At 42.7% G+C, this 288,358-nt stretch overlaps 1 protein-coding gene across 1 annotated transcript; it reads right to left on the bottom strand.

Moving 5' to 3' along the window:
- Positions 1-80,913: 80,913 nt before the first annotated feature.
- Positions 80,914-221,272, bottom strand: fut8b (fucosyltransferase 8b (alpha (1,6) fucosyltransferase)). The gene is made up of 9 exons (XM_079572740.1): positions 221,032-221,272; positions 190,873-190,991; positions 174,760-174,922; positions 157,479-157,593; positions 138,998-139,235; positions 113,253-113,499; positions 90,250-90,426; positions 88,622-88,772; positions 80,914-82,419 (listed from the first exon to the last, which is right to left on the bottom strand). The coding sequence occupies exons 1-9, from the start codon at positions 221,232-221,234 to the stop codon at positions 82,081-82,083; spliced, it is 1,752 nt and encodes a 583-aa protein (XP_079428866.1). The 5' UTR covers positions 221,235-221,272; the 3' UTR covers positions 80,914-82,080.
- Between the last annotated feature and the right edge of the window lie 67,086 nt (positions 221,273-288,358).

Raw genomic sequence — 288,358 nt, 5'->3', positions numbered from 1 at the left:
CTTTTCAAAAAACGTCCTTTTCTACGAGGAACGCTTAAACGCTGCTTCTAGCTCTGGTTTTAGGGATTTTGTATTTTCCAAATGATTTCAAAAACGAGACGAAAGAGCAGAAGAAAGCAGTGTATCGGTCGCCATCTTTAATGTTTTAGAGTGCGTGGTGGTGACAGGTGACGGCTTCTGTCTCGTGTTGCGTGATTGGACCGATGTGGGTCAAATGATTGGCTGTGAGCAGTATGTGAAAGGCCAGGCAACCCCTGATCGCTGACCGTGTTCTTCTTTTGCTCCTCTTCCTCACTGTTAGAGGATCACTTTAAATCTCTATTTATCATACTGGGTCAGGCTGTACAGTCGTACTATCTCTGTCATAGCCTTGACTGTGGTGCTCAGACTCTTGTGTATCAGTCTGACGCTCTGAGAGAGTATTTATCCCTTTTCTGTGGAAGCATAGACAGACTTGAATGGTAGAACTAGTGCAATGTCTCGAGTTCATGTCTCCGGGTCCCGTATCTGTACATAATAAACTTTTCCTGTATAAGACATCCAGACTGCTGCCTATTCTTTCATCTATCCTCTCGAACACCATTGTTAATTCTCTAACACTCACCGTTCTCATTAAATACGGGCAGTTTTTTGTTTTTTTTCGTCAAATGCATTAATAAAACAGTGGTGAAAATACTGTTTAATGCCACTCAGTCACAGTGGCCTCAGTGCGGTGCCTCGGTCGGAGCATTGATGGAAGCACAGTGTGTAATGAGCGTAAAGCAGACGGCGGCACCGGGAGAGGAGTGAGGACGCAGTGCCCTAACCCTAACCCAAAGTTTTTACCAGCCCACCCGGCTCTAGCTAAACTAATACTTCATAGGTTCGTCCAAATTCAGCTGCAGTTTTGGCAAAACATTTACTACTCTTTTTTTTATCTTTGCTCAAAGTTGCACATAGGATGCAGTTGGCTTTTGAACACAAACATGTCTCCTCCTTCCTCTGATAGAACGGTTGCAAGTCTGGAGCAATGAAATATGCACTGGGAACCTGGGAGTAAACAAAAAAAAATGAAAAAGACTCTATATCCCACTTTGGTATTGACTGACGTTCTATTTTAGTTTCTTCTTTAGACTTCGCATTTATCATTTTCAATGTACGGCCCAATATTCCCAAATAAATAACGTGACCCGTTCATTTCCCAAACCCTTTTACGGCTAAAATGATGCAGGTTTTTTTTTTCTCTCCCCTCTCTTTTTTTCCCCAACCGACTTTGATTTCCTCCACAAACGTTATTGAAGCGGCAGATTTAGTGCGGTCTTTATAACCGTGGGTCCCCAGGCTCCCCGCGCTGCTCGGCTGTATTCGGGATGAGACCGAATACAGCCCCCCACTCTCCGACATAAATCATTATTTTGCCCCTCGCCGAAGGGACCACGGAAAACCAATATTAAAAAGTGCAAATTTAAATGACTCCGTCGGCCCTCGAGGCTATAAAGGCTAAGTGTGTAATCTAATATGTTATAGATACGTCCCGGGAAAACTCACATTAACATAGAGATCGTTACTGACGTGGCGGCAGCGGAGGAGGTAATAGCCGGGGTTTTTGTTCAGTTTGATCTCCAATTACCTGGACATGATGTGGCCTCCGGGGGAACAGGAGGAATTATTACCAATTTATTCTGACAACACAAGCTTTATGAAAAAAAACAAAAAAAACAGGGCAGGTTCCAGTTTTACAGGGGTCAAGGGCAAGGTACGATTTAGGGCCCCCCCTAGGGCTGCACTCATTTGGAATCTTAACCAATTAGAGGGTTTAAAATCTATATTTTCCAAATGGTGAAAAGTGGCACAGGCCCAACAGATTTTTAGTTTTCTTAAGGCGAGACACGGCAGGAGAAAGTATTGATTTTTCACGCAGTGGTCGAAGTGGAGATTTGTATCTATTTTCCTCCCTTTACAGAATAAAAATGACAAAACTCACCCCACGTTAAGGTTATTTTATGATGTTTTGTCGCCTGCGAGGCGGAGGAAACCCGGAGGTAGCTGCGGCAGCGCGTCGGAGAGCCTTCTTTCCCGCAGGTATTCATTCACAAAGATTGACAGATTTTACATTCACGTGTGCTGCCAAGGGTCCCCGTGATGACGCTTTCACCCAAATATGGTATTTTTCCTCTTACGAGACGACTGGTGCGGAAGACTCGAAGAACGGGCCGCGCATGCGCACTCGGGACAAAACTTCAGGGCTGGTTTTCTCTGAATGAGAGAAGGTCTTGGACATAGCAATATTTTGAAGGTTTTCTTTTGAGGGATTTTTTTAATATCTAATTCTAAGCCTGATTTATACAGCTTTGAACCCAAAAAGTTTTTACAGATTTTTTCACTTATGATCAGTTGAAAAAACTAAACAGTATATCCAAAATCCCCTCTGTAAAAAAATGTGTTACTAATACGTCAATAAAATATTTAATCTGGCTCAATCCATTATTTAGATTTCATTGCCCAAAATATAGTCAATATTGGCCATTTTCATGTACAAAATGCCTGATTTTTATATGAAAACATAAAATGACAGGGGAAAAAATGCAATAAATGTTTTCCTCATGTTTATATCAGTCATGTTCAGCAAAAGTTTCAAATTGATATCTCTACATTTATTTTTTTCCCCTATTCACCTGCAGTGTCTTGCCTTAAAGGGCTAGATGCAAGTTGGCCATTTTATACTCACTACCGCCACCTCAGGTCATACGTGTAACTGCACTTTCTATATTAACAGTGACAGTGACACTGACAGTGCAGGATTTTAGAGGCAGTTATGGTGAACAGGTCTGGGCTCATTCTACACATTAGGACATTACCAGAACATGTAGGGGGAGGAAAATACATAAATGTAACATTTTTAAACTCCGTATAGTCCCTTTAAAGGCCCTATGCTTGATAGAAATGCATTGTAAATATATGGACAGTGTTTTTTTCCCATAAATATCTAAGTTTACAATATACTAAAGGAGGACAAAACAAAATCAGGTATAGACCCTTTAAAATATACTTTCCCTGTACCATTTGTTCATTGGTTATTTGCTTTCTGGTCCAATAAAAAAAAGAGATTGGACTTTTTAATTATTTACATGGTGCTTCCTACTTGACACGACTCACCCAAAGTGCTTCACACAAGGGATGGGGATTTCCATGCCGGTGTATGTAGCACACAGGCCCGTCCCGTGTCCTTTATATGCTGTTGGGGTAATCTCTCTCATCTATTTTACGCACCACCAGTCGGGCTATATTACTAAATCGACTTCTCGTTCAATAAATGACTGATAAACAATACCTTTTTGTGCATTTTGTGTCGCATTTTTCTAATGTAATTTATTGTGGGATGAGCTTTAGAGTTCATTTTTGTGGGGTAAAAGGTCTTCAGTAGAATCGTTCATCTCAATATTTTCATATGTTCAGTACACATTTATTATAAACAAATGAAAAGCTTGCCGCCTCAGTTATACACATTATTGATCCATGTCTCCACAGCCTTTATTTACATCCCAAAGACGCTCTGTTTCATCCTTCCAGCTCATTCCCAATAATCCCTCTCATATAACATGCACTTTGTTCAAATATGCATGACTAGGTCGGCTGCGAAACCCAGTAATAAAAGATCCTCTCCCTGGATGTATACATGATATTTCCGGGCAAGCTCTGGCGGATTTGCGGATAAATATTGCACATGAAGGACGGGCCGGTGGTTCATGGGCAGCGAGGCGCCGCGAGGAAGGGGAGCAGGGACGGAAAGTGCAGACACGTGACACGGGCCTGAATGGCAAACAAACTGTCTCTTCATCAGATCTGAGCATAAATATTTGAGAAGCAGGAATCCGCCCCAGCAGGTTCAGATGTTGAGGATTTATCGCTCGGGATGTGCTTCTTCAGCTTACGAGCGCACGGTGTTGAAGAAGAAACTTTGATCTCTCGCAAATTCAGAGGAAGGAGGGGAAAGAAGGTTAGCTATGACGGTATTTCAACCTGGATAGACTCAAACAGACAAAAGCAGCGATTAGGAAGATTTATTGACATGTGTATTAGTTTTGGCGATCAGACCCCGGCAGGAGACATCGATGTATGAAAGCCTGGACACTGGTGGTGGTATGGAAGACCCCAGGAAGATGCAGCAGGGAGAAGCCGTGGACGGAAGAGGCGGATTTCAAAGTTCTTGTAAAGGTTTTTAAATGTCTTAATGGTGTGGGTCCTTCGCTCCTCCGGCAGGGGTCTCCTAGTTATTCCTAAAGTCAACAAAAAGACTCACGGCGAGGCGCCTTTCCACTATTACAGCCCTCGTCCCATTTATTTATTTATCTGTTTATTCATCTTGATAACTGATATTTATTGATATTTTGATAATTTATTTCAAATTCACTGTTTCCTCTGAAGGAGCCCTCTGCCCCGGGAGCGGTGACTGGCTGTGGCTGTGTGGGTGCTGTCCTGTGGGTGCCCAGGTGGGGGTGTGGTGTCTCTGCCGTGCCTCCTATGGGGGCCCTTGTGTCGGTGGCCGGGGCTGGTCTGGCTCCTCTGATGGTGTTTCCTCACCTTGGTCATCTGTACCCAGCCTTATGTACTTGATTTTGATTGAGTGTGTGAATGTAGAGTAAAAGGTAGGGGTTTAGGTGTGTGTATTTGTATTGTGATAACTGCATATATTGGGATGGTTTGCAATTATGTTTTTAATGTCTTTTAAATGTCAAGCACTTTGCGATGCATGCTTGTATGAAAAGCGCTCTAAAAATAAAGATTGATTGATCGATTGATTGAGATGGGGTGGAGGCGGGTCGCAGCACAGCTGGGAAGCGAACGAACCATGATTCCTGGGGAGATGATTGGCTGCTACGGAGGTGCGGCTCTTCCGTTGATGGGCTGAGGTGGAGGTGCGGAAGCGGTCATTGGCTGGAGGTCGGTGATGCTGAAATATGTCTACCAGGCTGAATTAACGCCTAGGCTTCATATCGAGCAAGGGTTCGAATGACTTGACTTCAGAATGTTAACTTTCGGATGGCAAACCCTATAAAGAGAAAAAAAGGCAGGGCTCCTTTCATCAAAATGAATGAATTAAAAAATTACGACACATTTTGCAACTTTTGGGAAATGACAAAGTTGCTCCAATGAACGCAGCTGCGAACGTCTCCACAGGTGCTGCTCCGTCTCATTAGTAATCAGTAATCAGACCAGGATTAGCGGAGATTCACTGATGACAAGATCAGTCATCACGCCGCGCTCCACAAATCCATTCAAAAAGGGCCTATATTACACTTTCCTCGCGCGACTCTGTCTACCTTAGCCGTCTCGTAGCATAAATGAGGAACGAAGCATGTGCACTGCCTCTCGGACTTCCTTGTTTGGAGTGTAGTCAAACAGAACACCAGCAGGGGGCGCTAAGTCTGTGTGTGGAATCGTGTCGTCCACAGAGACCTGGAAACAAACTCAAAACGATGACAGCACTGACACGATGAGAGCAAAGAGAAGCTTCATTGATGGCCGTTTGGACAAAAAGTTAAATCGTTTTTCACATATCGTCAGCCTTCATGCATAATAAGTCAAATCAGCATTGTCAGTGCACATGCGTGGTAATATTCTGGTCAAAGTTCACAACAACAAAGCCCATTAAACCTGTCATAGTAGAACAACCGGCTATTTAGTGACTATTACGTCCCTTAAAGTGGTTTTATGGCAATATGCCAGGTTCGCATTCATCCTGCATTGCAGTGCGACTGTCCATGTGGGCTGAATCAGTCAATGGAAGAGTTTTGCTCTATTCACGAGTGCAATAAAGGAACCTCACAGCGTTGTATATGCAAGCCACCATACGTACTCATCACATTTCCTACTGAAAGAAAAGATCCAGAACATCGTGACGAAAGGATAAAATTAGTAAGTTTGACATATAGCTAACTAGTAATGCTATTTGTAACCAATATGTCTATTTACTTAATACAACTACCCCTCCTGGAACCGCCACCTTAACGTGGTGGAGGGGTTTGAGCGCCTGAATGATCCTAGGAGCTCTGTTGTTGGGGGCTTCGTGCCCCTGATAGGGTCTCCCATGGCAAACAGGTCCTAAGTGATGGGTCAAACAAAGAGCGGTTCAGAAGCCCCTTATGAGAGACCAACAGACCTGTTTAATCGTGAGGCCATCCTCCTGTGGACCCAACACCTGCAGGAGGAGCCATACGGGGCTGGTGCAATGTGATTTGGACAGCTCCATGACCCGGCAATGGACAAGAAAATGGATGGATGGATGGATGGATGGATGGATGGATGGATGGATGGACTTCATACAACAACTGTTTTTTTTATTTATTCATTGGTTTAACAAGGGCCATGAGTTCTTTTTCTCTTCCCTGTAACACTGTGTCTCCGTTTGTTACAGAATTCTTTTAAAACATCGATTTTCAACACTCAAAATATTCAATATCTGTGTCACACTTGGCAATGTTAACAGTTTGGGATACGATTTGGGCAGTCCTGACCTTTAACCTGGACCAGCATGCTCTGCGCTCAGTGAAATGCCGAATTCGCTTATTGCCCAAGTCACTTTCTGTTCCATTCTTCTCTCCAAACACTGTTGTATCTTTTGGTATCACTGGGAATGTCCGGGCGTGGGCATGCAACTTAGAAGGCTTGTTACAATCCTAGAAACACAGGGCAACTAGAATTGGTCTTACTGATCACATCACGACATATCAGGCTGATTGGGTGGCGAGAGGAAATTGCAACAATAGGTCAAAGGTGTTCATTGTTTATTTGAGATCATTATAACAGCCCTTTATTCAGAGTCTCTCACTATGACGTAGTTTACTTTGACTTTCCATGCTGCCAGAATTCGAATTTTGCAGTTTAAGTGTCTGGCAAACGCATGACAATAATAAACTCAGCTATGGACAGGTGTGACATAAAAGGGCGCGAGCAAGTGGCCTGAGAAAGTCGGCTATTCCGAGAGACCTTTCAGAGTCCATTAGCCTGCAATTTTTCCTGTAGCCGTTAGCATTATCCACCAAACATTGCAAATTATGAACTATCCAGATGTTTTCAGCTGTTGTCAACCCCTACGAGCGATCGCCGTCAGTGTTTACTTCAGCAATTTCCGCCGGATGTTTTGGTGAATGGCAGGCAACAGCTGATGCATCCAGGCCTCTAACACGGTTTTATAAAATGATCGATCTGTTACGGCGCAAGAGAAACAGTGCCCTGTTTATGAACATTGTTTTTAGCCGATCATAGGATTCTTATCATCTGTTTAAAATGTAAAATGCCTACCACGGCCTCCGGATGTGACGACATCGCGACTGCTCGTATAGACCACATTTAGGTGAGGTCAAAGTACAATCAGTCAAGTTTCTGCTTTATGTGGGGTCGGATACACATCCAATGGCCACTAAAACATCATCTTATAATCAAGGTCAATGATAAAGAAACCAAAGAAATGATAAAAATGCCAGAAAAGGACAAAAAAAAAGCAAACCTCCCAATTTGTTGCTATAGGCGCTGGGCTTCCCTATTCACTTCCATATGGGGACGGAACATTCAATTTAAAGCTGGTCCTGGAGCTGTTAATAAATGTGCGCATTTGTAGAAACAGGCTCAGATGGCTACAGACTTTTCTGCGATTTCTATGGCCGATAAGGCAACCTCTAGCAGCAAAAAGAAAGTATGTTTGTATTTGGTTGTTATTTTGGTTCTTGAGGTGAGCAGAGATGTCAACACTTTCTGGGCCGGATCTTATGGTTCAAAGCACAAGCTGTTGAGCAGGCGATAGCGCAGACGGATGGCGCTCCTTGCAATCTTAAGTGCTATACCTGGCGCAGAAAGCGGGCAGGACAGGGGGTGGAGATGTTGTTGCGCCTCCTCCCCGTGCTTTCCCCAGACCGTGACTGCGGAAAGCAGTGGGTTGGTGTGAGGGGGAATGCCCTCCATGCGTTAAACATGAAGGGCGCGATGTTTAATAAAGCTGAAAGAAATAAAGCTGCTCCTTCACTCAGCAGCGTTGGACACCGCTCGCATACGCAGATTTACCAAATGAGAAGGATTTAATTGAGTGGTTGAAAGGCAAGTTGTTTGAACAGTTTAGCTACAGCTACAGGATTCTTCCTTCTGTTTTGGACTGAGCTGTTCACAGGAAACATGAGGAAACATTACCGGCACAAAGCATGCATGACTAAGACCATCTTTGCGTCAGGCACAATCTGGCCCTCTACGTCTAAAAAGAGTTCAATGAGATGTGGCTTGTTCACATATGTAACATCATGGATGTATTATCTGACTGTTGAATGTTAGGTTCTAAAAGTTCCAAGTCAAGTACACCGAATTATATTTTACTGCAGCACTAGTTGCTTGGAAACTATGGTCAGTGCATCACTGCAAACAGCAGTGCTCTGCTGTTTGTTGTCAGTTTGAGTCTGTGTCATTGTCTTTGGTCACAGGGATAGTTAACAAACTAAAGCTCTCCACCTGCCCCGCAGACACAGTCCCTCCTTCCTTTTCTGAATGGGCTTGAGACACTATCGGCTCTTTTGTTGGGGAGATACTCAACAGCAGCTTGACTTCTGGCATAATGCCCTCTTTTGTAAAAAAAAAAAAAGAAGAAGCTGTTGTTGAGCTTTTGATTTAAAAACCTGGTCCCTGGAATTTTATCAAATTATCGCCCAGAGCCGGTGCTGGCCCTTCTGGGGCCCTGAGCAAAAATCCACACGGGGGCCCTACAGTACCATCCCATGGTTATTCGACAAAGAGCGAACCCATTTACGGTCAAAAACAGTTCCACTGTGCAGTAGTACAGGGCAGAAGGGGAACATAATGAACTCAATTCAGGCCCTGACCCTCTGTGTGAGAACCACTAACCACTAAGCCACTGTGAGACTGGGATTTAGGACGACTATTCTATTTCCCAACTTTTTAAGATGGGAAATGGTCACATTCTCTCACCTCTGGTCCCTGACCCACAGTTTGGGAACCGCTGATATAAAACTATCTGACACCTGCACCTGACTGTTATTTCTGTCTGACCACTGAGTATTAGCCTGTGAGTCGCCCAACTCGTTTTAGACTGTGCGCATTCAGAGAACCAGAGTTACTGTAAGTAACTGTGTGCATGAGAACTGTGTGGATTCAACTAATCTTTGAGACAAATAGGCCCGTAACAACACGCTGATTAATCAGGGAAACCAATTAAGCCAAAAACAAGTGTGTTTTTGTGATTTTCCTCCATTCTGGTGCATTTTAGATCATAAATATAACTTTTAGCTGGTCTATTTACTGCTGTTAAAGAATACATTTTCTGGGGCCCCCTTCACATTGGGGCCTCTCAGAAAATGACCTGTTAGCCCCCTTCATCATTACAGGCCCTGCCAAAAGGTACAATGACACAAGGTATTATGCATATTTGAGGACAGTCACATGCAGGTCAGAAACACGTTTAAAACACCTCTGCACTGAAGTCATGTTCAACCCATCATAATGTATACATTTTATATTAGTCTATAAAAATGTCATACCCTGGAATCACTTTTAAAAACACAAAAAAAATCATAATTTTGCACAATATTAAATCAGTAGCTTTTTATGTTGTTCTATGTCTGCTTTGTACAATTAACATTGGTTATAAATATAAAATGTACTGTAACAGGACCCGCTTAAAAAGAGATGGTTCAGCTCAACGGGGCCATCCTTGAAATAAATTCAACATTCAATTAAATTCAACATACTTTTTTACTTCTTATTGAGCAAAATCATTTTAAAATTACTTGCAAAATTGTTCTCAATTAGTGTTGAGTACATGGCTACTCGATCCACCAACTGTTTAATCGTATTTTAAAGGTCCTATATCATGCAAAATCGACTTTTTGGAGCTTTTAGCCATGTTGTTATGCTATTTCCTTATCAAAAACACCCCCAGAGTGGTTTGTGGCTTCATTCACGCAGCTCTCCGTAATCCTCCTGAATCCTGCTCTCTGAGCAGCTGCTCCGCCCTCTCCTCGTGAACGACTGAGTGTTCAGTTGTGTCGTAACAGCGGAACGGAAGTGCTCGACGTCTGTAACGTAATGTCTTAATTCTATGCTTACAGCCTGATTTTAATTTGTAAAACAGCGTTTTCATTATTTCTGTCGTAAGAGAGAAACAAAGAGAAAAAAAAATAATTAAAAAATAAAATTTAAAAAATAAAAAAGGAAGTGCCCGAGGTGCTTCCAGGTCAGCTGTGGCCAAAACAAACACATCGCGTCTGAACAGATCAGTCATGTTTGCGCTGCAGCTGTGAAGATGGAGCTCGTTACCTACTCTAGACACACCTGTTCTTATTCTTACCTAACGATAATGTCACGGAGAAAAAGAAGCGCGTTTGGCTACGAGGACGAGGAGTTTATTCAACCTTTTTTCAGGAAGAGGCCACTCAGCTTTTTTCTCTCTCCGGGATTCAGCGACTATCAGCCAAAATATTGTTTTTCTGTGACTGTCACTGATGGATGTTTGGTGAACCTTCGCCAGAACCAAAGTGGATTAACTTTTATAACCAACGCGAGTCCCACAATGTAAACATCGATGGACCAGAGCGGTGAGTCAATCCAAACGCGGGTTAGCTTGTGTGTTAGCATATTAGCATGTGTGTGTTAGCCATTTATGAAGCTGTATTGCTGATGTCAACTCCGTATAACTGCATCGTGAAGTGACTTCACTTATTGCTGTTTATTTATATTACGGTAAAGTATGTGCGGAGAGAAGGGGCGGAGTTAACTGAATCGAAGCGTTGTGTCTTCCGGGTTCGAAAAATACCTCCAGAAAACACTTATATTTATCACAAAAATGAGTGCTCCATAGTGGTAGAGGTACAATATATCATATAAATGCCTATACTTAACTTTGGAATGGCTAAAATAGCATGATATAGCTCCTTTAAATAAAATAATATAATTGATCCTGAAGCATAATATGAGCTACCATGATGGAAAGCAAAGGTGCCAGGGTAACCATAGGTAACTGAACATAAATTAATTTACATAAAAAGCTGCATAATGCACCTTTAATGACCGATTCTGGTAGCTCTGAAATTGTAGTTCTTAAAACCTGCCATCTGTTTTTGACAGTCGACCAAATAGTTATTTTCAACCGCCTGAGAGTCTGTGCTGGTGTCAGGGGGGTCGCCTTGGAGTGGTTCAGGTCCTACCTGTCAGAGAGCTCCTTCTCTGTCATTCCACTTTTCTTCTGCCCTGCTTCACGGTGGAGTCCCCCAGGGATCTCTCCTGGGACCCATCCTTTTTGCTTTGTACCTCCTTCCACTTGGGGATGTTTTTATGAAGCATGGCAACATTATAAAGAAACTTATATTATTAATGTTAGAGAATTTCATTCTCTTTTCAGTTTAGTATATAAAATTCTCCACGATTTGGCCCCACAGCCCCTGAGAATGTTTGTGAAATCCTGTGAAGAGGCAGGACTCTCCTCCAGAGTTGACTGCTACGTGAACTTTAGGTCCTCGACATTTGGACTGAATTGCTTCTCTGTCAAAGCTGCAGAGATGTGGAACTCTTTGCAGATGATTATTAAATTAACCAAGAATGACCACTGCCCCGATACGCAACACGGGCAGTTAATTACCCTTTTCCTCTGAAGTTTGAGGTAGTGGTAGCTTTTATTTTTATGGAAGACTATGCTTATTTTTGTGAATTTCTTCTCACTGACTTTATCATAAAGACAGATTAACTTTAAAAATATCAGCCGCTGTTTTTACATTACTTTCAATTAGCATTTGTCTAAAAAGATAATTCCAATATGGCCACCGCCTCATTTACCACAGCACTGGCTGGAATGTCCTACCTAGACTTTTTCATCAACCTGTGTCCCTTGGTACTGTTGTTTTTACTTTTTATATCTCAAATATATGACACAGAAATCCCTGACGATAAAGCAAAGAAATGAAGAAGAAAGCGCATTAGTATAAAATGCAATATAAATGTATATTTGTAAGTCTTGGCGGTGTATTAGTTGATGTTTTGGCAGGGGTCGTAGCAGCTGCGATGGATGTTTGGGGATAATCGCTCCCATCTGATCAGCTGCTTGCGAGGATGCTCCGAAGGTCGCGACCTGCCATTGTAATTCATGAATCCATCAAGGCTGTTGGTCCAAACCAGGCGTCTATCGGCGCCTCAAGGGCATTTCTGACCTCATGATGCAGAGGCAGATGGGATGAAGAGAGAGGCAGTTTACTGTGAAGATTTACGGCATTTCCTCTTGTCTGAAATCTCATTGAACAAGAGTAGCTATAAGTTGAAATTGCTTGACTTAAAGTGGACCATGCAGGCAAAATCCTGGCTTGTGGCTCATAACCTCCTCTCTGGGACCACAACAGCATTGATTTCTTTTATTTACATTTTCTAACTCAAAATAACAGACATAAATCCTCACGTACGTTGAAGTTACAAGCTAATGGCAATGCTAACAAATAGTGATGTGACGTTCATGACCAACCGGCTCTATTGAACGGCTCTTTGAAGGCTATATTAACTAAAATGATTTGTCAGATGGTTGTAGCCTCTTTTTATTATTTGTGGCACAAGATTTTACTCACAAACACCTTTTTCAAAGTGTAAATATCAGTCCCATTGTAATTTTAGATGATTTTAAAAAATGTATGTGTATTTTTTTAATCGATTGTGCCTTAAATATTGTGAGTTATCTGGCTGTTGTTATGTTATATTAAAAAGAGCCAGTCTTTTGAACGGCTCTTTGAAATGAACGGATCCCAAAGACTCTGCTCCCAGGAAAGAGCGGTAAACTACTAACAAATCAATGGCACCCTGCTGAACGCAGAACCAGAGTTTATCGCATGGGCGGAGGTTTGTATGGAGGCCGTGCCCCCACCAATATTTTTGGAAGGACCAAAATGTCCCCAGCAATAAATCCACCATCTACAGTTTTTTCATCCGCCGCGCCCCCTCCTCAGAGCAGTCGCAGCACGTGACCCTCTTCTGCCACATGTCCATGATCGCTCGTTTTGATTGCTGCAATGATTTTTTTCTATTGTGCACAGCTTAGATATTCACATTTTCGGGTTGTAATATTGACGCTCTTGGTTTATCGTATTAACCACGAACTAAAGTGATTGTATTGTGTTTGAGCTAAAAGGATCGTACAATGAAAAACAAAATGGACACATTTTAACAAACAAGCGTGTAGCAGCAGGAGACTTCAATACTGATCCAGGGTCAGTTTGTCCGTGGATACAGAGGCTTAGTCGCCGCAAAGGGATTAACACATTAACCCGACTTTGTTTGCCGCTCTGAAAGTATTGATCGCATATCATACAGGGGTCAAAATCACCACACAAAAACAATATTTAACATGTTTTGGGCAACACAATGAGTCTGCTGAGGTTTTATGCATTGTGTATGATGTATTATTCAAAGCAAATCGATTTTTGGCTTCCAAAAAAGTACTTTTTTTACCCAATTCATGTTTAACCACTAAAGGGAGAACATGACAAATTTGTTCAAGAAATCACCAACCTTAAGCTCCAGACATTGGTGGAGGAGATGAAGAAAGGTTGAAGAGGTCGATTGTTCTGCTGCTGCGGAGGAAACTACAGAAAAGTGTTTGGGTTAATGCCATCTTTATCGTATGCCATGCCTTTCCTATAAGCCCTTCCTGCAAATTAACATACCAAAAGGAATGTGTAATGAGACGTCAATGGGATTCAAATAAAGGCCATTGTGCATTAATATATTCATACGGTCTGTCACAGAGTGTGGCAGGTAGAGAGCCAGTGCCGCCATCTTATTAGTGCATATGGATTACACTGCAGTGGTTTACGGGGACCGAAATTTGCGGCTCATTTCTCTCAAAGACTTCTCTACAAACTCTTGAGGAGTTTAAAGGCATGACGTACAAAGAAAATGGTGCGGGAGACGACAAAATACACCCATTTGAACGATAACCGGACTGGAAATGAGTTACATGTGCGAACTTTGCCACAACAAAGTCCTCAACAAAGTGTCCACTTGGGTTTGACGAACGGTTCTGATCTGGAGTTAGCGGCGGTTGGTCCGGTCTAGGTTCAGCAACTCTATGTGCCCAAAAAAAGGATCAGATCTGAACATCATGAATGACCAGGTTATTCCATCAACTGATTTCTTCTTCCCTGACAACAAGTTTTTTTTATTCCAGGAGATCAGATCTTAAACCCATCAAGAGTCTTTGGGATGGGCTGGAGATGGCTTTGCGCAGTTTTCACACACTCCCATCATCAGTACGAGATCTTGGTGAGAAATGTAAGCTCTTTTGACACCGCAGGAGCTTATTGAAACAATGCCACAGTGAATGGCAAAATGTTAGTGTGTGATGTCGCAGGTTAAAATGCAGTGGGAGGTAAAACTTATGGTGCAACGGACAATAAAAAGGAATTAAATAACACTTGATTTAATGCCAGGTAAAGGTCAAGTTAAAAGGATAAAGAAGGTTAAAAAAAACAACAAAAGGGGTTAACTGGAGGGACGTGCATTGAGGTGCTGTCAGTCATGGTCCTCAGGACGGGGATCCGGCTGGCTCCGGGAGGTTAACGGAGGTTCAGGGGTCCACCTCAGGGAGCGTATGCCTGGAGAGCCTGCCACCGCCGCTCGATCCTGCAGCTCCTGTCCGGGGGACATCCTTGTCTCGACACCGCTCCCTGGCTGCCATCTCGCAGCCCAATCTGGTGCCTCGCGTCGTATCCCGTCCATCCAGCGTCCTCCTCCATGTGCGTGCGGGTCTGCATCTTTTGTCGTCACAGCAGCCACGGCGTGCTGTCTCCCTCTGTCTCTCTTGTATGCCCGCTCTCCCGCTTTTAAATTCCCTGCACAATCAAAGTACAGGTGCATGCAGTCAACCACTGGGCGGGACAGCAGGGCAAAGAGCTTCAGCAATGAACAGCATAAAATCAACCTTAAAGAGGGGGTATTATGCTTTTTTCAGCCACATAGCACCAGTCTATAGCACACTACAATGATGACGAAACCTTCTGTTGGTCTGTAAATGCAGTAAATTAGAATAACTGCCTTGTATAAAATTGCTCTTTCAAAATGGCGGTAGCGAAAGACTTGAAATAGGCCCCTGTCTCTTTAAGAACCTCTGACCCTTTCCGACACGCCCCCTCCACACGCTGTCTGTGGCATCACAACAACACTGCGCTCGTTGTCTCAACTGTATTGAAACTACGATCGGTGCATTTTAATTTTTATTGTTGGAAAGGAGCTACTGTTTATCACTTTGTGAACAATGGCCACACAGGATATTATTTGGAGACAAACCTTCCACACCGGACGCTTGGAAGGGGCTCTTGCCTGAAAAATAACTGCTGTTTGGAGGCTATCTCTTTGCATCTGCCATGCCCTATGGATTGTGGAAATTGGTCCTCGTTCAAGTATCTGCTCCAGTCCGAGACTTTAAAATGACTTCTCAGGAGAATCACTTCTTTCGAAGAGGTCTTTATTCAATCATAGCACAGGATACAAGTTAAAGCAACATGCACTTCAACAGATATCATCACTCGCGAGTCTGAGCATCGCCCCCAAACATTCTACTTTATACCCCAGGTACCTTACCCCCTAAACCAAACAGATCTGACTTTTCACCCAGACAGTACGTGCGGTTCCGAACCAAAACAAGTTTGTTCAGTCATTACTCATTAACCTTCAAGTCTGATGAACCTGGTGCTAGCAAAGTCAACCCCGTTCATCAGACTTTTGAACAGCCATCTGAGTCCAGTCTACAAAAACAGCTTATACAACCATTACAGAGCACTTAACTGACCTCTATGAAGGTTCATACTTTCATACATAATTAATTTCTTTTACAATCCCCTCTCTTGATTACCTGATTACAGGTAATCAAAACAAAACATTCATAATATCTTTATGCACTTGACATTGAGAGATGCAAGTCGCTATCTCTTTTTATAAACTCACACAATTATACACCCATCCTTGTTCTATGTTAGTGTATTGATTTAACTATAAATGTTTATGTTTGTTTTGTTCTTTTTTACTTTTTTTGTTACAATGTTCATGTACGTAAATCAGTAGTGATGCTCAAATAATTGGGTTAGAACCAAAGCACTTTATCAATTGTGAATTTCGGCTCGAGTTAATAATCATTTTCGTGGTCTGATTGGAATTCGGCATTTAGGAGTATGTATTGTGATTTTGGGCCATGCCGCTCAAATAGAGTTTTAACTAGATTTGTCACCAAGGCTCGCAGACAAGGAATAATGCAGCAAAAAACTACAAAAATTATCATCAAAACTACAAGGATAGGTATTAACAATTTTAGCAGTAACTGCCACCATGATCCATTGGTCAGCCAAGTCCACAAGTCCCAACTGCTGGATGACATGTGAGCTTGTAGGTCATCTCTAGCTACCACCATGTCTTTTAGTGCTTGTGTGATTAGGCCTCCATCTCCACTGTTATCAGGAATGAATGTACAACATCCGGTTCCAATTTGGGCACATACACCCCCTGAGGATGCAGTTAATAAATCAAGCACTACGCGATTTTGCAACACCATGGTACGTATAGCTCTTAATTCTTCATTAGTTGCATTAATGGCCACTATAGTTGTATTCATAAATCCCAATAATCTCCACCGATTATACTCTACTTCTGCACGGACTGAGGAGATGCCAAAATTGGGAAACAATGCTATAGCAATTCTTTCCCCTGTACTAAAGATACGTTGATCATATGGAACTCCACGATCGGCTAATGTGTCTCTCTTACCACGCCTACCAATGGAACTTTTTACAGTGTTGTGCACAGTGTGTAATTTGTCTTTTGGGATGTACATAATGGGTTGATGTAGTTCTACAAGTGCACATGTACCTCCCCAGTGCTGTGGTAGGTTGGCGTAAAGTGCATGTCCGCATAGCCACAACCAATCATTCAGTACTCTAGTACCTGTGTGAACGACAGGGGCTACACGAGAACATCTGCAGCCAAGACTTTTAGCACACCATAGTGCAAAATCTTTGTTCATCTCCTGGACAGTCGCTCTCAGCTGCGTATTCTGCCAACAAGAGTCGTCATTCAAACATGCATAATATGCTTTTTCATTTTTAGGTGGGCAAAAAGTAATTACATTTTGGCAATGTGTTTTATCAATGTGTCCTACTTGTGTTTTGCCATTTCCTACATAACAAGCAGTATAGTTATGAGGTTCTATAATGTCATCCATGACAAAAGGTTCCTTTAGCTGTGGCCACGTTAGTAGATCTAATTGGGCATCGCATGGTGAGTTTTTTAGGAGGGCTTCTGGTTTCTCAAATGGAATTGACATGTCGCCTCCGGTTATCGTTTTGTCAGTGCCAGGATGGATGGATAAGGCTACAAGACAAACAACTTGAGTTTCGTTTGGTGAGGTTGCATAGATGCCAGTATGACTGACAGATATGGGAAGATGGGTGCACACATAGCAGTCAGTGTTATTTGTGAGATGAGCTGTGTAGTTCACATATCTCCACCAGACGTTAGCTTGATAGTGGTGGTGTTTTTCCCCCCTGTCTATGTACCTTTTGGTGAAATTTTCAGGACTCATTTCCGACCGTTCTCTAAACAGCACCAGGGTAAACACCAACATCATTGATATCACTATGACAGAACATATCACCGTAAATGAAGAACGACTCATCTTTTGTAGATTCACTTTTGAAATGTTCATAATGGAAACAGCTTCTTCTGGTCACGTGTGGGGTGTAAGATGTGACCGCGATCGTCTGTGTGACGGGAGCAGAGGTTACTAGCACATGCTCCTTAATCTGGCGTGGCCTCGGTCTTCTATGTTCCTGGAGCAGAGGTTACTAGCACATGCTCCTTTCTCTTGGGTTCTAAAAGTGTCTTTTCCTGTACTTGGGTGGTGTTTTTGTGAATTACAGTACCTTTATCCGCTGGTGGGAGATACAGTCATGGATCTTCCCACTTTGGGTACTGATCAGTCTCTTTTCAACAGTCCTTACAGAGTTCCAGCCTCTCCGATTACAGGTGCGTCCTTGTCCTGTAATGGAAGAGATTCATCCGGCAGATCATCTGGTATTTGATTATTTTGCAACAATGTCTTTTAAACTTGTCCTTATGCATGTAAGGTCTTCTTCTGCACCCCATTTTATTTTTTAAGAATATTATTGAAATATGCTTGGTTCTATACCCAAAACTATTGATTTAACGTACTACAAAAATATAATGGATACTATGATGATTCAATCTCTGTATATATGATTTTGAATTTTAACCTTAATGAACGTATTCAAAAAGTGTTAGAGGTATAAGAATAGATAAGTCAAAAAATTAAAAATCAAAAACAATTTTTTCTTAAAGACAAAAAGGTCTTATTTAAGAATTTAGAAACAAAAATTTCAAAGTTAAACATAAAAAGTTAAAGTTAAAAGTCTTTAGTAGATGTTAAATGTTTTTAGTACATGAATATAGTCAAACTTTATAAAATTAACTAATTTTTAAATTTCTTTTCTTGTTTCTATTTCCCTATTAATTTTTATATCTTTTTCTTGTTTTTATTTCCCCTCTCTTCTCCCCTCTTCTTCCCCTGGAGCCCCAGGGGTAGAACTTCTTGAATGGTGATTCTCATCTTCATTGTCAAGCGTTGCACAGCCAACCTCTCTGTTTTCTGCATTATCAGAGGAAACATTTGTAGTAATGTCTTTTCGGATTTGACCTAGACTTCGTTGTGTCGGGTCCACTGGTGACTTGAAACAGTGAGACAAATGGTACCACAGTTTAGAAGTTCCTTTTTGAACTTGTACCGATCTTCCCGTTGATTGGAGGACTAGATATGGTCCAGTTTGGTAAGGCTGAGTCCAGTTGTTTCTTTTATGCACTTTAACATATACCCAAGATCCTGGGACAACATCAATTTCTGGATCAGGAGTATGTTTTAGATCATGTGTCCTTTTCCTGCACCGATATAGTTGCATCACTATTTCTTGAAGCATTTTGACGTATGAGTGATGTTGTTTATCCCAATCAACAAACGGCGCATCTTCATTAAAAGGACCAGATGGTTTGTGCATTTCTCTGCCAGTTAACAGTAGATGGGGTGAATATGAAGTACTTCCATTGACGCTGTTCCTGATATCCATCAGAACAAACGGCAAGGCCGTCACCCAGTCGAGTTTTGAGGTTTGCCACACTTTAGCCAGTTTTCTTTTTATGGTGGCATTCATTCTTTCCACAGCTCCTTGACTAGATGCATGATAGAGATTTCCCAGTCGCTGTGAAATGTTGAGGGCCTTTAACACGTCACGTACCATCTTGGCTGTGAAGTGTGTACCATTGTCAGATCTTATGGTATGTGGGACACCAAATCTTGGGAATACCTCGGTGGTAAGATGTTTGACCACTTCCTTAGCAGATTCCGTTTTGCATGGGAAAGCTTCCACCCACTTTGTGTATTCACAGACAATCACCAGCAAATATCTGTATCCACGTACTCGCATTTCTGGTCCCATATCTGTGAAGTCCATCACAATCTTTTCGAAAGGTTTGTTTGGAAGGGTGAACGTGCCTGGAGGTGGCTTGCAAGCCTTCTTGGGTGTTAACGTTTGACAAGCATGACAGTCGTCAATCCAGTATTGCACAATAGATTGCATGTGTGGGTGCCACCACAGATCGATGTGCTTCAAAATAGCCTTGTAGCTACGATGGGTTGAATTGTGATATTCATCAAACAGCATTTGGAGTAGGGGAACAGGAGCGACAATTTTTCCTTCATGATTTCTCCAGATTCCTTCATCGTCCTTTATTGCTCCCCGTTGTTTCCATGCATTTTGTTCATATGCTCCAGCTGCTTCTTGAATTTCTTTGACATATTTGGTGTCAATGATGCAGGAGTCAGCTGCATCGTCAGATTGTTCAGCATCTCGGACAAGCATGTGTCTGTTGTTGTAGTTTGCTGCATCTTTTGAGGCCTGATCGGCCGCGTGATTCCCTATGGACACAGGGTCTTGTCCTTTGGTATGGGCTTTGCATTTCATGATGGCTAGTTTCTCTGGTAGTTGAACCGCGTCGATGAGTTGTCTGACCAGTGTCTCATGTTTGATGGGAAGCCCCGTCGTCAGCTTAAAGCCATTCCGTATCCAACCAGCAATGGATATTGTGACTGTCTTGAAGGCGTAAACCGAGTCAGTATATATGTTGACTTTTTGACCCTCCGAAAGTTGTAGAGCACGTAGTACAGCCATTAATTCTGCAGTTTGTGCTGATCCTCCATCCAGTTGTTTTGCCTCCAGGACTTGATGTTGGTCAATCGAAAGCTGTCTGACTACAGCATATGAGGAGATGACGTGTCCCTCTCTTGCTCTGTACGAGCAACCATCGCAATACAAGTTCATATCAGGGCTGGTCAGTGGAGTGGTCTGTAGATCCGCTCTGACGTATAGTTCAGTTTTGACTCTCTCTTCACATGTGTGTGGAATTCCTTCGGTCTCCATGTTGGTGGCCATGTTGATAGTACCACTTTCAAACGTGATGTGAGACTGTCTCAAGGTTCCTGAGATGTTGTTCGATCTCTGGGCTGTGGTGATAAAGAGCTGAGAGTTTAGATATGCAAGTATGCCATGATTGGTGTGCACCTTCAGCTGGTGATTTTGTACAATATGTGACGTTTTTTCAATAGTCTTGGTCAGGGCTGCAAGATATCGTGCACATCCAGGCTGTGACTGTTCGTGGGGGTCAAGCTTGCAGGAGTAGTGTTTCAGCACTTTCCGTGTCCCATGTTGCTTTTGATAGAGTATGGCTTGCACAAATGACCCTTTTTCCATCACATCCAGGTGAAATGGGCTGTTATAGTCCGGGGCACACAATGCACATGCAGAGCATATCGCTTGTTTAGTTCTTATGAATGCTTCTTCAGCCTCTTGATCCCAAGATAGCGTCGCTGTGGGATTGTGCATTCCATGTGGCTTGATGAGTTCCCTGAGTGGTGCCGTGAGTTCTGTGTATCCTGGGACATACTCTCTGGAATAGTTGCAGAGACCCAGAAAACTGAGCATTTGACGTACTGTTGTTGGTTTTGGTGCTTGCAGAATAGCGTCCTTGTTGCTATCTGTCACCCCTTGTGCTCCATTCGATATCTCTCGTCCGAGAAAGTGTACAGATCTTCTTGCCACTTGCATCTTTTGTCTTTTCACTTTGTAGCCTTTTTCAGACAGTCTTGTGAGCAGAGCAACCGTGGCTTCAAGAACATCTTCTGGTGACGAGCTCCCCAGGATAATGTCGTCGACGTACTGGATGGTTTTAACTGTGTTAGGAAGTTGCAAATCAGCCAAATCTTGCCTCAGGAAGTGGTTGAAAAATCCGGCTGATAATTTGTGACCTTGACACAAACGGCTGTAGGTCAGCTGTCGTCCTCCAAGGGTGAAGGCAAAGTATTTTTGACAACTTGGATCCAGGTTTATAGTGAAGTAGGCATTCGCCAAATCTATCACCGTGAAGAACTTGCACTCTGGAGTTAGGTTGTTCAGGGCAATATATGGATCTGGAACGGGATATGATTCTCCAGCTGTCACTTCATTGATTGGTCGTAGATCTTGAATCATTCTCCAGTTCTGCAAGTCAGATTTCTTTACAGGAAATAGTGGAGTGTTGTATTCAGACTTTGTTTCATATATCACTCCTGATTCCAACAGTCCGTTTATTGTTTCCTGAATACCCTGTATTTGATCTTCTTTTAGTGGGTATTGTGGACGGTATATGGGTTTTGTCGTTGTAAGTTCCACTTTGACAACATGTTTTGTTTGTCCCACATCGTTAGGATGTTTCATCCATACACTGTCTGGTACTTGTGCGAGGTATTTCTCTGTGTCTGGATGGTCTTCGAAGGTACGATGTCTTGTTTGTTTAGAAGCTCTTGTGACGTCTCCAGATCCTTGGGATACGATTACTTTGAACATTTGATGCTGTGGGTTATAAAAAACTCCATCTGTTTCAGTGGCTTCGTATTGCAGCGTAGAGGCAAACTTAACCATTGGGCCGAGTTGTTTCTGTGTGTGATGCTTAGATATTGCAAGTGACACATGTGGAGCACTTTCGTCATTTCCCATGTAGTATGGTCTCAGTTCTTCTGGCAAAGCGACTGCAAGTGCCATTCCTTGGGGGCCCAAATACAAATTGGTGTATGTCACTTGGAATGTTTGGCCTTCTACATTTTGCCACAACTCGTCATATGTGTCATCTTCAAGCGTGATATAGTTCAGGGTCACATGTAATGGGTCGAAAGGTTCTCTGAGCGGATATAATGACTTTGCCCATTTTTTGTATGTTTGCCATATTCTTGATGCATCATTCCCTTTCTCTGGATCAGTGAGAACTTCAGTCCAATATATTGTCGTCTGGGCTTTGAGATCTTGCACGACGTCTGGGGAGAGATACAACATCTTCATCATGCTTTTCTCTTGCATGCTTCGCATCATCATGATTGTCTCTTGTTTGTTGAGTATCTTGTGACCTTCTGGGCAAAATATCAGAGACAAGGATAGTTTACACATCAGATCTCTTCCACAAATGGACACGTCACATTCAGGTAAGTACAAGAATTCATGTTCTATGGTTTGGTTCTTCAATGTTACTGCCAATGGTTCAGTAAAGGTTTTAGCTTCTGGTCTTCCCACACAGCCTGTTATGGACATTGTTTTTGTTGTTAGTGGAAAGCGTTGTCGAATGCAAGATACTGTTGCTCCTGAATCCACTAAGAACTTGAGCTTCTGTCCATTTATTTTTAAGACCACCATTGGTTCGCTTTTCCATGGCTTAAGCGATTGGTCTGGCTGCGGGCCCCTCTAGTAGCAGTCTCCATATTGATTGAAGCATCCGTAAGTATCTTTCCCATCTCGATAGTTGTTTCCAAGATTCATCACTCTCGGGTTGGGCATAGTTTGCTGTTGGCCCCTGGGTTGTGTATACATTTGTTGTTGATTGTCTTGTCGATTATACTCTTGTGCTTGTCCTTGGGGCACCGAAGGACATTCCAAACTCCAATGTCCTGGTTTTCCACATGCATAGCACAGACCAGGCCGTGAATTGTTAAATCTCCCCCTTCCAAAGCTGCCTCGCCCTCTTCCTCTTCTTCCTCTTCCCCGAGGGTTAACAAATGGGGCGGTGTTATAGATTACCACTGGTGCAGCTGGGGTTAGCTTAGGCTGATTTTGCTGTAAGCGATTGGTCTGTGTATCAGGTGCCCCCTGTGCTTGTTGTGGTTGCATCACCATCTTGATGGCAGTCGTCAATTGCTCGGTCGTTATTGGCACATTTTCTTCAGTGGGATCTTGTTTGACTGTCATAACATTAGACGTCTTTTCTTTCTTCTTGTCTTTGGACTGTGTTTGCAATTTCTGCAATTGTAGCTTTATTGTCGCTAACTCAAGTTCTTTCTTCTTAGAGTCAGTTTCTTTGTTGTTGTTCAACCACTTAGTGACGTTGTGGTTGCAGTGAGCATCAAATTCATCTTCAGTCTTGGTATATAAGCCCATTACATCACTTAGGGCGTCTTGTACCGTTTTCGGCATCCCCTTGACCAAGGTAGAGTAGAACATGACTGTTGTGCCAGTGCCTGGTTGGATTGGCTCTCCTGTTGCATCATGATACAGAGCTTTAGCACGTTGTTTATAGCTGTAGTAGTCTTCATCATCCTTCATCCGCAGTGACATAAGTTCATCAGTCATGATGCACGGAAATCTTGTTCTCAATTCTTCTTCGAGTGCATTTCGAAACATGTGCATGGAAACAGTTTTTTGCAAGTGTATGCGTACTTTGATTTCCACTGCTCGTTTGATGTTTTCTGCGACTGTTTCATCTGCAGCTTTCGTCAAGGCCGCGTGCACGTCTCCCCAACATAACCTGTCCCCTGCTGTATGTTTAAGAAGTGCTCTCATCCATGGGACTCCGCCCTTTGTTAGTTTTGGCAACACCAGCATCAAGGCGCTCCAATCTCTGAGCGTAAATGGTTGGTACAGCACTTGTCGATTGTCTGTTGTTCTTAATGGATAGACTGCAGCAGAGCCTGTTGGTTGTGGTTCTGCGTTTGCATCTGGCAGGGGATCAACAATGCCATTAATAAACACTTCATTGTATTCTTCCGTATCCACGATACCAGAGAAGTTTCCGGTGACAGCAAAGGGTTCTTCATGCCGTAGATTTTTGATGTATGAATTTTCTCTTATTTGGTCAACGCTCTTGCTTCTGGGTCGTCTTTCGCCGACGATTGTGTCCAGTTCTTTCAGTTGTCTATCAGTGTCCAATATGCTGGTTAATGCTGACACTTGATTTTGTACTGAATTCACTTGTTTTTCAAGCTGGACCAGGTCGGGAGCATATTGTATTGGTGCCAATGACAGAGCTCCTGCTGTTACGTTGTGTGTCATCAAAGGGGCCGGGGGCGTCATGCAGTGCATTGGTCCACTATCAATGGCTGCTTCCTTTCCATAGAGGGACGGGTACAGACGTGGCATAGGCGCTGAGTGGGGAGCACGATAAGGAGGCGGTTTGGTCATGAGTGGTGTCTTCATGAGTAGTTTGCCATCATGTGCGGCTAAACTTTGAGTGGATGATGGACAATACAAGGTATTGTATGTCAGAGGTATGTCTTGTTGGCTTCGTGTTCTTCTTATAGTCTCTTTTAGGCTTTTTCGCAGCTCATCTTCTTGTCGTGGGGTCAATCCATGTCGCTTTCTTTCAGTTTCCACTTCACCTTTCTCATCTTCCTCTGATGCATCATCATCATATTCATATCTCGTTGGAGAGGTTGGCCGTGTTGAAGGCTGTTGTGAGCGTGTGTTGTATCCGTGTCTTTTGTCTCCTTCCACTGTGTAAACAGTTGTTGAATCAATCTTCTTTGGGAAGGGCTTTGTTTTAAATGTGACTTTCTTATCTTCATCCGTTGGTTTCATTACGAGGATTGATGACAGTTCTCTTAGTTCTTGACTTTCCAGCATTTCCTTCGCCCATTTCCTTATCCTCTGAGCTTGGGCTTGTTTCTTCTCATGGTCTTTGATTTTTTGTTCATTCAGTTTTCTTCCTCGGAGGGTGCGGGTGGGGTGCGTCTTGTAATGCAAAACTTTTCCTTCGTGGTATTGCATGATGCTTCTCCATTGGTCTTCTGTTGGTGCAATCGCATTCTTTCCCCCGTGGATCAGGCCTTTTTTGGCATATTTTTTCAGTAAATCTTGTATAATAGAGCGATTGAATTTGGCCTTTTTGGGATCGGATTCATTTTGCAGAATTTTACTGTTCCAAAATTCAGTTATCTGGCTCAAAGTAAGGACTCGAGACATTTTATTTTATATTTATTTTTGTTACATACGCAAGTCTTAATTGCATTAGGTTTTATTTTTATTTCAATTTATTTATCCGTATTTTTATGTGTTTTGTTTTTATTTATTTATTTGATCTATTTATATGTTTATTTATTTATTTTTTCATTAACTATTTAGTTACTTGATCAATCACTCAGCTCACTCAATCAATCAGTTAATCAATCAACCAATCAATCACTTAACCAATCAATCGATCAATTAATCAATTAACCAACCTTAATTGATCAATCAATCAATCAACCAACCAATCAACCAATCACTTAGCCAATCAACCGATCAATTAATCAATCAATCAACCTTAATTGACCAATCAACCAATCAACCGATCAATCAAACAATCAAACAATCAGTCACTCAACTTTAATTGTTAACTCTATTTATAGAAAATGAATTGATAATTATTTTAGATCTTTTGTTGCGTTTGTTATTGCTAATTTTTTACCTTAAGAATGTTTGAATAATCGTGGATTGGCTGCCCGATGCCTTTGTCTCGCCCTATCTTGTCCTCCGTTTTATCTAAAAAGAAACAGAAAATCGCACTGATCAGTTTCATTTAACGTTACTATGGGACATTTATAATTATGAAATTTAAAAATGTTTTTCATTATGTTATTGTTTACTATTAATGTAATTTTATTGTTTCTATTTTTATCATTATCGTTACTTGTGAACAAAATAATATATTTTTGTTTATGTTATCATAATTTACTTCATGTTATTCATAATATAAGTACAACAGTAATGTTTTGATTACTCTAATACCCAAGCATATACTTATTATTGATATTACATATGGAAATGCATTAGTTATCACACTGCAAGTACCAGCCACAAAAGCATCCTTATATAAATTGAGACATGAAAAAAATCATCAAGCTATCTTCAAATTACATGCTAAATCAAACACACACTAGAGCGATGGCCACTAAATCCTCTATGTTTTTGGCCACAACACTAGAGGTCGCCATCGCTGTGTCAACCAGTCTCAATTATTTACTAAACGTCGGAACGTCATCAGTGGGGCGGCGCTAGGTACTCGTCACCACTGTCAATGCACGTCCCACAAGGGCCGAGTCTATACATTGCAGATCCCGCCCACATGACCTTTTTAAGAACACGCTTCATCAGAGCTGGGGAGGAGCCATGACTTTCCCCACAAGCCCAGTCCACTATGGGAGGCGGGGGAGAGGAAACTGTCTAATATAATCAATAAAGGATTTTCTTATCTTATAGGTTACAGTCTATGCACTGCACACCGGTGCTTTAATTATGCTTTTTACAAAATACAAGAGAATGGGAGAGTCTACATTTTAATTTATTTTCTATTTTAATATTCTTAATTTGCGCAATTATGTAGGTCAAAACAGCACCAGGCAAGCCACCCAAAAGCACTGCAACACACACACCACCAACGGTCACAGCTCCAACATGCAACAGGCACGCACACCACTGCTCCAAAAAACACACAGCCGTCACACCGCACGCGCAGTCACAGTCCAAACTCCGCGAAAAGTAAACATTCAGATGTTCTCACTCCTCGCCAAACGTAGCCTGAGGGCAACTCAAACAGCGCAACTAGCCACATCTTCGAAGCAACAGCATGCGACACAAACCTATCGCAAATTTAGAACTACAACCGCCAATGCAAAGTGCCTCCACAAGACCTCAGGCAACTCACTCAACACTGCTTTCCTCTACACAACCGCGTTTCTATACATTTTTTTTATTATCCACGCCATGTATCTCCAGATTGGATATACAGATCAAATCCGTCGTCTAGGTTTTTTTCTAGACTATCAACTTCTTCATCTTTATCAGGCAAAAGTTCAAAAGTCGGGACATTCAACAACATGGCTTTTGTCACAGCCCTTTGAACATATCTTATGAAAATCGGTGTGCAAATACACAATACCGCAGTCAAAATCATTATACTCCCAAGTGTCACAATAACAGCAATTAAAACAGCATGTATTTTAACCTTGAGTCCCCGCAACAGTTCTATTTCACTATACTGCTCTGAATAATCTATTTGCTCTAAGATGTGTGAAACATTAATTGCTTTGGATGACAGAAGTGCGTCAATACAACCTTGAACAATTTGGGTTACAGTTTGATTTTGCTCATTTTTTACTGTTGTGTTGGTAATTGACTCAGGCTCCATCATGACAGATACAGCCATACTTGTGTCCACTGGTTGTGTTACACTCGGGTTTATGTCGTGGGGTGTTGATTCTATCATTTGGGTGGTGGCCTGGGTAACGGTCACGTCTTGCGTAACGTATATTATTTTGGGCAGAAATAGATCGTCATCGATACATTCATCGTTAGGTTCTGATATTACATTGCCATAAGGATGAGTCCCACACATACAGTAAATTTTGGCCCGTAGGGGGCGTCGCGGCCACGTACAAACCACTACAACCTCTACGCCTTTCGTGGTTGCGGTGATCAGGGGGTGAGTGTCGGCTTTTGCCTCCGTACAAACTTCAGATGTTATACCATAATCACGAGCATATGTGGCAATTTCTTGCCGTGTTCCTTCTTTTTTGTCTATAGTTGGAAGATTTGCTAGGACTTCATTTGGATAACAGGGTTCATACTGAACACCAATTGCTGTCACTGTTCCATTAATTACACTACACCGGCAGATTATGTCTTCTCCTTTTTCAGTGTATATGTTAAGAACATCTCCAGTGTTCTGTGAGTTCACTGAGTTCACAACCACCAGCATGCAACAAATAATTATATTTAAAAACATTGTTAACCTTATTTGGATTTACAAGATTTTAATTAAATTTATTGCTATTTCTAGACTAATTGTTGGTCGTTTTAATTGGGTTTTTATACTATTTTTACGTTTATATTATTATTAGTAATCTATTTTTAAACGTTTTATTATCTATTTATTTACACTTTTTTTACAGAACATATGATACTTATTTTTCAACAAACGCCTTTCTCTTTTCTGTCCCTAATTTTCCCTACTCTTTACTTACTGTATACTCTTTAACATTGTTCGAACGTTCAGTTACCTTTATCGTGCCTCACAAAATGCATTTAAAAAACAGCACGGTATTTTGCTTTCTCTTCCAGCTTATTTTAAGTGCCCGGACAAAAGCTTCTATTCTCACACTTCTTGTAGCTACTATGTTTAAAAAATCAGCACTTTATTCAAGTGTTTTCTTATTTTTCTTAAAAAAAAGGTACAACTAGTTTATTCTATTAATTAATGACGAAAATGTATACGTAAAGTTCCTCTGTCATCCACCACACATTTTGTATTTTGAGCCAATATAACAGAATTTGTTACAACAGGTTTCTGTTTCTAACCTTCTCTTTGTTGTCGACCGTCGTGAATGGGTTGCGAAACTTTATCGGAGACTGGCGATGACCTTCTCTCTGAGAGCCGGGGGAAGGGGTGGGGCTGCGTCTGGACCGTCTTGTTGGGAGCCGGGGGACTGGGATGTGGCTGCGCCTGGACCGTTTTGTTGAGAGCCGGGGGATGGGATGGGGCTTCGGTTGGACCTTTGAGCCCTGTTTTCCTCCCGTGTGAGCGGAGGGAAGATGAGAGTTTTCTGTCCGCGTGTCGGACTGTTTGTAAAAAGTCCTCGGACAATTGTTGTATAAATATCACGTCGTAAAAGGTCACCAGAATTGTGGAAATTGGTCCTCGTTCAAGTATCTGCTCCAGTCCGAGACTTTAAAATGACTTCTCAGGAGAATCACTTCTTTCGAAGAGGTCTTTATTCAATCATAGCACAGGATACAAGTTAAAGCAACATGCACTTCAACAGATATCATCACTCGCGAGTCTGAGCATCGCCCCCAAACATTCTACTTTATACCCCAGGTACCTTACCCCCTAAACCAAACAGATCTGACTTTTCACCCAGACAGTACGTGCGGTTCCGAACCAAAACAAGTTTGTTCAGTCATTACTCATTAACCTTCAAGTCTGATGAACCTGGTGCTAGCAAAGTCAACCCCGTTCATCAGACTTTTGAACAGCCATCTGAGTCCAGTCTACAAAAACAGCTTATACAACCATTACAGAGCACTTAACTGACCTCTATGAAGGTTCATACTTTCATACATAATTAATTTCTTTTACAGGATCTCTAACTATACCCCCATGGACGACACCAGGATCTGCAGAAGCCCATACGATTCAAAGACGGACATTATCTGTGCAGGTGGACAGTGGTTTTTCGAGGTTACCCGTTAGCTTGTTATAATCGACTACAGCTCATTGTTGATGAAAAGTCTGCAATAAACCACAAATGTGTAAAGCCAGGCTCATTGTGTGATCATCGTAAAGGCTGCTTCGAGTAGTTGCTGCTTTATTGACGTTATTTGTGCATAATATGCTGCCTGTTTTCAATGAATGTTGTGAAGGTGAAGGTTGTTAGCTTGTCGTGGCTAATAGTGCCTTAGCTCCGGGAGAAAACCACTCGGCTACGACTCACTGTAGATGAAATGTGAGCAATAAACTACAAAATCAACAAGCCCGGCTCAGTGTGTGATCATCATAAAGGCTGCTTCAAGCAGTTGCCTGTTTTAGTGACGTTTTCAATGCATAATATGCTGCTTGTATTCAGTGAATTTTCCCGTTAGCTTGACGTGGCTAGCTTGTTAGCTCCGGGAGAAAGCCACTCGGCTATGACCCATTGTAGATGAAATGTGAGCAATAAACTTCCAAATCAACAAGCCAGGCTCCGTGTGTGATCATTGTCAAACGGTTCTTTATGTGTGTGGTGGTTTTATTGACTTTATTTGTGCATATTTCTCGTTTTCACGTGATGACTCGAGGTTTAGCTTAGCATTAGCTTTCTCCGGAGGCTCTGGGCATCATCACGGCCCAGCGCAGAACCAGACACTGAAATAAGCGTTCTTGTCACCGGTTTTAATCCTGGGTGTTTCGGTAACAGAAACACTGATGTGTGTCTTTGTAAAAGTCTGCTGTGGCTCCGGTTCGCAACACATGAAGCTAATCCTCCATGATGACTCTGTTTACGTCTCAGGGCTAGACACTGCGGGGAGGGGGTTCTGCTGAGGGGCAGTGGTTGGTTACTCGGCTGGTGACGAAAGGTTGGAGGCGTATCCTGGAGGTCGGAGGCGTTTCCTGAAGGAATCAGGCGTTTTATCCCTAAAATGGCTGCCATCGGAGTTTTTACAGATTACTCGAAAATACGTGAATGTGCTAAGGCAACACTTCAGGCATGTTTTTAATGAGGGAATGACTTAATAACATGATGTAAAGCTTGAAAAAGTCGATTTTGCATAATACCCCCCCTTTAAAGAAACAGGCCACCATTTTTCCATACTGAGATATGTTCTTGCCTGAGCTTAGACGAGTTGATGCGTACCTGTCTGGTCTTTGTGTGTGCTCTAAGTCACACAAAACAACCAAAGATGTGGTTAGCATTAGGCCTCTCCCAGCATATTCCTATAGCTCCAAACGGGGTGAAGTTAGAAGCGACCAAGCTCTTCCACGGGCACCCACAAAGACCGGACAGGTACGTATCAACTCGTCTAAGCTCAGGTAAGAACATATCTCAGTGTGTAAAAACTGTGAACTATTCCTTTAACATCGATTTACTGCTCTGTACGGATATACTGCTCCCTGCTGGCAAAGGCTGTTACTGCACCCACACTTGGTGTGACGGTAGAGCGACCTTTCTACAGTGAGCCGTCTCGTAATTGAGAGGTCTGCGGTTCAGATCTTGTCAGACTGAATGCAATATGAGGTGTTTTCTTGCTGCAGGAAGTACAGAAGTTTTTGAAGGGACTTTTTGCAGCTCCTTAACCAGGAACTTTTTAGTGACGTGGTAACGCAGCAAGATACATGCGTAAGGCAAGTACATGTGAATGCATTTGTCAGTTATCTTTAAATATTTATTAAAAACGCACACTCCAGCTGCTAATTTCAAGCCAGTTTTTCCGTAAACTCCCAAAGCCCGCTAATGGCATGGCACGATGCTCCTCACGCTACAATATCAGCCGCAACTGCTTCGAGTTCAGCAGGCTACCACGCGGAGTCTTAATCAAGCTACAGTTTCCCCTCTCCAAATCCGTCGCAATTAGGCCGATCGCACCAAATGAAGGCTGCGATGAAATATAAATGTTAATTAAGCACTTATGAATCATGTAGCTCTAATAGGAGGCGAGATGAAAGCCCGGGACCTGCGCTCTGCCGTGTTCGAGCTCGGTTCCCCGCCCCGTGCTACTTTGTCTCCGGTCCGCCGGGAACGCGCTCAGCCCATCTCCGCAATCTCCACAAACGTGCTTTTTGATTTTTATTTTGGTCTAGGTTTAAATTATTTAGTGCGCACCCCCCACCCCCCTCTGCATTTATTTATCCGCCATGGAGGCCAGGGTGGATGTTTTTTTGATCCAGCTTTCTAGCCGTCAGTCGCGGACGTACATCACGGGTTAAATATGCAGGGGATCATTGGGATATTGGGCATGACAGCGTTTATGTGGTGGGGTTTGCACTGCAGCTGTAACGGGGATGAAGCTATGGTTGGATGTCAGGGATATCAGAGACTACGGATGTCACGAGTCTAAATCTTTGAGTCTGAGATTATTGTGGAAAATTATTTAAGATTATGTACATTTACTGAAAGTAAGGGAGAAAGTGAGAATTGTCAAAGGATCTGCGAGTAAAGGCCTTTCCATTTTATACAGTTCAATTAAACTGTATAACATGGAGAGGTTATAAAAAAGATATTCAAGGTTCTGAGCGTATCAATCAGCAGTGTTGAAACGTGTCAGAAAATTAGGGTTAACACCTTGGTTTTCCAATTCTGGAGAACGCTTACTTGAAAGAAACGACACAGAGATCAGTACTTTGGTTGGCTTGCAAGGGAGAATTGCAGTTCACCACAGCTACGCAGCGTGGTTCTCCTGCACCCATTCTCCACGAGTTATTTTCTGCACAGCCTTTTATTTAGTTTGTCCATAGCATATAACATATACAGAGGTGGAGTTACATTTTACATCCTCCAATACATCTCAGACACATGAATCACACTATTTTATCTAAGTGGGGAGGCCTAGTGCGCGCAAGGCCACCTGCTCTTAGTGACACACAGTTAGCCTGCACGCGCCAGGGCCCCCCTCCCTCTCGGCGCCTTACTGTCTCCTTATTTCTGATAAAACAGTCTCTTACAGATATTAAGGGAACAATGTGACACTTATGCTAACCTTGCAGATAATTTCAAACACTTGATTATTGCATCATTAATTTCATTGCAGTTATTACCATAATTCTATTACATTTCCCTCCTGTTTATCAAAATGTTAGCATATTTTCTCACATCCAGATACACCATTCCTTCCAGATTTCAGTATACCCTTCATATTTTTTAACTAATGCTTTTTACACCCAGAGAGGTACCTAAGCAGTGTAATAATTGTCAGTTTCGGCTGTGCTATCTTCTGCTGGTACCAAAGCGTATGTGTGTGTGGTAAACTCACTCGATACTGCCTTCTCAATCGTACGTAAAATGACAGTTCTACACAAAGGTATACAACAACATCCGCAGAATACAAAAAAGGCTGTGATTGCTAACACAGTGGTCAGAAGAGGTCCTGCCACACTGCTCCACCTCCCAAAAAGCTTGTCAAACCACTCCTGTATTACGTTGCTTACCCCTGTATGTACTTTCAGAGTATTTGCCATGATTTTTAATTGTGTCAATGTATGTGTTAGGGACCCATCTGCTGCTGTATTGTTGGGAATGAATGTGCAACACTGGTCTCCAAATATGGAGCAGACCCCTCCTTTCTCTGCCAACAACATGTCCACTGCCATTCTATTCTGCCACGTCATTAAGGACGTGTGATGTAATTGACTCCCCAAACTTTGTCCTAAGTTATGGGTGAGATTTGTCAAACGTTGCATCTGGAAGTGCAGATAATTTATTCTGTCAACATTTTTGTTTGGAGTTACAGGGAATACTGCTGATATCAGTGGGAGGTTTTCAAACCCGGTGGCAATTTGATCCACCAATTTATACTCATTAGGGACCCCCCTTGGGACGCCAATTGCATCCATGTATGTGGTGTCGGGCGCCACAGGTAACAGGACCACAGGTGAAGACGCTGTGTCACGCCTCCCCCTGGTCCCCCGTACCTGTGGGGCTGTGATAACCGTGGCAGGCCATATTAGGGACACATAGGCACAGCTCCCCGTACCGCTGGCTTCCATGTGACCTCGTAACATGTTGCCTCCACACCACCACCATACATCTTGTCGTTGTATAGTCAGCATGCCATTCCCTTTTAACTCCAAAGTCTTATTACACAGGTGCTTAGGCACCCTTCCAACGTCTATGCATGCAACATTAGATTGGCACGTGGTGATGTCGTAGCAGGTAAAGGTGGTGTCTGTGGGTAATGCAAAAATAGGTGGTTGTGTATTGCTGGTTACTTTTGGAAATGCTGTTTGGTAGGTAGTGCACATGTTCCTATCACCTGTTCTGCTCGCTAGAGTGTGTGCACAAGATTCATTTACAGGTAATGCATTTACCAATAATAATTTGGGCATTGCTGTCATACATACCACGCAATCCTGTCTCACCGCTGTGCCCACCCCCAATGCCTGTCGCACCCATTCATTGTCAGTCGAATTTAGCCCTGTTGCTGCATACATATAGTCAGATGAATCCATTGTGTCCGTGTCTATTGCAGTGATACCTGTAGTTAATCTTCCCACTGTGTGAACAACCGTTTCTTTGCTTGGGACTGCCACAGCGCAGATGCTTATGTAACAAAACGGGTCTCTGCCGGTAGTGTACCAATAGAGTTTAAATAAAGGACACTGTGTACTGTTTTCCATGTGTTTCATGTTTACTGTCACTGATAAGTGTTTTGGTGTCTGTATGAGGACTATCCTGCCCGCCCACACTTTGGCCTGTGTTGATGCTGCCTTGGGTACCCACTGATCCCCTGAATTAGCCACCTCATTGTCCCATGAGTTCCCCCCTGGCAACACCACAGCATACACTATGTCATTTCTAATGTCTGCTTGATCTGACAACTTGATTCTTCTATGCACAAACTTATCATATGGCACTTGAAAGGTATAAGCTTTATTCACTGGTACACAAAATTTGAGCAGTGTTGACTCTGAGCTTTGAAAAGAACATGGATCAGATGACCATACGACCTGTTCCTTGTCGTCAGTGCCGTCCGCACCATGTGTCCACGCCAGGATGGTCACCAGGCCCCAATGGATGGCAAACGTGCTGAAGATGACCAGGGGTTTTTTCCCTGAATTGGAAATGCCACTCATCGTCGCAGAGTAGTGATACTTTGCGCACCGTAGTACTCTGTTGTTGTCTCAGCTTACAAGAGAAGTCCTGCGTCTCTCCGGTTTTACTCACTCGACGTGGTGGGTCCAGAGATGTTCAGGTCTGGCAATTCCCGCAGCTTGCAGTGAGACAGGTGCACCCACGTGGTTCGTGCCTCCACCTTTACAGCTGTTGGTGTGGCCAGCAGTACTCGATATGGCCCCTCCCACCTTGGACTGTTCCACTTTGGCCTTTTCACAGCCTTGATGAACACCAGGTCCCCGATATTCACCAGCTGTGAGGATACAGTAGAATCGTTCGGAAGTTCGTGCATTTTATACAGTTCTCTTGTTAACATTGTCTGTTTCATATGCCATGATAAGTCCTTTGGTATATTGTCCTCTTTCTCTCGTATGTCAGCTAGTCCAGGAAGTCGCATTGGTCTGCCATGTATGATCTCAAATGGTGAGAGTGTCTGTCCTTCTGCAGGCATCATGTGCATATTCAATTTCACCAAGTCTATGCACTGTGGCCATGGTCTTCCCGTTTCTTTTACAGCTTTTGCTAGTTTGTTCTTTATAGTCCCGTTGCTTCTTTCCACTAATCCAGCCGAAGATGGATGGTACGAGGAGAAATTTTTTAGGGTGATATCGAGGTTTGTGGCCATCGTTGAGATTACCTCATTCACAAAATGGCTGCCGTTGTCTGACCGTATTATTTCTGGGATGCCAAAAGTTGGTACTATATGTTTACATATTGCTTTGGCTACTGTCATGGCATCTGGTGTTGCTGTTGGGAATATTTCTATCCATTTTGAAAATGCATCTATTATTACCAAACAGTACTGTACTCCTTGTACTTTGTCTAATTGTATGTAGTCCATATGTATTACTTGAAAGGGGTATTTTGGCTCTGGGAATCTACCCCTCTTTGGCCTCATGTTTCCTTGAGTATTGTTCATTGTGCAGATTAAACACAGCTTGCAAAATTTCTTTGTATACGTATTGAAACCATAGGTGTGGTAATATTGTTCAACTAGTGCCACCATCCCTCCTGTTGAGACATGGCATGCCCCATGGCTCAATTCAGCAGCCCATATGAAAAGTGATTTAGGTAACCAGGGTTTACCATCGGGCCCTCTGTACACTTTGTCTTTTAAAAGTGCACCTTTTGCGATCCATACTGTTTTTTCTGATTGTGGTGCGTCATTTTGGTGTTGCTTCAAAATGTCTAAAGGGTCAGTGTCTTCCTGTTGTTCTGTGTACATGACAATTATCCCCGATGCTGCTTTTTTAGCGGTGTCGTCGGCCAGATTGTTTCCGAGTGTTATGGGATCTGTCCCCTTTTTGTGAGCTTCACATTTACAAATGGCCAATTTTGATGGCAGATGTATGTTCTCTAATAATTTCTTAAGTAATCCCCTATGGGTTACCGGTTTCCCTGTAGTAGTTTTGAAACCTCTTAAGCTCCATTGCTTGCAAAATGTATGTGCAGAGCCGTATGCATATTGACTGTCAGTCCAAATTGTTACAGCTTTGTTTGCATATTTAAAAACATTTCTGTCTCTGTGTTGTCTTCCCCTTCTGCCCCTGTGATAACACCTGCTGCTGCAGCACACTCTCCCTTTTTGTCTTTGCAGTTCTTACAACAATTTCCTTGACAATTTTCTTCTAGTCATGCCTGTCCCTCACTGTCTTCTTCATCTTCACTGTCACCTTTGGCCTTGCGCTTATAACAGTTCCTGGCTAAATGTCCCTTTTAGTGGCAAACAAAACATCTTCCCTCTCTCCAGTCCTGAGACTTCTGTGGATCATCCTCGTCATTTTCTTTCTTTCCTCCGTTTCTTTTCTCATTACTTCTTCTCCCTGATTTCCCTTTTTTGCCTGAACTTTTCTGTGACAGGGCCTCTGATGAAACTATGACATATGTTTCTGTGGCTGCTCTGTTCTTCTCTTTTTCTTTTTCCACTTTTTCTGCATGTATGGCTTGCTCCATAAACTGATCTAGGCTCCCTGTAGTCATATGCACATAGTTCTTGCTAATCCAGTGTTTGATGGCTGGTCTAAACCCGTCACATATGGCCTTCTTTAATTGCTGTTGATATGCACTCTGTACATCTGCACTCTCGGGGATACCACTGTGATCTTTGAAAATCCCTGTCATTTTGCACCTGAACTCCTGTACTGTGTCTGTGTCTTTTTGTTTAGTGTTGTGTATGGCGGCATAGTCAGTTTTTCGTTTATACACTACTTTTGCCCTTCCCCACAACCCTCCATCAGCTCCCAGTGACAATTTTGCTATGGTGTCGGCTGTAAATGGTGTTGGTGTCGCCCCTGTTAGCGGGGTCCAATCTCCCTGTATATGAATATACTGTAACCCAAACACGCGCCTGAAACACTGCTCCATTTCTACACCATTCAATCTGTGATTTGTGATAATCAGCTCCAGTACTTTCAAGGTTTTGTCAATGTTTACTTTTGGGTCAGGGACTTCCTCCAAGACTTCTCTTACGTCTTTCATTGTCCATGTGCGATACACTTGTTGTGTCCCTCCTCGTCCATCTGGGACCTCAATCATGGGACAAAATTGCCCTTCTTCCACATTGGTCCCGTATCTTTCAGGTTTTTTTAGTTCATCACGTTTTCTTAAATTTGCTCGATCGTAGTGGGGCTGATTAGCACTATTGGGCTGTATAGGCATGGAGCCAGTGTCACAGTCGGCCAGACTTGGGTACAGTACACTGCTTGTTCCCTGATTGTATGGTGGGGGTCTACCTGCCTGCTCATTTGTGTTACCTGTGTATGAGTCAAAACTACGAGTGTCGTGGTCTTGTATTTCGTCTGCAGAATGTGCCTCCTCTATCTCTGATTGTTCTTTATCTTTGGTCTGTCTCTGTGCGGCCTCCCTCCTCCGCCTTTCTTCCTCCTGCCTCTGTTTTTGTGCCTCTCTTTTTTTCTCTCTCTCTCTCTCTCTATGCTCCCTTTCTTTTTGTTCCCTGTTTTCCCTTTCTCGGCGCTCCTCTTCTGCTTTTTTCCTGTCTTCCCTGGCTTGCCTGTCCTGGCGCTGTCTCTCCTCTTCTGCTAGCCTGTCTGGCCCCTCTTCTCCCCCTGCTGCTCCTTCATTAAGTCGCCAGTCAGCTGTCCAATTCTCTCCACTGTTATCACCTGGTTTTACTATTACAAATACTCCAGAATCTGTTTCTCCCTTTGTATCCTGTGCTGTCATCTTTTGAACTCTTGTTTTTGCTTCTTTTAGCCAACTTAGTGCTGCTACCACCTGTTTTCCGGGCCGTTCTCTAGGCCGTCCCTTCATCTGGTCGCGTGCTCTCAATGCTTCCACTAACCGATTTACATTATCCACATGTAGAGTCCCTGAAAATCCATATTTCTTTGTCCATTTTGATAGGTACTTAACGCTATGAGGGAAATATTTTTTCATCCATTTCACATCTGTTAAGTCTTTATCACTTGATTTTACTGAATGAGGTGTAACCTCATGGTCAGCCATTATGTGGTCTGGTCGTCTGGGGAAAATGCTACGTGCTCTGCCAACGGACCCAATGTCAAGCTTCTAGTGGCTCCCCTGTTGGTTACCACCGGACATTAGCTAGGTGTTCAAGATTCACACCCGTTGACAAATTTTAGATTCCTCAGATTAACGCCTTTTGACCCTAATAGAATTAACAATGCTCACACAGATTCACAGGGAAAAAAAATTACAATATAGCACGTTGTTAATTCTCATTCATTCAATCATACTTTTCATTCATGTTGTCTGTCTTGACCGCTCTGTCTTGAGCTTGGTTGTACGTTTCGTTCAGTTCGTCTGTCTTGACCGCTCTGTCTTGAGCTTGGTTGTACGTTTCGTTCAGTTCGTCTGTCTTGACTACTCTGTCTTGAGCCTGATCGCTCGTACTTTAACCAGTATGCATATAGCGCTTATATGTCTCACTCTGTCACACAAAGTTATCTGACCTCTGTCCTTGTCGCTCGTTCTCCTCTGGCTCGGATGACGAACCGTCTCCGTGGAGAATGAGGTGAGATGGACGGCCACTGGAAGGTGGACTTCTCTCGTTGCTGTACAGACTTCGCCAATCGCCGTTCACCCTCCACGAAGATCAGCTGTCATCCGGCTCGAAGGACCATCTGTATGTCAGAAAATTAGGGTTAACACCTTGGTTTTCCAATTCTGGAGAACGCTTACTTGAAAGAAACGACACAGAGATCAGTACTTTGGTTGGCTTGCAAGGGAGAATTGCAGTTCACCACAGCTACGCAGCGTGGTTCTCCTGCACCCATTCTCCACGAGTTATTTTCTGCACAGCCTTTTATTTAGTTTGTCCATAGCATATAACATATACAGAGGTGGAGTTACATTTTACATCCTCCAATACATCTCAGACACATGAATCACACTATTTTATCTAAGTGGGGAGGCCTAGTGCGCGCAAGGCCACCTGCTCTTAGTGACACACAGTTAGCCTGCACGCGCCAGGGCCCCCCTCCCTCTCGGCGCCTTACTGTCTCCTTATTTCTGATAAAACAGTCTCTTACAGATATTAAGGGAACAATGTGACACTTATGCTAACCTTGCAGATAATTTCAAACACTTGATTATTGCATCATTAATTTCATTGCAGTTATTACCATAATTCTATTACTAAGCGGAAAATGAAGGATTCTGTTGAAACCAAACCAACAAAATTTTCAGCAACAACTGGCTGGGAAATTGTGGATGAAAAGAAAACACGAGATAACTTTATCTGAAATACAGGACTCGGGAAAAGTGTAGCTGTTTCAAGATGCGCAATAAGGAGGTACTTGATGAAACACGGGCTGCATGGCCAAGTTGCCAGAAGAAAGCCATTACTTCACAAATGCCACAAAGTATCAGTTTAGAATATGCCAAACAGCACAGAGACAAGACTCAGCATTTCTGAAACCATGTCATTTGAAATGATGATGGCCATAACCATAAATGTTAGTCAACAAGGCCCGTGATGAACGGTGCACCATTCCTACAGTGAAACACGAGGTGGATCACTGATGTCTTGTGGATGTGTGAGCTCCAGGGAACTTGGTTGAATTCGATTTCAGGATGAATGCAGCATTTTATTAAAGAATACTGGAGGGAAAGTGTCACTCATCAGTCTGGAAGCTGCGCACAGGACGCACTTGGACGTTCCAACATGACAACGATCCAAAGCACAAGGCCATGTCGACCTCTCACTGGCTGCAGCAGAATGAAGCAGAATGAGATGGACACTCTCAGTCTCCTGACCTCAACATCATTGAGCCACTCTGGGGAGATCTCGAATGCGCTGTCTGTGGAGGCTTTTTGCCAAACAGAATGGGCCGCTTTACCATTAGATTATATACAGAACCTTCACCACAACTGCCACAAAAGACTCAAAGCTCATTTATTCTAAAGGGGGCAAGACACGGTATTAGGAACTGGGGCGTGTCAACTTTTCAACAGGGTCATTTTGGTATTTATTTTGTTGTTATTTTGTTGAAATGAATTCACACATTTTTTTTCCACAATAAATGGCTTCACAACATCACTGACCATGAGTAAAAAAAAAAGTTTTTGTGTTTTCATTAAAGATAAAAAATCCAGCAGGGCATGTTGGCACAACTGTACATGGATGTCTAAAACAAATATGTTTATGTAGAATTGTTGTACTGTACATTTAAACAAAGTAAGCAACAAACATTTGTAACAGTATATATATAAATTAACTTTTTTTGTTTAATTTTTGATGGGTAGATGTCATTCTGTAACTAGGGTAGGCATAATAAGCCACGGCTTGAGCCTACGCCTTTTCGATTACCCTTCTTGTTTGCAATGAATTTGCTGTACACACTTTAGTTCTACGTTTTGTAACCAAATAAACCTTCATTCATTCACTCCTTAATAAGAACCGATGCCAAAGTTTCGGCTCCCGTTAAAGAGCCATAAATACCGGCAGAGCCTGGGAGCCACAGGTCGAGCGGTCCCCAGGAGAAGTGGATGTACGAGGAGGACTGTGGAGCGGGGCTATAAAAAGACTGCATATGCAAAAGAGCTGCCAGCTCAGCGAAACGCGCTCCCCAATGAATAAGAAACCAAGGTCCTCCTACACACTTACACATATAGGCCCGAGTCATTATACAGCCTCCACTGCCTTGTGGACATCCTGCAGCCATCAAACCGCTCCCATAAAATGGGCTTTACTCCAATATATTGCACCTAATTGGGCTTTTTGACACCCTTTATGACGGCGGCTCTCAACTGGCGAAGCGTCAGGATTCACCTTCAAAGTATCACAACGAAAATGCGAATAATAAAAGGCCATCGAAACAAGGGATTCGCAATCATTTTGTAGCAAAAGCCCTCGACCATGACCCACCAATGAATGTTAAAGGGGGGGTATTATGCAAAATCGACTTTTTCAAGCTTTACATCATGTTATTATGTCATTCCCTCATTAAAAACATGCCTGAAGTGTTGCCTTGGCGTATTTTTGAGTAATCTGTACAAACTCTGATGGCAGCCATTTTAGGGATGGGTTTGCCTGAGTCCTCCTAGGAACGCCCCCACCTCCTGGAGACGCCTCCGAGCTTTTGTCACCAGCCGAGTAACCAACCTCTGCTCCTCAGCAGAACCCCCTCCCCACTGATGCCACAGACAGTGTGTGGAGGGGGCGGAGACAGGGGCCTATTTCAAGACATTCGCTACAGCCATTTTGAGAGAGCAATTTTATACAAGGCAGTTATTCTAATTAACTGCATTTACAGACCAACAGAAGGTTTTGTCATCATTGTAGTGTGCTATAGACTGGTGCTATGTGATTGAAAAAGCATAATACCCCCTCTTTAACAAGCAAACGAGCCCAATACAAAAGGCCTTTCACAAACTATATCAAATAATATACTTAAAGGGAATTTTACCCACCACAAGACAAATGTTAGGCAAAGCGTGATGAGCATTTATGAGTGAAAATGCAGTGCATTTGAAGTATGGGGAGCTACGACTGACATCAGGCTGTGTCTGACATTTTTGAAATCCCGTCAACACCGTATCAATGCCAGAGTCATAATAACAGAGGCCAGGCGTGAGCAGGCCTGACTCTGCATTTTACAGGACTTTCCCTGCACTTTTCCACAGAAATAAACCCTGCTAGCAGTACTTGTCTCAACTTAATGCCTGATATTCACTGGTCGATAAACTTTGGACATAGCTACAATTCTCTTTGAACTGGCCCAAATGCAAAATAAAGAGAGCAAAATCGCAGGCTACTAGCTAAGTTGCTATACGCAAACACATGGCGAAGTCCACACATGGAGTTGTAGAAAGGCAGTTGCATGAGTAGTAGTAAGTAACCACCTCAATACTATTATTAAGAAAAGAATACATTTATACACACCGCATAACATTTCAGCCAATACATAGAATGAAATACAAAACATTTATTTTATTATTTTTTCAATGGCTTAAATATTCCCTCACCTCCCCAAAGACCTGACGGTAACTCAACAGGGAGTAGGATGTCTCCAACTCGTCTTGACTAGAGGCAGCTGAATATGAGATTTAAAAAGGTTAGGATTCTCTAACCTAACTGATTATTTTATAAGCCGCAGCAAACATAGACTTTTCCGTTTCTAGCTGGTCATTTGGAGCATGTCTTGCATTATTTGAAACGGTATGACCCAAAATGTGACACAGTGTGCCTTTAAATTGAATGAAAACAACTTTGAGCCCGCGAGTGTGTGCCCTTTATGATCTCCTAGACTTGGCACATTTAAGTGGGAAGTACGTGGGGTGGAGAAACTCTTCTTTCTCCAACCAGACTCCGTGCCAGGAAGCGGAGGGAGAGGGGTTTTGGCGGAGTGGGGGGTGAACATGTGCATTTGTTTTGTTTCACGTTTACGGCCAAGCGAGGGCTGATCCGCGCCACAGCGGGCACAAGATCTGGTCATTTGTCTGATATGTACTGCTATGTGGCGCTATGTTGTCAATGTCAACGTCCAACACAATAAAGAAGAGCAGTAAAAGACACTTCGTAAGAAAGGCAAAACCATGAAATGATTGGTTTGATGAAGTGGCTGATAAAGTGTGACTGTAAAGAATCAGGAGGGCTTAGGACCCCACTGTGGAGAACATGGGAAATAAACTGTTCCAGCTGGGTGTTCACCTCAACAATAAACTGGACTGGTCCCACAACATCAACACCCTGTACAAGAAGGGCCAAAGTCGCCTCCACCTTCTGAGGAGAGTGAGGTCCTTCAGAGTGAGCAGGCCTCTGCTCAGGGCTTTTTATGACTCTGTGGTCGCCTCTGCTCCACTACGCTGCCGTGTGCTGGGCCCCGGGCAGCACAGAGCAGGACGAGACCAGACTGAACAAGCTGGTCAGGAGGGCCAGCTCTGGACTCTGTGGAGGAGGTGAGGAACAGAAGGGTATTAGCCAAGCTCACCTCTATCATGGACAACACCTCCCACCCACTGCATGGGACTGTAAAGGAGCTGAGCAGCTCTTTCAGTGGAAGACTGAGACACCCTCAGTGCAAGAAGGAGCAGGTCCTTCATCCCACTGCTGTTTGCTTACTCTTTTCTTTACTGTATATACTTTTGTCCCCACAAAGTCCTTGGTAGTCATTGTACATAAGATACCACTATTTTGCTATTTAATTGTTTTTTTGTTTATTTTTCTCCCATTTTCTGCCTATTTGCACACCCTGAGTGTTTATAAGAGCTCAATGTAACAAGTAAATTTCTCCTTTGTGAGATCAATAAAGGCTTATCTTATGTTATCTTATCTTAGCTCTCGGGAGTATAGGAGGGTGACAATACATACATTTAAATGTATAGATATTTTGCGGCACAATACGAGATTAATACTTTTTATTCTGATATTGATACTTTGAGGATGTCATGCATATTAAAGGTCGTCATGCATATTAATGAGACTGCAGTGTTCACAGTCAATACACGCCAATCATGGTCAAGATTTCAGCCAGAACAGTAGAGGGCAGCACTACAGTTTGAAGTCCAAACGCAGTCACACAAATATACTTTCAATGATAGCATTGATAATTATAAATAAGATTCACTGGTTAATGTATTCTTTTTGGAAACAGGACAGTGGTCTCTTGTGTATTTGAATTTAAATTAAGTGGTACTACTAACAGCAGACAATCAAAGGTCCAGTCTCAGTTAGATAGGTATGATTTAGTCACTCATGTATTTAAGAAAAAAGGAAACAATGCCTGTGGAAACAAATGCAAATCATGCAAACTATGGAGGATATAGCTGTTTATTAAGTAACATGTTTAAAAAGGTTTAAAATTGTATGTTTCTTTAAGTACCATATGGTAGGTTATTGTCATATTACGAGGTAGTTGTTGTCGTGAGCCATGTATCGTGTAGGGAATGAAATCGTGAGCTACCCAGAGATTCCCACCCCTGCTCAGGATGCAGGGTAAGGTAAAGAAACATTATAGCATAGTTACGAGCGACATTTGTGATTTCATCTGCCCGTTATCCTCACGACGGCACTAGGCCTTTTTAAACCTGCTCAGATCTCCTTCATCATTTCAGCTATTCCACAGAAAGACGAATGGACTGTTTTGATCACAGTGGGTGGAGACCGTAGCTGCTTCCCATTATTAACATTTTCTGTGTGTGTTTTTGTGTCGGCGAGTATGGCTCTGAATGAAAGGGATATGTGGGAGGGTGCGTGGCGGGAGGTGAGCGCACACGACAGGCCGACTCCCTTTGTGAACATATAGAACTCGTGTCCACATTTTGGTTACAGTATATACAATCAAATACACCAGCCGCCCCTAAAAAGCGTTCCCCGCGGTGTAGTTTCGATAAACGTCTGCAGCATCACTCACGAGGATATGTTCCCAACACGTATAGAACGTTAATGACGGGAAGCAGCTATGGTCTCCACCCACTGTGATCAAAACGCCGGGTCGAGCCAAGAGTCCCTGCACCTTTTACGTCAAACACTGAGATAATGAAGGAGATCTGAGCAGACTTACGAAGAAGGCGGAGCGGATGGAGGATAACAGGCAAACAAAGGCATTTCAGACGGATGCAAAATGGCCGAGATTTGAATGTTTGTCATCATGTGACAGCTATCAGTCGTAAAGAAAGTAAAGGTGTGTGAGCAGGCTATTGCAACACTTCATCTGAATATCAAACATGTTAAAGTCCCAGCCCTGGTTTTCACTTAAAAGTAAGGCACTGGGCATAGGCGACTTAGGTAGCCATCATCTGCTGGAGGGGGCACCAAATTGCGATTTCAGATTTTAAACAGTCAACACCCCCCAAGCTATACCATTGTTGACTTTCGGACGTAACTTTGGAACGGAAAGTTATAAAGACTTGTGGAAAACCATTTTGTTTTTTACCTTTTTGACACTGAAATACAATTTGCCGAATCATTTGGAACGCGGTGTACATTTAAATGTATAGATATTTTGCGGCACGATACAAAACCAATACTTTTTGTTCCGATATTGATCCTTTTGATGACGTCATGCATATTAAAGGTCGTCATGCATATTAATGAGACTGCAGTGTTCACAGTCAATAGAGGCCAATCATTGTCAAGATTTCAGTCAGAACTGTAGAGGGCAGCACTACAAGTTGAAGTCCATGGTGGCCAAGACTTGTGGTGGTGGTGATAAAGACTTGTGGTCTTTTTTCACTAGAAATGAAAGATTTCAAGTTTTAAACAAGCGCTCCCCGGTCCTCCTACACCTCCAGGGCACGGTGAAAATGTGCACATTTACATCAGAATTGGAGGCTCACCACTCCAATAAAACTGCTGTCCACACGTCCAGAGGTGGGCAGTGCTAAGTGTACTGCTGGATACATTGTGTTTGTTAACACTGATCAACAGCAAGCCAAACTTGTTGTTCATGAACCAGGAAACCGAGCATCTTGCTCCTTTATCACAATCATCTTGACAGCTTACAAATATCTTGATTGTAGTTGAAGAGCTCGATGAAAACTCAAGTGAAACTGAAATAAACAAATAATATATGCATTAACTCCAATGCAATGCCATGAAAAATAAATGCACCACAAAATGGCTAGTGCCAGAAACTAGTGATGTTCGTGATCTCTACATAATGCTAATTAGATTGTTAGCTGCATTGCTCTGCTAATACACGGGGCTCTAGGCTAACAACATATGTACAAAAACAATCTCTTAAAGTTAAAGTGCATTTCTTCTCGCTTCACGTATCAGCCTCACAAGCGGAAGTGTGCATGTACAGGCGTTCGTGTCGGTGCATTGTCTGGTCGATGCCCGTTGTCATGGGAATAAGTTCGTTGAACAGCTGATCCTAGTTACAAGGCTGATGGTGCGATGTTTGGTGCGGCCGCTGGCTGACCTACAAGGTGCTCCAACATGTGTGAAAGCTTTAAGGTTATTCTTACTTAGATACATGTTCTTAATCTTCTTATTATTATTTCTCGTACGAATCTAGAGAGAGCAAATTTACCCCAAAACTCCACACCATCAGAATCCACATCCTGGTGAAAACTCTTCCACAACTTGCAAAGTTTTTCCATCTCTCTAAACCTCTTCACAGCTCTGCACGTTGGCAACATGTGTTCCCCCCAACCAGGAGAACACCTGTGTGCTTTCTCTTCTCCTTCGTGTGGTTTAATGGTGGGTCAGCATCCAGAAATGTTGCATTACCGCCACCTCCTGGGCTTTGTGTCCTTCCAAGTTCATTGTTCTCCATAAGAGTGTGTGCTCTTCAATCCCATTGCAAAGAATCCATCCCCTCCCACAATTCCACTTCATTCCCAGTGACTTTTTCCATACCCACGAGTAGTACAAGAGTGGATCTTTTGTTGTGTGTAGGTGCTATCTGAAGTGCAGATGTCATCGCCACAATGTGAGAACAAATCATTTTGAGAAAAAGGGCTTAGAAGTTACAATTTCTCGTACAAATCTAGAGAGAGCAAATTTACCCCAAAACTGAAAATTCAAAATATTTAATTACAAACATCTGCTGCTTATTATACATAAATACTTAGGCTTCGTTTTAAAAGCTTGACTGCATAAAACCTTTAGGCTTTAGCAATGTATTTTGTAAGCTGATGCGGGTCCTAATTCAAACCAGGGGGTTTTGGCACGAACTGGAAATATGCAACAGCCTTGTCTGAAAAAAAAAAAAAGGCTAGCACCGTAATCTGCAAAATAGGTACACGTGCTGTCAAAGAGCAAAACGGCGTCATTGTCCCTCACAACAATATGAAACAGTGTAGTGGAATTGGCAAACGCATTCATTGTTATTTGCGCGATAGAAAGTCACAAGAGTCCATTTAACTACCCAGCAGTAAGGCGCTAAAACAAGTCGTCTTTGTAATCAATTAATCAATCAATAAGATAACCACTGAAAACCAAGTCACAGCAAGCTGAATCAAACAACCTCAACATTGTTCAAGCCCGACAACTTTCCAAACCTGCAAACAGCAACACAGCAGCCACAAAACAAAGCCACAAAGTTGGAAAATGGGCTTTAGTTTCCTCAGCTTATCCAGGTACAAACTCCAGAATCCAGCTGTTTGAAGTGCCATGTCCAATTGGTGTCCACCTCTTCTTTGGTTCTTCTTCAACGGTGGCTTGGCTTCTGGTTGGTGAATTTCGTGCCATAGTTATTTACAACATCAATCAAAGGGCTGTATGTCCTGTTGAGTAGGGAGTTTTTCACTCCTTCTCCTGTGTTGTCCACTTCCTAATTAATTACCCAAACGTCGGACAACACCAAGCGTGTTCAACACTGGAAGAAGAGTTATTGACAAACAACGCTACACTACCAGCTAATAACACATACCAGCACAGATGACCCAGGATTCAGAAGATTAAATCACAAAGGTTTATTTCCCTAACAGGTCATCTAATACAGAGCTCTGCTTCCCTAGTTCCCTAACATCGAGTCTACCAGCTGTCCATTGCCATAGGAGACTGGATTTTTACTAAGGAAGCAGTGTATTTGTATCACATTAAACATTGGAATATTCATGAACCTAAAACTAAATCTCATTGGTTCCTTTGGCTCCAGTGCTTCTGCTGCATCACATAGTTCCGCCCTGCGACCCCCAATTTTATGTCTTCAATGGAATGTGGCAACTGATAGGATCCTTCTGGAGGAAGGCAGTTGTTTATCTTACTTTTGGGGCACGGGGTTTTGTGCTCACACACTTTGGTGTTCTGGTACTTTTCCGCTGTAACAGAGAACTGAGAATACTTCGCATACATTTTGTTAAGTCAAGCTAAACAGTAATAAAAATAAAAAAACAGTATAAAACCGTGTATATATTTTATAATTCTTCAGTCCCATGTAACTTCTGACTGGACGACATGGCCTTCCTCTCATGTGAGGGATTTATTATTATTTATATTGCTATCCATAACTTGCTGTTCACCGTGGTATCTTTGAATATTTATGTGTGAGACCCCTCATTGGAAAGGACACCCCTGTCTGACTGTCCAGCAAGAAGTCAAGTGTCGTGTCTGTGCATGTAGAGAATGAATGTTCCCTTCCATTTTCACAGTCTGTTGTTTTTACTCAGCATGTGGCCTTCCCTGATTTGCCCAAGAGCCTCTCCAATTACACAGTCCTCATTTAAAACACTAATGCAGCACACAAAATCAATCAATCAACTCTCAACCATTGCGATAAAGACACCAGGAACTATTTGTGTTCACTGATACGTCATCCTGCTGGGTCATTTTTAGTTGAGTCCCGTGTATGGACTTCCTAAACGCGTAGGTTTGCAAAAGATGTAGATGTAAGGGAATGAGGGAAAAGAGAAAAATTCAGATTTGGTCGGTTGGAAGGGTTCTTAATCCAACCACATGATGTTCGAACAGACGCTGAGAGAAGAAGACTGCTTATCGGTCGGTAAACGCTCCCAATCTGGAATGGCTTTGAATCTCCGCGGGCTCCGGGACAACCAAATCTGTCAGGACGGATTTCCTTCAGCTAAAATAAATGAAAGTAGGTGTAGGCAAACAAAACGGGATGCAAAGATAGCGCGTTGAGCCTTGTTGGGAAGCGAGCGAGGTGATATGAACCACATAACATGTGCGTAATTCCAAAGCGGTCCCATTTCAATCAGTACATCGCGATCTGAAGCAATGGTATTCCAACTTTTGACGCCATTCTCACATTATAGCAAGAAAGACACTACTTAAAGGGAAGAACAATGTCAGGCAAGAAGCGAAAACAGTACTCAAGCAAAGAACTGAGTTTTGTGCTAAGTCAAAAAAGGCAATTTCTCTTTTTCATTGTTGTTTTTGTTAGCTACTCTTACGTCTTTCTTGTGAACACTTTTGGACCTACTCTTATTGATGACCTTCTTCTAGAGACCTCCAGGGACAATATCACAGTGGCTCAACACCATCAGAATCCACATCCTGGTGAAAACTCTTCCACAACTTGCAAAGTTTGTCCAACACCATCTCTCTAAACCTCTTCACAGCTCTGCACGTTGGCAACATGTGTTCCCCCCAACCAGGAGAACACCTGTGTGCTTTCTCTTCTCCTTTGTGTGGTTTAATGGTGGGTCAGCATCCAGAAATGTTGCATTACCGCCACCTCCTGGGCTTTGTGTCCCTCCAAGTTCATTGTTCTCCATAAGAGTGTGTGCTCTTCAATCCCATTGCAAAGAATCCATCCCCTCCCACAATTCCACTTCATTCCCAGTGACTTTTTCCATACCCAGGAGTAGTTTTGCCACATCCGGAACAACTGCAATATGATCAGATTTCCAATAAAGGTCAAAAGAACAGGTGAAGGCAAAGGATGCAAATGCTAATCCACTAAACTTTTGCAGCAGAACCACTTTCATCACAGCTTTGACATATGAAAGCTTGGATTCCATTCTCAAGCGTTTCACCTTTCACTCCAATGTCACCACTAAGAAAACCCCCAACCAGTGTTTTATCCACCATAATGGACACATTTTGGTTCAGTGTCATTCTCTTCACATTTTCCATCGCATTCATTCATGTCTTCACACCCTTGCAGAAACTTGAACACCGTGAGCAACATCATCCAAGATAACTTTCTCAAGTACTGTCAGTAAATCTCAAAACATACGATCCGAACCTTAACCAGGAAGCAGATTGGTGGATCATGTTTCTGAGCGCTTGTGTTGTTCCCGAAGAGTGACGTTACCGAAGGTTCCTGAAACAGGGACGGCCTGGGAACTGTTCAAGGCAGTTCAACTTGAAGCCAAAGGGATCGCGTCATGATCCGGGATAAATCGTGGATTTGGAGCGTTCGTATTGAGTCTTGCATCAGCGCTAGTAGTAGGGGTGGGCCGAGATACAAATCCCTCGAGATGAGACACGAGATTGAGTCCACGATGATATGATAAATAATACAAAGCTTGGCTCTTTTGACAGAAGGTATATTCTTATTAAATGTCTTATTGTGCTAAGCTAACGAAAACGACTTACTTTGATTCACTCACTTGATTCTATGTTCATTGTCTACATCATTGGCAGAGTAGCAACCTGCGTAGCTCGTTCATTGTGTGTGGGTCTGGTAAACACAGGAGACCTGGGGTTCCAGTCTGCCATAAGTAGTTAATTGAAGACTAGTTTTAAAATGTTAAGGTTTGAAGAACACAATAAAACATGTATTATTTTTATTTTCCGTACTACATATTTCCGTTGACGTTTTAGATTCATACAAAACGAAAAAACGTTCTTTGGTTTGTGACACATATCCAATTAGCATGTATTACATTTTCTGTCTACTTGACGGGGCAGTGGAGCACAAATGAACCATAACTTCCCGTAACTTCCAATCGAGTGCCATAAAATGAGGGGAATCAATATTTTAATGATTATATAGGAAAATGTCATCGCATCATCGCCACCTGCTGTTTTGATTGTGTGCTGAGAATCATCAGATACGAGGGATGTACCTGTAGATCACCGGGATATCACTTTTTTCTTCAAATTCAAGGCACATCTTCACAGCACTATATTTACTACCGCCGAGCTCTCTTCCCCCCCGACTGGAACGACATGAGTTTTCTGGCAGCCGGTGCTTTCCCCGCCTCTCCGTGAGTAACCGGTGATTAGCCAGGCGGCGCGTGTTTTGCTGCGGGAGTGCATTACGGATATTTTACAGATGTTAAGTCAATTGGCAACAACACACCGGCTGATATGAATAACCTGAATGCTCTGCTGCGCCGCACCACCGACGGATAACGTGCCCTGGCTTCACTCAAGGGGAGTGACAAACCACGAGCGCTAAAAATGGGAGTCACGTAAACTGTGATCTAATATTATGAACACAATATAGACAAAATAAAGAGAGGCTGTGGAAGTTTAGGCCCGAATATTCATATTAAAACATGCTTTAGAGTAACACACCCCAAACCCAAGTGTGAGGCCCGTAATCATCATGGTAAAACACAACTTTCCGAAACCTACAACACTCGTGGTGGGCAAAGCTTTGTATCATTATTTAGTGTCATCACAATGTGATTCGTTAAATTCACCTTTCTCTCATTCAGATCATAACAAACGCTGACCAATGCTGGACAGGAGTGGATGGAAACGGATGCCTGTGTCTTAGAATTTAACAGAACAGACCTAAATTATAGGCAATTAAAGCAATATAATATTGTGATACAGCACACACTGGTGAATGTGTATTCCCATTCATTCCAATATATTCCTGTTAATTCCTATTCTGGGAATATTCATGCTGCAGTGTGTGCTCGAATCATTTCGAACTTCACAGCAAGACGACTATTCGATATACGAAAGCTTGTAGTTTGTCATGCGGTGCGGCCCTCCTGCTAACGTCATATGACCTATTCAACCGACTCTCTTCACAAAGCATGACACGAGCGCCCTTTTACTCAAATTTGAGAAATGACCACTTGTTGTCCCATTGTTTTTCGATTGAGGTGATCACAAATAAATCAACATTTAAAAAGGTGCTGAATGGATAATCACTGACAAACTTTGCTTGGGGTGTTAATAACTCACTGGAGGGGACAGGTGTGTTCTTTATGATTTGAGAACACTTGCACGAGAAAACTTTTCTATGCCCCGATGAACGGAGCGCTAAATCAAATTTTGTTATCATCCAGACAATGACAAACTACTGAATCTGAAGTGAATAACGTAATGATGCGTCTTGAGAACATAAATAACACACTTCATAATACAGGAGCTGCACTGAAGCCGGGTGTCCACGATCTGTGTCAGTGGCTCGCTGTCAGCTACAGCAGCGGAGGTCACAGGACACTGAAGTGGGGGTCGCAAGATTTTTTTACATTTCTGACGTTCATTTTGATGTATTTTTGATTGAAAACAGTATATTTTTCTTTGTGGAATTGAGCCAAATATCCAATGAATATAGTATTCAAACTAACATCATTGAACATAAAAATGCTCATGACATTTTCAGAGTTGTTGGTTGAGTGATTTGGGGGGCACTGTAGCTCAGCGGTTCCCAAGCCTGAAAATATTGGGAACCCCTGAGCTACAGTGCTTGAACACATTTTACTTTCACTGCACTTTGTCGCAGAACTAACCAAGCAAGTGCTAAAGCCTGAATCTTCTCCAAGTCTGACAGACTCCTGGTCATACCTACAATTCAATCTTTGAACCATCGGACACTTTCCCCACACCTTTAACTGACATCTAAAAAAGACAGATTGTCTAAATACAGTCTTGATTGACAGTCCAGTTAAAAAATTGTATAAATAAATAAAACTAAATTTTTGCATGGCTGGATCTTATCTTAAGACGAACGAACACGAACAAAAACATGGAGTTAACAGCCATTAAACTTAAATAATCTGTTTTGCAGCTTAAGCACATACACAAAGGCCAAATCTGTGCAAAAATGTGGATTCAGTGTAATTTTCTGTCAGGTATTCACACTGTCATGACGTCTTGATGGCAAAGACAAAAACCATCTCATCTGCACAGAGCCGGCTGCTGTTTGCCGCCCCTGCACCACCTGAAGCTCCATTGTTCCAGTGAAGGAAAGGGCACCCCAGATGATTATGGTGCCCCCTCCACTGTGGCGCATAGAAATCATCTCAGGCAGATCTGCTTGTCATGCCAGTACCGTTGGAAACCATCAGGACCATCAAAGTTTCGTCCACCTTTCAATGTCCCATGTTTTGGTCTCCAAAGTCCAAATGGACAGTTCTGTGGCATTCAAGAAGACGAGGTCTTTTGGTCGGCTACAGTAATAGCCTTCACTTGGGTCAAGGGTTGTCCAGAGTCTTGACGGAAGCCAATCGGATCCTCTGGCTCAGTGCGGGTGGCATTGTTATGGTTCTTGACTTTTGTGTTCCATAACCCTCGGGATTTTTAAGACAGTCAAAATGACTGTTTTACTACGTCACACCTCAGCAGCGATGGTGCTCTGAGAGAGGCCCCAACCACGTTCAAAACAAGAACATTTTATTCCCTTTGCCATCAGGACATCATGACAGATATACATTTGTGATATACAAAACCATTGATTCATTGATTGATTGAATGCCTGACAGAAAAGGACACTGAATCTACATTTTAAAGGCATGTTGTCCTAGATCTTTGATCAGCTGTTTGTTGTTGTATATTGCATATGCATACTCAGAATTTTTCAATTTTTCCACTGGTCTTAAACTTTTGCTTAGTTTTTGCTAGTACGTAAATTGGCCAAAATACAGAAGGCTTTCCCTAAGAAGACCCCGTTGAGCACTAGCATTTAATCACTTCACACTGTCACGATTAAAATTGTAGCTGTGCTGTCGGAATTTATTAGAGCCAAAATAAAAGCCAAGTTATAAACTGCATGTCCCTGTAATGGCCCTCCAAATGGAAGCAAAAGAGCCCATCGATCACCGTGGAGGCTGTCACCAAGGCCATAGCGGAGCAGCAGCCCGTCCCGCACAGTGCAGCTAACAATAGGCAGTGGAAGTCTGGAGGGAGCGGGCAATCTCCAGGTGAAATGACAAGTTCTGCGTGTCGTCGGCAAAGTCATGAATTATGGGAATGTGCTGTAGATGGTGCATGGTGGATGGATTGTTGTAGTATATTCATGAGTTTCTGCTAAGGAGACATGCAAAATGTGTGCAGGGAGGTGATGCTGTATGAAACTGGATTACAGTCTATATCCTGACCTTTTCTCTTGCAACTGTGTTGTAATGTTGTCTCCTGATTTAAAAACAAACAAATAACAACTGTATTTTGTTTCATTTGTGTGTGAACTTTGAGTAATCCAACATATTCAGACATCCAAGAGCTCAATATGCACTGTTCCTGTTGAAGTGCAGCTTTTCAGTGCTCATATTGCCTTCACTACATATTGCCTTTGTCCCCAGGGAGAGCAGAAGTGTGCCGGGGCCTCCAGGTTTTACACATGGATTGCTAAAAGCATTCTTCTTAAAGGCCTATACCTGATTTTTTTGTTATTATTGCAAACAATGAAAGAGGAAGACACCAAATTAAAATGTTAGTTGTGGTCCAAACTTTCAAAATTTGTAGCATCCCAATTAGGGTGGTAGGGGATCGCCCCTCCTGTTAATCTATCCAATTTGTGTGGAAAAAGGAGAGGATATTGATGAGCTAATTCAGTTACATAAATGTGCATAAATGTTTAACTAAACAATAAACTGACTTCAGGCGCCCGGGGGTTTACTATGTGCCGATTACACTGGACTCTCCTGTAAACAATTTGTGAGCAGCTTGTTTGTTGCAGCGCAGAGCTCACGGACGATCCAACAACTCCTTTGAGAAACGGGAGAAGCTTCTTGTTGTTGCCTGAGTGGAGGTGAAAGGATTTTGTCAAACTAATGGACTTTTGACAACTTTCTTCAGTCAGAAGTCATGTCTAAACAGACTTTGCTGGAAGTAGCATTATGATGCTAACTAACTCGTCTGCTTTAGCTACTGCTTGTTTATTTTAAACTTTGGGACAACCTTCGCTGACTTGGACAGACAGTTATGTCCCAGGACATGGACATTTGATGGAGAGAAGATTGAGGATTGTGAGGACCGTACCACAGAAGATGCAGGAGAACGTCATTCATTCATTGAGGAGGAGCAGCAGGTGCTATGGGGAGGACTCATCAAAACTATATATACTGTACATAGCCCTCCCTGGGTCTCACTTTCCTACTGATCGAGAAAAAGTGAGTCTGGGAAAAAACGTCAGTCACCGAAGTGACGTCTCTTTAAAAAGTCAACCTGGCTAGCTCATGTTCAGACAAACTAAAGCCACTTGTGTAGTGTTTGATTCTGCAGCTCTGCCTTCGTCCCCTTGAAGCTCCTTCACAGCGTTGTGTCCAAACTACTCTCCCATTTAGAATAAATAAGAGAGAGTAGACTGGTTGACCAAGCTAGTTCATCAAATGGTATCTTCCTGTAGCAGACGATGAAAGAGAAGCGAAACGTGTAAGCAGTGTTTTTTTTTTTCCCAAAGAGCTCAAGAGCTCAGAAAATGAAGCACTTTGAAGCTCAATAAAGCGAAGGCACGAGACTAGTCATCTTAAAAACACATTAAATAAAATGTGTGAAAATAAAAAGTGTCTAATCATACAAAGTGAAAAAATAGAATGAACAGCCCAGTTTACCAAAGCAAACTTCAAACACGTAGCACCACGCGGTCTGTTGGGCCTCTGTTTCTGTGCTTTAAAAGACAAAGAAAACACACTTTGAGCAAATCTGTCGGAATCAAAGGCCTACATGGCGTACACGCTCTTCCATTAAACCACTCCAGAAAACAGAGACCAAACAAGCCTCCCTAGTGAAACAGGCAAACGATAGCAGCGTGTTCAAAAAGAGGCTTCCTGCCATTGATTTAAATGCACATGTGGTAGTAGGGCTATCGCAGTATTTCTTTTGTAAGAGGTATTGTAGGAGTGGCAGTAGTAGTTGGAGTTCGTGGTCAGTGTTGGGTAGTGTTACTTTTAACAGTCAGTTGCCTCACTAAAATCTAACTACGGCACTACTTTATAACGAAGTAATGTGTTAAAGCTGCATACACATCGAACACGGATCCAGCGGCGAGTACGGGCGATTACTATGTATTGTCAATGTGAAAGGCGCGCCAACGTGGCGGCAGATGTGGAAGGGTTGTTGCTAGATTGTTAGGATTAGGGCTTTTTGTATTTTTAGACAAACCAACTCATAGATCTATACAAATTCACAGCAGACCGTCCCTCCCGAGCCGACGATCTAGCAACGACCAAGCTGAAGGGCGTGTGGATAACGCGTGAGGAGGCAGTGAAAGGACAGATCTGAATTTGGAGCAACATAACCACCTTTACTACATCATAAAGACACAAGTGAAACTGAAACCCCGTCTGAAAAGAGGAGGAAAAGCTTCATGAGAACGGCTCAGGGGAATTATATGCTTCTGTAACGCCCTTCCACCGCAGGTACCGAGAGATCACCAGGACCATGAATGAGACCATGAGAGTTGCAAAGTTTTTAAGTGTTTTATTACAAAATGAAGGCAGGCTCGTAGATGGGAGCGTGTGAAGCGTCCACTGTACGCCAGTTATTGTGTGTTCTTGCCAGGGGTCCAGGCTGCATCGGCTCGCTCTGCTTCTGGCCTCCGGGTCCTAGCCTCCGGTCAGGTACTGCGACCCCAGTGTTGCCCACGCCCACTCTGCAGAGCAGCCGACAGGTCTTCTGGCCCCTGCTGGACAGAGGACAAACAAAAGTGAATCAGAGCATTAGGAAGACACAAGCCTTTATAAAACCAGCATTTCAAACTTCACATGTTAAAGTAACGCATTTACTTAAGGTACTGGTAAACTACATTTTACTTTAGCATGCTACAAGCACAAGATACGAGGGAGGAATCGCACAGCAGCAGTGACTCCTGAAGTGAACACATGCGAGCGTCAGTTTGCAAACAGAAGTGGTAGCGTGATTCGTCCGGTTAGGTGTGTACATGCCTCAAGCGTGTTCCTGTGTTACCAATGGGGAACATTTATACACAGCCTTTATTTGCCCATATGTTTTCCAGCGCTGAACACTCCACATCACAAACTGCAAAAGCTGTACTAGCTAAACCGCACAAACAACAGCTTGATATCAGGAAATGAATGAATAACAGCGTGATAAATCGGCTCCTTTGAGCTTTATTTAGGCATTTTACACTGACAAACTACAGTGACGGTCCACAACGAGAGGCATCAACATGTAGCATACGAAAAAAACAGTGAAACAGGGTAATTGGTCTTGGCTGAGAATTTGTCAAACGTGCTGCTGCTTTAAAGACAAAACATTATCTTTCAAAGCGCACAGGGACAAGCAAAATACGCCGATGATGATAATGATGTTGAAATCAGACGGAACTTTAGCGTTGCGCTTTTGATTCAGTGTGCTGAAGCAGGTCCTCATTTAGTATCTTTAAGTATTGGCTAAACACAATTTTACATATTAAAAAAGCATTTTTTTTTTCTGTACAAACTGTGAAATGTTTCGTTTTGGCCCAAACCTGACCTCTATTGTCCAAACTGTTTTTTTTTTCACCATTGTTGGCCCTCCATTGATCTTGAATGCAATGGAACCTCGATAAAAGCAGAACGACATCTGAAGTATCAATATCGGTGTGAAAAGCATCGTATCGCGCCCTGAAATATCACGTTATATCACAGAATCGATATAATGTCACACCCCTAGGTCAGTCCAGGGGTGCAGTGGGGAATATTTACATATAATCCAGATAGGGATATCTAAAACCATTCAATTTAATTGCTGACATTCATCTGTAACCCAGTGAGATACTCGTTTAAGTTGGTTTCACAATAAAAGAAGTAAGGCAAGGCAAGGCAACTTTATTTATACCGCGCATTTCGTACACAAGGCAACTCAATGCGCCTTAAAATTAAAAGATTTAGTCTACTTTACTACAATAATGTATTTAGTCTGAGGGGGTGTGGCGTTGGGCAGCGATCAGCTGTGGAGCCGATACTTCTCTCTCGCTCAGGAGCGTTTGACAAAGCAGAGCGAGTTCCCATGAAAAGATCAGGGGCCTCATTTATCAAACTGTGCGTGAGACTCTGACTTTGAAAGTGCGTAGGAAAGTAACAAAAAAATTCATACGCAAAGTTTATTTCCGATCTATAAAACCCTGCGTCTGCGCCAGTACGCACACCTGACCGCAATCTTTCCTTCGCTGATTCCACCTGGAGCAGAAAGCTGCGGACCTCACGCCACGCCCTCTGCCCGCCTCCATTTGACCATAAAAGGCAATGCAAAGTGACTTATGAATGAGATTTCCCTAAACATGAGGCGATAATGAGTGGGTTTTACCGAAGGCGAGGTGCAGAGAGGGAGGGGCTGATGCTGCCGCAGCTCGAGCGGAGACGACACGGGCTCGAGGAGATTTACTGAAGAGTGAACTCTGCTTCTCTGATCACACGTATTGGCATCTTTCTACATATAAATATCAATAAAACTTTTCAAAACACATGTTTACAACGTAAAGAAGAGCCTTAAATGTCGGCTAGATTTGCCAATCGCAAGATTTGGATATGCCAATAAAACACGATGAACTGTGGAGCATTTCAGTCAAACTCCAAGCAGCACACGCTGTACATTAGGTCCTGTTGTTCTGTTTAGGATGAAGCAGCGGTTCGGTCCGGGTGGTGTGAGTGAGGAGAGGTCAGTGTCCGGGTGGAGTGAGTGAGGAGAGGTCAGTGTCCGTGTCCGGTGGTGTCTCAGGACGGCGCGCGCAGTGGAGCCGCGGTGCCGGTGCGCACTGCGTAAAGACGGCCTCGTCTGAAGGTCATGTGACCCGAGCTTTGGACATAAACCCTGTTGGTCAGACTTATGTCCTGAGATGACTCAAAGCACAGGACAGCGGGGTCATTCCTGCTTCCCGTTTAAAAGGCTTTAGCGCCAGTGCGCATACGTGCACGGGTACGAGCGTGCACGTATGTGCGCACCAATATTCACAAACATCGTGATAAGTTGCTTATTTCATTCTAATCTTTGTAATTGCTGAAGAAAGTAAATTCAAACCATTTCAAACCAAACCAAACCAAACCAAACCAAACCTGACTTCCTCAAACCAGTGATGTCGCTGCTCTCCCGTCTCTCAGCAGTGTTTCTGAAAAGTGCGTACCTCGTACGGGAGCTCTTTAGTTTGCGTGGAGCAGCGCAATGTTTCACGTTCAGTTTGTTTTCTATAAATACCAACTTTGGCGCAGAGGAGCGGCTACGCAAAGTTTTGGCCTCATTTTGTGCGCAGCAAGCTTGATAAATGAGGCCCCAGAACAGTTGAGATTTTAACATTTCTCTGAGTTTTTATTTGGCTAAAACAGGCCCATGGACGACTGAGAAACATCCTGTTAAGAGCTGCACAGACACTTGACTATTTTAAATGGACACACAAAATCAGAGCTGTCAGTGCTTTGTGCGATAATTAGCGATAGCAATAGATCTGGGCTAAAATAAGGAGTTAAAAAGAACAGAATCTGGCCTTTGACAAGAATTAAGCCTTACACGGTTAACTAAATAAGAAGCTTTAAAAAAAAAAAAGATACTTGTGTCCAACATAACTTGTATCATTCTATCAATGTCCCTGAATGAAAACAGCTGTGAGACACACTACGGTTATAGTGCAGATATAACACAATATGTAGGGTCGCCGCAGACTGTGGAGGTGCCCCAGAGCTGAAAAGGTTGAGAACCTTCGGTCGTGGTTGTCATTTGTAGCTCTGGAGGTGGTGCCAAATGAAATGGCCGTACCTCGCAGACGTCGCACAAGTCCTTCAAAGTAGCGACTAAAAAGCGAGACTAAAACCTGCGAGTGAATAAAACGTTCCCAGTGGAATTACCCAAAGATAGCGGCTTATCCATAATGAGGCTTACTGCTAATACCACTCATCCCCGGATTCTTTAACACCTGCTCAGCCCAATATTAACTGGATAATTGTAGGAGCACATTAACATAACATTAAAGTGTGCATAATCAGACTGACATGGAAACTTTTCATAGAGCAAAAGCCAAATTTACCTTTTCCAACGGGGATCTTTTTTGGTGTGTTTTTTTGTTAAAGAGAACATTTGGCGGTAAAGTTATCGTAGCTGTTAAAGTGTGGGCTGTGAATTAGATCTCAGGTTTGGGCAAGCGCCAGCTGGCAAGAGCGGAAACGTTTATGATTTAGTAGAATTGTGAGGAGTCTTCTTTAAAGAGCTTCAAATTTCTGTTCGTCGTCATTAAAAACTGGAATGGTACAAGACAAATGCCAACCCCGTTGTTCTGTAACCGACGCCCTCGGGCTAACGGCAACAGCACTGGTCAAGATTCTAACGTCGTATTGAGCAGCATTGTTGGTGCACCAGGCCGTGCTGGTCTAAAGCAGGGGTGTGGAACTCTTTCGGAGCGGGGGCCAAAAATGTAAACATTGTGGTGGTCGGGGACAGACAGACAAAACCTCTTTTGATAGACTAAAGGTTGATTTGACAATTCTTTATTATTTGATATACCTTTAGTATGCCTTTAAATCAGAGGTATCTAACTCATTTTGGGTCGCGGGCCAAAATTCAGCTCCCATGGCGGGTCGCAGGTCGCATATAATACATACATACATTTTTCAAATAAATGAATAATAATGAGCTGTGATTTGGTCAAAGCCCAAACTTGACTGTGGCTTCATTAATACTCGGTAGTGGTAAGCTAGTGATGCCACAGCCGCCCTGGGGCAGACTGTTCATTTACCACGTGGCTATATAATGCGTTGTTCATATCATGAGCTCTTATTATGTCAGTGGCCTCCGCTGGACACGTGTGGAACTCTTACTTTTTTTTTTATTTAATGCCCCTAGTGGCTAGAATGAGCAATATGGTTATTCTTTAAAAAATCATAAATCCGCACAGGAATGGGCTAGAGACTCAAATCCGGCCCACGGACCTTAAGTTTGACACCCCTGCTTTAAATGTATTATATATATATATAGTAAATATACTGCACATTACCCAGTCACATTTTTAAGCTTCCAGGGGTTTTTATAATTCTTCAGGGGCCGCAGTGGCACAGTTGGTCGTCTCATGATCGGAAGGTTGTGGGTTGGAATCCCAGCTCCCACAAACGCACACTGTCGTTGTGTCCTTGGGCAAGACACTTCACCCTACTTTTCCTCCGGTGTCTGCGTATGAACTCATCAGTGCAGAAACATACTGAACAATGTCCCATCTGTTCTTAACTTAACATTGTGCTCGATGGTGTGAGCTTTTACGCACGGATTTTGATATTCTTTTAAGAGAAGGTGTTTGAACTTGCAAGTCACGATGTTCGCTTTGCAGACGGTTAGCCTGGTGACGGCAGGATCAGTTCCATTTCTCACAACCGTACATACGCAAGCAAACAGGAAGCGGAGTAAATCAGCGATCAGCGACGGGGAGGCGTCTGCCGTTGATGCGGTGTTATTAGCGGTTCTGCGCTAATATTCATGGAGGATGGTGAATCTAGAAACTCACCAACCGTTGATGTGTTTTTGGTCATTTACCACCGACTGGAGACACGCCCTTTTTCTCTCTCCTGTGCCGTTTGTAGATTGGCATTGAGGGAACTTAACATGCGGCCGCAAATAAACAAACCTGATTGCATGAGCTTGTTGGAGTTTTTTCATTCTGGTCTCACTAGGCTAATGTCATGCGGTTGTAAACTTAACCGGTGCATGAGTAGCTGAACAAAGAAAGTTCCACTCCTCGTCTTCAGTCAGGGTCTCCCACCGGTGTCAGAAGCGTCTGTGCTCTCCGTCCTCTTTCCCTCTGTCCATTTCTTTGTTGAAAAATAGTTTAAAAGGCGAGAAACCCCTGTAAAAAGCTGTTCTTCTCCTCCCTGCCAGCATTAACATCGCTACAGCGATGGGGCCGCGTCATCTGCCCCGGGACTTATGGGAAATGTAGTTCTAATGTCTTTAATACAATTTATCCGCAGGCCGGTTGTAATATACAGTAGAAATCATGTCGGGGGCCAACAAAAGTTATCGGGTCTTGAGTCTGACTAAAGAATGAGATCAGCTGACTACCTCTACATCCTGATCCCAATTTGTTCCATCAATGGATTTCTTCTTCTCTGATGGCGCCGGTGTACTCCAAGATGACAATGCCAGGATTCATCAGGTTCACATTGTGAAAGAGTAGGAGCATGAGACACCATTTCCACACATGGATTGGCCATCTCCGAGTCCAGATCTGAACCCCATCGAGAGTCTTTGGGATGTGCCAGAGAAGCCTTTGTGCGCTTTGGTCACACTCTCCCATCATTGACACTGCAGAAGCTTACTGAAATAACGCCACAGCGAATATGCTGTCATCAGAGCTCCAACCAAACAGCACGCCCTCTATAGGATTCGATCGATCAACCTCAACGATCTGCTTTACCAGCCGATGTGCATTACCAGAAGGATGATGGTTCAAATTGTGCCACTCCCTCACCTTTCAACGATTCCTTCCTAAGCACATCTACTCCCATCCCGTCCACTCTTGTGTCCACTTTGCTTCCGTCCACACAGCGCCTAAAAGCTGGCTCCCGCACACGCCGTACATTTAGGCCACGGGTCATAAGACACTTTGAGGAGGGTGATGATTTACTTTTAGAAGATACAACCTCGTATTAATGTTCCAGCACTTAAGTCTACACCTCGCTAACACGGCCAGGAACCTTATTAACCTTTGGAATACAGTTAATTGAGGAAGGAGCTCTTCATTTGAGCTTGGTCATCAGCTTTTAATGGGACAAAGGCCTCGGAGCTAGAGGCACGAGCGGGAGGGGGGGGAGATGGATGGCTTAAGAGTGCAGATTTAGACTGAGTACAGGAGTGGTCGTGACAAGCAAGGGGCAGGGTAGGAACTAAATAGGTTTACTCAGGCAAAATCTAAAATGGGGGGTATTATGTAAATCGACTTTTGGACCTTTCGATCATGTTGTTCCTTTAGTTTTATATTGAGGTAATGTTTGATGCTGCGTTGTCACTTTTGTGTTGGATTTTTGACACCTTTTTCATTGCTTTTTATGCCAGTTTTTTGTTGCTCTTTGGTGCTTTTTTGACCCATTTTTCAAGAAGCTTTTAGATTTGGGTGAGGTAATATGAAAATGTGCTCGGTTCATGTGGGGTTCAAGAGGTTAAGATCTGGACTCAGTGGCGGCCAATCCATCTCATGCTCCCTGATCCACTCTTTCACAATGTGACCCCGATGAATCCTGGCATCGTCCTCTTGGAATCTGCCCATGCCATCAGGGAAGAAGAAATGCATTCATGGAATAACTTGGTCATTCAGGATGTTCAGGTCGTCAGCTGATTTAGTGTGACCAACTGCAGCACCAGCTCATAGCTGTTAGTTACATCCTGGTGGATACTTCTGCTTGGTCAAAAAAAAAAAAAAACTCTTACTGCTTGATTCGTTTCCTGATTCATCCTGTGCTTTTGGTGACAGTGGAATAGTTTTGCTACCTTCCTACTTTATCCAAACCTCACCTCCTGCTGCTCCTGGACACTTGGAGTTGCCCTCCGGTCTTCTCCAAGCCATAACTCTAGAACCCCCCTGCGCCTGAGCTCCAAGCAAATACACTGCCCTTTGCCAACACAGGATCGTAGCCTCCCGCCCCTGACTGTGGGGACGTGTCCCCAGTTTACACAAGCAGCCCACTAACTTCCAGATCCTTCCAGCCTACAGATCATTTCATTTGCTTTGGCCAAGAATACAAGTGTGGTTTGGAGTGTGCACTGTCTCATGTCATGATAAACAGGTTTCAAACCTGTAAAGCCAGTGCGTTCTTTTTTATTGTGTCTGTTTATTGAAGTGTATAATTCATCTGCCTGGGATCTGCAAGGCATTTCATACAACAACTGCAGGCTGTCATAAAGCTTTTCAGTCAGTGTTCCTGTTTCACTTCTGTCTTCGTTATTACGACCTGACCGCTGGAAAGACCGGTACAGCACACTCCAAACCCCACATGTATAATTGAAATAATATGAAAAAGGCCTAAAGAGTATGAAGTTATGTTTATAGGCTGTAGTTGGGTCTGTGGGCGAGCAAGCCAAGAAGATTTCCCCACAGCCGGGGGCAGGAGGTCATGAGGCCGGGCGAGGTTTGTGTCAAAGGAACAGACCACCGTTCTTCCATACTGAGATATGTTCTTACCTGATCTTAGACGAGTTGATACGTACCTGTCTGGTCTTTGTGTGTGTCCGTGGGAGAGCGTGGTAGCTTCCAACTTCACCCCGGTTTGGAGCTATAGGAATATTCTGTGAGAGGCCAGGAACATTTTCACACAAGAGCAGAAGCAGCAGTAGCAGTAACTGTCGTAGTAGTAGATGCAGTGGCAGCAGCAGCAGCAGCAGTAGTCGCAGTAATAGTAGTAGTACCAGCAGTTGTAATTTGATTATTTCTTCCACCTCTCCTAAGCAAACTGACAGGCCCTTTTCCTCCCTCTTGTACGCGGGGGGAACTTTGTGTCCTTTCACTCTCCGGGCCGGGTGGCTGTTCAGCCGTCACACAATGACACCATAATTACTGCGCAAAAGAAAAAGACAACCACTCGCCGCTTAGCTTCTCCGGCAACCAATCAGCAATTACACAAGTCTGGATCCTCTGCCTGTTATTTTTTTATTTTTTTCCTTCCAAAAGATAATGGAAGCCCCCCCCCCCCCCCCCCCCCTCTCCCCCCACACTTCCCCTCCCCTAAAGAAAGACGATTTCATCACATATGGAAGAGAAAAGAAGATGGAGTAATCCCATTTCGGGCTGGAGGCTGGCCAATATGTTCTGGCATTAAGATTTAATCACCGGTCTATAGACAGGCCAAAGCCATCGCAGCAATAAGTGGGAATGATATTTCTGTCAAAGCCCCTCTCGCAAGAAAGCCCTTAAATGGGGGACAGCGCACTTGTCTTTACGGGGAGGGGGGGGGGCCCGCCGTGATTAGGGATTGGCAGTGAATGGTTGATGTGCTGAGGCCCTCCTCCCCCCCCCCCCCCCCCCCCCCCCTGTGGTTGTTCTTACTCCGGACACATCAATCCAAGACATGGCTATTGATTTGCAATTAGTCCAGGGGGTGAGGTTTGCAGGTTCCTGGAGGTGTGGGGGGGGGGGGAGTAAATTGAAAACTGTTTGAGCTTTAGACTGTTTCATAATGTCTCCATGTTCACAGATTTTGCGATTTTGAACGAGTTATTCATATGCTTATATCGTCGCGTCTCGACTATTGTAACTCGCTCTATTGTGGGCCGGACAAATCCTCACTCAACCGCCTGCAACAAGTCCAGAACGCTGCTGCACGCTTGCTGACAGGGACGAGGCGGCGGGAACATATCACTCCTGTGCTGGCCTCCCTCCATTGGCTGCCCGTCAGCTATAGAATTGACTTTAAGATCTTGATGCTTGTGTTTAAATGTCTTCATGGATCTGCTCCTGAGTATCTCTCTGAGCTTTTGTCCGTTTATGCCCCAGTCAGACCAGTAAGGTCTGTGAACCAGCTGTCTTTGAACGTGCCCAGATCCCGTTCAAAGACGCGAGGAGATCGAGCGTTTAGTGTGGCTGCTCCCAAACTCTGGAACAGTCTCCCCCTAAACGTCAGAGCTGCTCCAACCATAGAAACCTTTAGGACTGCCCTTAAAACACATCTGTTTGCGTTGGCGTTCAATTCAAGTTGAGCTGTATTATACCTCTATTGTGTGTGCTTCTCTTGTTGTTTTGTACTGTCATTTTATATTGTGTACCTGTATGTGAAGCACTTTGGGCACCTAGTGTTGTTGTAAACGTGCTATACAAATAAAGTTGACATTGACATTGACATTGACAGATTATGGCAATTCCTCACTTCCGAAAAACAAATATGTGTCGGGTCAATGTCGAGGCGAGCGGCATATGCACAAGCACGGGCGAGTGACCAGAGTTTGGGACATACTGTAAATATCAGTGCAATTTATGTGCAAGAACAGTAAAATTAGTTGCGGCACAGAGGAATCCGAGCCTCAGGAACACTCCTACAAAGCAGAGAAGACAAAGTTAAGGTTAGGTGAGGTTAGTTGGTTAACATAAGTCACTGTGACTGTCATTCGGTCACTCATTCAAAGCAGAACTAAGTAACTCATGCCCCTAGAGGCCATAAGTGCTACAGCAGGTATCTAGCATGTTGAATTTTTTTACTTATTAATTGTCCGTGAGAGTAAATACTACACTGACAGAAAAAACAAAGGGAGAGAGGGATATTGTACATTGTGCCACAACTCAATGACACAATGGAGATCATTTTTTTCATTCAAACTTGGCTGTAAATACTGTTTAAAGTGGTGCTAGCGCACAGTTAGCTTTGCCAATTAGCTTGTTAGATTCTTCCTCATGATTCCATTAGTGTGTATTGGGACCCCAGCTCGGAGGAGGGAACGTTGCAAGGGTGGTTTTCTGGCCAGAGACACCAGGGGGAGATGAAAGACCCCCCCGATGTCGATTTTCTAAGCGGATAAAAAGGGGACTATATTGCAAGGCGTAGTAACACCTTAGGAGCACTTCAACGTCTGCGCAGTAATATCTTCCCTTTACTGTAATCCTGCTTTAACTGGGCTGCAGCAGGAGCCTGGGGCTGCTGTTTCGGACACATAAGTTACCCAAATGTTTTTTCTTTTGTCAGGTAAATCTATCAAATAATGACTGAGGGATTGGAATCATGGAAAGAACTTTGGCATCACTTTGTTCATTAATGATAATAATAATACATCAGACTTGTATAGCGCTTTTTTGGACACTCAAAGACGCTTTACATGGGGGATAAAACAAAACAAAAAGGGGGGTTTAGGAAAAAGCTAGTTTGAACAGGTGGGTTTTGAGTACTGATTTGAAGGTTGGTAGCGAGTCAGAGTTTCTAATGGGCTGTGGGAGTGAGTTCCAGAGAGTGGGGGCGGCACTATTGACAAAAATCTCTAGGCGATGATCAGAGGACAAGGAAAACGGCCGCTTTTGGGAAAAGTAAGGACACTTCTGCCTTTTGTGATGTAATCTGACGGCCAAAAGCTTAGCACAGCCTGTCCACCTTCATCCACATTTCCAATGCTTACTTTCAATACTTATCGACTTCAATGAATTGTTGAAATAGGCTACTAGCACTGAAATTACTTGTTTGTTTTACACACATGTTTCACATTTAAAACTAAAAGCATTTTTGACCAAAAGACTAAGACTAAGAGTTCTGCCAAAAACAACACTGGTGACATCGGTCTCTCTGATCCTAATGTCTCTGTACATCGTCCCTTAAATAAATCGCCAGTGTTAACATCTAAAGAACTTGGTAAACGTTCCTGTCTGCACCATCACAGTATTGATATCGTAGCAACAGTTGTAGTTGCAGCAGCGGTCGGCCAACAATAGCCTTAAACCACCCGCCAACATGTTTACCCTCCCCATTCTACCGCCATTCCCGCCGCTCGCGGATGAAGAATTCACCCTCTGCCTCTCGCTGTTGTCGGCTTCTGCTGTGAGAGTGTGTACATATAAGTATTCAGGTGTTGCCCCCCCCCCCCCTCCCCCTAACCCCCTACGCGAGGCGCTCGGTGCGGTTTTTATCAAGCCGCTGACTGGGAAGACAGATGGCCGTGAATAGGGTAGCCTAATGTAAAAGTCTGTGGAGTCGGGCAGGGGGAGAGATAAGGCGCAGCAGCACCATCACTCTCGGGCCGGGCTGGGGTACAGGCTCCTAAATCACCTGTTATCAGCAAAAGGCAACCAGGCAAGCGCTAATGGTCATCACACGGCAGCGCAGGCCCACGGGCAGCAGCGGCAGGACGGTGGGGAGGAACAGGGGGTTTGGGACTAACGAATGCTTCACCTTCGACACAAAGGTGGCACTCGGAACATTAGGAGGAGTGACATAATCATGGAGGGAGAAGAGGAGCCGGGCGATACTGCGCAAACATTATATGACGATGAAAAAGAGAAATGCAGTGGTGTGAAAACAATATACAATGCACAACCACAACAACAAAAATCACACACTTAGTTGTAGTGCATTTAGTGTTGATTACAGCACCATCGCTGTGGCTTTGTTTTAATAAGCTTCTGTCAAAAGGTCCGGTGTTATATTCATTTCTCAGCAAGCTCTTGTATAGATGATGGGAGAGTGTGGCCACTGCACAAAGCCTCCTCCAGCACATCCATCTCATGCTCCCTGAATGTATGGATGGAATAACCTGGTCATTCTGGATGTTTAGGTGGTCAGCTGATCTCGTAAATCGTTTTTTGACAGTAGCGGACCGGGACGGGACGGAGCGTTTTGCAAGTGAACCGCTCTGCATCCAAAGTGAAGTCCAAAGTGCTCCACCCTCAGACCACTTCAGCCCTGGGGTCTGGAGCGGTTCGCCTGATGGACCGGTTTAAGGGGGGTGGGGGGAAGGGAACATAACACAGCTGCAGCTAAGTTATGTTTTAGACGAGGGAGGATGCACTTAAGAAAATACCACAAGCTCTCACCGTTTCTCCTCACCATCTACACACACTACACCATAGGTGTCAAACTCTGGCCCGCGAGGCTATACCAAATGACTACTCGAGCTGGCCCACCGGTATCATACTTTTTTTTTTCCCGATTTTGCATATCTGGACTATTAAGTTATATATTGTATAGTAATAAGTGTTGCTTGTTCCATATTCAATGTTAAAGCAAATCTTGTTTGGGTCCATATTAAAAGGTTCATTTGTTCAATGGTGGCCCGCGACTTTGTTCAAGTTTTACATTTTGGCCCACTGTGTATTTGAGTTTGACACCCCTGCACTACACGGACAGCTGTTATCTGCAGAAGTTCTCTGACGACTCCGCCATCGTGGGCTGTGTGTGTGAGGGGAACAACCTGGAGTACCGGTCGGTTATCATGGACTTTGTGGACTGGTATGAGTGCAACCACCTGTGCTTGAACACCAGAAAGACGAAGGAGATGGTGATCGACTTCAGGAGGAAGACACTACTGCACACACTGCTGAACATCCAGGGGGAGGATATTGAGGAGGTGGACAGTTTCAAGTACCTGGGTGTTCACCTCAACAATAAACTGGACTGGTCCCAACACTAACAAGAAGGGCCAAAGTCGCCTCCACCTTCTGAGGAGAGTGCGGTGCTTCAGAGTGAGCAGGCATTTGCGTTCAGGACTTTTTAGGACTCTGTGGTCGCCTCTGCTCCACTACGCTGCTGTGTGCTGGGCCCCCGGGCAGCACAGAGCGGGACGAGACCAGACTGAACAAGCTGGCCAGCTCTGGACTCTGTGGAGGAGGTGAGGAACAGGAGGGTATTAGCCAAGCTCACCTCCATCATGGGCAACACCTCCCACCCACTGCACGGGACTGTAGAGGAGCTGAGCAGCTCTTTCAGTGGGAGACTGAGGCACCCTCAGTGCAAGGAGCAGGTGCTTCATCCCACTGCTGTTAGACTGTACAAGAGGACTGTGAAGTAACATGTGCAATAATCCCTTTGCAGAATACACACAATTATCCCTGTATTTACATCACTCATCTGCGTCACTTTACCAACCACTTGCACTATTAATGTAAACCTGCACTGCTAACACGGACTATAACTTTTTTGTTATAGTCTGTTAACTTATTATTTACTGATTAAACTTTTTGTCCAGACAAAGTCCTTGGTCATTGTATATAAAATACCACTATTTCCTATTATTAGTTTTTTGTTTGTTTGTTTTTTCACATTTCTAAGAGCTTTGTTTCTAAGAGCTAGTAAATTTCTCCATTGTGAGATCAATAAAGGCTTATCTCATCTCATCTCATCTCATCTCATCTCATCTCATCTCATCTCATCTCATCTCATCTCATCTTATCTTAAAAGCACACATACAGTTGCCATATTTAACCAAGTGTTTTGGTGATCAGTATGGTAGTCTGAGTGTAGCAACACATTTAGCTCTGTTCTGGGAGTCCTGATGCATCTCTCAAAAAAACTTGGCAAAAAACAATGAGCAGTTCTTCTCGCTCTGCATTAACTGGCATGACTGTATCCCCACAGAGCCTGCTGTTGGCCAATTCTATACCCCTCAATCCCATAGCATGAGGAAATCCCATTGGAGAGTAGACAATAATGTTGGGTATTTACAATAAAGGATTTTGGAAGCTGCCTCTAAACCAATATGGGACACAATTGCAAGGACACACGCATAAGGATCGCCATGACAAATAATCAATAGCAAGAAGCACTACTCCTACTACGCCTTCCCAAACTCAGCAAGAGGCAATTCAGCCCCAAAATGGAAACAAAAGTCTTTTACTGTGGCCCCAGTTTTAAAGCGCACTGCATCGGGTTCTTGAAAAGGCTTTCACAAGAGCAGAGGAGTGCTTTAAACAAGTGTTTCATCCTCAATTCGCCAACTAAACTGTAGCGCGGGGACGTTCGAGCAAAGAGAGAGGGCGGCTGTTTTAGCAGGTTATTAGTGAGAGAAAGACAGACGATTCAGTTCTGAGCGCATTTGGAGTTTCTCTGCCTCTGCACAGCTCTCGTCCTCAGTCCTCAAAGTTTACCGCGGTGCTTGTGTGCCCATCACAGCCCTGGAAGCACGGGAAATGCTCTGTCCAAAAAGACCTGTTTGAAGATTCTCCACAAGACAATAAATAACTGCTTTTCCTATTGACCTTAAAAGAAAGACAAATCGGACCTGCATGAAAGTGGGACAAGTAAATGGTATCAGAAAAAAGCTGCCAGGATATGGCCTCAAACTGGAACAATCCCATCAGGACGTCTGGTCGCCCTGTTTCAGACGTCTGCAGCACCAGAGATCCAGGTCGTAAGCTGACATGTTGGTCAGGAGTTGGATGCCTCACTGGAACATTCCTTCCCAGCAAAATCGACGGCCACTCTCCGTCGGGCTGCAGGTCCCCAGGAGGTTGAAGAGAGAATGGCAACAAGTTTATGAAATACAACTCCTGTCATAGCTTCGAAGTAGGGTTCTTTCCCCTTCAGTTTTTTTTACTCCTGTGCGTGATGAACAGAAGGGCAGCAAAAAGTCAACTTTTTTACACTGGCTTTTGCAACTGACTGCAGAATTTACAGCTGCAAATGCTGAAACTGTTTCGATCGTTGAAAAATTGTTGAATTTCAGCCAGTTGCTGAAAGTCCATAAACCTCAGACTGCATTTAAGATTCCACAACATCTCCCAACTGGGATTTGAACTCAGAAGCTCATGCACCAGAGCCCACAGTCTATCTCACTGCACTACTCGGAGACTCCTGAAAACCAAGCAACACAAGCTAGATAAGAACTGAGAAATCAGTAAATTGCTGAAATTGCCTAGAACTGTTGAAATGTAATTGTTGAGAAAAATGATCAGAATTCTCTAAAGTAAGAGCACAATTCTCCTAAACATGCTGAACGTTTTGAGGTATAACTTGTGTAAATCGCTGAAACAATGAAGGCTCCACCAAACACCAAAACCAAGTATTGTCTGCGGATGGGGTGTTGTCGGCCTTTTCTTTCCTGAGGTTTGATCTGGCCTAATAAGATAATAATAAGAGCTGTGATGGGCCGGAGTGGAGAGAGAGAACATGGAACATTTCTCAATCATTACAACAACATATTTTGCTGCAGAGTGCTGGGCGGACGCAGTGTGAACACGGAGAGTTTAGCTGAAGTTTGTATGGGAAAGCACTTCAAAAGTGCTTTTCCCCTCTAGACACAGGAGGAGCACGCAAACTACTATCACTGTATTATTTCAACTGACAATACCAAATGATCCGCTTGGTCACCTCACTGGAGAGAATAATCAATGTATGCGTTTTGGTTCTCAGTAGCAAATAAATAGATCTCTGTAAAATCCCCTCTCATTCTCTGATCCTTTGCATCCTTGTTTGCCGTCTTGAATATCGCCTTTGCAAACAGAACAACCGAGACTACAAGACAAACGGAACTCGTCTCCCGCTGCTCCAAAGAGGCGCATGTGCACACAATAACCACCACTGTTACCCACGGCAACAAAACACAAACACGCAGCCAGACACTCGTGTTTTTGAGGCCTTTTATTCTTCGCTGTCACAATAGAGCATTCGTGAAATCTGACAGCTGCAGTGTTTTGTCAGAGGGTGGCACGACGGTTAGGGCATATGTCCCAAAGCAAAATCTTTACAACTTCAATGCTCAGTCTTTTTGACAAGTGAAGCTCCGATTTCGCCTGCAAGTACGTAATACTGTACTACGGGCTACAACAAGCTCTCAGCCAAAGGGAATGATACCCATGTGGATTTCAATCTTGATTTAGGAGTGAGGGTCCCATAGCCAGATCGTGAGCTTGGGTCATGGTCAGGAGGATCAAGCTTGGACTTGGGTCGATGGGGGGGTAACCATAGCAACCCAGGAACTTGCAAACTCCACGACAAGAAAGGTTTACACGGTTCAGGAATCAAGCCCCAGGACATTAAACAAGCGGCGACCTCTGTGTTTGTAGTTTCTGTGTTCCACATTGTCTTACTGAATAGTCTTGTACATCTTTGCTGTGTTTTTGTGAGGTTTTGTGAGGTTCAGTGGATTTTTTACTGCAGAGAGTCAGTACGAGCCATGAAGGACCCCATTTTTGTTTTGTTTTCAAGTAAACAAACAGCACAACAAGAAGACATTTGAGACCTACAAATTTCTTCTTCTGAAACAACGAAGAGGCACCAAGAACCCCCCACAGCTGCAGCAGAGTGGAGGCTTCACAAGAGAGAAGATGGTGAAAGACTGTTGTGGAGCGGAGGGAGCTGCGCAGGAGGAAGAGGAAGGTGACCAGTGCAGGACACCATGCTCCGAAACAGGGACAAACCCAGGAGGCGGTGCACCGTTACAGATCCAATCGTTTCAAAAGAGGACACAATACAGTTTCAGGACAAAAGGCTCGCCAATGCCTGTACCATCTCCGACGACTGAGAGACTTTAGACTCTCATCCCAGGTGCTAAAAAACCTTTACAGCTGCACCACTGACCGGCAGCATCACAGTGTGGATGGGGGGGGCGCACTGAGCAGGATTGCCTGGTTCTCAAGAAAGTGGTCCGCTCGGCAGAGAGGATCCTGAAGATCAGTCTTCCTAAACTGGACGACATTTACACTCAGAGATGCCGAAGCATGGCTGAGAAGATTGTGGGGGACACCAGCCACCCTGATAATAAACAGTTTCAAAAGGTCATTCTCCAAAATAAATCAAACCGGTATTGTCTTTGAGGTGAAATGAACACACAGGCCTCACATCTCCACTTCGAATCAGTTCAAATGTAGGGAAATACAAAGAAGCATATAGAATCTGCCTCTAAAAATAAATGATGCTCAGAAGTGATTAGTATATTACAAAGTCCATAATTCACCCCTAATATTATCATCATCTATTTGAGTGTAGAGTAGAAAAGACCCAAACAAGAACAGGACAGGTTTTAGTACTGCCACCGAAGACAAAAGTCAAATACGAGAGTCAACACATTGTACAGGTCTTGGCTTAAATTGAGCCACTAACCTCTGGGTTTATCCCTAAATAAGCTCATTTATCTGAAACTGGACTGAATTTGATCAGATGGAGGTGAATTTAATGATCCAGGGTGGCTGAAAGGTATTACGAAGTTATTTTGTTGCCGACAAATGCCGCCATCATGTATTTGTCTATTCCATTATTTGCAAATCCAATGCAATTATGTTATCACATACCGATCCGTGTATTACATTACAGCCTGCCCTCACCCCCCCAGGAAACCCGCACAGTGGAGTGATGGTGTCTGTGCGACATCATTGTTTCAGAGGCAGGCACAATTACATGGGCTGTACACACATGGTCAATGGTGATGTCATGTAGAACAAACCTTTTCCTCCAACCAGACTTTTTGTTGCCGGAAAGGGGTGAGGGTGTGTGAGGGGGTGTGTGAGAGTGCGGGTGAACATGTGCTTTTGTTTGGGTTGCGTTTTGGCTGCAGACCATAATAATTAGACCACCGCCACAGCGGGACTGCGGAATTTTCTCTTTCTCTCGGGACACATGTTGTGTCAAAATTGTTTTATAACATTTTTTCCACATTCCAGGTAACACACACATGTTTAACTAACTATACATGTCGGCCTTAAGACGCTGTTGTCTTAAAGTGCAGACGTAACATAGCTCTTCTTTAGTTCTCCCCTCTTCTCTAGTTGTAAACTCGTCGTCAACTGAGATGGCTCTCATGTCTTTAGAGAGGTATGTCACAGTGGGATAAATAAGGTTTTTAGTTTGACCTGATTGAGCTAATAAAATCCTATAATGCTAAAGGAAGAACAAAATGTCAATGTCAATTTTATTCATAAATCACATTTAAAAACAACTTTAGTCGACCAAAGTGCTGTACAAGTACAGTAACAATATGTACAATATACACAATAAAACTTAAACACAGGTAATATATAAATGGCACAAACTGTGTCTGGTCCACATAGAACCGAAGGCCAAAGCAAAAAGCTGAGCTTTAATTTGGTTTTGGAATTTTTTAATTGGTTCGAAAGGGAACTGGTAGCCAATGTAAAGAGGACAGAATGGGAGTAATGTGCTCCCATTTTCCAGTCAGCAAGTGGGCTGCGGCATTTTGGACTCCCTGCAGGCGCTGGAGGGATTTCAGGCCCGGCCCCGTGTAAAGGGAGTTACAATAATCCAACCTTGAAGTGATGAAGGCGTGGATCGCTTTCTCTAAATCTTAGAGAGCATAAGGCAGCGCGATGTAAACAAGGAGAAGATGTAGTCGGCAAAAAGGAGCGCAGCCCTCTGTGCTGCTTGCAATAAACCATCTCCTCTTTTTTTTTATAAGTCCTCTCACCAGTGGTTCAGGCACACAGCTGCGCACATGAAGATGACCATCTCATTTGGAGCAGTGCAGTCCTTACGCCAGGCGGCCACAGTCTTCTTCCCATTTCCCCATAGGCCTGTGTAGGGGTGAAGGGCTATTAAAATCGCCTGTCTTAAAACTTTATCTTCCAAACAAAAATATTATTGTACCATTTGTTAAATGAAATCAATAACTCATTTGGTGGTATTTCAGTGATCACAGCAGCTCAAAGCTGCGCAGTGTTGGTGTAAAGAGAGTTTACATCCATTGTGTATTCCACATTACTTGTCCAGATATGTCGGTGACGGAGGAGCCACATTATAACATGGTTAAAAGCTCAAATAAGTCACATTTGAAACAAACGCAGTGCAGCGAGTCTCCTTCGCTCCAGTGTGCTTTCAATTCCTTTCCCGCTCACTGCACCAAATGAACACACCACTTCCACTACAATCATGGTCACTTCCTCTGCCTTTATTCACAAGTCCATCAGAATTAATTCAGCTGGCCTTTACAAGATTAGACATCCACCAGACGACTGCAGACCCACTTATCTCTGTATAATGTGAGAGCTACACGGCCGCACTGAAATCTGTGGAGCGTGGGCATGTGCTAAATGTACTTTTTGGAGCCACTAATCAAAGTGCCGACTTCTGTGCGCCTCAAGAACATGTCTAGAAATGTGTTTCTCTTTCCATTTCATACCTCTATTCTTCTAAACAAAAGTAAATGCTCAGTTTCAACTCTGTAAGTTGGATTTTAAAATATCAGTATTCAAGTGACCTGGGGTTCTAATTCAATCATCAGTGATTAGAGCATGTATTTACAGATCCATTGCGGGGAAAACAAACGCACCCCTGAGCGTCTGAACAGATGCCATGTTTGCGCTGAAAGCTGTGAAGAAGGAGCTCTTTCTAACCTACTCTGGATATGCCTGTTCTTTTTTCTTACCCAACGGTAATGTGGCAAAAATGCGCGTTTGCAGAGGACAGGACTTTATTCAACCTTCCTTAAGAAGAGTCCACTCGCCAGAAGTTGGAATTCATTTCCAGGATTCAGCGACTATCAGCCAAAAAAGTGAATCTTGGTCACTCTTTTAACCAGCGACGATAAAGAGGCCAGAGCGGTGGTGAGTCAATCAAAACGTGTGTTAGCGTGTGTGTTAGCGTGTGTGTTAGCTTGTGTGTTAGCGTGTGTGTTAGCTTGTGTGTTAGCATGTGTGTTATCCATTTATGAAGCTGTGTTGCAGATGTCAACTCCTTATAACTGCATTGTGAAGTAATTTCACTTTTTGCAGTGATTTTATATTTCTACTACTGCAAAATTTCGGCTGCATCAACTTGGGGAGAGGGGGCGGAGTTAACAGAATCCAAGCGTCATGTCTTACGGGTTTGAAAAATACCTCCAGAAAATACTTATATTTCTCACAAAAATGAGTACTCCATAGTTGTAGAGGTACAATACATCATATGCATGCCTATAGCTTACTTTGGAGTGGCTAAAATAGCATGATACAGATCCTTTTTGCAAATCCACGCTCCCTCTTTCATAGCACCCTGATAGCCGGCCCATGTTTACTTGTTGAGGCGGAGGCACAGTGGAGCACTCCGTCAGGGTCCGTATATCCCGCCCCAGCTGAGCCAAGCAAAAGCTGGAGCGCGCCCCTTGTAAAAAGTAAAAAAAATAAAATAAAATGAATGCGTTATTGCCAGCCAATTAGTGGAAGAATTAACTCCACTAACATCTATCCGGAATGACTTTTACAGGCCAGTTTGACAGCAACAAGTGCTTTTTAATTACCTCCCGACGCATTGTGTGAGCTCGTCTTTAAGGCCCATGAGGGACTACTTCCTGGAGTATAAAGATGTGTAATGAGCTGCCTCGACAATGGCTGAGTGTGCCGTGGCTAAATTGGTTGTTGTCGACGAAGGGGAAAAAGCAATAAAAACTATTCCCCATCCCTCTCTCTCTCTCCCTCCCTCTCTCTCTCTCCCTCCCTCTCTCTCTCTCCCTCTCTCTCTCTCTCTCTCTCTCTCCCTCTCTCTCTCCCTTTCTCCCCTTCTCGAACACCAAAACGCTCATAGCCAGCTTGAGCCAGTTTCCTCGCGGGCATCCGTTGAAGCGTGGTGAAATTAAAGAGGGATCTGTGATGAAGCTACCGGTGGGTCCCCCCTGCCCCCCCTTGAGAAACGAACCGTAAATTAAGAGGCGAGCAACAAGGCCGGGGAAGCAGGAAGTGGACAGATACAAGCAGGAAGTGGTTGATAACTGGCAGAAAACTGGAGAAAAAGGCACGTTGATTTAAAACTTGATTAAAAACAATCAATGGGTGGTGACTTTGTGCAGTCAGTGCTGTCACGATAATAACTATATCGACTTATCGTTCAGTAAATGACAGATAAACAAAAAAATGTTTGGTCTCAATATTTATTGTCAGTACATTTATTTGCATTTATTCCCCCATTTTTCTCTGTATTTTTGACCCACAGTAAGTTGTGACTCATTGGATTTCATGTTCATTGTGCGATTTTTTAAGATGAAGTACTTCCCAAACAGACCTTAACTGTAATTTTTATGTGGCAGAGTTTGTTTCTCTATAACGGGGTCCTCAAACTACGGCCCGCAGGCCAAATCCGGCCTGTGAGATGATTTAACCTGGGCCCTGACTTGTAGAGCACAAATCCCCGAGTATGTAATGATAATTTTAAAAAAGTAAGTCTCTAAGCCCATTCCTGCGCGGAGTTAAGATTTTTTTTTAACTAAATAACCAGTTTACTCATACCATCCACTAGGGAGCTTAACTTAACTTAACTTAAATACTTACAAAAGAATTCCACACGTGTCCAGCAGGGCCACTGACAGAGATCAGGATACAAACAACACATTACAGCCACGTGGTAAATAAAGCACCACAGAGTATGGAGTAAATGAATAAGGACTACAGTACTTTGAGAAACTTGTGACACAGGCTTGTAAAGCGCAATACAAGTGTAAGCAGTTATTACTTTAGTCACATTACGCAATGATGTTTTATTTGAAAATAAAAATAAATGGAATACCTGTGGTATTTGAAATTAAAACAAAGTGTGAAAACTATTTTTGGAAACCACTACAGCGAAACAAATCTGTGCCTGAATCAAGTTGATCTTGTGGATATAGTCGTGGTGATGACTGTGCCAGGCTGGTAATCTCTACTTCACAATGAGGCCTTTTGGTCTGGGTCATACAATTCTATGTTATAGCCAGTGTTTGGGGGTACTAGTAAACATTTCCATTGACTAACATGAGCTAAAAAAAGTTTAACAAGTGGGAAAAAAATGCTGTGGAACCACAACATTAGTTGCTGAGTCACTGGTGGTAAATCCATCCAACACATTGTAGTGTCCAAATGTTTATTTGTGAACAAAACTCCAGTATTTTACCTTTTAAAATGACCATTAGTTTCGTATAGCTGCAAACCTCAACTTTATAGGCTGTTATAATGTTGTGATGTCATGTGAATGAAACTTATGGCCTTGCTCCCCTTCAGAATAAACCTTTGTAACATATCGCTGGGTCCAGACTAGTCTATAGTACCGGGCTGGTGTGGTTTGCTTTGGAGTAGTGAAGCTTCGGTGGATGTTTTTGCCTGTCGGTGCTCTGCGAAAGAGAATGCTTCCACTTTAATGGAAAGGCAGGTAGAGTGCGCTTTTACTGGTTAAAAAACTGTGTAAAAGTGTAACCAACCCTAACCCTTTTCACCAGTTTAGTATTTTGACGGCTGACCTACTCTCATAGGAGAGTGTTGCAAAAACAGTTCCGTTTCCAGGTCCAATGCAAATTTTCAAGCTTTTAAAAACATAACATTAAAATTCATTTCCGAGTCTGTTCTTCGCCAGCGGGAGCCTTGTAATTGTATAAAAGGCTACTGCTGTCAAAATACATATTCAGATGGGGCTGAGTAATGTCTCTGTCAGATGCACTGCGCTGGTTTGAATTGTAAATGAAACCGAAATGAGTCAAAACGGGATTTGCTCTTCCTGAATCATTTATAAAACAAACTTTGAAGCAGAAGGAGCAGTCAAATTATACACATTTGGATACAAGGTCCTTCACTTTTTTGGCATCAAGATATAAGAAAGAGGCACTTCTGCTGATGATGTTCCCTCATCAGGAAATCGACTCTTCACATTAAAAAACGTCCCCATTCTTGAAGTGCTGCGAGGGTGAGAGTAAGTGTGCAGGTGGTACAAGACATGACGGCGATACCAAAATAGATTCCTAGTAACTACATCGACAAGAACCAGTCGCCCAATGATGATTGAGAGGGGCGACCGTTTAAGCTTCAACATGACATTCCTCTTGCTGAACCTCATATTGGTCCTGATGAGCAGAAACTGAAATGGACGCTGGATTATTTTGCCTTTCAAGAGCCTGCATTAACTAAGGGCATTTTCACACCTTGAAGTCTTTACCCCCCCCTCCTGGAACCGCCGCCTTAACGTGGTGCAGGGATTTGAGCACCTGAATGATCCTGGAGCTCTGTCGTCGTGGGCTTCATGCTCCTGGTAGGGTCTCCCATGGCAAACAGTTCCAAGGTGACGGGTCAGACAAAGAGCTGTTCAGAAGCCCTTATGAGAGACCAACAGGCCGAGTAGGGGAAAGCTGCAGACCCGGAGCCGAGACAGATCTACGGTGAAGCGAATCCACCGTGATAGTGCGCCCTCTGCTGGATAAGGCGGATCTAGACTAATCAGCTTTAAGAAGTTTGATGTTTATTGATGTTGATCGACTTCACGCACGTGAGGAGTTAGTTGGCTAGTTATTTAAATTTTTTTCAGGAATCGATCCTAATCTTAACCTAACCCTAATCTTACCCTAACCCTAACCCCAACAACCCTAACCTAGCCCTAGTCTTAACCTAACCCTAACAACCCTAACCTAACCCTAATCCTAACCTACCCCTAATCCTAACGATTTTAAACTAAACCTAACAATAATTGTAAAACATAAATTATGAACAAATAATTCCGTCGTGGATCTGCTCCTACCAGCAGAGGGTGCACTATCACGGCGGATCCGCCTCACCGTCGTGGATCTGTCTCGGCTCTGGGTCTGCAGCGAACTATTATTGAACAGACCTGGTCAGAACTATGAGGTCATCCTTCTGTGGACCCACCACCTGCAGGAGGAGCCATCCGGCTGCTGCAATGTGATCACGACCCAGCAACAGAAAAGTGGAAGAAATGGATGGATGTATGGATGGATGGAAGTCTTTACCAAGGTCCGGACTTGAAACATGCATATCTTGTTTTGTTTTTCACTTTTTGCGCTCCGCCCCTTAAGTCTGGACTGTCAGATATTCCCTGGCACTGCCTTAATAGTGATCTTAACAATGAACGCACGTCTTGTGAACAAGAAGAAACTTTACCGATCTTTTTTAACAAATTGGATACATTACAGTAAACCATACGTTTGGGTTAGTTTTGAATTGCTAATGACACATAATGAAACATTCCTCCATTACATTTTCTCGTCTGACAGACGGACGTATGACCACGTGGAGGAGGAGAAGCACAACTCCTGATTGTCGGTATTTTACTTAGTACAAAAGTCCAACAGTAGAACAAGAGCTTGGTCAGGACCGAGACCACCTCTTCTTCCCAGAGCAAAGACTGCTCTGTTTGGTCCGAACTATGGTCCAAGCAAGTGTTCACATCTTGGAATTCAGATAAAAACATACAGAAAAGGCACACTGGAAAAAAATACCATCTTATCCTGAAATAAAATTGACAATGGAACAAGCATTAATTTACTTAACAAAAGAGAAATTTACGCGCATGCTTAAAATAAGACAAAAAAAGTCAAAGGCAGGTTCATCATACTTCCGTTGGCAATAGTAAAGTCCAAACCTTCTCAAAATCAGCACACATTCCGATAATTCAAGCGCTTTATAGTCATTTTTGCCAAAGATTTTTCCCAGTGCAATATAGGAAAGGTCTGTTGGATTGGACTATCCCAGTAAAGCCCTTATACCCACTCAACTTGCTCACATCCATGTAAGGTTTTACATGCAAGGAAAGACTGACCACAAAAGGGAAATAGGTCTATTTCAGTTTAAGATACCTTCAGTTCAGCAGGGACATCTCGTCAGAACCAATGGGTGCAGCGCTCTGGGACTCTTCAGATCTTGAGCCAGAGGTTGTACCAACTTGAAGGAAAGTCGCACTAGCCTGGGGAAAGCAACAACACAGCGACAACACGCAAACTCTATACAGAAAGGCCTCACGAGGTAGAAACGACGGAAACCTCTTTGCTATCAAACAAGACAATCTTTTCACAAATAGATTTGATACTCATCATTCATCTTACGCATTGACTTCAACATTATAACAAAGAGAAGTAACATAAAAGGCAAGTTTATATGAATAAACCACAATAATGCTCAAAAAGTGCTGTGTTGGTTTCTCAAGTTTATTTCGGTCGGTGATTATCAAAGACAATGCCCGTGAACATAAAAAAAAAAAAAGCCTTTATGATTTTTTGGATCGATTTGAAATGGCATTGGGACATTATTTTTTCCTCATAAATTTAAAACAGCAAAAGTAAAAACATAAGGGTAAAAGACAAACAATTTGAAGAAGACAGTGGAAATGTTTTTGGGACTTTTTTCTTATCAGCGGAGTGCTTTGAATTAGTGAGCCACGTGCATTTGGAGTTAGCCATAGTCACGTCAGTGTTCTTTACCGTTGGAGTGACCGACATTTCAATTCAGTGCCACTTAAACAATATTTAGTCTGGTGAGAAGTTTGGAATGGGAGCAAACATAAAGTAAAAACACGCACTTTTTTCCTCAACAACAGGCACCATTGTGACATGGCCCCGTTAACTTTTTAAAAGCTTTGTTCATCCACGCTTCGGAAGTCTCTCAAGCATTCCAATGTACAGTACACAAAGCACAAGCCACATTCAAACTAAAACAAATGAATTAAGACCGTTTAAAAACACTTAAAAAGCACAATATGGTATCTTTGAAATTAATTGCACATGTAGAGACGAGGAGGAGGGAGAAAGGAGTAGTGTACAGTGAATGGGAAAGGGGGTTCAAAAAAGGGCCTTGGTGAGCATGGCAATAGAGAAGTACAGTACATTCAGTCAAATAAGAAACAAAACAAAACAAAAAACAGCAGGAACGGAGCAAAAGGCAAGGTTAAAATCACTTGAAAAGAATTTAAATAAAAATCGCAACACTTTTTCCCCCCAGTTTCTTGATCAGTCACCGCTCACTTTGCCGGGGCACCGGACAGGGATGCCCTATCTCCCCACAACTTTTTGTGAGCTAGGTCAGTCAAAGTCTGTATTTAAAAATGTCTCTACGTCTCTACTTTTTGGAGGCCATTTGTAGGTGAGGGGAAGGTTGTTGCTGTTGTTGTTGTTGTAGTATAGATGCAAGTCTTCCACGACCTGACGTAGGCATTTCAACACAAGTGCACATAAAAACACAATGCATTTTCTGTCATCATTCAACCCTGGATTTTTCAGCTTTGATGAAGTCTGTACAAAAAAAAGCTTCTTCAGTTTAAATTATTATTCCTTCATTCACTTCATTGAACTATTTTTTCTTTTTTTTTTTTAAATCTTGTTACTTATTTTGGGAGGTGAGAAGTTTGTCTGCCTCAGGATAAGTGGGATATTTCACTGTCTCGATCTTCTCCTTGACTTTATAGGAAGGGTACAGGCCAGTACGTCCCAGCTTGCGATTGATACCTTTCGAATAACCATCCCAGTGGTTGCCGGCCACACCGATGACATCGCCAGGCTCCAGGGGGATGTCCTCATTGTTCCGAGCCTGGTGCGGGTACACAGCGATCTGATTATGTGCGTTCTGGCCTCCAAAGTAGTAGATGTCATCGAGGGAATAGAAGAAAGAAGACGCGTCCGGGTGGAGGGTCTGCATGATTTCGTAGGCCACTCGACAAACCTAGAAAAGACAAAAAATAATAATAAAGGGATTGAAATGCAATGACATGGTAAGGGGCCCTTAGTTTGTAAAAGGTTGTCAAGTTCAGTTACACAAATAGAACAAATTGTTAGTCTTGTAACTCGGTATATCTAAACCAGGGTTATAGAGACCTCTGGAGGTACATGAGGACTATTTTAGATTGCAAAGAAAAGGTGAAACTTGGAATTATTGAGACATTACTTCATTACATTAATTATGGCCTTTGTAATTAATTAATCGCATCATTTATTTAGGGGCTGCATTTATTTTTTTAGAGGTATAGTTTATATGATACATTAAGAGAAATACAGACATAAATACAGAAATAAATACAGAAATAAATACAGAAATAAAAACAGAAATAAACACATAAAAAAAAAAAAAATACAGAAATAGAGAAATAAATAGATAAATAAATACATAAATAAATAAATAAATAAATAGAGAAATAAATAAATACAAAAATAAATACAGAAATAGAGAAATAAAAAATAAATAAATAAATAAATATATATAAAAAAATAAATACAGAAATAAATACAGAAATAAATATATAAATAAATAAATACAGAAATAAATGCACTTATTCTCATAATTGCATGCATTTCTTTGCAAATGTTATCTTTTTTAAATGTATTTATTTATGTCTGTATATATTTATTGTTTTGGCAGCCACGGTCCTCATACTAAGCAACGCCTTGCAGGAAAAAGGAAACTGAAAAGGTGTCTGTGATGCTAATGTAAAGTGTGATTAATTTCGATTAATATTTTTGAACATTAAAAAACCCAAGTTTGCTCAAATGAGTTTGTTTGGGGATATTCAGTAAAATACAAAACTTTTTAATGATATTATGTGGGGCTGATAATGATGGCGTCTGCTCAGTGGGCGATGACTGACAAGTGATGGACAGCTCACTAATCCACTCCTGATTTTATAGTCAGGCTTTCACGACAGCGGCACATACTTTATCAAAATTGAGTTCATAGTCCAACTCGGAACACTTTCCTTTTGCCAGTTGTCTTATCTGTGCAAATGATAAAGCATCTCTAGACAAAGTTAGCAATTACTGACGGGATTTACCATCCAAGATGACCTTAAAATGAACATAATACACTCCATAACTTTAAAACACTTTTGCAACCCGCTTTTTGATTTTCTCTTTTTTTTTCAACTCTCGCTTTTATGGCTCTTTGTTGTGAGAAGAAAGAATGAATACACGCTGCATTCATTTGGATTACTGCTCTGACGAGGTAAAATGGATCAACTTTATATCATCCAGGTATATCTCTCTTCTGCCTCTCGTTCCCTTCATGCTCCAGTAAAGCTTCCCTCTCCATGAGCTGATCGAGGTCATTTCTCCTCACCTCGTGTATCAGCCTCATTGAATTTAACCAAGTGAGGAAAAAGTTCAGCTTATCGTTATTACGTGGCTGATGGTGCGACGTTTGGTGCGAGTGTGAGTGAACACGGACTGACCCAACTTTGAAGTAAAACTAAAAAATGAGGGCAGTCTCGAGTCGACCCGCATGGTGCTCAAACGTGTGAAAAATAGGGAGAAAATAAGGTTTTTGCAGTTTTTCAAATGTTTTATAGGATGCATAGACTTTAGCTACATCTGTTCATGGACCACTAGATGACCAATATATATTTACTTCTTACCCCCAGTACAGGCCAATGTAACACCTTATTTGAAAGCTAAGACCTACGAAACTGGTCTAAACCTTTTCCTTGCGTTGTTGCTGTGTTGACGCAACCTTTTTTTGACATTTCTTTTCATTCTTTTTGGTATCACTTTATTTTACTGTACCTTCATACATTGCACCTAACTAAAATTAGTACAATGCAATGTGCTCTGTAACAATCTGTAATAACTTGTGCCTATGGGTTACATACACAATGGAATAACTTGTATTAGTACTTTGTTCTAAGTACCTACGGTAATAGGACAGGAGACCCTTAGGGTTAGGGCTTAAGGTTAGGGTTAAAGTTATGTCTTATTACATTATGTACATGCAAACTGCTAATACATATTAATCCACTGTGTCTAACCCATGGGTATAAGTTATATTGTTACAGAGCACATTACATTGTACTAAAATTAGTTTGGTACAATGTATCAGGTAGTGTAAAATAAAGTGTTGCCTTGCTTTGTTGTTGCTTTTTTGTTGCTCTTTTGTTGCGTTTTTATCACTTTGTCATCACGTTTTTGTCGCTCTTTTGTTGCGTTTTCATCCTCGACACTTTTTTGAAGAAGCTTTTAGATTTGGGTAAAGCCGAACTGGAGAAACACGCTCAGTTGAGGTGGGGGTTAAGAGATTAACATGGAACAGGGATACAATGAATGCTAACCACTGAACCCTGGGAATGAATGGAGAAACCTATGCTAATACAGCTTAACAACACGACTAAAATCAATGACAATGTTGCTCCTGGTTTTACATTGGTTGCTATTGGGGTGAGCCTCGCTGTCCAGTCACAAAATGGCCGCTTTATATGTATGCTTGAGTTGGTAGTCTTAGAAATATATCGTCATGGCCTTATCACTAATTAGCCAAGCATAAACATGATTTCTATGAAAATCAATCGGGCATATGTGAAAAATAGCTAGCAAACGCCATTCATCACAATATTCATAGTTAGTGTGACAGCTTACCGCCAATTAAAGTACCATGCATTTGTTCAAAAATTGCTTCCAATATATTGTTATTTGTTTCTTAAATACATTCTACGGTTAATTGAAGCGTGAATACTAGCAAATTGCTTGAATGCAATTACATTCTAGCAACGTACTTTCTGTTCTGGTAAAAGCCTGGGCAATTTATTCTGCTTGGCCATAGAAAAAGAGAGAATTATGAGACTTGCCGATATGTTTTTTCGCGGCTGGCGTGAAGCCCATCCGCTCTTTTGTTGTAACCGTCTTTAAAGCAGCACTTTGAGAGGCGACGCGCTCAGAATAATACATGACAAATGGCGTGCTAATGTCAGCGGCATAAAAGATTGGGTAACTTCCCTGAAACGCGCGTAAGAGCTAAACAATGGAGCCGCACGCCATCACATGAAAGATGTTATAAACTTGTCGCGGTTCTCGCCTCGTGACTGTCACCTGAGTTTGATAAGAAAAACAGCCTGACTGCACGTCGCCGGAGCAGACTGTCACATGCAGCTGTATGCGGGAATAAACAGCGGTTTGTTTGGACAGAGCTGCTGAGGCAGAAGAAAGAGAGAGACAATTAAATATTGCCAACCAGCATTGACTTATTGCTTCCAACTGAGCTTTTGTTTTGATTACCTTGAACGATCTGTCATTCTTCGGTAGGAAACAAATATAAAGAAACAATGGATGCATTTGTGTTTTCTTCAAATCTTACTGAAAGCTTGCTTGATTATAAAATTATGTTTTTGTTTGCAGCGGTTGTCCAACTTTTCACACCATAAACCAGAGCTCTCAGAGTACGGTCAGTGGTCTGGTCAATAATAGGTCTACGCAATAAGAGGTCTCCGAGGGCCAAACATGGCGATGTCAAGCGTGAAACACATATGATTTCAAATAATAATAGTTACTTGATTAAAATTTTCTGTATACACTTGATTTGATTCTATGTATGCAAATAACATGCTACATTAAAATAAAGGTTAACTATGGCAAAAGCCTAGTTTTTGAAGAAGATCAACTGTTGTAGCAATATAGTGCCAAATGTAAACAACACCACCACCTGTATCTGCAGTACCTACAGTGACTTTACCGCATTCATTTGTTAACTCAAAGAAAATGCCACATTAAATAATTTTGAAAGTGTCAGTTCAGCATACATTCTTTTATAAGTAATTTTTTAACATGAACCTTTGTTGATCTCAACAACCTTTGCAACAAAAGTTGGAAACAACGCTACAACGCTCTGTGATTGATAAACACCTTTGCTGCGTCCGAAACAAGCAGATTGGTAAGAGGTCTTACTCCAAACCGGATGTGCATCAGCGTCCGCCATGACAAGACGCTTCCGAATTGGGCTGTCAGTTAGGAAGGAGTTTGGAAAAGGAGCCTCAATGCTAACTATCATAGCCACTTTAGCATAGGGACCTCTGGCGCTAACTAACCGGTGATTAAGAGCTATGTGCCATCCCATAAGCCACTGCGCCAAACCCCCCCACCCCCCTCGCCCCCACCCTCGAGTGATTCATGCGCAACTACTGTTGATTGAAAGGCGCACATTTAATACTAATAAAAAATTGAAATACAAAAAAAAGGATTCTGCACAAGCCAAACTTAATTAAAGTGACAAAATACATATTGTTGTCACCACAGCTCAGTCACATGTCAGTGTGTTAAAGAGCCGCCTCAGTAAACGGATTAAATGAAGACAGTTTGTGCTTTTGTTTTCATTTAGTAGAAACTTAAGCCACATGGATCATTTGCATAATGTAGCTTTATGAAACAGCTGTTGAGATAAAATAACACTAAAGGGAAATGTGATGGCTCATTTGGATTATATTTCTCCTTAAATGTCTTTGTTTTGACACTATGTTGTTGTTGTTGTTGGACACTATACAGTAGGTGGCAGCATGTGCTTTTGTTTGGTCCGCACTCCACCAATAACTTTAAAGAAGAAGAAAAACAGCTGTTGGTGGTGATGTCACTTCCCCTTCCCCTGGGTAAGGACAGTCGGATTGTACAAAATAGATCTGAAGCTCTAGTTCACTAACTGCATAGAGATCTAACAGTTGACCCCATGAAAGGCTAAGGATTAGTTGCTAGTGTTTAGTACTTTAGTACGCAGCCCAAGACACCACAACAGTGTTTCCTTAACTTTGTGAAAGGAGTGAAACAGCGCCCCCAATTTGACGCTGGTGGCCCAAAAGTGTACTGCATCCTTATTTACCATTGAGAATGAATGGGAGAGAGTTAGTATTAACCTAGCCTGGCCTTAGCCATCCGTAAACTCCGGTCAATTATCATTTCCCTACATGTATGTCTGGGTCTGATCTCAGTGACCGCGTTACATCGGTCGAATTTCAACCTGCCATTCAGCAAGCAGGGGAGGCGGGGGTTGTAGGTGACGTCAAGCATTTGCTGGTTGTAGTTTGGTAATGGCGGCGGATACGAAAGTAAAGGAAGCTCTTCAATCCGTTCCGGCTCGGCCCCCAAATATCCAGAAATTAAAATTGAAGCCTTGGAATGTGCCAGGAATGCCCCCAAGAGTTATGATAGTGTTATGATAGAGTTATGATAGAGTTATGATTGAGTTATGATAGAGTTATGATAGAGTTATGATAGAGTTATGATAGAGTTATTATAGAGTTATGATAGAGTTATGATAGAGTTATGATAGAGTTATGATAGAGTTATTATAGAGTTATGATAGAGTTATGATTGAGTTATGATAGAGTTATGATACGAGTTATGATAGAGTTATGATTGCTGCTTCACTCACTCGGGCACATTACATACGTCACGACCAAACGCTAGCGAAAATCAGATCCAATGGTTTCAAAGGAGTTCACCCCTGCCACCTGATAACGGAGCTCAATTGTGAAGGTCCAGACACTTGTACAAAGCACAATGAGTACGAGGGTCTGGTAAAGCCAGGCTAGTATATACCGTACGTAACGCAAAAGTAGGTTACTCTCTGGCGGGCCAACTTAATTGTCCCGGCGGGCCAAATTTGGCTCGCGGGCCCCACTTTGGGGGCACCCCGGGACTAAACAATGACTTGAGCACTGCAAAAACAAAAGTGTCAAGAAATTGAGACTACATCCACTTGTTAGCGTGAATACCACCACAATTTGAGAAAGAAAAAAAAACCTCATTAATCGTTTAGATATAGGCTGCAAACGAAATATTCCTTTTCAGTTTTAGTCTGCAAATAATTTGATATTTGATATTTTCAGTCACTAAAAACACTACTTTGAAAAAAATATTATAGTCAACAAAATGAACAGTATTTTTGCACTGCTTTGATAATGACGCAAAAACAGTGAAGACACAAAATGTCACCACTGTCGGTGTTAATACTGATAATTAAAATGGCCTTGCAGTGCCAACCACATTCATAAACAAGACCAAAAAAAGTCTCCAAAATTCAACCAGAAGCGCATAAATGTCTATTCGAAAAGTTTGATAAATACTGGCCTGTTTCAAGGATTTAGCAAACCTAGACGCGACATGAACGAGAGCCGCCCGACCTGTGAGGAGAAGGTGCAGACCAGGAAGTCGGTCTGGGACAGGAAGTGGATGTCCAGGATGACTCCTCGGAGGGAGTTCTCGGTGTAGCGGTTGTGCAGTCCAGCTGACCACGAGATGGAGTTATCGCTGATGAACTCGTAGTCTGGATACCTGTCAAGAAGAAGAAGAAAAAGATTTAAGAGAGGTTTAATATGAAGAGCAAGCAAGGCTACCGCGGGACATGAAAGATTGTTTGGTGGCACGATGTCAGTTCCTTTGAAGTGCATATGACAGGCTTTAATGCTTTTGAAAATATGACTTATTTAGAAGGATAATATCAGTTACATAATTATCATTTTATTTCAGTGAAGCAGCAATTTTGATGAAGAAATGTTGGGCAGAAAACATATTTGAATGTTTAAGCTGCTGACAGGAAGTAACATAGATAGAGGTAAAGTTCCATAGCACTTATTTGACATTGACATAACATGGTTGGCACGGCAACAGTTTAATATTGTCGTCCTTCTTCCATGTCACTTCCTGTCGGCGTCTCATAAGGAAGTGAAACTATAAATGGCCGACCTAAAGAAAGCGGGTTACAATCTTCAGCAAAATCTTAAATATAATTGCGTCTCTTGTGTCATATCCACTTTAAAGTGACAGTCTGTGAGATTGCAAAGTGAGGAGAGAGTGAGAGAAAGTTGAAAATAAGCGATCAAGTTCCTGCCCTCCTGATTGGACCTGACAGGCCTGTTCACAGGAAAGCTCATCTATATTATTATTATTCAATATTACGTGACGGCAAATTGCAGACCCAGGCGGTAAATTATACTGCTGGGACTGGGTTAAAAATGTTAAAGCCACACCATAGAATTTTACCCAATAAACATAAGCACTTATTTTATGACAGATATTTTCATCATTGAAATAAACCTCATAAATATACAAACATGCGCTTTAGCTGTGAGCGGCTCACGTCTCCTAAGACATGACAGTAACTTTCATGGGAGTGGGTACGTCTCCAGCTCGTCTCCATGGTGATGTGACTCAAGTCAGCAGAATTTAAGATTTAAACAGGTTTGGTCCTCATCCAAACCCATTCTTTGATTGCCCAATGCAGCATAGGCATTTTCTGTGCCGAGCTGGTCATTAGGAGCATGTTTTGTGTTGATGGCAACAGTAGAGTCCAAAATGTTACACAGTGTGCCTTTAATCGAGTTAATCGCTAAAGCATAATTTATTTAGGGGTTGTATTTCTTTTTTAGAGGTTTATTTTAGATGCGTCTTTGTATTTTCCTACAGTACATTTGAACTGATTGTACCTGAAGATGTGAGGCCTGTGTGAACACTCCAAAGACAATAGCGGTTTCATTTATTTTGGAGAATGATCTTTTCAAATAAGTGAATGTAGGATTAACTGTGTGAATAAACAAGCTAACATCGGAATTAATTGGAAAAAAGTCCAGGCCTTAAATTATACACAATCTTCAAAATGTGTGATTCATTTAAACTTACAGACTATCACTTTTAAATGAATTAGAAAGTTTGTGTGCGACAGCGGGACAACTGACGCAATAACAATCCAATGGCCGAACAGATAAATCCTTTTTGACTGAGATTCCGGGTCCAGGAGAGAGGAGGTACTGACTTGGTCTTGGCCTCCTGCAGCAGCGACGGGTCGTCTGTTGCCAGGTAAACCCTCTTCTTGTCCACGTGAACGCGCCGCGCCAAGTTCTGGAACTGCTCCTCCACGTGCACCATGTACTCCTCGATGGGGTGGAAGGCCGCCTCGGTGCCCACCTTATCCGTCCTCCGCACGTGCACCCTGGAAGCAGACGGGGGAGAGGACAGTTAGGCAAAAGTCAATCAATTGGAAAAGCCAGTGATCTGTGCGTTGTGGTATTAACCTTTGTTTTAATGCGTTTGACACTTTCATGCCCTTGCAAGCAACCATGTAATCATATCAACTGATTACGACCACACAGGGTCTGGTTTTAATGGAGAAATGCAGCAGGTTTTTGATAACTCAGTGTTTTAGTAACCATCCACCGATTTTCTTGCAGATTTTCTCACTTCCCAGACACAAAAAAAAGGTGGAAAGATACTTTGGCATCCACAGCTGCCTTGGACAGACTGGCAGAGGCCCCTTCACAGCCCCTCTGACCACCACTAATCACTGTCTGCAGCACATCAATATAAATAGGAAAAGCGGATGGATTGGCTTTCCAAAGGACACGGCCGTGTGCAGACTTTCATTGTTTCATGCACAGCACATGAAGCACAAGGTTCAAACACACAGACTGTTTGCCGTGCGCTGCAGCGTCTCATATCCGCTCAGCGCATGCAGCTTTGGATAACAAAGTTCACTCTCCCCCACCCCCCCATCTTTTCATCATCATGCAAGATGAAGCTTAAAGTTAACTGAATATCACAATGTATCCCCCTGATGTTTGGAAAGTAACTGTATTCAAAAAACTAATTAATATGTACCTGAATACAGTAACTCACATTGAGTATCTTGTTACTCATCAATAGGCATGATATTGATATTTTGGACAAAATAATTGCTATTAACAATACCATCAAGATAATTATAAATTTCTTACGGTGAAATTAGTTTTTGTCACTTAGATAGATATATTATAGATATATTTGATCTGAAAATTAGAGTTCAATGTGTTTATAATTGAATAATTTGGTACAAAATGAGGAAATATCTGGAAGATTTTTTTGTGTCATCAGAATGTGAATTTTAAATGTCTGTGAATTTTCTGCTTTGATTTTTTTTTTTAAATGTCAAATTAAAAATTAAAAAAAATCACACTGAAAATATAATAATAATATAAATTCAAACTGAAACATTTGCTGTAGAAATTTTTTTTATAAATAAATAAAATATTAAATGTTTAAAAAGTCAAGAACTTAAATTCAACAGTAGAAATTCAGAGAGTGAAATTCGCAGCGAAACATTCACACAGAACATCCTGGACCCCAAGACCTGAGCCAAGCCAAATTCTGGTTCATCGGCAAATGGTGCAAGGGATCAATCAAAAATCTAACATTTGACTCGTCAACGTCTGTTTCCTCATCTGTAAGTCCCGCCCACTAAAGACACAAACCAATAGGAAACATCCTGTGTCTCAGCTCTCGGTCATCCTGAATCGATTGCTCACACCTTCAAGTCCAGGATGTGAATTTTTTCACTGCAAATTTGACACTCTGAATTTCTACTGTCGAATTTAAGGGCTTGATTCTTTAAATATTTAACATTTTAAGGGTGAACTGATTTAATTTTTGGCAAATTTTACTCTCAGAATTTAGACTGTTGAATTGGATGTGTTGAAAAATAATACAGAGAATATTTAGAAGGTGAATTTTTCATTTTCAAGTCAAAAATGAAAAATGAGCCGTGAATATTCAGTGACTGAAAAAAAATCCAATATGCTATTTCAATGTTAAAAAGATTCAAAGCATAAATTTAAAATTCACATTTTGATGACACAAAAAATCTTCCATATAAATACATCTAATTTCAATTTTATGTATTATTATTTATTAATATGTGTTTGTTTTTTCATCAAGATCAAGCTTATATAGATGCAGCACTGTGGAGCTACTGGGGAAGGTGTGAGGAGGGAGTCCAGCTCCAAAGCTACAGGTGGGAGACTCTCTGAACGGCTAGTCCTGGACAAAATGCTGACCAAGTCACTGTTTTTTCCCCAAAATAGATTTGAGCTCCAGACAATAAAAACTCTGATAATCACATAGTATTTCATGCTGAATCATACTGCCGTAGTTGGACTGACAGTGCGGCGATGTTTGCCCGACTATGGAAATATGCAACAGTCAAATAATCGACATTATTGTTAACTTGACTGTTGTAGTTGTTTTATCTTAATTTAAGTGTAAATATCTTGTCACTCCTGGGTCAAATAACTTTCTAGCTTGAGGGAAAACTGCAAAAGGCACTCTTTCCGTTTTGCTTTGTACGTCTTCCAATAGCGATAGGCACTGACATCTTCTATCGACAACACCCCAAACATTTACCGCTCACCACGCACCATTTGTACAACGATTTTTCTTCTTCTTTTTTTTTAGTCTTCCGCTTTTCCCCTTCATGACACAGCTTCCTTTCGCTTCAATGCGGCTTTGCCGGCTTAAGCCGACGTGACGCCGAGCGGCACGGAAAAAATGTATAGACGTGGAAAGCCCATTCTTGAGCGTGCGCATGAGAATAGCGCGCATATTTGTGCAGCTAGACGGATTAGCCCAGACGTTCACCACTGGGCCAAATCCAGAGAGAAACAGAAATCAATGCATGCTGGAAAAAAAAAAGAGTGAAAAAGTACGGACGTGCGGGTAAAGCAAAACGTTTATCGATGATATTGAGTAGGCCTTTGTGGAATTTCTATTTAAATTCATTAAAGGATACATACACAAAGGCAGAGCGCCAGACAGAGAGACATCTTTTAATCTCTCGCCAAAAGAAGCAAAACACAGATACATCTACGGCTCAGAGGTTTTACGCATTTAGAGCTTAGACAAACAACAAAATAAAGATTATGCAAAAATAGGTGATTCCGACACAAAAAGCTGTGTATTTGGCAGCAGGTCCCAGTATACCTAAGCCAAGTATAGTCACAACACCTGGCTGGCAGAGATGTAAACAAACAAAGACAAATGTGTATCTATAGTCCTGGAGCCACACTTTGCTCCCTGATAGTAGACGTGGAAAGTGCTTTCGAACTCCGCCCCCGGTTAGCAATGTGTTCGGAAAGTCAGGAACGAGTTTTGGAGTAACTGCTTCACAGGTCTTTAAAGGCAATGGTAGGTTTGACGCGGCGCCGAAGCGAGCGAGACGGGCTGTTATCGTTACTTAAGCGGACATTTCAATCGATGATCATTGGCGTCCAAGTTGCGCCTTTTAGTCATTGTTGTAGCAAACTTAAAACGCTGATTTGAGAGAGTTCTCCAGAAGACGGGCACGTTTATAAAATAGATCTTAGAAATTGTCCATCTGTCCTTCTTTTGGTTGCACTGCACAGCCATTTAAACCTTTGTCCCCCGGCCCACCTATTGAGATGTTGTCCCACTTCATCAACAGTCAGATTATCCGCCAGTGTTTCCCAGTTTTCAGAGTCACTGAGAAAGCATCACAGTTGTTTCAAGTCAGCATTAAATGTACATTTGTTGAACTTCCATGCCGTAAATCAAAGCACATTCAGCTGCATGTTTTTTGCCCAATTTGTCAAATATCCAAATTCACCCCCCTTCCTCTGCTTAAGGGGAGACACTACAGGCAAAACTAAATGTTTGCAGTTTTCAGGTTTTGGGCCAAATTGGTCTCTGAACATACAAGCTTTCACCCGGAAACAGAAAATATACCTAATCTTCACAATAACATGTTTAAATATTGCGCTGATTCAATGTTTGCCCATAGACTTATATGGGACAATGCAATTTCAAGGGCCTTTTTCTCAAAACACATTTTTTCTGTCATTGTGGCGACACTATGTCCACGTCAGTAGGACCTAAAGACTTCACATTTTCCAGCCTTGGACTGAACAATATTTGGAAGATTTTTTCAGAGGGATTTTTTTTATTATTTATTGAGTTTACCATTTATTGAGTTTTGAATGTCAAAAAATAAGGCGAAAATGTAATTTTTACAAAATTTTCCACTAAAAAACTGCTTATTTTAAAACTAAACAAGAAATCCAAAATCCCCTCTGAAAACGTCTTGGTAACTCATTTATCAATAAAATGAAACCATAAATTTGAATGTAGCTCTATCCATTTTTCAGATTTCGTCGCCGCAAAGATGGGAAATTTGGGGCATTTTTAGGCATAAAACACCTTGTTCTTATATGAAAAGATAAAATGACAGAAAACTTGCAATGTATTTTTTCCTCACATTTATGCCAGTGATATACAGCAAAAGTTTCAAATTGATATCTGTAAATATACATTTTTTCCCTATTCACCTGTCTCACTTTAATATATTGTTTCCACATTTTTAGAAAGGATAAATGCTTTTTTTTTTTGCTGCATTTAGGTAAAAAAAAATCAACCCTGAACAGTCATTGATCCTGAAGTTCTTTTCCCAAATCCAAAGAGATTTACTTTCATTTAACATGGCTTGGATTATAGCCTTTTTACTTGAGAGGGCGCGCTATCGATCATGTGACAGCTCAAGCTAAAGGTCAGCAGCTAACGTTAGCAACTTTTTGCTGTAACGGGTTGTAGTAATAAAAAACGTGTCATTCATTTTGACCCGTTTAGTGACCTTCACCACTTACTGCTTTTCAGTGCATCGCGGCAAATTTTGAGTTCACTACTTCTTTTTCGCTCTGGACATTTAGACGGACACCGCTATGAAACGCCGTGAGCACTACACAGGGCACCACTGGCGAGTTTCCACTGGCAGGCCTTACCCAGCCCAGCGCCTGGTTTACCCAGTTAGGCGAGCGTCCCCACTGACCAGGCCAGGACCAATGCAGGCTGACCAGGGACAAGTTTTGGGACCGACCTCTGGCTGTAGCCAAAGTGCGCTGAACTGACACTAACGTGACTTTAACAGACTCCTGGCCTCTGATTGGTCAGAGGAGAGAGGACTGCCCTCTAAAACAGGCAGATCATATGAGATTTTATTATCACATCATACTGTTGTTGAAAAAGGTGATTTTGCCGACGACAGCTTTTAGCCGCTGTTAGCACAAGCTGGTGTTAGCCAAGGCCGTGGGAACCCAGGGTGCTGAGGGCGCAGCAGCACCCCCTGGTGGATGGTTTGTGAACTGCAGGCAATATTAACCCCTTAACTCCCACCTGAACCGAGCACATTTTCTCCAGCTTTACCCCCAGTCCAAAAGCTTCTGGAAAAAAGGTGTGAAAATAGCAACACAACTGAGACGAAAAAAAGGATGAAAATGTGATAAAAGTGAGAAAACATTGACGAAAAAGTGATAAAAAATGTACAAAAAATGACAAAAATGGACAAAAATTTGACAAAAAAGTGAGAAAATTTGACGAAAAATTGAGGAAAAAATGGACGAAAAAGTGATAAAAATTTGACAAAAAAAATGTTACAAATTTGTCAAAAAAGTGACAAAAAAGTCACGAAAATTTGACAAAAATGAGATGACTGCCCAACAAAAAAGTGATGAAAAAAGATCTGATGTGAGGAAAAAGATCAATTTAGTTTTGTAGGTCTTTCAAATGAGGTGTTACACTGGCCTACTGGATTTGGGTAAAGCTGAACTGGAGAAAATGCTCTCGGTTCAGGCGGGAGTTCAGAGGTTAATAAATAGGATTTATGCACAGAAAAAGTATTTTGGGGGTAAATTTTGTCCCTCAGCACCCCCTAACTAAAATATCTTCCCACGGCTCTGGTGTTAGCATATAATTGACACGTAGCTTAGCTTCATAGTTTGTCTTTTAGCTGCTTCTTTCTTCTTTTCTTTTCTGTGCATCCGCGAGTACAGCAGATAGTACATGAAAAGCCGAGTACTGTAACCGAGCCGTACTGAATACTGTAGAGGCGTGCTACGTGGAACCCTGGCATATATGAATAGTGTGGACATTCAGTGAAATGCTCTTCCCAACTTTTCCTCAGTAAATTGCTGCTTTACTGAATTAAAACTATGCCGAATACTGCAGAGTTTATCTAATTACAAAAGGATTAAAACCTGTCAAATGCACTTTAAATCTAGTCAAAAGAAAAGAAAAATGGACAATGCCAAGTGGAAATGTCTATATCAGTGTTCATGTAGGAACAGCATGGGCATGGTTAGGGGGCGGAGCTTGACAACACTTCCCATTTGTACGAGACAGTGGCCTCTGGGACCAAATCTCGCCATCCACACTCCGGGAAGAGCGCTCGGCCTTGGCTCTCTGAATGGCTCTGTACCTGTGTGTATGTTGCTGCTTTGTATTCCCCCCGCACAGCTCTTTCACGGCAAATCTAGTGCGAAATCTCAGGTCAGGAGCGCTTTTGTGGAGGCTGCCTTTAGAATCCCTCCCTATCGCTGCAGGGCCGGACAAATCGTGAGGCTATTTCTTTCTTTTCTTTATATATATAGACAGATGTGGGAAGGAAGACAAACCGGGCTGGCCATATAGGTCAATCGTTGACCGCAGTGGAAGCCGGAGCTATTGTTTCGACATAAGGCTGAAGAAAGGGCTGGGTAGGGGTCAGGATAAAAGACGGGGGGTGTTAGTATAGTGCTGAGGCTGTGCTCGACTTTCGAGGCTTTCAGGCATTTCCAAAGGGTCTGTTTTCACGCTGACCACTTTTAGTTCCTGTGTATACCTTTTTTCTATGTAGTGGAGCAGATTAGGCCAAAAAATGTCCACTTTGTGACACGAGCACCTGGGTTAGCTGGCTCCTGGCTAGGGTTGTCAAAAAAAAATCCTCGATACTAAACTGACACTAAAAGTAATATTGAGGCTAAATATTCATTTGAGCAGGTATTGATACTTTCTGTCATTTCTGTCTGCACAGAGCATCCCCTGCACCTCCTTCTTCAGGCTCACCACGCTCCCTTCGCAAAGTTATTGCCATGTATCACAGAACTTTTACTCAAAAATTGGGGTTAAATGTCTAAAACTAAATGCATCCGTTATCGAAATGTAGGGTATGACTACTGCTGCCAGGGCATGATGAAAGGAGCAGGTGTTTTGAGAAAAACTGTAGAATTTGCTAATGTGGCTAGCGTTAGCTTAACGACCCATTAATTCCTTTAGCTTAGCGTACAGACTTCAATTCTGTTCATGTTCAACTGTTCATGAAGCAGAAACAGACAGTGTTTATAAATGATGGTCATTGGTCATGGGCCAAATCCTGTCGGTAAATAGTTTAAATTGTAGATTACATAGCCTAATACAGAAAAGTGTACATGCTTTATATACAGTACATAAATGTATACAGTAAAAAAGGCAAAAAACACAGCTGTACCGAGAGAGAAGGAGGTTGCTGCTTGTTTACACGTCGCCATGACATATAAGCATTTGACTATGAATATTGCTGCTAAAAATGCAAAACATTTATTAGAAAGAACAAAAAAAACATTTTATTACAGTGATTTGTAAAACCAAGTCAACAGAGTGTTGAGTGTTTTGGAATGTAGACAATACAGGGCAGATGGAAAAAGAGATAAGCAAATAGGAAAAAAAATTGTCGTAGAATTGAGTCTTGTTTTTTATTTTTTTCAGTAATGAAATAAAGTTTACAATTTTAGTATTGAGACAACACTACCCCTGGCACCTAGTGTGTGTGTGTGCCTATTTTCTTGCCACAGGAACATTCTGCAGTTCTTGGTTCTTTTTAAGTACCAGCCCCCTTTGGATCGCTTTCCGACAGGGGGAACTGAGGTGCTGGGACACATTTGGAGGAACTTTGTTCAGCTCCTGCTCTGGGGGCAGTACTTTCTAGTCAGATCAGGAACTCTTTGGTCATGTGGTTTATGGAAGATACGCGTGTTAGGCATTTACATGCGAATTGCTGCATTTGCCAGTTATCTTTAAATATGTATTAAAAACACCCAATGCGGCTGCTAACTTAAAGCCAGTTAGAAGCATCTTAGATGTGTGGAGCTCCTCTTTGTTTGCAACTTGAAAATAAAGCGATATAACACTGAATCCTTGTTCCGGAGCTTTGGGCACATGCTATAGAGTTTGTTTTGTGAACAGTAGTGGCGGGTTAGTGCGCACAGAGGCTAATGTCAGTGAGCACCTGTCCTGTTGGTGCGCAGGCCAGCTCGGAGACATAGTCCCACCAGCGTGTCCTGGGTCTTCCACGGGGCCTTGTCCCACAACAGCGGATTGCCAACCAAAAGTCACATGACTGAGAATGGTCTATAAGGTTTTCATGAACAGTACACTTTTAACCATGATAATGCAGATGTTTTCACCTAGTTTATCCATATGTTCCCCAAAACATACCTGGAGTAGGAAATTAGGTTTTATTCCCGCAGTTTGGAGTAAACAGTTCACTTTGGTCATTTCTTTTCTGTCAGTAAAAAGTAGAGGCTCGCGCACTGTTTCTTGCATTTTTAATTCCCCCAGCAGAGCCAACGCAGGGCGCTCCAACCAAACTGAGACGCAAACCTATAAAGCCCTGTGTGACACTTTCCATACATAAAACATCAATGGTGAGGCGCTCAAAAGACAATTTATGTATGTTAGAACCACTTTAAGGCCACTAGATTAAGGCCAGAGGCTGCAGGAAAAACATTGATTTTTCACAAAGTGGACAATGTTGACATTTTTAGCAGCTTTTCTCCCTTAGCATCTTAGTTTTAATGTCAGAGTAAAAGGAGAAAGACAAACCTCACCCATTGTGACGCTTTATTATGGCGTTTTGAACACTAACGAACCGGAGAATCCCAGGAAACCACTACAAGATCACAGCGCCCCCTCGTTTTTGCAACGCTTATTCATTCACAAATAATGACATGTTTAGTATCCAAATGTAGAGCAAAAGGTGACTGAGATTAGCCATAATCCATATAAGGTCATTTCCTTTCTAGGAGACCACAGCAGCTAAAGCCTAAACTAAAGACGGGAAAAATATACAGGCGCATGCGCAGATGTTACAAAACTTTTGAATATCAGACTGATTTATGGACCTTTGAAACTTAATAATACTAATAATAATAATAATGCATCGGTTTTATATAGCGCCTTTCTGAACAATCAAAGACGCTTTACATTGCATTATTCATTCATTCCATACTTGGTGGTGGTAAGCTACTATTGTAGCCACAGCTGCCCTGGGGTAGACTGACGGAAGCGAGGCAACCAGTCTGCGCCATCGGCCCCTCCTACCACCACCAACCACTCACTCACTCACTACATTCGCCAGGCTCCCTGGTGTTACCAGACGGTCTCCCATCCAAGTACTGACCAGGCCCTTCCCTGCTTAGCTTCCAAGGTGGAAGGGCCACAATTTACATTTTCTGGCTTATTCAAAAACAAACAACATATCCAAAATGAAAAATTCTTTGTATCCAATATATCAACAACATACAACTATACATTTACACCTGGCTCTATCAATTTTTAATGCAATTTCTATATGAAAACACGAAAAGACAGAAAACGTGAAAGACATTTATTTCAAATATTCTGTCAGAAATCACCAGCACAAGTTTCAAATTGATTCCTCTAAATTGAAATGTTTTCCATATCCACCTGCAGCATCTCGTCTCAATAACAACACCCCCTGGAGAAAAGCGTACTAGTTATATAAATACACAACACCAGAGGCCCTTCCTCTCAAACATCAGTCTACCGCTGAGCCGTGGCATGCCTTTCCCTGCCTCTCGTAGCCTGCAGCCCCAGCCTCGCCCACACTCGCAGTGCCGCGATTCCATTCATCCGTCCGTGTCAGTGCCGGCGCGGCGCAGGGACATGCACCGGCGGTGGGCGTAAAGAAAGCATGCATTACCCACGTCGAACTGCCCACACCGCTGCCACACGCGCACTGCAAGTCAATGATTCATCTGACCAGAGCTCCTCTCGCTGCCAATCATCCCTGCACTAAAGCGATGGGGCTTATGGAGGGCGCGCGTCCCCCCCCAGGCTGCACACTCCACGCTGAAGTGGAGGAGGTATTTGCATTACAGACTGCAGGAAGAGCCTGGCACTACGGCGAGACACTGCAGGTGAACAGGGAAAACCAAATACATTTAGAGATATCAATATGAAACTTCATCATTTTATGTTGTCATATAAAAAATAAGGCATATTGCGGATAAAAACTGCCAATGTTTTCAACGTCGAGGCAGATTTTTAAAGGACGTGCATGAAGGCACACCCGAAATAACACCTTTTTGAGTAATTTTAGAGGCAGTTGTGGTGAACAGGTCTGGGCTCTTTCTACACATTAGGACTTTTAGCTAAATTCAAATGGAAGGTTATCTGAAAACAGGGGCAGAAATAAGCATGAACATTAGCCACAAAAACACTGCTCTGGGCTCGGTTTTGACCCTGCAATTGCTGACTTGAATGACTCAATATGGATACTAGATCGAAAACATATGTATATACACAAATCTAGTCAATGAGAAGAAAAAATACAAAATCACAAAAATAAAAGGAGTGCTATTTGTTTGCATAGTTTCCAATAACTTTCTTGTATATATAATATTAATGCAGCAGTAACTATTCTAAATCTTCTACTGAGACTGAAAACTGAGGCAACTTCCCATCTTTTGATCTGAAAGTACAAATGTCATGGCATTAGCATTACTCCAACATTATTACTCCCTGACGCTGAAGAGATCTGCCTTTTCGTCCGTGATTACATGCACCTGGGTCTGCGTCCTTCTGACGACGGCAATCGGGCCCTTACTCAGTAATTACAAGTGATATTTCTGCTTTTAAAATGTTAGCTCAAAACCTGTTGGTATTTCAGAGTGTGGGTGGCGGTTCGAGCAGAGATGCCCAGGCTTCCCTATGCACGACCAACGGTTTATTTTTAAACCTCAATATCTATAATGACATTCCACGACCTCATTTCAGCCCGGGAGTTTTCGGTTTTGCACGGGCTCACATTCAGTTATAGTCAGCACAACAGAATGATAGAAAATCACACGCTAACCACTGGAAAATTGCCGAACTACGGAATGAAGAAAGCGAGTTTGCAACAACATGTGGGCCGGCCCACTAATCACCCATCAGTCATGTAATACAAATATCTTATTTGTCCAGTTTGTACACATGGGGCGTAGAGCAGGAGCTTTTTCTATCCATGTTTTTACTCACTCGCTCGTGTTTGGAGAACAGTCGATGATTCTCAGATCAATCAGCCTTTCTCGGCGTCTTCCATTCTGATGGATTTTGCCTTTTTCTGCAAACTGCATTTGTGGTTCCTGTGCTCCACACTGTTAGCCTGGCTAACAGCAGACTGCTGTGTGCGCTCGAATCATTTCGAACTGTACAGAAGCCTGGGGACCATGGCCGAAATTTTTGCATGGATTTGGGGACCAATCACAGAGCGAAGAGGGACGGCAAGACGATGACGTGCTATTCGACATACGGAAGCTTGTAGTTTGCTTAGGGATGAAAAAATATATATATATATTTACGGATCCAACATGATGCATCTTTCGATCAAGCTTTATACCGTGTTCTAATAGTTTAGCTTGAAAGTTTAGGTACTTCATACGTATACAATTGGCTGTGGCTACGTGCAGACGTGTATTATGACTCTGCATGTGTCTATTATATCATGATAGACATTTGTTGCGCCCAATAAACTAGCACTACACTGCGTTCCAAATGATTATGTAAATTACATTTTTCAAAGATTTTCTAAAATGTCAACTCAAATAACAGTCAGCATAATTTTCAAGTCTTTAACTGCTAGAAAATCGTTTGAATGTGGTTGAAAAAACCTCCCAGTGATTAAAAAAAAAAAAAAAAAAAAAGTTAAAAAATCTACTGTTCCAAACTATTATGCAACTCAGGGTTTCAAGAGGTCATTTCACACCTTCAGCTCTCTCCATGATTCTGGCGTGACTTGTTGGGACATAGTGGCCATTCACCAACCATCCACTACTCCATCCATGTGACCATCCAGGGTTACACGGTCTCATCAGTGAACAAGACTGTTTGAAAATGAGTCTCCATGTATTTTTGAGTCACTGCAGCCGTTTCTGCTCGTGAAGATTCAATTAACAGTTTAGGGGAGGCCGGATAGAAAGTTCATTAACAACTGCAAGCCTCTGGAGGGTATCAGCAGCTTCAAATACCTGTTTACGGCTTTGTAGCAGCTGTTCTCTTAATCTGATGTATTTGTCTGGCAGAAACCGTCCTTATTGTGCACAAACCCGTGTGTGCTCTGAATCAGCCACAAATCTCTTTACAGTACGATGATTATGCTTAATCGTTCATGAAATTTCAAAGGTTTTCATACCTACACCAAGGCATTCAACTATTTCACGCTTTTCATCAGAAGAGAGATCCTTTTTCTTTCCCTTAACTGGGCTTAACTGACAACTATCATCACAGGCGTCTGAGATTGATGTCAGTGAAAGAGCCCTGAGACACAATACCATCCAAAAGATTGTATTTTTACCTTTATGGCACTGAAACACAATTTGCATAATAATTTGAAACCCACTGTAGTTTGCTGGACTAGCTGACTAGCTGTTCGGATGGAACGCCGCTTCTCCTTTGTATGTGTATGCAGACGCGCATCAGAGGTGTCTGAATCAAAAATGCACAGGCGTTCAACTGAAGATATACCATGAGAATTTACAAGACAAAAACACATCATATATCAGTCGTCAGTTCATATTACATTCTTCGTTGGTGGCTAAATTCCCATAAGATAAAGAAAAGAATTCCATAATTATATGCAAGTCAAGTCAGGCCAGCCTTTTGCAAAGCTTTACGCCATCAAAATCAAAGGCTTTCATTTCATCCTGGCCACATCTAGCCCCTGTGCCCTCTCCATCATCCTCTCTCTAGTCTCCCCTCGCTTTTTTATTCCACATATCTGCCCTCTCTCCACTGCGCTGATACGAGCACGCCGGCACTTTGTTGCAACATCAGCGCGCCGCGGACTGGATCTATCGAGAGCCTAGCAGGGCAAGAGCAGGGAGAGGAAAAAAAAAAAAGAAAAATCTTTGTTCCACCCAGCGATTCATTTCAATAAGCTGCTCCCCAGCGGAGGAGAGAGGAGGAGAGACGGTAATGCGCGTGAGGGAAGCTTTAGAAGGGCTGGGATTGAGATGTGAGGCTGGGAATGCTGTGGCGAGAGTGGAGAGGCAAGAAGAAGCGGGGGGGGGGGGAAAAGGTTGGGGAATCCTTTGGGAACAGGGGGTTCTGGAGGTAGTGCTGTAGTCAGAGATGTAGTCGAGTCAAGCAAGTAAAGTTTAATGCCTTTGAATGCTATTCTAAAGCCCAAATCCTATATATTCGAAGCCGCAAACACAAAAAAAGATTTGCAAACGTTTCAATCAGACAGAGGCGTGCGGTGAAATTTCGATATATGGGACGCCACATGTGGATATGTTTTAAACCATCACTTTTGTATTTTCCCACAAACTTGTGAAGTAAAATTAGTTTAGCAATGTCATTAGTTTCCGAGAAATTTAAATTTAATGCTTTGAATCCAATTTGATGCTTTTCAATGAGATTTAAAGTCTTAATTTTGGCATGGTTAATGAAGTGACTTAAAAATGAGTGACTTTATGTTATGGAAATGATGGATCACCGAGTAGAAAGCAATTACATACGCATTTCTGACCTGTCACGGTCCCGCTGTGCAACTCTCGCAATGGACTGGGATCTATCACTGTAACTTTGTGTAGCTGTAAAGCACTTTAAATTGCCTTGTGTGTGAATCGTGCTCTACGACAGTGACTACGTTTTCATGGCCAGAAAAATTAGATAACTGGAGTAATCAGATCTGGAGCGTTTATATTCACTTTAGAAATCTGACTAACCAAAACTCCGGGTTCTACATGAGCCGGAGCAGTTTGGGATTTTTAGAGCAACTGAATGTTCTCTCACTCCGTCCTTCAAGCCTCGTTCCACCACCGACTATGGAATGAACCAATAATGATGACAGTGCAGCGGTTTGATAAACCTCTACAGCTAGTGAAAACCATTATTATGAACTGACCTTCAAACTTGGCTTTAAACGTATGTTCTAAACCAGGGGTGTCAAACATACGATGATTTAATCCGGCCCCTGCCCTGTAGAGCATAAATTACAGCGTGTGTAGAAAAAAAAGTAAGTCTCTAGCCCATTCCTGTGCGGAGTTATTTATTTTTAAAGAATAACCAGAATGCTCATTCTAGCCACTCGGGGGCATTACATTTAAAAAAAAGAAAGAGTTCCACACGTGTCCAGAAGAGGGAACTGACATAATAAGAGCTCAGGATAATGAACACATTATAGCCACGTGGTAAATGGACAGTCTGCCCCAGGGCGGCTGTATCTTCAACAACAGCTTACCATCACCGAGTGTGGAGTAAATGAATAATGACTACTATGTAGTACTTTGAGGAACTTGTGATACAGGCTTGTAAATTACAATACAAGTGTAAGCCATTGTTATTAATGAAGCTACATTCAAGTTGGGGCTTTGACCAAATCACAATTTATTATTATTCATTTATTGGAAACATTTTCTGGGTTCCGTGGGAGTTGAATTTCGGCCTGTGACCCAAAACGAGTTTGACACCCCTGGTCTAAACAAACATCCAACACAACTTGTTTCTTCATCAAGTCGAATCATGAACAAGACGAGACTAAAATTGACCTACATTAGGAATATCACAACAAGAACTAAACCTTTGCACATTTTAAAGTTCCCACGCTGTTTTTCCTTCATTATTAGAGAGCAAAACCCATAACAGCGAAGAACCAACCGTCAAGAACTAAACTTGTGGAAAAAGTCAAAGACAATCGTAATACACAGAGAGGCATGAGCATACAATACTCTCTATATGCCATGACAGAAATAAACCAGGCTGATGACAACTTTATGAAATGGAGTCAAAAAAAAAAAAAAAGATGTTGTGGTTCAAAGTACACCCCGTCCCGATCGGGTATAGGCTTCCCCATGGGACGAGGAGTGGAATGATTCACAGTCTCTGCTGCAAGGGGGAAAAAGTCATTGTGGATTCTATACTGTGTGAACCAAGCCGGGAGAAAGTTGCAGTTGTTTTCGACTGAAGATTTTCCATAGTTTTCAGTGACAAAATACTTGTAAAGTGCCTTCTTATTTCGATTAAGGATGTAGGTCACTTTGCTGGGTTGCAGTTGAGAGGACTTTCGATCCAAAGGGCAACTAAACGCAGTTCTCCAGCAGTGATTTCTTTAGCTTTGTTTACAGCTTCGCCGTTGTTTCAATAAGCTTCTGTAACGTCAAAAAATCCAGTGCTGCATTCACTCTTCACCAAGATCTTGTCCTGAACATGGGAGAGTGTGACCACTGCGCAAAGCCTCCTCCAGCACAACCCAAAGACTCTCAATGAGGTTAAGATCTGGACTCTGTGGTGGCCAATCCATTTCATGCTCCTTGAACCACTCTTTCAAAACGTGAGCCTGATGAATCCTGGCATCGGCAACACGGAACATGGGAAGAAGAAGAAATCCGTTGATGGAATAACCAGGTCATTCAGCATCTTGGGTCACATAGTGTTGCTGAACCTAGACCGGACCAACTGCAGCAACCCCAGATCAGAGCAGTAAGCTACATCCTGGAGGCTACTTTTTTTGGTCCGTCATGTATTTTGTGTCATGCAGTATTGAGTAATCCATGAGTAATCATTCTGGTCATTTCTTCGCCTTCTGTTGAAGTGACCCGTTTTGGATTTCCTGGATTCTGTTGCGCAATTTAAATGTTCAACTAAAAATATCTATGCCATAGTGTCAGAAAAAAAGCTTTGCGCGCCGAATGATGACACACTTGACTTCCCAACTTTGAAATAATATAACAATTTGATCTACTTGCATATTTGTCAAGCCGATATTAACGGAACTTTATATAATGCAACGTGTACATCAGACAGACAATACGGTCAGGTATACCAGGTGACATAAGTGTACAAAGATGATAACATGATTTCGGTATAGACAAAGAAATAGACAGGGACAATGCAAACTGGGAAGAGCTAATGTCTGCAGGTGCACATACCAGAACCTTTGTACGAGTAATTCATTGATAGGTACAGTGAAACACGCAGGTGGATCACTGATGTTTTGGGGATGTGTGAGCTTCAGGGAACTTGGTCACAACAGATTTCAGGATGACAGCAGCATGTTATTAAAGAATACTGGAGGAAAAGTCTCACTCATCAGCCTGGAAGCTGCGCATCGGAAGCACTTGGACGTTCCAACATGACAGCGACCCAAAGCACAAGGCCATGTTGACCTCTCACTGGCCACAGCAGAATGAAGGTTCTAGAGTGTCCATCTCAGTCTCCTGACCTCAATAACATTGAACCTCTCTGGGGAGATCTCAAACGTGCAGTTCATGCAAGACAGCCCAGGAACTTACAGGACCTGGAGGCTTTTTGCCAAAAACAATGGCCAGTTTTACCATCCAAGGAAATAAAGAGGCCACAAAAGACCCCAAGGTGTCATTGATGTTAAGGGGGGCAATAATTCATTATGTAGTAGTAGTAGTAGTTTGACCACTAACTATAAGTGAAAAAAAAACGTTGTGTGTTATTATTCACATCCTCTGAAACATGGCCAAAAAATAAAAAAAATCTGCAAGGGTTTGTAAACTTTTGAGCACTGTATATCTTTTCCAGACTGGTACCTATGTCAGAGCAAACTATTTCCAGACATAGACAGTTTTTGGTAACTTGTATACCGTGATGACGTCCGTCTGCAAAGTATTGTAGATAATTTTGGAGAATGTGCACAGCCGGAAGGTAATTTCAGATTAAGGACATCCATAATGAGCTGTGGAATTCAGGCTATTGTTTGGTGTCTGCAACACGTAATACAATTCTGTAAAAATACGTGTTATTTATAGGGTCGGTACATGAAACAGATGCCAAGATGAAACAAATAAAAGCTGTCAGGAGCTATTTCTTTGATTCCAGTGCACATTCAGAAGGCTCATATATTCCCCAATGAGCTGGTCCAGTGAGAGCTAAGTGCAGTAATGAGCACTGTTCAATTACTGTACGTTCCACTTCGACTATAGCGGGTCCCGAGATGCTTTCACTCCCAGTGGACAACGCAAGGAATCAGACGTGAAAGTAAACTCTTTAAGACGAGCCAGATTTGCAGGGGTAGTGTTGTATCCATGGGAGGCAAATGTGATAAGTGAATTTCCAAGTATTCAAGTATCAACAGCAGCAGATGAAGGGAGTCTGGAGTTCAGAAATATACTGAGGTTTCGAAAGGACACCCCTGACTGGTCCCACTCTCGACTCTCTGTTCGTTTGCTTAGCTCAACAGTCAACATGCAGACCCATTGCGAGTGGGTCTGGGTCATCACCGAGAGAGGCTGGACACTGAGGCCATGTCTAGTTGAACTACCACTTCCTCCCTCTTGCCTTGAGCGTTTAAAAATAACTGGAAGTGCAAGGATATTAGCCCAGCGAGAGGGGCTTTGTATTTCGCTCTATTATCTTCCCAGTCTGTGTTGATTGCCGCAAAAAAAATGGCAACTATTTAAAAAGTAATTCCAAGTTTCGTATCTCCGAAGAGCGTGTAATTTTCTCAAACACTGGGCACAAAAGCTTATCCCGAACACGTTCACATAGACGTGCAAATGCGATTAAGTCGTGTCTGAAATGATTAAAAATGACACTTGTTCTGTGTGACTCATGATTTATGAAAACAAACCGGCGAGGCTGATTCATTGCTTTGTTGGGGAGAAAATAAAATGTTAGCTAATCCTTCCATTTGTAAATACAGACAGCTCTTTATGTATTTACTTACTTCGGCGATGGGATTCTAATGGGGCTACATCGCCGTTTTCCATATATTTAATAGCCCTCCGAGTTAAAAAGAGCTTCAGTGGGTACATCAATGGGACGCTAATGGCAGTATGCATCAAAGAGGAAGAAGATTGTGGACCATTACTTAGCCACTCTTTGTAAAAGTGGCGTCAGAAATGAGCATTTGCATCACAATGAGATGGAGAAATAATCTAACCATCAGCTTATATATAGTTATTTAATGCCGTGGATGCAAACTGACTCCGGACAGTTTCTTATATTACGCAAAATTTACTGTTTAGGGCTTTTGACCATATGTTATATCTTGACCAAAAACCACATACCTGGATTTGTGTTTTCTTCCATTTGCACATAGGTTTAGGTTCATTAAATTTGACATTGCAGGAAAGAACAAAATGTTTAACCTGAATTGTGTCAATTACAATAGAATAAAAACAGCAATATACAAAAAAATGAATAAAAACATCTATAAAACAGATTCGTAAAACAATGTTAATGCTCGAGGAATAAAAGACATTTCATGTTTTTTTGTGTTGCTCATATGGTCTTCGGTGCCTGAGCTGGTATGTACTGTATTTTTGAGTAATCTTGGATATCTAGTCTGACACTCAAAACTGCATCCCACAAGTCCGTGAAGCTCCTCTCAAACCATCTTCATCAAATTTGTGACAATAGCAGGTTTACCAGTTGCTATCATAGATATTACTTTTGATTTGAACCGCTATCTCTTTTCACTGTAGGAGTAGGAGTGGAAAGTGCACCATCTGCTGGCATTCTGTATAACTACATCTGATCGCATTGCACTATTTGGTGTTTTATGACAACAATATCAAGGTTAAGGTGTCCAAAAGAAGTTTACGAAGGCTGAACAGAGCATAATATCGGACCTTTAAGAATGCTTTTGGGCATAGCGTTCAAACTCGATGGTTTCTAACTTTTCTAACTAAAAGAAAAGAAAAAACAGGGAAATCAAATTCAACTCTAATTCCTATGCACTCGAAACACCACTGCTACCAGCAAAGGAGGTATGGACCGGGGTGAAGCTGTTAAAATATGATTGTACCGAGAGGGGGGGATATCAAAGCTTGATTTGGATTTTTACGTTCATAATCACTGATACAAACCTTTTTGAAATTGGAGCAAGAGTTAAACACACATAAGCCAGCTTTGTGTTGTGACAGCAAATTCCAGAGATTTCTCCAGAAGAAATCTCCAGTGTTTGGTCAAAGGCCATTTTTGGTTTTCTCTGAGTGACAGATGTGGCTGCCGTTGTAAGGTCATATTGACCTCTAATAAAAGAAATCACAATTACAGTTCAAAAACACGTTGTACTAAGAGGGCAATGCATCACTCTAACTAGTATACTGCAAATAAAGGATTTTCATGTTTTTAGAATTAATACATAGCTTGATGCAATATTGCCTGTTTAGGATTAATCATAGTTTTACATCAGTGAAGAGAGAATTTATGAAGTTGGGGGAAATAATGGGTTCCCAAACTTTTGAAAATATTGATGCAAGCAACCGTGGACACTAGAGCTGCAACTAACGATTATTTTGGTAATCGATTAATCTACCGATCATTTTTACGATTAATCAATTAATCGCTTGGCTGTGAATGGTGAATGAAAATGTTATTTTTTCCATTTTTTTCCACATAAAGCTTAAGTGGCACCGCTTGAGGACATGTTGATGGAGAAAACTTCAAGTAAATGTTTGTAGGAGGCTCTTTGTGCCAATTCTGCTTTCTGATTGGATGAGACACAGTCAGATATTTATGAAATGTTCAATGTACAAAACACTACAGACCCTAACTTTAAGAAGGCTTCCATCAAAACATTTTGACATTTTCATGTCATTTTTGCTTTATTTAAGCCTGCGTGTACTAGAAAACGATTACTAATATAGTTGTTAACTATTTCAATAATCGATAAGTTGTTTCAGCCCTAGTGGACACCCACAGTAAAATTTAATTAGTGTGTGGACTAATTTCAACGGTCAAACCATTTCAAATAAGGTTTATTAATAATATATACTTCAGTTGTTTTTATTGTGATTTGATTTAATATTTTATGTCAATATACAAACAAAAACTCTGATCTGCACACTTGCACAGCAAGAATTATGGAGATTCTACCATTTTATATGACACCCCCTGTTCCCAAGGATCAATATTAAAGGGGGGGTGTTATGCAAAATGCCTGAAGTGTTGCCTTGGCACATTCACGTATTTTCGAGTAATCTGTAGAAACTCTGATGGCATTTTAGGGATAAAACGCCTGATTCCTTCAGGAAACGCCCTCGACCTCCAGGATACGCCTCCGACCTTTCGTCACCAGCCGAGTAACCAACCACTGCCCCTCAGCAGAACCCCCTCCCCGCAGTGTCTAGCCCTAAGATGTAAACAGAGTCATCATGGAGGATTAGCTTCATGTGTTGTGAACCGGAGTTACAGCAGACTTTTACAAAGACACACATCAGTGTTTCTGTTACCGAAACACCCAGGATTCAAACCGGTGACAAGAACACTTATTTCAGTGTCTGGTTCTGCGCTGGGCCTTGATGATGCACAGAGCCTCCGGAGAAAGCTAATGCTAAGCTAAACCTCGAGTCATCACGTGAAAACGAGAAATATGCACACATAAAGTCAATAAAACCACCACACACATAAAGAACCGTTTAACAATGATCACACACGGAGCCTGGCTTGTTGATTTGGAAGTTTATTGCTCACATTTCACCTACAATGGGTCATAGACGAGTGGTTTTCTCCCGGAGCTAACAAGCTAGCCGCGACAAGCTAACGGGAAAATTCACTGAATACAAGCATATTATGCATTGAAAACGTCACTAAAACAGGCAACTGCTTGAAGCAGCCTTTATGATGATCACACACGGAGCCGGGCTTGTTGATTTCGTAGTTTATTGCTCACATTTCATCTACAGTGAGTCGTAGCCGAGTGGTTTTCTCCCGGAGCTAACAAGCTAGCCGCGATAAGCTAACGGGAAAATTCACTGAATACAAGCAGCATATTATGCATTGAAACGTCACTAAAACAGGCAACTGCTTGAAGCAGCCTTTATGATGATCACACACGGAGCCTGGCTTGTTGATTGTGTAGTTTATTGCTCACATTTCATCTACAGTGAGTCGTAGCCGAGTGGTTTCTCCCGGAGCTAAGGCACTATTAGCCGCGACAAGCTAACAACCTTCACCTTCACAACATTCATTGAAAACAGGCAGCATATTATGCACAAATAACGTCAATAAAGCAGCAACTACTCGAAGCAGCCTTTACGATGATCACACAATGAGCCTGGCTTTACACATTTGTGGTTTATTGCAGACTTTTCATCAACAATGAGCTGTAGTCGATTATAACAAGCTAACGGGGTAACCTCGAAAAACCATTGTCCACCTGCACAGATAATGTCCGCCTTTGAATCGTATGGGCTCCTGCAGATCCTGGTGTCGTCCATGGGGGTATAGTTAGAGATCCATAGGGCATGGCAGTTGCAAAGAGATAGCCTCCAAACAGCAGTTATTTTTCAGGCAAGAGCCCCTTCCAAGCGTCCGGTGTGGAAGGTTCGTTTCCAAATAATATCCTGTGTGGCCATTGTTCACAAAGTGATAAACAGTAGGTCCTTTCCAACAATAAAAATTAAAATGCACCGATCGTAGTTTCAATACTGTTGAGATAACGAGCGCAGTGTTGTTGTGATGCCACAGACAGCGTGTGGAGGGGGCGTGTCGGAAAGGGTCAGAGGTTTTTAAAGAGACAGGGGTCTATTTCAAGTCATTTGCTACCACCATTTTGAAAGAGCAATTTTATACAAGGCAGTTATTCTAATTTACTGCATTGACAGACCAACAGAAGGTTTCGTCATCATTGTAGTGTGCTATAGACTGGTGCTATGTGGCTGAAAAAAGCATAATACCCCCTCTTTAAACAACTATCGCCGCATATAAATAAATGTATCTCAACCCTCTGTGGACCTGGGATAAAATGTCATGGTATTCAATAAGACAAACCGCCTCTCCAGGAATGATCATTGTAAACTGGAGATTTTGCCTATTGTGCATGTTTTAAATTGATGGGGTTAACTCGACCAAACTGAGAAATAGAAACAGTCTCCGTCTCAGGCCGCCTTGCTTTGAATATAAAGTTTAAACCACTTTGTCTTTGCACTTCAGATTCTGTTAAAAATGCCTAACCTACTTGAGTTGACTGCAAATATATTAAGCTGATATCGTCCGCTAGAGCCGTGTTTGTTTTACACCAACATTCAGCGCTATGTTCATTCCTTTTCCCTTGAATGGCATGCACTTCATAGCGAGAGGCGCTATAGAAAATGTAGAAAACAAGGTCATTATCGCTCGAGTGCCTGTTTTCAACGCACTCGCGATATGAAGTAGACCATACTCCCAAGGTCAGGCAGGATCTCAGGGCATTTTTGTAAGCACAAACCCGGTACTAAGCTAAAGAAAATATGGGCTAAAGAAGAACGAAAGTCAGGAAATATGGTGACCTAATCTCTAATCATAGATCATCTAAACATGGACCAAAACCGGACAAAAACACTGAAGAAGCACCAAGAGCCCCCCACTCCTGCAGCACAGTGGAGGCATCACAAGAGGAGCTACAGGAAACAAGGAAGGGACAAAGGAGGAGGTATCCGGGCAAGACTCAAAGCTTAGCCACACATGCCTTCTATCCCTATTGTGCTGGCTAATGGACGTTCACTGGAGAATAAAACAGATTGCTCTTCCTAGAAGATGGTGAAAGACTGTTATGAAGCGGAGGGAGCTGCACAGTAGAAAGAGGAAAGCGCTGACCAGTGCTGGACACCACGCTCTGAAACAGGGACAAACCCAGGAGGCGGCGCAATTTTGTTGTACAGTTGTCCAATGACAAATAAAGCACTTACTTACTAACTTCTTCGACTAAATCAAGAGTGAACTCGGCTACATCTAAACCAGAACCCATCAGAAACGAAAAGATTGTACAAAGGTGAAACCAATGCTTTAGCCCAGACTTCAATCTAGTCTGCCTTATATGAATTCAAAAATGGATGCAAAGAAGTCCAATCTACAGATGCAGAAATCCAGCCTTTTCAGTTATGAAATAATACCTAGGCGGAAAACAGCATGTGGTTGTAGGTGTGTTGGTGTAAACAATGGCCTTTTCACATGAGCCAGGTCCCTTACCCGATGATGGGGTGCTTGAAGCCCAGCTTAGCGGTGGTCTGTTGGATCTCCTTCTCCAGCCAGGCCTGCGGACGAACCAGGTACTTGACAAACTGCGAGACCCACCAGACGGACGGGTCGCCGTGGAGCCTGTGCAGCCGCGGGGCCAGGTCCTCGGGGATGGCTAGGGGAAGGTAGGGCGGCCGCGGGTGCAGGCTGTCCACGATGGGCAACTCCACAACCTGCACGTCCTTGTCATGGGCTTCTCCTGGAGAGCGGGAAAGAAAGGAGAAATGAGGTGGGAATTTAAACCAACCTTTAAACTAAACAGGAAGTGCACAAGCGGATGTACCATCACCGCTGGGAAAAAACATAGCTCCCCACAGTCAGCAGTACATACTCGCTTGATCATAGTGAGGTCAGAATTTCATGCTTTGAGAGAGGTGACAGATTGTATTTTTGCGAAGAAAGAAACGCTTCATTAAATCTTTGTGGGGGCCTTAGATTCAACTAGTCAGAGACACCGCCCAGGGGCCTCATTTATCACATTGTGCGTGAAACTCTGACTTTGAAAAGTGCGTAGGAAAGTAACGCAAAATTCTGTACGCTGATTGACAAAATCCGGCATATGCGAAGAGTGACCTCTGTTTCTCTGATCAGACGTAGTGGCATCTTTCTGTTTATTCCATCAATAACACCTTTCAAAACATATGTTTAGAACATAAAGAAGAGCCTTAGGTGTTGGCTGTATTTGCCAATAGCGAGGTTTGGGTTGGCCTATAACCACACGATAAACTGTGGGGCATTTCATTCATAAACCATTGCGCCTGTTGTTCGTGAGCTCAGGTTCTTTATGGATAAAGCATGGGTTCTGTCCGGTTGGTGTGAATGAGGAGAGGTCAGTGTCTGAGTGAGGAGAGGTCAGTGTCAGAGGTCAGAGGAGGGAGCAGGCAGTGGAGCCGTGGTGCCGGTGCGTAAAGACCGCCTTGTGTCTGAAGGGCGTGTGACCCAAGCTTTGGATCTAAACCTCGTTGGTCAGACTTATGTCCAGAGATGAGTCAACTAAAGCACAGAGGTGGTACAGCGGCATCATCCTGCTTCCTGTTTTTACGTGCACGGGTACGAGTGTTCACGAGCGTGCACAAGTCGCTTCTTTTCCCACAAATATCGTGATAAGTCATTCTAATCTGGCTAACAGTCAAATACTGGGTGAATGTGAACACAGCTGGGACGATTCCTCACAAGTAAAAGTTTATGGGTGATGCCAACATCACCCATAAACTATCTAAAACTATCTAAAGCTACTGCTCTTCAAAGGCCCAAAAATAATGCAGGGTTGGCACTTCCAAACTTTATTTATTATTATTGGGCTTGCAATATACAAAAAGTTCTTCACTGGGTTAATTTTGACAAAGATCAATGCGAATCATGGGTGACCATAGAATACACAACCAGCCACCTGCACCTAGGATCAATGGTGTGTGCTGCATTGGCCTCTCCAGCCAAACAGCCAAACCTAATTGTCAATCAAACTATCAAGATATGGACTCAGTTTAGGAGGCATTTTGGCCTGGAAAATACTTCAATACATGCTCCAATCTGTGGAAACCATAATTTCCCACCTGCCTCCTTGGATTCGTCTTTCCAATTGTGGCGTACAAAAGGCATTAAATCTGTATTCTATCTGTTCTCAGAGGGAAAATGTTCCTCATTCTCTGAACTAAGTGAGACATTTGATCTTTCCAAATCTAATTTCTTCAGATATCTGCAAATTAAGAACTTTGTCCAAAAAAAATTCCCATCCTTCCCAAATTTACCAGATAATAATACTCTGGACGATATCCTCTCACTTTCACCTGCAAAGAAGAAATTAATTTCCTCTCTGTACAGATTAATAAATGGCATCTGCCCCACCTCCCTTGAAGAAGTCAAAAAACGTTGGGAAACCGACCTGGGCTTGACAATTGATGATGCAACTTGGGACGCCATTCTTAGACGTATATATAAATCCTCAATTTGTGCACGCCATGGTCTGATACAGTTGAAAGTCGTCTTAAGAGCTCACCTCACCAATCCCAAGCTGGCAGACATATATCCTGATGCAGACCCCTTCTGTACTCGCTGTAAAGGTCAACCAGCAGATCACATACACATGTTTTGGTCATGCCCTGCACTTTCCATTTTTTGGTCTAACATTTTTGATGCATACACTAAAATCTTTGAGCATTACTCCATCTTCTTGCCCCCTAACAAGTAGTGCACGCGATGCTATTGCTTTTACCACTCTCATTGCAAGGCAAAGCATCCTGCTTTCTTATTAGATGGGTTAGAGAGACAATGTATTTTTTGAAACTTGAAAAAATAAGATTTACCTTAAAAAGGAACCATCCAGCAATTTTTTGAGGCCTGGACCCCTATTTTGAACTACTTTAATGGACTCCAAATTTCTCTAGATGAGAGGACTGCTCACACTTAGAAAAAAATGTGTCTTTGTGTGTGTTTTTATTTCATTTTAATTTGTTATTTTATTGTTTTCTTTGTTCTTGTTTCTATTACTATTAACTGTTGATTCCCAGAAATTTAGTTTTTCTCCTTTTTAAATTTTCTTTATACATTTGTATGTATAGCCTACATATTTGTGAAATAAAATTCATAAAATTCCCACCCCAAAAATAAAAAAAATATATCTAAAGCTAAGCTAAAAGCTAATCTAAAGCTAAGCTAAAAGTTCAATATTGCAGACAAAGCTGTTAGGCGAAATGTTCGAAACACTAAAACAAACCAGTATAAATGTAATAGGCCAGACTTGTACTTGTAAAATATAATTCAAAATATTGTCTCTTCCTTCAAAATGATTGTTGAATACATTAAATAAGCCAAAAAAAACTGTCATTTTAACAGACTCCAGTCGTGATTCTATACTTTTTCTGTACATAAATATCAAAATAAAAGTTTTATGGGAAACGCTCGCAACCCTGAAAACAGTTGTGCAACCCACCAGTTGAGAACCACTGCACTAGACTATGCATTTGATGCACTATGCAGTGGTTTCCAAACTTTTCAGGTCGTGGCCCCTGCATTCGATTACATTAGTTTAGGTTTCTTGCTTTATGTGCTTATGTCTCATGCAGTCTATCAATATTTCATTTTCTTTTGGTATCGCTCTCTCTGTCTATATATCTTTTCGCATCTTTTTCTTTTCATATCTTCCTCCTTTATATTTAGCAAGCCATAGCTCATAGGGACATCGCAAGAACATCTACCTCTTGCCAACTGTCTAACCAAAAACACTCCCCCCCTTGAAATATTTGCAGTGGTTGCGTGCACATTATGCTGCCGAATCTTCCACAGCACAATACTGGCAACGACTTAAAGCACATTGTCGGTGCCCCATATACAACTAGGTTATGCCAAACCCTCTTAGGGCCAATATTGTATTCCATAATTCATAATTCACTTCTCCTGGTCTCCATTGTGGTCTCCCCGCGTGACTGACAGCTCCGTGCCCGTCCTTGCTCGGAGGCCACGTTGTAAGCCTCTTAATCTGAAGGCTGTGCCGAGCCAAAGAGGAGGGGGGGCGAAGCGAGCGGGACACTGGCTACGGGGGTCACCGAGCTCGATCGTTCGGGCTGCACCCCTTGTAGCCACACGCTGTCAGGCTAAAGCGCGGGGGCAACGGGTCGAACGGCCGCCCATTTCCAAGGTCACGCCCGCTCCGACAAGGGCTAAAGAGTTGGGACACGGGCTAAACAACGGAAGACTGGAGGGTGCTTTCTTTTTGTTGGTGAAAGGATCCAAGGAAAACAATAAAAAACGTGAATGATGAGAGCCTTAGCTAATCTCCTCCCACCAGAAGTGGAGAGGGCTGGCAAAGCAGAGATCAGCGTGTTAAAATCCAAGTGTTTTGTTGCTCGTAAATGCTTGCATGTGTAAACCTAGATGTAAACCGTGTCACACTGTAATGAGATTTTCCATAGGCTGTGGGTACAATACAGTGATGCAAAACAAAATATAACGTGAATCGACGGTAAACAGACTCTAGCTCCGTAGCCAGAAGGTCCCAAGTTCGATTCCCATGTTGTGTGGGTCTTTCTGGGCAGAGTTTGCACATTCTCTGTCTATGTCTGTGCACACCATGACAGTCCAGTATGGCACTGCAGATCCCAATCAAGGTCCAGAATCGGAAGATGGCTCGTCACGGATTCTAACCAACGAGTCAAATGCAGAAAAAGAAAAAAAAGGTATCCTTTACCTTACCTGGATGCGCCTAACTGTTCTGGGGCCTCATTTATCAAACTGTGCGTGAGACTCTGACTTTGAAAGTGCGTAGGAAAGTAACAAAAAAAATCATACGCAAAGTTTGTTTCCGATCGATAAAACCCTGCGTATGCGCCGGTACGCACACCTGACCGCAATCTTTCCTTCGCTGATTCCACCTGGAGCAGAAAGCTGCGGACCTCACGCCACGCCCTCTGCCCGCCTCCATTTGACCATAAAAGGCAATGCAAAGTGACTTATGAATGAGATTTCCCTAAACATGAGGCGATAATGAGTGGGTTTTACCGAAGGCGAGGTGCAGAGAGGGAGGGGCTAATGCTGCCGCAGCTCGAGCGGAGACGACACGGGCTCGAGGAGATTTACTGAAGAGTGAACTCTGCTTCTCTGATCACACGTATTGGCATCTTTCTACATATAAATATCAATAAAACTTTTCTAAACAAATGTTTACAACGTAGAGAAGAGCCTTAAGTGTCGGCTAGACTTGCCAATAGCAAGATTTGGATTTGCCAATAAAACACGATAAACTGTGGAGCATTTCAGTCGAACTCCAACTCCAAGCGGCACACGCTGTACATTAGGTCATGTTCTGTGTAGGATGAAGCAGCGGTTCGGTCCGGGTGGAGTGAGTGAGGAGAGGTCAGAGTCCGGGTGGAGTGAGTGAGGAGCGGTCAGTGTCCGGGTGGAGTGAGTGAGGAGCGGTCAGTGTCCGGGTGGAGTGAGTGAGGAGAGGTCAGTGGTGGTGTCTCAGGAGGGTGCGCAGTGGAGCCGCGGTGCCGGTGCGCACTGCGTAAAGACGCCTCGTCTGAAGGGCATGTGACCCGAGCTTTGGACCTAAACCCAGTTGGTCAGACTTATGTCCAGAGATGACTCAAAGCACAGGACAACGGGGTCATTCCTGCTTCCCGTTTAAAAGGCTTTAGCGCCAGTGCGCATACGTGCATGGGTACGAGCGTGCACGGGTACGAGCGTGCATGTATGTGCGCACCAATATTCACAAACATCGTGATAAGTTGCTTATTTCATTCTAATCTTTGTAATTGCTGAAGAAAGTAAATTCAAACCATTTCAAACCAAACCAAACCTGACTTCCTCAAACCAGTCATGTCTTTGCTCTCCCGTCTCTCAGCAGTGTTTCTGAAAAGTGCGTACCTAGTACGGGAGCTATTTAATTTGCGTGGAGCAGCGCAATGTTTCACGTTCAGTTTGTTTTCTATAAATACCAACTTTGGCGCAGAGGAGCGGCTACGCAAAGTTTTGGCCTCATTTTGTGCGCAGCAAGCTTGATAAATGAGGCCCCAGATCTGGGGTTGATGTGCAGGTTCAGCAACACTATGAGCCCAAAGAATGAGATCAGCTGAACATCCTGAATGACCAGGTTATTCTATCAATGGAGATCTCCTTTTCTGATGGCATGGGCAGATTCCAAGAAGACAATGTCAGGATTCATTGGGCTCACATTGTGAAAGGGTGAGATGGATCGGCCGCCACAGAGTCCAGATCTTAACCTCACTGGGAATCTTTAGGATGTACTGGGAAAGTGTCTGCGCAGTGGTCACACTCTCCGATCATCAATACAACACTGGATCTTTTTGAAATTGCAGAAGCTTATTGAAACAGCGCCACAGCCAACAATGCTGTGATTCAAGCTAAATGGTGGCCAAGAAAATATGTGCCCAGTCAATGGAACCAGGGACACAAGTCGGCAGCCCAAGCTTCGAGAAAAACGCAAAAGAAGATTTTTGCTTTTTTGCAGAATCGTTCAGTTGAAGTCACGTAGAAGCCTCTCCATGTTTAAAGGGAATATACGGAGTTTAAAAATGTTAAAACTAAGTATTTTTTCTCCCCCTACATGTTCCAGCCATGTCCTAATGTGTAGAATGAGCTCAGACCTGTTCACCACAACTGCCTCTAAAATCCTGCACTGTCACTCAAAAAGGTTTTAATTCGGGTCCGAAGTGCCGTCATGCACGAGCTTAATATAGAAGCTGCAGGTACACGTATGACCTGAGGTGGCAGTAGTGAGTATAAAAGGGCTAACTTTCATCTAGCCCCTTAAAGCTAGCAGTAAAAAAAGCTTGCAGTTTAAAAGCGCAAACTTTTAGGTTCAAACCAGCTTGTTTAGGGAGATTTCAGAGCGTGCAGTCGAGGCGTGACTTTATCTGTGTGCATTTACATACTGGGTAAACACCGGCTTGTGTTGGATGGATTGGATCACAGAGATTGTATCAGACGAGCTGAACCGTGGACGTTACAACGAACATGTTTGGAAGTGGATTTATTAATCACGGATTATGTGGCGCCGCTTCCTCATGAAGAGCCTTAATAGCAAAGCATCGACAGCGGGACAGAGACAGGACGACACTTTGGCCACGGCAGCTTCAGCGTTAAAAAAAGCTTCAGCAAAAGCACCACCATCTTTGATGTCTCGCCGTGTCAACAAAACATCCGCCTGTTTCCACGTTAGAAAACGCTCGTCCTGTTTCCTTTTGTTGTTTGGGGAGGAGGTACCGCTGCATTGTTGACACATCCTTTAGTGAACAAATGCCACAAAAGTCAGTTTTATACAAACGCCTATTGTGAATCAATACAATCAGTATGTGCGTTTGAGTGAATGAACTCTGAAACCCCACACACACGACACCACAGGGGGAGCTTAAAGCGGGATGGCTTTTCTAAATGAGCCTATTTGTCACTCCAAGATAGGTGAGAACAGCCCAAAGGTTTAGAGGCCGATTTTTGCCACATCTCCAAATATTATCACATTTCCATGTGTTACACATTGTTGGAAACTTTGGAGACGACACTTTCACAAGCTATGTCCCACTCAAAATGCCCCAAAACAGAGTTTTCTATTCACCTGCAGTGTCGCATTAAGGTTACCTTTTGTCTTTGGGCACCACCTGATCATAGCATGAACATGTTTGACGCACACATCGGCTACTAATGATCCAAGGAGAAGTCAAAGTAGTAGCTCTCCAATGTATTCATTTAGTAAACGTGTCTCACCAACGCAGAAAGAACCTCCAAACCCTGCACAGGAAATCTCCCACACTCTTTGCGAATCAACCCTCCAAACTTTACCACCACGCAGCCTGTCGCAACCTCAAAAAACGAGATCACGTCCGCTAAAACATCCCATCTTTGATACTATCTAGGACACTTTTCCTTTTTTTTCTCCACTTTTGGGTTCAGCTTATAAGGATTACAGACAGGTCTTGATATTCCTCACACGCCTCCGCTTCATGCATCATAATAAACGCTATAATGAGTCAGTTAGAGTGGCCTTTTTAGACGAGCTTCATAAAAACGGCCCTCCCCCCCCCCAACAAAAAAAAAAAAGTGCGAGAGAGAGAGACACACAGTAGCTAGTGTGTACCCGCGCATGGCTTGAATATAAATCGCTAAAAGCATTAAAAATTGAACTGAAAAAAATATTCCCAGGCCTGCCTTATATAACGGCGATGGCTATGATTCACATTAGAAGAAATGGGGCCCGCGATTCCTTGGATCAAAATTATGGATAGGCCGTACGTCTTCCTCCCACTAATTAGATCACAACGCTTGTCGAAAATTTCATTCAACTACAAAGCCGCGGGGCATCGGCGCATTTATTTTCCCCCGCTTGTGTCACCGGCGCCCGACGCAAATATGTCAAGTGGAATTTCAAATAACGCGCGATGTATAGTGAACCCAATGAATAATGGATGAGAGCGGAGCGTGGAAGTGCAACAGGAGAAGCCGGAGAGACGAGGAACTGAGTGGAGAGCAAAGTGCGTTCATGAGCAGTGAGGTTATGAAGTTGGGGAAGACTGCTTAGCTGTAATTACTTCCTGTACGGCACTGGCGCTGTAGCCACAACATCCAATCAGTGTGCAATGCAAGCTTTTGATTCCACGTCTGGTTTCGACAGTTCCAATTTAGATACCAAAGCCAGGACCAAGAAAACAAATTCACCACAAAAAATGTCACACGCTCATATATTTCGTTGTTTAATAAGCTTTTGTCAAAAGATCTTCATTTTTCACCAAGATTTTGTATTTTTGATGAGAGAGTGACCACTGTGCAAAGTCTTCTCCAGCAAAGATTCTGAATTGGGTTCTGGACTGTGAGTCGACCAATCCATGTGTGAAAATGACGTCTCGCGCTCCCAGGCATCGTCATCTTGGAACAAGCCTGTGCTATTAGGGAAGAAGAAATCCATAGGCACGGCAAGGCAAGTTTATTTAATACACTGCGTTCCAAATTATTATGCAAATGACATTTTTCTAAGATTTTCTAAATTGTCAACTCAAATGAGAGTCAGCATAATTTTGAAGTCTTTAACTGGTAGAGGATCATTTAAATGTGGTTGAAAAAATCTCCCAGTGATAATCGTATTTTTTTTAAAAATAAATATAGTAAAAACCTCAAAATCTACTGTTCCAAATTATTATGCAACTCATCGTTTCAATACATTTTAAAGCTTGTAATTAACTGAAAATGGTCGCCAAATACCTGTCTGCTGCTTTGTAGCATCTGTTCTCTTAATCTGATGTGTTTGTCTGGCAGAAACCGTCCATATTGTGCCTTTATCTGCACAAACCCGAGTGTGGTCTGAATCATCCACAGATCTCTTAACAGTAAGATGATCTTAATCTTTCATGAAATATAAAAAGTAAAAATTAAAATATAATAAAGGTTTTCATACCTAGACCAAGGCATTCAATTATATCACGATTTTCATCAGCAGAGAGATCCTTTTTCTTTCCCATATTGCCTGAAAATGATGATCTGCTCAATAAAGTGGAACATCCTTTTTCAGTAGTTTTTCCTTAAATGGGTCTCTGAGATTAGTGTCAGTGATTCAAAGAGCCCCGAGACACAATACCATTTTTTTTTTTACCATAATTTTTTTTAAACCTTTTTGACACAAAAAGACAATAATAATTTGGAACGCATTGTATGCACAGGAATTCTTTCGTTCAATTTGCCATCAAGGAGCTGAATAAGTTGTCGTTCAGTCAGCCTGTTCCTTTTCCTTTTCTTTCAATGAAGTGAATCTGCTGCGTCTGCAATAAACTGATTTGAATGATTTGAATGTATTATGTACTTTGTTATTACATTGCTGGGCAAATGTATCGAATGTGTGAGCTAGCCAAATGCAAATTTCTGCCATCATTGTGCATGGTAGACAATAAGTTTTTCTATTCTATTCTATTTATACCGCGCATTTCGTACACAAGGCAACTCAATGCGCCTTACAAAATAAACTTTTGATGGAATAAAGTAGCCTAGCCAGTCTACCCCATCGGAAACTGTGGCTAAAAATGTAGCTTAGCATGGAGTGAATGAACCCCCCTCCCTTTCATGTGTGAAGCGCTTTGGATGTGACTTGTGTCATATGCTCATCCCATCTACTGTACTACTACTACTCCTACTATTGTGACTTCTGACTATTTTTCTATTGCTGATGACCACTATAGCTCTAGCACTGCTCCGAGCATTCACTTTTTTGCAGAATCGTTCAGATGAGATCACGTAGAAGCCTCACCATGTTTTAGATACAGTATTGGTATATTGAAAAGCAAAAAATTCTCAGGCTGAAAAAGTCTTGTTTTGTAGCAGAAAGAGCGTGTCATTGTGTGTGGCTTCATTATTATGCAATAATGTGTGTCAGACGGAGGTCCTGCGCTGCTGCCAACGCTGGAATACTACTATAGAAGTTAGTTTTTCTGCGTGAAACCAGTGAACTTTTCCAGGCTAACTGTTCCAGTGCGACTGATGATGCCCTGGCTGCTGACCATTATGTTTCCCGAGCCAACTCCTTGCCATCACAGCGTGTTTTAAGACAGCTCTGAAGACGGGTGAGTGCAAGTTTGCTTTTTTTCGCTTGTGGCCGCTGCGTCATCGTGTCTGTTTCCTTTTTGATGAGGCCATTGTTGTGAAGTAAGCTAACGTGGTGTAACATGGTTGATTGGATTTGTTGGATTTGTGTAGTTGTTTGTTTTTGGTCGTTATCCGTGTGTGCAGGTTACGGATAATATAACGTAGTCATTGTCCATGGCACTAATGACCGTGTGTGTGTTCTTCTTTCCCTCTGGTCAAATGTGTGTGTGTTGGGATAATGTTGCTAGTTGTCTTTGTGTTGCTAGTTGCTGTAGAGGTAAGCTCTATGAGAAGTGAAATTATGCAAGAGATATTTATTTATATATTACCTGTTTGCAAACCTTCTTTTTTTTTCTTTGATGGCACATTTTTCTTTCTTTTTGCCTTTTCTCCCCCCTGTGCTTTACAGACATGTAAATGAGCCCTGTTGTCAGCAGAGGTGTGAGAACAGCCCAAAAGGTTAGAGGCCGTTATCCTGAGAGATTAGCTTCACATCTTCTCCAAATATGATCAGATTTCCATGTGTTACACATCGTAATCTATGTCCAGTTCAAAATGCCCCAAACCCAAGCTGTGCTTTCAAATATTGTTTTTCTATTTTAGCATCAGATTGAAAACTCTAAATTTAAACCATTTAGAGTGATTTGGTTTCATTACATGAAACAAAAAATGCCCATAGCAGTCATTTACAAGTAATTTCGTTTTTGTTTTGACATGTTCCAAAAATTGCTGGCATTTGAATCAGAACAATATTACATCCACACATTTAGATATACATTTGAAACCATGATTCAAAATGGCGAAAACTGCAGACATTTGAGGGGATCAAATTTTGAAAGCCAGGACACTATATGTATTCAGAAAAATGTACCCGTCAGATAATTCTCTGTCAGATGGAAGACTTCAGTGATTGTGCGATATATGTTGTTTCTTCTTGCGATATGGACATTAGACGATACACAGCGCTGCCCTTTTTAATCCCACACTCCAATTATACGTCCAACTTCAGGAAGTCGGAAAAGTCTTTTTTTGTCGTGTTTAAAATGGCACAGGCCCGTTTTAGATTCTCTCATAAGGCCGTTTTATCTGAGCAACCTCAAAGGAACGCAAGCTTCCGTGCAAATGAGCTCTTTGATCAGGCGGACCATTGTTCCACATGAAGACTGGATTTTCCCCTTTTGTATCTGCGAGCTGCCGCAGCTGCTGCCGCGGCGCTGCGCCGGCTCCAGCCTTGCCCAAACGAACGCGGAGTCAGCGGTGGCGGCAAATTGTCAGAAAACAACAGGCAGAAGGGCGGCGGTGACTGTGTTCGGATCAAAGTAAGTAATGGGGGATCTCGGGTTGCTGGAGCTAGAATTACGGTAGGGTCTGACTGATCAGAACATTAGCTTCCTCGACTTTATGCAGTTACGATACGACCAATTAGGCGAGGAACGTTTGCACGAGCGGATTAAGCAGTAAAGAGTCTTCATGGGACATTCTTGGAGAACATAAACTTGCACGCGCCAACGGTCCAGCACAGTCTTAAAGGTGGATTTGCACCAACCAAACGCACTCTCGCAGTTTGGGGGGACAACTATTAGTCTGCTCAGGTTTCCTCTATCTACCCCCACCAACCTGTTAAGAACAACATCGACCCTGAAGTACACAGTGAAGAAGTAAAAGATTGAATGAATATACTAATTTATGCAACTTTGTGATAATGAACACAGCAATACTTAGACCTACAGCAATCTCACTCTATACATTAAAAACGCAATAGAAGTACGTAAAAGAGTAAAACTAGGTTTGGTAAATGCTTGATAGTGTCTGTAATGTGATGCTCTGTCACTGTCCGAGCCTTTCACAACAAGAGTCTTGCTAAAGTGATAACATGCCGAGACTATTACTGAAGCAATGAGGAACTGAGATTCACTGGTGTTTTGGACAAGTCTTTTATTTTCAAAGACACATTCGTGAACACGGCCCCATGATTTAAATTTAGACAAATGAGAAGGAAGCGGCGTCTGACAGAACAGTAAGGATGAAGGACACACTTGCTTCTTCGCACACGGTCCAGGTGAGTAAACACACGGTGGGATCCACGCACAGAGCAGAAAGACACCGATATGAGTACTGTTGAATTAGACACAGAATGCTGGGTTTAAAAGTTCCGGATTGAGGAGCCTGGTGACTGGTCGTATATGTGCACTGTAGAGTAGCAGCCAAATGAGTACACTGACAGTAGAAGGAAAAGAGTCGACTGTGCAGAGGTGCTTTGGGTCATGATAAAACGATCCCACAAAAATGACAGATGGTCAACTCTGGAGATCGTAAGGCGGTCTAATATCGCGCTACATTGAAGCCACCCAAACCCGAGAACAAGCCTGACAGCCACACAGTGCGTGCACATATGCCATGGCTGTCCCTTAGAGCGTGTAAAATCTGTTCTCAGAGTACCATCGTCTTTGTATTTCTTTTCCTGGCACACAGAAGTTCGCACTTTTATCAGGCTAGTTGATGAAACAGTGCACATCAAGCATGACACTTGTGACAAAATGTGCGAGAGGGATAAAGCCCAATTTAGTGAGTCCAACAACTCAAAAACACAGAAGAGCTCTCCTCTCACAATCCAGCTGATTCTCTTCGTTAAACAAAACACCGCAGTGCGCTGATGTGTTGATTTATCTAAACCTCCCTTGCCATATATGCATCATGCCCCTCACAAAATCTGTAGTCTAAAAACGGATAGTATCTGCTGACAGTCGGTTACAGACCATCACGGGACAGCCTCATTTCTTCTTCCAACACGCCCCCGCAAATTCTCGATGGACGAAATGCCTAATGGGGCTTTTTCTGTTGGCTGTATTGAGCTGAGATTTTAGTTTTTAAATGGTTAGGGTGTGGGGTTAAAGGGATATGGTTGGTGTATGGACAATGTAAGGGGTGGGGGATCATGGCACAACTGTGTCGGAAGAAAATAAGACGCCAAGGGACATCGGTGAAAACTAATCTTCAGTTGCATTCACATGGCATCCCTAACAGAGCCCAGAATACTATGCCAGAATTTGTCTAACAGATTAGTTTATGTAGGCTCATGTCTCCAATCATAATACAGATGATTGTACAGATCTTTCGACCTGGTTTATGGTTAGAGTCTCTACCTTAATAGAAAACACCTGGATGAGCGAGAGCCTACACAAATACCTTATTGGTTGTTAGAAAATATGTTATTCCAAACTATAGTGGGGGATATTGTGACGTGAATCCTGGCAATGTCATCTTGGAATACACCTGTGCCGTCAGGGAAGAAGAAATCTATTGATGGAATAACCTGGTTATTTAAGATGTTAAGGTCGTCAGCTGATCTCATTCATTTGGCACATAGTGTTGCGTAATAGATCGCAAATCCAAAAGTGTACTTTGTATTTAAACCACCACCAGAGCCGTTCTGCGCACAAACTTACATTTACCAATGCGCTGTGGATTTGTCAGCATGTGCCTGGGTCAAAATGGAGGCTCATATATTGTTTTTAGCATGCTTGATTCCCCTTGCTGCCAGCGGATGGCGTTAAATTCTGTAAACACATCCTGGTTCAGCTGATCAAAACATGAAGTTATTCTTTCTCAACTTTTAGTAATGGTACCACCAAATACGTGCAGAACACTTGCTAACAGCTGACTAAGCAATAACCAATAACCCTTGTATCTGTATGATTGCAAGATATCTTTTTTTTTGGGTGCGTGATTTGCATTTTTATTATTTTTGCCTTTTTTGCTGGAGTGCCCAAATTTGCATATTCATTATATTAAGTTTAAACATGCCTTGCAGGTTTATTTTTTATTCATGCAACTTTTCTTTGCGTCTCAGGATAACCCCAATTTTCATATAATTGAACCATTAAAACACACGCACGACAACACAAGCTACAAACGATGCTACAATTTCAAATAACTTAATAACTAAACCTTTAAAGCCATACCACATAAATACATTGAGCCGTCTTCCAAATGACACTTTAGCTAGCTGGGCATTAGCGTTGAACTAGCTTAATTGCATTAGCTTCAGATGAAGGCCCTCATCAAAAACTTACATGGAAAATTGAAACAGGGAATGAGAAGGCGGGGGACAGAATCCGAGGCGGAGTATAAAGAGCTTTTTACTTTTTTTTTTTTCCAGAGAAACTGGATTATTTCACAGAATCTCAGCTGGTTCAAGGTTGAAGATAGAAGCGGGAGCAGCATCCGGGACCTTTTGCCGAGTCCCTGCTCACTTTGAGGGAAATGAACTTATTTGGCCCCACATACAAAATCGCAGATCGGTAAATGTTCACACTTATGCTCAATTTACAGTGCGCAGACTCTTAAAATTCACATTAATGTTAGCAATAGCAGCTAGTAGATTAGCTTGTGTTGAATGAACCACGGAAGTTACGCATACTTACAGTTGTGTCAATAAGTTATGTGTGTTTGCACTTTTCAAATCACCAGAACAAAATAAAATACCAAAATGACCCTGTTGAACAGTTAACACACCCCAGTTCCTAATACTGTGTATTTCCCCTTTAGCATCAATGACAGCTTTTCTCTTGTGGTCGTTGTGGAGAAGCTTCTGTATAAACTAATGGTAAAGTGGACCATTCTTCTTGGCAAAGAAGAATGGTCTCCAGTTCCTGTAAATTCTGGTAAAAAAATGTTTTTATGGTGATTTGAAAATCACAATAAATGGTTTCCCAACATCACTGACCATGAGTGAAAAAAAAAAGTTTTTTGTGTTTTTATACATATTTTTTGAGAAATGGTTAAAAAAAAAAACTTATTGGCACAACTGTATATTTTGCTCTCAGAATCTAGAAAACTACAACGTGGCCTGCATAAATCTTACATACATAAAAGGGACAGAATGAAAGCTGTAGCTATAATTGCATTAGAAATAAAAAAAAAAGCTACACATGCAAATATGATTGACACATAATGATCACAGTGGGTTCAGCTGCCAGGTTAAAAGCGTTAATGTCCTCTCTGTGAATAATCTGAAGCAACAAACCACTTCTCTCTGCCCATTCAATTCAATTGGTGATCTGTTTCACCCAAAGAGGGCGCTAACCTTCTATTATTAACTATTCTAAACTCACAGCGGCAACTTATGCGACTTTAGAATTGTGTCCAGGAAGTGCTTTTCTAAGCTTACGACCTCTGACAAAGCTTATCACTCCATCGCGGCGCACAAACAATGTCTAACCAACGACGTGTAAGTCAAGATGTGCTTGAAATTAGTACAAAATAACTTCACCCTACAGGCACTTTTCTATTTGCTTCAACCATTAAGCAAATCCAAGTTAGATTCCCGCGCAGTTCCAACATGGCTTCATTTGGGCCTTTGATTTTCTCCCCCAGAGCTATACGTTTCATTGGATGACATTGTGTGTGCCGAATGTACAGCACCCTCTCCTCTCGGCTGCCTGCCCGCACAACCCGCCCGCCGCCTCGCCTCCAGGGGGACACTCTTAAGAGAAAGTGGGCCAACCAGACAGAGATACGCAGTGAAGTGGGACCAGGATTTTCTGCTATAAAAATAACAATGCAGGAATTAGTCAATATAAGGCTTGTTGCTGGAGGAATGTAGTATACAGCAAACTAAAGGCCCTATTTCAGATGTGTGCGCTGAGGCTCCTTGTCCAGAAGGTTTTCAGAAGGCCCTGGACGAGAGGCAACGGCCAACACTTGTACTATGGAGATGCCTGCTTGAGAAGCTTTGTCGAAATAAAAGTGTCCTGGAACTTGTAGCGTGGAACTTGGCTGCACGGTGGCTGAATGGTTAGAATTCTTGGCTCACAGCAAGAAGCTCCAAGGTCAAAGGTCATACCGCCTTTGCTCAGATCTCGAAGCTAAGCAGGAAAGGGCCGGGCTGGTACTTGGGTGAAGTTAGTGAGTGAATGGGTGGTTGGCGGTGGTCGGAGGGGCAGACTGGTTGCCTCGCTTACGTCAGTCTACCCCAGGGCAGCTGTAAGGAGCGTCTGGAAAAGTGCTATATAAGATTAACGCATTATTTTTCTTATTAGGTTAGATGCCCAGTGTTACGGCCCCAGGCCTCCTGGTTCCCTCCTTGTTGTATGTTTTTGTCAGTGTGGCCTAAACCTGTTGTCTCCATGTACATATTGCTGCTGTGGTCCTGAACTGCGATTGGTGGAGCGCATTGGGGCCCTGGCCGCCTGATTGGGGGAGCAGCTCAACACCTGGAGAGCTCGTTGAAGCCACCTGTGCCAGCCACTATAAAAGGACTCCACCATGGCTCATTCGGGGCTGCTGGTCTCTGTGTGACCAGTATGCCAATTGTACTCTTGTTTAGGTAGGCTGCTGGTCCTTGTGACCAGTACGCCATTTGCATTTGCTTTTGTGTCTGTGTTCCTTCGTGTCTGTCATGACTTTGTTTTCCAGGAACACTCGTTTTAGTTTGTGTCTCATTTTGTTTGTCACTCGTTTTGTTATTTAGGCCTTTTGTGACACGTTGTGGAGACACTCGTAAGTTTTGTCTAGTTGGTTTTGTACACTTGTTTTAGTAACCTTGATTTGGTTAACCTTTTGTAAATAGCCTTTGTTTGTTATTTATGTCACTCCGTGGTTAATTTTACCTTTTACACTCCTTTTATTAAATTACAACTTTATTTTACCATTTTACATCTTGGTTTTTGTTACGTCCTTAACTAGCAGAGCCGGGTCGTAACACCAGCCATACCAGGCCTTTCTGTGTGGAGTTTGCATGTCGTTCCTATGTCTGCGTAGGTTTCCTCCAGGCACTTCCATTTCCCCTCCCTCCAAAACCATACTGGTCACGATGGCCCACAATGGCAGCACACAGAGTCGCAGCGGCTCAGGCAAACCCAACATCTGATCTACGTTATTTTGTTGTACAATTGTATAATGACACATTTTCTTTCTTCCTCTCTTCTTCATCCTCCAGCAGAATGAAACCCAATCAAATCGAAATAGTCATTTGAATGGTCACAATTGGAAAATCATTTCGTATTTAACAACCCGGGACCTGGCCTGGCAAGCCAGCCTGACTTGCTCCATGTATGAGGTGCATGGGATGACAGCCTAGGATTGAGCTGTTTTGCTTTGGAAATCACAGCACTGGAGATGGGAGTTTGTGACGCGTCACTTCCAGCTTCAGTCTCTATGTGGGCCGCTTGTCCTGGCGTTTATCGGTCAGCTGCGACGAGCGCATCCAGAGCGATTAACTTTGTGCAGTGAGAGGTTTTGCAGCTCGTTTATACTTCTCTAAACGGATACTAAAGTTGGACCCGAGTTTTTGGGATTATATTTTCAGAAACAGAGTTAGACGTTAATGGAGCAGCTTTAGAACTTTGCCTCGGCAAGAGTGCTGACTAGAATTGAGAATTGTGTCGTACAGTTGTGCTGGGGCTGATGTTTCGCCGGCTGCGCCTCAAATCTTCCATTCTTTAGAGACTCAATGGTTTAGTGTTGATCTTCCCAGACTGTCTTCCCATGTATGTCACACATGAGGCAGGTCAGGCTGGCTTTCCAGGCTATTCGGGCCAAAATCTGGTTTAATAATATGCATTTAGATAATTTACTCTGACCTAATTCCACAAATATCAGCTGTTTTTAAGTAAGAATTATGTTATGTACCCTGTCATCATTTGCACTTTTTTATTAAATATTGAAATCATCTGACTAACTGACTAATTCGATTTATTTAGTCAGGAAGTCCCACTGAGATCTCAAAATCTCCTTTTTAAGCAAATCCCAGCACCAATGGGGACCCTAATGTACATGTTTTTGTAGTGGAGGGATACCAGAGCAACCCGGATGAAGCCCACACACTAGGAGAACATGCAAACCCTGCACAGAACACGCCGCGCAGTCCTTGCTGCGTGGCGAGAGCGCGTTTAATGATGCAGCCAGTCTCCATGGGAACGCCCACTAAACAGTGTCATATTTGTATCCTCCATCGGAGAGAAAACAATGAAGAGCTGCACCGTCGCTCGCCGCTTAACAACTGCATTAGCCACATGTTGTGTGTTTTACCGAGGAAAGAGACCAAACCTTGAGCTCACAGTGCACGTTTTTGGGCCGACGGAGGAAAACGGCGTTCAGGCATTTTAGAATACACAATCATAGGAGCTGCATACAGATTCCATTGCTTGAAGGTATGTTAGCATTCAGCACGCTCCATGGCAAGAATGTTCATGAAAGGGCAACTTCCTGGCTAATAAAAGTGGGCTTACTAATCCAGCACTGCTCTGTTGTGTTGGTGTCCACATTGTTAACAAGACGAGCAGGACGGATTGAGGCTTTCCACTGTGTAAATGATCAGTCTGTGGAAGGACATGAAGGCCAGTAGGTGCAACGGAGAGTGTGTTCGAGAGGTGAACGGAGCAGCACGGGACAAACAGGTGAACCTACAGCTCTAGGAGATACTTTAGATACGATTTTCCAACAATTACTCGGCCATAAATGAAGGAAAGAATATTCATTCAAATTAAAGTTAAAACATCAGATCCAGTGGTAATTCTGGAGTCCTAACGCAGGGAAGTCCATCCGTCTTTGTCAGGACATCATTTCACTGAAAGATTAACTCCATCTACACTGGACCGGACTTAATTTATCCACATTTACATAAAATTATCTTTGCGCGTCCACATGCTACATGAACTCATCCATCATTAAAAGCTCTGTATCTGATTTTATATATTTTTTTACTCTAATAGTGAAACGAAATTTGTTTTGTCCACTTTCAGTATATTGCATATGCAGCGTTTTGTGAAGAAGAAAAAAATGAGTGTCTAGTAAGATGTTTTTGCTGATTGTGAGCTTGTTAAGTCTTTGTAAGCATCATTCATCATGGTTACATGAACGAGGGGAAACTGGATCTCCCAGCTAGAACAGGGTAACCAAACCTGGGAGGTGCAGATGGGTTGGGGGGGGGTGGGGTGATCTGACTCCGTCCATCAAGACCACAGTACTAGTCCAATGAGGACGATAGGAGAACTAACTAGAGGCTGGATCAGTGCAGAGGATGCTCTATGAGACAGAGCTCTAAATACAAGGTCCACCTGTCAAATAATCTTTCAACCCAAGTCTTTTTTTTTATTCAGCCTACCCTGCAATCTCATTAATATGCATGAAAGCATGCATATTAATGAGTCGGGTCATTCACCTGTCATTCACTTGCCCAGTTGTTGTGAGAAAGTTGGTTTCGCTCATTTCAATTTAAGGACAAGTCGTCACGTAAGTTAGGACTGATAATTTAAGCCTATCCTCTGATATGTCCATGTTCCGAGTCTTCTCTCACAGCAGCATGATTCCCAAAGAAATAAGCTTCCTCTTGTTGTTCTTGCTGTGCTTTAGTGCTGTTTTCAGAACTGTGCGGTTAGAGGTGCTTGCCCCACATTAGTGAGAAGGGCCCTTTGTGCTGAGGTAAACACAAGGCCGTGACACACGACTTCGGGGCCTGAAGCAGCTGCTTGGTCTGCTTATACGCTGGACCCGCCCTGTCGGTTCCATCCGATACAAACTTTGGCTGTTACTATGTTGTAGTTTAAAAACATCTAATTTGGGCTGGGTACCCTTAAACAATACCAGTCTGGTATCGGAAAAAAAGTTTAGGTTCTACTGGTACGGAAAAATTTCCCAATTTTTTTTTGCCCAATTTCTTCCCCATTTCTTCCCTAGTTTTCCCCACTTTTTCTAAAATGATTATTATTATTTTTTTTTCAATTATTATTATTGGTTTATTTGGTTGGGACAAGCCACACTGTAGCCCTAATTTCCATCTGTCGTCCCCATGCGCACTCTCAAACACACTCTCCTTCATCCTTTCCTAAGGATGAAGTAATGTTTTTTACCCATTTCTTGAGATTGGAGATGAACCTGATATTGTAAATTTGCAGACCTTTCACACATTATTGTTCTGTTTTCTGGTACTTGATGACATATATTTGAGTACAGGTATTGATCGCTTCGGTATGATAAAACAATTCTTGAGTAGAATGGATAACATGGCTTCCAGAGTAGAGGTTTGCGGGTGAAGCCGGTTGAGAAGGAGGAAACGCGGGTTGCCTTGGTTGTTGCGTGTGCTCGGTTGTTGCGTGTGCTCGGTAAGCATGCGATCATCAAAGCCCGATCATCAAAGTGTACAGTACATCCTTTTTTCTCAAGACGAGACCGCACTGGAATGCCAAAAAGGCGGGAGCTATTTTCAGGGCAACGGTGCCACAATATGGATCCATAGGGGCCCCCGGCTGGTGAGACACCGAGCGGAGTAAAGACGTTAGATAGCAAGGGAGGGGGGTGGGGTGAGGGGGGGGGAAGGACACTTGAAAGGCGGCAAAATGAGACCGGGCTGAATGCGCCGGAGATAAGACGCACGAGGGGAACCCAGGAGAGCAGCAGTCAAAACCACAACCGATACGGGATAAAAATGAAGAGCGGCGTGGAAAAAAAGCTACGGTGGAGAAGGCGGAGAGGTGAGGGAGGGAGAGAGGGAGGGGGGAAATTGGATGTTGAAGCTACAGTGGTCAGATAGCGCAGCTGGCTATTTAGCAGCACTTTGGCGTCACACTGCTCGGAAATGCATTTACTGTGAAGGGGGGGTGGGGGGGGGGAATGGGGCCCGAGAAGATTATAGGGATTTCTAGAGTCCACATCCGCTCCCAAAGGTCCCCTATAGTGACTTCACAGTGGCAGTGATAATTGCTGGAGTGGTCGAGCTATACGGCGCATTAGCGAGATGGGGAGCACCGATGTGTACGGTCCATGCGAAGTACGAAGCCACAGGAGCTCACGGGTCTCCGATTTAGAGGTTTCACCATTTATAAATGCGGTCTGAGTCAGGTTTTTATCTCCCACTGAGATGTTCTCCTGCGTGTTTGTGAAGTACGAACAGCTACATTAAGACGAGACCTCCCGTCAAATTAGAAGGAGAGCGTTTGTCAACAGCAGTTTTCAGGTCTTTCCACAGATTTTCAATAGGATTTAGGTCAGGACTTTAAACGATTCCACTGTAGATTTGTCTTTGTGTTTAGGGTCATTGTCCTGCTGGAAGGTGAATCTTCGCCCCAGCCTCAGTTCTCTTGCTGACTCCAGCAGGTTTTCCTCAAAGATGTCCCTGTATTTGGCTCCAGCCATCTTCACAACTATTCTTACAATCTCCCGCTGAGGAAAAGCAGCCCCACAGCATGATGCTCATGGTGCACTCATGTATGGAGCAAACCTAACACTGCTCATCGTCCTAACGTTTTGCATTTCTAAAGCTTCTTCCACATGGAGCTGTGTCCTCCATATGACTTCTGGCAAACTTCAAACTGGATTTCTTATGGCCTCCTTCCAATAATGACTTTCTTCTTGCCACTCGACCATGAAGGCCAGATTTGTGTAGATACGACTTACCAGTGCTCTCCTTGTTCGGTCTGTTATTTTAGGTGGACGGCCGTGTCTTGGTAAGTTCACACAGTGGTGCTATACTCTTTCCATTTCTGAATGATGGATTGAACAGTGCTCCGTGAGATGTTCAAATCTTGGGAAATCTTTGTATAACTGAACGTTGCTTTAAACTTCTCCACAGCTTTATCCCTGACCTCACTGGTGCTCCTTGGCCTTCATGATGTTGTTTAGTGACCATAGCTCTGAGGCCCTCACAGAACAGCCGTAATTATACAAGTAGTAATTATACTAGAGTAGATTACACACAGGTGGCCTCTATTTAACCGGCAAGGTGTGAACATTCTGCAGTCATTAGGAATGTTATAAAGGTAATTTAATCCACTCAAAAAAATGCTGTATGAATACTGATGCACGCCCCACTTTTCACCTTTCTATTTTTTGAAAAATAACAGAATCATGTATCATTTTGCTTTCACTTCATAGTTGTACTTCTGTGTGAACTTTCAGTAAAAATTGAAAATAAAATCTTTATGTTTATGGTTCTAAACATGACAAAATGTGCAAAAGTTCAAGGTGTATTAGTACTTTCGAGAGGCACTGTATATATGAGTAAAACATGTATTGCAAGTTTTCTGTGATTTTATGTTTTTCCATATCAAAATATGACATTCCTAAAAATGTCAAAATTGCCTATATTTTCAGCATCAAAAATCTGTATAATGGATAGATCGAGGTTTTAATGTATTGTATTATTTTGTTTGCACATTAGTGAAAAAATGTGCAAGTGAATAGTGAAGAAAAATCAAATTTCGCCTTGTTCTTTTGGGTTTAAAGCTCAGTAAATCAGGCAAGGAATTTGATGTGATATAATTAGAATTAATAGATAGTTAGATTACAAGGTTGTGATCACAAAAAAAATCAAGTAAACTCTGCAAATTCACATAGTTTTGCTTTTTTGATAATAATTATTGAAACACTTATTTTAAGTCTATTCTTGAAAATGCAAAGAAAAAAAAGTTTGATATTGATGCAAAAATATATTGTTTTACGCAGGAAAAAATCACAACTTTTCCTCGCCCACGAAATCAGGCATTTTAGCCCCGCAATAAATACAAAAACTGCCTGCGAAATCCTGGAGGAACTGATTAAAAAATCCGTCCAAAAAATCCTTCAAAATATTGTTGAGTCCAAGACTGGAAAGTTTGGAGTCCGTAGGAGCTACTAAAGCGGTGAGGCCCTGAAGTTTTGTAACGAATGCGCGAGAACATTTCTCCGGTCGTTCGTAAGGGTGGCCCCCAGAAAGGAAATTTGGATTATAGCGAATGTGCAAGGATAAGACGGTTTTGTGAAGCGATGTTGTAGCAACTTCTGGGATATTTTTGCCTCGCTGGCAACAAAACGTCACAAAATGATCATTGTATGGGGTAAGTTTTGTCATTTTTATACTCTTACATGAAAGCTAAGATGTTAAGGGAGGAAATTACTGTAAATCTATATTTACCCCTGCCGTGTCTCGCCTTAAACTCATATAATTTCAGCTGTGGATGGATTTGTTATTGTCACTGCACTGATAGCACAAGGGGCATCGCGGCTTAATATATTATGTCTATACATGCGTTTCCAATGACATCACACATAGTTCCCCCGGCCATTTTGAATACCTAAGAAGAATAATGCAGTACTACAACATGTAACAATATCTCTATTCAGGATATAAAAGAAAGACAACTGATTGACATAGATTGACAGGAAACAGAAAACCTTTCTCTGTGATTTTTACAGTTTGTCATGTCAACAGAGTCTCAGTCAGTGTTTAAGCTGCTCAAGACGTTAGCATGCTACCGGTTACCAACTGTCAACACAATAAACACATGTGTGGCTCACATCTATGAACACTGAGGAAATACCACAGTACCAGCTCAGCTCTGACTGACTAGCTGTTTGTGGTCCAGGGCTTTCTCTTGGAGAGGTCAGAGCTGAGCTGGTGAAGCTAAATGCTAACCGGTAGCATGCTGACTCACTGGTTTCTTCACATACTGTAAACGTGCGTCTCTTGGGCCGTGTTTTTTCTGTTATCTTCTTGAGCAATGATTACGAGTACATTGAAATGCCACTGTCAATCAGTTGTCTTTCTTTTATATCCTGAGTAGAGATATTGTTACATGTTGTAGTACTGCACAATTCTACTTCGGCATTCAAAATGGCCACCATAACAACAAAAGTCACATGACTAAAAGGCATGTCTAAGCGATGTGACATCTCATGGCTCTTTTGAATGGCTCTCGAGGGTTCGAACCAGATCTCAATTGTGAAAAGAGCCGGATCTTTTTATTTCAGTCATTTTTACCCAGAATTCTCCTGAACAAACACAAGAATCAGCCAAACAATGGAGCAGGTGACACAAGTGAAAGCTTTTTGCATTGAAGTCAAAGCTAAATGCACTAAAAATGATTTGGCAGACGGTTGCAGCCTCCTCATACTCATTTTTCAAAGCATAAATATCAGTCCCATTATAATTTTAGAGTTCTTGAATTAAAAAAAAAGTGTCCCTTTTATCGATCGCGTCTTAGATATTGTGAGTTATCTGGCTGGGGTTATTAAAAAGAGCCAGTCTTTTGAACTGCCATAGAACATTCTGATGTCACATGGATAAAAACTGTTGGGGTATGTACTGTATATATGTTGACTACATCTTCACTGTATCAAATGAGAAGTCCCAGCACAAAGTTGACTAAAGTACATTAAAAAAGCCACATTAGTACCCTCGACAAGGGGGGGGATGCATGAGTTGACTGTCCTTTCCAATCGCATCACGGCGTTTGTTGGCGCTGTAAAGAGAAACCTGCTGCTAATGCTAACGGCGCCTGCCAAAAAGCTTTAACTGAAATTGCATTGTCCGAATCACAGCCAACGCAGTCGCACTTTGTTTTCTGCTGCGGAAGCACAAAACGCAGCGAGTCTGGCACTGCGTTTTATAGCGTGGGCAGTCCCCCGAGTTGATTTGATTACAGAGCCACTAATGACTGCGAGTTGAGGAGCTGACTGGCCGCTGTTCAGGCTTGCGTCCCGCCTCAGGCCCGAAGTGGGAAAGGCTCCAGTCAGCCCCTCAATGTCCTCTGGGATCAGAATGTTCAGATAGAGAGACTTCACTGTGATATCGCAACGGTTGTCAAAATACTGTCGGTGACAACGCTCTTGGAAAGTCGTTTTTGAATCAGTCCAAACACACAGCTCCCCCAAGTGCGTCAACATAAAAATAAACAGACATTGGGTGTGTTTTCCGCACATGTAAGGCCTTTTTCTCGGACAGATGTGATGCTTTGTATCATCTAATTTGACTAACTTGACTCTGACTAGACAAAGCTCCCGGTGAGTGAGTGATTGGTGGTAGTCGGAGGGGTGGATGATGCATATTTAGAAATGACCAACTCTAACCACAAACCCAAGGCCGGTCGCAGATCAAAATGTGGTCTTGCGTAGTTTTGCCTTCGACACGTCACCCCTCTAAAGGGCTTGTTCCAGCAGGCTTTAAAAAGGTGTCAGAATGTCAACTAACCCAACTTTTTGAAGGCAATTTTAATGCCCAAAGTTTGATTAGATCATATAAAGCAGAGGAATGAAGTAAAGTGTTGATATTCTGAAGTATTCTACAAATTGGGCAGCGATTGAGCAAACTAATTGTGTAAAATGGACAAAAACAGATTCTCAATTCACAGAAAACGTCGGCAAAACATGCAGTTGAAGGTGTTTTGGACGTGCCTGGCCAGCCATCAACTTCAAAAACAGTCTAGAACTTTGCGAACAGCCAATAAACGTTCAAAATTTCTTACATCGATCCAAACACAGTCCATGTTGTCATGACGTGAAAATCAAATGAACCACAAGTAAAATATTTTCTTCAATGTTTTACAAGAATGTCTCTGCATAGATAGTCTCTGGTTAGGTCGACCTAAAGGGGCTCTCGACCCCAGAGAGGCACTTTAGGGTCAATCCAACCACAGCACATTGATTGAAAAAGCCGTTGCGTTGATTCCTCCTAAAATCAGTCAAATCTGAACGAGTTGCTAATGACTCTTTGAATCCTAACATTTTTGTCTCCGCTCTACCGGCCAATGCATCGCAAAACCAGTTTGTATTTCTGATGGATTCATGACTTAAAAACAAAAGTCAAGCAATGCCGTTACTTGCGAAAACAAGGTCTGGCGTGGCTGAATGGAGGCGGTGGCCCTTACCTGACCAGTGTCCCGTGGACGCCCCGGAGCGGTCCATGCAGGAGTTGCTGACGGGCAGGAAGACGGTCTCCCAGCCTCCCGGGGCGTACCTCCAGTTGTGCGACTCCAGGATGAGGGTGCGCTGGGTCCCGTAGGCGATCATGAAGCAGTAGACCACGTGGTGCAGCTGGCAGCCGTACCCGCAGCCCTTGTTGATGTTGCACACCAGTTTTCGCGCCTTGCTGCAGTCCGGAGGGTTCTGTGATCGGGGGACAGGCAGAGAAAGGGTCAGTTCCTTTACTACCAAATAATAGGTTTGAATTCATTGAGAAGTCTTTCAAATGAGCATGAGGGGCACTTTTGGTTTGCGATGACATACGATACAGTGACCTGGAATGTTCCGCTGTGTGACTGTGTGAGCTTCTCAAAGGGGCCCCTGACATCAACTGACAACCAGCTAGCACCAATGTTGAAATCACAGCTAACACTTCCACCCCTTTTCATGTAGCAAAAAGTAACATAATATTTGGCATTTCAAGTATCACCAACACTGCAAAGTGCCCTTGATTCGGGTGCACTTTTTCAGGTGGTCTCGGTCCGCTTCCAAACGGACTCTGGTGCGGTTCACTTCAGGTGTGAATATAAACCACGGCTGATCCGAAACAACTCCAGGATACATGCTACTACGATGGATGCTACAAACAATGAGCCGTGGACAGACCTGGAGCAACGAGGAGGCCTCCTGGAGATTTGGGCAGATGCACTAACACAACTGCTAGAAAAGACACAACAATGTGTTTGTGTTTAGCGAGAAAATGAAGGAGAGGGGCTTCGAGCGTCTTCTAAACAGCCGCGGCGTCAAAGTGGGAAAAACTTCGTCAAACTTAAATGAAAGTACGAGACGCATTAAAGAAGAGGAGGGACAAGACCAACAGTTTGTCCCATGGACATAATAGAAACGACCCTTCATCCACACAAAACACTCTTCCTCCAGCTGCTCCGGTGAAGCTGAGGTTAATGGTCAGTGGTTTATTCTCTCACATTTCTTTTATTATCATAATACAATATAATAATATCAAATATTCATTTATATTTCATTTGCTGTGGTCAGTGCTGTCCAATGGGAGCATCGATCGTCACACACATGTTTACAAAATTTCATCCGCATTTGATCCGGAACAAATCTGGGGACCAAAGGCATGTTCTGGTCTGAATACACCCTTATTGAATTAGTCAATTCGCCTTAACAAGACATATCCAGGACTAACCGTAGACTAAACCGAAGCCTTTGTAACCAACCAAGGAAATGCCCGCCTTAACCAAGGGCTTCCAGTTTAGCTCTACCCAAATCTAAAAGCTTTTTTGTCACTTTGTTGCCACTTTTCCATCACACTCTCGTAACATTTTGTTTTTTGTCACTTATGTCGTGTGTTTGTCATTTTTTTGTTGCATTTTCATCCTCGTTTTCGTCGCTAATTTATTCAAGAGGCTTCTAGATTAAGCCAAACTGGAGAAAAAGTGCTCTGTTCAGGTGGGGGTTAAGAGGTTAAGAACCTCGTCGTTGACAGGAACAATTCTAAAAGAACAGTTTGCCCTCACTCCAGGTCGGTTTGACATAAGGTTTTGAACACTTCCTCCTTTGTCTCCGCCACGAGGGCTCCATTCATTACTCACCAACACACTTCAGACACATAAGCCTCGAAGTTCAGTTTCTGCTGTAAATATTTACTGTTACGCAGCTGGCACAAAAATACACTATAATCCTATTTCCTTAATGTTTCCTAAGACCTATATCTCCTTTTCAAGAAAACTTTTATTGGTGACCTGCTTTCACGTAAGACGCTTAGGCCTAAAGCATTGTTAGCGCTGGTCTTTTCACAGCGCACTTTGGCTCTGACTGAAATAGCGAAGGCGCACATGGAAATCCTTCTATCTCTTCTTCTCCTCTCCTTCTTTTTTGGCTCGCTTCCCTTGCCTTCTCTTTTTTTTTTTTTTTATCCTCAAGCGCTCATTATTTTTCACTCAAACCACCATCGCTGCGATTGTTTCTCCAAGCACTGGTGCCACCTTGTCTCGTAAATTAGCTTCAATGCCACGACCGTGGTGACGGAGAGAATACCAAACACGGAGCAGTTAGCGACAGTTACGCTTGCTCTCCATCTTGCATAACTGTTGATTAAACTGTAAAAAAAAAAAATGTTTATGTGTCATGTCTATGTAGGGCTGAAAAAAACATTTTGGGGACTTAGGACTGTTTTGGTGAAGATGTTTTAATTTGCCTGGAGCTCCCTCTGCAGGTGGAAGTGGGATTTACAACAAAAATGAATGGTTCCAAAAGCCAGTGCAGATCTTTATGGGAGTGACCAACAGGTGGCGCTGTGAGGTAAAGTTCAAGCTGATTGGGAAACTACTTCCTGTTTGTCGCCAACTTTTTACACTAACTTCCTCGCTTGGAAAGGCTTTATTTTACACTACCTTCAATACATTGTACCTACCAAGTTAAGTACAATACAACATGCTAAACTTGTATTTAACTTGACAAGATGGAATAACATTTATTAGAGGTACTTTAGCCCCTTATACTCGGGGTCTGCAACCTTCAATATCAAATGAGCCACTTTGGTCAGTCTTAAAGCAGAACTAAGTAACTCATGCCCCTAGACGCCATAAGCGCCACTGCAGGTGTCGTAGCATGTTGCGGTTTTTTACTCATTATTTGTCCGTGAGAGTAAATACTACGCTGACAGAAAAGACAAAGTGAGAGAGGGATATTGTACATCCAAGTACACAATGGAGATCATTTTTTTCACTCAAACTTGGCTGTAAATACTCTTTAAATGGTGCTAGCCCGCAGTTAGCTTGGCCTGTTAGCCTGCTAGCTTCTTCTTCGTGATTCTATTAGTGTGTATTGATGGGTCCGAGCCAGAGTTGTAGGTGTGGTTTTCTGGCCGGAGATGAAAGACCCCCCAAACATCCCATTAACACTTGTATTAGCCCCAGAGGGACTACGAAAAGGATTTATTAGGTAAACAAGTTACTTATACTGCTTTAAACCAAAAGGAATATCTCAAAGTACTTTTATCCGCACACAACAAAGCAAACACATTTTTGTAGTCGATTGTATGATATTGAAGAAAATATGTAAAAGTTAATAAATCATGTTAAATCTTTGAAACTGCACTGATTGTTGGACATCAGCGGATCTGGATTCACACTCTCGCAGACTGTTACACATATTGATACACATGATGAGTTTTCTTTTTCATCAACTACAGAGTTTTTCATCACAGTTCAAAAGAGCCGCACCACAGGCTTTAAAGAGCCTCTCTTGAGATAATGGTGTCCTTCCCCTGAATACGTTATGTACCTCCAAACTACTAATACACATTCTCCCATTGTGTATGTACTACATGAAGATTGTTACAAAGCACATTGCAATGTCGTCAATTTTGATGGTACAATGTATCAAGGGTAGAATAAAGTGTTTCCAAATAACCACCCATCGTTCGTGTTCTCGAAGTGCGTCCCATCTGCAAACAGCTGCTCTGTTTAATTGTTTAGCTGATCATTAAATGGTAAACGGTCTCTATTTATAAAGCACTTTTCCATCTATATTAACCACTCACAGTGCTCTACATCAGGCAGGGAGGGTGAATGGTCTTGCCCAAGGACTTAACCACAACATGTACCTGTGGAAGCCGGGATTCGAATCGCCAACCTCTCAGTTACACACCGACCATTAACCTACTGTTCAAACAGAATACAGAAATACGTAAAAGGTTTGGTATGCGTTTCTTCTGAAGCAATTTCACACAAAGAACACAAGGAACAGACACTTCACCCACGATGCCCATGTATGCATCTGATTGGCTGATGTGAAGGACTTTTTAAGCCGTGAGTATGGGGTGATAGAGGCACTTTGTTCAAGAGGAGGGAGCAGTTTTGGAGGGCATGAGGTAATCAGGACACAAGGCTCCCACTGGCTATCAGATCAGCAGGAGACCAGGAGGACATGTACAGACCGACATGCTTTATGACCATGTCTGTGAAAGGTGCCATATATAAATAAATAAAGATCTTCTTCTTCCTCTACTACAGAGATAAGTGAGCTAAAGTCCTTTTAGTCAGAAAAAGTAACAATCCAAACAGCTTGTGCTGGGCAAGACTCTCTGCTCAGCAGCACATGCCTTCTGTCCCTACTATTGTTCTGGCTAATGGACGTTCACTGGAGAATCAAACAGATTAACTGCTAAGCTCTTCCCAGAAGATGGAGGAAGGAAAGATTGTGGAGGGAGCTGCAGGAGGAAGCGGGAGGAGGAGGAGCTGACCAGTGCAGGAAACCACGCTCTGAAACAGGGACAAACCAAGGAGATGCTGCACCGTTTCAGAGGGGACTAAAAGCCAGGTTTACTGGCTGGCTGGTGCTATGGTTTCCCCGACCTCCAAAAACATGCTGCTCAGGTTGACCCACAGAGCCGGCGCGGCTCAGTTGCAGTGGCTCAGAACTAACACCTGAACGCTATTCCGTTGTACGGTTGTACAATGACAAATAAAGCACTTAAGATGAAATATTTTTCATTTACATAGATGCAGCATGACATCACTTTGTCGAACCATGACGGTATGCTGTGAATCTGTGCCACCAGCCCGTCAGAAAAAACATTTATTTCTGCTTTTCCACCACGAGCAACAAGGGAGTACAGAGGTTAGTGCTCGTGCTTCACAGCTAGAAGGTCACGGGTTCGATTCCGACCAGGACGAGGCTTTTCTGTGTGGAGTTTGCATGTTCTTCCTGTGTGTGCGTAGGCTTCCTCCAGTTATCCGGGTTGTAAAGTCAATTTCATTAGACACAAAATGAGAAACAAATTTGTATTTACACTGTTGGCCTGAAGGTGCTTAACTTGCACTTAAAGGAAAAGGGAAGTAGAAAATACCAACACACACACACACACACACACACACACAAAAAGTGGGCGAATTGTCTTGCCCGTGAACAAAAGAACAGTCTTCTTCCCATCCGGGTATAAGACGATGTTATCTGAGTAAACAAATGTGTCTTTCTGTTATAACCGCTGCTAATGATGAAAATCCTGCTGAGATGGCCAAACCGCCGCGTGGACAGCCGTGCACTCTGAGCAGATTGGAACAGCAGTGGCCGAGGGCTCGATCGCGGAGGCGAGAGGAGCGCCCATCTCTCCCGCTTTTTTTTTTTTTCCCCATAACTGCGGTGATCTTGAAAAGCTAAATCTGTGAGAATTCGCCATCGCGCACTTTCCAGCTATACGAGCTCCGCCTGTAATGATCGACTCCTCTTCTACGTTAGCATGCATTTGTCAACCGCACTTTAAAGTCTAGCCCGAGTTTGCATTCCAAAACTCCTGACGACGCTCTAGGAACCACAGATCCCTCCACAATAGACAAGTGTAGGTTATGGCGACGCACAAAAACAACAACATCCAAGCTTGGTTGAGACCCAAAGAGCCTGTTCTTCGGATATACCGAACAGCAAGTGGATGCGATGGAAGTGTTGAAGCGCAGGTAATTACCCGCTAAAATGCCAAGGCCGAGATGAGGGAAAAAGAAAGAGGGAATAAAAAAAACAGGCTTAAACGTCTCTTTCGCTGCCGGTCTTGTCTTCATAATTAGCTTGAGCGCAGGTACGTTTCAACCGCATATAGCGCTCATTATGGTTTGTGACTGTGGCTTGAGGGAGGGCTTTGAAGTGGAATGGCTGCGCCTGGAGGGGAAAAAAAAACAAAAAACGACGCTTATAAAATAGGTATCGGAAAAGACACTTCTGATATCGTTGGGGAGGCGGTGATGCGAAGGTAGGGTTTCATGGTAACTAGGGCTGGGTGCTGTAAACCTCTTAACAAATGCATCAAATTAGCGACAAAACAAGGAGGAAACAAGAATGACGATGCAACAAAAAAGTGTCAAAAGGTGAGCAAGAAAGCCACAAAAGCGCAATGAAAAAAAGAATAAGAAAGCGATCAAAACTCAATAAAATGGCGGTAAAAATGAGATGAAAAAGGAAGTGAAAAAAGAGACGGCAACAACGCAAGGAAAAAGATCAGTGTGGATGAGTTTTGTAGGCCTTAGCTTTCAAATAAGGCGTTACCCTGGGAGGTAAGCGTTTAGAAGAAAAGTTGAGGTACTACAGTTATAGAAAAAATGAAAGCACTGAAAAAAAAAAATATCGTGTACCTTGCCCATTTTTTCCCCTATTTTTTTTGTTTTTTTGCCCAATGTTTGCTCAATTTTTCCACATTTTTAACAAATGTTTTTCTTATTTTTGCTCAATTTTGTTCTTGTTTTCTTTTTTTTTCTCCATCCATCCATCCATTTTCTTCCGCTTTATCCGGGGCCCGGGTCGCGGAGGCAGCAGTCTCAGCAGAGATGCCCAAACTTCCCAATCCACACATACCTCCTCCAGCTGTTCTGGGGGGACCCTTTGTCCGGTGGAGAACCATAGCCTCGGATTTGGAGGTGCTGATCCTCATCCCGGCCGCTTCACACTCGGCTGCAAACCGCCCCAGAGCAGCTGAAGGTCCTGATTTGATGAAGCCAACAGAACATAATCGTCTGCAAACAGCAGAGATGAGATCCCGATGTTCCCAAACAGGACGCCGTCTGTCCATAAAGGTAATGAAAAGAACCGGTGACAATGGGCAGCCCTGGCGGAGACCAACACAAACTGGGGTGCTCGAGGGTTTGTGGGAGTTCACTCAACCAGTCCACAAGTGTTTTGTGGATCTGGAAAAAGCGTTCGACCATGTCCTTCATGGTGTCCTGTGGGGGGTGCTCCGGGAGTATGGGGTCCGGGGCCCTCTGCTAAGGCCTGTCCGCTCCCTGTATGACCGCAGCAGGAGCTTGGTTCGCATTGTCGGCAGTAAGTCAGACCTGTTCCCAATTTTTTCCTTGAACTATTTTCCGCAGCCCGGTGGGTGGTGGAGGCAAACGTGCTGGTGTTTAGATCCTGTCGCATGGAGATGGCCCCACGCCAGAGGACGACCATGGGTATAATGCTCCTTCTCTCGGGTCACAGCCAGTGTTTAACTCATCGTTTGTAGTTTGTCCTGCGAGAGCTTGAAAAAAGAGTAAGCCGCCTAAATGCTGAACGAAGTGCACGAGGCCATGAGCGATGTTAATGTAAAGGTTAAGGGAGAACCGAAACTTTAGCGCTCCTGTCCTCCCGGGCCACGCAAGCACTGTCGCACAATTGTTCATACACAACATGCACAAAAGCAAAATCGGGCCAAATGAACATAATAAAAAGAAAGTAGGACTAAACCGAGCCTGCGTATCCAGGACTATAGGTCTAAAGCAAACCAAATCAGGACTTGCATTCTTCACATTTCTCGGTGTATACACAACGTCCCTATATAGTTAAGCATTGCATTCATTTACATTCCGTAATTGCCTCTTATAATAACTTTAGGTCCTAGCAGAGTTATCCCCAAGCCATTTCAAGCGCATTGGGGGGTGAAAAAAAATGCATTTACAATTACAGTTACATGCACAAGTGTTCTAGTATATCTCACGAGGAAATACATAGAATAATTACCGCTCGAAAAACACATTAAAAATCAATATTGGAGCTGGAGCCCGTGCAGAAGCAGCATGTTCGAAACATTCATCTTTCATATTTCCAAATGAAAGCAAAGTTTAATCAATTTCATTTAGTTGTGCGACGGAGTAATTTTCTAGTCATTGACCTGTTTTTCATGATAACGCTAAATCTTCGTGGCCCGGTTTTGATGGGGCGGCGTAAGAAGGGGAAGAAGAAAAAAATGTTACATAAACTGGTGATGTCAAAACCCATGGAAATTGCAAAGCTATTTTTAGGCGGTTTTCTATTATTTGGGTGCATCCTGAGAACTTTCAGTTTCACCTCAAAAGTCCAGACTTTCGGAGGCTCTCTGGAAACGTCTCCACTGTTGGCATGACGACCTCATGAGCGGAGGAAACATGTGGAGAGTGTACTGATTTTCAAAACAAATATTGATTTATATCAAAACAAACGTCTGCACAGGCTTCTTGTCCTCGTGTTCCACATCTGTTGTATTGCTCATCTGTACTTGTTGAAACTAAAATACAAATATGATCATTTTATCGTGGGAGACAGCAGCGGGAGAATTGTACACGCTAAAGTGCAGACGTTACAAAACTTAAAGCAGTATTAAGTAACTTGTTTACCTTAATAAATACTTTCCGTAGTCCCTCTGGGGGTAATACAAGTGTTAATGGGATGATTGGGGGGACTTTCATCTCCCCCTGGTGTCTCTGGCCAGAAAACCACAATTGCAACTTTCCCTGCACCGGGTCGGACTCACCAATACACACTAATGGAATCACGAAGAAGAAGCTAACAGGCTAACGGCAAAGCTAACTGCGGGCTAGCACCACTTAAACAGTATAAACAGCCAAGTTTGAGTGAAAAAAATGATCTCCATTGTGTAACTGGATGTACAATATCCCTCTGTCCTTTGATCTTTTCTGTCGGCGTAGTGTTTACTCTCACGGACAATAAATGAGTAAAGAACCGTAACGTACATGACGACACCTGCAGTTGCGCTTATGGCCTCTAGGGGCATGAGTTACTTAGTACTGCTTTAAGGGTTGTTCCCCAAATGAGGTTTACTTTGCACTCTTGCAACAACATCTCCACTTTAGTAGCTCCTACACACTCCAAACTCTCCAATATTTTGTGAAGGTTTTTGCAGAGGGATCTTTTTATACTGATTCCTGGCCTGATTTATTGATTTATTGAACCAATAAATCAAATCAATCAATCAATCAAGCCATTCCCAATGTTCAGGACGTCGTGGCCCCGTAAATCTCTCAGGGCCCCCCAATAATTATACATTTACTCTATTCTGAGGGAGTTGTTATTATGCTACAGCTAATAATACATAAAAAGTGACATTTAGCCACGACTGTAGGCTAAAAACAGTCATGGAAATGTACATTTTCTTTGAAGTCTTACAAAAGTCGTACAAAACAAAAACTATACAAAACCTCACAGCTGTGCCAAACATTAACACAATGAAACAAAACAAACACTGCAATGTAGTGTCCAGGCGAATATAATGTCCAGACAGATGTAATGTCAGCGTCAGCAGCAGATGGTAACAAGCCTCGGGGCGTCCCCTGTCCTCAGACCCTCCTACACGACCAGGAAAACTCAAAAACCCACAAACCTCAGGGAGAACAACATCAAAATGCCTTATATTTACTTGAAAACATATAAGTACATTTCTTTCTCATATTTCTATCAGTAATCCACAAAAGTTGGTATCACTACATTGATTTTTTTCCCCCCTATTCACCTGCAGCACTTCGCCTTAACTCACTACTGTGTACATTACGTATAACCTTTATTTGTTCAACATTTACGCTGAGTAATCGACGCCGTTATGACAACACAACCCCGATCTCTCGTACCGCCGATAGCGTTTAGCCATTGTTCTTAATTCCCACTCATTAAAACCAATTTTGGACACCCACACTGACAATTAGTGCTACAACTGACAAGCGCATTTGTTACTTTGCTGCGAAATCTGCCTCTTTTTTTTTTTAAATGGCGTGTCAATCAACTTGCGCGGCTGTAATTTTATCTTTTGAAGCTTAATTTACGAGCAGGGGGTGGTGGGGGGGGCTGGGGGGATGGGTGATGGATGCCCCCTATCATTAACAGTGGAGTAATATTTGCAACATTGCTCATCTAATGTCGTGCGCGAAGGCTCATGATTCAAAGTGTGCAGGAGGACGGCGGGCCGACTGTTCCTCGCCGTGTGGTGGGAGACAGATGGGCCAGATTCAAATGAGGGAGCGGCGGCGGGACGCGGACTGGGTGTTCCATTGTGTTTGCACAGTCTGTAAGACGCTTAGAACATTTAGTATCGAGTTTTACGTACGGGAGAAAATGACAGATACGTTCACGATCAGTTTACCACTGTACTGAGGATTACTGTCATGTTTTAGAATAAAATAAGGCATGTCATGTATGAAAATGGCCTAAATTGCCTTTATTTTCAGTGAGGAAATCTAAATAATGGATAGCCAGGCTAACGCCAGACTGCTGTGGGCGCTCGAATCATTTGGAACTTCACAGCAGTCTGGGGATCATGACTGAAATGTTCGCATGGATTTGGGACCAATCACAGAACGAGGAGGGACGGCAAGACGATGACGCGCTATTCAACATACGCAAGCCTGTAGTTTATTTAGGGATTAAAAAAACCAAACTTTTATTTACAGATCCAACATGACAGCAGCAGACGCGACGCCATCTTTCGATCAAGCTTTAGACCTTGTTCTAAAAAGTTGAGCTCGAAAGTTTACAGCGGGTACGTCATACGTCATCGGATACGATGATACGATTGGCTATGGCTACTGCAGACGCATATGAGAGACATTCAGCCCAATAAACGACTATGGGCGATCGTAAACCACACCTCTCCTACGAGAAAATGAATTGGTGGTCCCCAGACTAAATATAACTTGTTATTTTAGCCTGGCGTTAGCAAGGTTAAAATGTAGGGTTTTGTCGAAATGTAACCTACAAAGTTTTCTTTTCCAGATGGTTTTTGGATCGTGTTTAGTTTTTGAATGAGCTGTGAAAAAGTGAAAAGATAAACATTCAAATGTCGCCTTGTCCTTCGTGGTTCAAAGATCAATTAATCAGACAAGGAATTTGATATTAGAAAGTCCCTCTGAACCAAAAAGCCAGCGGAAAATATTGCCAAGTCCAAGACTGGGAAATTTGAAGTCTGTAGGAGCTACTAAAGTGAAGGTACTAAAGTGAAGGTATAGTGTAAAGAAAACCTCATTTTCAGAAAACGGGCCTAAAGTTTAACATCTACGCTTGTGCCTGTTTTATTTCTTCCGTCTTTGACTGCTGCTCTGTAGAAACTTGCAAACCTCGTCAATAGACTGGGATTTGGACTGGTCAGACCAGATGAGTGAACAGGCCCATATAGCACCACACCGGCCCACAATGGAAACTGAAATATCTATTACTGCTGAGACCATTATTTGGATACAATTGCTCAGTTTCTCACCAGGCCTATCAGACGCCTTTTACACTACTCCACTGGCATGCTGTCGAGTTATGGTTCCTAGTTAATCTCTCATAAAATGATCAATGGGCCTTTCGGTTATAACATCACTCATGCTCTTCACATCATATTTGCTAATATAAGTGAAAAGAGTTTATTGTAACACCATCCAGGATCCAGAGAACCTCAGACCCAGGTGACTCGCCCTCCTGCCCTTCGTCGTCAGCGCGCACAGTTTAGAAAAGCTTATGGTTTCCATTGAAAGAATTTACAATGTTTTTGCTTTTTGGGGACTTTTGGGGACTATTCTCACTCTACATCTCCCTAACTTTTTATGAAGTTTATTTGTGTCGCAGTTGCGGGAGGAACTATTGTCCTCTGTTTTGTAGCTTATACTGTTTTTGTTGCAATGAAAATGACTGATTTCTGATTTCTTAGAGGGCCGGTCTTAACCCACAACTCCCAGGCTTATTCTGCCAGTCCAGCCCTGCATTGAGACAAGTTAGTGCGAGTTTGTAGCTGATGTTTTCACGAAATTTCACCAGATTCTCTTTCCGGGCTGGTTCCTCTCTTTCCGTCCCAGGAATCCCAGAAACCTTGCCCATTTTGACCACACAATCCCGAGCTCTATGGACACTGCTACAAGCCTGGCCTGAGAGGGTGGAACTCAAAATGAGAGACGAGATGCTTTTGATGTAAAAGGTCAGCCTGAACGCAAGAAACCGCATCAGCGCAAAACTACGAGAGCAACTCCCAGAAGTCGAAGGGTATTCGTCCTAAAAATCATGCTAAACTGACAGAATACTCCATGGACACTAACTAACATGGCTAATACTGGACTTTCACCATCTTCGCAGAGGTCAGTACGGGCCAGAGCTGCCTCTCAGCGGACCCTACTTCAAACATCTCTCCCCCGTTCGATAGAATCTTTTACTTCCTTTCTGCATAGTCCCCAACGTGCCCTAGCTTTTAACGGTTATTTCATCCATATTGGAAACACGCTAACCCAGTTCTTATTGCATCCATTATTCTCTTTCATCTGCCCATGTCGATTGGATATTTCAGAAACTTGGGAAATCCCTTCAGTGAAATGATAAATAGAGCACATTTTCTTTTTTATTTATGCCGAGAAAAATCAGCGAAAGCCGCAGCATTTTGTTGGGCTCAGCTGAACGAGCGAACGGCGTGTTGGCTTGATGAATTAGAGCCGGCAGCTGGCGCAGCGCGGTGCCCCCAGAGCGGCGGTGACAGCAGCTGTTAGTGGCACCGCTGTCTCCACCCGTCCAGGCCGGCTGGTGCTCTTTATCAAGCGCGCCCATTAACGCTGCCACTGTTCAGCGTCAACAGTTACAGTACGAGGGTGGTGCGAGATTGTTTCGGGCGCCTGTGTGGGTTTTTTCCCGTCATGATCTATGCAAGCAGGTTCGAATTTCGATTTTCTCCGGAACTCAACCATCCAAGGAGCAAAAGCACAACTGACAAACTCCATTCTTTATTCCATTGGAGAAGGTGTCTGGGCTTAAAAACTCAAGGAAAGCTTTCTGGAGGGAGATGACCTGAACATCCAGGATCAGGGGTTTGGCCGCAGATGCATTCAAATGTGGCCTGTCAGATGTTTTCTTGATAGTAGACGTTCCTCTGTTCTACAATACAACAACTCCCTGTAGTTTCAAGTCTCTGCCTGAATGTTGTCCGGTGGATTGATTCTTTCCATTTAAACAGTTCAGAGGTATTTGGTTGAATTTAGGTACATTAAATGAGATACGTCAAAAGGAGCCAGCTGAGGTGGCTTGGGCATCTGTTCCGGATGCCTCCTGGCCGCCTCCCTTGGGAGGTGTTCCGGGCATGTCCTATTGGGAGGAGGCCTCGTGGAAGACCCAGGACACGCTGGTGGGACTATGTCTCCGAGCTGGCCTGGTGTCGCCTCGGGGACCCCCCAGAACAGCTTGAGGAGGTGTGCGTGGATCGGGAAGTCCAGGCATCTCGGCTGAGACTGCTGCCTCCGCGACCCGGCCCCGGATAAAGCGGAAGCAAATGGAAATGAGACACTTGGGAGCCACCAAGATAATGAGCCACAAACCAAATAAAAGTTTAAAGAAACAGGCCACCGTTTTCCCATACTGAGATATGTTCTTACCTGAGCTTAGACGAGTCTTTGTGCGTGGCCGTGGAAGAGCTTGGTCGCTTCTAACTTCACCCCTGTTTGGAGCTATAGGAACTGGGAGAGGCCAAATGCTAACAACATCTTTGGTCTTTGCGCGTGACTGAGCGCACACACAAAGACCAGACAGGTACAAATCAACTCGTCTGAGCTCAGGTAAGAACATAACTCAGTATGAAAAAACGGTGGCCTGTTCCTTTAAATTGTGATGCTCAATGTAAAATACTGTACCATCCCCCAAAACTAGTAATCATAACTATAAGATAAGCCTTTAAAGACTATGTTTCTCCAAGGTTTTCAGCACCTACTTTAAAAAAATTGTTTACAGGGGACAGGCTCACGGCCACAGAAAATGGTGCGGCGAAAACCACGGCTCTACCCACACTCCAGTATAGTGAGTGGTGGTAATGCGCCCGAACGTTGACTGCCATCCACCATTAAGCAACAAGAAGAACCTGCACTCTCTCTCCTGGGACTTTCTCTTTTCTCACAACAATGTATTTCATTCCCAACAAAACAAAGTGTGTAGTTTGATATGAGCACAGTGAGAATGAGTAGTTTGCTGTTGATAAACGACCATATGTAGCAAAGAGAAAAAGAGAGATTCCGCTCTTTAGGGGAAAAGCACACGGGAGGCTTTGGGCCACAGTGAAACTGGCTTACCCCCCAACACTTTGGTTCCCGTCTGGAGAAAGCAGCATCTTGGGACAAGCATGTTGCACAAAGCCGAAAGCATTAGTTCCTAACCTGAATTCAGCCCCTCAGGTCAAAGGTTACGTCCTAGGAGACATTATTTGAACAAATAAAAATGGTACATCAAATATGACTGAGAAAGTACAGGTGTACAGGTGCATAAAACAGGACTATTGGATTTTGGCCAATACTTTTTTGCCCCACTGTAAATGCTTGCAGTGGTACAGGCTTTAAAGAAGAGAAAAAGAAAAGCATCAACATAGCGACAAAAACGAAATGTAAATGAGCAAGAAAATGCACCCACAAAAAAGCATTAAAAGAGCGATGATGAAAAAGCAACAACAACGCAAGGAAATCTTAGATCCGTTTAGTGGGTCTTAGCTTTCAAATGCATTATGCTATAGGCTGCAAGCTCCAGTCGAGACACTTTTAGATTTGGGTGGAACTGAGCTGGAGAAAATTTGCTTGGTAAAGGTCGGGGCTAAGAGTCAAAGAGAAAATCAGCACAGATTCCAAAACAAAAAAGAGTAAGAAGTGGAGAAACACTTTTTCCTCCGACCAGACTCCGCGGGAGAGAGAGCGGGGTTGTGGGGGAGTGAGGGGTGAACATGTGCATTTGCTTTGTGTTTACGGAAAGACCGATCCGCGCCACAGCGGGACGGGCATAGGCATCTTTCTTACATCTTTCTCTTTCTCTCTTTCTCTTTTTCTCCATGTCTCTTTTTCTTTCTCTCTTTCTCTCTCAACATGAACATTGTTGAGCTCACGATGGGGTTGATAAAAGTGCTCCCATCAGAGCAGTAACCTCCTCAGTAACCACCTCTCGCAAGTGGCGAAGGCGAAGCGGCAATAGATCCGGCATTTGGAAAATCTCAATTCGCTAGAGGCACAAGATCTGCCCCTATATCTCTCACGGTTCTGAAATCATAAGCAAAAGTCCAAAACATAAAATCTATAAAATAGGATCCGAGGTGTACAAACTTGTGACTGATTTTCCCTGTGATGCTTCTCAGCGCCCTTGATGCCTCGGAGGTTGTGGAACTCATTTTAAGGCTGTGACTGAGATCTTTCCAACCCCCCAAAAAACAGCATGATATCAACCGATAGTCCATCCATCCATCCATCCATCCATCCATCCATCCATCCATCCATCCATCCATCCATCCATCCATCAATTTTCTTCCGCTTTATCCAGGCCCGGGTCGCGGAGGCAGCAGTCTCAGCAGAGATGCCCAGACATCCCGATCCATGCACACCTCCTCCAGCTGTTCTGGGGGGACCCTGAGCCGACACCAGGCCAGCTCGGAGACATATTCCCACCTCAGCTGGCTCCATTCGACGTGAAGGAGCAGCGACTCTGCTCCGAGCTCCTCCCGGCTAACTGAACTCCTCATCCGATCTCAAGAGGGTGCGCCCAGCCACCCTGCGAAGGAAGCTCATTTCGGCCGTTTGTTTCCACGAACTTGTCCTTTCAGTCATTACCCAAATCTCATGACCATAGATGAGGGTGGGAACGTAAATCGATCGGTAAATCGAGAGCTTTGCCCCCCGATAGTCGATATTGTAATATACCCGTAGGTCGACATCTACTATCCATGAAGTACTTATAGCCCTTAGTACATCTCAACAATACATTCGCCAGAATTGTTTCTACGGTCGGTTTGATTGCTATTGGGCTTTCTGTTTTCATTCATCACGTTATCACCACATAGATTGAAGTCTGTAACCATGTTGTGTCGAGCCCTGCGCAGGATTACTGAAACATGGGCGAATCAAAGAAAATGCCAGACCAGGCATGTTTATGATGATGATCTAAGAATATACTTTGCATGGAATAGGCCCTTTCAAGATAATCTGAAAAGTACCAAGGCAAATGTCTCCAACAGCATTATAAAACCCCCTGAATAATACATTACAGGACCTTTCCAACAGACCCGCCCCCCCCATCACGCTCCAAACACATTATGTCCACACGTACGCAAAGCTAACGACGTCCATTTCTGCCACTGTGAAGGCCAAGAGAATACAAACATATTTTTTTTTAACAGCTTGCTTAATTTGAAATATTAGCATACCCCACGGGAGCGCTATGTAAATTCAACAGTTAGGGAGGAAACGCATCAATCCACCGCGCCGCGTACACGCACCCGGATGCACGTGTGCGCCAAGCAAAGCGCTGACAGCTTGCGAAGAGCGCTGGCTCGTCAGATCCCAGGCAAGTGCCCCCGCCGCTCGCACGCCGCTCGCACGCCGCTCACCTGCCTCTCCTGGAAAGCGGCGTTGACAGTTACGGATGGTGCAAATGAGACGGCAGCGTGTTGAAGGATGTTTGCACGAAAACAGAGGCGCCGCTTTCGGGACGCGTGGCGGAAACGGGCTGACGTGGAGGTAAATGTGTTTAAATGTGTATGTCGCTGGGATGAATCAAAGCCGTCTGTGTGTAATTCAGACTTCAAAACATCCCTGACTACGCCACCTGGTCCAATGACGGGGGGAAAACAGTAGGGTGCAGTTGGTCAGGTCTAGGTTCGATAACATTATGTATACAGAAAACGGGATCAGCTGACTACCTGAATATGCTGAATAGGAGTGACTATATATCAATTTTCCGATAAATCGCACTGTTTTGCGGGATGATATGATACTTTTTCTTCCGATGTCGATACTTTTGATGACGTCATGCATATTAACGAGGCAGCAGTGCTCTACTGTTTTCAACAGAGGCCAACAATGATAAAGAATTCAGTCAGGACAGCAGGGGGCAGCATTAACAGTCTTAAGCACTTGGACCAAACACTGTCACACAAATAAATAACTTTTAATTGTAGTTTTTATACTGATATATAAGATTAATTTAGTGTTGATATATTCCTTTTTAAACAGGACAGTGGTTTCTTGTTTATTTAAATGTAAATGAAGTCACTGACAGATCTATAGACCCATTTCGTAAGTCAGAGATCATTTATAGACAAAGCACAAAGCACATGAAAAGAAACGTAAATGATGAATACTATGTGGTATGTTAAAATAAAGATTAACAGTAGCATGTTTTTTTTTTTTATGGTGATGTATTGTAGGTTATTTTTGTGCAGTATATCGATTATCGCAGCATCGGCGTATCGTAAGCCATGTATCGCGTATCGTATTGAATCGTGAGGGTCCCACCCCTATAATGCTGAATATGTCGCATCAATGTTTTTATTTTCTTCCCTGATGGCACAAGCATGTGCCGAGATGACGATGCCAGAATATGACAGCAACGCATCAAACAAGCGTGGCCTGGCCGATAGTGGAAGAAAACCTTTCATGGCAATTAGTGTTGGGCGATAACTAGTGGTGGGCGATACAGCAAAAATAGACTTAGAACTACAGCAAACTAACGCTATACATTAAAAAACACAATAAAACTCAAGACAATAAAAGTAAAATAGTAATACTAAATTTGGTAAAGGCTTGTTGTTAATGTCTTGCTGTTTGGCATCTTTTCTTTTCTAAAGCGATAACACAGCGACTTTTTTTGTGTAAAAGGAAAACCGGAAGCAGTTCGTTACCATGAGTTATCACTTGACTAAGTAATTCACCAAAGTTGGACAAGTCTTATACTTTCAAAGACATGGTTAAACAGCGCATTTGCGAACCCAGACCAGGATATACATTAAACACATGAGACGATGCAGCGCCTGACAGAACTGAAAGGACGAAGGACATACTCGCTTCTTTGCACATGTGCCAGCAGGTAAAAAAACAAACACGCTGCGATGTACGCAGAGCAGAGGGGGGAGACACTGACATAAATACAGCTGAAGTAGAGACAGAATGCTGGATTTAAAGTTCCAGATTGAGGGGCCTGGTCGTGTATGCAACTGTACAGGAGCGGCCCACTGCTAAATGCTTGCATTAGTGTCCATCACTGCGCAACAGAAAGTTTATGCGGCCTGGGTTTTCTTCACCGACAGTGAAAAGATTCAACTGTGCAGAAGTGCTTAAAACTGAGATCCTACAAAAATGACAGATCGTCAGCTCTGGAGATCGTAAGACGGTCTAAAATTGTCATACTGCCCACCCCTAGCGATAATTTTACTGTAGCTGTATACCGGTAGGAATGTTCGCCATGATAAGATTTGTCTACCCGTGTAAATGATAACTCACGTAAGAGATTTAAAAAATCTGGATCACAGGCAAAGAGAGAAAGCTGGTCAAATCGTTTTAGAATGAGCCACTTTTCAACCCTTCGGTGGCAATTTTTGGAAAAAGGGAAAGCAACAAATGTTGTGTGACCCTCGAGGTGATTCAGAAAGTCACCATTGTGTCCTGGAAGTGTTCTCCAAGCACATCCAGCTGCTCTCCCTGTGCAAGCGTCAAGCTCACAAACACAAGCGCTCCGTCCAAACTCGCCTTTTACACGAGATAACTAATAATCAAAAGCATCTATATCGGAATAAAAATCATATCGTCCCGCAAAACATCGCAATATATCGGAAAATCTATATATTGTCACACTCCTGTAAAATATACAATAACACATGACAAAAAAATATCAAGCTGGCATGAAGTCTGAGAAAAGCATGCATGGGCGGGTCTTTACCTGCAAGTAGGTGATTCTATTCTGGACCAGATCGGACAGGTCTTTAGCCTCCTTGGCTCTCCAGTCGCCCACTCCGTCGGCCTGGCTGAGGTAGTACAGGTCTGTCATGATGGATCTACAAAAAAAACACACGCATAATAAACACTGATGCAAAAAGAACTTTCTCAGACAGGACTAAAGTCATCGTTTATGGCCCACAGGAACAAAAGGAAGTGTCAGCAGTCACACAGGGTTTTTCTGTGGGTTCGAATCTTGGACAAGCAAACTCTTTTCTATGTAGGCTTTGCAATAGAAACGTACACAACACAAAAAAGTAAACTAGTGGACAGGATGTGCAGTTGTTGTACAACAGGGGTGTCGAAGACGTTTGGGTCGAGGGCCGAAATTCAGCCTCCCGGTGGGTCGTGGGCCGCATATATTGTAAAGGACTGTGGCCTCATAAATAACAACATCACTTATTGCGCTTTATCAGCCTGTGTCACATGTTTCTCAAAGTGCTTCATAAAGTCATCATTCATTCACTCCACACTCGATGGCAGTAAGTTACTATTGTAGCCACAGCCGCCCCGGGGGCAGACTCGGTGGCTATAATATGTTGTTTACATCCTGATCTCTTACTATACTATACTTCTATACTTATGTTTTATGTTTTCCATCTTCCAACTTTTCTAATATATTGAATATATTCTCGTGTCGTAATCTGTGTTGGATTTCACCAATGGAGCTGACAGGCTGTTGACAGTTAGCAGGTGACAGTGTGGAATGAGTTAGGAAATATAACTCCACTCCAATATGATTAATAAAACATTTCCCATTACAAAAGTGCCCTTTAACCATTTGGCACTTCACAAGTTAATCGACCCGATAAGTTTATGGCAACAATTTATTCCCGCCATATCTGCGGTAAAATTGCCTGCGCGTTAAAAATAATGGCGGATTCACCCTGGGGACATATTGGAAAACAGGTTTGGAGGCCTGGCACTCTCGTGCAAGCAAAAACACAGGCTGTCAGTAGCTCGCATTAATGAATACAACATCTGGACCGCAATCTTCACGCCGTCAAGAATGGCATCGGAAATGTGTCGGCCATTTAAAATACACTGGGAAATAATGCGCAAACACTTTGATGAGCCAGCAGCTATTATAGACTGTGATCTTAAAACTTTCGAGGTCAAAAGTTGATATACCTTTAAAGTATGTGGGTATGGATTTTCCCCACCTCATTAGCAGCGTGGCTATTTTTAACATGACACCAACAGATTGTTACCTTGTAGTGATTGTAGAGCAGATTGGTACAAAAAAGGTTGACATTTTAATAAGAACGCTCAAACATCCAAAGCCAATGGATTCCCACCAGGTTGGAAATTTGGAAGCTGCTCCCAGTCGAAGGCAAACTGCCCAACTTTCTGATTTAATTGAATTACTGATTTCCGTGTTATGTACTTGGCCGGTCGCACACACGAGAGAGGGCAGAATGTTGGATAAAAACATGGCAGATGACAGATGAACGCTGCAGCACAACAGAGGACATGCTTGTGAAAAGTATGGTAAAGTAGAATCGGAACGGCTCGTCGGAGGAGCGGAAAATCAAAACCGTTGAGCTCCGGCATCAGGAATGCTCCACGAAGCGAAGAAGAGCCACAGCGGACCAGTTCCAGCCTCTCACTACACCTTAATGCGGGCTCCGACACACCCCAGGGCTCCGAGGTAGCAGCACCAGGACCACATGGCCGGGCAGTGCTTTGATGCTGAGGTAACTTGAAAGGTGTAGCGCTGTACCCTCCAAAGTCTTCTCCTGCCTTTGGAGTTTCAATGAGTACAATGGAAGATTTGTGTGTGTTAAATGACACTAGAGTGGAAAGCATTCATTTTTATAAAAGATCTATGTGACGTAATTGTGAAGAATCAGCTAGTATATGTACCGGTATTTGTTTATTTTTAAAACTTTCAGGTCGCAGCAAGAACATTAGAGATAATGTTTTACCTTATTGTGTGTCATTATCGATCTGGAAATGATAGAAACAAAACCATAAGATTCTCAATTTTTTGATTCTCCGTGCCGCCATTAAATGCTTTATAAAACTATAGGATGACGTTATAATACTGTCCAGTGGTAGTATCTCCCTTGACCGCTGTCAAGCCGCTCCAATTGTATCGCAGGGAAACGGAGTGTCTTCCGAAACAAGCAGATTGAAGAGGTCTAACGCCAAACTAGATGTGCGTCAGTGTCTGCCATGATAAGAAGCCTCCGAATTGGGCTGTCAGTTAGGAAGGAGTTAAGGAAAGGAGCCTGTATGCTAACTATCATAGCCACTTTAGCCTAGGGACCTTTGATGCTAGCTCACCGGTGATTAGGAGCTATGTGCCATCCCATAAGCTACTGTGCTGGGAATCCCTCGAACCCCTCAGCGCCACCCTCATGCACCACCACTGTTGATTGACAGGTGCACATTACATAAAATAAAATATGGAATGAGATTCTGTACCAGCCAAACTTTATAAAAGTGACAAAATCCATGTCGTCACCACAGCTCAGTCACATGTCAGTGTGTTAAAGAGTAAACGGACAAAATGAAGCCAGTTTGTGATTTTGTTTTCATTTAATAGAAACTTAAGCCACATGGATCATTTGCTACAGTAGCTTTATGAAACAGCTGTTGAGATAAAGAAAAATAAAAAAAAACACTAAAGGGAAATGTAATGGCTCATCTGGATTTTTCATTGAAGGATTTTTCTCCTTAAATGTCTTTATTTGGACACTATGTTGTTGCATATGTAATACAATAGGTGGCAGGATGTGCTTTAGTTTGCCTGCAGTCTGCCAATAACCTTAAAGAAGAACAACAGCAGCTGTTGGTGATGTCACTACCCTGTCCCCTGGGTAAGGACGGGCGAATTGCGCAAATGCTGCTGAAGCAAAAGTTCACTAAAGGTCAGCACACACTACACGACTTTTCTAGTCGTAAACAATTTTATATAGAATGGGGGGTCCACACTACACGACTGGATTCAGTGCGATTTTCGAACGTCTGGGGGTTCACACTTAGAGCGAACACACTACGAGATTCTGAACGGCTGATGTTTTATAACACAGCGCGTCTGTCCTCTCTACGGCTTCGAAAACTGACCCCAAATCCGCAAAGACAGGTCTGTGTTTGTGAGGGTGGGATAACGTATGCGGGTCCCGATTGGTCAACGGTGTCAACAATGTCACAACACCGCAGCGCTAGGCTACTGCTACTACGAAGCCTTCAACTTGGCTATAGTTCTGTCAAATGGAGATAAAAGTTGGCGACAGGAAGAAGCGGGACGTATTTCAGTGGATTTAATAAGAAAAGGAGACAGGCGTCAACCTCAGGATGGAGGAGATAGCGGAGGAGACAGAGGAGAAAGCGGGGAGGCTAGCCGCCGTTACCGGCGAGGTGAAGCTAAACAGTTCGTCTCCAAACACAGTAAGTGCCGCTAAACTCTGTTCGTGGTTGAAATGTAGCTGGAAAAGCTGGTTGTCGTGAACCTTTGGTAATATAAAGTTGTGCTGTTTTGTGTGTGGGGCTGTGGCCATGAAATGAGTTGTTTGTGCCGCTGGTTAAACAGAGACTTTATATCTCTCTGTCATTCACATTTGGGACGGTAAAATCACCCACGTTTCTCCCGTGCGTCCAAAATCGGGCTTAAAAATCCAACATGTTTGATGTCCTACGACTGGAGTCTAGTCGCGTCTTTCTACCGCCCACACTACACGATTCGAACGTCAGTCCAGTCGTGACCCCCCACACTACACGACCCGACTCTGTGTGACTGCCTTTCGACTAGACGCGACTCGGGAAGACTCGGCACGACTGAGAATTAGAGCGAAATCAGGCATAAAAGCCGTGTAGTGTGTGCTGACCTTAACTGCATAGAGATCTAACAGTTGACCCCATGAAAGGTTAAGGGTCAGGAGCTAGGGTTAGGACATAGAGGCTTTAATTTGTGCAACCCTCTCTCTTTATTTTCTGCACAAAACCGTCTGAAATCATTTCCAACTCAATCTTTCCATTTTATAAATGATGAAATCACTTTAATTACATGCATAGGCACCTAACAAGCCATACAGATTAAAACTGACAAAAACAAGGTAAAACAAGTGATGCCATATTAAAATATGTTGCTTTAATTACATTAAAGTGGAAAAAAAATACATATCCCAAAATACAGTGGAGCTATAAGAGTAATAAGAAAAATCAATAAACTATGATTTTTTTTTTGTCTCATGTCAACTAATACTCACCCACCACAAGCAACACTTCTGTATATAACGTGTTTCTTGCCATAATACCCAGTTTTGCTGATTAGCAGTAATTATGTTTCATTTTAACTTACATCTGCAGAACTGTCAGCGTGTTGTGTAGGTGGTGATGCTGTTACAATCAAGTCTTACAAGCCTTAGTGGCTGCCTAGAAACTGAGCTCACAATGAAGTAATTTCTTTAAAGAAAGAACTTTGTCCAGGGTTAGCAACTTAGCAAAACTTTTAAGCAAAAAGTGTGTGTATCACTTTAGCCTAAACCGCAGTTGAATGTCTTTTGGACCATCATTTTTTGAACGTTCCACTAATAGTGCCAAGAAAATAACTTTTAAGACGCTACATTTGGCGCGATTGATTTACTTTTAATGCCTTTTCGGCCCCGCGGGAAGTCTGCTAATAGGCCAGCAGATTGTCAGGGTCAGAGGTTTACTGTAGTTGAGAGGATCCATCACATCTGATCACATGACGCCTGATGATCGGGTTAGCATGCGTTAGCGAGTGTTGATAGGCAGGTTCGATCTGGCTTTTACGACTGCATCTGAGTCTGTGAAAGTGTCCGTTACTTATGGTGCGTTCATGTGGACTCGTTTTCCCCAGATGTGACGTCACTGCCCCCAGTTGGTTTGTGTTCATGTGGTTTTTATGTGGGAAAGTGGGGATTTTGATGTCATCAAATAAAGACGGTCTTTTATCATTGATTAGCGCTTAGCTCAGCTAATCATTTAAACATGTTAGCGTCTCAAAAGCTAAACGTTTGTTAGTTCTGAAAAATATCACGTGAATTTACTTTTTGTTCAAGTTGATGTCAAGCATTTCACTTTCGAGGATGACGACAACTAAACTAAAAAAAGTAGCAGCGTTTAACAAAAAAGCTCACATTAGACGATAAAAGAACACATCAGCTGATTTCCAGAGGTCGAGAAGCTCGTTTTGATCCAAGTTCACCAGTCGTTTTCCCCAGTTGAGCGAGCGTTCACCTGCATTCCCCAACTGGGGAAGTCTTTCGCCCGAGTTCCCGACCACATGAACGCACCATGATTTTGACCAAGTTTGAACGAAAACAAAACTGTACGGCGTCAATTGTTTTTCACAAACTATGAGACGATGAAAAGAGAGAAGCGCCTCAGCATCTCTTCCAAAATAAGGCCACTTTTAGCAGTTCTTGGGGCTGTTTCAGTACCAGGCGTCCTTTGAATCACTTTGAACTGGGAAGAACTAGAGTTACTGACTATAAAAATACGAGTCAAGTTAAGTACACATTCATAAAAAGTCCACTTAAGCTTGAGACACTGCAAATAATCAGCTTTACAAACAACTTTCACGTTGTTGTGTAAAATTTTACTTTAGTATATTACCTGATGTTAACAGTAAAGGAGGGGCATCATTTGATCTTTTGTTCCATTGTTTTGTGGATTTTATTTGCCAGATCTTCCATTTTGTGCTGACAATTTTCTAACCTTCTTTTACCTTATTATGTTTCCTCTGCATGATTTTTCTTGACTTCACGTTAAGTGTTCATGATGTGCATTTTTGAAATATTTTAATGTTTAAGCCCTTTCAGGATGTGAACAATCAGAAGTTGGCGCGAAATAGCCAATTCGTTGAATCTTTGACACTTTAGGATATGAACTGTATTTTGAGATCTTTCTGTGACCATAGTTTTCCATAGTTTTTATTTCCTAGCAGTGGAATGAAATGTGTTTTGTCCTCCTTTAGTGTATGACATTTGTGAGAAAAAACCCCCACTGTGCATTTAATTATGAAGCATTTGTATCAATGTCATGAAGGTTCAGGCTAGTTTTGTAGTATTTCTATGACACTGACACTGAAAAGTGACCCTGCAGGTTGTGTAACATGTCTATAAACACGTCCCTGTGAAGAATCGGGACGCAACAAATATGTTTGGAAAGTTAGGAATAAGACCTCAACCTACATTCTGATTTAGTGGCCTCCTCTTTCAAGGTTTGTGATAAACTAATCTGATGAAGTGTGTCTTTACCAGAGTTCTTGACCATTTCGATACGAAGTCGATTCGAGTTCCAATACTCATGTGTGATTTTATAAAAGTAGCAGATTTCATATTTTTGGCAGTCTATTCTAAAACTCTTTCTTTTGGCTAAAACTTAAAGCCACAGTGCACAACATCTGACCTAATAAATATGATACAAGCATTTATTTTATTACAGATATTATATTTATTGTTGGAATACCTAAAAATGAACAAACTTGCTGACTTCTGTGAGCGGCTCAGCTCTCCTGACTGTAACTTCACTGGGAGTGGGACGTCTCCATGTTGACAAAAGGTAGCCAGATATGAGATTTATATGGGTGAGGTCCTCACTCAAATCCATTCTTTGATTACACACTGAAAAATTGCATTTTCTGTCTCGCTGTGTTGGCAGCAGTAGAATACTGGCCCAGTGCCTTTTTTTTTTATTATAAACAATGAAAGGGGAAGTCATTAAATTAAAATGTGAGGCTGTGTATAAAGCTGAGGCACTCTGAATGTGCGTGGATTTATTGACGCGTTTTGACTCACAAGGTCTTCATTAGAATTAGTGAGGCAACACATATATATGCTCATGTGACCAGAATCACGTGACAATGATTAAATGTGCACAATATTTACACAATTTACAATATTTATATAGAGAAACATCTAGACAGGAGCTGAGAGACAAAGAAAAACAGACACGACTGCACATCAAACTGGCTTAACAAACACTTTAAAAAATAAAGTACGGAACGTTATCAAATGTCATATCATATTATAAATAATCAAAAATTACATTGTACATTAGTATCTAAGAAGCAGTGTTAGTCAAAAAAACACATGACCGAGGACAAAGTCAAAGGAAGGGAGAAAAAGGCCCGGATGGGTCATAGCTTTTAATTGGTTTATCCAAAAGGAGAAGTTGTTTGAGATTGGGTGTGGTGGGATGGTTTACAGAGAGTTAGGGCTACAGTGGCCAGCCTGTTTATAATGTTTAGGTTTTGGATAGAGCATGTTCTGAGTTCTTATGGCATATTTATGGTCCGCGAGTCGTTCCTTGAGCTTCCGTTTAGTGCGGCCTGCATAAAAGCAACCGCATTGGCATTCGAGCCTAGAGACAATAAAGGTGCTATTGCAGTTCACATAGGTCCTGCATGTGTATAGTTTTTGAAATCAAAATGTTATTTCTGCTCCGATCTCTTTCCCAACTTTTCTAACACATTTGAGTTTATAGAAACATTTCACAAACTTGAGGGTTACTTTTCAGGGTTACGGTTACAGAAATGCTGAAAACTAGTCTTAAAAACAAGTATGAGTTTACTAAAAGAGGACCAAACTAATTTTGTTCTAATAGTTGAAATAAAAAAAACAGACTTGTTCCAGTACGAGACTTAAACATTAATGAAGTAACTTCTCTTCGTTACTGACCACCTCTGGTCTGCACTAATGAACATGTTTGCCAAAGGAGTTTTCTATTTGTACTTTATAGTTTTGTCTCGTATCCAAGAACCTTGTGAGCACAAATAGGAAGTGCAATGTCCAACACTTCAATCATGACGGCTTAAAAAACACCTTTTTCCATGACAATATTATGCACTATTAATGCTGTGGGAGTTTCCTTTGGACAGAACAAGCTTAAAGCAGAACTAAAGCAGGCCTCACCCCCTGAATCATCTCGTCACCTGCTTGGACCCAGCTGACTCCAGAGAGCTTTGGATGTTTGCTTCGTAGCTAAAGGCAGACGCGGCGGCAGTAGCTTACACAAGCCTAATGTATTACTCAGCTCTTTGACCTAAATCAGTCATGGGAGTGTTCAGCAGCGCATGCAAGACAGACACATGGGCGCGAGAGATAAACGCTTTACAGGAACCCACAATGCCGAGCGGCTTTACGCTGCGCTGGGGTATTCAAATTCCAACGCGAAACAGAAGCAAGTTGTGACTGAGACGGAGAGAATGCAAAGTGTTTTGTCGAAAAGTTTTACAGTTATAGTGAAAGACAAAATGACGCGGCGCCTATATGTGGAGTCCAAAACAGTCGCAGCCGGTGAACCGCTGATGCTGATGTGGTTTGTGTATGACTGGTGGACGGAAAGTTCTATACAGCTGCTCGAGGAGTTCAGACAGACTTTCGGTCTCTAACTACTTGAAGGCAAACGAAAGACTTGAACTTTCGTTTGCCGCGAGCATACATACTTGAATTGTTTAAAGGGGAGTTAAGGTAAGGTAGCTAAGGTCAAATCCTTTTTTTAATCGTGTAGTGACCTCGAAAAGGCTTTATCAGTTCACGCATCAACGACTGTAACGCACTCTATTTTGGTATCAAGCAGTCCTCCATACAGTTGGTGCAAAACGCAGCTGCCCACCCTTTTGGATGACACTCCCACATCCCAGAATTGAAAATGTTGTCATTCGTTTTTTTAAGATCTTCATGGACATGCTCCCCCACATCTGTCCGATCACCGATGGTTTTCGATGAACTCAGATCCAGGTCCTGGTCATGGGGCGATCATGCTTTTGTTGTCTTGTTTTGCCTTCGTTTTTACATTTTACGCCATTTATTGTTGATGGTTTTTTACTCGTGTGTTTTTATGGAAAGTGCTTTGATTTTGAACGGATTTTGTAGAAAGTCCTGAGCTTAGCCTTAAATGCTGATTTTGTCTCCTCTTGTTTTAAGCGGAACACAGACTTATTGCACATATCCTATTAGACAGGGCTGGACTGGCAGAAAAAAATCGGCCCGGGACTTTTGGGACAAGACCGGCCCTCTAAAGAAAAAAAAGTCATATTCAATGCAATAGTCGAGGTGATGAGCAAAACAATAAGACCTTGGCTTGAACTAAAACGGTATGAGCTACGAATCGAGAACAACAGCAGCATGTCGTTTCTGCCGAATTCAAGCTAACACCTCAGAGCACTCAACACTTCAATCTTGTCATTTACAACTTGATGGAACTTTTGTAAAATTACTTAATCTTAAAATGTGCGTTCCGTTAATGAAGTTCCTCTCGCGACTGCAACACAAATAAACTTCTCAAAACCAACCAAATGATCCCACTGTAGATCGAAGATGAAATGGTAAAACTCACCACGGAGTTAGAGAGGTGTTAGTGAGAATAGAAGTCTCAAAAAGGCCAAACATTGTAAATCCTTTCAATGGAAACTAGAAGATTTCCAAACTGCGCGCACTGACAACTCCCAGCATGCACTTCTTTGCAAACATTTGTCTAAAATGTATAAAAAATAGAGATCTAAGGTTCTGTGGGTCCTGGAGGGTGTTACAATAAACTATTTCCTCTTATATTCGCAATGTGAGGGGCATGAGTGTTATGTCCGGGAGGCCCATTGCTCATTATACAAGATTATCTGGGAAGCATAACTCAAGAAAGCGCCAACAGAAGGTGTCACATCCCTCTGTTGGAGGAATTGTGTAATTGCATCTATGTAATGATAGAAATTCGAATGGCTTTTCACGCTAATTGTGGGCCGGTGTCTGGTATTACGAGCCTTATCTCGACCTGACTGGCCCAACCGGCCCAAAAGTACGTCGGCCCAGCGGGAAAACTCCCGATTCTCCAGATGGCCAGTCCAGCCCTGCTATTAGATCATACACTGTGGAACGCACTAGGGCTGAACAATATGGACAAAATTTCATATCTCGATATTCATGCCGATAACGATAGATCATTGCCTGTTTGATATTAATATCTTGAATGTTCATATCTCGATATCGATAGGAGGACGATGTATCTTTCAGCCCTAGAACTCACTGATAAATATTAAACATAAATATGAGGAAAATCCAAACACCCATGGAAAATGAAATAATGGTAGCCTACATTAGGCTAATCTCATAATAGTATATAACATTCTCAAACTAGTTAACCACTGAATATGTTTTTATGATCAATTTATTTTAACAATATATTTCATAGTTTTAGTGAATTTGTAAATTTTAGTACATTTTGTACATAGCACATTTTGCAAAAAAATCAACAGTTAGTTCAAATGAGTGTCATGAACACATCTGGAATTGCATTGCGACTGTTTTAAAACATATTTTGTGACCCCCAATAAACAATAGTGACAACCAACCCCTAACATTGTGACAACTTCCCCCCAAACGTGGGGCACATTGTCACAGTTGATTTTGTTGTGTTTGATGGTTAATAATTATTCATCGCAACATGATAGAAAAAAGAGAGCAACCCTTACCCTTCAAGTCAAGGGTTCAAGCTTTCATTTAATGCAGGTCTGACTCTGAAAAAGTGTCTCCCCATTACATATGAGGACGAGCCTGCAAGCTTCAGAATGACTATATACATGAGCTGGATCTGGAATGGAACCGCCAACCCTCGGATAAACAGGAAAAAGATATTCCGCCTGTCGATTTGACTTCTGTTGTCATGTCTTTTTTCCATCGCCGGATTCGTTTGACACGTTGACAATCGACTTTGTCAGCGAGATTAGGAAAAAATTGATTCTTTTTTTCCTCCAAGCAATCTCAATTTAAGTGGATGAATCAAAGCACTCAAAACCAAGGTTGGTCGAACACATTCAGAAAAAAAAAACAGAGTAGGATTTTTTTTTTTGTGTGAGGCGTCTTTATTCAGTTAAGAATGAGAAAGTTTCGCCGACGTGCGCTGGCTGATGCATCGCAACTTTTCCGAGTCACAAGAGCCAAACAGTTTTATCTCTGTTGACCAAAGACAGCCCAATTACTTTGCGCCACATAAGGTCAGCGCGAGGTTTTTAAAAAGCTACACACGCGCTTGATTCACGGTCAAGTCTAACAATAGCAATTTCTGGGTTATAAATTGTGGGCATAGTGTCCCGCTAATACTCAATTTACAGAAAAAAGAAGAAAATGATGCCGCTGACTCGGAGATAAGACGAGAAAAACTTTTGCTGGGTTTAATTCCTTCCATTGCAGTGCAGACATTATCATTCGTCAAAGCTAGCGTCACAGCGTGAGAGGATGTGGAGCTCAGAAACCAGGGGAGAGGCACCAGACTCTCTCTACAGGAGGCCATGGAAACCAGACTGGCCACTTTAGCAGAGCGGCAAAGGGACAAGGCACCCAAGGGCGCTGGCAGGGAGATTACGAACAACCCAGGCAACATCTTGAGCGACACGACGGGGCAGTGGTTATCGCTCTCGCCTTTACAGCAAGGAGGTCACGGGTTGGATGGACAAAGATTGACTGTCCAAAGTTTGAGATATTGGACCATGTTTGCTCCACTCTTTTCCTGGAAATGAAGAAATTGCCAAATCCTCACAATAAAGTGTTTGAATATTAAACATTTCTCCATAGATTTTTACAGTGCCTCTCGAAAGTACTAAAACTGATTTTTTTTTTTTTATTATTGAACGTTCACACACAAGCAACAGACAACTGTGAAGTGAAAGTAAAATGATACATGATTCTGCTATTTTTCAAAAAATAGAAAACCAAAAAGTGGGGCATGCATAAGTATTCATACAGCATGAATGAATACTTTGTGGAACCTCCTTTTGCTCTGTCAAATTAGAAGGAGAACGTTTGTGAACAGCAGTTTTCAGGTCTTTCCACAGATTTTCAATAGGATTTAGGCCAGGACTTTGACTGGGCCATTCTAACACATTAATATGGTTTTATTAAACCATTCCATTGTACATTTATCTTTGTGTTTAGGGTCATTGTCCTGCTGGAAGGTGAATCTCCGCCCCAGCCTCAGTTCTCTTGCTGACTCAAGCAGGTTTTCCTCCAAAATGTCCCTGTATTTGGCTCCATCCATCTTTACAACAATTCTTACAATCTTCCCAGTCCCCGCTGAGGAAAAGCAGCCCCACAGCATGATGTCCCCCCCCCCCCCCCCATATTTGACACTGGGGATGGTGCACTCAGGACCATGAGCAGTGTTAGGTTTCCTCCATATATAACGTTTTGCATTTGGGCCAAAAAGTTAAATTTTTTTCTGACCAAAGCTCCTTCTTCCACATGGAGCTGTGTCCTCCATATGACTTCTAGCAAACTTCAAACAGGCTTTCTTCTCGCCACTCGTCCATGAAGGCCAGATTTGTGTAGATACGACTTATAGTTGTCCCATGTACAGATTCCCCAAGCTCAGCGGCAAGACTTCACAGCTCCTCCAGAGTTATCTTGGGGCACTTGGTTGCATTTCTTACCAGTGTTCTCCTTGTTCGGTCTGTTAGTTTTTGTGGACGGCCGTGTCTTGGTAAGTTGGCAGTGGTGCTATACTCTTTCCATTTCCGAATGATGGATTGAACAGTGCTCCGGGAGATGTTTAAATCTTGGGAAATCTTTAACTTAACGCTGCTTTAAACCTCTCCACAGCTTTATCCCTGACCTCTCTGGTGCTCTTTGGCCTTCATGATGTTGTTTAGTGACCACAGCTCTGAGGCCCTCACAGAACAGCTGTAATTATTCTGAGAGTAGATTACACACAGGTTGCCTCTATTTAACCGGCAAGGTGTGAATATTCTGCACTCAGAAAAATGCTGTGCACGCCCCATTTTTCACTTTTCTATTTTTTTTTAAATAACAGAATTATGCGTAATTATTTCTTTCGCTTCACAGTTGTCTGTTACTTGTGTGTGAACGTTCAGTAAAAAATTAAAAATAAAATCTCTATGTTGTGTATGTATGTATCTGAAAGTGTAAATCAAAGGCCATTTTCTCAAAATGTATTTTTCCAACAACTAAGAACGTCTCCAATTAAGTAGCACCGACAGACACTAAATGTTCAAGTCTTGTACTTACCAATAGTTTGAAGGTTTCAGTGATTGAGTGTTTGAAAAGCACTTTAAACGTATACAATCACTACATTTAAACCTGACTCTATCCATTATTTAGATTCCATTGTGTAAAATAAAGGTTGCATTCACATGACGTCACAACAGTCTAAACAGCCTATAATTTAAAATGCAGTTGGTGCAGCTAAAAAGTCTATATTGTCTCCAACATCTTCTCTCTCACAACTTATGAACTAAGGTCACATGACTGTCTCATAAGGGTGTCCCAAAGTGGAGACAATGTTCAAAATTAAGTACTTGAAGTTGGTCTTTCCGCCATAAGACGAATGTGGCAGGTTTGTGAATCCAATCACTTCCAAATAATGATGAGGGAAAACATTTGGACATTTCTTTCCAAAACCGTGTCTCTCCCACTGAGTAATATTGGCCCTTCCAAACTCAAATTATTAAATGACATTCTAGAGTGTCGTGATATGCAAATTTGGCAATTTTAATTCTAAAATGCCTCTTATTAATGTCAGTAACCTATAGTGCAAAAGTTTCAAACTGATATTTCATACATAAGATACATTAATTCAATCTTGCTGTTGACTGAACAAGCAGACTTTGCTTAAAGCATAAGAGAGATCTAACAATGGTGTTAGAGAAATAACAATGGTGTTTAAGAGGATAGATGAAGAATAGGAGAAGTTTATTTACCATCGGTGCGGGACCCGGGGACATGAACTCGAGACATTGTGCTACCATTCAAGTCTGTCTATGCTTCCACAGAAGAGGGATAAATCCACTCTCAGAGCTCATACTGATAGGCAGGCGAGAAGGCGCCTGAGCACCAGTCATGACAGAGATAGTACGACTTTACAGCCTGACTCAATATGATAAATATTTAAAGTAATCCTCTAACACTGGGGTCACCAACGTGGTTCCCAGTAGCCTTTGAGACTTTTTCTATGGTGTAAAACAATTAATTTTCTTGAATCTGATTAGTAAAAATACAGTTATTTCTGTTCTTGTGACTTGTACAAGTTTTTAAAAAAAAGCTATTTTTATATAATATGGGGTCAATATCCTATAAGTAAACAGTGTACATTTAAGTCTTTAGGATTTGTTTTAACTGGTAGCTCTTGAAGAACTTAAAGCCCTTAAAATAGCCCTCGGCTGATATAAGGTTGGCGACCCCTGCTCTAACAAATGGCTGTTATTAGACCTGTCACCTTATCTGTGAATGGGTCACCATTCACAATCAACTGCATTGAACCAGTGGTTCTAAAGTGGAGGATTGGTCCCCAAAAGTTGGGTTGCTTTACATATCATCACTTTTGATCATTTTAATTATTTTAATTGTTGTAAATACTTTCTATTAAATGCTGGAACTATTTTTTTTATTGGTGTTGAGGCTGGTCATGATAGGTCCTGTAAAACCCACTGTGCTTCAACTTTTGTTTGAGTTGAGGGTTTTTCCCCTATATTGACTTCTTCTGGCTCTTGGTTAAAAATCTCGAGTCCGACAGAAAACTCCTGGATGACTGAGAGGTAACACAAACATAACATTCTGAATATCATACAATTGAAGAAGTGACAGGCACTAAAGCGCTGCATACTTGGTGAAGGTGCCCACTGAAAGCACGTCAGCCTTCCCAAAGCAATGTATTTAGAATAAGCTATTACTTGCATGACTGGGGACGGATTGGGTTCTGCTGTAGTCGGGACCAGAAGGCAACCTGTCTGTGCGGGTATCAAGTATCTCAATAGGTGGCCAACTGAACCTGTTGGTGTACAGTATTGAAGTCTTGGGGATTGACACTGTGCACATTAACGCAAACTTTGCAAATCTCATCTAATCCTAACTGGTCCATTTTTAAAGTGGGCATATGCATAGATGGCTTATAAACCTGCACTTTAAAGTATATTGTACAGTACGGAAAGTACAGTGCTGTATATGGAAAATAAACTTTGTCACCAGGGGCTGTGTAAGTTTGGATCCAAAAGTTTGGCTGCAGCGCCCTTCACTGGCAGCAGGGTCGATTAAATATGCTCAAAACCTGCATGAATGAAGCAAAAAACATGTCCAGGTAGGTTTTTAACGAGATATCATAATTACAGGGTTATGGCGAAACATTGCAGGTGCACAGGGAAACCTTTGCCATATTTTCAGCGGCAACATCGAAATACTCAGGAGGAATTTGATACTCTATTGTCCCCGTTAGGAAATTTGCCTTCAGAAGTCGAATGATGATTTCTGAATGATCACATGTGACTAAATAGAGTCTACCTGTGTGTAATCGAATGTCAGTTCAAATACAGCTGCTCCGTGATGGTCTCAGAGGTCTGTTAAGAGACTATTGGGGAGCAGAAGCATCATGAAGTCCAAGAACACACCAGACAGCTCTGAGATAAAGTTATTGAGAAGTATAAAGCTGGATTAGGTTAAAAAAAAAAGGTTTCCAAAGCTTTGAACATCTCTCAAAGTCCAGTTAAATACTCCATCCAGGAATGGAAAGAGTATGGCATCACTGCAAACCTACCAAGACCCGGCCGTCCTCCTAAACTTACAGACCGAACAAGGACAGCACTGACCAGAGCTGTTACCAAGAAGCCTATGATGACCCTGGATGAACTGCAGAGAGCTACAGCTCAGGTGGGGGAAACTGTCCACAGAACAACTACTAGTCGTTCACTGCACAAATCTGGCCTTTTGGCAGGGTGGAAGAAATTACGTTTGATGTTTCCCAGAAGCCACATGGAGGCCACAGCTCCATGTGGCAGAAAGGAAATGACAACATTCTGATTTTTTACCATTACAGCATCATCTTGGTCGTCTTTCATGTTACACGTGGATAAAAATATGTCAATATATGCAAATTAATAGGTATATGAAGGATGAGAGACCGCCGCGCTGTTGTGTTATTTCTGCGAAATCTCTGGCTCGCGAGTGGACAAAACATATTTAATATGTATCACAAATGGTGTTTTTTTTTGTTAACGGAGAAAACTAATATTGTTTTTGGGGGGTGTGGAAATCAAATTTACAGGAACCAAAGTTTGGAGAAGTGACATATGGGTCAATCATTTATGGGAGCTAAAGACATCTTCAATGCAATAAAAAAGTTGTAACAGCACAGGGTAATTGAAATCAGGAATAATTGTGTTTATGTTGTTGAAGCTGAACACCGATATAATGCCCCAAAATCAGCCACTTTCCATAATGCAAAATTTACTATCTATTTAATGTCTATACTTTACTATCTATTTAATGTCTATACTTAGCCATAAGAAACATATGCTTCAGGGATATGTGGTACTTCTGATATTGGAATAATGTCCTCGCAGCAAAGCTGAATGCGATTAGGGACAGTTAATAATGAGCCGTGCTTTGCATTAAGCTGATGATTAAGTGAGATAAGACTTTTACAATTGCATATGTACTCAGGGACTGATTAGAAGTCTATTAATAACACTGGAGAGGTTAATATATTTGAGTTTCTGAGGTCGTCACAACAATTTACGCACACTTCATTATGTATCTTGGATAATGGGCGCAATAAATACCCAGTCGCATTGAGCGGTGTTTTCCAACTTGTGGTACAAGATTTAACTTAAGTTTAGATAGATTTTTCAATAAGCAAACATGATTACAGGCTGAATACTTATTAAACAAATACATATTAAGGTCATGTCAAGCCTATTAATTTTATATAAAAAATGTGTGGACAACCTTTGGAGGCCCACCCTGAAGTACCTCTGAGGCCCCACAGATAAACTGCATTTAAAGCCACACTACATGACCTTTCACCATATAAAAACATCCCTTATAATCCTTATAAGGGGTGTTTTATTGCTGACATATATTTGCTGGGAACGGGACATCACCAGCTCGTCTCCATGGCGATGATGCTGCTTTACATCGATTACAGATAGCCAAACATTTGGTTTATGATGTGATGTTGGTCACCCTTTTCCAAATGCTTTAATTGGATCCACTGCAAAAGTAGCATTTTCATTCTGAAACTGAGCACAAATGCAGAACAGATCCACGCGTGGCTTTCAGGAAAGAACATCAAACCATGGTTAAAAGTCCAAAATGGTGGGTAAGAGCTCTTAAAAAGAAAAGACAGTTGGAAACTCCCCATTTAATTCTGACATTACTGGAATACAGTAGAAAGACTACCGCAGATTGACAAAGTTTTGCGGCGAGAGTGGGCATCCCTGACGTGCGCCCCAGTGTAGATCCTGCACACACACTCACCTCTCTTGATGCCCCAGGTCCTGCAGCAGCGTCTCTGCGTACTTCTGCCTCTCGCTCTCCTCCGTGTTGGACAGTTTCTTCACCTCGCTGCGGACAAAATACCAGAATTCTTTGACCCCGTTCTCCACACGCCTCCGCAGCTCCTCCTGAGTGGGGCCCGGGCCTGCAGGGATAGAAAATGGACATGAGAATCAGTTAAAAGCTGGGCGATTTCTTCCAGTTTGCTTGGTAAGAGAAAAGAAGTATGCTTAACCTTCCGAGTGTGAATTGGAAAGATGCCAGCACTACATGTTTTAGCAAGAACTAATAAAAAAAATAAAGTCTTGGCACTGAGCAATGATGTCTTGATTTTTTCAAAATTACTTCTTTATGTGGAAATTGCTTAAAAAAATAAATAATAATAATTACAAATCTGACAATTTTAATAATGATTGTTATAAATGATTGTAAAAAACTAACGCAAATAATAATAATAATGCATTGGTTTTATATAGCGCTTTTCTGGACACTCAAAGACGCTTTGCATTGCACTATTCATTCACTCCATACTCGGTGGTGGTAAGCTACTATTGTAGCCACTGCTGCCCTGGGGTAGACTGACAGAAGCAAGGCAACCAGTCTGCGCCATCGGCCCCTCCGACCACCACCACTCACTCACTACATTTCAACCTGGATAGACTCAAACAGACAAAAGCAGCGATTAGGAAGATATATTTATTGACATGTGTATTAGTTGTGGCGATCAGACCCCGGCGGTAGACTTTGATGTATGAAAGTCAGTATGGATGAACAGCTTGTAGTTAGGGTCTTCCCCCGGAGCCTGGACACTGGTGGTGGTATGGAAGACCCGAGAAGACATAGCAGGAGAAGCCGTGGACAGAAGAGGCGGAGAGGGGGTGGAGGCGGGTCGCAGTGCAGCTGGGAAGTGAACGAACGATGATTGCTGGGGCTTAAAAGCGGGACCGAGGGCGATGATTGGCTGCTACGGAGGTGCGGCTCTTACGCTGATGGCTGAGGTGGAGGTGTGGCCCTCTCGGAAGCGATCATTGGCTGGAGGTATGTGATGCTGAAACGAGTCTCCCAGGTTGAATTAACGCCTAGGCTTCATTCGCCAGGCTTCCGGATTTTCCCAAACGGTCTCCCATCCAAGTACCGACCAGACCCTTCCCTGCTTAGCTTCCAAGCTCTGACGGGATCGGGCATCGCAAAGGCGGTATGGCCACGAAAAAACAAGTAGCCCATGCAAATCATTCACGCAGCATTCCCTCATTTACATATCAGATTTGGAGCCTTAATTCTTGACTTATTTGTGAACCAATGGCTGCATGAATGGTTAGTATGGTACCTTTACTTTTCCGCAAGTGGCCTCTACTACACTCCAAGATCACTGTGATGGAAAGTAAAGGCGGCATACTAACCACCGGGTCATTAAAAGGTTAAATGCGCACAAATAAAACGTTTTGTTTTTCACATAAAAAAGTTCCATAATGCACCTTCAAGAACAACTGTAATTGTAAGCAGTAAAATCAACATCTGAATTGAAAATGTGCATCTTCCTTTGGAGAAACAGAAAGCTGATATAAAAAATGTCCTTCCTTGAAATGATTCATACACCCAAAAGTATAGCCTTCGAAATACAAGAAGCATAACAAACTCTCAGGAGAACCCAACGGTTGCACTGTCCACCACAAAATGTACTACTTTCTGAACTTTTGGAAGAGTGGTGGGAAAAAAAAAAATGGCTTCTGCCTTGTCAAGAAAAATAGCAACTCCCGAATTTTAAAGCTTCACATGGTGCAGGACCTCTTCAGCTTTTCATAATTTTGACAGTTTTCTGTGGCGGGCCCGCTGACAGTTGCAGTACAAACAAGTACATTTGGAGGGCCTATTTTTAACGTATTAAAAAGTCATATTTATTGATGTAACTTAGCTCTGTGCATTCATTTAAGCCAGGAGCCAAAGCAATTAATTTCTTTTGTATTCCTGTCGGACTCATCGTCTTTGCGCTGTTCTTGATGTCCATGAAAATAGGCCGCGCACGTCTCTCTCATGTGATGCAACGCTCAGGAATTCTGTGAAAACCGAGAGTAAAAAAAAAGGGAGTTTCTTGACTGAAGCTTTGCAGTAAAGACCATGTGCTTTTTGGGCTGATTTACAAAGCTAGAGGCGCTCAATTGCGAGGACTATTTAAAATGAGCAGATGCCATTTTATAGCGTATTGCTGCTTCATCAATTGAAGCTGTTTATATTATCAGTGGCGCATATCCGATAACACAGTTTTTCGCTGTGGCTCTATCGTGTTGATGAGACAAAAATTTTCCACTGCACCTGCTTTTTGCTCCACTTTACCACATGCACACACACTCAGGAAATCAGTCCCTTTGACGGGGGTGAATGTGAAATTAATTAGAGCAAATGTCAATGATTTTTTTTCCCTAGTTGTCACCAGATCCACAGTTCTGTCCTAATGTGTAGTTGAAATCATTTTGACAAACATTATTTCACACATCAGAGATCACAGTACTCCATTTCGGTCAAATGTTTCCTACTGGGGCCAGGACGGCAAAAAGTCATTCCGAATCCCAGGGACACTTGTTTAAACGGTTAGTTGACTAAAATCCAATTATTGCACTGAAGCGCTTTCCGAGTCGTCAACTGGACCAGGGTTTATACAGGCAGAAGCAAGTCAGCAAGGACAGAATTTTCAAATGAATTTAGATGTAATGCCAGTTTGAATCTAATTTAATGTAAGGATAAGACAGTGGCTTTAAAGCACAGAAGTGAGGAGGTACCCTGGAGCTCCCTCTGCAGGCAGCAGTTGGAATGACTTGGTAAAAACAAACGTTCACGTTCATCCAACAGCGTGATGAGCAACGCCATAAAGAAAATGCATACAGTCTTTCCCAAGACACAATTTTACCCAGGAAGCAAACATCGAAGTGCTTCAACAGTAGAAGAAGAAACCAGAAAGAAACAAGTGAATTCTCAACTCAAAACTGGTTGCATGACGCCTATTGTGGATCAGTTTATGTGCGTTTGAGTGAGTGAACTCTGAAACCTCACACACATGACAGGACAGGGGAGCTTTACAGCGGGATGGCTTTTCTAAATGAGATGTAAATGAGCCCTATTGTCACTCCCAGAGAGGTGAGAACAGCCCAAAAGTTTAGAGGCCAATTCCATATTTCCAGTTCCTAAATTGAACTTGCCACATCTTCTCCAAGTATGATCGGTTTTCCATGTGTTACACATTGTTGGAAACTTTGGAGATGACACTATGTCCCTCTCAAAATGCCCCAAAACCGAGTTGTGTCCCCCGTTCTCGTGATGGGTCACATATGTTTAAACAAAAGAGCAAGTTTACAAAAGGATTTAAAGCACAAAAATGTCTTCTTTAAATGTTAATAGAGTTTATATCATTTATGTTATATCAGCTTCTATCCTATGGAAGCGTATTGGTAGCTTTATTCAATTTGTAATGCAATTGTCAAATGGCTTTACATTATGTTATTTTGGCATGCATTTTAGATTTGTATTTGACATTTGGCCATGCAATCTTTAATTTCACCGTGCAATTTGTCTTTGCAATATGTATTATCAACATGCATTTTACATTTTAAAAATGTATTTTACATTACAAGGATGTATTTTGCATTATGTTTATGCATTTTGCCAATACATATTTCATTTATTTTTTTAATGTAAATGTTTTGATTGCATTACATATTTGCCATGGGATTTTGGTCTCTTTATTCATTTTACAATGCAATTGAGAATTATGCATTTGACATTCTACATTGTGTAATGCATTTTACTTTTTGATAATGCATTATGCATTTTTAGGTGACTTTTGAGAATCATGCATTTGACATTCTACATTGTGTAATGCAATTTGCTTTTTGATAATGTATTATGTATTTGTATTTGACTTTTGAGAGTTATACATTTTACTTTTTGATAATGTATTATGTATTTGTATTTGACTTTTGAGAGTTATACATTTTACTTTTTGATAATGTATTATGTATTTGTATTTGACTTTTGAGAGTTATACATTTTACTTTTTGATAATGTATTATGTATTTGTATTTGACTTTTGAGAGTTATGCATTTTGTTATACATTTTACTTTTTGATAATGTATTATGTATTTGTATTTGACTTTTGAGAATCATGCATTTGACAAAAAAGAATACATGGTGAAACAGCACCATCTTGTGGTTACAGCATTGCGGAATACAAAACGTCTCACGCGTCGAAGGTTGCTAAATTCAATGTGAAAATGCAATCCGCTCCTGGCCAATCAGAGAAGAGTTCGCCTCAGCAGCGCAGGCAGCGCAGGCAGCCGTGAACCAGAGCCAGGCACTGGACAGGCTCTGGCGACGGTGACTTCTTGCTGGTGGAAAAAAATGCAGTCCTGGCATATTTGATGCAACTGATCAGACTTCATGAAGATTCAAAGCTAATCCTACATTTTGGTAAGTATCTGTCTTGTGGGTAACAAAAAACAAAACAAAGCAAAAGGTGCTAATGCTAAGCTATCCTGTAGCCTCGATTCAGTGTTTATGACCAACCTGGCGTCTCTCATCGATGTCTATTGAACCACGGTGGTATAGCGAGCTTTGTGTACTTTGTTAGTAACCTTAAATAAAACGTACCGTTGTGGTAAGGCAGGATTAGGCTCGATGCGCACTAGGCTAGCCGGAGGTACAACATTGCAACTACAGTCCGTCCAAAGCTATGCTATTAGAAGTGAGAAAATGGTATGTTCAGGAGTATATTACATTGGCGTTATGTGTGGAAAATAGGCGTTGTAACTAAAACAGTGATTGCTCCTTTGCCAATGGTCAACAGTGTATGCGCGTTGTGCCATCACAAGCACTCTATGGTAGCAACAGCGGCCATTGATGCGCACTGCGTCGGCCTGCGCTCACGACCAATGGTCCTTATGCCCTGATTCAGTATGCTAGATATAACTATGTCCTTTGGTTTTGTTTTGCACAACACCTAGGTGCACAAGTTATCAAAATAGCCAAGGGGCAATGACAACAAGTCTAGAGGTTTTAGAGTTAAGCTATGTTATTAAAAGTAATAAATCCGAAGGGTCAGACATGAGACACTGATTCAATTAATATAGGGAAAACATTACATAAATATCCATAGACACTTTGCCACGTTTTGACGGGTGTTATGTCAGGCAGCAAATTAAAGAGTCCTTAATTTGGTGTAATTGCTGATTATGTGCCTAAAAAGTTACTAAAAATTCATGAATATGGTGGAATGAGATGTTTTGGATTTGACTGTTTATTTTTGCACAGGTTGGTCCTTCACCCTACGTGGCAGACGAGTCGCAAAGGGATGATGCCCTCCTTCCAGAACAGATGCCCTCCTTCCAGTGCAGCAGTTTCCAGTGTTAAAAAAAGACAGTGGATATTGTGTTTTTATATACTGTATTGCGCCTACTATACATATTATGTAACTAGTTTCCAGATGCCCATTGTAAGCCATAAATAACAAAAATACATTCTAATTGAAGACTAGTATAGTGCAAAAAGGTGTCTTTCGATTACAATCATGATAGAAAACTACGGAATCTAGTTACAAAATCCATGTAAGAGTACATTTCTTTGAATGTCTTTTTTTTTTAACAAATATTTTCCAATTTTTCTGCCTATTAGTTTCTTGGCCATCATTTAGTGTTGTAGATGTTACCTGAAAATTAAAAATATGACTCACAAATTACATGTTTGCAATCAGTTAATAGATTTATCATTTAAAAAAAATATTTTTTCATCCAGTATGATTGTCAAAACATTCTACAATAAACTGTTGCGACCTGTTACTGCGTGTTACGATTAATGGCACGAATTATTACGCACGGTCACGAATATGCGTCCCGCACTGTTGCGAGCTGTTGCGGGCTGCTGCGAGTTATTGGGAATTGTCGCGTTCTGTCAAAAATCTGTCAAGAATTGGGCGAATGTGGACAAGATCGCTGCCGCGCACACCGGGGTGGAGGCGGAGCAGGGACGTCTCGCTCCGCCGTTCGCCCCTGACTCGTTGAGCTCTCGCCAAATCGGGTTAAACAAAAAGCAAATACACAGCTCAGGCCTGTCCATATACTGGAGAATAACAATAGTTTTTCAGCTGGAAAAACGTTATAATCCACAAACACAGGCCTGTCTTCACCTGCCCCGCGCCCATCGCCGCTTGTTTTACATGTCTACGGTTGTAAATAAGCCTTAACTTCTCCATGGTGTAGCTGCTGTAACCACGCGCTGTTGTTTGGGTCAGTGGAGGCAGCGTGGAAGATGCATTCAGGGACAGCGGGAAAGGCGCACTTCTTACTGTCCCTTTTCCCCCACAAACGCGGGGGGAAAAATCGAGACAAATATACAACAGTGGGGTTCTCCAGCGGGGGGCAATAGGGGTGGCAGGGACTGGCTCCCAAACATCAGGAGGAACGACCGCAGGAGGAGGAAAAGCCGGCGGAACAACTTCAGCACCTGAGGAGCGGCGGCGGCAGGTGCTGTCCCGGGCCTGGAGCGCGGACTGGCCGAGTCTGTGTGACTTTTCTTTTGCTACTGCAGGTACGAAAATGTACTTTTCGGCGTAGCTTGTGTTTCCACCAATTGTGTGCGTGAAAACAGTGATTCTGCTCAACGAATGCTGCACGAATGCTGTACGAATGCTGTACGAATGCCCTCACGTTGAATTACGAAGCGCCACTACTCATCACGACAAGGACACGCTCCGTTGCGAACTCCACGAACAGAGGGTGATTCGTTTCTCCACGAACATCACGAATGTCACGAACTGATGCGCTCTGTTAAGAATCCCATTAAGACGCGTTAAGTCATGTTACGTCGCGAATGACGAAAAAATGCCATTCGTAACGCATCGTGCCTATGTGGAAACCCAGCATCGAGGCAGTGGAGTCAGTCCACATGATGTTCTTCAGGTGCCATCTTCACCATTCAGCGCAGATGTTATATACTGGAGGCAGTAACAGCTGCAGTTCAGGCTAGTAGCTGTGTGTGCCAGCATAATGCTGGGTTTACACAACGGAGCGTGTCCTTGTCGTGATGCGTAGTGGCGCTTCGTAATTCAACGTGAGGGCATTCGTACAGCATTCGTACAGCATTCGTGCAGCATTCGTTGAGCAGAATCACTGTTTTCACGCACACAATTGATGGAAACACAAGCTACGCCGAAAAGTACATTTTCGTACCTGCAGTAGCAAAAGAAAAGTCACACAGACTCGGCCAGTCCGCGCTCCAGGCCCGGGACAGCACCTGCCGCCGCCGCTCCTCATGTGCTGAAGTTGTTCCGCCGGCTTTTCCTCCTCCTGCGGTCGTTCCTCCTGATGTTTGGGAGCCAGTCCCTGCCACCCCTATTGCCCCCCGCTGGAGAACCCCACTGTTGTATATTTGTCTCGATTTTTCCCCCCGCGTTTGTGGGGAAAAAGGGACAGTAAGAAGTGCGCCTTTCCCGCTGTCCCTGAATGCATCTTCCACGCTGCCTCCACTGACCCAAACAACAGCGCGTGGTTACAGCAGCTACACCATGGAGAAGTTAAGGCTTATTTACAACCGTAGACATGTAAAACAAGCGGCGATGGGCGCGGGGCAGGTGAAGACAGGCCTGTGTTTGTGGATTATAACGTTTTTCCAGCTGAAAAACTATTGTTATTCTCCAGTATATGGACAGGCCTGAGCTGTGTATTTGCTTTTTGTTTAACCCGATTTGGCGAGAGCTCAACGAGTCAGGGGCGAACGGCGGAGCGAGACGTCCCTGCTCCGCCTCCACCCCGGTGTGCGCGGCAGCGATCTTGTCCACATTCGCCCAATTCTTGACAGATTTTTGACAGAACGCGACAATTCCCAATAACTCGCAGCAGCCCGCAACAGCTCGCAACAGTGCGGGACGCATATTCGTGACCGTGCGTAATAATTCGTGCCATTAATCGTAACACGCAGTAACAGGTCGCAACAGTTTATTGTAGAATGTTTTGACAATCATACTGGATGAAAAAATATTTTTTTTAAATGATAAATCTATTAACTGATTGCAAACATGTAATTTGTGAGTCATATTTTTAATTTTCAGGTAACATCTACAACACTAAATGATGGCCAAGAAACTAATAGGCAGAAAAATTGGAAAATATTTGTTAAAAAAAAAAGACATTCAAAGAAATGTACTCTTACATGGATTTTGTAACTAGATTCCGTAGTTTTCTATCATGATTGTAATCGAAAGACACCTTTTTGCACTATACTAGTCTTCAATTAGAATGTATTTTTGTTATTTATGGCTTACAATGGGCATCTGGAAACTAGTTACATAATATGTATAGTAGGCGCAATACAGTATATAAAAACACAATATCCACTGTCTTTTTTTAACACTGGAAACTGCTGCACTGGAAGGAGGGCATCTGTTCTGGAAGGAGGGCATCATCCCTTTGCGACTCGTCTGCCACGTAGGGTGAAGGACCAACCTGTGCAAAAATAAACAGTCAAATCCAAAACATCTCATTCCACCATATTCATGAATTTTTAGTAACTTTTTTGGCACATAATCAGCAATTACACCAAATTAAGGACTCTTTAATTTGCTGCCTGACATAACACCCGTCAAAACGTGGCAAAGTGTCTATGGATATTTATGTAATGTTTTCCCTATATTAATTGAATCAGTGTCTCATGTCTGACCCTTCGGATTTATTACTTTTAATAACATAGCTTAACTCTAAAACCTCTAGACTTGTTGTCGTTGCCCCTTGGCTATTTTGATAACTTGTGCACCTAGGTGTTGTGCAAAACAAAACCAAAGGACATAGTTATATCTAGCATACTGAATCAGGGCATAAGGACCATTGGTCGTGAGCGCAGGCCGACGCAGTGCGCATCAATGGCCGCTGTTGCTACCATAGAGTGCTTGTGATGGCACAACGCGCATACACTGTTGACCATTGGCAAAGGAGCAATCACTGTTTTAGTTACAACGCCTATTTTCCACACATATCGCCAATGTAATATACTCCTGAACATACCATTTTCTCACTTCTAATAGCATAGCTTTGGACGGACTGTAGTTGCAATGTTGTACCTCCGGCTAGCCTAGTGCGCATCGAGCCTAATCCTGCCTTACCACAACGGTACGTTTTATTTAAGGTTACTAACAAAGTACACAAAGCTCGCTATACCACCGTGGTTCAATAGACATCGATGAGAGACGCCAGGTTGGTCATAAACACTGAATCGAGGCTACAGGATAGCTTAGCATTAGCACCTTTTGCTTTGTTTTGTTTTTTGTTACCCACAAGACAGATACTTACCAAAATGTAGGATTAGCTTTGAATCTTCATGAAGTCTGATCAGTTGCATCAAATATGCCAGGACTGCATTTTTTTCCACCAGCAAGAAGTCACCGTCGCCAGAGCCTGCCCAGTGCCTGGCTCTGGTTCACGGCTGCCTGCGCTGCCTGCGCTGCTGAGGCGAACTCTTCTCTGATTGGCCAGGAGCGGATTGCATTTTCACATTGAATTTAGCAACCTTCGACGCGTGAGACGTTTTGTATTCCGCAATGCTGTAACCACAAGATGGTGCTGTTTCACCATGTATTCTTTTTTGTCAAATGCATGATTCTCAAAAGTCAAATACAAATACATAATACATTATCAAAAAGTAAAATGTATAACAAAATGCATAACTCTCAAAAGTCAAATACAAATACATAATACATTATCAAAAAGTAAAATGTATAACTCTCAAAAGTCAAATACAAATACATAATACATTATCAAAAAGTAAAATGTATAACTCTCAAAAGTCAAATACAAATACATAATACATTATCAAAAAGTAAAATGTATAACTCTCAAAAGTCAAATACAAATACATAATACATTATCAAAAAGCAAATTGCATTACACAATGTAGAATGTCAAATGCATGATTCTCAAAAGTCACCTAAAAATGCATAATGCATTATCAAAAAGTAAAATGCATTACACAATGTAGAATGTCAAATGCATAATTCTCAATTGCATTGTAAAATGAATAAAGAGACCAAAATCCCATGGCAAATATGTAATGCAATCAAAACATTTACATTTAAAAAATAAATGAAATATGTATTGGCAAAATGCATAAACATAATGCAAAATACATCCTTGTAATGTAAAATACATTTTTAAAATGTAAAATGCATGTTGATAATACATATTGCAAAGACAAATTGCACGGTGAAATTAAAGATTGCATGGCCAAATGTCAAATACAAATCTAAAATGCATGCCAAAATAACATAATGTAAAGCCATTTGACAATTGCATTACAAATTGAATAAAGCTACCAATACGCTTCCATACTATCCAGTGCCCAGTTTGAAAACTAAGTTCGATGGCAAGCTTCTTCACAGCACCTTACATAGTTAACTCATTGATGCTAAGGCCTGTTGCATAACTGAATTGGGGGAACAAGGTTGTGAGAATCTGAAGACTGTTAGTGGATAATTAAACCTCCTCAGAAGCGCGAGAAAAGCAGAGCGTCTCTTGAAGCCTGATCCAAGTTTATAGCATCTTTCTTCCTCACACAAGTTGCCAATGGGTTATGTTGTACTTGTCCACTTGCTACTTCAACAAACGCAACCCCCCCCCCCCCCCCCAAAAAAAAAAAGCGAGGAGCGGTCGCTTCAGGGGCAACACGGAGAACACGCCTCCTAACAAAGATCCATAACAAAGGCTCTTAGCGCGGTCCAACACGGGAGGCGCCGACACAGTCTGAAAGAAGAAATCCGTGACTTCAAAAGACAGGCATGGGAACACAGCCGGGGGGAGGACGCCAGGCAAGGCGCGCAATTTCAAAAAGAATACGCAATAATATAGGCATCAAATCTTCGGCGGCGGCTCCCTGGGTGTTGCTTTGACCTCATTACGAGTGACTTAATGGTTGAGTTGTAGCTTTCTTCCCTCCTTTCTCACACGCTTGCTGCGAAAAGAAGGGGAAATCTACACCTACCGCCTAACAATGTAAGGAGTGAGCAACCTACTTCACACTCTGGTTTTCCTTTAAGACGAGCAAAAGGAGCCCCGGGCGGGAGGATTTCGTTGCCATAACGGATACGTCCACTTTTTCTTGCCTTTTCTTAAAGTTGATCATTTTGTCTCTGTTGTAGCAGCAGAAGAAAGTAGGCGACAGTTGAGATGTGAGACACTTTTGATAGAATGCATACCTAGAAATATGCAAAGTGAGCCATCACGACAAACTCCTCCGTACAGTCTAAAACGTACTAAGCGTTCATATAAGTTGGAGTGTGTGGAAGGGTTTGTGAGAACTCCAAATTAGTTAAAGCTGTGACAGTAAGATATTCAGTTTTGTCTCACGGATTTAACAAAGGGGAACAGAACAGCGAGTTTAGCTCACAACTCGCCCTTCGAAACTGCACAGGCATACACAAGAAATCGCTCTTGTTTACTTTACAAAGAGCAAACCTGATCAAAATTGGTGAGGATTTGGTCTCCAGTCTTGCCATATTCATCTTTTGGCTGACAGTCCTTTCAAACTGCTAATAAAGTGGCAATGTTTTGATTCCACTTCGGTGTATAGTGCTTTTCCACCTTCATCAGGCCCAAAGCACTTTACATAGTGACCGCCAAAAAACTCGGCGCACCGGAGCTTGTATCGCTCTCGCTGAAGCAGATGTTTCGAAACACTGCGTCGCAGCCTCTTTCAGTAACATCCGGTCACGTGACTGGCTCGAAAACGGCTTCATTCTGTGAGTGTCATCTGCTCAGAGCGTCTCACTGAGCTGCCTTTATCGGCGAGGCGCTAAACAACGGATGCTTCCTCGTCCGTCTAGTGATGTAAATCATTAGTGATAGATAATGTGCTGTATTCCACCCATTTCCCATTTAACTGCGTTCATGTGGCGAAAGTGGCTGTGGGCCAGAATACATTTAGTATTTTCTTATTCTTTACAAGGTCCTGCTTTTGAACAGATACAGAAAACGCAAGGAGCTCCATCTACAGCAAATAGTGCCAAAATGAGCTCTGACTGAATGAAGTAAAAAAGATCGTGCGTTGAGGCCCCGCCCACTGGAGCTCCGTAAAGCACAGACCCACGTTACAAAGAAAATGACACTTATTTATCAGCCTATGATTGATTTGATCATTCAAACATCAACATCAGGCTGCGAATAATAAAACTGCCACACGTCTGTTCGAAAATTCTCTTCCACATGATCGTGTTGGTGCTTCAGTCGTGTTTATGAGAAGTCACAATAACAAAGTTTGTCCACAAGAGGTCAGTGTTCAGGTAGAATGAAACAGCTCAGAGACTTCGAAGCATACGATACTTTTTTGCAGAAAAGTCTTAAAGGCTTCACTCGCCCATCACTAACTTTACAGCAAAGAACCAGTCATCCAGTAACTCTCCAACTCCAATGTGCGCAGACACTGAAGGCCGGGTGGGTGAAGTGTCTTGCCCAAGGACACAGCGACAGTGTGCACCTGCAGGAGCTGGGATTCGAACCCTCAACGCTCACTTTTGGACAGCTTTAGTAGAATATAATTTAACTTTAGCAATTTGGCAAGAAGACATTGAATATACAGATATAAATATACAGATATTAACCATAAACCAAGCCAAAAACATCAACATTGCCACGGTTACCATAGTTGCCACCAGAGATTTCGTGCCCGCCGCTTCAGTTTGAACATATTGTGATGCATTTGTTTCTAGCTGAAAGGTCAAAGGAGCAAACTGGTCCAAAATCGAAAAAAAAAATGCTAAAAGTTTTGCCTGCTAGTGCAACTTGGCTAAAACTCGTCCACCGTGTGAAGCTGAAACAAAGTACCCTGCACGGATTCCACAGCCTCCTCACGCACAAGTCGCGGACGTGATTCCGACGCACCAAGTCCACGGGAAAAAAAGCCAGAGGGTTTTTGAAGCTTTGTTCGTTCCCCGCGGCAACTCGGAACAGTTGACCCCGCGCTGGCCTCTGCGCTCCGAGTGCCCGTATTCTCAAAGACGTCTGTCTCGTGTCTCCGCCATAAGAAAGCTGTATTTTATTCATACACTCTCTCGACAGTCTCTTCCAAACCCTCGGACCGATGCTCCGTGAGCCCATATAACCTTCTCTATCTCACGGCCGGACCCGCCATGATCGCTGCAGAGCTGGGGAGATTTAGCGCTGAGCTGGACCGCAGGCTACTGAAAGAGCCCGACCTACCTACGCACTGAGGCCATTTGAGCAGATATTCCTTACCCTATAACTTCAGTTTACAACAAAACGCTTTATATTCTCTTATGAAGTTTGATGGTTTTATGGTCATGCCAAACGTGCTAGCTGATTTACTATCATTAAGTTTTACAATTTTCATTCACACTTTCGTTCTGACTTCCTTTTTTTTCATTGGAAAGTGAATGAGAGAATTGTTTTGAGTCTGAACCCAATCACAGCTATGGGCATGGGAGGGCGGGGTTTAGCATTGGGATTCTTTTTAACACGCCATACCGGTCACATGTTTGGAAGCTTGCTTTGATTACTGCTTCACACTTTTGACATGTTCTCAGTGAGCTTCACGACGTCGTCACCTGAAATGCTTTTCACTTCGCAGACTGTTAAACCATTTCAGGGACACTTAGCTTTTCTTTCAAACAAGAGCCCATACCTGAAGGGAGTGCTACAAAAGCTAGTTTCAGGAGCACTCGTGGACTGATGTGATTCGGGGAACAGGACAAAACAGCTCCCGGAACACCTCTCATGAAACCTATCATCTCAAAACTTTGCCAGATCCTCCAAAACACAGTGCCGTGAGAAGAGCGCCCCCTTCCAGATTCCATACATTTCTTCATACTATATAACGGGCTGCTCTTGTCTAGTCAGTCCACAGACTATTTCTCCAAAAGTCTTGGGAATCGTTCAGATGCTTTTTGGCAAACGAGAGACGAGCTGTTGTGTTCTTATTTGCCAGCAGTGATTTTCGCCTTGGAAAACTCTGGTCGATTCTATTTGTGCTCAGTGTTTATCTTGTCGTTGGGTCTTGAACATTGACTTTGACGGAGCTCGGTGAAGCCTGCAGATCTTCAGATGTCGGTCTGGGTTCTTTGGTGACCTCCTGGATGAGTCGTCGTTGTTCTCTTGAAGTCATTTCGTGGAATTGTAGTTTCTCGTGAGATTCAGTGGCCTGCTTTAATTGTCTGACCGTTCTAACAGTGACAATTTCTTGATTTAACAACCTTGGTGGTAATCAGCAGGTTAATCACACCAATCACATAGGACCTGCTAGGTTTGGAATTTTCGTTCCCTTGTAATATTGATTTGGAAACTACATGGACTGTCTTTCTGTGATTTAAAAAAAAATGGCTTGATGATCACAATCATTTAAGTGTGGAAGAGGGCATACATATTTTCATGGCACTGCAGTTCCTGGATCCTTTACCCCTGAAAAACTGAAACCCACAAACTGGGAAGCACTGGATCAAATCTCCTTCACAGTTGTATTAGTTTAGGTGTTGAGCTTCACGATTAATTGCAATCAAATCAAATTGCTACTTGAAAGTAGTTTTGTACTTCAGTCTTTCCTCAAGTGTTTTTGAGAGTTTAAATGTGCAGTATGGCCTCGTCCTAATCGCACATTCAATTGCCATCACAGAACTGACCACAATCATCTTTTTAAGCACAACTGGACAGCCCTGTTATATTGAAGATTCACTACGCAATTATTTATGTAAAAAAAAAAAAAGTTGATATGAGTGCGTATTTTTGACCTTTCAGTGACCCCTTACTTTCCATCCCGGTGGCTCCTGTGATGCTTCAGTCTTTTTTTTGCTAGGATTTCTGGAACTATATCCACAGGAAGACAAATGAAGCCAGCTTAGTGAATGTGTGCGCCCACATGGGTCGACTCAGGTCTGTGAAAAGGGCGCAATTCATCTTCCAGGCCTGTGTGAGGCGCTGTGACGCTAACACAGATAATAGAACATGTAGAGGGGCATGCGCAGTAAACGCTTATGGAATGTCAACAGTGAAAATGAAACTGATTCAAGGATATAGGATCTACAGAAGAGACGAGGAGGAGAGTTTATTCTTCAGACGTAACGGGACTAAAGCAGAAAAACCTGTCAGTGACTTTTACTGTCAGTCCAAAAAGACAGTCCACAGACTGACTCGCCGGGTTTTTCTACTTGTCACCTGTGGCTTGTGTACTGCAGTGGAGCAAAGAGGAGCGGAGTAAAACCATCATAGATCCATGAGTAAAACTCATTATAAGGCCAGTAGATTATGGATCACAGACGTGGTGTCTGGTGCTGTGATGTCATCGTTTTAGTAAAAGTTGTGGAGACGTCATAACAACGGAGCCACGTAAACCTAGTCTGGAAATTAAATTGGTTATAAAATGTGGGCCCCTCCTGGAACCGCTACCTTAACGTGGTGGAGGGCTTTGAGCACCCGAATGATCCTAGGAGCTCTGTTGTCGGGGGCTTTGTGCCCCTGGTAGGGTCTCCCAGGGCAAACAGGTCCTCAAGGTGACGGGTCAGACAAAGAGCGGTTCAGAAGCCCCATATGAGAGACCAACAGGCCCGGTTAGAACCATGAGGCCGTCCTTCTGTGGACCCACCACCTGCAGGAGGAGCCATAGGGGCTGGTGCAATGTGATTTGGGCAGCTCCAACCCCACGACCCGGCAACGGACAAGTGGAAGAAAATGGATGGATGGATGGATGGATAAAATGTGGTCTGATCTTCATCAAAATCATAACAATGAATAAACAGTGTCTGCTTAAACTAATACCACCCATTGTGACCCATCCGCTGGGTCACTGAACTCAAAAACATGTTATTATCAACTTTGTTTAACGTAAAAAGTTGCATAGTGCACCTTTAAAGAAGACTGAATTAATAAGAACAAACATGTGTCAGAAAACTGTTATGTATTTATCAACAAAAAAAATGTAAATTGCTATCAGGTTTTCGATTCTTTGTGGTGTACACTGGATGCCCTCCCTGTAGCAGGACTACAGCGCTCAGAAAACTGCACGTATGTATATACTTTTTCCCCCCCTGAGATGGATCACCTCTGCCCTCTGTGGCGTGCCCTTACCGTCTCCGGTGAGCTTCTGAAAGCTGTGGATCTTCTGCTTGGCCCGGGTCAGCTGGTCCTCCAGGGAGCGCAGTCGTCCCGCCGCGAGTGAGCCCGCCTCGGCCTGCCCTTCCGGTATCCTGCGGCGGCGAGAAGACGGGGAGGGAGGTTATGGCACAAAGGACGAATCTTTGTGAATTTCTATCTGTAATTCATTCTGGACAATGGCTCTGTCAGAAAGCGCGGGCATAAAAACTAGAATGGAGTAGCTTTGATTAACTTTGCAACTTTCGATTCAACGACGGCAACATTTCTGAACAGATTCTTTAAGGTTTTTACGATCTTAGTTCTGTTTAAAAAATACTGGAAAAATGACAGAATTCCTTCTCATTCAGCAATAGAAATGTGTGCAAAATTCCACCATCAAAGTGCAATACAAACAGTTTTGGACACCTCAGCCTTGACATAACTGGAGTCTCACTTATAATGTACAGTACTTAAAGCTCCTCTAAGCGGCCCCGCTTTTGCCGGACCGGGATTGTCGCGTTCCCTTTTTGTGGTCAGAGAGGCCCTTCGAGCAGCGGAACATCTCTTTGTGAACCAATGCATTCATATTTTTCAGGCTGTATAATGCCTAATAACCCTCCCAAATAACAAACATCGGATCCAGTGTCTCGCCGTCCAATTGATTGGGCCAAATTGCATTAGAGGGATTAACCAGATCTCCTCTGTCTCGCTTGGAAATCCCCATTCAGCGTCATTAGAGACTCAGCCTCGGCGCTTGTTGCCAACGACTCTGAAAGACCATTGTCGCCGAAATACGTTTGTGCTGCCAGCGCTAATAATTGCGGCTAATATTGCAGCCGCCGAACCAGAGCCGCTTCTGTCGCCCCATCGCGGGTTAAAATTCCTGAGGTAATGCGGCGGAGTTGCAAGGCCTAAACGCGCCGCGGGGACGGAAGAAATATACGGCCTTAATTGCTCATTACGGTAGAAGTGATGTTTGGACTTTGGTTTTCGGTCCATTTCACGTGATTTACATTCGGGCAATAAGTCAATTAAAATGCAAATATGTGACTGTGATTAATGAGGGAAGTGGATTTGTGAATTCGGTCAAACTGTATGTATGTCCAAACATATGGCTTAAGCTGAGCACACGCTACACAATTTAGCGTGGCTAGTTGCAGAGAATTGTGTCTCATAGTGTGGGGGGGTCAGCTGCGGGACTCACGTGTAATGTGGGCGGTAGAAAGAAACAAAATCAGACATGCTGCAATTTGAAGCCCGGTTTAGGACAAACAGGATTTTACCGGTCTAAAAGTGGACATGCAGCAGCCAATGACAGAGAGGAACACTGTACTCACAGAACAATACCGCAGCTACTTCCCTTTTCATTTCTCTGTCCTAACAGTGGCACAAACAGCCCCACGCAGACCACACAAACAGCACAACATTATTTGAACACCTTAATCCTCAATTTTTACCAGCTACATCTCAACCCCAATTTAGCCACTTCCTTTGTTCGGACAATTCAGCTAATGTTAGCTACTTCTCTCCGTCGTCACGGGCTGAGGTCCACCTCCTTTTGTTTGGAAATCCACTATGTCCCACGTTGCCGACGTTTATGTCCATTTGACAGAACTATAAACAAGTTCAGGAAGACCTTGCAGCTCTGAGCTGTGTTGTGCTGACAGTGATCACATGATACTGTTGACCAATCCGGACACGCATGTGTTTCCCATGCTCGCAAACAGCGACATATCCTTGCCTATCTGGAGTCAGTTTTTCTCCTCCAAAAAGATAAATCAAGCAGACGAGCTGTTTGACTGACTCGTGCAGTGTGTCTGAGCTCATGAGTCTCAGTCGTATTGTGTGAACTGAACTCCCAGTCATTCAATAATCGAAATTCAGTCATGTAAAAGTGGACCCTGCATTCTTCACTAAATCTTTTCTGACCAAAAACAATCGTGCAGCGTGTGCCGTTTCACTGAGAGGTTAGATTCAAATGTTCACAGGTTCTCCAAATATGATCAGATTTCCATGTGTTACACACATCATTGGAAAGCTTGGAGACGACACTTTCCTAATCTGTGAATAGCTCAAAATGCACCAGAAACGACTTGTGTCCCTACTGTCTGTGCCTGGTCACATATTTGGATAGTGTTGTCTCGGAAGTTGACAGTTTTGCAACATTAGATTTGTGTGGATTTGTGTAGATTTGATGGTCCCGGGTTCGATTCCCACCTGGACAGGACCTTTCGGTGTGAAGTTTGCAGGTTATCCCTAAATAAATAAAAGGTAAATGCTTTGTTGGCCAATCATTTCAGCTGTCGATTAATGGTCATGCCCTTTAGCTATTAGTACAGGTTTTGGAGCTAGAAATGAAACGTGTCCGGATTGAAATGGTTTACATTTGTATAGACACTTGTAGATAGAAGAGATCCTTGGTTTGGTTAGCTGCAACGCTGACTCCATGAAAGATTTAGTTCTGCGGCGTCAAGACCAACTAATTTATCTGACGGAGGACAAATGAGTGATTTGCGATGCAGGGGATGGAGAGGAAAAACAGCGGAGTCCGCGAGAGTAAACAGGCGATTCCTCAGCCCGGATTTAGATGGATAGAAAGCTATTAAAACTGAAATATGTTCCATACACGAGGGGCATCGGGGGAAAGAGCTGCAGAGGCCATGTTAATGAGTCATCAAGCATCAAGGCATGTAAACTCGATTAGCTCCGGAGTGAAGAACATCACTGACTGCGGGCGCAAAGGAGTTATCAGGCCATTGTTCACAACGATCGCAAACAACCAGCAAGACAGGAGGGATTGAAATCAGGCAAAGGTTTTACACCATGTAAAATAATGTACTGACAAAAACCTGGAGAAGCCAGTTATTAAAAATCTGTAAAGGAAATCTCTTTTTGCCACGTCTTCACAAGGTTAAATGCTCTAAAACGAAATTTGGCTTGGAATTAGAAATCAAAAACAAGATGTTGGTTTCGGTTGGTGTTACTTCAAGCGGCGATGTCCTTGAGCAGTGGTTCCCGGCATGTTTTCCTTAAAGCACATTCTGGACACAGGCCAGGACCAACTGGTTCAAATCCGCCACCCCCACAAGTGCATGAAAACTTGAAAATAATTGCGAAAAGAGAAAACTGGAGAGTTCGCAACACTTGTACTTTCTCAGTAACCCTTAACCCTTTCAATTGTTCAGACAACTCTTGACACCTGTCCAGACCATTGACTGTAAACTAAGAGTGAGTGTGAGGGTGGCTTCCCCTATGGCGTACGTCTATGGTCCAGACTAAGCTCCAAGCCCCCCTGCAATCCCCGGTTTAAGTAACGAAAATGGCAACACTTATGTAAGTCTACCACATCTGGATCTGGACTTGAGAGCTGGTTGGGGATCCCTAGCCTTGAGTGCGAGAAAATGAAACTTCGAGAAGAAGGCCTTTTAAGCTACAATTGAATCTTAATATATTTTGGCAAACTAAAAGACCTTGTTATATAGATCAGAGTCTTTCTTTGTTCCAAGTGGAAGCTTGTATGTTAAGTGAGAAAACTGTCCCAAAACAAATCAGATGGAAAAGGGGGCCAAAGAAGTGTAAGGGAATTGAATCATCTCACAAAAAACACACATGGCAGTCGAACTAGGGCTTGGACAACTGCTTAATGATTACCACAGCCCCAAAACGTCTTTCCTAGAAAACCTTGTTCCCAAAGCTATTAGTTGACATCGATATCTGAAACTAGACTCGATGTGTTTTCCTTCGCTAGGTAACCGTCTGGCTGTGTGTTCAGACTCAGATTCATGAACGAGCCCCACGCCCTGATCTGTGAGTTACACCAGTGCAAAGGAAATGTGTATCCCTGTGAGGTCATGGGGTTTAAGGTTTCCAAAAGTGCACATTGTTTTAAAGGACATGGTGTGAAGTGGGTCAGCGGTTCTTGGAAGTGAGATGAGGCCGAGTGTCGCACGCAGAAGCAGTAAGTAATGAACAGCAATTTCAACGGATTCATGGATCATACTAATTATTAACTAACTTTTCTTGGAGAGATGTATATACTCATCAAGTGCCTTTTTCTTTAAATGCTAGTGCTAGGCTCAAACACAGGTACAGTATGTCCCAGCCTCCGTTATGTGCAACTCCTACAGAGGGACAACAGAGAGCATCCTGACCACTCTACGCACCCATCACACAGTCTCTTCAAGGTAAGGCCTTCAGGGAGGAGACTGCGGAATCCACGGGCCAGTTTCATACGCCAGGCCATCAAAAAAGCTGAACTTCCTCCCTTCCCTATGCTCACCACCCCTCACTCCCCACCTCCCGCTCCACAACAAGGATGAGAGAATGAACGATTCATTATTAAATGAATTGACAAATAATGGCTATGAAATTGAATCTTTGAATCTTTGAATAATATGGATGGCTCAAAGCTAAAACTGCAATATGAAATATGAAAGTCCCCTCCTGGAACCCCCACCTTAACGTGGTGAAGGGGTTTGAGCACCTGAAAGATCCTGGGAGCTCTGTTGTCGGGGGCTTCGTGCCCCTGGTAGGGTCTCCCAGGCAAACAGGTCCTACACTGCAAAAAGTATTTAACTAGATCAGTATAAACATCTCAATTTGAGCATAATAATCCAAAATGTAGTTGTTTTGACTAGTTAAGAAGTTGTTGGGCATTTGTCCTAGATTATTTCACTTGTTCTGAGATGTTTCTGACTCGTTTCGATACATTTCGTCCTTATTTCAGGTCATTTTCTTTGCCAATGGGGCAAGAAAATTGGTCTTATCTCATTGGCAATTTTACTTTCTTATTTCAAGTGAGATTTACCCTAGAACTGGTCTGAAATGTCCTCAAACAAGCAAAGTAAACTTGGTCCGATCAGGAAAAGTGTCTAAATGCGTGAAAACCACTCAAAACAAGATACATTTCCTCAATTCAAGTCATTTAAGCCAATGCTTGATATTTACTTTTTGTAGTGTAGCTGACGGTTCAGACAAAGAGCGGTTCAGAAGCCCCTTATGAGAGACCAACAGGCCCGTTTAATCGTGAGGCCGTCCTCCCGTGGACCCACCACCTGCAGGAGGAGCCATAAGGGGCTGGTGTAATGTGATTTGGGCAGCTCGGACGGCTGCCCCCACGACCCGGAAACTGACAAGTGGAAGAAGATGGATGGATGGAAATATGAAAGTGAGACTTGATGAAAGGTCATTACATTACAAATCAACAAACGCAGCCTGCATAACCATCTCACATGTGTTTGAAACTCGCCCTAACAGTGTGTGATGTACCACATAGTGAACGTGAAGTACGTGGTTCATATCCTTTGTAGCTTGTGAATTCGGTTAAAAAAAAAGGTGACTGTGTGTCGGGCCAAAAGCATGGCTTTTATAAATGACAACGTTTGCCAAGTCCAAACTGCTCATTTGTTTGCTCAAAATTATTGAAATCGTAGAATTCAATGTTGTATGGTTAGTAGGGCTGAAACGACTTATCGATTAATCGGCGACTAATCGATTATTGAAAGAGTCGACAACTATTTTAGTAATCGATTAATCGTTTTCTGGCTCACACAGACTAAAATGGAGCAAAAATGACAAAAAAATGTAGTTTTTTTTTATGACAACCTACTTTGATTTTATATATAGGGTCTGTAGTGGTTTGTACAATGTAAATTTCATGAATAGAGCCTTCAAAAAACATTTCCCTTTAGTTAACTCCATCAGCACTTCCTTAAACAGCTATAATGTGATAAAAAAATTGAAAAAATACAATTTTACTGCACCATTCACAGCGAAGCGATTAATCGATTAATCGTAAAAATTATCGATAGATTAATCAATTACAAAATAATCATTAGTTGCAGCCCTAATGGTTAGAGCTGTGTCTTGAAAAATATTGAAATTGATTCCATAATTCAGAATTCAGAACTTTACATAAAAAAATAAAACAAAACAAAAAACAGTTATATCAAACTGTAGTACAGCAAACTCATATGAGAACTTTAGGAGTGTAGGTCTTAAATTACATTTTTATTCATCATTAAACATTAAACCTCAATCAAACCTAAATTGCCAAGGTATGACACGGTATCCCACAAAAACAAGGTATTCACTAGATGTAGAAAAGCTCATGTTGGTGCATCTGATAAAGATGGGGAGCAACTCCTCAACTGAACCGCCCACACTTTGACCTCCCACCAGGCCTAGATCACGACTCAGAGAACCAGTCTTGTATAAAACAAAAAGGCACAAACTAAAAGGAACCAAAACGGTGAAGTACTGTGTCAACGCTTCTTGCAAAGCTCGCTTGCGAAAACCTTGAGAAGCGACGAACTGGGCCGCGTCAGGTCACGCCGATATAGACACAAAGCGTGGAAAACAACGCTCGCATCCTCGCACTCGACGGGCCCCGTGTGAAACGCATCCGCTCGCTGCTCCCTGGCGCGAGCCGCGAGGAGGTAAACAGAGGGAGGCAAATACACAAATGGATCCTGACGCACCCCGAAAGCGCCGACTAAACACGGCCGCGTCCTAATCAAACGCTACAGCAGAGGAGGCAGATGAGAGGGGAGGAAATAGGACTCAAGGGAAGGCGGGGAGGAAGCGAGGCGAGGTGTGCTGTATACAGTGCGGGCCTCAGAGGTACAGGGGGAAGCAGGTGAGGCTGAAACGATGCCGCCGCAGATGTTGCCCCGCTGGGTGCGATACCTCACGCTGTTATGGGCGCGAGGTGAGGCAGATGTCCTCCATGATTTATTCATCTATTTGTTTGTTTACCTACTCATTTATTTATCCAATTTACTGTCTTGTTTAAAGCAAGTCGGCCGGCTGCTGGGGTCTACACCAATCACCTCGTACTAAGCCGGCGACGAAGCTACACACCGACAAGCAAGACCTTTCCAAGCACCACCTCATGCACTCCTTTTTTTTTTTTTTATCTGACTTTTGTAAATGAGTGTTTAGCGGCTGCTGCAACTGGGTGCAAACTGTGTATACACCAGAAAAAAAAAGCAAACATCTTTTCTATATGCATTAGCGAACTCAAATGACCGTGAGTACTGCCTGAAGAAGTGTTTGAGAACTTCTTATCTAATCAATTATGTTGATTTGTTGTTTGGAAAAAAAGGCACTTAATGTCATTGAGTGCACCAAGCCAGCAACTGATTGAACTCATTTTTAAAAACAGCGAGTCTGCAAAAAGTTAAGGGTTCTGTATCCCAAAAACATCAACCTTTTTTAGATCTCTTAAAGGGATATTTCAGGATTTTTGACATAGGGCCTCATTTCCTAGTGTTCCAGAGTGTTGTTGATTTCTGGAGATATTTATTTTTGGTGATTCATGCAGTTCTTATATTTGAAGAGTTACGTGGCGCTAGGCTTGTGCTAGGCTAGTGCATTTCTATGGTATCAGCTAGACTGCATTAAAAACAGTCTTGCACACTCCACAGTGCACCGTTATAATCACTTATAACACCAGACTAACCATATAAATGTCTGTGTCGAAAGAATAATTTTTGGAATATAACTGACCTTGCATCACATGAATGATCGCATTTTGAGGGACTATTTTGTAGCAGATCACACTAGCTTATACAACGAAGCTGATGCTGCTCAAATATAAGGTATTATATTAAATGCAAAATGGTTAAAATTATTCTATCGACACAGACATTTATATGGTTAGTCTGGTGTTATAAGTGATTTGCCTCAGGTGCACTGTGGAGCGGGTCAGACTGTTTTTAATGCAGGCTAGCTGATACCGTAGAAATGCGCTAGCCTTGCATTAGCCTAGCGCCACGAAACTCTTCAAATATAAGAACCACTTGAATTACAAAAAAATATCTCCAGAAACCGCTTGAATTACAAAAAAATATCTCAAAAAATCAGCAACACTCTGGATAACTAGGAAATGAGGCCCTATGTCAAAAATCCTGAAATATCTCTTTAACACTGGTATAATGTTATATCATCAGTAACATACAGCAAGTGGCTTTGCATTAGTCTTGTTGAACTATCTGTTACACCTCCTTTCAATCACCTCCACCTCCAGCACCCGGTGGAGGTGATTGATGATTGCGCCTCCATATTTGGATTTGCCCCAAAGGGCTCCATGTGGCACTACGGCCAAAACGCGAAAATTGGTAAGAGGTCTAACACTGACCCGGATGTGCGTCAGCGTCCGCCATGATAAGAAACGTCCGAATTGGGCTGTCAGTGAGGAAGGAGTTCGGGAAAGGAGCCTCAATGCTAACTATCATAGCTACTTTTTTACCATAAGGACCTCTGGTGGTTCCTCATCGACGATTAGGAGCTATGTGCCATCCCATAAGTCACCGCGCCGCCAATCCCCCCACCTTCGAGTGACTCATGCGTAACCACTGTTGATTGACAGGCGCACATTTCATTAATAATATTTTTTTTTTTAAAGATTCTGCACAAGACAATCTTTACAGAATACACGTTAGAGTCACCACAGCACAGTCACATGTCCGTGTGTTGAAGAGCCGCCTCAGTAAACGGCCTAAATGAAGCCAGTTTGTGCTTTTGCTTTCATTTACAGGAAATGTAAAGCCACATTTTTTATTTCTGTGATGAAGCTGTGGCTGTTGAAGGTAAATCTGATCATCATCTGTTTTCTGTGGCTTCATATCATTATTGTCGTTCCTTAAAGTCAGTGGAGTGTTTTTTGTAGTCCAATACTATATGGGGATGTAGTTTTTTTCTGAAACAGCTGTTGATGATGTCACTTCCCCTGTGTTTTCTGCCCTGGGTCAGGACGGTTGGAGTGTACAAATGCTGCTGAAGCTCTAGTTCACTAACTGCATAGAGATCTAACAGGAGCTAGGATCAGGACATAGAAGCTACATATCTCATGGTTTCAGACACAGCCTGCATCCCCTTTCTCGGTGGGTACAGCCACTGACTAAGGACCCAAAGGTCCAGGTTATAAATCTAGCTCGTACTTCAATAATATAACCTAACCCCAACCTTTGATGCTGATCTTCACTAAAGGTTAGAAACACACTCGACACACTTAATTTGCAGTTATTTTATTATATTTATGAGTCGATGTTTATTTGGACATTATGTTTGCCTGGATACTTCACTTGCCTGAACTTTACATTGTCCGTTGAGTCAACTCCTGTTACGATATAGGGCTATACAGAACAATTGATTGATTATTTCTTATTTCATCAATATCATGCATGTGCACTCTGAAACAGTTTAAATTCTCCATTCTGCCTTTCCTGATGGTGCAGAGCAAGTCCCTCAGACCACTTGACTCCAAGAAGTCAAGCTAATAAAGCAGGAATGTGGAGTTGGGACAATGCTGCAAACAACAAAGTGATTGAAAGCAACAATATTTGCTTTTACTTATTAAATGTATTCCCAAGGACAAAGGGATTAGCACGCTAAATTAATATGCTAATCATTACACATTAAAAGTGGTATACAAATAGAAAAAAATCATTTTTTTTTTGCCAGTCATAAGCACGCATTGCCATAGCCATCATGGCGCTAATGTTAGAAACTCTAAAGAAAAAAGGGACTAACTGCACAACATTTCATTTGACCATGAGTGAGCCTCTGGTTGTGTTGTACGGAAAAATGTGGATCTCACAGTCAAAAGGGTCAAGAATGCATGGTCTAGAACATACGCCCCCTATCCGCAGAAATAAAGTTACACGTAGTTATGCCACAACGACTGCAGAGGGCGCAATTCTGCCCCTTTTGCTTTGGTTTTTCTGTGAAAGATTATTCTCTGTGAAGAAAATTCGAACAAAGACATTTTAAAGAAACGACAATGTGAGGCCAAGCCGGCATTTCCAGTCCAGAAGCGGGAACTTTCCGAGAAACATTCCTAACATCGCGATCTTTCATTACAATGACTTTATCAGCACTTTTCCCCAACTTTCAAGGGGCAGAGCAGAGCTTCGCCCTCGCGGTAATGCTAACAACAACTAGCCTGCAAACGCTTCTTTCAGGTTTGCAATCGCCAACAATAGTTCATAATACGGTATGATCCACAGCAGGTTCTTCTTAACCAAAAAATGAAAGAAAATATAGAAAATAGGGACAGCCTCTTTAGCAGCATATAAAAATAGTTCTTGCACATTTTCTTTCCTGTCTTTCTTAAGTTCCTTTTCTGAAGACTTCTCCACATAGGCGTGCACGACCATATGTAACCTAACAGAACTAAACAAGCTGGACTTTCTTTATGCGCCTGTTATGCTATGGCCCGTCTTTTTCCAGTAGCTAATCGTTTAATCTCCTCGTGTCCCTTTGCCTGCCTGATCCGTGTTATCTGCATACTCTTAGACAGTATCTTTGCCCGTAAACTGATTCGGCGCGGTGCATTCTTTCGCTGCATGTTCCAAAGCCCTAAGTATATTCAGCCTTAGCCGTCTCTGGGCTAATCTCAAACTGTCAGAAATGTCGCCCGCCGTATCTTTGACAATGGGGCCAGTGTTTGCGCAAAGGGCACGTATGGAAGTTTAGAGTATCCGTTCAGCGTTTAAAAGACTCGACAGACTAATAGTGTTACACGCGTATGGAGGCGGAGGGGGCTAGGCTAGCCGCACCAACGCGCACACGGGATTTTTACCGTTAGTGGCATTTACACATTCAAATGTCAGCCAGATTAGGCAGGATCGGCAATATAGAAAATGTTAAGACGGGATGGAGCGCGTGACTGTCTTGTCTTGTTACATGTGCAGCAGAGGATAGTCGCTCAGTAATATGAACTCAAATTTCACAAAACTGTATTGGACTTGTTGCAGACCTCCAGATGGGTAAAATGTTGAAGTATCAGTACTCTTACTTGTACACTGCGTTTCAAATTATTATGCAAATTGTATTTCAGTGCCCCAAGGCCTCGTGGAAGACCCAGGACACGCTGGTGGCACTATGTCTCCGAGCTGGCCTGGTGTCGCCTCGAGGTGTGTGTGGACCGGGAAGTTTGGGCATCTCTGCTGAGACTGCTGCCCCCGCGACCCGGCCCCGGATAAAGCGGACAAAAATGGATGGATGGATGGATATTTCAGTGCCACAAAGGTAAAAAAAAAAGATGTTCAATGAAACTCATGGATGGTATTGTGTCTCAGGGCTTTTTGAATCACTGACATCAATCTCAGACGTCTGGGATGATTAGTTTTCAAGTTAAGCCCAGTTAAGGGAAAAACTACTGAAAAAGGATGCTCCACATTATTAAGCAGACCATCATTTTCAAACAATATGGGAAAGAAAGAAGATCTCTCTGCTGATGAAAAACGTGAAATAGTTGAATGCCTTGGTCTAGGTGTGAAACCCTTTGATATTTCATGAAAGATTAAGCTTAATCATCGTAGATTTGTGGCTGATTCAGAGCACACACGGGTTTGTGCAGATAAAGGCACAATGAGGACGGTTTCTGCCAGACAAATACATCAGATTAAGAGAACAGCTGCTACAAAGCAGCAAGCAGGTATCTGAAGCTGCTGGTGCCTCTAGAGTCTCTAGAACAGGGGTCGGCAACCCGCGGCTCCGGAGCCGCATGCGGCTCTTTCATCCTTACACTGCGGCTCTGAGTGGCTTGGGAAAATAAATTACAAAAAAAAAAAAAAACTAATATTTAATTGAAGTGTGTTTTATTTGTGTTAGTTCTTTTAGATTGTAGTTCTAAATTGGAAGATTATTGTGTTCTTGACATGTTAGAATAAATATATTTTATTGTTTTTCGTCGCTCAAAATAAACGTCATACTCGTGAAAGCCGGTATACCCCATGGATCTATAATAATAACCCGCCAAAACGCCGCCTTTTCCTCCTCCTGCGGTTGTTCCTCCTGATGTTTGGGAGCCAGTCCCTGTCACCCCTTTTGCCCCCCCGCTGGAGAACCCCACTGTTGTATATTTGTCCCGATTTTCCCCGCGTTTGTGGGGAAAAAAGGGACAGTAAGAAGCGCCTTTCCCGCGGTCCCTGAATGCATCTCCCACGCTGCCTCCACTGACCAAAACAACAGCGCGTGGTTCCAGCAGCTACATCATGGATAAGTTAAGGCTTATTTACAACCTTAGACACGTAAAACAAGCGGCGGTGGGCGCGGGGCAGGTGAAGACAGGCCTGTGTTTGTGGATTATAAAGTTTTTTCAACTGGAGCTGAGAGACCAGACGAGTGAGAATCATGGATAAAGAGGTTTAAGAGCAGCGAGTTCTACGACGGATCCTCAGAAGATCGAGTGCACAGTGAGTGTAGTGTTTTTATGTTTATTCTGTGGAGTAAAGTCGGCCCTTAATGTGCGGCTATTGCACGGACTTATCTGACATGAAGCGCGTGCGTTTGTTGATGCGTTTGCCCGTGTTACACGTTGACAGGAGCGGGGTTGAACTGGTGTGACTGTCCCATAGACTGAAAAACTATTGTTATTCTTCAGTATATGGACAGGCCTGAGCTGTGTATTTGCTTTTTGTTTAACCCGATTTGGCAAGAGCCCAACGAGTCAGGGGCGCACGGCGGAGCGAGACGTCCCTGCTCCGCCTCCAGCCCGGTGTGCGCGGCAGCGATCTTGTCCACATTCGCCCAATTCTTGACAGATTTTTGACAGAACGCGACAATTCCCAATAACTCGCAGCAGAGCGCAACAGCGCGCAACAGCACGCAGCAGCTCGCAGCAGTGCGGGACGCATATTCGTGACCGTGCGCAATAATTCGTGCCATTAATCGTAACTCGCAGTAACAGGTCGCAACAGTTCGCGGCGGCGCATGAAACCTCTACCCCGTATCACCCACATTCGTGATCCTCGGCCACGGATGTGGATTCGTGGCATTCGTGACTTGTCGTCGTTATGTGTAAACCCAGCATTAGATGTCAAAATGTATTTGCGGCTCCCAGTGTTTTCTTTTCCGTGGAAACCGGATCAAATGGCTCTTTCGGTGTTAAAGGTTGCCGACCCCTGCTCTAGAACATCAAGGTGTAGGACCCTCCAGAGGCGGCAGTTGTGCATAAACCGTCTATCCGGTCTCCCCTAAACTGTTCATTGAAGCTGATGAACAGAAACGGCTGCAGTGGCTCAGAAATACATGAGGACTCATTTTCAAAAAGTCTTGATCACTGATGAGTGCCGTGTAACCCTGGATGGTCAGATCAGTGGAGTAGTGGATGTTTGGTGATTGGCCACCATGTTCCAACAAGGCTGTGACGTCAGTAAGGAGGCGGAGTCATGTTTTGGGCCAGAATGATGGGGAGAGAGCTGGTCAGCCCCTTTAGGATCCCTGAAGGTGTGAAAATGACCTCTGAAAAATATGTGGAGTTTCTGACTGACCACTTTCTTCTACAAAAAGAAGAGCCGTGCTTTCCCTAACAAAATCATCTTCATGCATGACAACGCACCATGTCCTGCTGTAAAGAAAACCTCTGCATAAAAGGAGAAACTCATGATGACCCAATGCTACCCTTTGGAGCCTCATGCAAAACATCAATGAGGGTGGGAGGCAGTTTTCATCCAAACGGCAACTCTGGGAGGCTATTCTGACATCCTGCAAAGAAATCCAAGCAGAAACTGTCCAAAAACTCACAAGTTTAATGGAATTAAGAAGTTTGAAGCTGCTATCAAAGAAGGGTAAAATGTAACTTGACCTGTTAAGATGTTTTTGATTGAAATAGCTTTTGATTTCAGTAAATATGTAACTAATGACCATTTTCAGTCAACTACAAGCTTTAAAATGTATTGAAACGATGAGTATAATAATTATTCGGAGTTTTTTACTATATTTATGTTTGGAAAAAATACTGTTATCACTGGGAGGTTTTTTTCAACCACATTCCGATGATCCTCTACCAGTTAAAGACTTGAAAATTGTGTCATTTGAGTTGATAATTAATACTGCTGAAGCGTTCGTGTCCGTACCTCCTGGGTTACATTAAGACACTGTGAGAATTTTAGAAGCCACGGTTTTTCCCGCTGAATGTCCAAATCAAGGTAACAAATAGCGTAACTCCCCAAGCAGTTGTCCAAATGTTCAGAAATAGCTGCGACAATAGGCTCAGGGTGCAAACAAAAAGCAAACGCTCCTCTGCTTCATCGTAATGAACAGAAAAGGAAAGCTGTGTGCCCCACTCACACACTCCTGTTCACCAAAACATCTGACAAATAGTTAAGCACAGCATGCAGTAACATAAAACCCAGAGCCCAGACTAGACTGTAGACCTAATGACAATATAATAAAAGAGTAATCATAATTATGAGTTGTATAAGTAGTCAAGTTTACTGCTGTTTTGTATTATTCGATGTATTTTTAAATGCAAAAGAGTCTTGAAGCTGTTTTATGGTTTTAAAAGAGCAACAGGAAAGCAACAGAAAAGCATCAAAAAAGCGACACAAATGTGATGAAAAAGTCATAAAACATTGACAAAAAAGTGAAGAAAAACGTTTCCCACAGTACGGAATGAAGTTAGCGACTAGTTTATCTGTAATTGACAACCAAATGGGCAAATGCAGACCGAGCCACATTTAAATCCAACATGCAGCGGAGTGATCGGGGACTGGCCAGTCAGCAGCTTAAACCATTAAAAAGCAATTACGCTAAATGGCGGTCAAATCATTTATCTAAATATTGACTTCTTGATTGTGTGTGTGTGTGTGTGTGTGTGTGAGAAAGAGAGATGCGTGAGCTATACTTGCGATTGGACGGTCAAACGGGAGCCGGTGTTTCTATCCCGGTATTTCCCCATGAGGGATTAGCGGTGTCTCACACGAGTAAAGAGATGTTTCAAGATAATGTGGCAGACAGTGAGTTACTGATGGACGCAGTCATGTTAAATGCACAACGTTGGCGGGAAATCTGATGTAAGAGTCTTTTCTCAATTGCAATTCTGTGTTTTTCCGAGTACTTTTGCTTTGAAAGTGAACAAACTCTTCCGAAAAGGAGTTTGCGACTCGCTTTTTAACGCGTATGATAATGAAGGTGCAGAACATTTCAAATCAGAATCATTAATCTATTGGAATACTTACACTATGCCTTCCTATACATTAAAAATAGCCTTATAAGTGCTTGAATTACCAGAATTTGTGCTGATTTTGAGTGAGTTAGGACTGTCTTATGTCCAATGGAACAAGATTTTTTCTTGCTTTTAACTTTATTATATTATTTATTATATCATTATGAGCAATTAATGCTCATTGGAAATCTTATTTCAAGACGGTCCAAACCTACATGAAATATATATAGATATTTAGTCTGGGGACCACCAATTCATTTTCTCGTAGGAGAGGTGTGGTTTACGATCGTCCATAGCCGTTTATTGGACGCTACGAATGTCTATCATGCGTCTGCACGAGGCCACAGCCAATCGTATCATCGTATCAGATCACGTATGACGTACACGCTGTAAACTTTCGAGCTAAACTATTTAGAACATGGTAAAGCTTGATCGAAAAATAGCGTCGCGTCTGCTGCTGTCATGTTTGATCCGTAAATAAACTTTCTTTTTTTTAATCTGTAAATAAACTACAAGCTTCCGTGTGTCGAATAGCGCGTCATCATCTTGTCCTCCCTCCTTCTTCTGTGATTGGTTCCCAAATCCATGCGAAAATTTTGGCCATGGTCCCCAGGCTGCTGTGCAGTTCCAAATGATTCGAGCGCACACAGCAGCATGGCATTAGCCAGGTTAGTAAATTGTGTTAATTCAAGCACATTTTAAGCCATTTATCCAACAACATTAAAGGGCCTATATCATGCAAAATCGACTTTTTGGAGCTTTTAGCCATGTTCTAATGCTATTTCCGTATCAAACCCCCTCTTACTGCTAATAATACATGCGGAGTTAACTGAATCGAACTGTCGTGTCTTCCGAGTTTGCAACATACCCCCAGAAAATACTTATATTTCTCACAAAAATGAGTACTCCATAGTGGTAGTGGTACAATATATCATATAAAAACCTATAGTTTACTTTGGGATGGCTAATATAGCATGATACAGATCCTTTAAGTACAATGCTATAGCTCATTGAATAATATTGTTTAATCAGATGTGTTGTGAGCCCTGATTTGAAGAGTTTGGAAGCCAGTATTTGAGTTGATAGTTTTGACTTACTGTAGCACCAAATTCAATAGAAACCACATCTTTTCATTCCCATTACAGTCCGAAGTATGTAGCCTCTGTCCGCCCGGCGTACAGCTGTTTGGGTCGGGGCACCATTGATCCGCTTGTTGGCACCGCGGTGAGAGAAATAACATATAAATTAGATAAGTGCACAGACTCCCCGCTCTCACTCCCCATTTCCTCTCGGCTGCTCTGTGCTTAGTGCCGCTCTGGTGCCATCCATCACGGCGCCCCCTCCTGGCCCCTCCCCTCCCGCGTGTGCTGGCATGGCTGCAGGGGACCTGAACCCGGGCGCTATCCGTCATCTGCGCTGTCCACGGTTCACCCGCACAGCCATGGGAGGAGGGGGGGCGTCAGTCCTGCAGCGTTTATTAATCGAGGTCGTCGTGTCAGAGTTGGGTCAAAGGACTGGGTTTTTGAGAAGAGCTCGATTCTTTTTACCACACGCTTTCTAAACATGTCCAGGAGCTCTACAACACAGAGTTACAAGGTTTTCAACGTAGGAACACCTCGTGGATGTGATTTGCAAAGAAAATGGTTCACTGCTTTTGCAACTTGCTGATACTGATCCTTCAAAAGTCGATTGGAAACAGAACAAAGAGGTTGGTAATACTACTACTACTACTACTACTACTACTACTACTACAATAATTCTGGTCTGGACATGGCATGTTAATGAACACACATGGGACTCATGCAAGTAAACAAGCCACGCCGGATTGTAACCATGGACTAATTTCCATCCATTGACCCACACTCACACTCTCAAAGACTCTCATTCATCCAGGCCTATTGTAGATGTTTTTAGTGGTAGGGGAAACAGGAGGACCCGGAGAAAACCTACATAGGGACAACATGCAAACTTGGACGATCTTTCTGTGTTATTTAATAGCATTTTAATGACCACATACGATATTTTTAATGCCACAAACTTAACAAATGTTTGCATTCGTTATGTGCTAGTTATACATAATGTTTTGCAAACATTAGATAAAGCAGATGCATTATGAATAAATATTTGTGTATAATTGAGAAAAACATTTACAGAAAACTTAAAGCAGTACTAAGTAACTTGTTTAGCTTAATAAATCCTTTCCGTAGTCCCTCTGGGGGTAATACAAGTGTTGATGGGATGATTGGGGGGTCTTTCATCTCCCCCTGGTGTCTCTGAGCAGAAAACCACACCTGCAACTTTCCCTGCTCCGACTACACACACTAATACTAACAGGCTAACGGGCAAAGCTAACTGCGAGCTAGCGCCACTTAAACAGTATTTACAGCAATGAGTAAAAAAACCATAACATGCTACGACACCTGCAGTGGCGCTTATGGCCTCTAGGGGCACGAGTCACTAAGTTCTGCTTTAAGCAAAACCACAATTCAATGTGTTTCAGAACATAGTTTTTAAAAATATGTGGCAAAAAAAAGTTGAATTACTGGAATCTACTGAACTCTGCAGGCCCCTCAAAGCAGAACACTATAGTCATTTTTCATTCACTCCATATTAGTCGTGATAAGCTACTAATGTAGCCACAGCTGCCCTGGGGTAGAGAGGCTGCCAATCTGCGCCATCACCCACAACTCACTCACACACCACATTTACAGGCAATGGCATCAGTCGGAGCAAAGATTTGATCCATGGACGAATGCTCTTATCAACTGTCATGCTATTATTACTACTCCCTCAACTGCTACTTCTACTTCTACTACCACTAGTATCTTTAATATTAAAACCAAATGTTACCTTTGCTTATAGTCTGCCCAAGTCAAACTGAAACACTCCTAAATCCTAAGTCCTGTTTTCCTGCTGAAAACGGCTGCACTGTTGTCCCCCTGTCGGGAGGTAGAGTGGCTGGTTGCCCGGGGTGACAGACAGCTGTCTGAAACGCGGGAGGCGGAGCCAGTCGCGCCGCTCTCTCCCGACCCCTCTCTCACCTCTCATTAAGCGCTGGCAGCCGATTGGCGGACCGGCACAGCACCTGTCACTCAAACCCGCCCGGGAAGAGGACCTGGGATCAGCGAAGCGGCGGGCTGGATCCGCGGGCCGCGCCAGGTGACGCCAATTCCAAAAAAACATGACTGATGGGTTTATTAATATCACATGACAACGCATTTTTAAAAAGCGCAGGTCGCTCAGCACAAATGGAGAGCGGCTAATCAGATGGGCTTCTAGAGTTTATTGGTGCATTTTAAAAGCCTAATAACACACACTCTATGAACACATTGACCCCTAACCTACAGATATTTAGCTAAATGTGACCCATCACGGAAATGGAGGAAACAACTAGTTTTTTAGGCATTTTGAGTGAGACATAGATTACGAAAGTGTAGTCTCCAAGCTTTCCAGTGATGTGTAACACATGTAAATCTGATCATATTTGGAGAATCTGTTAACAGTTCAAGCTAACCTGATTTTCTCTTAGCTGAGAAAACAGCTTCTAAACTTTTGGGCTGTTCTCGCATCGGCTCGGAGTGACAACAGGGCTCATTTACATCTCATTTAGATAAGCCATACCCGCTCCCCCCGTAAAGCTGTAAAGCACGGGGGGAGAAAAGGCAAAGAGCAAGAAAAATGTGCCATCAAAGACAAAAAAAGTAGGGATAGGTAATATATAAATAAATATCTCTTGCATAAATCCACTTCCCATAGAGTCTACCTCTACAGCAACTAGCAACACAATGACAACTAGCAACATTATCCCAACACACACACACTTGACCAGAGGGAAAGAAGAACGCACACACGGTCATTAGTGCCATGGACAAGGACTACGTTATATTATCCATAACCTGCACACATGGCTTACGCCCAAAAAACAAAACGCAAACAAATCCAACCCACTGAACACACCACATTAACCTTACAGCGCAACAATGGCCGCATCAAAAAGCAAACAGACACGATGGCACAGCGGCCACAAGCCAAAAAAAGCAAACTTTCACTCTAGAGTGCGGATCGGGCTGATTTTTTCTGTCCGAGCCCGGCCCTCGTCCGACAGAGCAGTGATCAAATCCGAACCGAGCCCGACAGGCATTAAGATATTTGTGTCCGAGTCCGACCGAGCCCGACACATTTAAAATCACAATATTTCCATAAGCCTAATGACACAGTAGGATACCATATTGTTTGTGTGGAAAAAGTCAGATTTTATCCATCAAAAGGCATTCGGAACGTCAACACAGATGAGCGGAGCACGCACGGCAGCACGCACGCACGTACGCGGAGCAACAGTTTTACCTGTGCGGTCACTACACGTGTTTCGTTGTCACAGCAGTTCACAACTTCTTAAAAGCATTACTGCGTGCGCACTGCGCAGTGCATAAGCGGGTTTAAATGCCGCATCTTCTATTTATTTATTTATTTATTTAGTTTTTTGACAAATGAACGCTTGCAATGCATGAAATGAAACAGACCCATTTTATTTTCATTTTTTATTATCGTGCTGATGTGTCCGAGTCCGACCCGAGCCCGAAAATAAGTTCTAAATATTTGTCCGAGTCCGACCGAGCCCGTCGGGTTCCGACGGGTCCCGTCGGACGTCGGACGGGTTGCAGCACTCTATTTCACTCACCCGTTCGCAGTAACCTTTTGCGGGCCTTCTGCCAGTCATGATCAAATCCACTTTCCTCACTCAGCTATTTTCAATGTAGAGTTACGAGCTACATCCTTCTGTCTTAAAACACGCTCTGAAGGAGTTGGCTCGGGAAACGTAGTGGTCAGCAGGGGGCGCTGTGTGCATGCTTACAGCCAGGGCATCATCAGTCGCACTGGAAAAGTTAGCCTGGAAAGGTTCACTGTGTTCACGCAGAAAAACAAACTTCTGCAGTAGTATTCCATGTAGTAGTATTCCAGCGTTACCATTCAGCTACTCAGAGCGTTAGCAACAGGGGACGACCTCCAGGATCTCACCCTGAGATTTCCCGCTTTTAAATCTACCAACACTGTTATCTAAAACATCTCAACTAAAAGAATCTGCCAAAAAGCGAAATAGGGAACTCCTTTCAACTCCTTTTTCAACTTGCTTAATGATCACCGTGATAATACCGTCAATATAGCAATGATTAAAATAAAGCATTTTGAAGCTGACCACCAAACTTGTGAACCAGTAACAACACTTTTCTTTGTAGGTCATTTTCACCGACAAAAAAATCCGAATTATCAAAGAACAGCATGTCCGCGCTACGTTGCAAAGCCCGTATCGCCACTAGCGACTTGCAGTCCTTCAGGATCTCTAAAGTGTCTATCACTGCTGATCAGATAAAGATGTTTCGATCCAACAAACACGGCCCAAACTTTCAAACACATCCATCTCAACTTTATCTGACGTGGTGCGAAGCTGACAGATTTATTGGAAACTATACACTGAGACTGTGGGGGCATCCCGTAATAATCGCCGCATCACAATAACAACAAGCCACAATCTCTCTCGTAAAAAGATACAACCAGGTAGTGGAAGGTGAAGGCGGCAGACATCGCTCAAGTGAATCTGGGATTGCCTTGTGACTATCGATGGGCTACATATGGATGTTACCAACTGTTCTTTCTTTGACAAAACCCAAAAATCACAACCAATCGCTTACAAATAATAATAAAAAAATCACACAAAGGGTACAATTCACTTCGGATCAATCGTTTTCATTTGCTCCATATGATACACTTCTTTCAGTTTATTTTTTCATCGTAATAGAAGAGATTGTAATCCTTTTCTTTTCAATTCTTTTCAATTTCTTTTCATTAGTGTTTTTAATTGGAAAATGCTACAATTTGATCTGAGGTTGCTTGAGAATATTCCCAATGTAGTCCGGTTCACTATGTAATTTCAACAGATTTTTGTGGAGAGTATCAAAACTATACATTTTTTAATCCTTTTATTAAATAAGAAATCAGAAAACTGTGTCTGTTTGCTCTGATATGTACAAAAAGGTGCAATAATAAATTGAACAAACATTTATATGGGGAGTAAAAAACTTAGTTTGGCGGAATGTAGGAAATTTGACAGAAAATTTCATTTGGTCGTTCCAATCAAAAGGTTTCATGTTTCATGGAGTTACCGTAGCGATGACCAGAACAGACAAAAAGTATAATTGCACAATTTTACCAAATGACAAAGGCAAATGGAAACATTGTTTTTCTCATTGCTGATACCATAAGGCAGGGGTAGGCAACATCAGGGCTGGGGGCCAAATCCGGCCCTCCAGCACAGAACCTCTGGCCCCCAATATGAAGAAGAAATATGCCGAATTTTAAAGATGTGACTGCGCTCTTTCCGCTGCTGTAAACAGGAAGTCTCTATCACTTTCGGTCCCGGAGATATCTGCATTTTTATCGGCCGATTTTGGCCGATAGCACGATATTGAAAATATTATGTCGGCCGATATATATCAGTCGGGCCCTATTCAGAATACGTATTTAGAAAACTGATTTTGAGTAACTGTATTCTGTTAAAGTTACTCTTTCATTTGAGGGTATTTGTAATATAAGGAGTACATTGAAGTACTCAATCGCTACATTTCAGCTTCAGATTCATAACAATAAGAAAGAGAAGGTCAAAACAGCCTGGGAAAAGTTTAGCCCGACATCATTCAGCCCATACTCAAGAAAAAAGGTCGAAGATACATTAGGCAACATTCAGAACTAAGATTAATACCAATAGGAAGCACTCAATGTGCGCATATGTAACTGAATATTGTTGCTCCCATCTGTCTTTCTGAGCGAGAGGAGGTTTCGATTAATGCCCTGTCAGCGGGGCGGTTGTTCGGAAACTTGTACAACACGGGGAACTTCATGTTCTGGCTGCGGATCGTCATGAAAGTGCTTCTGAAAGGGAAGGGGGCTGAGCGTGTAGCAGGAGCGGTCTATCTGAGAGCCAGCGGGATGTTACAGAGAGCAGGGGGGGTGGGGGGCGGGGGGGCTGAGGGCTGGAGCGGTGCCAGGGCACAGTCAGCACTTTGGAGGGGACGGACGGAGGGGACGACGGAGCAGTGCAATGAGTAGGGACACTGAAAGCCAAGTACAGGCATTATTAGGGTTATTCTGTAAACCTATTACAACAGTACAAGTTATCAGCAACCTAAAGCTGGGGACACTCAGGAGCACTGTTAGCCCCATACTGACAAAAACAATGTGTGTGCTAGGGCTGGGTACCATTAAACCAAACCAGTGTGGTATCAAAAGCAGGCATCGAACAGAAATGTATTCAAGTTTTGATGCTGTTGGTCATCAAAATATAACAGACAAAAAAAGTGAAACACAAGTTGGGAAAAAAAATAAAAGAAATAAAAATGGGGACAACAAGTGGACAAATTTGGGAAAAAATTGGGAAACATTTTGAAAAATGTTGTTAAAAAAAAAAATTGGCAAAGAAAATTGAAAATTTAGGGGAAAATTTGGAAAAAAGTGGAAAAATTTGGGGAAATTTTTGGGGAAAAACATGAAAAAACTGGGGAAATGTAGGGTAAAATAGAAAAAAAAACTTTAAAATTTTGAAAAATGTGTTAAAAAATAAGAAAAACTTTTGTAGTTAAAATAAGTTGTTTTTTTCCACCTCAAACAAAAGATGCAAATGCAAAAGAAATTAAATGAAAGGAATAAACATTATTGTTCTGTTTTATGGTTCTATATGACAAATAATTTAGCATAGGTATCAAAAAAAGTATCATTCAGGTATCGGTATCAAAAACCAAGTATCGTTAAAGCAGTACTAAGTAACTCTTGCCCCTAGAGGCCATCAACACAACTGCAGGTGTCGTAGCATGTTGCGATTTTTTTACTCATTAATTGTCTGTGACAGTAAACACTACGCTGACAGAAAAGACAAAGGGACAGAGGGATATTGTACATCCAATTATACAATGGAGATTTTTTTTTTCACTCAAACTTGGCTGTAAACACTGTTTAAGTGGAGCTAGCCTGCAGTTAGCTTTGCCCGTTAGCCTGTTAGCTTCTTCTTTGTGATACTATTAGTGTGTATTGCGCCACCGACCCGGAGTTAGCGGAGTTGCAATTGTGGTTTTCTAACTAGAGACACCAGGGGGAGATGAAAGACCCCCCCCCCAATCACCCCATTAACACTTGTATTACCCCCAGAGGGACAACAGAAAGGATTTATTAAAGTAAACAAGTTACTTCGTACTGCTTTAAAGTATCGCTATGGACATTTTTTTTTTAAACAGTACCCAGCCCTAGTGGTGTCAGTGCGTCTGTGTTAATGGAAAGACACAGACGTTCATATTTACGACAGCCAATCAGGAGGCACCATCAGCAAGGGAGACTGAGAGACCCAGACCCTATACCTGAAGAGGTACACAGCCTGGACACCAACATGAGAGGGCCGTGTGACACTGGCTCCCCCCCCCCCCCTCCATCCTCCATATCCCCCCCCCTCTCTAGACTCGACCCTGATCAACAGGAGTGCCCGGGCCCCATCTGCGGCGCGGTCCGCTAAAAGCCATCCCGTTTCCCCCAGCACTGCGCGTACCACCTTTTGTTTTGGAGCCAATTCTGAATAATTACAAAAGCAAGGGGACTAAATGAGGGACCAGCTGTCTGAGGTGAGGCGTGTGCGGATGAGAGCGTGTGTGTGTGTGTGTGTGTGTGTGTGTGTGTGTGTGTGCGTGTGTGTGTGCGTGGATTCTCACTCATGGAGGCACAACATCAAAAAGAATGGGGGAAAAGCACTCGGGCGGCCAAACGCGGGCTCTGAAGTCGTCTACTTTAAGATGAACTACATGATTTTGCTAATAGTTTCCTCCCGGGTGTTTCCAAGCAAATCCCTTCGTCCAAACATGGTACATGGTTCATTTTCAGCTTCTCTGTTCACTTCATGAGCATACGTGACACCTCTGGTCACATCGAAACAAATCAACAATATACGCAACCAAAGCTTTCCCATTATGATCTCATTCCTTTTCACATAAAAGACCGCTCTATTCAATCAATCAATCAAATGTGCTCATCATTAAGTAAATGATTAAGTAAAATTAAGTAAACACAGTTTATATATGTGCATTCATATTTATTTATGGAGCGCGTTTGACTAAAAAGAACCATTTATAATAGGGCCTGACTGATATGGATTTTTAGGGTCCGATACCGATATCGATATGAAGCCATGGTCGAAATCGAGAGGCACCTCCACTGTGAGGTCGCTTCCGGGGGAAGGCTCCACTGTCATGATGGGAAGTGCGGACATTATTTGGGTGGGGGGGCAATTTTTTTTTTCGTAGGATGGGAAAGGCCTGCCGTTCCCTGATTGGCCAGTTGCCCACATTGGCAGCCAATGATAAGTGGAGCAACAAAACAGCACTAGTTTAGACTAATCCGGTGGGGGTTGAGAGGTCAATAGAGGTGCATTTTTCATTTTATTTCCAGTACAAGCATTTATAAGGCAAGGCAACTTTATTTATACCACGCATTTCGTACACAAGGCAACTCAAGGCGCCTACAAGGCAACTCAATGCGGCAGACATCATACGCATGCCTTTATAAGCTTGTATTTAAAAAAAAAAAAAGACCCTAATCCAAACCTTAAGGACAGTGGAGTTTACAAAAGGTGTCTTTCAGGCGTTAGTATGAAGCTGACCAATCAGGGAGTCGATTGTCCTGTGCATTTCCTGTCCTGACAGTGGAGGCGGCTTGAGAGTGGAGCCTGTGGTGGTGGGACCTTACAGTGGAGGCCTGAGGCAGGACCTCTTGGATATATATGCTGCTTTTAAGACATTTAATTTGATGTAATAAAGGGGGAGCTTGTTTGAAAGACAATAATCAGTAGAATCAGAAACATAAAAGGGTAAGTCTCTATCTCTTATGGACATTGTTCAAAAGTTTACAACATGAAATATTAAAAATAGGTGAACAAATAGGAGCGATTTTCTACGCGATGTTTCTCCGTGCCTAGGAATGTGTGGGGGCTCTTTGTAAAGCTCTAACTGAGCTCTTTCCAATGCAAACAACAGGATCACTTTCGTATAGCAAAGAAATAGCCCTAATCTGGCCCTAATTTACAATTTGACATTCATTTACATAATTTGGATAAAAATGCTAAATGTTTGGGCCAAATCCACCAAACCAAAAGCCAAACAGTAAGCATGGGTCGCCTCTAGACACATGAATATTTCATTTAGGAAGTCATGATTCACAATTAAACACGCCATTTGCAGTCGTACTCACTTCCATCCGATGACCCGCTTTCCCCCATAAGTGCACAGCCACGGGAGGAAGCGAGGCATATGAAGTGCCTTGCCTCATGACACAGCAGCATTTACACGAGCCAGAGCTGGGATTGAACCGCCAACCTTGGGGTCAGTGGCCCATATGCCGCGCACACAAACACACACCAACAAACGCCGGTGTTTACATGGGGCCTCGCAGAGACGCCATTAGCATGCAGCGCAAAGCGGAGCGACCATCTGCGCCTGTGCTCCCGACGTGTGAACGCCGCGGCGCGGGTAATAGCCTCGTACAACGTGCCAAAATAACAATACCAAATCTGGCGAGGTCGCGCGTGGTTTCTCCGTCTGTCCACCTCGCACGGGTTCTTCTGCAACACCGGTCAACTTCACAACCAGCAATGTCTCCGCTAGCATTTGTTCCGCGCGCGTGAGATCTAATTAGCGCCGATTTTCTTCTTTAACCAAAAGGCAAACTCGGCAATCATCTCGCTCCGTACAATCTCGCGTTTGTGCAATTAGCTTGATTAGGCAAACCGAGGGGCGTCGAGAAACTGCCCGACTCAAGGAGCGCGAGAGACCAAGGAAATGCAGGCGAAGCCTCAGGAAGTTTTCAAGTGGACTCCGTATAGTCCCTTTAAGTTTGCAAAGAGAGTGGAATTTGAAAGCACTACTTTCTCTTCGCTGCGTGACGTCACACGTAAGTAGGTTTCGGGGCAAAAAAAAAAAAAACTTTTCTATTTTATTGTCAGCCTGGACACCAGCAGAATGAGTGCAACAGCCACTATAAGTCACTAAACCCTGGGAATTATGTATCTCTGCGATAAAGATCAACCAAACTCATAAGACAGTGGAATATTTATGGATAAACATGAGTCAGACACGTTTTATTTCACATGGATTTTACATGAATGAAGAAAACAGCTTGGATTATTGACTTTTTGTCCAAGAGAGGAAGCTATCGATCATTTAACAGCTCGCCATGGGCGATACGGCCAAAAAATAAAATCTAAATGTTTTTACTCAGTTTGGACAATTATGATTTTAATCGATTATTGGAGAGAACTTAAAAGGTCTCCTGATCTTTCATAATGAAGAAAACTGCTCAGTCCTGCTCATTTCTATTTAGGTTAAATACAATTAGGCCCGATAATAATACAATTATTATTATTTCTGTTTTAAATATTCCTTGTGCGCTCTCAAAGGGAAAAAATTCTCATCCCCCGAGCCGTCTCCATGGAGACTCAAGGGGAAATGGGCGGAGTTATATGTTTCAACACCTCCGCCATGTGTCTCCGCACTAGTGGGATGTTGGCAGGGCTGAAAGGATCAGACCTGGGGAAACTTTGTTTTAGTGGAGAAAACGCACAACGAAAAGCCCACACACGCCTTTGTGAAGCAGCAGAGATAGTTAGAAAGTCGCTGAGTTCTCCACTGGCGTCATTTTAGAAAACAGTCGTTTCGGAGCGTCTGACGTGCTGCTAAACTGGCAGCGCAGTGTACGTAAGGCGGACATGGAGCAGCGGACACCATTTTACCATTAAGCCATTTTTCACATCGTCTGTTTTTAAAAGCATGAATTAATCAAATTAATTTGATTTATCGCCCAGCCCTAGCTCGAGCTAAAGGTAAGCAGCTAATGTTAGCATCTTTTCACCGGAACTGTTTATATCAAAGTAGTTTATTCATGAAAAACACACGATTGAAACAGCTGTTTTCATTCAGTCGTGTTGTGTTTAGTTCAAAGACCTGTTTGCTCTCCTCAGACTGTCGCAATGCATTGTGGTCTATATTGACCCGTCTAGTGACCGTCGCTACTTTTCAGAATGCATTGTGGGAAATTTGGGTGCACTACGTTTTTTGTCTCTGGACATTCGGACATCCCGACAAAATGGTATGACCACTATATAGTCATTATAGGGACTAGGGTATAGGGACTAGGACATTCGGACACAGCGCCAGTTTGCAAAATGAGAAGAGCATGAACAGAATTTTCAAAAGTAAACAGTCAAGCTCCCGCCCCCTCTCTCCTGATTGGACCTGACAGGCTGGTTCACAGGATAAGCTCGTCTCATTGGTCAAAGTGTTATCCCGTGGATTCTGATTAGTTGCTGAAATCAATGGGAGGGACCTTAGATAAATAACTATTATTTAATATGACTTATGCTAAGTCAATTTTCAGACCCATGCAGTCAATTCTACGCAATCTATTACATTTGTAAAATGTTTTTAGCTTACAGATTATCACTTTAAGGTGTTTTATGCATACAGTCTAAATAACGGATGGATCCAGGTTTAAATGTATGGTTTTCATGTGTTGGCACATAACAGTAACAAATAATTTTGTTTAAGTTATTAGTGGCAAAAAAAAATTCTAAAGCAAAAAAACAGATTATGCTTTGTTATTTGCTGTTCAAAACTTAACAAACCAAGCTAGGAATTGCATAGAAAACAATCAGCATAAAATGATGTTCAGACCAAGCCTTGAAAGATTGGAGGAGCTACTAAAGTTGTTAAAACCTCCTTTCAAAACAGGTTCCAAAGTTTTGTGCTTATCCCCACAAACTGACAGGGTTGGGGTTTTCCACCACAAAGGAAATAGCCATATAGCATATACAGTTCAGGTCGAGGAGATTCCATGCGACAAATAAGGGCGAAAATCGACATGATCACTGTGTTTACCTGACGTGTCTCACCTTAAAATGTGAAATAAGGCATGAGTACATGTAAAGCAGTGAGGTACGAGAGACTGGACTGAGCAAACCTTTCTGCTCAGGCTCCTCTCCCACCCCCACACCCGGCTAAAACTTTCCACCTCCCTTTCAAATTTGAAAATGTGCCTGTTTTTTCCTGAACATTTACAGCCCTTTCGGTCAAATGACAGTGTCACGGAACAGCAGCTCGGAGAAGCAAAACAAAACGATCACAGAGCAGGAGAAAAGTGATGGATTTGCATTGTGATAAACATCAATTTTCTCCCGACGAAAGGCGCCACTTGGACAAATGGAACTGAAACTTGCTTTGCTTAAGCGGCGTGAGGCTGGCTTTGGCGTCGCCAGAAACGATGGGACGCACATTCCGTTTTTCGAATGTGTACAATCATTTCAGAATATGACCACCTTCGACAGCAGCAGCGGCTATTACAGCTCGAACCAGTCCTACTTCTACAAGTTTTAATAGGGGAAACCAAACAATGCCTCACAGACAAAAAGAAAACTGTAGGATAGTGATGTGCGAGTCAGGTTTTTTCAGCCCAACACTTCCACAGCACTGCTTCTGTTTTTACAGCCCGCCCCGCAACTAATCACGGATTGTAAATTTGATTGGTCTGAACGGAGCAGGGATTTAAAGGAACAGGTCACCGTTTTTCCATGAGTTGATACGTACCTGTCTGGTCTTTGTGCCCGTGGAAGAGCGTGGTGGCTTCCAAGTTCACCCCCGTTTGGAGCCATAGGAATACATTGGAAGAGGCCAAATGCTAACAAAGTATTTGGTCGTTTTGTGTGACTGAGCGCACGCACACAGACCAGACAGGTACGCATCAACTCGTCGAAGCTCAGGTAAGAACATATCTCAGTATGGGAACACGGTGGCCTGTTCCTTTAAAGCAGTAAAAGACACAGTGGCACAGGGGTTAGCGCTCGTGCCTCACATCTCGAAGGTCCTGGGTTCGATTCCCACCTGGACGGGGCCTTTCTGTGTGGAGCTTGCATGTTCTCCCCGTGTCTGCATAGGTTAGTGGTAGGTTGTAAAAACAATAGGTTAATCCTCAGGCCAGGTGTTTCTGACCACCAGCCTGGCTCCACAACATGGAGATGGGTCCCCGAGCGCCAGCCCATGCTAGCAGCTCACTGCTCCTACAGGTCGTCCAGCGACAGTGAGGATGGGTCAAATGCAGAGAACTAATTTATCTACAGAGATTAATAAAGTATAACTGCCCCTAGCGCATCTGCAGGTGTCGTAGCAAGTTGCGATTTTTTAACTAATCAATTGTCCATGAGAGTAAATACTACGCTGACAAAAAAGACAAAGGGAGCGAGGGATATTGTACATCCAATTACACAATGGAAATACTTTTTTCACTCAAACTTGGCTGTAAATACTGTCTAAGCCAGTTAGCTTTACCCGTTAGCCTGTTAGCTTCTTCTTTGTGGTTCTATTAGTGTGTATTGGTGGCTCCGGTCTGGTGGCCGGTCAAGTTGCAAGTGTGGTTTTCTGACCAGAGACACCGGGGGAGATGAAAGACCCTCCAATCATCCCATCAACACTTGTATTACCCCCAGAGGGACTACGGAAAGGATTTATTAAGGTAAACACGTTACTTAGTACTGCTTTAATTCCGTCCAAAAAAGTGCTTGAAAGTTGCCTAAAACTAACAATAACATGTAAATCTGCAAGAGGCAGCAATGTCAGAGTAGTCAGGAAAAAATAAAAAGATCCTTGGTTTTAAACACCGCTTCTGTACAATGGCATTAAAATCACAATGGCCTCAGTGTGGGGCCCCTTCAGAGCACTTGATGCCAACGTACAGCGAGTTAGGAGTGAGTTAGGAGTGAGTTAGGAGCGAGTTAGGAGCGAGTTATGAGCGAGTTAGTAGTGAGTTAGGAGTGAGTTAGGAGTGAGTTAGGAGCGTATAGGAAACGCCGGCACTGAATGTCTGAAAACTTTATGACCTCCAAGCGAATGCAGAGAAATGCAGTGTCTGGGAGTTTTCCTAGACACTCTGGCTGAACCCATCAGCGCAGGTGAGAGGGCACAAGGGTGTCGACTTTGGAAAGACAAGGGGAACCACAGCTGGAAAATAGTTTCCTCAATAACACAGTGGTTTTTTTTTAGTAATTGTAAGATGTTCAGTCATCCAAAATTGTTTCCATCGTAGTGGGAGGACACCGTGTCATAGTTCACCCGCCCCTCTGTTTTTACCTGAGCGATTCGGCCATTCGTCGCAGGTCCTCGTTCTGCTGCTTCAGCCTCTCCAGCTTGGCCAGGATCTTGGACAGCTCTCGACTGGACCGCTCCGGGTGCTCGCTGTCCCGCACCAGATGCCCGCCGATGTAGAAGAGCAGGGTCCCCCAGGCGAGCAACACCAGGGTAATCCATCTCCACGATCCCGCCCAAGGTCGCATGGTTCTTCAGCCTTTGCCACCACTGCCGCCGCCACCACCACCACAACCCGCCTTCCCCCCCAAAAGGAAAAAAAAAAAAAAAAAAAAAAAATCACTCCAAGCAAGCCTGGATGTCTTCTCGAGTCACAAGCCCCACGAGCGTCGCTGCGGCGCGGGCATAGGCATCTCGGGTTGCCGGGGTGGAGAGCGGAGAGAAAGGTGCTCGAGATGGAAATGCGGCGTTTGTAGCTGAGGAGTGCTGAAGGTAGCGGCTCGGCCTTTGATCATCCAGGCTTTTTTGTGGGGGGCTAACGCGTGCCCTGCATGCTGCTCACTGCCGGTGGAGTAGTTTTCGACTTCAGACTGTGCAGATCTGCTTCCCCGGCTCCTCCGTCTCCGCTTTGGTCCCGGAATGTTAAATGTTGGATGTGGGATTCTGTAGAAAGAAGAGAAAAAAACTGCGTGTAAGTTCAGTTAAATGTAAAAAAAAAATAAAAAAATAAAAAAGTTGGATGTTTGATTTTGCCAAGACAGGCAGAAGGAGAGACACTTTTTTTCCCCCCTTTACAATCCACATCACAGCCGCGCATGTGAGTAGCACTTCATATTCTGCATGGCTTCCAGAATTGCAAGCAAAAAATTTATGCAATCTAGTTAGAATTATCAAAAAAAAAAGGGTTTGAAAGAGAATGCCATCACTCGCGTCATGGTCCTGACTATATGAGAAAAGGCCCTAAAGTACAATTACTGGCTCTAGACGGTGTGATTTTGAGCTTTGGAATAGGGCTGTGACAATATATCGATTTTGAGATATATCACAATATTTTGCGTAACAATAAAGATACTTTTGATGATGAGTCAGGGATCATATTTACTTGTTTATTTAAGAAATAGGGGAACAATGCAGATAAAAACCAATGTAAATCATGAATAATGTAGTATGTTAAAGCAGTGCTAAGTAACTCTTGCCCCTAGAGGCCATAAGCCCCACCGCAGGTGTCATAGCAAGTTGCGATTGTTTTACTCATTAATTGTCCGTGAGAGTAAATACTACGCCGACAAAAAAGACAAAAGGAGAGAGGGATATTGTACATCCAATTACATAATGGAGATCATTTTTACCCACTCAAAGTTGGCTGTAAATACTGTTAAAGTGGTGCTAGCCCCAGTTAGCTTTGCCCGTTAGCCTGTTAGCTTCTTCTTCGTGATTCCATTAGTGTGTATTGGTGGCTCAGGTCCGGTGGCAGTCAAGTTGCAATTGTGGTTTTCTGGCCAGAGACACCGGGGGGAGATGAAACACCCCCCAATCATCCCATTAACACTTGTATTACCCCCAGAGCAACTACGGAAAGGATTTATTAAGGTAAACAAGTTACTTAGTACTGCTTTAAAAAGAAGGTTGAAAATCACATTTCTTTCTTTATTTTGTCTGTTTTTTTTGAGCAATATAACGTTTATCGCAGTATTGGCAGTGTTGGGGAGAATACTTTGAACTACTTTGTATTTAGTTACAGAATACTGAATGCAGAATACTTGCCTTAAAATGTATTTAGTGTTTTTGTCTAATCAGAGTACTGTATTCAAAATACTTATAATCCTTTCACGTTGATTTGCATAATATTAATGGATAAACGCGGAATATGGTAAAGAAGATGTTTAGGCTACAATTGTTGCACGTCTGTTATGAACGTATTTACCACTAATGTGGAATGAAAAATAATGCTCACAGACAGAGCTAAACTATTAGCTCTATTCTGGATGCCAGGCTAAAACCTTTCTCCGCCTGTTCTGATCTTTTTTTCTTCTTAATGTTATGATTATGAAACTGAAATTTAATGACTGAGTACTTTGATGTCTTCCTTTGATGCCAAGAAGGTAACTGTATTCTGAATACGCTCAAATGAAAGAGGAACTGTACCTGACTACAGTTAAAGTATGAGTATTCTGAATACGTATTGTAAATTACTACCCAACACTGAGTATTGGCATATTCCAAGGTTATCGTTATCATGAACCATGTATCATATCAAAACATACCCAGAGGTCCCGCCCCTTCTTTGGAAAATGAATGAAAGCCTATACCGTGTGCAGTCAAGTTCATGCTGCTCTCTGACCATGAGCTTGTGGTGTTATTTTTATTGATCACAAGCTTGACAGAGCTCATCGATGTTATAGAGAGGCCTCGCTCTGCGGCCAGCATTACTAAAATATCAGACACCGCTTGATACCTATCGCAGCTCGTCTTTGGTTCTGATTTGAATCCCATTTTCAAAGCGTGGGCTCAAACACTGGGCTTGAGTCAGGACTGAGCCATAATCAGGGAGTTACGTGCAAACAGCTTACGTGCCGGCAGAACCAGGCTAACTCCGTGAGTGACTGCACGGTGTCAAGTGGCTCCGCATTTTATAGGTCTGTAATCGAACGCGAGATTGTGCCATCGAAACCACTAACGATGAAAAACGGCGCATAGCATGTAATTCCAGAGGAGATTTTCCTGATGCCAAAAGCTCGGGTTAGCGTTCACATGAAAGCATGCTGACATTATAGTATACTGGATGTACCTGTCAAACAATAGGGAGCTGTTCCCGGGCGCATTTGTTTACACCAATGTAACTATGGGTGTTCCTACCTGCGGTCAACAAACAATTATTGTATTACCATCAGAAATATCTGCATGCTTTGTGGCGTGGTGAACACACAGTATAAATAAAGTTCAACATTTGCCTGTTAGCCTGTTAGCTTCTTCTTTGTGGTTCTATTAGTGTGTATTGGTGGCTCCGGTCTGGTGGCCGGTCAAGTTGCAAGTGTGGTTTTCTGACCAGAGACACCGGGGGAGATGAAAGACCCTCCAATCATCCCATCAACACTTGTATTACCCCCAGAGGGACTACGGAAAGGATTTATTAAGGTAAACACGTTACTTAGTACTGCTTTAATTCCGTCCAAAAAAGTGCTTGAAAGTTGCCTAAAACTAACAATAACATGTAAATCTGCAAGAGGCAGCAATGTCAGAGTAGTCAGGAAAAAATAAAAAGATCCTTGGTTTTAAACACCGCTTCTGTACAATGGCATTAAAATCACAATGGCCTCAGTGTGGGGCCCCTTCAGAGCACTTGATGCCAACGTACAGCGAGTTAGGAGTGAGTTAGGAGTGAGTTAGGAGCGAGTTAGGAGCGAGTTATGAGCGAGTTAGTAGTGAGTTAGGAGTGAGTTAGGAGTGAGTTAGGAGCGTATAGGAAACGCCGGCACTGAATGTCTGAAAACTTTATGACCTCCAAGCGAATGCAGAGAAATGCAGTGTCTGGGAGTTTTCCTAGACACTCTGGCTGAACCCATCAGCGCAGGTGAGAGGGCACAAGGGTGTCGACTTTGGAAAGACAAGGGGAACCACAGCTGGAAAATAGTTTCCTCAATAACACAGTATAAATAAAGTTCAACATTTGTGTATCTTGTGGGCACTATTAATGGAACCACAAGAAAACAGAGCCAAGAATCACGATAGAAAAGGAGCATCTGCACATCCTCCACCATCAAACCAGCTATTACAATGCTGCCAAATCAGAATCACCACGTTTGCACTCCAAACCGTGCTGTGGTGAGACTCCCCCTCACGACTGCGACCTAGAGCGGCGCAACAGCGTGTGGCAGGGTGAGTGACGAAGCTAACCGGTCCCTCCGCAGCCCTGCACTCAGCAGCAGCGGCTCAGCGCATTGATCTGCGTGACACTGCAATTTACATTTACAGAGTGACGGCCGGGTCCCCGAACGCCTCCCCTGCTGTCGGGGCCCGTGCCGGTGCGTGCTACTTTTCGAATGTAGTCATGAAACACTGCTGTCAGTCGGGCTCTCTCTCGGAACACACAAGACCCCTCTGCGCAGCGGTGATGCATCTTTTATGGGACGAAAACATGCTCGAACACGCAAGGCAGCAGGTCATAACCTTGAAAATGCACTTTTGGTGTTGATTGAATTATCATTACAAACCTCACATGACTGCAAGCTATTGCACTGTCAATGGGCTTCACTGGTGTAAAATTATATAGTTACAATGGGAATACACAATGAACACTAGGGCTGGGACGATCCACTTTTGTCACGATCCGATACATATCACGATACTCAGGGGCCGATACAGTAAGTAATTCTAACAAGTGATATGTTTGCCGTAAAAAGTAATGTGTCCAAAGTTCATACACCAAATGCCATTTGACATTCACTGAAGTGTTCAGATTGAAAAGTGCATTAACACAAGTGCTGTGTATGATTAAAAAATGCCTCCAAACACAAGTACTGAAAGTATTGCGATACTTGATAAAGTATCTTGGTATTGCAGCTCAAAGTTTTGCGATCCAAGTCTGATCCGATATTTTGACCCAGCCACAGACACCGTTTTATCGTTGGCGAAATTCCTCAAAATGCCTTCCATGACCGGAACAAGTAAAGTGATCGATTAATAGTACTGTGCCTTTAGGAAAAAGTCAGCAGCAGTGGGTGACGCAGTACCTGGAGACCCTTGTCTTCATCTTAGGTCAGGTTTATGGACTGGAGTACCTACTGTATATCTGAAAAATGAATGAAAAATACTACAGCAGGTGACGGCAAAGTCTCAATTCATTTTGATGAATGTATAAGTTCATCACTGAGGTCGGAATAAGTGTAAAAAAAAACCCTCAAATGGTCAATTCCTGAAAAAATTTCCGGGGGAAGGACCCCCAGACCCCGCTGCTAAGAGGAACAACAACATGAAAACTTCATCCAGAAATGACCCAGCCCTTCCAGGAATTGACCCCGGGATCTTCTTGGTTTAGGGCCAAGATGTGTCACCTGACAGACAAAGCAAGAACTCTCTACTACTGGTCTTCCTGATATCGAAATAGAGCTCGGAATTGTCAACTAAGAGTTCTCTAAATAGAAACATAATCGTGTTCCGGAGCCCTTTCATTTACATTTTTCAATATCTTTTGGCTCGGGTAACTGGACGATACAAAACACAGGTAAATTTGACCATAACATTAGATTTTTGACGTCTCAACGATTTATCCAAGTTCAAACAAAGCTGCAAGTTCAATACTTAGATCATAAACTGGAGTTACAAAATGTTGCCTAATGCTGCTCGTTGATATGTTTAAAACTGTAATCTAGTATCTACTTGCAATATTTGTCAGAAAAGGAACCCATTCCCCCCCAAAAAAATAATCAGGCCAACTGTGGGAACCACGGCTTGCCAAATCCTGACACGCCAAATATCATTCATGCTAATGTTTCTCTTTGATGTCTCGACGTCAAACATTCAGATTTTGCATTTCATAGATCATTTTCCCCAGCACAAACATCTCAATCCCCCGCTTGAATCTGTCCTCTCAAGTTCTCAAAAATAAATCCTCGGCAAACTTGCGGGAAAGCCATGTCAAGGCCCCAGCAAGCCACTACCTTCAGCCTCTTCCTGACAAGCTACAACATTGTCAAGGTGATCGGGTGAGCTCCGAACAGCAACTATACGTGAGGGGGGAGGAAAAAATAGAAAACATTTTCCCCCGGATCATCACTTTCCTTCATCCAGAACGCGGCGGGGGGCAGCGTGGAGCAACCTTCACTGTCAAACTCCTCAACAAAGATCTGCCAAGCGAGCCTCGACAGGTCATATGACGGGATGGGGACTGGCAGGCGTGATGGGAGCGCGGCAAAACCGTCTTCGGCTCGAGACAAGGGGCGGGGTTTAGACTTTGATTGGCAGCTGGATGAGACGCGAGGGGACAGGGAGGGGGTTCGTGCCGGGATGCTCCTGACAGCGTCGGAAGTAGGTTAACGAGAGCCGTCATGTTGAGCTCTCGCGCAGCAAATGCTAAGCGGAGTATATTGTCTGTGAAGACGTCCACATGGGCAGTTTCACTGGCAAATACGAGAAGCAGCTTTAAACTGAGACACAGTTATGAGTGTTGCAGATCTGAAGGTGCATAAAGTCTCAGCTGTCTCAAGAACAGTGATGCCAGTAATGAGTTCACAAGTTACTATAATCTGACACATTCCTTTTCCAGACCAGTAATCAGATTAAAGTTACTTTTCCATGAATTCAAACTTGTTCGGAGTTGGGTGTTGGAGTAACCTTTAATCTCTGGAGGTTCATGACGACTGTTTCTTCTTCAATGATTTTAAATTGACATTAGCCACTTATTTTCACACTCGTGGCCCTACATACGGGATCAGGAGGTCCTCTGCTGACCTTCCACCCGGCTTATCCCTCATTTTTCGAGCAGCAAGACAAAAAGAAATCTACTAAAGCCGCACATTGCATCACTTTCTGATGCTAGCACCGATTTTGACAGTAAACTACAACCACAAACCTGGAGAAAGATGGGACTTAGTTCCAATGATGCACTTGGGAGTGATGGGAGGAAGGTCTTACCCACTGTGGGCTGCCGCATTGGCACCCGGGGACCCATCTCCAGATGTTGAGCCGGCTAATGGTTAGAATCCCCTGGCAGGAGGATTAAAGGTGCTCTATGCAACCTTTACTGCCACAAAAAAGGGAATATTAATGGGCATTTGATCTTTCATTGACCCAGTGACCCAGTATCGATTTTATTTCAATTTTTTTTTAGGATTTCTGCTAGGTTTCCTGGATTTAATGTATGCACAGCCATGGAGACAGTTCAATCAGCAGTGAAAACCTACACCAGAAACTTGTAAAACAATTGAACGTCTTAGAGGCCACCGGGATGGAAAGTAAAGGCGTTATGCTACATAAAAAGTTGCACAATGCACCTTTAACTCATTGACTGCCAATTGAAATCCAAACGCCAATGACGTCTATAGACGTCAATTAGGTTTTTCAATGGGAACAGCAAAGATTGAGCAAAAATTGAGTCACTAGGTGGCAGCATTGCTCTCTTTTTGCTTAATAACAAAAAGCTTGTTTTTTGGTCAGAAAACAGCATTTTGGGTGAATTCACCTATTTTCTAGAGACGATTACTAAAGAATGGAAAGAGGTACAAAGAAACGTTTTCTTTTAGATGAAAGAAGAGAGACTAATCTGTCTTGTGGTGGGTTTCGTGTTGACATAGGCCTGGACCTAAATTTTCTGTGGGTCTTGAAAAAAACAAGACTGAAAAACCTCAGTGGGGAGCTCTCTGATTTGAAAATGGCTGGCAGTCAATGACTTAAGCTGTTGTGCATGTTTTTTTCTTAGTTGAGGAAACCCAGGGGAAACCTACGCAGACACAAGGAGAACATGCAAACTCTCCGTCCGACCCGGGGAACCCTGTATCACCAATACCAACAAAAAAAGTCATATAAACAGCAAGAGGGCACAACAAAATCAAAACAAGCCATGGCCCTATGAACAGGATAGTGAGGGAACCATTTGGCTATGTAAACTTTTTTTTTTTTTTTACTCTTTGCAAGAAAAAGTCTTTGCTAGAAAAACACAGGCCCAGTATCCAATTACTCCTCCTACCTTTCATGTTCTTCCTCCTGATACAAACCTTTCTACTTCCCCCTGCGTTTTTTTTTTTTTTTGTGTGTCTTTTAAACCAGTCCCGGCGCTGAGCTGAGCTGCTCCGCTTGCATGCAGAGCGGGTGGATGTGCTGAGCTGGGCCCTTTATGATGGAAAATGTGAGCTTGGAGAGGGTATCATTCCGCTAATGCTGGGGACCGTACTCAAAAGACAGGCTGCGGAAACGCCGCCGCAGAGTCGCACGAGCGGTAATGAGGTTTGTGTTCAGTAGAGTAAAACCGATACGTTTCCAAAATGGCCGAAAACTCTGGCTGGCAAATAGGATATGAGAGGTGTTTTTTTTTTTTTCTTTCTTTCCTTCCAGATAACGATTCGAGCCTGGTGTGCTTAATATTCAAACTGCGATGTAGTCACATCAAGGAATTTGCAAGGGTAAAGATGCAATTATGGGTGAATGATAATTGCGCAATTGGTTGGAAATGGTTTGCCCTTTCTCCTCACAATAAGAGACGGTCTCAGGTTCACTTCCTCAAAGAATAGGGTAGGCATGAAGGAAAATGCGTGTATGCTTTAAGTAGGGGTGGGCGATATGACGATATTAGACAGTCTTACGATCTCCAGAGCTGACGATCTGTCATTTTTGTGGAATTGTTTTTATCACGGTTTTAAGCACTTCTGCACAGTTGACTCTTTTCACTGTCAGTGAAGCAAACCCAAACCGCTAACTTTCTGCTAAGCAATGATGGACGCTAATGCGAGCATTTAGCAGCGAGCTGCACCTTATTTATTTACCTGGCTGGCACATGTGTAAAGAAGCGAGTGTGTCCTTTCAGTTTTGTCACGCGCTGCATCCGTCTCAGTTGTCTAATTTAAATCCTGTACCCGGTACACAAATGCAGCTTTGGTGAATTACTTGGTCAAGTAACAACTTATAGGGCTGCTCGATTATAGAAAAAATAATAATCACGATTATTTTAGTAATAATTGAAATCACGATTATTCAAACGATTATTCGTGGCCTTAAAAAAAACACTTTATTTTATCTATTCATTTTTATTATTATTTTAAAAAACAACTATGGACTACATTTTCTTTGGACAATAAGAGCATTTTTTTTTTTTAACATGCTCACGTTTCTAAACTAATCCTATAGGGATACCTACCCCCTGCTGGCCAGCCCTCACACCTGTCCAACAGAGCCGCGCGGCCTGATGACATCATCACACAGCACTAATGTTTTTATGTCAGACCAAAGCATGAGCCTTTAGCACGTGAAATGCGAAGGGAATGGAAACAATCATCTGAGCAGCAGAGTTTGTTTGAGCTCCGTTGAGATCTGCTCCTGAAGAAGAGTTTTAGACTTTTCTACTAAACAAAATCAGGGCCTGAGCAAAGGATGTCGAGGCTTCTAAAACAGCTGTTCTCCTTTCAGCACAAGGTGAGCTTTTAACAGTGGCGCTATCTCATTAGGTATAAAAAATATTAGTACGATATTATTTACAGTTCCGTCACGCTGCGCTGGTATTTCAGCTGATCAGACGCCTCACACAAACCGCGCAGGACAGACTTTTTGCGCTTTGGATGGACGAGCAGGAGGGCATCCTTAATAATCGTTTGTTCTCGATTATGCTATTTTTGTGATCGTCTAGTGTAATAATCGAAATCGTAATCGAATTTCGATTAATTGCACAGCCCTAACAACTTATGTTAACAAACTTCTTCCGGTTTGCATTTTCTACAATAAAAGTCTGTTTTAGTGCTTTAGTAAGACTGTCATTGTGAAAGGGTCAGACAGCGTCAGAGTGTCACATGACGTCATAAGAGATGTCTCAGAAAAGATGCCACACAGCAACAGACATTAACAACAAGCCTTTACCAAACTTAGTGTTACTACTTACTAGTGTTTACTCTTATTTATCTTATTTTCTGGAGTTTTATTGGGTCTTTTAATGTATTAAGTTAGTTTGCTGTAGTTCTAAGTCTATTTTTGCTGTGTTGATTATCACAAAGTAAAATAAATTAGTATATTCATTAAATATTTTTTTCTTCAGTGTGTAATTTAAGTTATTTTAGTTACTATAAAAAAAATTGTGATAAAATCGAAATCGGGAGTTTATAATTCAAAAAATTGTGATTTTTGAATTCTATTTTTGTCATATCGCCCACCCCTAGCTTTAAGACATGCTCACTCACACACTACATGGACACAGGCTGTGGGTGAAGTGTCTTGCCCAGTGAAAGAATGGCAGTCTGCACCTGCTGGAGCTGGAATTCAAACTGCCTCGGTTATAGGACGACCTGCTGTAGCATCTGAGCCATCGTCTCCCCGAAATGTTATTTTATAATTCTACTCACATAGAAGTGAAAAAAGCAGTGGCTCAGATAAACACATTGAAATGACTAGTACTTAAAAGCGCATTATAGCAGCATGACGCCTTTACTTTCGATCACAGTGGTCTCTCCAACGCTTCAGGATCAAATGTTTTGGAGGTTTTCTGATGAGAGGGTCAGTCAGCAGAGAAAACCTTACAAACAATTGATCCTGGAGAGTCCTAGAGACCACTGTGATGGAAAGTAAAAGCGCCATGCTGACCACTCAAACACCCACTAGGTCAATACAAGGTCAAAAACACACTAGCATAAACTTTTCTTTTACATAGAAAGTTGCATAATGCACCTTTAAGTGCTGCGGAGGTTGATTAAATGTTTGAATCATAACATTGTATAAAAGTTTTGTGCCGCTTGTTGAACAAAGTTTAATGAATGGTTTTAGTGTTGTGGCGATGCCTTCACCTTCGATCCACGTTTGTAAGAGTCAATACACAGCACCAGTTAGGAACATTTTAATATAATACATTGTAGATTCTCAAGTTTGCACACTTTTGACATTTTCTCATTGAGCTTCACAGGGTAGTCACCAGAAATGGTTTACTGTTAGACTGTAGACTGTTAAACCATTTCAGGTGACAACCTTACGAAGCTCATTGTGAAAATGCCAAGAATAAAGGGAGGTATTTAGAGATTTTTCAACCGATTTTGTTCCCTCCAGAGTGTCCATATTTTAGTATCTTCAATGAGAATCACACAAAAAGTCCAGAAAAGCGCTATATAAAACCAATGCATTATTATTATTATTAAAAAGATGATAAATAAAAAGAGCTTCCGAACTTTTGACCCGTACTGTATGCTTTACCTTAAGTAGAGTAAAGCATACTACTATAGAAGTAGAAATTACAGCTACTTCAAAAAGTTGAGTAGTTGTGTACCTGTCTGGTCTTTGTGCGTGTGCTCAGTCACGCAAATGTTGTTAGCATTTAGCATTTCCCTATTTAAAGCAGTATCAATAACTCTTGCCCCTAGAGGCCATAAGCACAACTGCAGGTGTCGTAGCAAGTTGCGATTTCTTTAACGTATTAATTGTATGTGAGAGTAAAAACTACACTGACAGAAAAGACAAAGGGACAGTGGGATATTGTACATCCAATTACACAATGGAGATCATTTTTTTTCACTCAAACTTGGCTGTAAATACTGTTTAAGTGGAGCTAGCCCGCAGCTAGCTTTGCCCATTAGCCTGTTAGCTTCTTCTTCGTGATTCCATTAGTGTGTATTGGTGACTCCGGTCCGATGGCAGTCAAGTTGCAAGTGTGGTTTTCTGGCCAGAGACACCAGGGGGAGATGAAAGACCCCCCAATCATCCATTAACACTTGTATTACCCCCAGAGGGACTACGGAAAGGATTTATAAGGTAAACAAGTTACTTAGTATTGCTTTAAATAGAGTTATGTGAAAAGTTACACGATCCAAGTCTAGTTACACAAAATTAAACTTGGACGTCCACGTAGTAAAGGAAGTCCTCCTAAGGTATTATTACGCCTTACAATATAGTCCCCTTTTTATCCACTTAGAAAATTGACATGTTTAATTTTGTGTAACTAGACTTGGATCGTGTAACTGTAAATTAAATTGGGGATAATGTGGAAGAGCTTGGTAGCATCTAACGTCACCCCAGTTTGGAGCTATACCTATGCTGGGAGAGGCTAAATGCTAACAATATTTGCGTGACTGAGGGTATGCACGAAAACCAGACAGCTACGCATCAACTCGTCTAAGGCAAGAACATATCTCAGTATGGAAAAACTGTGGCATACTCCTTTAAGTAACACACTTTAAGCACTAACCCCCTCACTTTAGTGAGTTCCCAAGCTCCTGCTTCCCTCCTTTTCAAATGTATCAAACTCTACCCACTCTTACAGTTCAGACATTTGTCCCCAGCCAAAGGGAATGCATTAATACTGTAGGTTTTTAGGGGATCGGTGAGTAGGCTGATGGACAGATGTGCTGACAGCAGGGATCCCCATCGCCTCACTGTGGCCTTTCATTATTTTCTTTTCATAACGCTCATCCTTCCAGTGCAGAGGAGGCATGATTGCAAAAGCTTAACCGCAGTGGACAGAAGGGAAGAAAAAAAAGCCGTGCCGCTTTGCCTTGGACTCACCTTCCTCCTGCAGTTTGAAGGAGCCAAAAGGCAAAACAAAAAAAACTTACTTTATATGCTTCCTCTTTGATGCCTTTACTTTGTCTTTAGACTTTGTTTATCATGCATAATAAAGGTTGATACAGGTGGCAGAAAGTCAAGTTTATTTGACTGCTATGGATTCTTTGGCTCATTTAAACACTACTTTCAAAGCACTCCCGAGAGTAAAACCTTCTTTTCAGGAGAGCTTGGGCTTTCATTCTGTGCAGTGCCGTAGTGCGTTCACATGTACCGGCCAAACCTACATGAGACCAGACATACAGAACATTTCACAAGCTTTCAACCAGTTACCTGCCATCCCCCACCTGTAAGTCATGTTTTACTCACATGGATCTTGTACATACTTTCAGAAACTACAAGGTCTTAGCTTTCAAATGAGGAGTTGTTAACAAAAATGGGACGAAAACAAGACAAAAAGGCGACAAAAAAGTGACAAAAAAAGCCACAAGAAAGCGATGAATACATGACAATAAGACAATGAAAAAGCGTCAAAAATGTGACATAAACGCGGCGACAACGCAGCAAAAGTTTATATTAATTGTGCCCAGTCACTAGAACCAGGGACACAAGTCGGCAGCCCAAGTTTTGAGAAAAATGCAAAAGAGTTTTATTTTTATTTTTTTTAATTGGCTTGTTTAGGGAGATTTGGGAGCGTGCAATAAAAAGGGGCGTGATTTTATCTGTGTGCATTTACATACTGGGTAAACACCGGGTTGTGTTGGATGGACGCCGCAAAGATTGTATCAGACGAGATGAACCGTGGACGTTACAACCAACATGTTTGGAAGTGGATTTATTAATCACGGATTATGTGGCGCCGCTTCCTCATGAAGAGCCTTGATAGCAAAGCAGCGACAGCGGGACAGAGACGCTGCTTTGCTCCCCAAACAGGACACAAGAACACTTCAGCGTTAAAGAAAGCTTCAGAAAAAGCACCAAACAGCAAGTTTTGCATCCTTTTTTTCCGGTGGATTTTGCGTTTTTCGTTGATCTCTGATGTCTCGCTCTGTTTCCACTTTAGAATACGCTCGTCTCCTGTTTCCTCTTGTTGTTTGGGGAGGAGGCACCGCTGCTTTGGTTTGTGTTGTTGACACATCCTTTAGTGAACAAATGCCTCGCAAAAAAGTCAGTTTCATACAAACGCCTATTGTGGATCAGTTTCTGTGTGTTTGAGTGAGTGAACTCTGAACCCCACACACATGACAGGTAGCTATATATTTATATCACAAAGATAGGTTTTTACCATCTAAAGAACATAGCCAGAGTCCGCCCCATTCTCTCTCGGGCCGACACGGAGACGCTCATGCATGCTTTTATCACCAGTCGTATCGACTACTGTAATGCCCTGCTCTCTGGTCTTCCCAAAAAGAGGATCTCAGGTTTACAACTTTTACAAAATTCAGCAGCTCGTGTCCTGACGAAGACCAGGAGGCGGGAACACATTACACCGGTTTTAGAATCGCTGCATTGGCTCCCCGTGTTTCAGGATCGATTTTAAAGTTCTTTTAATGGTTTTTAAATGTCTTAATGGTCTTGGTCCTTCTTATCTTTCAGAACTGCTTTTACCTTACGAACCTTCACGGCCCCTTCGCTCCTCCAGCAGGGGTCTCCTAGTTATTCCTAAAGTCAACAAAAAGACTCATGGTGAGGCGTCTTTCCAATATTACGGCCCTCGCCTCTGGAACGACCTGCCGGAGGAGCTCAGGGCTGCAGAGAACGAAAATGTTTTTAAGAGCAGGCTCAAGACCCACCTTTTTAGCTTAGCCTTTAACTGACTAATCTATTTATTTAATCCTAATATATAAAATGTATATACTGTATATGGGAGGTTGTCCCAGGCGTATTGTTTTAAATGTTGTAATCTGTAAAGCACTTTGTGATACCTTTCGGTATGAAAAGCGCTTTATAAATAAAGTTTGATTGATTGATTGATATATTTGATATATTTCCAGTTCCTAAATTCAACTTGCCACATCTTCTCCAAATACGATCAGATTTCCATGTGCTACACATTGTTGGAAACTTTGAAGACGACACTTCCAATGTCACAATGCTCCAAAACCAAGTTGTGTCACCCGTTCTCGTGATGGGTCACAATTTTGAAGGTCTTAGCGTTGAAATGAGGCCTGAAAGCTCTCCAGTCAAGAATCTTTCCGATTTGGGTAATGCCGAACTGGAGAAAAGGCGCTTGAATAACGGTGGGATTGAGTAAACATATTTTTCTGTGAGTAAAATAAGCAGGTTTTCAATGCGCTCCAAGGACAACACTATTTTAAGAAACTGAAATGCTGCGTATGTCGACTGTTTTTGTGGGCCGATTTACCAGTCTCTCTGCGATAACGCATCACTTCCCATGATGTAGATCAGCATCATACCAAGGTGACGGGGTTTTTATAGCCCTCTGCCTCTCCTGTGCACCCCCCTCAGCCACTCCCAACACGGTATTTTTGGCGATACGAGCCGTGCCGTCTATCCCGCGGAGGAAAAGACGGCGTAAAAAGGTCCATTAACTCTGCCCTTCACCTGTGTTGGGAGGGACCTCGCCTGTCCCATAACATGTGAAATAGTCCCGCGCTCGGGCAGGGTCGTACGTGCGGCCGTCGCGGGGCTGTCAGTGAGGAGAGACGGGGGGGAGGGCGGTTAGCCATATGCACCTCTGAATAAAACGAGATACGAACAATAAATCATGTCAACAGAGCTGCATTTTGACGGCTGAAAGGGCAGTTCCACAAACACTCTGGCCTGTCCTCCACCCCCACCTCCATCTGTCAACTTTCTATATGCACTTGGAGCTGAACCAACACCAGAAAAAGTATCTCTGGAAGAAGTTTATTCTGTATTCTCCAGGTTTGCAGGTGAATTAGGGAAAAACTGTGCTTTAGAGATATCAAGGTCAACCTTTTGCTGTAGATTACTGACATGAACATGAGAGAGAAACGTGTATTGCAAGTTTTCTTCGGTGTTTTCATGTAAAAGACATTTTACGCATAAATGTCTTCAATTTTTCAAAGGATTTTGGATCTTTTGAATGAACTGTGTAAAATTCCGCCCTGTTTTTTTTGCAGTTCAAAGCTCAATAAATCAGGCAGGAATTAGATATTAAAAAATCCCTCTGTTAACCTCTTAACCGAGCACATTTTCTCCAGTTCGGCTTTACCCAAATCGAAAATCTTCTTGGAAAAAATGACAACAGAGCAACAACAAAAGAGTGACAGAAATGTGCCGAAAAACAACAATAACACTATAAACACAACAAAGAAGTGACAAAAAAGCTACAAAAACACGGGAAAAAAAAATGTGACAAAAAGAACGAAGCACTTAAAGGAACAGGCCACCGTTTTTACATACTGAGATGTTCTTACCTGAGCTTAGACGAGTTGATGAGTACCTGTCTGGTCTTTGTGCGTGCCCTCAGTCACGCAAAACGACCAAAGATGTTGTTAGCCTTTAGCCTCTCCCAATGTATTCCTTTAGCTCCAAACCGTGAAGTGAAGTTGGAAGCTATGATGCTCTTCCATGGGAACACACAAAGACCAGACAGGTACGTATCAACTCGTCTAAGCTCAGGTAAGAACATATCACAGTATGGAAGAAGGGTGGCCTGTTCCTTTAAAGAATGTGACAAAAACTTGACGACAACGCGACATGTAAGTTGCCATCAGTTTTGTAGGTCTTAGGCAATGCTTTACCTTCTCAATGAGGCGTAACACTGAGCTATAGGCTGTAAGGTCCAGTTGAAAAGCTTTTAGACTTGGTGAAGCCGAACTGGAGAAAATACGCTCGGTTAAGGCAGGTGGTAAGAGGTTAAAAATCTTGTTCTAGTATGGAAAGTTTGCAGTCTGTAGGAGAGACTAGAGTGGAGATGTTTGTTGCAGGAGTAACTAAAACACAGTCTTGAGGAAACAGCCCTAAAGTTTTGTAACATCTATACCAGGGGTCTCCAAGTACATTCTGACTGTCTAGCTGGATTTTGGCCCGTGGGCCGCTTGTTGGAGACCCCTGATCTATACACATGCGCGTGTATATTTCTCCCATAGATACAGACGGCATCTCGTCATAGAAGGGGGCGTGGCCTCACCGAGGGGGAAAATAGAATCTTCTAGGAATCACTCTTTTTAGCCATTTTCTGGTGGTATATGACTTATTTATCACATACAAACAAAGTCCAGTGTAAATCAGGTCCATATGGATATTTTATCACAGCAGATTGTTCAGTAGAAGTGAAAAAACGGCAGTCATAGCAGGCGCTAGCTAGCGTTTGCATTAGCACGCTGCTAACCTGTAGCATCATGTTAGCATTCTCCGTTTTTTTTAATGTATTTATGGGCTGTTGAACCACTTTGCTCCTCTCCGTGTTTTTGTATCTTTATTTAGTAGAAACTATATTCATAATTCAGCATTTGTTAAAGTAGTTTTTGAATAATTAGAGAAAGTTTAGATTTTTCTCAAAATTGTTTTCCCCCTTAACTGTTTTCAAACATGACCTTATATGGGCGAGTCCAGAGATGCTGTCTGTATCTATCTTGAGCCGCGGCTGTCTCCCAGGAAGGAAATGACCATATTTGGATGACAGCCTCATCTCGGCAGACCTTTCGTCCTACACGTGGATACCAAACATGTCAATATTTGTGAGTGAATACATAAAGGGTGAGTTTTCTTTTTTTTTTTTACTACTCTGACAGACGTTTAGGGACAAAAACTAGCCAAAAAAAAACTCAACATTAACCACTTTGAGAAAACACTGAACCTAAAATTGATTTACATTCACATTCGGTCGACTACATTTACATTTACTTTTTTTTTTTAAGCAGGCCGACACACGCTCCGCCTCACCAAACAAAAAGTTGCAAACAGGAGAAACATGATGACGGCAGAGCGAGGCAACATGGCTGAGAGTGCGTTTGTGCCGGAACATTTATTTGGCAGAGCGATTGCGGCCCGTTTCCTCTTAACTGCGGCGCCCGCCAAGAATCGGATTGGCTACCCCAGGTGACCCCCCCCCCCAAACTCACTGGCCGAGAACTGACAAAAGGCCATTTTAAGTGTAATATGACAATTCAACATCATAACACAGGCTGAAATCATTCTTACGCCCCGGCCGCAGCGGTGACGGTAATGCACCCTAATGCTGAGCGCCGTCTTCCCATAAAGCAACAAGAAGTGAAACCTCAGCATCGCAACTGTACATCTGAAAATCTTCAGGGCGAGACGCTGCGGGTAAATAGGGGAATTTCGTTTTGTTCCCAGTATGTCGCTGTTATAGTTCACTTTTCTGTGTTTTTGTGTGCGTTCTCGGTTATTTAAATTGCATCTCCCATGTGTCTCTTTCTGTGTCACTTGTTTGAATAAGACTATTTTCTGAGACACCAGCTAGTTTATGTTAGCGAGTCGTTTAGCTTTCGAAACAACTTTTAACATCGAGCTGAGCCGGGTTGTAACAATTGGGGGCTCGTCCGGGATCGCAACAGATATTAATTGAAACGTTTGCTGTAGATTACTGATATAAACATGAGGCTGCCGGTTTTCTGTCACTTTATGTTTTCATAAAAAAAATAAGACCTTTAATGCATAAAACGGGCCAAAATTGCCAATATTTTCAGCGACGACATTTGATTTTGACTAATGAAGCTCCAGCGCAAATTCAACCTGGAAGATGTACCTGCGGCCTTCATTTATCGCCTCATCAACGGCAGCCGTCTCTAATCACCCAATCACGGCCCCAGCTCAAGCCGCACCTTCACGTCAGCCAATCATCGCAGCTGTTTATTCTGCTTCAGCCACTCATCGTCCAGGATCCCCTTCTTAAGCCCCCCGGTCGATCACTCGGCTGTTCCCAGCCGTGCTGCGACCCTCCTCTGCCCCTCCTCCAGTATTCCATGTTATTACTGCAATTTTCCGCCGGGGTCTGAGCCGCAATCATGATTCACGTTCAATAAAACTTTCTAATGCAGTCTGTATTTGTGAATAAATACACGTGGTAAAGATGAGGGAGTGATGCCATGTTGTAGTTACAGTATTTCCTGGAAATCTCCGGCTCGCTAGTGGACAAAACATCATAAAATAAGCATCACAAAGTGAGAGTATGGTCCTTTTTTTTTACTCTGATATTCAAACAAAGATGTTAAAACTAGCTAAAAGTCTCAACACTGACCTGCCGTGTCTTGCCTTAGAAATAAGAAGAAACGACCAAAGTGAACAAGCCTACTCAAAACCCCCCGCATCCGTATTAAAGTCATGTGTCGACAGTGTGTCCCTTCCTTCCACCCCGGGGTAGGCTGGCTAAGGCCAAAGTGGAGGTCGTTCATCAGTGCACAGGCGTTGGGTCTCGCGGGCCCGCTGGCTGCGCACCGAGGGTCACTGCTGAATAATGTATGGGGTTTAGACTGAGCGGGGGATGCCACAACACTACACGAGCAGGAGGGGGGGGGGGGGGGGGGGGGGGGAGGCAGCATCACCCACGCTGTACGCCGCTCTGTCACTCCGCATCAGCCGGACACCGGGGAGTGCGGGGCGAGCTTACAGGGACACAGTGAACGAAGCAATGAGGCTATAGGAGACGACCGAGCGATGGGTATGACTCCATTCTGTTCCCTCTCCAGTCACACGGAATTCAATCTAAGCTACTGGTCGCTAAAGTTTCTATCAACACTTCTCACCCGCTGTATTCTAATTCCTTTTAAAGACCCTGATATCCCTTTATTCCTCTATTCGATGATTGTTGCATAAGAAATGTAATCAAATGACTAATTGTAGCTTGCTGTTCCCTGCATAACCCACAAAGAGAAAGAAGAGAGCCTGAACCAAGCGGCCGCCAGCCGGATTCCAAATATGGCCATTTGTAGAAGATACACAGAACGGTCGGCTGGGGGATCTCCGTCCCGAGAGCGCACACACTACAAAAGTTTCAAACCAGTGTTTACTCATTCCACGTTTGCAACATCCTCCCCACCAGCAGACAACAAACTTTCCAGTCTTGGACTTCACAATATATGTACAGTTTAGTGTGAGAGTTTAGTGCACCCCAACATGTCTAATAATGTGAATAATGAAGCAAAGAGAAGATCAAATTATCTAAAGAAAAAGCAAAATTAATACCATAATATTTCCCCAAAAAAATCTGGTTTAATTTGCATCCTTTACATTTTCAAATTAAATATTTAAGGTATCATAGCTTTGAATGCTTCTCTAGGCCAAGAGTATTTCAGTTCTAGTTTAAGAGATTTTGTCCCTTTATTCATAGACTACCTTTCAGCTTTTAACTCAGTGGTCCCAACAAAGCTCATTTCATTTCATTTCATTTTTTTATTTGAGCAGCTGAGTATTCAGCAGATGACATGACAAAACAAACAAACAAACTAACAGGTAAGCTGCCCAAAAGGAGTAGGCAGAAGCAAGGTGCTTGTACACGCCTACCCCCTTCCAAATTGACATAGTTTAAAGTAAACATTTACAGTTAGTTACCATAGTAACGTTTCGAAAGCATGTCAACTAAACGTGCATCCAGTACCTTATCATGAACATACATACGATATTGTTGAGAAAAAATAAAAAAATAAAAAAATAAAAATGTATATGCTCATATATACATGTATGTAGTCCATTTAAGCACATATCGTGTACATATACATGTTTATATATGTATACAGCAATATAAATATTAATGTATATAGCCCTTCAGAGAACATTGTTATTATGATTATTATTATTTTTATTTTATTTTTCATATTGTCTTTTTCCATCTTTCTCACCTCTTGAATATCGTTTAGCTCTCATTTCCAGCGTATTGATGCAGTAAATCCTGCTTGAACCTAACTTTGAATTGCTCTAGAGAAGGACTACTCTTCATTTCATTCACAAACTAAAATGCCTGGACTTGCCTTTTGTAGATGGATTTAGAATTTTTTACGTTAGCACTGGCTCCCCACAGGGGTGTGTTTTGACCCCCCTGCTGTTCACATTACTATACATATACTCATGACCTTGTAGCATCCCATGATAATAATGTGATAATCAAATAAGCCGATTATTGGGCTGATCAGTTTAAATGTTGAATTTCATTATCGTGAGGTTGAGAATGTTGTTCAATGGAGTAAGGAAAACAACTTGCTTTTCAACAATTGAAAACCTTTGAACTTGTTCTTGTTTTTTGTCACAATAGGAATCAGTTGCCTATTACTGTCCATGATTCTGATGTGCAGATTGTTGACAAATGTAAATTCTTGGGTGTGACTCTTTCTCATGACTCTAATTGGAGCTCTAACACTACTAACATTGCAAACAAAGCGAGATAGCGCCTCTTACTATTGAGAGCAGGTATACTATTGCATAATTGAGAGTGTCCTATCCAGTTGTATTACTGTGTGGTTTGGTAATCTCACTCTGAAAGAACAGAAGAACAAAGTGGATTGCTCAGCCAGCAGGACCAGTGGCTGCACTTTGCCGCTTCTGGAGGCCACGTATAAAGCTAAACTCTTTAATCGAGCTTTACAACTTCCTAATGATGCCTCAGGCCACCCTTCAAGGGCCTTTTTTGAGATGCTTCCCTCAGGGAAAGGTATCGCTCTGTCAAATGTTCTACTGATCGCCATTTTAACTGTTTCTTTTCACAAGCTGTGATCACTTTAAACAATGGATGTATGGATTTTTATTGTACAGTATTTTACCTTCAGCTTTTTATGTGGCATTTGTTTGTTTGTTTTTTTGACATTGTAATTTGATCTCCTTGCACATTTTTTCCCAGGGTGGTTTTGTACTGCAAATGGCTAATAAATTGAATCTGAATTTCTTCCATGACAAAAGTCTTCCAGAGCAGAGAGATTTCTAGGCTGTCTGTCACACTGCTCTTTGGAGGTTCATCTACAGAGCTTCAGTGATGTTGAGACTGTGAAGGCCAAGGCAAAAATCTTCAGACTGCACCTCTTGATGTAATTCATCTGAAGAAGCCATTTGCTTTGTAACCATTTTTTTCACTGATGGTGTTTTGTTTTCCTTCTGAATGTCTTGGAAATTAAATTGAAGCATTCATCTTTTTACCTCAAAATGCAATACAACCCCAAACGATGATGGATCCACCCCCAGGATTAACAGTTGGACAGATGTTTTCGATATGAAATTCCATAGCCCCTTCTTCTCCAAACTGACCTTTGTTCATTTTGTCACTTCTGTTTTTGTCTCCAAAATGCATGAGGCTCATCTTCATATTATGCCTCAACTTTTGCATTCCACTGTAGAACGTTTTTTTTTATCTTCCCCTTGCTTCATTATTCACCTCATTAGAAATTTTGATCAGGGGTGCATAACTTTAGGTGCTTAAAGATAATGCAATGGTCCACTTTTTACACCAAGTATCTCCTCATGAATTATTGACCTTCCAAGTACCATCATGCCCTGATCACAATCAAATAAGGACTACAATAAGTCTAAATTGGACAAAATTATGTCTTAACTGGGTGTAACCCATTTCTAAAGAAGGTTTTTACAGTTAACTGAACAATTTCTTGTTACCACTCCCAGTCTTCGTCACTTTTACATTTTGGACAAAGAAACTCGTCTGTCCGTGCCGCTGTACAAAAGAGGAATTTAAGGCAATAAAGACTTCCATTACACCGGGCAATTCCATATCTGCCTAATATTAGCCCAGGAAAGAGGCCGGGCGCTCTGACTTTTTTGCCAGCCGTTACGGACATTCTTACTCCACAAATATCGCTGAGTTTGCTGTCCTTCCGCAGGCGCCATCTTTATAGTCGTAAAGCTGCACTCATTCCGTGCTGATAGCCCCAAATAATCTGATGGACGACCAGCCTGCACCTCTGCGTGGCCATTTTCCAAAGCCCTGGCACGAGATCGATCCAGCTACCGGCCGGCATTACCTGGTATTTGGACAGAAGTGACGGAAAAGGCGAGGGGGGTTTGGTGGTAAGGGACTGACTGGACTTTTTCAGCAGTTCTCCAAAAGTTCTCCAAGCTACAGTTATATTATTTCTATGGCGCGACTACAGCTGAACTTAAATGCTACACATGTATTAGAACGAGGTGAGACAATGAGAAAGTCCAGTGGTGGTTTTGTGACGCAGATTCAGCTTCTGTCCCATTACAGAGACAGATTCACTTTGGAGCTGCAATTCCTGATCTCTTTCTCCGATGTGGATGTGAATACCCTCAGATGAAAACTGAGTGTCTGCTTTTTAAGCCCAAACTAATTACATGACTGTAGCTTGGAGGACCAATGATAGACAAAACATTTGGTTACTCTTCCAAACGTGGGTAAATCTTTAAGTGGCAAAAGCTTCATGTCGATACACAGAATGCACCGATCTGATACTGGTAGTGATGGGCGAAGTCTCAGAGCTGTTTCATTCTGTTAGAACACTGACCTCTTGTCGACAAAGTTTATTAGTACGACGAAGAACCAACACAATCATGTGCAAGAGAAGTTTCAAACAGACGTGTGACGGTTTTAATATTTGCAGCCTGATATTGATGTTTGAAAGATCAAATCAATCATAGGCCGATAAATAAGGGTCATTTTCTAGGTAACGTGAGTCTGTGCTTCCAGTGGGCGGGGCCGACTCAGTCACCTGGGTCTCCGCTGCTCTGAGGCAGGACAATGCGGTGGTCAGAGCTAATTTAGACACTATTTATTGTAGATGGCGCTCCTCTCGTTTCCCTCACCTGGTCAGCCATCTACATCTGCTTTATCTCTTCAAAAGTAGGACTTTGTAAACCATGGGAAAAGCATTTATTCTGACTTGCTCACAGCCTGGCGCAGACACTTTAACCACATGAACGTGGTTAAAAGGGAAATGAGGGAACATCTAATGAAATGAAACATCGGTGGTTTCGCGCTTCGCCGCTCAAGGCAGCACAGTGAAACGCTCTGAGCCGATGACCCGCTTTGAGACACTGATACGAAACTCACACAATGAAGCAGGTTTGGAGACAATTGAGACTTTTGTCACGCGACCAGCTGTTACCGAAACAGGCCGGTGAAGTTTCGAAGCAGGGAGAGTGATACAAGCTCCGGAGCGCAGAGTTTTTAGGCCATTCACTAGATACTGGTATCAGATTTCAGAGCCAATACTAGAAAAAAATATAATATAGGGTATCGGGGACAAATATCCGATACCGAACCGATCCCTGTTTTCGCTCTCACCGCTTTAATAATGATATTATTGAAATAACAGTTTTCCAGCAAATTGTGTCAAAAGAAGACTTGAACAAAGGTTACATCAGAACCAAAACAAGACTAAAACTGAACTAAGCTAGCCAATGTAAACTATAACTAAACTTTACACATTTATGAGTCCAATGCATTGTTTGTTTTGGCCTGACTTTGCAAATCAATGCGTCGATCTCAGTCAGACGATGACTTTACTGATCTTTCGATATATTGTGGCTTCTTGCGATACGGGTATTGCATCAATTAATATTGCGATGTATTTTTTGCGATGTACTGTCCAGCCCTATGCTGTCTGTCATTTTGAAGGTCGGAAGTCGGAGAATTCAATCGGCAAGTTAGTTTTAAAGTTTGCATATTTTTAGCAACAGTATTAATATCGGACATCGGCAGATACTCAAACCCCCAGTATCGGTATCGGAAGTAAAAAAGCTGGATTGGTGCATCTCTAACAGAAAGGTAAGACGGTGAGATCAATTTAAACTCCAAGGAATTCTCTGGCATATTATCATAAAGGTACTACACGGAGTTTAAAAATGTTAAAATGAAGTATTTTCCGCGGCCTGCAAGGTGATTTAATGTGGCCCTTTGAGGAGCATGAATTCCTGAGCATGTCTCTAGCCCATTCCTGTGCAGAGTTGGATGGATGGATTTTTAACGAAATAACCAGCTTCCTCACTCCAGACACTAGGGGGCAGCTTAAATTTAAAAAAAAAAAGAAAAGAATTCCACACGTGTCCAGCATATTATAGCCATGTGGTCAATGGTCAGTCTGCCCCAGGGCGGCTGTGGCTTCAATAGTAACTTACTGCCATCGAGTGTGGCGTGAATGAATAATGACTTCATGTAGCACTTTGAGAAACTTGTGACACAGGCTGATAAAGCACAAAAAGTAAGCAGTTGTCATTTATTAGGCCACAATCCTTTACAATATACGCGGCCCGTGACCCGCCGTGGGGGCTAAATTACGGCCCTCGACCCAAACGAGTTCGACCCCCATGTATTCACCACAACAGCCTCTAAAATCCTGCACCGTCATGCACAAGCTTAATATAGAGCCTGCAGTTACGCGTAAGGCCTGAAGTGGCAGTAGTGGGTATAAAAATGGCCAACTTGCATCTAGTCCCTTTAAAGGAACAGGCCACCGTTTTTCCATACTGAGATATGTTCTTACCTGAGCTCAGACGAGTTGATGCGTAACTGTCTGGTCTTTGTGCGTGCGCTCAGTCACGCAAAACGACCAAAGATGTTGTTTGCATTTGGCCTCTTCCAGGATACAGGGGTGAAGTTGGAAGCGACCAAGCTCTTTCACGGGCACGCACGAAGACCAAACAGGTACGCATCAACTCGTCTAAGCTCAGGTAAGAGCATATCTCAGCATGGGAAAAATAGTGGCCTATTCCTTTAAAGAATATTAGTTTTATGCAATTTTTGCGATGTAAAAAAAAAGCGTCTTCACAGCGTTTTGACAGTCCCACTACATTAGCACTAAAACATAAAACAAACTTTCCCGCTCAAAACCATTCCCCAGACTCACGTCGTATTTTCACCGAGCACTTCTTTCTACTTCTGCTTGAGCGCAATTATTTTACAGTAACATAACCCTGACTTGAGTGCATACTGTGCTTTGGAAACTCCGTTGATCGTAGTGATGGCATTTGTGGCTCTTTCATGGGAGCCGCTCTAAGGGTTGAAATCTTTGAAGTGATTTTTTTTTTTTCTCAGGAAACTAGCGAGAAAACTCATTATCTGAGATCTCATTTGCCGAGAGGCGCACCTTTTCATTAAAATGACTAATACTTACCGCAGGAATGGATTTCACCCATTGAAATTTGTGTCGTGCAAATAAACAACTGCTTTGCCAAATCCGTTAACATGAAGAGATATAGTCGTTAAAACCCTGCTTTAGGAAGAGAAAATTAAAGGCATTTGTTACTTCTTCTTTATGTATGTATTTTCTTTTGTCAGTCCTTGATCAAATGAAAAGTATAGCTTCACTTATTTCGGCCTTATTTCAGCAAGTTCACTCTGAAGCATCGAATTACAGCTCCAAAATGCACGTTCATTGTTAATTCCGCCTTCTGTAAGCGGTATGAAGCCGAAGTCTGAGTCACTCCTCCCACTCCCGGTTCATCCCGTTCACCGGAGCACTGCCGCCCGTCCCACACGCTCCCACAGACACATGCCCGGAGCCACGGCGTTTCAAACATCCCATAAACGAGTGGGAGGATCCGACTTTCAAACGCCATGACCGGGTCCGAAGGGTCAGGAACAGCCCCCAAGCGTGCGGCGTCATATCAGTGCAGACGGAGATGAGGGAGTTCATTTCAGAATTTTTGGAAGCTGGAGTCTGTTTTGCTTGCCTAAAGTTTAGATGAAAACAGGTACAGGATATGGTTTGTTCACAAAACCAGTGGTGCCTTACAGGATAGAAAAAAATATGCCCCCAACCTCAGTCACACTCCCCGACCTCAGTCACACTCCCCAACCTCAGTCACACTCCCCGACCTCAGTCACACTCCCCGACCTCAGTCACACTCGCCGACCTCAGTCACACTCCCCAACCTCTGTCACACTCCCCAACCTCAGTCACACTCCCCGACCTCAGTCACACGCCCCTAACCTCAGTCACACTCCCCAACCTCAGTCACACGCCCCAAACCTCAGTCACACTCCCCAACCTCAGTCACACTCTCCGACCTCAGTCACACTCTCCGACCTCAGTCACACTCCCCGACCTCAGTCACACTCCCCGACCTCAGTCACACTCCCCGACCTCAGTCACACTCCCCGACCTCAGTCACACTCCCCAACCTCAGTCACACGCCCCGACCTCAGTCACACGCCCCTAACCTCAGTCAAGTGTATTTAAAACTCCTGGTGTTCATTAATACATGCTGTCCCATTCAAATAAATAAATAAAAAGAAGTGGGAACAAGTGCTTGTTTTTCAAGTCTCACAGGCCCCAAGTCCACAGCTTAGAATATTAAGTCTCTGAAGACTTTAGTCCACCTGGACGTTTTGACAGTCAGTGACACCGCACTTCCCATGTCTCTGCAGCACAGAAAGGCCTTCATCATGTGAGTTAAGATATGGTATTGTTTGCAGAATACAGTACTGCCTACATAAATGCAATCTTTTTTGTATTGCTAATAGACTACCCACACAGTGCTAAATATTCCATGAGTTTGCCTCAAAACATTTGGTTGCTGGACTCCGTACAGAAAGGAGTTGGCAAAACAGACACGGAGCCAGCCAGCAGAGGAGAGGCCGAAGAGCCGCGAGTTATTGCAGTGAATTTGAATACATTAGGCCCGCAGTGAAAAAGCCCGTCTTCAAAACCGGAGTGCGCCAAGGTCAAAACCCGGCTACGGTTTCAGGCGGATTTTAAACATCCAGGGAGCACTTGAAAAGCCCATTATCCCATTTATTCAGCCCATACATTAACATAAACATGTACTTTAGCTAATGGTCCGAACATTTAGCTACATTTGCAAAACAGGTTCGTAGAGAAGGCCGTCAGCATACACAAATGTTTGCATATTTTTAAAGAGAAGGCCTTTTTGATATGCAGGAAACTATTGCAGTCCGGGCCGGTGCCTGCAGCATATGGATCTTGGATGTTGTCAATATTTTGGCTACATTTTTGATGTGTCTGTTTTCAAAGCTTTGGTTTTGAGAAGGAGAATAATACATTAACCAACCAACCAACCACTGCAGCAGCAAAGAGATCAAAATACAGAGTTACCTCACAGCATTCAAACCTTGATCACGAGGCAAATGATCAAATGCTAAATAATTGTTTCTGACCAACTAACAATAGTCCGACGAGACATTACAATTACAGCTGTTTGTCTATAGTGGGGAAAATTGCTCCTCCAATTTGATACTAGAGGCGATGTCCGACAGTAGCTACATCCACTGAGCCTTGAAGGCAGCGGAATTTTTGGATCTTGTTTAGCTTTTGAATTAGGGTTTATACAGGTAGACGCAAGTCAAATGTAATGCTTTTTAATGCCGTTTTAATGTAATACTATATTTTAATACCACAAGTGCAGAAAAATAATCTGTGCATAATTCATTTCTTAGGTATTGCAAGCATTTCATCAAACAGACAAAAGAGTTGTTAAAAAAAAATTGGTCAATTTCAGTCAAAATTGCCACTGAATATGCTTTTTATTAACTTAAACAGTAAAAAGTTGAGCAATGTCATCATTTTCCAGTATATTTGATTTAATGCCAGTTTTAATCTGATTGAATGCTTTTTAATGACATTAAGGCCTTGATTTGGGCAAAATGAATTGAATGTTTTTTAATGCCCTTTGGAAACCCTGTGAATAGGCTGAATAGGAGCTGCTGAAGTGGACATGTCGCAAGAGTGTAAGGAAAACCACATTTTCAGAAAACGCCCCTAAAGTAACATGTGTGTGCGCCTGTACATGTTTCCCGTCTTTAGCTTCGGCCATCTCCCAGAAATGAAATGACCTTATTTGGGTTACAGCGTCATCTCGGTCGCCTTTCGTGCCTACACATGGATACCAAACTTGTCAATATTTGTGAAGGAATGTGCATCAGAAAGACGAGGGAGCGCCGTGCTTTTGTAGGGATTTCCTGAAAATCTCAGTCAAAGGGTGAGTTTGTTCTATTTCTTTTACACTAACATTAAAACTACGCTGCAATGACACTGACCACTGTGTGAACCCCCCCGCCCCCCCATCTGAAGCATTACACAAACTTTTCCTGAACGGTTAAACATCTTCCGCATCTAAACTTTCGCCCGTGCCGCCTTTCAAGCCCACTGCAGCTCGGCACTCGCAATATCACAGCCTTGCACACACCTCTCCACCAAGGTTATCTCCGCGGAGGATTCACTGACAGCGGGGAATCGCGGGCGCCCGCCGCTCCCCCGTCCACGTGCACGCGGCGCTCATATGGCGACACAGAGATAGGTACCTGAATGCACCGGCACGCTAGAACCAGCGGGGAGCGTGGCGGCCCCCGGGTAATTCAAGCAGCGCTTTAATTAGAGGGGAGGGAGCCTAAATTATCAGGGAAAGCACGCGTCGGGGCTTTTACTTTTTTGTTTCTTTCATCAAATTTGCGCGCGTTAAATTCATCTTCAAAGCTCTTTTTTTTTACATTTGGATATGCCTTTATCTATTGAAAAGCATGTTTCCTGCGATGGGCTATGTTTGCATCTGCGTATGATTCTTTGGACGGATTCCTTTTCGTTTCATCTCTCCAAAAACACAAAATACAAAGGCGTGAGAGAGGAAGAAACTGAAGAATTTATATATTTTTGTCGGCATTATTATAGAAGTAATCACAGACACGTGTGCAGAAGGGCAAAGTCACAAGCTTGGTGTAGGTCATTCATAATCCAATGTTACTACGGGTCATGCCACGTGGGTTTAAGTAATTAAAATACAAACCCGTTCACCTGCAAACATGCTCTGGTTCTGGTTTAAATAAATATTTTTGCCATAGACATTTTCACAAATATTATTTGGCTTTGAGTGGAGCAAAGTAAGCCGATTTCAAAATTCCGAGCCAAAATTGTCATCAAAGTTGCCTATAGGACTTTGTAATAACAATAATAATGCATCGGTTTTATATAGCGCTTTTCTGGACTCTCAAAGACGCTATACATTGCATTATTCATTCACCCCATACTCATTGCCCTGGGGTAGACTGACAGAAGTGAGGCAACCAGTCTGCGCCATCGGCCCCTCCGACTACTATCAACCACTCACTCACTACATTCGCTGGGCTTCCTGGTGTTCCCAAACGGTCTCCCATCCAAGTACCGACCAGGCCCTTCCCTGCTTAGCTTCCAAGGTCTGACAGGATCGGGCAGAGCAAAGGTGGTACGGCCACTTTGTGTGCTATCCAAAGAATATCCACGTTTACGCAGTCCTCTTTGGCTGCTGTACGCGACACGGTACAGTCGTTCCCAAAGCAAAAGGACCGCAGTTGTTGGACGCGCACGCTGGAATACACATGACTGAAGGAACAACACAATGGCAATGAAACGTTTAGTGAGTCGCGACTGGAGAGGTTTATGGAATTATTCAGAGGTGCCAAGGTAAATACTAGAGGAAAGAAGCAGATAAAAGGTGAGTGATAGTACAGATGCCATGCTAACACCAGCTAAATTTGTGCCAACAATGGCTAAATGCTACCATCTCAATGAACTGTTTCAAAAGCGTTATGATGTTGTGAAACATGAAATTTCATATGACCTGCCTGTTTTGGTGAGGGCTGTGTTCTCTCTCCTCTGGCCAATCAGAGGCCAGCAGTCTGTTCACCTCACATTAGAATCAGATCAGCGCTTTGATCAGCCGGTTTGGTCCTGACCAGGGCAGTGAGGACGCTCACTAAACGGGCAAGGCCGGCCAGTGGAAATGGGGCTCATGGGCACCATATTCCAGGAGGGTTTGAATATCTCCTGTATTCACGGAAATATGTGTGTTACATTTCATTTTTAGCAGCAAGGTCATAATCTCAATAACCTCATTTTGATGCCATTACCTGGTTCGAACATGAAACATTAGTACTAGCATAACGGCTAAAACCGCATGGGCTTTTCTGAAAGAGTAGAACACTGAGAGCGTTTGTATTATAAAATTAAAGTGTTTTTGTCTAATCTGTTCCAGCTATGAACAAGTTCAATCAAGTGGCACAAGAATTTCAAATGAATGACAATTGTAAATAGATAATTACACAACCAAAAGGATTTACAACTTTTAGGTTTATAAAGTTTCTTCTGATTGCAATCACGGGTTTAATTGTTGCGATTAGCTTCAATCATTCATTAAAAAGTGAGCTCTGCTAAGATGTGCACCTCGTCATAAAAACTAAACGGAGTGCGAAGAATAACAAAAACACAAAAAGCTCAAACAAAAAGGTTTTGAATATTGAAATATTTTTGTGCTTCCCGTTTCTGAACGAGGACTGATGCAACCATATGTAATAACTTTATGACTGGAAAATAATTACTCTATTTTAAATGTGTATATTCTCCAACAAAATCTGATGAGATGGCGTCAACATTCCTTGCTCTGGAGTCGTGCAGTTTGCAGAGGCAGCCTGCATCCGTCTCCCGGGGGCTGATAGCAGATCTCGGGGCTCGACGGGCTGGTCAAGGGCACAGCTGTAAATTCACAGTGACGGGGGCGGCTGATGAATGGGCACTGCAGCCAGAGAGGAGGGTTTGTGTGCGCTGAAGTACATGCACTACGATGATTCCACTGCTTTACTTCAGTAAACGTGTACTGTGCATGAGGGAAACAAGCCGTGGCTACATTTGGTTTGAAGTATAGTAGTAAGAGATGTATATGTGGACTAAAGGTGTGAAATATATATCGTCTACAAGATTAAACTTCAATGGAAATGGGGAAAAAATTGGGAATTTTTTTCTTGCCTCAAGTGGAGGAGTTCAAGTATCTCGGGGTCTTGTTCACAAATGAGGGATGGATGGAGCGTGAGATCGAAAGACGGATCGGTGCGGCGTCGACAGTGATGCGGTCGCTGTATCGGACTGTTGTGGTGAAGAAGGTGAAGAGTTGAGTCAGGGCAAAGATCTTGATTTACCGATCAATCTACGTTCCCACCCTCACCTATGGTCATGAGATTTGGGCAATAACCAAAAGGACAAGATCGCAGATACAAGTGGCCGAAATGAGCTTCCTTCGCAGGGTGGCTGGGCGCACCCTTCGAGATCGGGTGAGGAGTTCAGTTACCCGGGAGGAACTCGGAGTAGAGTCGCTGCTCCCGCGGGAGGTGTTCCGGGCATGTCCTATTGGGAGGAGGCCTGGTGGAAGACCCAGGACACGCTGGTGGGACTATATCTCCGAGCTGGCCTGGTGTCGCCTCGGGGTCCCCCCAGAACAGCTGGAGGAGGCGTGTGTGGATCGGAAAGACTGGGCATCTCTGCTGAGACTGCTGCCCCCATGACCCGGCCCCGGATAAAGCGGAAGAAATGGATAGATGGATGGAATTGGGAATTTTTTTGAGGAAAACATTTCTTAAAAATATGGAAGAAAAAATGGGAGAAAAATGTGGGGATTGCGAAAAACATTGCTAAACATTTAGTTGCTTTGCCCTTTTGTAATCTGTTCAGGACAATGAACTTTTTGAGCAACAATTAAGATGTTTGCAGCACAGTTTTGCATACCTCTGATGGTTTGCAAAAATATCGCTTCATCATCATTATTCGTAGTCAATTAGTAGTCAATATTACCCACCCTCATGTGTGTTTTTTTTACTTCCGATACCAACTCTAATATTTGGGGTTTATGCAAACCAACACCACGAGGCTTCCTTAAAAGTGACTTGCAGATTGTTTGTCTGGTTTGTAGTGAGTGAAAAAGCAAGAGCAAATTAGGTGTTAGATCTCAGGGGTTTGCCATTAAACAAGGATGATCTGAGGTTGATGCCTGCCAAAAAGCCATCCGCTGGCCAATTAAACAGATTTGTTTTCGGTTTCACCCACTGTGAAGCTGACACCTGCCAAATAGTGCGTCCCCAGGCCATTTGATAAAATGGAATGAAATAAAAAAAAATGTAAAAAAATATTCCACAAAGACCACTGGGCTGTCCTTCATTAAATATAACTAGAAAAGTATGAAAAGTCTGTTCAAATTAATGGAGTTGTTTCAATCCTAATTTCTTCTTTTGGCTTTTTGAATACATTATACAAGTTCTGTTGCAGTCTTCGTTGGTCATAGAGAGGCTTGTCTGTGCAAACATATTCAAACTCTCTTCTGAGGAAACAACCACTGCCTCCTTCGACAATCCCACAGGGGCCAAACGTACAAAACAAACATGAAAAAACAGAAAGAAAAAGCAAGCGAAATCACCTGCTCTTTGCCGACCCGACCGCCACAGCCTCCGACAGCGATCCCACACTGAACCTGCCATCCTCGCTCTCCTTCCCCTGCGCAGGGTGCCCTGGTGACGGCTGACCTTTTCCAGGTCGGGGGGGGTTAAGGGTTGAGCCATGCGCCATGCCCGGGAAAAGGGGGGGTAAACGGCACCGGCATCATGACCCCATAGAGAGGCTGCCAACTCGCATCCTGTCAGTGAAAGTTCCTACACCATGACGCTGATGGACACAACGAAGACGGTTTTCGCTTCAGGATGAGTAGGTAGGTGGGGAAAGTCGAAGTAACGGAGACCAGAAACGGTTTAGCATGAAATTGTAACTTTAAATGCCCTGATGAGTAAGCCTATCCAAAAAAGACAAAAGATCAGTGACCAATGAAGAAGCAAGGAGATAGGATGGATGCAGAGCGCCAACGCCGAGCTAAATGAAATGATTTTATCTTCAGACGACAGAGAGTATGATAAAGCGGGCACACGGGCACTTCGCCGATCTATATCAGAGCTGTGCGCGAGACTTTGAACATGATTTAACGTGGTCGGGTTGGTATAAATTGCGGTTCACGGTGTATGGAAAAGTTACTCGTATCCAGGGGAAGAACAGTGCCCGCACAAACTGGACTGATGCGCCCTGGCCCTTGTGGAGTGGCAGGTTTCAATCCTAGGCTGCAATTTGTTGACCGTATCATAGAGCTGTCAATCTCAGCAAAGAGGAGCTTCAACATTTCAAAAAGTCTGATTTTAAGATCAGCGACTGGATTGTGCGTTACCAATCTGAAGGGAATCTTGTGCACATGTTTTTTTCTGGAGCTTAGTGCAATGTTTGTTCCCTTGTCAAAGAAATACCCAGAGTTTTGTCTTGAGCCATGCTATCCGCCGATGTTCAAGTAATCTTCGTGGGCTTTGCTGTAACTATTGGCTCCTCTCTAGAGTGGAGCGAATAGAGTTTGCTCCCAATCCATAAACTCTTACTCTCCCACCATTAGAGGCGCTGCCATGGGAATTAGCCAAAGGAAGGACGGAACAGCTGGCTCCTCTGTTGGTCAGTGGAGGATTCCTGATTTGTCACAAACAGGGAGGGTTTTAGTGCTGAAAGGGACGGTTCCTCTCATGGGCATCAACATTATGGAATTGTTCTGCTGCTTTTGGTCAGTTTAGAATTGGCGTTATTGTAAGTAGACACCAGAAACAGAGACATATTTTCATGGGATCCCATTTCTCTCATCTCCTGCTGACAATGCGTCGGCCCGTGAAAAATTGCATGCTGTTTGTTTATGATTTCAACAGTCACATGGCCTCGCATCGTGGGGTTCTTCCTGGTAAGAATTCGGACAGGGACCGGGATTGGGTTCTTCGGACCTGAGCAGAGTTCGTTTGCGCATTCACAACACCTCAATCGAACCGTACTATTCCCGAAAAAGGGCCAGAATTCAAATCAAGTAGGTGTTGTGAATATGCCCTTAGTGTCACTATAACACCTTTTAAGAGGTAAAAGTTAACATTTCACTATGATTGGTCAAATCTCTCGGTCAATCACCCAGAGCCTGGCAAAGCTTGACATATAGGAAGAGTTTGCGGGGCAAAAGTGTCTGTATTTGAGAATGAAAAACCATTGAATAACAAAACGATGATCTCTCTAAGACACAGCGGAACTAAATAAGAATCTAATAAAAAACATTGACACTTAGAAATGACAAAAACAACATGGTAGCGGAGGTTTATTTGATGGGGAATGATGGTTCTTGAAAGGGACAGGAAGTTCGCAACCCATGTGGTACTAGAAATCAAGAAAGGCAACCTTTGAACAAAACATTGTAGATTCACACAGCATTATCGCCAAACCGGCCCAAGTTGTCTCTGCGTGTCGAAAAGCTAAAACATCAGGAAGAGTCCGACAGAAAAAGTACTTTCAAAAGTGGAGGCAGGTAAAGTTCGAGCACTCCGATTTGAAGGATTGCGTCCATGGTCAGTGGACGCTGGGCTTCTCGGCGTGAAATACTACCCCATCTGTCCCATCTCCCACTAAACTCCAAGATTGACGACGGTAGCTTTTGTGATGGTCTCCCTGGCTATAACTTATACTGAGAAAATCCCTCGTGCAGGGCAATTCTGAGCGCCCTCCTCCTATCTTTTGGGGGTGGAAGGATTTACAGTCCACGGTTAGCGGCTAAAAGGTCAATGCTCAGGACTCAAGATAACTGGCCCACACCTCCATGAAGAGACCCTGAGTTCCAAATAGGATTATAAAACAATAAGACAAGCAGAAGTCACATTACTTTAAATGGAATAAGACATGTATTTACTGGCAGTTTGTTCAAAGATCAGAAACCTCCAGAATTATGAATAGAGCCAGGTTTAAATGTACGCGTTTGTTTTATTGACACTTTAGATCCAAGGATTTTGTTCAGTGGGGATTTTGGATATCTTTAATAAAAAAATATTACTGGCAATTGCCCTGGACTTTGGAGGCTCAAAGCTCACTATATTACGCTAGGAATTTGACATTGAGCAACCGATCAAGAAAAAAAAATGTTCAAATTCTTAATAAATAAAAGACATTTTGGCAATCTGCAGGTACTAGTTGTTATTTCCCAGACGTCACCGTCACAATCTGAGAAATTGCATTGTTTAAAAAATGGGCGTTGAAGTTACAATTTCCCATAAATCTATAGAGAAACAGCGACTCAGTGCAATAAACAACGTACAGTGAAGATTTGGCCATTTCAAGTGAGACTTTATACAGTTAGTGAGAACCTGGCCTAAAATTCTCAAGAAACTTTTTTTCCCAGCAGTGTGTCCTCCGAAGAACTTTTGTCAACAATTGATACACTTCATAAAAAATGAAAATCCGTTGTATGAAACTTTAAGGGGCACGATCATGATTTAAAAATATGTCGGCGCTTTGCATAACTACATCAGACATTTATCTCAGCGGACACTTCCCTGAGAGAGTCTTACGCTGCGCTCTGTGAAGCTTCTCCTAAAATCCGCCGTTGTCCATTCATGTTAGAGGCAGCGCTTTCCTTTCGGTCCTCCGGGGATACGCATGTGAGGTGAACTGAAAACGCGCCCTGAGCGCCGCGCCGCGCTCTGCCAGCGTTTGACCGCCAACTTCAGCAAATAAATGTTAAAGCAGTCCACGCATTAAATAATTGAAAAGTCTGGGATGCGCGCTTTTGCTGCAGCCTCTCTCCTCGTCGAGACTGCAGCCGTTACCAAAACCCGGCTACAAAAGTGGGAAAAACGAGGATTGTATTTTTACAGACACAAAACAAATGCTCAAAGAACTGTTCCCACTTCTATAACTAAGTGCACTATCTTTTGGGACTGCAGCGGTTCAAGTAGTTGAGGAAAGACAGTAAGACACTTCACCCTCACTGGAAGAAGTAGAGCGGCTTATGGGTACAAATTGTTCACTATGTGGTAGAAGTGCCAAATGAATGTTGACTAGGACCTTGTTGCTAAAAAAATGTAAATATGAGTGCCATCTGGAGCTGGATAATGACAGCTGAAGATAGTACGGAACTTGACCAACAGTCAATGGGGAAATGTCTACATACATACTGAAAAAACTGCATGAGGTACAAATAGGGCTGCATGATTAACCTTTATCGCATCAATATTAAGTTTCTAGATACTGGTAAGCTATCCAGTAACTAGAAGGCGTAACAAAGGCGGTATTGTGGCCATACCGCCTTTGCTCCGCCCAATCCCGTCAGACCTTGGAAGCTAAGCAGGGAAGGACCTGGCAGGACTTGGATGGGAGACCGTTTGGGAACACCAGGAAGCCTAGCGAATGTAGTGTGTAAGTGAGTGAGTGGTTGGTGGTGGTCGGAGGGGCCGATGGCGCAGACTGGTTGCCTCGCTGTTATTGTAGCCACAGCTACCCCAGGGCAGCTGTGGCTACAATAGTCGCTTACCACCACCGAGTATGGAGTGAACGAATAGTGCAATGTAGAGTGTCTTTGAGTGTCCAGAAAAGCACTATATAAAACCAATGCATTATAAGGGGATGAAGTTTTCTTTTCAAATCCATAGACATGATCGCAAATCTTAATGATTGAGCCTGACTTCCTTTGGCGGCTGCCCAATCAAAAGTCACTGCAGGACAAGCATAGCCCGGCAAGGCCAGAATGATAGCCCTCTTTCAAATAGAAAAATACCCATGCCATCGTTGACGGCAGTAAAAAACTCAAACGAGCCCGTGTAATCAGATTTGTTTATTCTCCGTCAACGATCCAGAAAAATGGCGAAGATTGTGAAGATTATCGTTGGGTCTCTCCTGCCCCTTCGTACGCTGTGATTTGTCCTGTTTATTCCACTTTCTGTCTTCCTCTATTTTCTGATATACTTGGACTGTTTTTTTTTAGCTTGACATTTAAAGCCATTGGGAACGACGGACTTGCCAACAAACTGGGCCAAGCATTAACATTTTAATTCAAACGCTCTGGGGTGGAGATTGTTTGAAAGTGTTCTCTTAACCTTGGAAAGCCCAAATTATCCAAAAACTATGACTTCAAAAGTGGCTCAAAAGTGATTTAATTGCCATCTGGAATTGGGTTACATTTTCCCTAAGACTTTTTCATTAGGGAATTGTGTGAAAGTGTAAGAAACAAGGCAGCGAGAGGGCCTATATTATGCAAAATCAACTTTGGAGCTTTTGAGCGCGTTCAAGAGCTATATCCCCATCAAAAACATCCTTGGAGTGGTGTTTTGTCTCATTTGCATGCTTCAGTAATCCTTCAGCAAGACATAGATGGTGAAAACATAGATTTTGAGATTTTTAGCAAGTTTTCTGCCATAACATTTTAGTTTCAATGTCAAAGTTAAAAAACAGATCGAGCTCACCCTTTACAATATTCATTTAATGACTTTTTCTTTCATTTGTCCTTAACTCACTAAAGGTTTGCCGCACTCAGCCTTCTCCTCGCTGTGTTCATTCACAAAAACATGACAAGCTTGATGTCCTCGCAACACACAACTACACAACACAATCCAAATATGGTAGTTTTCCTTTGTGGAATATCAACCCCGGAAATCTGTGGCAGGATCTACAGCCGAACATTACAAAACTTCTCTCAACGACACCAAATTTTCCAGTCTTGTACTTCACAATGGTTTTTGTGGTAGGGGAAACCGGAGCACCCAGAGAATACAGACACAGGAAACCAAGTCCACACCCAGACCAGAAATTGAACCTGGGACCAAGGTTTGCCAGCTGAACCCGCCCAAATCTGGACATTTTGGAGTAATGGGTGGAAGAGTAGTTCTTTATACCCTTTGTTTTCCCACTCTGGCAGCTTAAACATGACCAATTATGGGCGTTTCCATCTGCATCGATAGAGTTATAAGCCCCTGCCTTTCATCTAGAACGCCATGCACGCAACACATTATTTCCAGCTCTTTTTGAACGGTTGAATGTAGTCATTCCCTCACGCTCCAAGGCTTTGAGAGGTCATGCGTGCGTCACAGCAGAAGCCACATTTCTATCGGCAGCCCTCGTCCCTGTCAGCCCCTGTTTTCTGCTTGGGGGGTGTGCCTGCTTGGTGCTCCGCCTGACTTCCCTCGATAGTTTGTGTCTGTGCGTCAGGCGCTATGTCTGTTCTTAACCCGTCCGTCCACGCTTGAGCAGATCTTCCACTTGAGGAAATGGGCCTGTTTGTAAGGCTTGCGTGTCAATTGCATAACGTGCAGAGGGCCTTGGACTGGACGGGAGGAAGAGCTGCCATGCTGGGTTACCCTAACATTGATATATGATCCCGTCAGACCTCGGAAGCTAAGCAGGAAGGGCCTGGTCAGTACTTGGATGGGAGACCATTTGGGAACACCAGGAAGCCTGAGTGAATGTAGCGAGTGAGTGAGTGGTTGGTGGTGGTCGGAGGGGCCGATGGCGCAGACTGGTTGCCTCGCCTCCGTCAGTCTACCCCAGGGCAGCTGTGCCACCACCAAGTATGGAGTGAATGAATAATGCACGGAATTGTAAAGCGACTTTGAGCATCTGGAAAATTATTATCATCATTACCAGTATCATTATCATTATATGGTAGGGTTGCAAAGGGGCTGGAAAATAGATAGTTTTCCAGCCCAAGTGTTTATGATACTGGCTCCCAGACATTTTACCATAACGTGTGTTTGATTATAACAATATCTAACTGGTTAAGGTTAGGGTCAGGTGTTAGGAAACAGGAAAACAACTAAGGTTAGAAAAATGGTTTGGATAAGGTTTATTTAACGATATATATAATGACACAAAAAATGTCATAAATAATCAAGTTTGCCTCAACTAATCATTAGGCCCGAGCGCAAGGGCCTCTTGCACATCGGTGGCGAATCACATGCACGGCATACTCAACATTGACCAAGGATAGTCACATAGCGTTTGGTCAAAGTTTTCTGAAAATGTATAATATGTGGTGGGTGGGGCAACGGCTATATTGTTTTTGCCCAGCACAAGGGCCTATTGATATCGCAGAGCAGTGCACAGAGAGCATTCAAAGTCACTGTCGTCTTTACACCAGCCCCAAAAAATGCTCCTCAGAGAGACACTATGGATAATATTAGCGCAGTTAACACCAAACTCAACAATGTAAGAGAGTTGTATTGTATTAGAGAGGCCGTCAATCACAGGGATGCCCTTCCTGGATGCTTGTCGGTCCTGAGAGAAGAGAGATAATATTCAATTTCACACAATAACCGTCAGTCAGTCTGGTTTAGCTGGACACACAGGCAGACGGCGGCAAAGTGCTTTTTGTTTCCTAAAACCTGAGAAAGAGCACAGACTTACTCATTCTCCTTAACTGTAGACAAATTGGAAAACCTGAAGGATTTGAATTTTTTTTTTGGGGGGGGGGAAATAGAATTGCATTTTTTGACAAGAGCTGTAATTACATTTATAAATTAGCCGCCGTCGTCTGAAGTATCCCCGGCGGGCGGTGGCGTATCACTTCTCAGCTGCTCTTCTGCAGAGCGTCCACGCCTCAGACGCTTAGCTATCGCTGTTTCTGCAATTTGCCAACTGTGGCTATTCAAATAGTTATTTTGATTCACTTGTGAATGGGATACACTTTTCACACTAATTGGTTTAGTTGAAGGATTTTGGACATTTTGGAGAAGAAAAAAAATCTAAGCTTTTTTATTCTGCAAATTCTGCAGTCAGCAAAATGTAATTTTAGGACGCACTTAATAGTGAAATGAAAATCAACAAGTTCATTACTAAGCACAGATGAATGAGAACCTAATTGTAAACACTCTGAAGGCTCATGTCGTATAGCCAAATTAACGTTTTGGCTCTCACAAAAAAAATTCCACAACTAAATTTCAATGAACATGAACATGCAGTACCTTATTTTGAAGTTGAGTAACTCATCATGCCTAATAGAGTAGCTGGCCACGGCATGCTAATGCTAGCAGAAAATAATCATGGCTGGGACATAAACGATAACTGGTTCACCTCAAGTAATAGGATAATATTGGCCAGAGGCTGTCAGTGTTGGTCATTGAGGTTATGAGATGGTGGTAAAGAACAACTGATAGAACATATTTTTGTCATGCACAACTTGTAGCCTCATGATCAGGTTAATGTGGTGAGTTGGTCATATGAATGTGACCAAAACCTCTTGATGCCGTATGCACTTGTATTGTGCTTTTCAAGCCTATGTTACCAAGTTTCTCAAAGTCATTCCACAAGGCATTGTTCATTCACGCATACTGCAGCCACAGCCGTCCCTGGGGTAGCCTGACGGAGGCGAGGCTGCCGATTGGCGCCTCACTCACACGGGCAAACACGCTCTCATTCATTCTGGCCTATTGTATTGGTATCAGATATCAAAAATGACAAACAAAGAAAGAAAAGAAAGAGGCATATTGATGAAAACATCTTGCACACAAAAGCATAAAGAGAATGGCATCCACCATCTTGCCTTCAAACAGCATTCAGTGTATTATAGTGGAAGCTGGTATTCGAGCACAAAAGAAATACAATATTGGAATGCTATTGCTAACCCTGACTTTCCATAAAGTACAATGGGAAAATCCAAGAATTATGCATAGGCTCAGGGACAGGAGCAAAGTGGGGTTTAGTCTAAGGCTGAACACAAATCAATAATGCACTGCCCATTGTACTTTAGTGCTCGGGAGTGGAGCTCTGTGCTAGTTCAACAGGATTAGGGCATTTGTCATCGTCAGGCTTAACATTATGATGTATGCGTTAGATAAGACAAAATAGTGAATTAACAGGAACTAATTGCTTTCAGCTGGAATCCATCAGATGTACGAGCCAAGTACTCAGGTGAGAGTGGGGTCGTTGAGACTGAAAGTTAACAGAGGTGTTTAATAGCAGGTTGAGAGTAGCTCTTGAATAAAGGGGGGTGGGACTATAGGACAAGACAACTGCTCCCAGTAGTCTACAGTTAGTCCGCCTGTGGGCAGAAAGCTTTAGGTGGCGGTAATGCTCTAATAATTGGTTGCAAACCACTGTACTCAAACTTGAAGAAGGAGGAGGAGAAGAAGAAAAAAGAAGACGAAGAGGAGTAGAAAAAGAAGAAGGAAGGAGGTGGAGGGGGACGAGGACAAGGAAAGGAGCAGAAGAAAGAGAGTAAGAGGGAAACGGAGCAGAAAAAGAAGAGGAGAAGAGGAGAAGAAGAAGAAGAAGAAAGGAGGAGGAGAAGAAGAAATAGGGAGGAGGAGGAGAAGAAGAAAGGACGAGGAGGAGGAGGAGGAGGAGGAGGAGGAGAAGGAAGAGGAGAAAAAGGAGAAGGAGAATCAGAAGAAGAGGAGCAGAAGAAGATGATGAAAAAGGAGAGGGATAAGGAGGAGAAGAAAAAGAAGAGGAGCAGAAGAAGGAGAAGAAGATGAAAGCAGAGGAGGAGAAGAAGGAGAAGAAAAAAGGAGAGGGAGGAGAAGAAGAAGAAGAAAGAAGGAGGAGGAGGGGAAGAAATAGGGAGGAGGAGGAGAAGAAGAAAGGACGAGGAGGACGAGGAGAAGGAGGAGGAGAAGAAGGAGAAGAAGAAGGAGAAGCAGAAGAATAGGAGCAGAAGGAGAAGAGGAAAAAGGAGAAGAAGGATGAAGAAAAAGAAGAGGAGCAGAAGGAGAAGATGATGAAAAAGGAGAGGGATAAGGAGGAGAAGAAAAAGAAGAGGAGCAGAAGAAGGAGAAGAAGATGAAAGAAGAGGAGGAGAAGAAGAAGGAGAAGAAAAAGGGAGAGGGAGGAGAAGAAGAAGAAGAAAGAAGGAGGAGGAGGAGAAGAAGAAGGAGAAGAAGGATTGTTCCGTAACCCACCAGCTGACCGCTGCTAGATGCTGTGGTCAAAGAAACCCATCAGCCCTAAGCCCTGGCCAATTTAACTTTTCTCTGTTTGTGTTACTTGAAGTTTTATTCTCTGTTCCTTCTTACTGTGCAGGTACTACACTGCGCACCCAAAAGTAAAGTACTCCTCACCGGCTTCTTGCGATGCGGATATCGCGACACCGGTGATCTGGAGTCAAACCGTCTGCACTGACCACAGAAATGTGAACGAGAAATGGCTCCAACATTTTTGAGAAACCACCAGTCTTAGATGAAAGCCGGGCCCAGCCAGCCGTGGGGACGCGCACAAGCCGAAGCGGTGGAGATGGCCCAGGCAGATGAGAGGGAAGAGGACGGCACTTGGCAGGAGAACGAGGCGCAGAGGGAGAGCCCGGTTGCCACTGCTGCAGATGTTGTTTATGAATCTTTACACGAGGCCGCGCTTGATCCCGAATTCACCAAAAGGCATCGGAAGAGCTGGCCCGCGGCGCAGGGAAAGCACATTGTGAAATAATGATGACAAACAACATCAAGCGAAAAAAAGGCCGCTCCTCTCATGCACAATCCGGCAAGTCTGTTTTTTACGCATTTGATAAGATAAAACTATAATGAAAATAATCAGGGGGAATTCTCATGAGCACATCAGTGTATCCACAACATCTCGGTCACTAAAGTTCCTCTGACTCTCTCTGCAAACCAAACACACATTCATTTTGCCTAAAGTAGCGACAAATGACATGAAAAAAACATTTAACGGAATCGGCAAATTGTTTCGATTTAAAATTTGTGCACAAAACATTTGTTCGGCAAAATAAATGACAGGCTTGACAGGGCTTAGCAGATTAGATCTTCATTCAAATGACAATATCCATAATTATGATTTCCTGTCAATTCAATGACAAAATACAAAGTGAAAAAAGACAAATTCGAATTTCGCCTTGTTTGCTCAGTAAATCAGGCAAGGAATTATATATTTACAAAAATCCCTCAGAAAAAAGAAAACGCAATATTTGTATTATTATATTTTATTATTGTGCCACGGCTGTCTCCCAGGAAGGAAACGACCATATTTGGATTACAGCGTCATCTGGGGCGCCTTTCGCAGCACATGTGGATAGCAAATGTGTCAATACTCTGAATGAATGAATAAATGAATAAATGTTGAAGATATTTCCTGGAAATCAGCACATCACAAAATAAGCTTGACTTTTGTCTTTGTATTACTCTGATATTAAAAATGTTTAGAGACTTGCCGGACTGACCGGCTGGTGATATATCATGGGCCTTGGATACCTTTCGCTATAATTGTCACCCAAATCTCTATTCAGGCAACTTCGACTCTGGCCAAGGCTAGCCAGCTAGCTTCAAAACCGGCTAATGCTAACAACGTGGAGCTCTGGCCGTCATTCAAATAAGTTAAATCCAAGCTGCGTGCTGCGGGCATCTTGTACGGTCTTTATTATCCTGCGAAGTTGAACAAAGGTGAAAGATCTAACGCTCAAGACAACGTCCGCTCATATTAGTAGTAGTAGTCTTTATTTCAAATTTGTTCCTTACGAGGATTACATACCATAACAAACAAACAAAAAACAACATTATAATCCGAAAAGGAGTAGGTAGAAGTGAAGCTTATGTTTCCTACCCCTTTTTACAGTTTTTATTATTATTATAGTAAATTCTTTTACTCTTTTACAGCATTTCAAAGTTACTTCAAATTGAATGGACACTTCTGTTGGTCTGATCAAGTCACCCAAGTTAAATAGACCTTTTGTTGACATCAGATGTCATTTTCTTAATCATATTAACACTCTATTTTGAAGGCATTAAACATGCCTATCGTGCTCCATAATCTCGTTGTCATTGCCATTTCTACTGTTGTAATGTTTTATTTATTAAGTCTTTTATGATATCATTAGTATTTGTGTAAGCCCTTTATAATACAGTGCATTAAAAACAGAGTGGGCCAGTTGTGAGTGGGCACTAGCCTTTCCAGACTGATTATCGCGCTAAGGTTACAGAACATCAAGCTGAGGTGTTTGTTTGGTGAGCAGTCTGTATACGTATTCCCCCACGGCGAGTATAGCTTCAGGCCAGGCTATGCAAAGCGTTACATACTTGCTTGTAAAACCTTTACACGAGTTTGTCCTTGCCAGTGAACACAGCGCTATTCCTTCTACTTCTACTATCACCATTACTCCTGCTCCTGCTGCTGCTACTTACATTTACCAATACTTCAAAGTACCCGGTATTCCCCCCACTGTGCTTCGCTTCGGGCCACATCCAGGCGGTGTTAACAGCTACATGCTAGCTTGTAAAACCGCTATCCGAGTTTGTCATTGCCGGAGAACGCGCCGCATTATTCATTGTGCCTTGGAGATCATTAACATGTATTCCACTCTGCAAACAAGCTCCTTTTGTATTTATGACAACATGACAAGGTCCCCCACTGCACCCGCACGCCGCTCCTATAGTGACAAACAAGCCGTTCCGACGTTATTGCCACCGTATTTTCTCTCGCAACGCACAGGCTATCACACGTCAGCCACTGAAATATTGATCTTATCACATGGCAAAGTAAACGACAGACAGGGGGGACATTAAGTATGGCAGCAGTTTCAGAATCTGTGATATTCAGGACGAACCCACACTGGTACGACAAAACATATGGGAATGACAATCTGTAAAAAATTGACCCTTTAAAAAGCATCACACAGGAATGCAAGAGTGAAATTAATCTTAAATCGTGCCGTGTGATTGATTGTTGAAATATCAAGGTTATATTGTGTCAAATAACTAAATACTTGACACGTTCTCTTTCCTGTGTGATGCGATCGAAACTGTGAAGCTTGAATCCAGAGAAGAAAATAGAGGAGAGGAGCGGATCGGCGACGGAGCCCTTGGAATGGAAGAGGAAGGAGCAGAGCGAACACACGTGATGTGGAATCTCGACGTCAGAGCCGACCTTTGGACCTAGAGCTCCATATGAACCGGGAGCACGGGGCTGTGGCCTTAACTATCAGACAAAACGAGAGCGGAGCCACAGCACGGGAATGTCAGAAAGAGTTCCTTGCTCATCGTGATCCTTCTGGAGAAGTGAGGGGAACGAGAAGTGGTCGTGGCAGTCTCGTTCCCCTCTTCTGCCACTCAGCCAGCGGTCACAGAGAGGAGCTTTGTATCCATCGCAGAGCAATGAGTGTAGCAAAGGACAAGGAAAGCTCATATTCCTGACATCACTAAAATTAAAGGCGAGATTGTCCAATGTGTAGAGTCATATAAACGCTTTGGGACAATCAATGACTCAAAACTCAATTTCAAAGAACACTGTGCCGTGGTGTTTGCATTGTTCACGAAAGCTGTAATATTGGCTGTATTTTACAATGATGACTTTGTTCTACCCGCCACCTGAACGTGGTGGAGGGGTTTGAGCACCCGAAAGATCCTAGGAGCTCTGTTGTCGGAGGCTTCGTGCCCCTGGTAGGGTCTCCCCTATGAGAGACCAACAGGCCCGGTTAGAATCGTGAGGCCGTCCTCCCGTGGACCCACCACCTGCAGGAGGAGCCATAAGGGACTGGTGGATGGATGGATGGATGGATGGATGGATGGATGGATGGATGGATGGATGGATGGATGGATGGATGGATGGATGGATGGATGGATGGATGGATGGATGGATGGATGGATGGATGGATGGATGGATGGATGGATGGATGGATGGATGGATGGATGGATGGATGGATGGATGGATGGATGGATGGATGGATGGATGGATGGATGGATGGATGGTAAGCTGATTGCATGTACACAGCTGCATCCAGAATATCTTTCCACCATGCAGCTCTAGCCCTTAGCCATGGCCATCTTAAACAATGAGTCTCATCAAAGACTTTCAACTTCTATCTGGACAAAGGTCTTTAGTTCCAAGATGTAAAACTAGGCGGTTTGGAAACAGCTTTACACCAGTTTAATTGATGAATAAGATGTAAGTGCACTTTGTTTATTGATGTGGTTGTGGTCCAAACTTTTGGTCGGAACTTAGGAATCTCTCTAATGATGATTTTTTTATGCTTTTTTTTTTATTATTTGGTTGTTAATGAATTGTCTCTAACTGCAAGCAAACTCTCCAAGCTAACCAATTCTACTTCCCAAGCGTAGGTTACTTTGCATTCACAAGAACAAAAGAGCATTCAAAGTTGTCACTTCTCTGTTTGACAGTGAGGGAGGAGGTGGGCAACTTGTGACGCGTTGAGAAGGCGGCTATCCGCATTTGGGATTTTCTTTCATGAGCAACACCGCGGGCGTGTTTTCTCTTTGCGTTTGGAGTTGGATAAAAGTTGTACATGCTGCTCAGTAAGATTAGATTGCATTATTGATATACAGAGCGATGGTGAAGTTGTTTTTATTTTCCCATGCAAGGCTGAACTAAAAACATTTCCAAGACTTAAGCTTGAAGGGATCATATTAAGCAAAATCAACTTTCTTGACGTTAACCATGAACATTGACTGAAATGTAACTGCAATCGATTGAAAGCGCATTCCTTGGACTTTGTAATCGTCAGGTTTAACTTCTTTGGCTGAGGTTAATTTACCTTTCCTGGTCCACAAACACTGCATCAATGGCCCAGAAAGGGAATCAATCAGTGTCTCTACTTCTTCCGTAACTTAGAAGAGCCATAGAGAGCTTCCTGAATAGCTACATTCTGCTGTAGGAGCCTCCAGTGCAGAGTGAGACGCTGAGAAGATCATCAGTGCCCCCGTCCCGTTACTCAATCCGTCTCATCCGCAAACCCTGCAGAATCACAGCCATCACAGTCTCTTCGGTGTCCTGCCTTCAGGAAAGAGGTTGCGGTGTTCATGAGCCAGGTCCAGCCGGCTGAGGAATAGTTTCGTCCACCAGGCTGCCAGAAAGTGGAACTCTCTCGTTTCAATGACTTCCTCCCTCTTCTTCTAAATTTCAATTCTTACAGGTGTTGTTCTTTGGTAGAAGTCATCGATCTAAATAATAGAAATCAGAGGGTCCTATTTAGGCCCATTCACAGTAATTAACCTGAGTGGTATGCGAATTGAACATGGCTGCTCAATCTCCTCCTACAAAGACAGTTCCTCAAAAGGACAAAATGGCGGGAGGGAGCCAATCATAGACAAAGGCTTCCACTAGTTCTAATATACAAAAAACAGCATGGTTAAAAATATGCTACATAGCCCAGCAGTGTCACATGGGTCATAGCGACTTTGGAGCCAGGCTTTTGAGCAGTACACACGAGGTCCAAAGCTGAGAATCCTGTTTCCAAAGTGTCAGGGGGTGGTATTACAGCAACGTCAGCTCCCCGCCATGAGGACCAAAGAGAAGGGCTTTCCTCGCCCATTGATAAAAGTAAATTAATTCAACAATAAAGAAAAAATCTTTCCTTGTATCTCAACATAATAGTCATACAAGTCATACATTTGAACAATGGCTCCAACCGTGTTTCCAAATGTGACTTCTTTTTTTTTTTAAATAAAACTTGCAATATTTTCTTTTATATTCCAAATAGCTGTCTTGAGGTTTTAAGTCCCCACTGCTTTGCTACATACACGTATACAGTAAAATGGTACAATTGTAACTAAATTGCCGTGTATTCCCTGCGTGAGATGCCTTGCCTTTTTTGGAAGACAAAGACTTTTTTCCTGGGAAACTGATATTGGCACGACGTGAGCCCGAGCGACTGCTTAAAATTCATCCTCTTTGTGTCATTGTACCACACCTGGGCACATGAAAGCAACCAATTAAATGGCCGCAGTGTGTTTTTGTGGCTCGCCTTTTGTTGCTCTTGAATAATGTTTACAGGAGGAGGAAAAAAATAAAATAAATAAAACTGCAAATTGGGAGAAGATAGGCTCGTGATGTCTGTTAGTAAAAAGCAACTGGGTACGAAAATAAGATTGTTGAATTGTGTTGGCATGAAAAAAGCAAAAGTGGTGTTTAGAAATGTTTAATAGCGTTGTAAATCTGCACCACTAGTCGCCCAAAGCGTTTAGAATGGTTACTGCTTTAACATACACTGCCTGACCAAGAACCAAGTGTCCACCTGGATGTAGCTAGCAGTTCTCATCTGGTGTCGGTCAGGTCTCGGTTCAGCAACACTATGTGCCCAAAAGAATGAGTTAGCGCTCGTTCTTCACAGCTAGAAAGTCCAGGGTTCGATTCCCACCTGGACGGGGCCTTTCTGTGTGGAGTTTGCCTGTTCTCCTCGTGTCTGTGTAGGGTTCCTCCAGGTACCATGTCTGTGAAAGGCCCTATATAAATAAAGCTCTTCTTCTTCTCTTTCAGGTTATTGCATCAATGGATTTCTTCTTCTGTGATCTTGATCGAGGCCCGGTGGTACTTGGAAGGTCATATATCAGTCATACGCAGTCACGTGACCAGCTGTGCCCGCTCGGCGAACTGTAAAGTCACACCTCGCAACAGCTGTGCAGCTTATTGGCGACGCTAACAACCCTTTATTCTGCTCACATTGTGGAAGCACGAGAGTCAAAGTGAACTAAAGTCAGACATGAGAACACTGAATGAGGCCGTTACTTGATCAAATTATGGCAAATTGACGATGATGGCCTTTGATTAATCGATGTAATTGCGCCTTTTCATCGTTTGTAATGCTATGCGAATTTAACCGATAAAATGAAGTGGGTACTTTGCGTGACAAGAGAAACACTGACCTACGGACTTTGGGTAAAGATTTCAATTATTAACTTATTATTATTATTGATTTATTATCATTTGGCGGATAGGGCAATTCGGAGGGAAATTCTAGTCCCATGCGAATCAACACGCCATGAAGTCCAATGAGGACAACATCAGCTCCAACTGTCCATTCATGTCCATAGCATTACTCCGGCCCAACTGCTGTTTTTGTATCCATTTAAAAAGCATAAATGAGTAAACAAACTACGATATTACAGACGAACAAACCTGGAACCTAAGATGAAAGTGGCGCGGAGTCTGGGAAAGAGCTTATGTCCCGGGATTGTTTGAGTAAAAGAAAAAAAAAGAAAAAATCATGAAAATGCCCAGTCCAGCTGCGCTAAAAGGACCCCGAGGCAGTGTGGCGTTGGTCAGCGCAGACACGTGGGAGGGATTTTCTCCAGGGAGACGGGCCGGCGAATTGAGTACGACTTGATGCGATTTGTATCCGGTGGCTCGATTAAAGCCGTGGGCGACAAAAGCGGAGACGCGGCACCCAAAGGAGCCCGTTGAGCGTGCTGTGAAGTCCGTACCAAGAAAAAAAAAAAGAGAGAAACAAGGACAGCGGGGGCATAGCTCCTCCATGCAGTTACAGTGATCTGTGAAAAGAGTAGGGGAGCAGCTAACGTGCGACTGTGAGACTGGGGCTGGCTGTCTCATTGTGCACTCTAGGGGGCGCAGTGACTTGTTACTGAAAAGAAATTAAACATCCTGCTTCTTTTGCTGTAATATGGTTTTATGCACACAACAAAATGGAGATTATGCTTTTAAAGGGGTCTTCCACAAGTTTTCAGAAGCCTATTGGTTTCTTAAAAATCTATCAAAGGTCAAAGTTCATTCCTTTGAATTGAGGTTGCAGCTAAAGCCATGGGAGAGCTAGCTATGTTTTCATGATGGGGATGGCTGACTCATGGGGACCCGTGTTGTTGTTTGGTCCATATGTTATAGTGATCATTTTGTTTTGTTATTGGCTTTTAAAGAGGCAAAGAGTTAGTGGGAGGAACATCAGGCATTAGGGATGCACCGATACCGATACCAGTATTGGGTATTGGGCCGATACCACATGCTTGTTCTCATACTCATTCATCAGGTCCCAATACCAGAAACCGATACCACTTGACGTGTGGTATCGGTTGACGAAAACTGAGAATTGTTCAGTGTAAATCCAATATTCCACATAGAGCTGACTTTATTACAGACGACACTCCCTAAATCAGAGTCTGTGCTGGATTTAACCAGAGCTAAATGTTGTTAGTGCTGCAGCGTAGAATCTGCAGTGTTTACAAGGTACAGGGTAATGTAGCTAAACTAGCCGCTAACCCGCGACAGTTTTGGCGATTCTTATGTTGATTTACGCCCAGGGGCTTATTCGTCTGAAAAACTAGCGAATAAAAAGTCCTCAGAAAATCTAAAAAAAATAAAGAGATACAGCATGTCCATATTGGGCAAAAATGAGCTGCATCAAAATGCTGAAGCTACTGGATAGGTTTCTATAAACACACGAGAAAATCTACACAGAGCTGAAGTAAAGGAGAAAAGAGACCATTTATCTGCAGCAATTAGTAGCATTTCAATACTATTGTTAAATCAAAATGCATAAATGAATAAAGCACAGGTATTGAAGAGCTTTTGGACAGCTGTTCTGAGCTGAGCTGTTCTGTCTATGATGGACAGGGCAATAAAAATGAAAAATTATTATTATATTGAATGAAAAAATAATTCTGATAGAACTTATCTTAAAAGTGTAGCTTACTTTACTCAAGGAAATGTAAATGAGTAAATTAACTAATTACTGACCAATATGCTGTGAAAAAGTCAATCTATAAGCACAAAAAGTATGTTGAAGAAAATGCCTTGTACTCGCATCGGTATTCGGTGTCGGCAAATACTTAAATCAAAGTACTCGTACTCGTATCGGCTTTAGAAAAAGTGGTGCATCCCCGGGCATTGACCGATGAGTATTTTAAAACTTGGAAAACCCTATTAATATCATTAGGAACAACCTGCCCTTGCGAAAGTGGCACATTGTACGACCCACTGTTCATGCGATAAGTATATGTGAGTCTCGTGGGACATTCTGCTGATGGACAGTGGACAGAGGAAAAGATGCCAATGAAGACGACGCAACGCACAACGCAGTTCGGGCTGGGCGATATTGACAGAAATGAAAACCTCATTATTTTTTGGGACTAACTCGAAAACGATGATGAAGCAATATTTTTGCAAACCATCGGTCATATTCAGAAATGTGCTGCAAACATTTTCATTTACATTGCTTTGTTGCTCAAAAAGATAATTGTCCCGAACAGACAAAAGGGCAGAAAACAAGACTTTATCACCCTTTTTTCCCTGCATAGACCTGCATATCTTCCAAACAAGTACTTCGATATCATACTGTAGATATATTGCACACCTCTAGAGCTCAAGTCGATGGTCTAGAAGTCCAATAAACCAGCTAGCTTGAACATTCGGCTAAAGAATAAAGTGTCTAGTTTTCCGTCAGCACAAAGAGGGGATACATTCGGGAAAGCGTCTCCGTTTAGTGTTGACATAGCATTTAACAATCTCACTGCTCCATCTTTGTACAAGCACCAAAGTCTCCCCCTCGATTACAGCAACACGGCGAGACTAGCTTTCGAGATTTAACTTGTTATTTGTACACTGGCGCAGTCATTTGCAACAGTTTACCAGTGGAATTCAAGAAGTTACTGACGTTGCTGGGATAGGAATTGACGCAGAACATGAATTTGAACCAACAATGCACTATTTCGCTTTGACATAATTTACTCACGCGTTAGCTTAGCAACCTTTATATTTCACTTGACTCGACTCTATGCTAATTTGCGCAGCCCGCTCTTCAATATTGCATTAGATATTGGCAGCATTTTCATCAGCCGTTCATCATGTCTCAATACAGAGCGCAAAGACTTCTGCTACCGCTAGCCAAATTCGATTAGCATTGTTTTGACACGAGCTAACAGACTGAAGCAAAAGGCGCCATGGCGAGGTTTGAGCGTTGCGTCACTTACTGTAGCGGAAAGCCTTTTATTTTGTTTGCTTTGAAACTGTAATTTTGCCGTACAGGGTGTCAAAATATTCATATCTCAATATGGTGGGTATAAAGCAAGAGATTCATTTGTTTTGCACTATAGCTTGATAGAATGAGGGCAATGCGTACATTTCAATTACTGACAGGGAAGACAACAGACAGGAGTTTTGTGCTCTCAAATGTTCAAAAAAAAAAAAAAAATGGTGCCGGTGACTTGACGTGCTCAGTGACTCTCAAACTTTTCACTTGTTATCGCTTCATAAAATATTGGATATTCCAAGTACCACCAGACCTAGAGATCACATCAGGACTAGACCACAAAGGGTGTGACATAGACATCCATAAATTAGAATTGAACTAATTCATGAATGTAAACCATGTCTGAACCAGAAGCAACACCAGACTTAAGAGCATGAATAGAGCATAAATTAAAGCTGACTTTTTATTGTTCTATTAATATTGTTCTATAAATAAATACATTTTTACCACCTCAGAGCATGTCGTAAACACACAGTCTTCATCTAAGGCCCTGTCCATATGAAGTCAAGCTGAGGACCAAACACAAAGATATTTTATAAACGAACATTTTCCAAACTAAGTCCCAGTGGAAAGATCTCAAAACGCCGTTTACGTGACATCACAGCTCCAGAGTGGTGTCTGTTATCCATAATCTACTGACCATAGTGAGTTTTACTCATGGATCTATGACGGTTTGACTCCGCTCCTCTTTGCTCCACTGCAGTCCACAAGCCACAGGTGACAAGTAGAAAAACACGGCCGAGTCAGTCTGTGTTTTTGGACGTTTTTTTCTGCTTTAGTCCTGTTACGTCTGAAGAACAAACTCTCCTCCTCATCTCTTCTGTAGATCGTAAATCCTTGAATCAGTTTCATTTTTACTGTTTACATTCCACAAAAGTTTACTGCACATGTGCCCTCTACATCTTGTTCTATTATCTGTGTTAGCGTCACAGCGCCTCACACAGGCCTGGAGGATGAAATGCTCCGTTTTCACAGACCTGAGTCGACACATGTGGACGCGCACATGTACAGAGCTGGCTTTGTGCTTACAAAGAAAGAAACATAAGCGCTTGGCCCCACAGCTTCACTTTTGCACCGCTCAAAGCTATTCACAGGCATGAAACGTGCATATGATGAATTTGCTTGAACAATTCAGATGTGCAGGAGGGATAGTGAGCAGCGGGATTCAAACCCCTGACCTTCTGATCATGAGACCTACCAGCTGTGCCACTGTCACCCCTAAAGTTGAATGGGACTCTGAGTTCTATTTAAGTTCACCAACTCCCATTAACATGTGCTTCTGCAAAACAAATTTAATGTATTTACTCATGTATTTGAATGGGACAGAGCATGTTAAATCAATACACATGGGGCTCATGCATGTAAACACACCACGCTGGATTGTAGCCATGGGCTCATTTCCATTTACAATTGTCCCACACTGCACTTACAAACACCCTCTGATTCATCCAGGCCTATCGTACGTGTTCTCAGTTGTACAGACCAGGAGGAAAAGAAAGACATGTGGATTAGGCTCACAATTCCACTAGAAAGATGGCATTTCCTAATCTTTCCTAATCTTTCCAGCCATATATGGTTCAGATAAGTCTATATGCAACCCCTTCTCAGAAACCCATCCAGCCATGTGAAAAACAATCCATCCAATACACCATTACACAATTCTTTCCCTCTTTTTTTTTTACATTGTACACTATGTTCCAATCCCGTCTGAACTGTCTTTGTTGGTAAATAAATCAATGGTTTCTTGCGAGTGGAGGTGTGCACACATTAGCAGTCTGGGCAAAGGCTATTCCCTGTCAGGCTGCATGCCCAGGACCAGTGCGTTGCGGCTGGGTTGACCGGTGGTAATAGCTCCCTGGAGGTGTGTGTGTGTGTGTGTGTGTGTGTGTGTGTGTGTGTGTGTGTGTGTGTGTGTGTGTGTGTGTGTGTGTGTGTGTGTGTGTGTGTGTGTGTGTGTGTGTGTGTGTGTGTTTGTGCAATGGAGGTGCAGGAAAAACCGAGCTATCGCTTTACACGAACGCACCCCTGTTCAACCTCTGGCAATTGAACTCGCAACCCCGCCTTACCACCTTGCCATTACCGCGCCATCGCTCCCGGGCAAGCAGCACACGGACTAGGATGCGGTTGTCCAGGTTACCTGAGGTTAGAAGCTCGCGCTGGCTGAAGTGGGATTGTTATCTGCCCACGTGAAGAAAACTGTTTTGTATCCCGGTTTTCCGGCGGCACACGCAGCTTCTCACAGCTCCCGTGCTTTGAGTCTTCACGTCTTTGAATTTTCTCTGGATGTTCTATCATTTGAAGCCGCAACGTCAGATGGAGGGCAGGGGCCTACATGCAACGCTGTGGGACACTCATTTACCTTTGACCAAACAAAAACAAATCCATGGTGTTTGGGTTGGAAAACATATTTCAGAGAAGGCATTGTTACATGTGACTATAGGCTCAGTCTTTACAAAGGTATCAATTAGGGTTGGGCGATGTCCCCTTAATTGGCCGTTGACGATGTTTACAGTGAACCATCGTGATGGACGATGATATCGTCCATTTCTCATTATAAGCATTTTTTTTACATAGACATTTACATAGCCTATATATGCTGCATATTACTATGTATGTTAGGAAAATGTGAGATTGCAGCATAAATGGATCTAAACTAAACATGATTTGAACAGAGTCACGGACACGACTTTTGCAAAAGAAATGTGTTAAAACTTGTGCGCAAAGTCTGAGAGGAGAACGACTCATTCAGAGCGTGAACTCCAAGGCTCTTATCACACTAATACAAATGTAAATCGGAGCTTATTATTTGCATTTGCTCAATTTTAACGTAATGTTTAAGAAACAGTGGGTGAACGGGACAATATTTTGAAGTTTGCGTCGTAGCTACATTTTTGAAGCCGCTCCACGCGCCGCCCGGTCCGTGTGCTCTAACCTCTTAACTCCTGCTGCACCGCCTCTTTCTCTCTCCTCTCTCTTTCCTCCTCGGTCCTTCGTGAGAATAGTCCACGCGCTCAGCTAGCTCCGATGTGAGAGCCATCTCATTTTAAAACGGTTTAAGTTTCAATACGCAGCAAAGCAAAACAAAACCACGCGCTGTTAAACTCTGAGCTGCAGAGAGAGAGAGAGAGAGAGAGAGAGAGAGAGAGCCCCGCGCGTCAGAAACAGAGCAGCTGCGTCTTTACTTTAATAATTACGGCCAACACATCGTGGCTTCTGCCAGGCTACTGACGCTAGCGCGCATATTAGTTACATCAGTGATTTAATTTACAGTGCAATCCCTGCAAAGTTTGTAGGTTTACAAGGCCTACAGAAGACCAGTGTGTGTTTTTGACGGGAGGGGGCGTGGCATCACGATGGTGGCTCTCCATCGTGATGTTGCTCATCCATCGCCGATGGACGATGACATCGTCCATCGGCACAACCCTAGTATCAATCATTAACCAGGTCAAAACATCTGCATTTTGACCGTTGAAAGGCCTTCCTGGAAACGGTTAGCCTGGCCAGAAAGCCACTCCTACCATCTGTTCAAAAGCAGCAGTGTCAGCAAAACAAAGCTGACTCAAATATCCTGTGTCATTGAGTTTGAACTTCATAACATCTCTCACCTCTGATGAACAGTGTTAAAGGGAGAGGAAGAGGATGGGCTAGCCTGGCCAGCCAGACGACACATTTTTCCAATCCTTTATAATAACGTGTCATCTGGTGGTCTTGACAGGTGAATTAACCAATCAGAGAAACGCATGGTCCGCCCAACGTGGCAGCTTTTAGAGCGACGTAAACCATACTGGTAATGACGGACGCCCAGAAAGAAAGAGAGGCTGGCTGGCCTGGCTAGCCGGGGGGACAGGAGGGTCCTGGCAAAGCAAACTATTAGACAGCAGTGTTTCCCAACCTGGGGGGCGCCTGGAATAACAGGGGAGGTCCTAAGCATTGTCTGGTCAGAGGGTCAGGTCATCATTATTTAAAAAATCTTCTTCAGGGGTCTGCTGCTGTCACTCTACAACGAACACTGTTATTGTGTAATATGTGGTAGTTATCTCTGATGTGTAATATACATGTGTAAAAGTTTAATTATACCAACACTCACTGTGATATTTGCAGTAGCTGCTCATAATGGTGTACATTCATGTCTACCTGTACATATTCAAGTTTATTCTACTAGATTTTATTTCATTTTGTGCTGGCCATAGTCCAATGATTTAATATTGTCACTGTGTATATTAAACTACACTTTCTTTAAAATGAAAATATCTGTTTGGTTCCTTTGTAACTCAAGGCGAGACACTACAGGTGAATAGGGAAACATTTTCAATTTAGTGATATCAATTTGAAAATGTAGATTATTGGCATAAATATGAGAAAAAAATGTTGCAAGTTTTCTGTCATTTCATGTTTTCATATGAAAAATATGGCATTTTATGCCTAAAAATGCCCAAAATGTCCCATATTATCGGCGACGGACTCTGAGCAATGGATCAAACCAGGTTTAAATTCATGGTTTTATTTTGTCCTCATATTAGTTACAAAGACATTTTCAGATGGTGATTTTGGATATCTTAAAGCAGCACTAAGTAACCTTAATAAATCCTTTCCGTAGTCCCTCTGGTGAAAATACAAGTGTTGATGGGATGATTGAGGGGTCTTTCATCTCCCCCTGGTGTCTCTGGCCAGAAAACCACAATTGCAACTCCGGGTCAGAGTCACCAATACACACTAATGGAATCACGAAGAAGAAGCTAACAGGCCAACGGGCAAAGCTAACTGTGGGCTAGCGTCACTTAAACAGTATTTACAGCCAAGTTTGAGTGAAAAAAAAAATTGCATGTACAATATCTCACTCTCCCTTAACCTTTTCTGTCAGTATAGTATATAGAATATAGTATATAGTACATAGTATATAGTATATAGTATATAGTATATAGTATATAGTATATAGTACACCTGCAGTGACGCTTATGGCCTCTAGGGGCAAGAGTTACTTAGCACTGCTTTAAAATAAGCTGTTTTGTTCAGTGGAAAAAGCTGTTAAAATTTAAATTTCACTTTGTTTTTGAAATTCAAAACTCAATCAATCAGGTTAGGAAATAGATATTTAAAAATCCCTTTGAAAAAATAATCCAGTTATTGTAAAGTCCAAGGCTGGAAAATGTGAAGTCTGTAGGAGCTGGAGATATTGTCCCACAAATGTGAGAAAAATGCATTTCAAGAAAATGGCATTTGAAATGACAATTTCTCATATAAATCTATCATGAATGACCGAATCAGTGCAATAATTTAACATGTTACTGTGAAGAAATGTTTTTTGTTTATTTTTTCAGGTGAAAGCGTATATGTTAAGAAACCAAACCTGGCCCCAAACCTGATAACTGAAATGGTATTCTTCTCTATTCGGGGGGCCTGGAATTGGCGCTGAAGCATTTTGAAATTACAAAGGCTATGGTCCAGACTGTACAGTACAGGCAGTTTGGCGAGGTTTGGCCCAGCTCAAACCTTATCAATATCACACCCCCCCCACACAAAAAAACCTCTCTGTACCGCCGGGACCCTGCTTTCTCCATAAATGATGCATGCGCTGTAGTTCTGTTTGGGCCGACGCCGCGGTGTCGTCCCACAGAACTACCCAAACGGGCCCGTTTGCCGAGCGTTTTGGCGGAGCGCTGTAAATATGTATGTTTTTGGAGCGTTCGCAGAGCAGAGGTGGAGGAGCTCGGGCCGCTGTGTAGAATGTAAACGAAGGCACTGCAGCAGCACGCCGGGCCCCGCTGGGACACGCCTCCCCCCACCCCCTCTCTACCCCCCACCCCCCGACCGCTGCGCTCTCACTGTCCCACATCAGAACCCGTACGAGCCACCTGCAAACTACACTCAGTGCATCGTAAATAAGCCAACTTTCACCTGTAAAATGACGAGGTAGGGCATGTTTATTTATGCCAAACCTTCACATGGAGAGATTGAAATATTGCACTGATTCAAGTTTACTCCATGGAAGAATAAAAAATAATCCATCACCTCCGCTCAGACAGTTTGGTGACATCAGAACTACAGAACACAGGAGAACAAGAGGACTTTTTTCCAGCTTTCACGATGTTTACCAATGTTGTTCCCTCTTGAAAGGCTTCAGTTATGCATGTTTCGAGTCCTCTTGCAAATTCCATCTAAAATTCCATCTAAAATCCTCAAAACACAGCATCCTGAAACCGGAGAACGGGCTCTGCCAGACCGTCCTCTACGTCAACGCAGAAGTGGAGCAAACTGCCAACCCAGATTAAAACAATGGCACATTTCATTCAGGAATGGCTGCGAGTACAGTATATGGATGAGTAAAGCGCTAATGTTTATGTGTGTCCGGGGACAGCAGGTGGAAATTAGCATCTCGGCTAATGTTAAAGTGTGTCTGTATAAATATAAACCATAGCATTTCACCAGCTGATAGATACAGGTGGCATCTGTGGGAAAGCCCACGCTTTTGGAATCGCCTACCGCTCAGCTCCTACATTAGCATAGAGACACAGAGACACAGAGGGACGGAGCTGAAGTGTGGACATAAATAAAAGAGAATGCAGCGCTATGCCAGACTCAAAACTTCACTTTGACTATAGGGCTGGGCAATAAATCAAAATCTCTACTTTGATCAATCCCAAAAATCGCCATGGGTTTTTAAAATAGTGAGAGGTTTGCAGCCATTCCTTTGGCAGAAACAGAAACTCGTTTTTGGAGCTTGGACGAGACAATGGGAGATTTTTGAGCAAAACATTTTTTTTTGTTTGAGCCGACGTTTGCATAAAAGGTGTACTCATTCATCAGGTCCCGATACCAGAAACCAATACCACATGATGTGCAGTCAGTGCTCCGACAGGACGCAACTCTCAGCTGAGGAGAGACAATAGCAAAAAAAACTGAGAATTCTTTAGTGTAAATCCAATATTCCACATAGAGCTGACTTTATTACAGACGACACTCCCTAAATCAGAGTCTGTGCTGGATTTAACCAGAGCTAAATGTTGTTAATGCTGCAGCGTCTGCAGTGTTTACAAGATACAGGCTAATGTCGCTAACTTACGGCTAACACTAACGTTTTATTCCCAGGGGCTAATTCATCTGAAAAACTAATCCAGTGACTAAAAAGTTCTCAGAATAAGAATAAAACATAAAGAGATACAGCATACAGACTCAGCACTACGTCCATTACCTCATTGTGCGTGTGTGTGTGTGTGTGTGTGTGTGTGTGTGTGTGTGTGTGTGTGTGTGTGTGTGTGTGTGTGTGTGTGTGTGTGTGTGTGTGTGTGGCTGCGTGTGTGTGTGTGGCTGTGTGTGTGTGCCTGCGTGTGTGTGTGTGTGTGTGTGTGTGGCTATGGGGAGGGGGGTGGGGTGAGCAGTGTTGTCTGTTTGGAAGAGTGGTTGGTTGGGTGGGCGGGAACTGCTTTTAATCTGTAAAGCACTTTGTGTTATAACTTTGTTGAAAAGCGCTTTAGAAATAAAGTTTTGATTGATTGATTGAGCATGTTTATATTGGGTGAAAATGAGCTGCAGCAAAACAATCAAAATGCTGTAGCTACTGGATATAAACACACGAGACAATCTACACAGAGCTGAAGTAAAGGAGAAAAGAGACCATTAAACTACAGTAATAAGTACCATCTCAATAGGCCTACCATTGTTAAATAAAAATACATAAATGAATAAAGCACAAGTATTGAGGAGCTTTTAGACATGAGCTGTTCTGTCTATGATGGACAGTGCAATAAAAATGAAAAATAATATTGAATAAAAAAAAATGGCATCTGTTCAATTCTGATATTACTTCTCTTAAATGTGTCGCCTACTTTACTCAAGGAAATGTAATGAGTAAATGAACTAATTACAAACCAATCTGCTGTGAAAAGTCAGTCTTTAAACCGTTATTCACTTCAAAAAGTCTGTTGAAGAAAATGCCTTGTACTCGTATCGGTATTCGGTATTCGGTATCGGCAAATACTTACAAATCAAAATACTCGTATCGGTAAGAACCCGATATTGAGTAAACTTACTTTGAGCGTGCCTACTACTTAATTCCACCCAAAAATGTCTGGGAAGAGTGAAAAAGTAGAGCAAACCATTTTCAGCTATTTCCTGCTACCAAATCAATGGCACAGTGAATAACAGCAAATCAAAAATGAAGCTGAATGAAGCCGTTTTTTGACAAGTGTGTTGACTTCGCATGGCATTTCCCCTTTAAAAGAATTTCTAACCAAACTACTACCACATTTTTGGGACAGTTTTGTGGAGATTCTATAAACCTCACCTTCACGCAGCGTTTTCCATTCCAGTCTTAAGGCCTTTAAACGCCTCAAAAAAAAACTTAAAACTTCATTATGATCAGACAAGCAGACACGAGCGTTGGATTTGCACGACATATACGCTATTTGAGCAATCCAATTAGTTAAGCGCCAGTTATTTTCATTTATATTGGGATATTTGGGCCGAGAGCGTCACAAATACGCTCCTGTCTTTTTGATTTACATGTAGCTTTTCTTGGCTCTTCTCGTTTGAAACATTTGGCAGAGACAGAGGGATTTCCTGGCACAAAACGCAGAGCTCCCAAACATTCACTTTACTTTATCTCCAACATGGTATATTCCTCAGGCACGAACTGGCGCCGGATCTGGAAATGATAATGCATTGTGCTGAATATTGTAATAAGGGGAGTTGGGTCATATTTTACTACACTAATGTCACACCTAAATGGAATTAAAGCAACAGTTCAATAACTTCCGTTTCAGCACATGTTTTCAGCTCTCAAAATAAAACTAATCAGATACTTGATACTAGTTTTGCAATTATACTACTGTTACATGACTAAAAAGGAAGTGATTGATTTATTTGACCTTTATTTAGCCAGAGAGAGAGAACATGCAAACTCCGCACAGAAAGGCCCCGTCCAGGTGGGAGTGGAACTATTGTTGTTAGATTAGAGTAGAGGGCGGCGCGCTGGTGCCTGACTCCTGCGGGACATCAGTTTAAATATACACTAAAGACATTGTAGGATATCAACCATATCACGTTCCAAACAAACGAGGAGGCGTGTGAGGCGTGTGGGTCCTATCACAGCTGACCCTTCTCACCCTGGACATGGACTCTTCACCCCTCTCCCCTCAGGCAGGAGGCTGCAGTCGATCCAGACCCACAGATCCCGCCACTTGAACAGTTTTTTCCCTTCCGCCATCAGACTCAGGAACAAAAAACTCATAGATGTAATCTGCACTTGTGTGTGTGGTGTGACCACACTTAGATCCACTGCCATCACCCTAGGGCTGCTCGATTATAGAAAAAATAATAATCATGACTATTTTTGTAATATTTGAAATCACGATTATTCAAACGATTATTTGTTGCCTTAAAAAAATCTTTATTTTATTTATTCATTTTTATTATTATTTTAAAAAACAACTATGGACTACATTTTCTTTGGACAATAAAAGCATTTTTTTTTTTTTATAAATATGTTCACGTTTCTAAACTAATCCTATAGGGATACCTGCCCCCTGCTGGCCAGCCCTCACACCTGTCCAATAGAGCCGCACGGCCTGATGACATCATCACACAGCGCTAATGTTTTTATGTCAAACCAAAGCATGAGCCTTTAGCACGTGAAATGCGAAGAGAACAGAAACAATCATCACAGCAGCATGAAGTAATAAGAGTTTGTTTGAGCTCCGTTGAGATCTGCTCCTGAAGAAGAGTTTTAGACTTTTCTACTAAACAAAACCAGGGCCTGAGCAAAGGATGTCGAGGCTTCTAAAACAGCTGTTCTCCTTTCAGCACAAGGTGAGCTCTTAACAGTGGCGTTATCTCAAGAGTTAGGTATAAAAAATATTAGTACGATATCATTTACAGTTCTGTCACGCTGCGCTGGTATTTCAGCTGATCAGACGCCTCACACAAACCACACAGGACGGACTTTTTGCGCTTTGGATGGACGAGCGGGAGGGCATCCTTAATAATCGCTTGTTCTCGATTATGCTATTTTTGTGATCGTCTAGTGTAATAATCGAAATCGTAATCGAATTTCGATTAATTGCACAGCCCTACATCACCCTATCACTTTATATCACTTTATATCACTTTATACGCCTACACATCTATAAATACAATCCCGCTGTTGTCCAATGTAAAATTGTTGTCACTTGTGTCACTTTTCATTTAATCTTATTTATTTAATATGCTCAAGGCATACCGCATAGCCTTATAGTTGAACTTTTTTTTTTAACTCATTCTTTATCTTAATCCTGTGTTATATGTTTTATGTCACACGTTTGCACCGAGAAAAATTCCGCGTCTGTGAACTTGTTCTCAAACCATGGCAATAAAACCTGATTCTGATCCTGATTCTGAAATGCCACAAGAACAGAAACAACTCAGATGCTCAGTGCTCGATGACTGTGTTTGCCGTTCCCCAAGTCAATTTCCTCTCTGATCATTACCAGACATGTCTCCCGTCTGTCAGCCCCAGGGCAGCTCTGGCTACAGCCATAGGAAAAAAGGGACATGTCATGCAGGAATGACTTGAGAGCTTTAACCCATGTTATAACAGGGATCCCTCGTCAAAAACCTGCCACAATGCAAGTTGGAGTTCACTTCTGACCGTTTCTTCTTCTACTGTTGAGCACACTCGGGCTCCAAAGATCAGTCTCTCAACTCCTTATTGTCTTTTCTCACCACATCCGCCATAATGCACCTTTGCGGCTCGCGGACGCATTGGATCAGGCTGCTTTTGTCCAAATCTCCACCTCTCTCCGCTTTCTCGCCCTTAAGGGAAGGTTCATTGCCCCTAATCTAATCTCTGGACAAATGATAAGATTACCCCGGCCGCTGATTAACTGCCTCCCCGATTTACTTTTTTTTTCTTTTCTTTTTTTTCCTCCATCCTCGCCCTTCCCCTCCGGCCTCTCGTGATCTCAGCCTTTTACGTGTCACCGACATTGAGGCATCGCATGCTTTTTGCTTGTGCAGCTCGACGCGGGGGGAAAGGAAGGGGGGGGTTTGGTTAGACAAGATGGCTGATTTCACCCATTAGGGCCAAATTAGAAGCATCCTTCCTTCCACCATCTCGGACCCTCCGGCAATGCCACGCAAGTCAGAACCATTACGCGGGAACACGACGGAAGCCGATGGATAAGTCTTCTTCAAATAACATTAGCCCACGCTGACGACCCCCCCCCCCCCCCCCCCCGCCCCACCCCCGCGGGATTATAAACACCCCCAAAGTGCCCTCCTCCAATTTGACAAATAAGGCTGGGGGAATGTGGAAGCGTGTTTAAGAAAACGCTGCATCAACATCAATGTCAATGGCCGTCGTTTTTTTTTTTTTCTTTTTTTGCGCCCACTCTCGCTGGTCGGCCAGAGGGCAGAGCTAATGGCCTCCACAAGCCACAAGATGAAAGTCCGGGTGCGGCAGTGAGAGAACGAAATTGAGGAGCCCGCTACAAAAGCAAAGGGGGGGGGGGTGAAATAATAATGAATAAAATGACGTGATTACAGATGGCCTTTCGCAGGGGGAACGATGTTGGTTTTTAGGGGGGGTGGGGGGGTGGTTAGTGCGGACGGGCAAACCAGGAATAATTGAGGCATTAAGTCGATTGGCGCGACACATTTCTGGTGCTGTCAAGACACTGCAATGGTTTTGGGACGGCGTATTTTCTCACCGCCGATGCCGGGAAATACATTTCATTGTGCGTATTGACATATAGAAAAATATGCACAATGCTGAAAAAGAGAACAATACATATACAGATATTTATACAGTGGTATGCAAAAGTGCCGGCCCCCCCTTTAACTTTTAGTGCAATTAATTGCCTTCAGAAGTTGCCGGATGATTTCTGAATGATCACGTGTTGACCCAATGACTAAATAGAGTCTGCCTGTGTGTAATCTAATGTCAGTCCAAATACAGCTGCTCTGTGATGGTCTCAGAGGTCTGTTAAGAGACTATTGGGGAGCAGACAGCATCACGAAGTCCAAGAACACACCAGACAGGTCCGGGATAAAGTTATTGAGTATAAAGTATAAAGCTGGGTTATGTTATTAAAAGATTTCCAAAGCTTTGAACATCTCTCAAAGTACAGTTAAATACACCATCCAGGAATGGAGAGAGTCTGGCATCACTGCAAACCTACCAAGACCCGGCCGTCCTCCTAAACTTACTGACCGAACAAGGGCAGCACTGACCACAACTGTTACCAGGAAGCCTATGATGACCCTGGATGAACTGCAGAGAGCTACAACTCAGGTGGGGGAAACTGTCCACAGAATTATTAGTCATACCCTGCACAAATCTGGTCTTTATGGCAGAGTGGCTAGAATAAGCCATTTTTGAAAGAAAATCATAAGAACTCCCATTTGCTGTTTGCCAGTAGCCACATGGGGGCTTCTGGCAAATTTCAAATAAATATGTTTATGTTTATGGTCCATAGTATGGCAAAATATCAAAAAGTTTAATGGGGGCCCATACTTATGCATACCACTGTATATATAGATGGTTTTCCAGCCTGCAGTTTGCCAGCGACTCCTCTCACCTCACCAAAGGGTTCCTCCTTCAGTTCTGGGACAATGTTGGCCCTTTTTGAGCGGAGTCCGGATATTCTCTGTGTTTGCAAATTGTGAATTGTGGCTTTGTTTGGCGGTGGTCAGCAGAGGTGGGAGTAAGGCCTAGTCCACATGTAGCAGTTCATTTATAAATCCGCCCTCGGAATAGAAAAAAAACTCCAGTCCACACAGCCTCGGTTTTAAAAAAAATATATGTGTTGTCAAGTACATTCATTGTTGAAATCTCTCCACAAGTTTCTGCAGCACAAGCACATTCATTATTTTCTTGGCAACTGTATAAACAGGGCTCCCAAATGCACCGTTATAGCTTTACAGACCTGCCTAACAATTGTGAGACAACATATACCTTGACAAAATGCATTTCGCAGTTTTCCTAATCTTCCGCCAGATGAAGAGTTCAGTGTGCAAGCAACTTTCTTGACCAGGCTGACAAGCAATCACATGGCGCCCCCACTTTGACACACAAAACAGGTAATGTAGGAAAAAAAAGTTAATCCGGGATGGAAGGGAAGCTCATTTGTTTAAGCAAATTAAACAAAGGATTCCAAGTCTGAATTAATCTGTCAGAAGAGCCATGGAGCGTCACAGACCGTGACATTCGACCCCCTAAAACTCTGGTTATTTACATCCACCATCAAACGCATAACCGGAGGATTCCAAAATTCATTTTGGCTGGAGGTTTACGAATCCTTTGTTTTTATTGACAGAAAACTCCGGTTTTGTGTGGATGATAGGCCAGATCGTAGGAAAATCCCTGCTATGTGTCGATGCCGCCTAAGTCACTAAATGCAAATCTCAAGTCAAGTCCAAATTGTGAAGTTCCAAGTCCCAAGTAAGACCAAGACAGTTTTCATTGGGGTCAAGCCAAGTCAAGTATTTTATACATAGTAATAATAAAATAATAATAATAATAATAATAATGCATTGGTTTTATATAGCGCTTTTTTAGACACTCAAAGACGCTTTACATTGCATTATTCATTCACTCCATACTCGGTGGTGGTAAGCTACTATTGTAGCCACAGCTGCCCTGGGGTAGACTGACAGAAGCGAGGCAACCAGTCTGCGCCATCGGCCCCTCCGACCACCACCAACCACTCACTCACTCACTCCATTCGCTAGGCTTCCTGGTGTTACCAAACGGTCTCCCATCCAAGTCCTGCCAGGCCCTTCCCTGCTTAGCTTCCAAGGTCTGACGGGATTGGGCAGAGCAAAGGCCACATGAGCTGCTTTTCCGTCTTGTTTTTAGTCGTGTTGTTTAGACGTATTGTTTTCTCCATTTATTCCCAGGGTTTCAGGTTAGCATTCATTGTGTCACTGTCCCATGTTCAATAAACATTGGTCGTGTTAAAAAGTCCAGAAACACGGTTTTATAGTAGGAAACAATTTTTTGGAAGTGTTGACAAAGGAAAATCCATGAACAAATGTAGCTATGCACCCTATGAAACTGGAATAACAGTTAAAAAACTGCAAAAACTTTATTTTCTTGCCAGATATGACAAAAGATCAGTCACTATTATCAAAGAGTCATGAAATAAGTAAAAATAGATCAAAACCGTATCAAGGAAATAAATGGTGTTACCTTTACACTGCACTGGGTTAGAATTGGCAGTCACAAGATGGCCGCCAGAACTGACACTCGTTCCAACGTATTACCATGATCATGTCCTATTTAGAGCTTTATTTAAGGATCTTTGGTCAAACAGATGTAACTATGATTCCCTGAGTAACTTCCTGGTTAAATAAGGGTGTGAGAACGACTGTAAGAATGACGCCTGAACCAGCATCTTCTACAACCACAACGGCGCAGCGAGCAGAATGACGAGCCGTAATGGCGGGTCTTGCTGCTGAAGCGCCGGCCGGATCGGTAAACAACAGTCCTGCGTGTGGCCCAATTTGTCCCAAAACGGCAGCACTCAGGCCCGGGGCAAATCCGAAACGGCAAGAAATTCAACCCATTTCTCTGCGCCGCACAGAAATATCCCACGCAGCTCAGTCGCCCGCCTGCCTGCACGCTCCAATGTTTTCTTATGCGCGGGTTTTTCATTTTGAATGCCAACAACTGTTTCCTAGCAACAGCAGAGAACTTGAGATTATTATATTCCACCCAAGTTTCTCGTTTCCGAAGAAGAAGCACACAGCCTTGTGATTTCAAGTTTACAAATCCCACCGCCGTTAAAAGCAGGTATAAATAATGTTTAACAGATGAGACCACCCCCCTCTGCAGTCGCATGTGAAGAACGGCATCGTGGGTATTTTGGGGGGCAGCTGTTTGAAATGAGAACAGTATAATTAGCAGATGCGGCGCGCACCAGCCAAGTGCAAGATACAATTAGAACAGGCTGCGGGAACCGGCATCAACACAGTGGAATTCAGGCAAGAGATATTAGCATCCAGATCAGAAGAACAAAAACAACACCTTTGAAATAATAATGACGTTAATGAAAGACCTGTGAAAGCGTGACACCTGGGCCGGACTACAAATGCTACTGTACACATTATCTTCTTGATGAATTAGTCGAGAACTCGGGAGATGGTCAGAATGAAAAATCGCAGTGCCTCGGAACGCAGCACGAGCCTCGAGAAGATGGAAGGATCCCATCAGCAGCAGGACAGTTATGTACCTTGACAAAAGTTATGGACCGTAATCAAAAATCGTGAAGTGAAATGAAATTCATACATGATTTTGGAGGCCACATGGATTTTCTTTTAAAAATACCACTCTGCCATAAAGGCCAGATTTGTGCAGGGTACGACTAATAGTTGTTCTGTGGACAGTTTCCCCCACCTGAGCTGCAGCTCTCTGCAGTTCATCCAGGGTCATCATAGACTTCTTGGTAACAGCTCTGGTCAGTGCTGTCCTTGTTCGGTCAGTAAGTTTAGGAGGACGGCCGGATCTTGGTAGGTTTGCACTGATGCCATACTCTTTCCATTCCTGGATGGTGTATTTAACTGGACTTTGAGAGATGTTCAAAGCTTTGGAAATATTTTTATAACCTAACCCAGCTTTATACTTCTCAATAACTGTTCTTGGACTTCATGATGGTTCGGCTCCCCAATAGTCTCTTAACAGACCTCTGAGACCATCACAGAGCAGCTCTATTTGAACTGACATTAGACTACACACAGGCAGACTCTATTTAGACTCTATTTAGTCATTCAGAAATCATCATTCAACTTCTGAAGGCAATTCTTTGCACTAAAAGGAAAGGGGGGGCCATACTTATGCATGCCACTGTATGCTTCGAAGACATTTTCATTAACTATGCCACTTTAGGAGGAGTTCACCTTGGAGAGTTCGCACACATAGTAAAGATATTTCAACAAAATTACAGAAAATGACTTGAATTTTGTCTTCATACCTTACTCTATTTACCTTATTGGGTTGCAGATTCAGTTCAAATGTTCGGAACAAAAAGAAAAC

Source organism: Gobius niger (genome assembly GCF_951799975.1).
Source record: "Gobius niger genome assembly, chromosome: 15".
NCBI classification, from domain to species: domain Eukaryota; kingdom Metazoa; phylum Chordata; class Actinopteri; order Gobiiformes; family Gobiidae; genus Gobius; species Gobius niger.
This window is presented reverse-complemented; position numbering and strand designations above follow the sequence as displayed.

Coding starts and splice junctions, on each gene's coding strand:
- fut8b (XM_079572740.1), bottom strand. CDS start 221,234: ATGCGACCTTGGGCGGGATCGTGGAGATGGATTACCCTGGTGTTGCTC. Junction 190,992..221,031: donor CGAATGGCCGAATCGCTCAG/GTAAAAACAGAG, acceptor TCGCCGCCGCAG/GATACCGGAAGGGCAGGCCG. Junction 88,773..90,249: donor CTGCAGGAGGCCAAGACCAA/GTCAGTACCTCC, acceptor TCTTCTTGACAG/GTATCCAGACTACGAGTTCA.